Below are 235672 nucleotides of genomic sequence, written 5' to 3' on the forward strand. Positions count from 1 at the left end.
TGAAATAAGTGTTAGCTGGCCCATGCCGTCGTCCGACTCATCCACGCTGAAGACGTTATTGAAGGGAGGAACTTGTTCTCATCGAGAATGAGGAATATGGGATTTATTTACAATATCTACATGAAGGGCGGAGAACGTTACATTTCATCAGTCTAGCATGACTGAAAGAGAATGCAGACCGAACAGCCGACAACGGCTGCTTAAAAACCGTCTGTCCTCCCTAGATCCCTAGGTGAGGGAAAACAGCCGTTCAACCTCCGTCCAATGGGAGCGTCCAAAGTCATTGTAGTCGACCCGCCTTTGAGGGGGAGGGTTCATACGCTCACTTCCGCACTTTGGTTTCACTGAACACACCGAGGGGAGTGGGTCATCGTAGACAGGGGTTGATACGCTTGACCCAAGAAGGCGCCTCTTTATCCCAGAGCTGACCCCGCAGCTAGCCGCCACGTCTGTCCATTGACTGTGACGTCTTCTGGGGCCCGTGAGAAAGCACCGCAAAACACCCTGTTCCAGGAGTTCTCTTGCTCCAAGTAGATCGTGAAGGCGACAGCGAATCAACTAACAATACTCGGTCCGCCGGACGTGGCTAGACTCGCTGGAGCCGCTGGCTGTCCACAGGAGGCGCATTGTCTGCTTTACAAAGCGAGTCGTCGCAGCGGGCCGGGAAAAGTTCGAAGGACGCTTCTGCGAAGATCGCAAATACCGCAGGTCGATCGAAACAATTGCATCGGGCCGTGAAAGGTTTGCAGTTCAATACCCCTGCAGGGCGATCGTAACACGCTCTGTGCACCGCTAGGTTGCAGCTTGTGCGCTCTGTCAGCGCCGCAAAAAACCTGATGTGCTGCCAGCTGGACGCTTTCACCCCATCGATGTGCCCTTAGAACCATTCTTACGCGTCGGTCTTGAGCTGCTCAACCCTCTTCCGACTGTGATGTTATTGGGCCGGATCACTCCAGAAAAAGGGAGAAGCAGCACGCGAAAGCAAAAACACACATCAGACTGGTATTGACGTACACGACACAGATAACGGCACACACACGTGACAATGTCCCAAAATGCCTCATAGGCGACATGCACTATATGTATCGGTGGATTACGATTGGCCTACAGTTCCGGCGGAAGCGTGTGTCGCCGTGTCTGAGGCCTCGTTGAACCGATGCCGGCCAGCGGGGTCGGACAACAGTGTCGGCCGGCGGGTCGGACAGCCGTGTAGGACGGCCGGGACGGTCGGCTGGGTCGGACAGCCGGGTTGGACGGCCGGGTCGGTCGGCTGGGTCGGACAGCCGGGTTGGACGGCCGGGTCGGACCGCCTTGCGGGGCTCAGGTAGCCGGCCACAGTCACCGGGTCGCGTCCACAGCTGGCGGGGTAGCCCTGTGGCCGCTCACCCGAACGCTCGAGTGCCCTGGTTCCGGACCGCCAGCCCTCCTGGACCAGTGCCCAGCGGAAGAGCGGGGCGAGGTAACCTCCCAGCGGGCGACAGCGGGCGACAGCTTCAGGTGTGGCGTATTGGCGCGGTCGGCGATAGCTCCTATGGGCCAGACGCCCAGCGAGGAAGCTGCTTTCCGTCGACCGCCGAACCTCGCGCACTGCTCACGCCACGGGCCACGGGCCACACCCTCGCGCCACGCTCTTTGAGGCGCCACTGCCGTCGATGATGTCGATGATGATGATGACCATCTTGCGGGTATTTGCCAAGATTCACTGTCCTCTTCGCCCCCGCACGGCGCACAGTCTTCGCATGTTTATGTTTCCACTCCCGCGTACCATATATTATGACAATACCCCCCTTTTCGAGAAAGTTGTTTACAACTATTCTAACACATGGACGCGGGATGAAAAAAGAAAAAAGAAAAAGGAAAATTGTCATGCACGTTTGTCCGATTGTTCATATGAGCACACAACACACTGTTCACAGGGCGTTGCACCGAGTTAAAGTGCTAACACAAAAGTCTGTACGTTTTCAAATAAATACTAAGCGCTTGAGTGGCCGCATTGTCTAATCACATTTTGATATACGAACAGGTGACCACGTGTGACTTGACTCAAGTAGTCAGCTCCGGCATTGTCACAATCTTTTATATAGTTAATAGTAAAAGAATACTCCTGCAAAAGGAGACTCCAACGCAACACTCTGTTGCTGACGTTCTTGGCGTGCTCCTCTGTGGGCTTGGTTTCGCTGGCCTGGTCTCCGGTGCTTTTTCAACTTCGGCGGCCTTTGTTTCGGCGTTTTTAAAACTTCAGGACCGAACGAACTTGTCGCATTTTTGCACGCACACACAAGCACACATTGACGAGGAAGTTGAGCGGCCTGTACTTTCCCTTTAGCTGTTGTTCTTTGGCACTTGTCGCACGACTTCACAAAGCGTTTTACGTCTCTGTGTATACCTGGCCAATAATATTCTTGCAGGATACGATTGGTTGTTCTCCTGACACCTTTATGCCCTTCTATGATGTTTTCATGTGCCCCTTCTAATATGCCAGATCTAAATGCTGTTGGTATGACCACCTGCTTAAAGGTTCTGCCAGTGGCCCGGTGGTAAAGGCGATACAACAATCCTTTTTCTTCCACGAATTCGTAGCTGTGGCCCTTTCCCGAGTTAAACGACTTGCTTACTTTCGCAAAAATATGTTTCAGCGTCGGGTCTTTCCGCTGTTCTTCAATGAGTTGTCCATTTGTCACGCCAAGTAAGACGATGGTCGGAACGCCCGCGGGACGAATCTTGCCTTGTTCTTCAGTTCGGGCTTCAGCCACGCTCGATACATGCTGAGGCTTCCTAGGCGCCCTATTACGCTTCATCCCTAACGACGACGACTTCTCGTTGGGAGCATCGGGGGGTTTGCAGTCAGAGTCTGGATCATATGGTCCTCTCACACCTGGAAGGTTTCCCAGAATTACGTCGTAGAGGGGCTCGTCCATACATGCCACGGTTAGTTCTCCTGTAAAGTACGGCGTGTTCATTTGTACGACAGCTTCAGGTAGGTGGCTTGTTGAGCCATCCAGAAGAACAACGTTGCTCGTTCTTGCCGTCATATACACCTCTGGAACGAGCTCTCGTCTGACAATTGCGGTATTACAACCGCTGTCTCGTAATACACGAACACTTCTTCCTAGCAGCCGGCCTTCAACCACTGGCATCCCGTCGATGAGGAAAGTTACAGCAGTCCCAGGGTTCTTGTCATCGCTGTCGCTTGATCGGCGAGTCTTCTTTCCTGGACGCTTTGATTCATTCACTGGACGAGTTCGGACTGGTTGAGATTTGGCGAGTGCACACGCTGAACTTGGTTTGTTATCCCCGTACCCAGTTCGGCAATTTTCAGCTGTATATCCCGTTCTGTCGCACAACTCACACTTTAGCATACGCTTAGGTGGGGCACGGCAGTCAGGAGCCAAATGTCCAAACAGATGACAAAGGGTGCACATAAGTTGCGGTTTCCTGGGAGCTTCAATGTTTTTTCCACCAGAATCCTTTGTGTTATCGGGACCCTTTCCTAGGTTTGTCCAGTTCTGCGCTTCAAGAAAGCGATCCGTCAAGCTAGCAAGTTCGTCAAGGGATTTGCACTCTCGCTCCTTCAAGAAAATTAGTAGCTTTGGCTCACAACAACGCAGAAACTGTTCAGAGATCATGTGATCTCGTAGACCGTCATATGTTTTAGGCACATTAGCCATCTCAATCCAATGGTCAAAATAGGCTGAAATTCTTGCTGCTAACTGTCTTCCAGTTTCGCCCTCTACTGCTCGTGCTTTACGAAACTTTTCTTGGTAGCCTTGAGCCGTGAATTGAAACCTTTGTAGCAAAGCTTTCTTTACCTTCGGGTAATCTAATGAATCGGTGGCAGTCATCCGACCGATCACAGTTAACGCTTCCCCAGTCAGACACATGCTCAAAGCAAGAGCCCATTTTTCTTGTGGCCAGTCCTGTCCTGTTGCTACGCGCTCAAATCGCTGTATATACGCGTGTAAGTCATCGCGTTTCTCGTCGAACAAAGGAAGTAACTTCTGTGGATTGAGGGATGACGAGGAGGTGCTGGGCGCAGTCAAAATTTCAGAAGCCGCTGCCGGCACATTACGAGCTCCTTCCTGAAGCTGCAGCTTTAGCTGGAGGATCTCGCGCTGCCTCTCGTCAGCTTCCTTGATTGCCTCTCGCTCCGTAGCTCTCTCGTCCCTTTGTTTTGCCTGTTCGGCCTCAATACATCTGCGAAGTTCTGCGCCTGACAATCCTATTTGGAGTCCAATCGCCGTGATTTTCTCTAAATCCATGGTGCCGTCTACTAATGTGTGTCTGCGCTCAAGCGAAACTGCCCCCTTTCACTGTATTTACGAGTGAATCCTGGCAGGCTCGCCAGTTTGTGATGTTATTGAGCCGGATCACTCCAGAAAAAGGGAGAAGCAGCACGCGAAAGCAAAAACACACATCAGACTGGTATTGACGTACACGACACAGATAACGGCACACACACGTGACAATGTCCCAAAATGCCTCATAGGCGACATGCACTATATGTATCGGTGGATTACGATTGGCCTACAGTTCCGGCGGAAGCGTGTGTCGCCGTGTCTGAGGCCTCGTTGAACCGATGCCGGCCAGCGGGGTCGGACAACAGTGTCGGCCGGCGGGTCGGACAGCCGTGTAGGACGGCCGGGACGGTCGGCTGGGTCGGACAGCCGGGTTGGACCGCCGGGACGGTCGGCTGGGTCGGACAGCCGGGTTGGACGGCCGGGTCGGTCGGCTGGGTCGGACAGCCGGGTTGGACGGCCGGGTCGGACCGCCTTGCGGGGCTCAGGTAGCCGGCCACAGTCACCGGGTCGCGTCCACAGCTGGCGGGGTAGCCCTGTGGCCGCTCACCCGAACGCTCGAGTGCCCTGGTTCCGGACCGCCAGCCCTCCTGGACCAGTGCCCAGCAGAAGAGCGGGGCGAGGTAACCTCCCAGCGGGCGACAGCGGGCGACAGCTTCAGGTGTGGCGTATTGGCGCGGTCGGCGATAGCTCCTATGGGCCAGACGCCCAGCGAGGAAGCTGCTTTCCGTCGACCGCCGAACCTCGCGCACTGCTCACGCCACGGGCCACGGGCCACACCCTCGCGCCACGCTCTTTGAGGCGCCACTGCCGTCGATGATGTCGATGATGATGATGACCATCTTGCGGGTATTTGCCAAGATTCACTGTCCTCTTCGCCCCCGCACGGCGCACAGTCTTCGCATGTTTATGTTTCCACTCCCGCGTACCATATATTATGACACCGACGTCGAAATATGGCAATAAGTGGGTCGTTGTCACGACTGATTACGCGACCCAGTGCGCGATCACGTGAGCTTTGCGCACAAGCTGTGCAACTGAGGTGGCAGATTTCCTTTTACATGACATCATCCTCCAACACGGCGCACCCCGGCAGCTCTGCACTGATCGCGGCCGCACCTTCTTGTCCGAGTAGTCTACTTCGCTCCTGTTCTGCCAAGCACAAGCTTTCCACCGCCTACCAGCTGCAGACAAACGGACTGACGGAGGGGCTTAAACTCACGTTGACAGAAATGCTGTCTATGTACGTTTCTGACGAGCACAATGATTGGGACAGCACGTTACCCTTCGTGACCTTCGCCTATAATTCGTCCCATCACGAGACCGCTGGCTTTTCACCCTTTTACCTTCTGTTCGCCTGCCACCCTTCCTTGCCCTTTGACATATTGTTTCATTCCTCGACGAACACTCCCACAAGATATGCTCAAGACGTCCTCGCCCGGGCTCCCACGGCATGCCTGATTGCCGGCTCCCGGCTTACTGAGTCTCAGGCCACGCAGAAGATCCGGTACGACAGCCGACATCGGGACGTTCGATTTCCTCCTGGCTCCATTGTTCTCCTATGGACACCATGTCGCCGCGTCGGCTTGTCTGAAAAGCTGCTGCCGCGCTGCACAGAGCCCTACACGATATTGCGTCAGCTTGGCGATGTGAACTACGAGGTTGCTCCGCTGGACTCGCGTGTCGCCACGGACGTTGTACATGTGTTCCGGCTGAAGCCTTACTATGCCGCGACTATACCTCCCTTATAATTAGCGCCGAGACTGCGTCGTTACAGGCGGGGGTTATGTTACAGCGCAACTAGAGTGGCGCCAGTCAGAAGATGATTTCACGTGCAGAGGTGGAATCGGTCTCGACAGCCATGCATGTTGTTTATGCATCGGTGTCTCTCTTGTAAATATTGTACATACATCTTTATATGTGACAATCCTGCAACGTAACAATATTGACCAGTAAAAAAAAGAATGCCGTTGCTGGGAAACTACTAAACGGGAACGTATCAACGAAGTTCTACTGTATAACCACCTCAAATAACTAGCCTTGTGGCATTTTGTCGGAGCACAAAACAGTATATAGACAAACTCCATTTGCTCATGCAGTTGCACTAAACAGACTTGGTCATAATCAACTGCGAGACGTTAGTTTTGCCTTTCTGGCAAACTAAGTGCAGTTTTACAACACATTTCTTTCCAGCCAGCCACACCACATACTTCCCCCAATGCCTTTATAAACAGCCAAACTGGCAGAGTTGTGGCTGGTGACTACAGCACTAGTCGAATCTCGTTAATTATAAGGAGCTTAATTCGAACTGACGTCATGGTCCCGTCAAAGTTATGTGTATTCCAATGGGCGAAAACGCCCGGCAATTCGAACGCACAAGCATTTGCGACGGTTAATTCGGACATACCGCACTCCGACAATGTTCTCAGCAGCGCGCCAAATCACGCGGCGGCGCATCTGATTGCCCTGACCATGCCATAGCGGAAAGGCTTAGAAGATACTCTTCAACGCCGCGCGCGGAAAAAAAAAGAAAAAAAATCAGTGGCAGAATTTTTATTTTCTCTCAAATGGCAAGAGCGCCGTTTCTGCTGGTTTCTGCATCGCGCTGTGCCAGCCACACTAGCGGCAAAACGCGTGGCGCGAGAGGATTCGGTCCTGGGCCGTTTTTTCGCGGTTCGCCGCACCGGCGAGCGAACCGCGAGCGGAGGTCAAGCGGAGGAGAGCGGCCCCTACAGTGACGTACGCGCGGGAAACTGGTGTCATGACCCGACCGCTCTATTCATGCTTGCGTCTCGTCAGCCGGGCAGCTTGTTTCGCACTGCCTGTTCGCGTCAGCTGTCGCTCTCGCTTGTTTTGGTTGGTCTCGTTCCCCCTTGCTTTTTTTTTTTTTAATGACGCGTCTAAACCGAGACGTCCCGATGTAAAGGCTGTTGAAGACAGTGCGCCATATCCGATTTTGTACAAGACAGACCCTGAATACAAGTACGCGAAGGCGACACCCAGTACCTTAATCTCCTTGTCTTTTGAATGCGGCGACGCACACCATGATTATGATCATGCAGTGGCCACGACTTCGTCATGTTAATAAGACTTGAATCGCATTAAGAACGCAGGATGAAGAACGTAAACACAGCGCCGATGTGTCAGCAGACGAAGGAAAGAAAACGATAGCACGCAGTGGGAAGCAGCTGCGGAGGCCCAGTCCGGCCTCGGAAACTCCGCCAGATGTGCCATAGAATAAAGAACAAGATGTGCTGCGACTCCGCTGCTTCAGTGGCAGCCTTAAGTGGCAGTAAAGCCCCTTAAACCTCGTAAAGTAGTGCCACGCTTTGAAGAATGCCGCCTCCTCCTCGCACGCTCTGGCCGAGGCCGACGTCCTAATGGCATCACTTGGGCCCTCGCGCCAGCTTCGTTTGTTTACAGTCGCGCTTTAGCGCCGTTAGGTCATTTTCGCTTGAGAAGCGTCTGCGGAGTGGCGAGGAGCGCATGTTGGCGCCGTTGCTCTTCTTTGTTTTGGTTTGCGAACGCCTTGAAGTTTTGTGGCAAGTGCGACGCCGCTTCATGTTATTTTCTATGAACATGACTCGCTACGCCTTCGGATGCCTGTAACAAATATACGCCTTCAAGCACGTCAATCCTTTAAGAAACGGACAGGTTTCCCGAAGGTTTCGGCTATTGCTTACATTGTCAATCATTGTCAATGTTTTCTGCACATCTTTTTATCTGTCGCCTGTAGTGGCTGAGACACTGTCTTGCATTCGCAGTTTCGTTTACTCCGAAGTGCTGTGCTATAACTAGTGTCACTCGAATTCTATTCAAAGCAGTCTAACTGAAATTACCTGTTGTAGGACCATTTCACCGAGGCCCAATTCGAGCCTGCATTTTTGAGCAAGTTAGTAATTAAGTTGCGACCTAATGCTGTACCAAGTATACTGCACACCGGGAGCTACCAAAGCTCAGAAAGCACCCTTTGCAAACCTGTAATGCATCTATGTTCAAAATAAACTATGAACTTGCAACTCGAATGCTGTTTCATATCATTTTGACCTCTATAAAACATCATTTCACTTACAGCAATTTCCGCCGCGTCATAGCACGGTAATTCATTACGCGGCCACGCGTAGTGCGCGCTGATGGACGCGCCACTGGTGGCGGCCTTGCGCAGAACGCACGGAAGAGGGGCCTGCCGCGCGCCGTAGTTTGTTGTGTCGTTGATAGTGCTTCTCGGTCTTATTCACGTTTACAGAGCAAAATAGGCAGCACCCTTCGCATGTGTGGGGTGGCCAAAGCTTCAAAGAATCTCGAAGGATTGTTGCACGCTGGGGGCTCAAATACCAGCGAAAACATGCCGGCGATACGGTCCTAATCATTCCCCGCAAAGTCTCATCAGCGGGAGCAACGGTAGCAATGGATCGTCGCTTCGGCGGGAAATTTCTTGTTCTCATCCTTTCCTTTGTCGCATCGTTTTTCCCCACTCGGTCATAGTTGGATGCGTAAGCGACAAAGTTAGACTGTACTACAGCATGCGGTTTAAAGGCATTTCGCTAAAGTTCGGAATGCCGTTTGCCGCTTATATTGTTTTCCGCTTCACCGCGTTAGGCTAGCTATAGGCAGCACGACTGCACTGCGCATTGTGTTGTATGTTAAAGCTAGAGAAGTTTGCAAGAACTGAAATGGTAGTTTTATGTAGCCCGGTAAATCCTCGCACTTGCTGTCGCACACTTCATGTTTTTGCATCTATTTTATGCGTGGCTTCGCACATGTTTAACTGTTGCTAGTTGCTTCATGCATAAGTCTTCTTGATTCTTTTGAGCTGCGAGGTTTTCACATTGCCTCGTTTGTAAAGGGTATAAATCACGCTGTGTCTCATCGGAATGATACCAAGCAAGTGATTCTTTAAGAGCTTTATTCTTTTCGCCCGAGGGCATCTTAGATATCGTGTTTTTTTCGGGGGGAGGGGGGGGGAGGTAATGTGTTTAGAAAATAGGTAGTTCAGGGCGAGAATTGCTAATAGTTGCTGCATATGGCATTTTTGTTCCATTTTTCGCTGAAAAGTTCGCGTCACGTTTGGGAAGTCATCACACCTCGATGCTGTGTGAGCAGACTTAACATGCCGAGTGATTTATTTGTTTCACAACGTATGAGTCGCTTCTTGAATGTGAATTTTGTACTCAACTGGATTATTTCTTATTATGCTTACGCCACGGAGGACTAATCCCGGCCTTGCCGCCAGTGCTCATCTACTTTGACTGGCGCTGATAAGCCTTTAAATATATCCTGTGACACCCTCTCTCTAGTAACATTAAAAAAAGTACTGAAAAGTTAGCAAGACTTTAGCTTTGTACGTTTCCAAGCAGTTCCCTTGGGGAATTTAAAATTGCGAAAACTGCAGAGGGAACGGCAGTTCATCGGCGGTACAGCGCTACCACGCGCTTTTATTAACCCGGGCGTTTGGTGACTTCGTTGACTAGTGTACGCGTTTCCATCAATAAATTCGCAATTACTCTTCTTGAGGCGACTTTGGCTGCAATTATTTAGCGATGTCACATGTATTCATCGGCCGAAAAATCACAACGGCATATGCAGACATCGCACCATGAGGATTTGTTTGATATAAGTCTGCACTAACGACGGGTGCTTATTATTGAGGTACAGAAGCTGCATTACGGCAAGGGCAGAATTTAAAAAAAACACGATCGAGACATCGCATTAGTCAACAAAATTTATCGGCTAGTTCACATGAGCTCCACTTCCTGTAAATCGGGTTCACGGCGTTTGTCTGCGGGACGCACCTGGCACGTATGTGGACCATGTTGTCTCAAACACCGGTAACATCGTGTTCATACCCGCTCCCACAGAGGTCAGCGTCTTCCCTACAGCTGTCACCGCAGAAGAAGCAGTCTGGCGCCCGAACAAAGGAGAAATCGCCGCCGCGAACTTCAGCCATCCTTGCTACAAAGGGTTGTCGTCTGCTAGCAGAAGCTTGACGCCGGCGAGTTGGTTTTGCATACTTGAAGAAAAGAGCGCTACGAAGACGCGGACTAAACGAGGAACATGTACGACGAACAAGGCGCCTTGTCCGTCGTACATGTTCCTCTTTTAGTCCGCGTCTTCGTAGCGCTCTTTTCTTCAAGTTTGTCGTCTGCTACTGCACTCGCACGTACTGTTTGAAGTGCTCGCTAGGTGGCTGTCAGTGGCGTCATATCTTAGAGTTACTGTATATGCTACCGCAGGTAGCTACCTGTGGTAGCAGTAACTCTATCATATCTCGCAAATGTTACTTCGGAGCGAGTACGACCGTCCTCAATGCATGCACCTTAGTGCAACTCGGTTCGCGACAAATACGTCACTTAGCGAATGGACGAGCTAACGCACGATCAAATGTTATTCGTGATGAATCACTAGTGTGAGTGAAAACTTTCTTGCAAATGTCCGGCGATTTGGGCGGGGTGGGGCCATAAGCACCCCAGCTTAGGTGACGGCCTCGAGTCCTTAGAGTCGGGCGGTTTCCTCGGCGTGCCGGATGGCCCACAGTTGATCAGCGAGGTCGTGGCTGAGCAGGGCCGCCTCCCAACGCGTCCCTCGGTTCGAGACTGCCATTTATACCCCGTTCGTCGGGGACTCCTGCTGCTCGCTACCGGTGCATGCTCACAGCATGTGCTGCAGCGTCGCTCTGACTCCACACGCGTGGACGAATAAATGTCGGGGTAGCAGAGGTGAAGGATCGCCGGGTTCGGATATGTGTTGTCAGGATTTGGGGCTCAATCCCATCGCTCGTAATCACTTGTCAAAATTGGAGTCGGGCATGAATTGGAAGGTAGCTGGCCCATGCCGTCGTCCAACTTATCCACGCTGAGGTCGTTGTTGAAGGGAAGGACTGCTTCTCATCGAGAACGAAGAATATGGGTTTATTTACAGTATCTACATCAGGATGTTGCAGTTCATCAGTCTAGCATGACTGCGAGAGAAAATGTACGCCGCACAACAGCGGTTTTTAAACACTCGGTCCTCCCTCGATCCCAAGGTGAGAGAAACGGCTGACCAGTCATCGTAAACGAGTCGCCTCTCTGCGGGACGGCTTACATACACACACTCACACACACACACACACACACACACACACACATACACTCAGGTTCACGGTCCCCCTCCCCCCCGAGGGCCTTCGCAGAACTCGGAGCTGACCCCCTCAGCGCGGCCGCCGTGGTGTGCATTGTCTTGCTTCTTGAACGGCGCGTGGGAAGGGGTCTCCGTAGACGTTCCCGCGGCAACTCCCCCCGCTCATAGCAGATCAGGTCCGCGGTGGAGGGTTCAGGCACAAAGCCTGCTTCGTCAAACTCTGCTCCAGCGACGGAGAGTCGAGGACGCGCGTATTGTTCTCCGCACACAGTCGACTTAGTGACGCCGTGGCTAGAGGTTTGCGGTGGCGTTCCAAGAAAAGTTTGCCGCCGCTGTCGCAACTGGCTGGCAAAACTTGCACGTTGCCACCTCGGCCGGCCATTCCTAACAGCGAAAACTTGCATGTCAGCGGGCCGTTCTTAAAGGAGTACTGACACAAAAATTTAAAGTCGAGATAACTTGCGAGATCGATTTAGTTTGTCACACACACATCGTGTGTAAAATGTCACGGGCGAATATCGCTTAGAACATATTTAAAATCAATTTTAAAGAACGTGCGCGCAGCCAACCGTAAAACAGAGCACCTCGCGACATTGACATCACCCGGGTCTGTAAATAGCTAAGAAAACGCTACGTCATGTGGCTACGTCACGAATTTTTGTTGGCTGTCATGCGGCTTTACACGTGGTACCTTGGTGGTGAAGCAGCGCACAGACACGGACACAGTGAGGAGAAACAGGAAAAGACGACACTGTGTCCGTGTCTGTGCGCTGCTTCACCACCAAGGTACCATGATCACACACCAACTAGCCCAACTTTCCACTTTACTGGGCTTTACACGTGCTCTTTAAACGTGCTCGCCGTCGCCGGCCGCTATATCTACGGCGGCGACTCCCACATGCAGGAAATCGTCTCCGCTGGACGACGAAAACGAGGACGACGACGACGATGATGGCGAGGACATGGCAAACCACGTGCAGGCGTAGCAGACGACTAGCAACACGAAGCTTGCGTGCCGGCGCGCCGCACGCTGGCTGCGCGGCAGAGCATACGTCATGGCTTTTTGCGAACACGTGACCACTTTGTTTACACTCCCGGTGGACCGTTTCGTTGCTCTCAGAAACCGAAACTTGGACTGGTCGCTACAAAAAAGACTGCAGATAATTACCTGTCGCGCTCTGAAGTAAATGAGGTCTCGTGCCGTGATTACTGGGTCATTAACTACTTATTAAAGCAGAAAAAACCACATGGATTTTTTTTTGTGTCAGTACTCCTTTAACAGTGTGTGTCTGCAATTGCCTCCAGGCAACCACCTGTTTCTTATTTAGTTTGGCCTGCGGTGGTGGGTATTTACATCTGTTCAAGCTGTAGTGTTGCGTGATGTCTCTGGAAGTGGTCATGCGATCCCCCCACGTCCGCTCCCGCATCGCTCTCGGGGTGGGCGAGACGTCGGGATTGCCGGCGGGCGCAGCGGCTCAGCATGCAAGTCTTCGAGCCGTGGCGTGGGCCGCCTCGTTTTCCTGGAGCGGAGGGCATATTAGATATTGTTTCTTTTTGGGGGGGGGGGGGGAAATGTGTTTAGAAAACAGGTAGTTCAAGGCGAGAATTGCTAATAGTTGCTGCATATGGTATTTTTGTTCCGTTTTTCGCTGAAAAGTTCGCGTTACGTTTCCTCGATGCTGTGTGAGCAGACTTAACATTGATGACTTAACATGCAGAGTGATTACCCATTTGTGATACTAGACTTAACACGCCGAGTGATTACCCATTTTGCGATACTAGACTACAGCCAGGAAGCAGCAACCTTTCTTACCACAAGTAAGTTTGTGTTTGAAAGTCCTAAAACACACATTTCAATGAGCACATAAACGAGCAATGCGTAATGAAACCCTCAATAAAATTTGATTGTCAAGTCACTAGAAGTCTATGTCTTGTATTAGTAATGCCTTTTTTTTTTCATATTCTGAAGTTTTATAGAGCACGTAACGCTACAGCAACATTAACACACTTAACAAACCAAGGTCCAAAAGGTCAAAACATGTTCTTTCAACTTTACGATGCCGTCACTTTCTCGTCAGGGCTTCGACACCACACCGCGACACAAACATCGTCCCAGCCACTGGCCCAGCGCGCTATCGCCACTTCGAGCAACAGAACAAAGGCTTTGCGTGCACTGCCCCACTGCAGGTTATAGCAATTGCGCTTGGAGCGAAACCAAAACTGCCAAAAAATTCTTGTAGCATAGTTTGCCAGTCAACAATGTGCCAATCCGTAGCCTGTATTTCCCATGATTGCAGTGTACTAGAATAGGGCATGGAATAGGGGTAGTGCGTTCAGGACGCGCTCGCCGCTGAGGCGCTTCATGTAGATAGCACGAGATGGCGCTGTAGGAACAGGGAGGTGGTGAGCAAAATGCTAGTGGATGGTAAAGTACCTGACGAATGGAGACTAAGTAGGATGAGAGTGATATATAAGGGAAAGGGGGACAAAGCTGACATAAATAACTACCGGCCTATAACAGTGACGTCAGTGGTTTACAGGGTGGTTATGCAGATTATAAAGGACAGACTGCAGGCATGGGTAGAGAACGAGGGGGTACTTGGAGAGCTACAAAATGGGTTCCGGAAGCATAGGATGCTAGAAGACAATCTGTTCTCACTAACACAGTGCATTGAAATAGCTGAAAAGGAACACAGACCCCTATGGCTGGCTTTTTTGGACATCAAGGGAGCCTACGACAGTACTTCAAGAGGGCTTGTGGGGCATTCTGGAAACTTTAGGAGTGCAAGATGGAGTAACCAATTTCTTAAAAGATATCTATAACTGTAACCGGGTGATAATACAATGAGAAAAGCAGGTTTCGGAGCCTGTAATGATTCAGCGAGGGCTTAGGCAGGGGTGTCCATTGCTGTTTATGTTTATGCTGTACCTACAAGGATTAGAGGCCAAAATACAGCAAAGCAGACTCAGCTTCAACCTATCATTTTTCAAGCAAGGAAAATTGATTGAACAGTCATTACCAGGACTGATGTATGCGGATGATATTGTATAAATGGCTGACAATACAGAAGATCTGCAGGGATTGATAGAGACATATGTGGTACAGAAGGAGACAGATTAGGCTTGAAGTTTAGCAAAGAAAAATCAGCAGTCATGATTTTAAATAACATTTGCGGCGAGCATAAGATACAGGAGGCCACGCTAGAGATAGTCGATAAATACAAGTACCTTGGGGTGTGGATAAATAATGGCATTGAGTATCTGACAGAGTACGAAAAATATCTAACGACTAAAGGTAACAGAAGTGCAGCGATTATGAAGACTAGGGCACTGTGGAACTACAATAGGTACGAGGTAGTACGAGGGATATGGAAGGGGGTAATGGTTCCAGGCCTGACTTTTGCCAATGCAGTTCTATGTATTAGAGCAGAGACCCGGCAACAGTTGGAAATTAGGAAACGTGGTGTGGGTAGGCTCGCTCTGGGAGCACATGACAAGACACCAAATCTTAGGGTGCAGGGGGATCTGGGATGGTCTTCTTTCGAGGGCAGAGAGGCTAGTAGCAAGGTAGCATTTGAGGAGCGATTGAGAAAAATGGGGGGAATTCGGTGGGCTAGGAAGGTTTTCAGTTACTTATTCACGGGGAATGTTGACACGAGGTGGAGGAAGCGAACTAGAAAATTGACAAGCAAATACTTGGGCAGTAGCGGGGGACAAGTAAGGAATCATCTGTCAAAAAAAAAGGTTAAGGAGACAGAGAGGGGTATGTGGAGTACAGAGATGCAAACCAAATCGGCAATGGAGACATACAGAACGTTTAAGCAAGAAATAGCCAAAGAAAATATTTACGATAACTCTAAGGGAAGTTCATTGTTGTTTGAAGCCAGGACAGGTGTACTTCGGACTAAAACGTACCGAGCCAGATACCAGGAGATAGATTTCGTGTGCGAGGCGTGTGGAGAGGAGGAGGAAACGGCTGAACACCTGATACTTGCTTGTAAACAACTTCACCCTGCAGCTGAATCTAACGGGAACTATTCAAAGCTTTGGGCTTTAAAGACAGTGAAAGTAGAATAGACTTTGAACAGGTAGAAATAACTAAACGGAGACTATCTGATTGGTGGATAATATCAACGCAAAAGTAAAAGAGTAAATACATAGGTATGCATGCATATAGAACCATTAAAGGCTAGGTGGCGCGCGCCGCCGCCGTCCGATTCAAAGGGTTGAGCCTCAATCATCCATCCATCCATCCATCCATCCATCCATCCATCTTGTAGAATTACTGTATATGCTACCAAAGGTACCTTTGGTAGCACATACAGTAACTCTAATGGGCTGTACGGAACGTACGGCGCAGCGCCAGCGCTGCATGCTGATAATCATTTTCTGTCGCAATCAAATAGACGTGCAAATGCTCAGCGGATGTTAAGATGCATCCCCGAAACTCACTTCATATAAGAGATGACTTGTATGTGCACTCCTAGCGCATCTCAACGCCCATCCCACGAAACACGCAAGCAGCTATTTGATGTCTAAAAGATGTCTTGAACGGCTAATTCAAAAGGCTATTAGCTGTCTTGATCAAGACATTTTGTAGCCACACAATACTTCAGTAGGCCCTGCTAGCGTTACGCTAAAAGTTGGCTAATGGACTGCTTGACAAGAACAGCTGAAGACTTCGTTTAAACATACTCTCAAATTTTTGCAGCAGCTGCTACAGTAACACGAGGTTTGCCCACAGTTACAATTTATTTTAAATGAAGCACGGACATCAGAAAAAAAAGTTATTATTGTCGGATAGAGTGATGCACAGGTAGTTTTTCCAGATGTGAACCATGGGAATAGTGTAGTACAACTGCATTGGTCAATTAGTGCTTTTTACTTAGACCAATCAATTGAATGCCGCCTGTCAGAATTATTTGGCAAGTAAAACAAGATCTGTATTGTATGCTGATATCATGCCAATGTTCTGCCCATTGATATCATGCCAATTGACCTAAATAAGAACACCTCTGCATGAAACACGACATTACTGACAAAACTTTGCCCTGCTGGGTCTCCACCTAATTGAAATAGTTTCTAGCAGGGAAACATTTTGTCAGTGATGCTGCAGTTCAGGTAAAAATTACATGGCTTCAGCTACAGGGGGCACAATAACCTGACATCAGTATACGAAACAGAACCCTGTGCTGCAATGAATTGTTAAGAAATGAAGGATAGTACACATCTGGAAAACCACTGTGAACCACTCTAACTGGCAATATAAATATATTTTTTTCTGATGTCCATGCTTCATTTAAAAGTAAATTGTAACTTACTTTGTGGGTGCTCCTTGTAAGGTAACGCCACATGCTTGTACAGCATCACACAGAAATAATGGCCATTTCTTCAATACACCATCCACTAGCGAATGCCTTGCACGTTGCATGTTACCGGAACTGAAATATAAATCATAATATGCTGTCATTTTTTTTTTTCATACACTGTAGGACAAGTTTTTTCATGCATAAAAGATTATGGCAAGCAAAAATACAAGACATCTACTTCACACTATGTCACATAGTCGTACTTTATTACCTAGTAAATCAGAAAAGATGCAGAAAGTGTAATTAACAAAAGTGACAAATAGCAGCAAAGGTGAGCAAATCTTGAAGATGATTGCCGCTGCTGGCAGAGCAGGCCAGTTTTCGCAGGAGAGCACTGGCTGCCCACAAAAGCTTGCTGTGACAGGCCACGTGTGAAGGTTCTTGTAGACATAGGCAAGCAATACATGCACAGAAGAGGGAAAAAGGCGAGGGAGAAAATGGGAATGTTGAAATGGGAACTTCAATTAGCAATATGTGCCAAGTAAGAAGTTTGGCTCATATTAAAAATAAATTTAAGCACTCCTTTCTCTTTAATTACAGGTATCTTAAGGTATGTATGTGATGATGTTTAAGATGACTAGTATATTTCATGGAATACAGTTATTAAATTGCAGAACAGAATCAAAGTCAGCCTTGAAATTAACATATGGTGTTAACGTGAGCGGCCGGAGCAGTGAAGCCGCCTGGTGTTGAAGAGCTCAACCAGACAAACGCATAGCTAAAACTGCAGTAACTCACCATATCCTGCTTCGCCACTCGTGCAAATTTTTGGCAGCGGCGTAATTGTGAACACGATTACGCCATTGTCGAAAATTTACACCAGCAGCTAAGCAGAATATAGTAATTAGCTGTGTGTTTGTGTGGTTGAGCTTTGCGCCACCAATCTGGCCGCTCACGTTGACGCCCCCGCTAAACCGGAAAACCGCCCGCGCTTGCCCGAATACCGGACACGCTAATAATCTCTAATCAAGTTGAAGTTAGCGCATTGTGATGTCGTCTCCCTTATGTCCTTGTTCGCTGGTGCTAAATATGCTTTCCAAGTCAGTGCGAGCATTCGTTATGACTTGGCGGGAGCATTCGTTACGAGGTCAGTGAAGGTACACCCACGCTCCCTCGAGAAACCCCCCATGAGGTCCGCCTGTGCCTGGTTTCTCGACCCTAGAGCTAAAGAATCGGCAGCCTCAATGCCGGGGTTTCCAGAGTGCGCGGGCACCCAGGTGAGCTCAGCGTGGCGGGAGAAGGGAGGCTTCTGGGTCAGTATGTGGAAAGTGGCAGGGTGAACCCTGCCCCTACCATAATTTAGCAGTGTAGTTTTAGAATCACTCAGGCCCCCACAAGGAGCAGCGAAAAGATACGCTCATCTAAATAATCAAGGGATTATGATATAAGTACAATTTTAGACATGAAAGTGTTCGCCGGAGATGGTTGGTGTATGAGTTAATTGCAAAGTTAGCAATGCTAACTACAAAACTTGGCAGACCTGGAGAGTTGGAAACTGCTCATCTCTTTTCTCAGTCCTGCTAGTCCTTCCATTCCATTCTGTGATGGCAGTACATGTTGCAACTTTATATTCTCTTCTTCACTAACAGGACATTGCAGCAACAAAATAACAATCCAGCCTAAAAACAATTGTCAAAATCTCAAAAGTTCTTTATTTGTACTGTTGCAAACATAATAATATGTTAACATACAAATAACAAATACTTAAATATAAAATATGAATACACAGTGTGCCATATTATATACATTTTCAAGTTAGCATGAACTGTGCAGAATATACAGTGACTTGACTATGAAATAATTGAACACCTGCAAAAACGGCACAATACAGTGTGCCAGATTCCCATATAAGTTTTCATATGCTGTGTATGATGTGTAGTGAATGTACAATGAAGCAACTATGAAGTTATTGATGCACATTTGCATTGCACAAGTTATTGCACAAGTTTTGCACCACAAAAGCATAAGGTGACCCAAATCACTTGAGCTTTCAGATTTTGCACCATGGGTCTGCAAGGCAGCAGAATCTTAAGTGGCACTACTACTACCAGGTCTTGCTTGGCTCACAAGGTAGTTTTCCTCCTGCAAACGAAACAACACAACGAAGTTTCAGTACTGCAAGTACATGAATTGCTGTGGCATGGAAGTTAGGCAACACAGGCCTTCTAGCAATGGCACTTATTACGAAACATTCAAAAGAAAATGCTTACTGCTTTGTTCCTTGACTTCAGAGAGCATTTTGCAGCGGGTTCTAATGTTACAGAGCGTATAATGCTTGCCTTTCATGAAATCACGACAAAAGCAAAGGCCAAGGCGACAAACTAGTTATTGCAAAATCAGAAATGGCTTGCGAGAGAAGAAATATTTGAAAAACGTAAAGCCAGTTCCACGCAGTGAAATCAGTCAAAACAGGGAAGCTGGCAGTCGTTTTCTCAATTGAACTCGTGTTTAGCGCAATTTTTATGAAAGTATTCTGTCTCGTTGCCGTCGCTTTGTTAGATTCACGTTTAGGACTGCGCACATTCCTCAGTTGTGCGAGGTTGTGATCAAACCACAGTCTATCACACACCTTGCAGCTGTGGCTGCACTCGCGGTCGAGATATTCTCTCTTGAACCGTCCGTCAGCAGCCTCCGTTGGAGGGATCTCTCTGTGTCTATGTCTCTGCTCGGCCTCCTACTCTCGCATTTGGGGTTAGCTTGCCTCTGCTGGCAATTGGCTTGGGTTGCCTTCTCTTGAAAGTGGGGATTGGCTTGCCTTCACTGGCGCTTGGCTTGTGCTTCCCATTCTCAATCCTCGGCAGTAGCAGCTTCCCTCTGCTTACGCTTTGCTTACGCTTTGCTTACGCTTCTCGCTCGAAGCTCGAGATTAGCGCGACGTCGGCGCTTCTGCTCTCACGTGAGCCCCCGCTGCCACTTGTGCCAAGCGGAATTTATGGGGCGAAAAGGTGCACAGCGTAACACCTGCTTCTATACCCCCTCCTCGCCTCTCCCTCGGCGTGCTCTGATTGGTCTGCTCCCATCCTGGCGGGGCCCCATGAATGGATGGATGGATGTTATGAGCGTCCCCTTTGGAATGGGGCAGTGGGTTATGCCACCAAGCTCTTGTTATTTTATCACCTAATGTCCTACCTATGCTAAAAAAGCAAAAAAGAAAAGGAAAAAAAATGACGAATTCCCATAACCAGTTTCTGAACCCATATTGCAAACTTTGTTTTTCTATGCCTCCGTTGTTTGTCATTTCCCTACTTCCACCAATCTTCCAATCGCCTCTTACTAATCTCTATTGCAGACATGTTTACTTTCCGCCTGCTCTCGCTGAACCTAAGGGCTTCAAAGAGGCCAGCGATCCCTAAATCGACCGCTGGGCAGATACCCCCACACTCTAATAAAACATGCTCAATCATTTGCCTAGCTTTACTGCAGCAAGCACATGCCTTCTTCCTTCTAATATCTCGCCTCATAAGTGCGTGTTCTAAGGCATCCTGATCTCACTTCGAAAAGTAATGCGCTTCCTTTTGAGTTTCCCGATTTCGTTTTTTCCTCTTAAGTAGCTACTCATGACAGGTTTCTTTTCCAATGCCACCACCCACGAGATTATTTCAGCCTCTCCGACTTTCCACTTGACATTCTTTGTTGCTGTGTTGCTCACTCTACAGGGTGCATACTCGATGGTAAGCTTCCTAGTTCTCCTCCACTGTGAATCAATGTTCTTGTACAAATACCTCAACACTCTCCCAGCCCATTTACTTTCTTCCATATTCCTCAGTCACTCTTCATAATTAATTTTACTGTGAGCTGCCCTCACTTCAAAACTTCTCCAGCCCATATCCTCTGCACAGCTTCATTTGTAGTCTTACAGTGAGCGCCCAATGCGAGGCATTCCACTGAGCTTTAGTTGCCATCGAGTCCCGATTGTACCCCTGATTTCAAGCAAACAACCGCATTTCCAAATGTGAGTCCTGGAACCATTACACCTTTCCACATACCCCAGAGCACCTCGTACCTATTGTATCCCCATAGCACTCCATGTTTGATTATGGCTGCGTTTCTCTTCCCCTTTACTGTTATTGTTTTCTCCTGTGTTTACGTATATCTATTGCCTTCGTTTATTCATATATCAAGGTATTTATATTCTCTTACCCGAGGTATTTCACGGCCCTGTATTGCCACTGTCTGCTCACTGTTTTCATTGAATACCTTAACACCTGATTTTCTAACGCTAAATTTCAAACCTAAATTCTTGCCTTCTTGTACACAGATATTAGCCAGACATTGCAAATCACTTTGCTTTTAGCTAGCAACACAATGCCGTCTGCATAAAATAAACCTGGAGATTGCTGCTCTACTACTGCACTCGCCTGTTTGCATGAAAGATTGAACCCGATATTACTTCCTTCTAGCGCCCCCTCCGTCCTCACCATGTACATCATAAACAGCAGTGGGGATAAAGGGCAACCCTGCCTCAGTCCCTTGTTGATATCAACTTTCTCCTCGCTCCTCATCCCTTCCCATTCAACGCAAATGGTATTTTCTAGGTAAATCTCTCTCAAAAGCTGTAGAAAATCGTCACTAAGCCTTCCCCTTCCAGAATATCGCACAAAATGTTGCGGTCTACGTTGTCATAGGCTCCTGTAATGTCTAAGGAGGCCACATATAACGGTCTGCTTTCTACTTTTGATATTTCAATACACTGGGTAAGAAAAAATAAGTTATCATCCAAATACTTACCTATTCTGAAGCCATTCTGAAGTTCTCCCAAAACCCCATTATTCTCTGCCCATGCTTGCAGCTTTAACATGACTGCCTGCATTGCTAGCCTGTGTATTACCAATGTAATGATCAACGGCCTATATGAGTGAATTTCATCGAGTGAATACGAGTGAGGATTTCAGCTAACTGGTACAGTCACCTTTGGTTTTCATTATTTCCATTATTATCTTCTAACATTCGAATGCAGTGTTCTGCCTTTGGGGACCCTGTGATGCGAGAAGTGGTGAACATTTGAAGTTTATATTTTTTCCATCCTATGAAGCTTCTTTGAGTGAACAGCGCACTGTGCACTCATGTGTGCTATCTGCGTCGTGTTCCATGCAGGTTGTAGACGCTCGTTTCCAAGTGTTGCGATGCCCTTTTGAGTTTATTTCTCTCTGGTGGTATCCCATTTCCACATCTTGTGTATATGTGGTGATATCTCCTTTTTCTGGAGGTAGTGAAGGCGGTCGCGGTAGCAGCTAGTCAGAGTTTGCTGTCATATGTTTGGTTGGCGTTGAAACCAATGTGTTCTAGTTAGGCCATCAATGTTAATAAAATGCACTGGTTATATAGACTGGCCAGCCAGTCTATATAACTGTGCGTACATTAGGTTATTGCTCTCATGATCGATACTGCTTTTTGTGTGGAGAGTTTCACTAGTCACAGATGGTGTGCACTTTCATGTGTCAGCTGCAACTCCAGCTCCTTCAGCACAGAGGCTAGAAGAGAGGCACCATCAGCTGAAACAACAGTTTTGGTGTGTTTTTTGCTTTGGCATTGGCAGAAGCACCATGATTTGTTTTGTTTTTATGTTTCTGTGTTGACGGTTAGGAAAAGTGCTTTTCATTGGGAATAAGCTGAAGTTTGCAGTTAGCACTTGTGTTGTTTTCTTCCGCATCAAAATCATGCCGACATAGAAATTCACCCTAATTTCAGTTCCTTTCAGTTGTAGGCTTAACAGCCTGTTCACATACCAGGTGCAAGAGCTGCAAACACAAACACCTTCAAAGTGAAACAAAAATTTGAAGCACTGCAAGTGATTTGCATGAAATTAAATCGTTTTATGTATAATAGCTTATATGCTGGAATATTTGTTCTACCACAAAAACCACATAGGCAAAAGACAATGTTAGCCCTAGCAAAAGTACCAATTAAGTTGTATTGGTGCTAGTAGGGTCCAATAGGTGACATATATTTGCCATCTGTTGGACCAATAGAGTTTGTATTGGTAACAATAGTGCCTAATAGGTGACATCTATTTTCCACTTATTGGCCCTATTGAATTTGCATTGGTACCTTGTACTGGCACCAATAAGGCCTAATAGGTGACTGCTTTTGACCAATAGGTTCGTGACGATACTAATTTATTTTCATAAGCAGGAAATATTTGTTGCTTTTCTGTTTCTTGTATCGATAGAGAGGGGAAAAATAAGTGAACTGGTAATGCACATAACGGTGCAATTTTCCAGATCACTTCATTGTACAGCATGGAAAAGCATACGACAGCATGGTGTTGGTCAAAGAGGCACGCTGAGAATCTAGCAGTTTTTTCCATCCAATTCGTCGTGTTGGCAGAGTCCATGTATGCGCAGTAGCGTCGATGGCACAATAGCACAATTCGGCTATGCTAAATACCCTAATCAGCATGTGAGTGAGACTGAGTGGATGGGACTGCAAAACAGTGCCTGTCTGCGTTTTGCCATGACAGGTAGCACACAAACAAGTGCTGGCTGGCAGTGGACACTTCGCTCGTCAGTCTTTAGAAGTTTTTTTTTCCTCTGTGTTTTCACTATGTTTGCTGGGATTTGTACCATCGATTCGCAGTTGTTGCCTGCAGTCAAATTGTACAGGAGCTCCGCTCTGGCACCCATATACTGATTGAGCTGGCATGACTAAGGCCTAATAACTGTGACGACGTGGCCCACGAAATGCATCCTGACGACCATGTGATCCACCCTGAAAGTGTTCACTGCCTTCGATTACTATGAAAGTTTGCCAGGGGTATAGATGTATCCTGTGTTGTGATAGGAGAAATGCTCAAGTGACTTGACGTGATATCACTTACGAAGATAGACTTTAAAGTGTGCTATTGAGAGTTTGTTTGTAGCAGATGTGTGTTCTTTTTTTTTTTTAACGTCTATGCGGAAACATCAGAAGCTTTTTCGAGCCCGAGTCAGTAATTTCCCAGCCGAGATTTGCCACACTCTAGTGCAATTCTGAGCTTAGCGTCATTTTTATGCCCGTCTAGCGATTTTTTTGTGGCCATTGTATTGCATGTTTAAGATATAGTGCAGTCCAGCAGAGTGCGAATGAAGTGCTCTAAGCTCTATCCTTGTGTAATTGACACAATGTACGCGACACCATTAGTGCCAATAATCCAACAGGCTACTGTATTTCTATTGGGAATTTTTGCTAGGGAAGCTAAACAGGCATTGTACGAATACACTTGAGAAACTTCCCAGAAACTGCAACCAACCAATATAAATGTCTCAAGGAGAGTTCTCGAATGTATACGTTATACTAATGACAAGAAGCTTTCACCTTTTGCAATATATTACATCTGGTCAGAAGATAAATTTGATCTTCTACACAAATATTCTTATATCACTGAGGCTATTTCTTACTTGTTTACCTCCTCATACAAATTAATTTTAGCTCATTTTTCAGCTCTCCAAAGCCCATCTTTCCTTATGTCGAAAATTGCCTATCTTTCCTCATGCCGAGAATCGAGCACATTGAGTCAACTATGCCTGTTTACATGCAAAGCTTCTTTCAGTTCTAAAAAAAAGAGAACCGGCACAACCCCATCCCTTCGTTCTCACAAGCCCCAATAGCCACATATTTTCAACATATCAACTTGCCTCACTTACGCTACTCTATACATCCACTTACTGTATTTACCTGATAGTAAGAACCTTTTTTCATGATTTTTATTGCTTGAACTAGAACCTCAATGTAAAAATTGACCATAGGTGGTGTCCAAACCCACGCCTCATAGGGTGGTGCCCTCTATATTTAAAATGCACGTCTTAAAGGCTACGTTTTTGCTGGTTGAATGTGGCAGAAGCGATATTGAGAGCCGGAAACACATCATACACATCAGGTTTTGGACACCCCCTATTTTGAAGATTAAAGTATGGGGTTTTATGTGTCACAACCACTTTCTGATAATGAGGCACGCCATAGTGGAAGACTTCGGCAATTTTGGAAAACAAAATTTTAAAAAATATTTTAAATTCTGCGGTGTTTAGTGTTACGCGAGAGTATACCACTCAATCTTCTGGAGGTTAACATTAGACTAAAAACTTATGTGAGCACTTCTAAACTGAAAACCCAACTCGGTAGCCATAACAAGACAATAGTTCGGCTCTCACCTTTGGCCAAGATCAGCTTTTCCAGCCTTTCAATGGTATCTTCAATATGGCTCAAGCGATCAACTTTTTCATCAGTGATTTGGTTGTTCAAGATATGAGCGTGCAATTCCTTCCTGTAGCAAGGAAAAAAGTAGTTACACTGGTGCTGTTATTTCCCATATTAACTTTATGTGGCAAATTGATAATTCAAACATTTTTGTATAATTAGCTTACTTAACGGCACAAACTAAATATTGTAAATGTGAAATGGCTACACAATACTGCACAAAACACACTAAGACTACAAGATTGGTGACATTGCTTCACTAGACACGATTAACGGGGCAACATTGCTATAACTCAAACTGCGAAAAAGAGTGAACAGACAAAAACGAGGATGTGCACAAACACTCAACTCTTTCAGTTGCACTTAGTGTTAGTCTCAAATTTACATGAAGTCCAATGATTATTCTGGAATAGGGGTGTTTGAAAAGTGAGAATTTGGGTGCTGTTAGCGTTAAAACAAGCAACACTATAATTTCTATATGAGGTGCACAGCACTTCGTATAGCACAAACTACCCGAAAAGGTTTAGGCAAATGCAGAAACGAGGTTCTGTTAAATCTAATACTTTGTCAGGAGCAGTTGTCATACCAGCGAATTCTGTTGCAATCAAGATCAACACATCCTGTATGATTAATTCTGTGGGAGTTGAGCTTTCTGTGCTTTGAGTGGCACGCAAATTTATTTTATTGCTGGACCATTTTTTTTTCTCAAAGGCAGCTCCATAAAGTATACAAAGTTCAATGAGCCGCAGATATCATTAACTTGTGCCAGAGATTAGCCATTTACACCAGTGAGCAACAGAACAGGGACACTATATATTTTATCAGTGGCTGCAGACACACTGCGGTGTCAGTGGAAACAATCATGCCGACCAATCAGCAACCCCTTCTGTGCACGACAGTGGCAGACAGGTGTGAACTTTATTCACAAGAACAGATGCAGCAGTTACACTTCGCTCTATGGCACATGGTAGTACACTGGCCTCGTGGAATAACAAGTTCCACAAACAGTTGCCTACATACCCTGGCTCCCGTACTGAAAACCTGACAACCACCTGGGCTACCAAAATGTCAAGAAACTTGTACCGGCTATGATGTTGAATTTATCAAGTAATACTCGTTCATTATTGGCTGGGGTGACAGCTCTACCTGTAAAACTTGCAGCTGTGAACAAGCAATCTCACTTATGTGCATCTGCCCACGTTATAGCACAGAGATGCAGCAGGTGCTGTGTACCGCATCAGAGATGCTGGACAACGGGCTCACTTGGACTCGCCAAAATTCTCTTCAGCTAGGCTCATTCGAACTAATTTTGTATACTCACTCAAACTCACCAAAGCTGGGCCCACTCAGGAGCACCAAAATTCTATTCAGCAGGGCTCACTTGGACTCACTCAGCAGAATCGGATGGGCCCACTTCGACTACATACTCACTCACTTGGGCTTTCTCGTGAATTGAACACATCAAATAATGGAACACCATGCGAGACTAATTTATATAGCACATGCAGATGGATTACAATTAAGCACCAAACTGGTTAGCCTTTCCTTTGTTTCACACTCTCTCTCCCCAAATCAAATACAAATATTCTAGAAAAATGTCCACTCAGTATCAAATCGAATATAGAATATTTTCTTATTTCTCAAGCTTGTGCGGTATCCCGTTGTTAAAAAAAAGTAACATGCATCAACAAGTGCATGCATCGACACGTGCATGCATTAACACGCACACGTATCGGCACCCACATACATCGGCATGCGCATGCATCGACATGCGCATGCATCAACACGCGCATGCATCGGCACCCACATACATCGGCACGCGCATAAATCGGCACAAGCATGCATCGGCACACGCATGCATCGGCACACGCATGCATCAGCACACGCATGCATCGGCGCGCACATGCATTGGCACACGTACACATTGGCACCGGCATGCATCGGCACACACATGCAATGACACAAAGATACACAACAATGATGGTAATGAGCGACAGTATGAGTAAATGCAGCGCTTAGAAAATTTTTACAACAATGCCACCACTATACAAAAAGCCGTTCATTAAAAAAAAAAGCAAGACATATTTGTCCCATTGACATTAAGCAGTCTCTAAAAAAAGCGAGATACATTTGTCCTGCTGAATCTCAAGAGTTTCAATGCAAGATTATTTCTGACTTCCCTCGTGAAACAACACTCTTGAAATTTGTGTGGTATGAGTAAATGAGGTGCTGAGGAGTAGCTCACGATAAATTTCGCTTCCATACACGCCGTTTATGAAAAGTGCTATGTGTTTGTTCCACTGACCTTGTAGGGTCTGGGAAACAGACTGAAGTATGACGAACAGAGTGGCACAGCACAGGCCGTCCACAATACGTTTGTGTGCAATTTTTTCATGCATGCTTTGAACACAAATAGCACCGGCACAACATTGCGCGTGCATTGACATGGCAGAGCTTTGTGGACTAGCTATTGCCTCAAGATACAAAAATGGGTGCTTACTGAGAGCTAAAGGTGTAAAAGTGGGACATCTATGCCGTACTGTCCTTCAAAGGGCTAATAAAGCAAATGCAAAACATATGCAGCATTTACAGTGTGCAAGCCATGTGAAAACAATGAGTTGTCACTAGTTCGTACCCTAATTGAAACATTAAAATGACATTGCTTTGTAGCAGTCTCCTATGTGAACATTGGTGGTGGCGCCCGAAGGTGTGCTTAACTTTTTCATTACTGCGCCTATATATATAGATTAATGTGATCGACAGTTTTTCTACGTGTTCTTATACACTTCTGTTGGAATTCTAACAACATAATGCACCCTCAGAAATTGTCAGATTTTACAATGTTTGGTAGATTGGGGCGTCTAGAAAAATAAAACTGCGACTGGAGGAAGCATCGAGATCGGCCTCCAGTGCTCCTTGCACATGTCTAATAAGAAGACTCAAAATTTGTGCTTTTGTCGACTCGGCAAGACCATTTTTTTAACGACAGCAGCAGCGAAAACAGAGAAGCTTATCTCAGCGTGTCATCTTTCTGATCATACACATAGGCAGTTTTAACAATGTCTCAAACAATGAATGGTAGATGCTGATGAGTGTGCATTATTTTGCTAATTGGGTTTGACAAATATCAAGTACAACTTTATTTTAGCCCCTGTGAGTTGCTTTTATCTATCAGCGCATAGACAGCGTATGCACAAATTATTACGAGCGATTCTTCCCGTCGTTAAGGTTATCACCCACCCAAAAGCACGTAGTCAATTACAGACCGACCTTCAACCGAGCTTGACTGGCTGTCTAAGCTCTTTCATTCAAGTGCCCTTATTTATTGCTGTACAATATTGTGCAACATTGCAAATTACTATACATCATTGTACAGGAACTGAACAAAGCATGTGGACACTAGATCCCCTTGCTTCCTCAGAAAAGCTGATCGAACTCAATATTCAAGTATGAGGAGCCCTCTGCATGCTCCCTGAGCTGGCAACCATTGCTTGGCAAGCCTAAAGAACGCAGGAAAAAAACAAACCAGGTGCCTGCTGCAATGAAGAAAAACAAATGCTTCCTGCACAATATGAAATTACCCATTTTCACATTTGCGAAGCTAATGCTTTCCTGCATAGCATGGGCATCACTATGGCTAGTATTCACACCAACAAATTTCATCATTTTTTTGCGATCTGACTTACAAAAGTGTTAACTAGGAAGCAGGTCAGTCACATTTAAGTACTCTCAGTACTTAAACTAAAAATAGAAAATTATTTTCATTCACATTCCTTGAGGCCTTTCTTTGAAGTTTCACACAATTCTCAAAAATTGTCTAAGCAATTATTACTGCTATACATCCATTCAAAACACAAGCGATCAGGCTATAATATTATGTATTACAATATACGTTGCAACTACTACATCTTGAAATAAAATGTTAAAACATAAAAGCACCGAATATGAGCACATTTCTCATGGTAACGAAAGAGTTAAATTGCACTAAGGTTTCACTTTGACATAATTGGTGATAAACGAGCAATTTTGGAAACAAAGCATCAATAAGAAGCAATCTTGGCAATGCTGCAAGTCTGGTATTTGTGTAACTTTCCTATTATCAGCCTTTAAATAGAATCCAAGTTGACGAAGAGTGTACATGGTGGTTAATGCAGTGAATATGATAAGTCCAAGCATGTCATTTCCGAGACGTTTCAGCATGCCACATGCAGCCTGATCTCGAAAGATCATGATAAGGAGCATCGCGTTTGAAGTCATGCATCACTACAGGTGAGTGGTAATGTTGGTGTTTTTTAATCTTCAGTTTCAGTATTAATAATGCCTACTTATGCAAGCCTTTTCTGATGCGTTCACTTGTATTCAAAACAAAATTTTGCACAGAGGCTCTTTTATGCTGTTTCAAAATAGGCTTTTTAGGCAGCCAAAAAATTTGCAGTCTACTTCAAAAAAGCTCTTAAGTGGCAAAGAGAACCTCAGAAGCACTTGGGTGGGCTACATGCAGACTTCAGAAGTATTTGAGAACTTTCACCATTACTTTGCTTATAGACATCCTTTAAATGAAACACTATGAAACAAAAAGGTATATTAAATATACAGCAGAGGCTCGTGCAACAGGTGCCCTCTCCGATTTTTCAATGGGAATCTTAAATTGCGCATTTCCATGTGATCGCAGCACCAAAATTTGCTCTATATTATACAGGTCCTGCAATATTAAAGTTAGCAGTAATTTTGTTTCTTAGGCAAATAGTTGCTTCTATAGAGAGATTATGTACCTTGACAAACAATAATTATAAGATTGGCAGATCTATAACAATACCTTATAGACTTGTGTAAGGGCCGCACTTGGATTTAACCTTTTCATGAAAATGATGCCAGCAACTTGAGCACACTCCGTATTCCCGAATGTACCACTGCATCAGGGGTCAACGCACAACTTTCACCACCTAGTAGCTGCACACAGAAGTATCCAGCGTGTGAAAATTCGCCAATGTGCATATATGCAGCATTGGGGCACCCAACACAATTGCTTCTCCGGTGGAAATTTTTTTTCTTTCAAAATTTCAGGAATGAGGGTGCGTTGCTTAATTGAGTTGAATAACTTTATTTTGTTTGATTTCTCTGAAGCGCATTCCATTCCTAGTTACTAAATTTTACAAACACTGATTTCACATATAGGCACGAGTCTCAACACGGGCAATGCGCCATGTGACGTAGCTTACTACAGAGGAAGCACAGCTTTAAACAGCTCCTTCCGGCTTCTACGCTGACATGCTACAGAGACGCTCACAACATTTGGTGGGTTCCTCTTTGTATAGACTCCTGCCTCTGACTTAACGTTGTAGATGAATACAATCCCTGAACAAATTTTGGACAGGCAGGACGCCACAGGAACGCCCAAATAATCTGGCAGTGCCGGAAAAAAGAATTTCGGTCGTCATGTAAATTTTGGACTTTTTTGCAATGCCAGCACTATGGAAAATTTAATTAACTTTGTTCAGTATTATGCATTCATAAAATAATATCTACTTGAAATGCTACTGTGGTGGTTCAGGCCCTCAAGGGGGTTCTTCACGTCCGCTTGTCGCAAGCCATCACGGAAATGCAGATGCGTGTGCGAGACCCTGATAGTGCCCAACTTTGCAACACTAATATTAGGCTGTAATCTGCAGTCTGAATTAGTGTTTTAGCTGCTCTATTTGGCGATCACCCTGTCGGCCAGCGGCAAAGGCATTAATTTTTATCACGCCAACACTATAAACACCTAGAAAAAAACACAGCGATGTATGAATCAACCATGCTTTTAATCAAGCTTTTCAACAAGGGTACTGGCTGCCAACAATCACCTCATGTTAAGCAGCCTGGTGAGCTGTTTGTCCAGAGTTGAACCTTCATCAGAGTCACTGTCATCGGATGAACACTGTAAAAAAGAAACTGCCATTAAAATGCACACATCATCTTGAAATTGGTAACTCAAGGCATATTTACAGCTTTAAGCATACATTGAAAATGTACGCTTCAAATCTTTAGCATCCTTAAGTGAGAACTCTTTCAGCCAATCTTCACAATGTTGCAGTTTTGAGGTCCCGTAGTGAAATATTCACACCTGCATTCTAAACAATCAGCATTTCATATATATGACCTCAGATCCACAAATTATTACATCTCATTGGATGCAACTGCAAATTGCACCCAAACTGGATAAAATGGTGCATTGTTTATATTTTTTGGCAACATAATCACATGCAAATTTCGATAGTCAGGCAGAAACAAGTTTACTGCCACAGTGTTTGAATGTCACTTGCAATCTGTCTTTTGCAGGTTGTCACACAAGAAAGCTTAGGGACTCGCACTGCAGTGAGCAAGATAGCAAGTGCTACTGAAGAGCTTTTCGTTAACAAGGGGTTGAGGGGCAAAATAAGATAACTAAGAGACACAAAGAAGTGCATCCTCGCAACCGATTTACTCTCAGATGCCTCACAACACAAAAACCCCAGACGTATGTATAACAGCACAAGGAGTGACATGTTGACAACATATTATCATAGCTAACCTCTGAGGGAAATGCAACTAATTCTTGTAAAGTGGCAATGCAGGCCTGCTGCTGCACCTCCCACCAACTTTTATGATATAGAAGCCCTCCACCCGTTCATGCGCAGTGATATCCCTGCTTCTCTGTAGTTGTGCTTGCCAGCAGTGGCTCACACAAGGAAAATTTGCAGTGACCTCATACATGTTAGCTAGTCCCATCCTTAATTGACAAGGCATGTTCTTGCAGTCAAGTTTAAATTATCTGGTGAAGACCAATTATAGGATTGACACATGATTGCCAGCTGGAACCTTTGGTTGAAATCTAACTAAACATTAACTGGAGTTGAATTAATGGAAGTCCATTAATGTCCCCAGAGCAACAAAAGGAAAGAGCTGCCTACCCGAGCCTCCCCTGATGCAGCTAATAAACACCTTAATGTAAACTTTTTCTGTATTATTAAACTCGTTTCATACATAACCAATCTTGCATGGAATATTGAATGTCAATTACAGTCGATTCCGGATGTATCGAACTCGAAGGGGATCACGAAATAGTTCGATATATCGATAATTTAAAATACAAAATATGCATGTCAAAAGCTTCTCTAACAACTCCACACATCTCAAGGCAGTTTCCCGATGTCGTGACTAACGGGAACTTACCGATCTGTGCCTCCAAGGAGCATAAAAAAACAAACACCGCGATGACCAGAGCACTTTATTTCGAAAGTAAAAAATCTGTGACCTTTGCTTGTTTTTTTTTTTCTGCCCCATCAAGTTCATTAAGCTCTCCTATAGCTTGTTGACAGTGTCCAAATGAGAAAGGCCAGCTCCTTCCATTGTGCCACAACAGCGGCGAGTGACGCTGAAAGCTGATGCAGGTTCAGCTGCAGTGCATGGTGGTTGGTCCTCTTCGTCGGAACCTTCGCCGCTGCTCCAGTCTGCGTCCTCGTCACCAATGATGTCAGTCACAATCTCAGCATCAGCGCGATCCGCTACAGCTTGCACGCGTCGTCAGCGCTGACTAAATCGCGTGCTGCAACGCCGCCTGGGATGGCGCCTGGCAATGCCGAAAGCTCGTGAATTTTGCTGTCCAGGCATCCAGCGTCATCGTCTTCACTGTCAAGACATCCGTCCTCTGCAGCTACCACAAAGCCACCACAGCTACCACAAAGGAATTCCGAAAGCCGCGGCGACCAACAACTTTTTCTCGCCAGCCTCCACCCGTCAAATGATGTCCGCCTCTGTTGAAAAACCCAAATTCTTGCGTTTTTTTCGCGGCCATGGCTCCAGAACACATGCCAAAAGCGGAAAGAAGAACGCACTGCACAATACGAGTCTCAAGCCTTCGCGTTGGCCTCGTGAATAAAAGGAACAAAGCGAATCGAAAGATGCACCGCTCCGCGTCTCCCCACTACCACAAGCCCAAGCTGCACTAAACTCATTCGTCTCGCTGCGCCAGCGGTGTCAAACCTGTTTCACATGAAGCCTGTTTCACATGATGCGATTTTCGTCGCACCGGAAGTGCGATTTCTGTCGTTTGCGATGAAAATCGCAGTCGCAGTGCCGACCCCCCGATTTTCGGCTGCAACCAACCGGTTGGTCACACAGTTGCACCGTCGCACCGATCGCTGCGATTTTCCGTCGAAATTGCGCGGAGAGCTGTCAACGGAGCTATTTCGCCGGTTTGTTTTGAAAAAAAGGCGCCTCGCAAGACAAGTGCAATGCGCGATGACGTGGATCGTCGAATTCGGTACGTACGCGAAGGGAGAATAAAAAACTTGTACCGCAGATTGCATTCTCCGATTGCTATGCGTTCGTTGACACGCTACACAGCAAATGAAGTGCATTTTCACGTTTGCTTCGTACGCCTTTGCGAGTTGTCAGTGCTAGGAAGTGTTCGATCCCCAGCAGACGACGAGGTCGTCACAATTTTCTTTTGTTGAGTAGCATGCAAAAATTGCGCTTACGGAGCAGCTTGAATTATTTCAACCTCGGCAAGGGCAAATGACAAGACAGCAAAGTACCCGAAGTTTCAACGTTGCGCTGAACGCGGTACCGTTCAGTTGCATTTTCTTGTCGGTTTTCAAGCATGAATTTCCCAATGCATCTTGAAAGCTTATCTTGCCTCTTATTAAATTTGACAGAGCAAAAATGTAGGCTATCGTAATGAATTTGCTACGATAGCATTAAATCCGTGGCTTGAATAAAATATTACATGCACGTTTAGTTGCACCTCTTCTCTGGAGAATTTTTGTTTCTTGCACAGAAACCAATAAACATTGACTATGTTGCGGACTTTGTATCCTTACTGCATCTGTATGAACACTTGCTCTGCAAGGTAATTAACTGTACAGCTAGTACATTAAGTAAATACAATGACAACGTACCCTCCTGCACAATTATGTAGAACTCGTGCAACAATGCGAAAAGCAGGCAAACGGCCTGTTCTTGTGGGGATAAAACAGTATAAAACGACACGCTGAAGAAACGTGAATCAAAACTATGAGTGAAGTCAGCCAGTACAAGCAGTTCTTGCACGTTCACAGCTGATCAAGTGTGCAGAAACATTCATGCCTTACATGTTTCTAGTAAGTTTCTAATAAGTTTGTGATCACATATATTAGTGTGTAAACCCATGTAACGATATCCGCTGTGATTGCTATCTTTATAAGTAATGAAATACCATGCTACTTGCAAGAACATATATCACCTGAGGATTTTAGAACAAATTTCTGCATTTCAACTATACACAATATGTGGTTTATTCAATAAAAGAACACAAACTGGGCTTTTTTGCAATGACAAACTTATTCCAAATTTTACTTACATACAGGCAAGAAAAAAAATTATAGACAGAAATATTGTTCTTCAATTTGTTCACCTGCCACTGTGGCTATAGCATTCTGCTGCTAACACAAGGCGAGGGATTGATTTGCCAGCCATGGAAGTCGCATTTCGATGGGAGTCATAGGTGCGAAAAAAAGCTCTTGCACTTAGATTTAGTTCATCACCTTTTATTGAACCCTTACACTTCAAAATGCTATTGCACGGGGGGAATGCTTATGCAAAATCTAACACCAATAGAAAGCAAAGCGCAGAATTGTAAAACAACCATCTTTCGTGATGATTCGAGTGTGTAAATATTTATTGCATCAATATGTATTGTTCAACAGCACTGCACAAGTAAGCATGATCGGGTATAGCAAGTACTCTGTCAAGAAGCTGGTTCTACAAATGTATAAATGTCAAGGCATGAATGCTCATACTACGTCGCACACATAGCACAAAGAAAACCTTTTTCAAGAGTTGTCCCTTCTGGCAGATATGAGTGGGCCATAAGCAGCAGAAACTCTATTGCAGGACATTGTGTAATACCGCTTATGGAAGAATGAACAGAGTGAAGAGGCTTTTAACCCTTTATTGACGAGTGTTGCCTACAGGCAACACACCAAAAAATAATTTTTTTCTTGTCGAGTTTAAGTATCGAGTACGAAGTTTCTAGCTAAATGTCTTCGGCCAACACTGAATGACAGGCAGCAAGCGTCATTTGTTGGTTTAGAGCAGGAGCACTGGACGAGGAAGAAGTTTGGCACGCGATTCACTGTCTTGTGCAAGCAAGTTCAGAGGAGACAGGCCAATGCAACGTATGCAGCTGCGGTGGTGTCGCACATCTGATGTAAAGCAAATGAAATGGGCACCTATGGTTCACATATCATAAGAGCTGTCTATACAAATTAAAAATAAAGCTAGGTGGCTTCATTGGGGTGAAGCCCACTTCCAGTTTCCTGCCTGGGGTTTTCTTTCTATTGCTGAAAAATTTCTGCAAAATATTTTTTCTTTTTGTTGATTATGCTTACTCTTGACGTGTTTTGCATATTTAGATAGAACAATAAACATGTTTTCTCGGTATTTATATGTCTCGTCATTAAAGGGCTAACAGCAGTACCTCATGCTGCTCTAATAAGAGGAACGATGAGCAAAAACATTTCTGGTAGAGCACTTAAACTAACTTTCTGAAAGACAGAAAATTCCAGGTGAGAGTTGGAGGTACGTTTAGCCCACACACACCAACAACACGGGCATACTACAAGAAACACTACAGCCTATGGTGTATTACAGTCTGTGGGAAAGCTATCTTATACAGAAATCAAGAATGATGCAACAAGCCCTCGACAACACTGCAGACTTTCTTGGCTAGTCTGGCCTCTCGCTTTCTTATAAGTCAGCTCATATCGACGTCAGAAAAAAAAGAAAGACTAGAATCAAGAACTACCCCAGATTGCACATTGTGATACACATAGCTGGACAAATATGCCCGCAAGTCAACATCCACAAATCCTCAGCTAGTGTAAGCCCATGACGGCAGAGCCAGCATGTGGGTGAAACAATTATGCAATGCCTGGACGCAACTTCCACACCTGGTGAAAAGAATAATCTCGAAATATTGGGGGTGGGCGAGCGGATACTATAGAAAATCGCAGATGCTGTGCTTGTGTCAAAGGTATGGTACGGTATGAATTTCCAGCAGCACACAAAAAAGAGAACTCATCGAATGCAGGCATCGGGTAGTAATAACAGGTCTTTCCAACTGTACCATGCTTGAAGACCTCTATCAGAAAGAGCTAACGAACAAGCACCTAGACAGAGTAGAGTTGCAGCCTGCAGCACAAATGCTTTGTCTCAAGAGCTCAGAACCTCATCCCAAGATACTATGCCAGCTAGCATATGAGATGCAAAGACGACTACCCCTGCCTTCAGAAACACAACCTCGGGAGTACCTGAACTTGAAACACAACAGGCCCATACCATGGAATATGGGGGCAAACAATTAGGCCAGGAGACTATATGCAACTGCCAAACACACAGAGGAGGTTGTTAGTCATGAAGATACAAGCAAACATAAGGCACATATAGTACACTGATCTGGCAATAGCAGTGTAACAGTAGTGTGACACTACATAGAACTAAACCCCATATAAGTGAGTACCATTCCAGGTCATCCTACACCTAGAAAAGCTGAACGGAAAGCAATCAAAGCAGCACTTGTAATGCAGATTACACCCTGCACAACACCCTGCATGGATTCACCAGCAACTGTCTGGGCCTGCACATCACACAAGATTGTCAGGAAAATCAGGAGATTAACACGCGACTTGCCAGCACATGGCCAGAAATTAAATTACAGGATACATAGCCATGCAGATATTCCAGACACAAGCGGGCTTATAAGCCTGACATAATAAGTGAAAACTAGATGAGTTTGTGTGTATTCATTATTAACTAAAGTGCAACAGATAGACAACACACAAGAACGAAGCGCTCTGTGTGTTCACTTTGTTCCTGTCCATCGCATTTCTGTTGCAGTATAGTTAATGAATTCATAAGGCTGCACAGGAGAAGAATGATACCTCTGCCCAAGGGCCCGATCTCGCATCCTGCAAAATTTCTGCAAAATATTTTTTCTTTTTGTTGATTATGCTTACTCTTGACGTGTTTTGCATATTTAGATAGAACAATAAACATGTTTTCTCGGTATTTATATGTCTCGTCATTAAAGGGCTAACAGCAGACACACACACACACACACACACACACACACACACACACACACACACACACACACACACACACACACACACACACACACAAATGTTGCAAGAGTGCATAGCATGAAGCAGTATCAACAGGATGACACTAGATATGGATGAGGACTAACTTTCAACTGAGGTTCATTTGTAAAAATGTGGCGAGTTGTAAAAGGGCGATGAGCAAAACGAGAACAAGGTGAAAGCAGGAGCCAACGTTTCGACAAGTGGACTTGTCTTCTTCAAGGTCCACGTGTGGAAACGTTGGCCCCTACTTTCACCTTTTTCTCATGTTGCTCATCGTCTTGAATTTCCATCTCCTGCCTTCCCCGAGTTTTCCCCAGAAAAAGAAAGACATCTTTGAAGGATTGATAAAAATTGGTGCTTGATGCAGCCAAACATAAATAAAAATGCTACAGAAAGAAAATAGAGAAAAATTCTAAGTGCAGGAAAAAATAATTACAATTGCCAATCCTGCATGCCAGCACCTTTCAAGAAACACTGTTGTTATTCCAATAGACAGACTGACAGCTTGCTTATGCAATGCAAGCACATTCTTCCATTTCCATGCCATTGGGAAAAAAATGAGTTTCGTGGAAGGTAGCCACTTGCACACTTGGTGATCACTGTTTTTTTTCCCGGGACTTGTATATCTATATGTATTATCCCCCTTTTCTGCTTTTATGTTTGGTTTCATGAAGCACTAGTCTTTATCAGGTTTTATTGCTGTACTACTTTGTGGTAACCTTTATAGATCACTGCATTTTCACAATAAACCTTTTAATTAGAAGTTAGGATACCCTGTTCTTACTGCTTCACACTGTACATTCTTGCTACATTGGCCAAATAAAAGATTTTATAAGGTATCATGAGGGCCATTAAAGTGACTTGCTGCAGTCTAAAAAAAAAAAAAAAACCCAAATAGCCTGGCTGCAAATGGCACCAAAGAACACATAGGACAAACAAGAAAACCGTGATGATCTAACAATCAAAAGTTCAATGTACACGCCGAGTAAATGCTCGCTGACAAGCAATAGACTGAACATACACAAAAAGGAGAAGCAAAAATTCATGTGCATTTCCTGACGGGAAATGCATCCATTTCTAACGGAGGCCGTGATGACAAGATTAACCCAGCATTTTTAGATCTACAGCTTCCGTAATTTCTCTAGGCAGCCGATCTGCACAGAATGCTAGCTTCTTCCTCTACAATGCACGCTCAGATGTGGAGAGTGCATTGTAGAGGAAGAAGCTAGCATTCTGTGGAGATCAGCTGCCTAGAGAAATTATGGATGCTGTAGATGCAAATACACTGGGAGAATCTTGTGTCAGCATGGCCGCTGTTACACTTTCAGAGATGGATGCGTTTCCTGTTGGGATCTGTATGGACACGCATCAGATCTTGCTTCTGCTTTTTGTGTAAATTCGATTTATTGCTTGTCGACCAGCATTTACTCGGCATGGTCAATAAACTTTCATTTGTTAGTACACCTCATGAGATTATCTTGGTATCTAGCAGAAAGGTGTTCATTCTTTTTAGAGTGAAGCTGTATATGCCTAGGCGAAACACTCATGGTCCGATCACAAGAACCCTAGCGTAGGGGTATGAGCCATTGTTTCGGGGGTTGTGAGCCATTGTTCGTCTTACATGAGGGACGGAGACATTTCTTGTTGGGTAGACATAGAAATGCTTATGCATTTAACACAAACATTTATCTACGCATTATTGCAAGGAAGGGACACAGAGTGGGATGGGGTTAAGACAAGATCATGATGTCATAATTATCTTGCAGCAAAGGTGTGGCGGGCCATTGGCTACACCGATAGTGACGTCGTTTCTCTCTAGCAGCAGAGCGCGCGTGCAGAAGTCTCTCTCAGACTTCCCTATAGGTTCAAAAATGTGTCTCTGTATTTAATTAAATGAAATGTGCGGCCCCGGTGTGTCACTTGGTAACTACAGTGCATAACTGAGTCATAAACATTATGATTAACGCATTACAAAACACAAATGCGTAACATAATTCAGAAAGACTTCGATGGACCACCTGGATTAACACAATGAACCGCTGCTCATTGCACTTTCGAAGATGGTGATCTTGCAAAGTGCAATGTGCGGCATTCCAAATAAACAATGTGATAAACCGAAGCCAAACATGTGCATAACCTCATTAAGAAACACAGACATAACCAATAATATAGAAAGACTTGAATAAGCCTTTGGAATAAACCCAGTGATAAAAACCGGGGCTGCACATTTCAGCTTCGCTGGTTTACCGCCTGTACAGGGTGCATGGGCAGTAACTTTTTCTGTTATTGTTTGTTAAGTATTGTATAACGTTGTGCCAGTAAAACACGTTGGGCTAGTTGGTGCAATGTAGTGGTACTGCTTTTTTTGCTGGTTTTTTTCTTAATGTTGTGCCCTTCTTCCTTTTGTAACAACTTTTTTATTCCCCCTTGCATAATACTCCAACCTTGGAGCCTGCGAGGTATATAAATAAATAAGTACATAAGCACGTCATTCATTCATCTGCATACACCTCGCCCCATTCCTTGCTCAACAAACGTCACTGAGTTGATGTCTCGCAGCATGCATCTACATTAACTGTCGTTTGCATTTCGGTATGGTTTGTGAACAGTGTAATGCATAAAGATTACATGACATTAAGGTTGTGACCTATGCAGTGCATAAGCAAACCCTGCAAAAGATGACAAGTTGGATTGTTGAAAATAAGACAAATTGTATATATCGCAGTTACTTTAACAGCATTTAATTGACCACTTGACAAAAACTTCACTTCGCATAGATTCCAACACGTACACTGAATCTGCAGTTTTCTTTTTTGCTTATTAATGCAGTCGTTACTGCATGGCCACATTGTAGATTTGAAAACAAAGTGAAATAAATTTGTTTGTTGCAATATAACAATATGTGTAGATCACTGCGATTGTAACCCCAGAACTTAATACAAACATGCACACTATAGGACGCAGACAAATGTTCAGGACAAATTTCAGAATGTTTGCATCCTGATACTTATGAAAGTGAACGGTTTCATTCCATGGCTGTCAATGAGAGGGAGAGAGAAAACTTAACTGTGTTCGTGGAACAAAAACGCATTGATAAGCTTAGACATATAGTCATTGCTTAACACTTTCGAAATGAATAATTATAGCTTGCTATCGACATTGAAGCAGCCATTCGACAGCAAGAAAAGGAATCAGTTTTTCCAGCTCTGAACATTGAATTGCAGGAAATGCAAGCAGGCATAAAATTGTGCCAATACAACGTTTAGGAATACCAAATTGGAATAAACATTGAGGCTTGCATTTGTACTTTCTCTGGCTGAGCAATCTAGTTTGAAATGACTCCAATAAGCATGTCGTAACAATGTTGATCTAATACAGGTTAAATGCATGACTAGCTTAAGAAATCTGGATGATTGCTATAAATTACAGTGAAGAAACTATAATATCTAATAACATTAATAATATAATAATAATATTTATTTCCACAAAACAGGCTAACCGTGAGAGGCGTGCGAGGCTGAGCAGAAAGCTGAAAAATTCTACGGCAAGTGCGCCTGCCGTGGGCCTACGATTCTGCATTATGAATAGCGCGTATTGATATGGTCTTCTTGTCAGAAGTTCCGAGTATACTAGCAGCGCGAGACACGGGACAACAAAGTGGACGAGAAGCGTGTCTTTTAGAATGCTATGTTACAACGTACAGGTTTCTACAAAAGTGACGGTAACTGCTCGAAACATTTGATGCGTCGGCTTTTGCGCCTTTAGAAATATCGAGAGGGGGCTCCCATATATATATATATTCGCAGCGCAAGCACGGCGATGGACGAACCAGGCTAGCGCTAAGGTTGAATTTCACAACACAATTTTCATTCCACGTCGTAATCACACAGATTGTTTGAGGCTTCGTTCAGGGGCACACGCGGGCGTTCGGGCTGGTGCTTCTTGTTGCGTTTGGCGTAAGAATATGGCTAGGAGCAGGCACCACATATGCGCAATGACAGGCAATATACATGCATCATTTCTCTAGACGCTGACGCCGAGCACAGGTAGCGCGAGGATCTTGTTGGGCTGACACGACAACTTTGTGGCAGCCGAATTCCGAATACTGCATATACGGAGAGGGTAGCTATATGAACTTGTCGATAGGTCATCTTGCAGATTGTTGTAGCACAGGCAGAACGAAACGGTCATAGAAAGTAGATAAGACAACACACATCGCTGAACCACCTGCGAACAGCTGTTTACGTGCGCGATGTCGCACTGAACTACAGAAACCGCCGTCGCGCACCCCAAGACAAATCTTAACTAACGTTTTTAAATGAGTAAACGTACATATTATTTGCTTCTAATCAAGAGAAGTCAATATTATTATAGTATAAATGTTTTATTCACTACAATAAAAGAATTATGCAGCGTGTGCCACGAAACCTGGCAGTAAGCAACCCTGGGCGTCGCACCAGTCGCATTGTTAAAATCGCAATCGTGTGAAATGAGCACTCTAAAAATCGCATTGCGACGCGTGCGACAGCACCAATTTTCGTCGTTGCAGTCGCAGCATGTGAAACAGCCTTGATGCGATTTTCGTCGCACCGGAAGTGCGATTTCCGTCGTTTGCGATGAAAATCGCAGTCGCAGTGCCGACCCCCCGATTTTCGGCTGCGACCAACCGGTTGGTTGCACAGTCGCACCGTCGCACCGATCGCTGCGATTTTCCGTCGAAATTGCGCGGAGAGCTGTCAATGGAGCTATTTCGCCGGTTTGTTTTGGAAAATGGCGTCTCGAACGACAAGTGCAATGCGCGGAGACGTGGATCGTCGAATTCGGTACGTACGCGAAGGGAGAATAAAAAACTTGTACCGCAGATTGCATTCTCCGATTGCTATGCGTTTGTTGACACGCTACACAGCAAATGAAGTGCATTTTCACATTTGCTTCGTACGCCTTTGCGAGTTGTCAGTGCTAGGAGGTGTTCGATCCCTAGCAAACGACGAGGTCGTCACAATTTTCTTTTGTTGAGTAGCATGCAAAAATCGCGCTTACGGAGCCGCTTGAAATATTTCAACCTCGGCAAGAGCAAATGACAAGACAGCAAAGTACCCGAAGTTTCAACGTTGCGCTGAACGCGGTACCGTTCAGTTGGATTTTCTTGTCGGTTTTCAAGCATGAATTTCCCGATGCATCATGAAAGCTTATCTTGCCTCTTAATAAATTTGACAGAGCAAAAGTGTAGGCTATCGTAATGAATTTGCTACGATAGCATTAAATCCGTGGCTTGAATAAAATATTACATGCACGTTAAGTTGCACCTCTTCTCTGGAGAATTTTTTTTTTCTTGCACAGAAACCAATAAACATTGACTATGTTGCGGACTTTGTATCCTTGTTGCGGACTTTGTATCCTTACTGCATCTGTATGAACACTTGCTCTGCAAGGTAATTAACTGTACAGCTAGTAGATTAAGTAAATTGCTTGCTATAGTGGCACACTGACAACGTACCCTCCTGCACAATTATGTAGAACTCGTGCAACAATGCGAAAAGCAGGCAAACGGCCTGTTCTTGTGGGGATAAAACAGTATAAAACAACATGCTGAAGAAAAGTAAATCAAAACTGTGCAGTGAAGTCAGTCAGTACAAGCAGTTCTTGCACAATCACAGCTGATCAAGTGTGCAGAAACATTCATATGCCTTACATGTTTCTAGTAAGTTTTTAATAAGTTTGTGATCACATATATTAGTGTGTAAGCCCATATAACGATATCCGCTGCGATTACTATCTTTATAAGTAATGAAATACCATGCCACTTGCAAGAACGTATATCACCCAAGGATTTTAGAACAAATTTCTGCATTTCAACTATACATAATATGTGGTTTATTCAATAAAAGACCACAACCTGGGCTTTTTTGCAATGACAAACTTATTCCAAACTTTACTTACATGCAGGCAAGAAAAAAAATTATAGACAGAAATATTGTTCTTCAATCTGTTCACCTGCCACTGTGGCTATAGCATTCTGCTGCTAACACAAGGCGAGGGGTTGATTTGCCAGCCATGGAAGTCGCATTTCGATGGGAGTCATAGGTGAGAAAAAAAGCTCTTGCACTTAGATTTAGTTCATCACCTTTTATTGAACCCTTACACTTCAAAATACTGTTGCATAGGGGGGCATGCTTATGGGAAATCTAACACCAATAGAAAGTAAAGGGCAGAATTGTAAAACAACTATCTTTCGTGATGATTCGAGTGTGTAAATATTTATTGCATCAATATGTATTGTTCAACAGCGCTGCACAAATAAGCATGATCAGGTATAGCAAGTACTATGTCAGGAAGCTGGTTCTACAGACGTATAAATGTCAAGGCATGAATGCTCGTACTACGTCGCACACATAGCACAGAGAAAACCTTTTTCAAGAGTTGTCCCTTCTGGCAGATATGAGTGGGCCATAAGCAGCAGAAACTTTATTACAGGACATTGTGTAATACCGCTTATGAAAGAATGAAGTGAGTGAATAGGCTTTTAACAGCAGTACCTCATGCTGCTCTAATAAGAGGAACGATGAGCAAAAGCATTTCTGGTATAGCACTTAAACAGTAACTTTCTGAAAGACAGAAAATTCCAGGTGAGAGTTGGAGGTACATTTGGCCCACACACACCAACAACACGGGCATACTACAAGAAACACTACAGCCTATGGTGTATCACAGTCTATGGGAAAGCTATCTTATACAGAAATCAAGAATGATGCAACAAGCCCTCGACGACACTGCAGACTTTCTTGGCCAGTCTGGCCTCTCGCTTTCTGATAAGTCAGCTCATATCGACGTCGGAAAAGAAAGAAAGACTAGAATCAAGAACTACCCCAGATTGCACATTGTGATACACATAATTCAGAAAGACTTTGATGGACCCGCTGGATTAACACAATGAACCACTCATTGCACTTTCCATGATGGTGATCTTGGAAAGTGTGATGTGTGGCATTCCAAATAAACAATGTGATAAACCCAAGCCAAACATGTGCATAACCTCATTAAGAAACTCAGACATAACCAATAATATAGAAAGACTTGAATAAACCATAGGAATTAGTGATAAACACCGGGGCCGCACATTTCAGCTTCGCTGGTTTACCGTCTGTACAGGGTGCATGGTCAGTAACTTTTTCTGTTATTGTTTGTTAAGTATTGTATAATCTTGTGCCAGTAAAACATGTTGGGCTAGTTGGTGCAATGTATTGGTACTGCTTTTTTTTTGCTGTTTTTACAATAAAAAATATAAAAAATAAAAAATAAAATAATTACAATAAAAGAATTATGCAGCGTGTGCCACGAAACCTGGCAGTAAGCAACCCTGGGCGTCGCACCAGTCGCATTGTTGAAATCGCAATCATGTGAAATGAGCCCTCTAAAAATCGCATTGCGACGCGTGCGACAGCACCGATTTTCGTCGTTGCAGTCGCAGCATGTGAAACAGCCTTCAGCCAACCGAAACACAGGTAACGGGCACCTGCGGTCAGCGTGGCTTTTCCCTTTCACTTCCCTTTCACACATCACGTGCCCTTTACCTACACGCCCCTTTCTCAGATTGCGGGGTGGCGCGCGTGAGATTGCAGGAACATCGTGACAGCTTCGCGAGGAGAAGCGCACTTGCAGGGGTGGGGTTTGGTGGGATAAGCGCGCTTGCCGGGGCGCAGCTCAGCACGGAGTTCGATACATCGATATGCCGGTGCACGGGAGTTCTATATACGCGAACAATAGTGCTATACTTTTGCATGGGATTCCCAAGGGGATTTTTCAACTAATCAATATAGGCAATAATTCAATGTATTCGGGTTCAATATATCTGGGACCAACTGTATTTCTTTTTTTGACTTGTGAATCTGAGGTTAAAGCTTTGCATCCACATTCGTGGACACATTGGCCAAGTAGGACACAAACCTCGTTACACACGACAATACAAAGGGAACTCCCCGAGGTTAAAATTTGTAGGAATTATAACTGCTGAGCTGAATTCTGAAATTTCAGATCTTTGTTCATTAGAAAAATGATTTAGAGTGAGGAACAAGTGGGAAAGCAGTAACACTGTTCCTACTTTCTTTTTCTTCTTTTTGTCTGTGGCACTGAAATATAGTACTTGCCCAACATTGTGCTGGCACAACAAAGTATATAAAAATGTCAAACTTTCAGTTTCATCCAATAGCTTTTTTTTTCTATAAGCAGCGAGGAGTTAAAATGCTGACTTGCTGAATAACGTTCACCTATTAAGTATGCTAGGAAATCTCTGCCAAAATTAGTTGTAAGCAGAGCTTGCAAATTTACCATCTGAGATATTGTTACAGTTGCTGAAGATACTGGTGTAGCTTTACACTTGCGTGCTTATTATGTAGCAAAGAGAAGAACTCACAAGCCAGTACGGGCTGGTAGGGTCGAATGCACACACGGCTGCCATGACTTCCTGCCTCAATTTCTTCACTGTGCACTCAAACAGGTTCAGTAGGTCGACAACACTGTCACAGGAAAGCCAAAAAATGAGAGTCATGTTTCAAAAACCCTTTCTCACTCAAAATGTGGGCATCACAATGAATGTATACAATAATACACAACGAAAACATTCATTCATTCATTTCAGCATTTGTTCTTTCGAAAAATAAATGTACGGATTCCGTGACAAGGGCAAAAAGCTGCTGTTCTAGCCCGCTTGACAAATGCCCTGAATCTACTGTACTTGGCAGCAGACATTTTGAATAGATCATTCACATATGAATGCACTGACAGCATGCATTTTAAGGTATGCATGTTAATTTATCTTTTTTTATTTCCATGCAAAAATTTTCTAGAATTTTCTGATTAATTGCTTGAATCTGGAGTGGCTCAGAACGATGACACTTCCAAAATGCGTGATTAAGCTTACATATCATGTACACGGGCGAGTGATCTTCTATGTTTCCTTCAATTACCCCAGACTGCACATAGCCGTCCAAGCTATTTGTGATAAACAAATCAAGCAAGCTTTCGGAATTGGTACAAATTCGTGTGGGTGCCATAATTACGTTTCTGCAGCAGAAACGTAATTCGCTTGTTGAGGCCGAAACTTGCTTGTTGAGACCACAGCAGGAGGAAAGTGCCTCATCAAGGGGCAAGGTCAGTTCGCGACCATACAGTAGATAAAATGGAGAAAATTCTGCGGTGTCGTGATAGGAAGAATTATACGAAAATGTGAAGTAAGGAAGGGCGATGTCCCAGTCGTGGTGGTCCTTGGAAACGTACTTGGACAGCATATCGGTAAGAGTACAGTTTAACCGCTCTGTCAGGCCATTCGTTTGAGGATGGTATGAGGTAGTCAGCTTGTGTTGAGTGGAGCAGGAACGCACAATGTCAGCGATAACTTTAGAGAGGAAGTTACGACCGCAGTCAGTAAGCAGCTGTCGCGGGGCGCCATGAAGCAAGATAATGTCACGCAAGAAAAAGTCCGCGACGTCAGTGGCACAACTGGTAGGGAGAGCCCGCGTGATAGCAAATCGGGTGGCGTAATCAGTTACGACGGCTACCCATTTGTTCCCAGAGGACGACGTGGGAAAGGGACCGAGGAGGTGTAATCCAACACGAAAGAACGGTATCACAGGGACGGTGACCGGCTGGAGATGACCGGCAGGTAGCCCCTGAGGTGTTTTCCGACGCTGGCAGAGATCACAGGCAGCAACATAGCGTCGGATGGAGCGAGCAAGACCAGGCCAACAGAAGCGGCGGCGGACTCAGTTGTACGTGCGGGTTACCCCAAGATGTCCTGCAGTGGGTGCGTCATGCATCTCAAAGAGCACAGTCTGTCGTAGATGTTTTGGCACGACAAGAAGATCAGATCCGTCAGGTAGGAAGTTCCTTCGGTACAGAATGCCGTCCTGGAGGACATATGGTAACACAATTTGGTTTCCTTATACACAACAGCTTATTAACAAACTAGAAGGAGTGCAGCGAAAGGCAATTAGATTCATCTTTATCAAATACACGAATAGCGATTCACCTACCCAACTGCTAAAACAAGCCGGTATTCCTACTCTGCGAAACCGCGCCAAGCTAGCAAGACTAAAATTATTGTTCCAATTAATACACAATGCATTACGAATAAATACTTCGTTGTATATATCCCTAGTTGACACCAGACCTTCCCGCCATAAGCATTCATTAACACTTAAAGAATATGCATTTCGCACTGACTGTTTTAGATATTCGTTCTTTCCTCTTGCAATAAGAGAATGGAATAGCCTGGACCCCTTCATAACGACTAACACATCGTTGCCCAAATTTATAACCCTTGTAGAAGAGCTGTTGTGCAATAATTAGATTATGTTAGCCGGAAATAACGCCACTCATGTCATTGTATAAAATGAAATCTGTATGAGCATTGTATTTGCCTATGTAATGTCACCCCCTTTTGCCAAATGAAATGTACCCTTGTTTTATTTCCTACCATATGCAAATATTATTGAAATCACGTAAACCTGTTTTTATCGCTATTTGTGAGTGTATAATATATGCCCAGCCAGTAAAAATCCCGCTGGGATTGAGAATATCTTAAATAAATTTAAAAAAATATTGGCGAACGGATCCGTCGGTAGGTGTACAGCGCAGACGCTCGATGAGTGCTCGCAGCGATAGGTCTCGGTACTGCTCATCGGCGATGTTAGCGAAGGCAGACACAGAGAAAATGCCGTTGGCGGTACTACTGTTGGCGTCGTCAGGCTCGTCTACCGGGTAGCGAGACAGACTGTCAGCGTCCTTGTGTAGTCGGCCAGATTTGTAAGTGACAGAATACGAATATTTTTAGAGGCGTAAGGCCCAGCGACCAAGTCTTCCTGTAGGATCTTTCAGTGAGCATAACCAGCAAAGCACGTGATGGTCTGTGACAACGGAAAAGGGTCGGCCATATAAGTATGGGCGGAAGTTCGCAACAGCCTAAACTAGGGCCAGACACTCACGCTCAGTGATGGAATAGTTGCACTCCTAGGGTGAGAGGAGCCTGCTGGCGTAAGCGATAACACGGTCGTTGCCACACTGGCGTTGTGCCAGTACTGCGCCAATTCCGTGACTGCTGGCATCAGTACGGACTTCGGTGGGCGCAGAAGGATCGAAATGGGCCAGAACGGGAGGCGTCATCAGAAGGTTGATTAGATGCGAGAATGCAGAGGCCTCGTTATCGCCCCACTGGAAAGGGGAGTCTTTTTCAAAAGCTCGGTTAGTGGTCATGCTGCGGACGCGAAATTTTTCACGAAACGACGGAAGTATGAACAAAGGCCGATGAAGCTGCACACATCCTTGACACACTTCGGAACAGGGAAGTGCGTAACAGCATGGATCTTGCCTGGGTCCGGCTGCACTCCATTCGCGTCAACGAGATGTCCAAGGACGGTAATCTGGCGACGGCCGAATTGGCACTTCGATGTGATGAGTTGCAGACCAGCTTGACGAAAAATGTCCAGGACTGGTGAGAGGCACTCGAGATGCATAGCAAACGTTGGGGAGAATACTATAACGTTGTTCAAGTAGCACAGGCACGTGGACCATTTGAAACCGTGAAGAAGGGAGTCCATCATGCGTTCAAAAGTGGCAGGAGCGTTACATAGACCGAACGGCATCACTTTGAATTGATAAAGACCGTCGGGTGTTACAAAAGCAGTCTTCTAGGGGTAGAGATCATCCACGGAAATCTGCCAGTAGCCAGAGCGAAGGTCAATAGAGGAGAAATAGCAAGCACCGTGGAGGCAGTCAAGGGCGTTGTCAATCCGAGGTAGGGGATACACATCTTTTTTGGTAACCCTGTTAAGGTGCCAATAATCCATGCAAAAGTGCCATGAGCCATCCTTCTTTTTTTACCAGTACAACAGGTGATGCCCATGGACTACATGACGGTTCAATAATGTTCTCGGTAAGCATTTTGCAAACTTTTTGCGTGAATAACTTGACGTTCAGCCGGTGACACTCGATACGGGCGGAGAGGAATAGGAGGGGCATCACCGGTATTAATGTGATGTTTAGCAGCTGTAGTTTGGGCCAAAGGACGATCGTTAAAGTAAAAAAATATTGTGGTAGGAAAACAGAATATGGTAGAGATCACGAACGTGCTCGGACGGCATGTCGGGCGCAATCCTTTTCTGCGATCTGTGACAATTACAGAGTAAGGCAAATGCCGAGAGCTCTGTGAGCACTGTTTTCGCCACTTTGTTGACACTGAAGCGAGAAGCAGCACCAATGTGAATTCGCTCGCTGCTGCGGGTGCTATCTCGAAAGCAGTCATCTTACGGGACGGACAGAGGGACAGTTTCCTCATTGGGCAAGCACAGAAATGCTTACGCATAAAAAACACGAACAGAGGGAGAAAACAACAAGACTCTTCCCAAGTATTTTTGGCACTTTACTCGCAGTATGTCATACCAGCAAGGCTGTATTTCTACCCTTCTCCAGTTTATTGCTAGCTTGTTTGGTCAAAGAGCACTTGAAAGCAAAGAAAAAAAGGAAAGCAAAACAAAGAAAGCAAAGCAAAGCAAGTATTTTACGTCAAATAAACCTTCACACGAAAGAGCTAATGTAAAGCCAAATGCAATTAAAATGAAACAAGACATCACCTTCTGATAGACTAATGAATGCCCCTTATCCTCGTTAAGCGTAATTTCTTACTTTTTCAATGGAAACAGTGTGACCTGCTGAGCCAGATGTTGGCGGATCTTCACTCCAGGAACGTCATAACTGCAAATTAGGGGAACAAAGGCGAAAAATCAGTTTTCTAGAAACTAGGTACACACTTTCCCTCAGTCCTACCTGGCCATTTGATTGAAAAGCCAGCCATGCTCTTCTTTTTTCAGGACCAGTGTTGGAAAGCGGATGCGTTTGGTCTCCAGCTAAAATATGACAATGAAAGAAAATCACTAGGAATGAGCTGACTGCACCTAGCATTTAGGTTGACGTATAATCTGCCCTGTACTTTTGTAAGCCTTCTATTAGCGCTAAGAACCATGACATATTTCCACTAGTTTTCCTACTTTAGGATTGTAAAAGATACAAAATATTTTTTGTGAAACATAAAAGTGCAAAAAACAAACAAAAAGAACCATATGAATCAACATATGCATGTATGGTCAACACGAAAGCAGGGTTTGTACAGAAAATTTGACTCGAAATACAAGAATTTCAAGGAAGGGGAAACAAACTTTGAATATTCACACACATACAATGGAAAATAATGAGCTCTCGTTCATCTTAGCTGCAGTTCCTTGCAGCTAAGCAGTTGTCGAGTACAATACACACTTCAAGATCTTTAAAGGGGCCCCTCGCCAGGCCACATAGCAAATTTTGGTTATACGCTGGAAGTTGTTACGTGCCCTCTAAGGAGTGTTCTACCACAATAATTTTTCAGATCAGTTCATTAATAGCAGAAACAGAAATATTTGAAACGCCACAAACTCGTTGATTTTGAGGGGGGCGTCACCGTCAACATAGACACACACTCCCCTTGCACTGTTTATCCTCTGCAAGCGAAGTTACTTCCCTCCATTCTCCCACACCGGAGCCAGTGGAACGCAAGACCAATACGTCATGGGCCCTGCCACTTTTTCCCCCCTCTCTCTTGTATTTTTGCTGAATGGCACACTTTCGGTGATGGTCTTGTACGAGTTGATACAGTTGTCTTGTTTCACACAATGGATGGTTTTGCACGCTCTGCACGAGAACACTGGACTAGCGGTAGAAGTCAGTGCCACAGTCACGAGCACCGAGGCAGACGCGAGAGGATGAAAGAGCTGGAACGCAGCTGAAAATGTCGGTTTTATTTTCTGCGCACGCGACTGCACTACGTAGAAACAAACAGACGAAACATAACTACATCTCTCTTGCTACAGTGCGAAGTAAAACAAAAACATGCAGACATTCGGTTGTATGTTATATTATTTTTTCTAAACTATAATTGGTCTACTGAAGCAGCAGATTAAACAAATAGCTGATATTGGCTTGTCACTATGAGTGACATCACAGCACGGCCATGTACGTAGGCGCACTTGTGCAACTGACATTGACTCTATGGCTGGGAGTGCAGTGCCCGTGAGAAGGGCAAATGGCATTTTGCTTGAAATTTAAGCTCTTTTCATGGCCCGTAGGATGTAATATTTAGTACACACGATCATTAGCACGCACTGTATCCAGTGCACTTGTCAGCTTACAATGGCCAGACCTGGTGAGGGGCCCTTTAAGTGGCTTTTCAAACTTGACTTTCCCATTGTAATGGTGTCGATCAGCTTATGGCGACGAGTGACTACGTAGACCGGTAAAGTCTCGGGCTCTTGCGGGAGAGGAAAAATCGACACTCCATCTCTTAGCGTAGCATTCTTTTTAATGCCCTTTTGGAACGCTAGCCTGTGCCAGAGCGTGCGAGCCGCTCGTGCCTCGTGTAGATGCGAGCGTCTACGTCATGCTCATGCGATGCCGATGCTGCTTCCGCTACAGAGGGCTCCCCCCTAGAGAGGAGGAAAATTCGACGAACGATGGAAAGTCCAAGGGACGCGGCGTGTCTTGGCACTCGTCTTGGGTGTCACATACGGAGGCGGCGTCGAAGGATGCAGCAGGGTTGCGTCGCATATTGGTGGAGCCGATGAGCGCAGTTGCTTCAATGTAGACGGTTTTGAGACGTTCCAGGGCAATTGTGTCTGAGCAGCCATTGACGTTCACGATAAAAGTCGTCGGACGACGTTCGGGAACACAATATGGCCCGGAGTTGTGTGGCTGCAATGGTTTCCACACGGCACAGTTACGCACGAAAACATGGGCAGCAGAAGTGAGTGCGGGAGAAATGTACGGAGACCTTGCTTCTTGCGAACGTGTAGGCACGGGATGCATCTGGCTGAAGAAAGCTTGCAGTTCGGCAACGTAGTCGGCAGGTGATGGCATAGGTGTTTTGGTGGTGGCGACAAAGAAATCGCACGGAAGGCATAGGTGAGTGCCGTAGACTTGCTCAGCAGAGCAGCAACCTAGGTCGCTCTTGAGTGCGGCTCTGATGCAAAGTAAGACGAGGGGCAAACGCAGGACCCACTTCTCTGGCGATTCATGCGCCATAAGGGAGGTCTTGAAATGCCAGTGAAAACGTTCAACTAGTCCGTTGGACTGCGGGTGGTAAGCAGTCGTGCGAAAACGTGTCGTTCCGAGTAGTTTGAGTAGCTCGTTGAAGAGTGCCGAGTCAAACTGCCGACCGTGATCAGTGATTACTGCGGATGGGCAGCCGAACCTTGCTATCCATGTAGACACGAAAGCTGCTGCAACAGTGCGCGCTGAGATGTCAGATATAGGTGTAGCTTCTGGCCACCGTGTATAGCAGTCGATGCATGTCAGTATGTAGCAGTAACCTTTCGAAGGTGGGAGAGGGCCGACAAGGTCCAGGTGTACGGTGTCAAAACGAGCATCCGGTGGAAGAAAAGACTTGGAAGGCGGAATGGGGTGACGCTGGATCTTAGAGCATTGACATGACAAACAGCAGCGAACCCAATCGTGAACTTGTGCATTAGTCGAGGCCAAACAAAACGACTGGAAAGAAGCTTATGTGTCGCGCGTATGCCAGGATGCGACAGGTTGTGCACTGTTTCGAATAGACGTCTGCGAAAAGATGCTGGAATGTATGGTCTAGGTGTGTCGGTAGAAGTGTCGCAGATGATGGACGTACCATCTGGGGTCACAACGACGCCCTCCAATTTCAAGGATGTTGACGAATTTCAGAGTGTACGAACTTCGGTGTCGTTGCGCTGTTGACTGGCGTGTAAGTCTACCTCGATCATGAAAGGTTCCAACGTCAATGTGGAAATGGCATTGACGCGACTCAGAACGTCAGCTGGAACGTTGTCGGTGCCCTTGAACGTTGTCGGTGCCCTTGAGTTCTTCAGTGGATAGAAGCTGCTAGATTCGAGAATGCTGTGAAGCTGCTGTGCGCTGTAGCAGGGCTGCCTTGAGATCGTCATAGGCGGCGATAGACAATGGGGAGTTCAACATATCTGCTACCTCATCAATGGCGGCGGGTGAGAGCACTGCGACGGCATAATGAAACTTTGAGGCTTTAGAGCGGATACCAGCGACTTGAAATTGTGATTCGGCCTGAAGAAACCACGCCGAAGGATGCTGGTCCCAGTACTGTGGGAGGCAGACAGCGATGGCTGAACAGGAGGGCTCACCGCGTTCCTCGAAAGAGTTCTGGCCTTGAGTTCTCGTAGCGTTGGTCTGGTCAATGGTCGTCTCTACCACAGGAGCGTATGGCAGTATCACGTCCGCGGTCACAAAACTGTGGCGACAAGCGACCACGTAGACCGGTAAAGTCTCAGGCTCTCGCAGAAGAGGAAAAACCCGACACTCCATCTCTGTCCGTGTCCATGATTAAAAGCAGTTGTCCGTGATTACAAGCAGGTGAACTAGATGCAAAGGCATGACAGTGGGAACAAATATCCATGCTAATTGGATCATGTTTGTTGCAGAAGTTGGATGCTTCCAGCGCCAGCACTTGTTTGACAAAAATATCTGGCCAGGTCAGATGGTTGTCTGGCACATCTTTTTTACATCGAGCATTCGAAAGAAAGTAGAGCTGAAGAAGAAGGGATACCATGTTACATTTTCTTACCATTAGTACAACTTATGAATGCAAAAAGCAAATCATTAACAGTTATGGGCTCTGTACACTAGTATCTTCTATTACTAACTAGTACATGTCTGGAAGAGAGACAGCACAAAAAAGACAGTGCTCAGTGTCACTTGCACCCTATCTCCCTTCTGGATATGTACAACCCTCAAGTGTAACCTGTAGATTATTTACTTACATTTTCAAGCAAAAGAAGAAACCATCCAAAGAAAAGGATCCTGAGGATTGCACATTACCTCATATCTGTAAACAGGCATGCTATATGTGAACAGTAGAAAGGACACATGTACCTTTTGGAGGATCACATCTGAGGTCCATCCTAGCAGCTGACAAACGTTGGCAGTGGTTACATATGGCACCTGCTCGTAATTAAGAATGACCAAGCAGTAACCACACTTCAGGTATTCTCTGAAAAAGAATGTAGCAATGGAAGATGTTAAAGCATCAAGGATTGTTTTATAATGAACTAAAGCGTGACTAAGCTACTGTTACTTCTGAAGTGAACACCATTTAAAAGATTATAAACCGGAACGTAATCCATCATTAGAATTCCAACAGGTGAGCAGGAACATCACGTGCTTGAAGCATTACTCCCAAGTGGCACTAGTCTCAGTCGCCTCACAAGTTAAAATTTTTCCTTGTAAGAGCAGTTTTGGGGAACTTCACTTTTGTCCCCAAGGTGCCAATTCACATAAGTAGAGAAGAAGTTTAAGAAAGTATGATTACGTACATACGCAGCACACACACAAATACACAAACACTGTTGTCTGCCGTTTATTCAACCTGACAAAGAGTCTGAATTATCCAGCAAATTTGGTTAAAAGAGGAGGCAGAAAAAAATTGCCCAAACAGACTGCGGCTCTATTTGGCAGCATGTACTGCCAGTCTATCCCAAATATGATGAGCACCTGTATTTAATGGGTTCAAAGTAACAAGTACTCTGCATTTTTTTACTATTAGTATAACTACAACTTGTGAATGTGAAAGCACATCATTGGCAGTTATATGCACCAAATTTTATGAGAAAAATGTAGCATGCCTCCAATTCTGGTAACTGGGAAAGGATGAAACCTGCAGAACTTCCCTTACAGTTTTAATGTTCATCTTTGTCATTGTCAGAGACCTTTATGACTATGGGCCACAACAAATCCTCCTTGCAGTCCATTGCATTCAATACTTAAATTTCTCAACCACTCTGCGACCATCATGAACTTGAAAGTGGCACATACCTAGACTAAGCACTTCACCAGTTCATCCGGCAAAGCACAAAAGACTTCCAACACACTAAAAACATGTGACACGGCTTTGTTACCACTAGCTTAATATGTGAAAAACTGCTCTTTCAAATGAACTTTCTTAAATCAGTGCATTACCATCACCAGCCTACAAAGTTATTAACACTTAATGTCTATTGTCGGCAATCTCGAACAACCTTTTATCACTAAGAGCCACATATAGCACTTTTAGCTGTCCACTGCTTTTGATATTGTTACGCGTTTCTTAAACCACTTTGCTACAATTGCAAACAGGATGGTAGTTCATGCCACAACTAAACATTTCGCAAGTTCTACCTGCAATGCATGCAAGTTTCTGGAGACAATGTGACAGTGCTGCAGCTAACATAGCATGTAATTTATTTTTTAAATGAGTTTCCGTAATTAAAATTTGAAATCACTACATTGTTGTTGCCATCCAAAACAAATGCTTGTTTGCCACAATCTTGTGATGACAATGCTGATGATGCTAGCTCTGATAGTAGGTTGTTGCTAGTGCCAACATGCTTTGTATCTCAATGAAATGTGCAGGTAATTTCTAAACCAATTTTCTTGAAAAACAAAAGATGAGCGTCAGCATTGAGCAAATGTGGTAATCATTCAATGTGAACTGCTGTTTTACCAGTTGGCAGTTTACCAGAAGCATGCACCAAACAGTTTGCCACAATCTTTTATATGCATTTTTTTAGCAGGTTTAGCGATGGATATGTCAAAAGTGGCAATAGCCTTAGGGTTTCTGCTAAGCAGATGGTCCCACTAGAGTTTGGCTTCAATCTTGTAATGGGTGGCTCTAGGCATTGGTGCGCACCCTCAAGTAGCTGCTGGTAAAGCATTATGGGAATCGTAATGGGAAGGTGTTCATTCTGCTTCACTTGCAGCCACCCACTTAAGATGTGCCTCATCTAACTGGAATCTACTCATTACATAGTTCAACAAAGATAAACATGACTGAAGTGGTCACAAAATGGTGTGCAGGTACTGCAGCCATGGCATCTCGGCACAATGGTTCACCAAGTGCATTCGTGCCTCCGCAGCCGCTTTTCGACTGCCGGGTATATGCAGCGAAGTTCGAGAGTCATGAACTGCTTTTGCTAAATGCACAAAACACACAGCCATGACACACTGCTGAGAAGAATGTGGCACAATGATTTTTATGTACACTACTACTTTGTTGTATTTCAGCTGTCCGTATGCACGAAGACATTCTGGCCATAATCACATTTTGGCAGGATTTGGCGCGTAAACAATTTCTCGTGGAGCTCTTCGCCAAGTGTGTTATGCACTAGAATATTTCTCATTCTGAATACTTAAAATGTTATTTTTAATAGATATCTGTGAATGTGTCTTTTAATGCTATTTGACAAGTTACCTGGGACCACCGCCTGATTGCACGTTGCACGTAAACATTGCCTGCTACTGGCATTTACTTCTAAGCATCTACTGAAAAATACAATTGGTATATATTGGCAACAGCTGCGAGGTTCCTGTGACTGTTTTTCATCTGCAAGAGCATGCGAGAAGACAAAACACTGTGCAACTCCTATTAATTGCAGCAGCTGCCCGACAATGTTCACAAACCTTTTGCATGTTTTGAGGGCACATGACTTTTCAAACATTTCTCACAGAATGGAAGTTGCGTCGGCAAGTGTAGCTGAAGAGCCCGTGAACCAGTCGGGTGTGACAAAATGCTTGGTTAGTTCAAATATTCGAAAATATTGAACGGTTCCTATTTAAATACGAGTACTAGTTGGTGTGCAGTAATCTATTTGTATTCAAAAGCTCAAATATTCACCCACCCCTACTTTAAATATGAAAATGGTGCTGAAAGGTAACGAAACTGAAATGTGATGCTGTGGTTCAGGAAGAAGTAAATCTTCAGTGGTGAAGAAGTGGTGGCGCGGGCTAACACCCCCAGGGTTCTACTAGGACACATAAATACCCAAGAAAGTGGATGGGGAAACAGCGCCACGGTAGCTCAATTGGTAGAGCATCGCACGTGAAATGCGAAGGTTGTGGGTTCGGTTCCCACCTGCGGCAAGTTTTTTTTTTTCCTCCACTCTAATTTCCATTAATTTATCGTTTCTTTATTTCATTCATTAAGCACAAGTAATTTCCCCTATGTTGTCCTTGGTGTCAGTGTTTTTTGGCTTCTCATGATATGATTAATAAAAATCGCGCCCCTCGGTTAACCCCTTTTCTTCTAGTTTAGGTGGGGCAATGAAATTAGGAAATTCACAGGTGCTAGTTGGAATTGATTGGCACAGGACAGGGGTAATTGGGGATCTTAGGGAGAGGCCTTCGTCCTGTAGTGGACATAAAATAGGCTGGTGATGATGATGATTATGTCCCGTGACAATTGCCCCTTCCCACGCTTGTTAAGCTTCACCGCAATACTACACATATGCCTCACCGCATCACAGTGCTGTGCTGAGGCGGAGCTACCTTTCGGGAACCGGCATTATGCAACGCACCATGCTTTCTAAGTTTCGAAGCCAATCACGAGGATTACAAAGGCGAATTCTTTCGATGAAAAACACGGCACCGAATGGCAAGAATCTTAATAGCAAACGTTGAAGCAGCTGGGCTTCGCGTTGCCACAGTGGTGGCTATGGCTGCCAGTGGATCTGCATGCGAGAGCGCTGGTTCGAGGCAGTGAGATAAAACGGCAGTGTTAGCTCTGATTAAAGCCGCTTCGGACCTGCGTCGCGCAAAAAGTCCAGAAAATCGGACGGCGAAGGATTCTTGCATCCGAAATTTCAGGCATTCTTATACATTGACTCTATGGGGTATGTGATGCCGCGAAGCCGTCCGCATTATTGGGCATGTACCAAAAATGAGGAGTCCGGAAAATCGGTCGTTGACTGTACACTGGCAACTCCTCCAGCCGACGACACGGCGTTGAAGACAATTCGTAAAGATTCCTCTGTTACTCGAGCCAGCATTTGGGCGACTTTCATTCCCTTTAAATAAAGTGACAGCTAATTTTCCCTGAGAAGCACAAATTCCCTGAGTTTTCCTTGAGTATTTCCAGACTATTCAAAATCCCTGAGAATTCCCGGTTTTGCCGGTTGGTAGACACCACGGTAATCATCTTTGTAGCTGGTTTCTAAGCATGCAGCAGTACAAAATGTAAATTCTGGCATCTGAATTGATGCCACTCGTACAAATGCAGGTGAAACTGGAGATAAAACAATGCATTCAAGTAGTTTTCATTTTTTCCGCATGCTGAGTACAAACACAAAGCAAGCGCTTACGGTTTGACAGCACGAGCCGGGCAAGGTCCATCCAGCTCTCGTCGAAGCACGGACATGAAGTCCTCCTCGCTGTTTTGAAAACAATAAAAGCAGCTTGAAAACGATTATTTAGAGAAAGCAATTAAGTGACAGAACCACAATCTGATTATGAGGCACACTGTAGTGGGGGGCTGTGGATTAAGCCAATGAAATGCGGCCACCGCAGCCACAATCAAAACCGCTAGAGGAGTAGGTGTGCCGACCGACCTGTCTGGAGTGTAGTTAACCACTTCTCCGCATCATGATGCAAAAGTCATGATGAGGAGTGGTGCTGTACTCAGTAGAACAGTGCTTAGCAGCACATGTCGTCTGGTACTTGTGGCTGATGGCGCAAAATAAATAAAACATGCATAGTGAAAAACTGTCACCTGAAGCCATCAGTTTGTGCGCAATAAGGAGATATGGGTCTATGTTATTGCACGTTTGCAAGTTTCTAAAAGATGCAATTTTTACGCTGAAAAGGTGAGCGGCATATCGTTAGCGGAAGCTCATTTCTGAAGCTGAATAAGCAGAGTTTGTACCAAATAGTGGCAGTATTCTGGCCTCAAAGAACATCAACATGCAGATTTATCTCTTCACTCTGAAATGTCAGTCAGGGGAGCCCAAAGCAGCATTGTTCTCAGTGCCGACAAGAGACACCACTTGTGGACGAAGGACGCTTTCAGAACAGTTCCTCATGCGTGATTTCACCCATGTGGTAGACAAACAGAGGTTTACCAAAAACGCAATAATATGGTGAATCCACTCAACTCTTATGACGCCCGAGAAAAGAAGAGCGAACATTACTTGAGACTGTGATCACACAACAATGAAAAGTCACAGCAACAAGCTGTAAACAAAGCCTGCACAAACTGCAACGCTAGGACTTCTGTGCCGGCACTTGCAGTGCTTGCCGTCCTGTATGTGTTGCCTCATGCTCGGCCACTGGATCTGGCATGGAAGGTTCACTGGCTGCCACATTTTCTCTTTGTGCAAAATCAGTTTGTAACATCACCCTCCATAATGTTTGGTTGGAAACGTGTGAATTTACATGCAAGGAACTGACGACTTGCAGGAAAGGCAAGTTCGCTTGTTGCTGAAATAGACCAAATGTTGCCAGCTACAGCATCAATGGTTATAAAGATTTTTCCCTATGCTTTAGGACAGGCAAACAACAACAAGACTTAATTACACAGGAGCTGCAAATTAAGCCCTAAGTGTAACTAAAGCACCTCCATACACGTTTCCGCTGACCAGGTTAAGTACCGCCAACCTGCCCTCCTCCACGCTCCTCTCCCACTCACTGCCTTAGCTTCCGGCGTCAAGCGGAACTTACGTAGCTGCAGCTTCCTGTTCCAAGAGGAAGTGACGCTATGTTTTTTAGCGTTGTTCACTTTCGCGTCGATGGAAAGGCTTTAAATGCACCAGCTGCGGTTTAAACTGTGAATGCAATTCCATCCAAGAACCACCGCCTATTGTAATCAGCGATCTGCTCGTATTCGCTGCTTCGCGTCAACCTACGACGGGTTGTGCCACGAGCGACAACGTACAGTGGAATGTAGTGCCCGGGCGCTTGGCGACCACTGCTGTTTTTCGTGCATTTGGAAAACAGCGACTGCGAACTACGGAATACAACAGCGGAATACAACAGCTTTTACCCTTTGCATTCTTCTTATGGTGACTGCCATAGCTCTGCTAAGCACGCGCGGGTGTCTCACCATCGTTTAACAGCAGTCAAAGCGGAAATTCACACAGCGCAACTCCAGGAAGCGGAAATGCCGGAACCGGAAATGCCGGAACCAGATTTGGTGCGAGGGGAAAAGGCGGCGCACGACAAAGGTTGTCGCTACTTAAGAAAGCGGCGGTGGTGCATAGCTGCAGGGGCTTTTAAGTGTAACATTCTTGCTCCAAATGGAATTCTTATGCACCAAGTTTCCTTGGTGGTTATCATTGTGCTGTAGATGATGAGGTCGTGAGTTCGTTTACCTGCCGTGGCAGACGTGTTCCAGTAGGGCCAGAATGCAAAACGCTTGTACTTAGGTTTAGGCCCCCGTTCCTCAGGCAGTCAAAAAGTAATCCAGAGTGCCCCACTGCGACGTCTCCCATAGCCCTTTGTGTTAATTGCCTCTGGTCATTGAACCTCATTATTTGATTCAAATTATACTTAGCCCCTTGTGTTAACTGCCTCTGGTCATTGAACCTCATTATTTGATTCAAACGATACTTAGCTACACCAAATCTACGAAAATTCACACTAGTTCACAGGATTTAACTCCAAAGTAACTCTCACTTGCTCAAAACAGGTAAAACTGCAGTGTGACGTTTGTGCAGAGAAGCTGGAAAAATATTTTCCAGTACTTTATGTTTTATAACAATAGCAAAATTTCCCATATAGCTCTGTTTGCACTTCCCAGAATGATATTTCAAGCATGCATTATAGCTGAAATCAACAGCAGTGATATCCTCAAACACACCTCTTGTCTACACAATAATCGTCCCTGCATATGGACGATGACGTGTGCAGGAGCACCGTTCTACTGACAGCAGCACCGTTCTTGCGTCATGATAAGGAGAAGTGGCGAGCTACGCTCAGTCGGCACAACTACTCCTCTAGCCAGCATACCTGCGCCATCGTGCTTAGCAGCACAACGCCATAGCTACTAAGCAACCGCAGTGCATCTAACAGCAGTTTGTTAGACAATTTCTTCTTTTGTTTTATTTTCCTGTATGCACGCGTGATTGCAGTTGTCAATAAATAATTAGCAAATTTTCAGAAATGCAACTTGCCAACAATTCTAAAAAAAGTATTTATCTTTACTGTTAGAAGATTGGACCTATGGCCCACATGCAACAAATAACTGTTTTACATGCAGGAGGTTAAGAATTGCAGGGAATACACACAGGCATGCGAAGATACCAGAACTTCAGTTTCACAGTGTAAGCTGTTATGGGCTCAATCCAATAGCCGTTTCAGTTAATGTTGTGCACTGCTGAAGCCGCCGTCTGTTGCACTCTTACCAGGTGCGATAAAAAAAATATCCAGTTCCTGCCGGTATTGAACCAGAGCCCTCTGTGCAGGAGTCAGCTACTCTACCACTGCGCCACGCCAGCGCTTGCTAGCTCCTGCGGAAACATGCACTATACAGGCGTCTTAGGGCATGAGGTGTCACGCGATGCGAGATGGGTGCCACATAGCATCGATATGTGCACACTTGACATTGCAGTTTCATTGTATTCCACCAGGTGGCCCGCCATGTAGCAGTTGCATCGTATCGTACCACTTGTCACACAATGTGAGATGCATGCTGTGTAGCGCTGATACATGCAAACCTTGCATTGCAGTTTCATTGTATTCCATCAGGTGTCACGAAACATAGCAAAGTTGCATCGTATCATGCCACGATGTGACCCATGCGCCACATTATCTCGATACCCATGTTTACTTTTCGATATATGTTATGCCATCTCCTCGCAAGGTGCAAACCGGTGCTGAATAAGCAAACTGCAGCACTCTGTGCATGGCTACAACCAGGTAATGACGGGCTCAGCAGCCCTGCTGCATGTCCTTTGCGACCTACTTTTCACATCATAAAGCGACTGTGCTGCATGTGCCACATAGGCCAGGGACTTTTTGTTATCCAGAAATATTATGATAGATAATATCTCAGGTGAATTTTATTTTTCATTTATGTTCACTTTCAGGGCTGCTGAAGCATTTAAGGGATAAAATACGATTGTTTGTGATGGCCCAGTCATATTGAAATAACATCTTTAAAATATCTGTCTGCAGGGCAGCAACAAAAGAGCAGGGAGAACATTTGAAAGCTTTCTTTCTTTTTTTCTTTTTTTTTTACGGAAATAGAAGGCTCTAAATGCAAGGAGCGAGAGATAAATGTGCTTACTCCTCAACAGTTGTATGAGGCTCATCGGCTGAGCATTCAGGCACCTGACTCAGTGGTGCTTCAGGAGCTGACGTCACAGAAGCTTCCACTGATGGCTGGGGTTCCTGAAGTGTATACAGGTGAGCTGGTGGTGTCATGTGGAAGAGCATGGCAGGACCCGATGTTGGCTGCACAAATGGTTCAAAAGAAGGTTGCACAGCAGGACTAGCAGTTGGCTGTACAACAGGCTCTCCACCTGACTGCGCAGGATCTTGTACAGGTGACTGTGGGCACGGTTGCACAGCTGATGCAGCAACAGTTGGTTCGGGGCATTTAAATGACTGAGCAGCTGGCTCTCCACTTGAATGAGAGGCAGCCTGTGATGATGGCTGCATGGTTGTTTGTGCAGTTGATTCTGTAAATGGCTGCACAGTTGAGGAAGCAAACGATGGCCCATGGATTCGTCTTAATCGGATATCTTCCTCTTCTGCAAGCTTTTTCCAGTCTTTGGGGGGTGCAATCCCTCGGCGTTGACATACAGCAACCATCTCACGCATGTAATTCTTAGTAGGCTGTCGCGGCATAACAAACTTGCGAGGGACATCCTCAGGATGATGAGGTATAGGCCTTCGTATGCTACAGGCAACTGGCTGTGGTGCTCTAGGTTGGACTAGTGGTGCAAATGGCATGCCCTTCATTTGCTCAGCTTGGTCAATCGTCGGAGCATGAGCACAGTCCTGGTCCAGTGCCTGAGCATGATTGATTACTTGTGAATCGGATGCAATGGTCTGGTCACCAGGCTGAGCACGGTCACATGACTCAGCTTGGTCAGATGGCTGAGAACTGTGAGCTGTCACAATGAGATGGGCTGGTTGAGGCATGAGGCCTCCTTGCAGGTACTGGTTGGCTAGAAAAGGGTAGTGGGATGGGTGTTCTGCAGCTGTTGGTCGTTGCGCTGTGGTATCACTGTCACTGTTCACTGATGAAGGTTCATTTGGAATGCCATCATCTTCTTGTAGGACTGTAGAAAATGTCTCACCTTCCATAAGCTGCGCCATTATTCGCTAGAGGAAGACAGCAAGGGTAACAATGCATGATTTAGTAAAAAAAAGTGCTGGTTAAGTGCAAACAAATTTCAATACAGGCGTTCAATACATGCTTACATGCAAACTAGACAACCAATAGACGTGCACAAATGAGATTATGCAGGTAATTTCTGCTGTAAAAAATAGCACACAATAGAGGCGCACTGATGGTGTGGGGGGAAGTGTATCCCCCACCTTCTCTTTCTTGCAGCGAGGGTCAGATGTGCATTCCATATTGATGGATGTGCTTTACTAACTTTCACTACACTACAGCTGTGCAATGTGGTGAAGGGACGCAAGAATTTTAGCAAGTACAAACAATGTGTCATTACAATAAAGTTTGGCAGTGCCACCAGGTCACAAAATAGGCAAATGGTTCCAACTTTGTTATGCCACTTCCCCCTTGGGTGCCTTAGAGATCCTGCCCTCAGATGCTCTCCTGAGCATCTGAGATCCTGCCCTCAGGCCTCCATTTGTCAGCATTAAATTTCTGTATAGTAAATGATTTCACTGCAATACATATCTGTACTGCAGTGAACTTAGTCACACGGCCACTTTCGAGTGCAATCAAGCTTGATTTGCATCAATATTCTTCACCGTGATTGGATCCCTCCCCTGCTTGCGCAAAGGAGCCAATCGCAAGACTAAGAACCTCCATCCCAATCAGGCTCGATCTGAATTGTAAGTGCACTGTGCAACACATGTATTACTAAAGGACATTCACCATTATGGAATGCATAATGCACCTTTGCACCCCCACTCGCCCCCAAACCTGACGGATGAGATTATTGCGACAGTCTGCACTGAGGCCAGAGATAAAACAACACGTTCAATGAATCATTGCAGCCTGTTAACCACACCCGACCCATCTGCACTTACATGTGCGCTTATATAGGGGTAGGGCTGGGTCAATCTACCCCATGCAATGGGCTGGCTCCATCCTGCCTACGCCACTGTATGCCAGCATTGATGGGAAGTGGTAGGATATGCCGGTAGTGCTACTCAAGCAGCGTTGGTACTCATTAATGGCACAATCAGTCTAAGGCATTTTGTACCTCGCAAGGAGAGCACAGAACTCTGGGCGCCCACTCACAAACACACACACAAAAGCATCATTACAAAGGCACGCACATGCACCACCAAGCAATTATGGGCACCACGGCTTATGGACGCTAGATTCAACTACAGGTGGGAAGTCCAACTACATCCAACTACAGGTGGCAAGTGGGAAGTCCAGTCAGGCCGTGCTCTTACTATACTCTGTTCTTGCGTAACTTGACAAACGGGGAAGGCTGAGAGCGCTGTGGGCCAATAGTATTGTGGTAGAACGCCATGCGACTTCTCTCAGTGTATCACTCTGGCCGCTGCTGTGGCAAGCAGAAATGGAAGCTGTTGTCTGCTCAAAAAAATAAAAATAGAAAAGCCACAGTGCAGACATGTTAGACGCCTGTCTAAGTGGCGTATGCACTGCGTGTGCCCGAGTATTTGGCAACCCGACCTCCTTGTCTGTGTGTGCCCAACCATGGCCAGACTGGACTGTATGTGGAGCGCCCAGTCCAGTCCTGCCATGGCCCAGCTTGTTTCCAAATCAAAAAGCCAGGTGGCGCCACATGTACGTTGGAAAAACAAAACCTGTGAGTAATGAGATCGACAAAAATTGTTTTGAAAAAAAAAAAACATTCACATTAGGAGAGAGGAAAAAAAAAAAACGGACAGAAAGACCATGAACTATGTAAGTGGATGGCTCTCTCCAGTGTGGAGTGCAGACGTCCTGCAGCCTTCACTGTGTGCCAAGTTAGGGTGAAACAGGGTACATAAAGGAGGTCACAAGGAAGGCATTGGTGTGGATAGGCACGCACTGGAATATACGCGGCGACGCTTCGCTGTGAGCGGCTAGAGCAGATTGCCTGTTAATGAAATGACTTCACTGTAGTGAACTATTAGCATATGTCTCCAATGCCGCATTTTCGCGTGAAACATGCAGAACATCCCAATATAAGAAGCGTAAACTATCATTCAACAAGGGACTGGCACTCAGTAACACTCAAGTTTTTTAATTGGCGTTTTCTCTGCATGTTCGGCTTGCATTCAGCATACTGTTGGCATTGATGTTACGCAATCCAACTAATGTAGCACTTCCTGTTAATCTTATACTAGTTTATAAAAAAACCAGTGTTTCTCCATAATGAAATTAAAGTTTCAAGTTGTGCACTATACTTCACCACTTCTAAGAAAGGCTAGATCTGCTTAGAGCTAGCTCCAACCTCCTCATGCTCCTCACTGCTTCTACGCATACATATACACTTTTTTTTATTCCCATACGAAACGCAACACATTTACTAAATTCAGTCAGGCAAGTTTCGCCAATGTGAAAGACCACTCATTAGCAGGATTTAACTACTGCTTCATGAGCACTTTTTTGCAGTAACTGTAAAAACACAGCACTTAATTACAGAGCTGTGTTTGCATGGTTTTTTGAATGATAGTGATAGTTAATGTGTTTTAGAAAATATTGGCCACTACCGCCCGTCAAGAAAACTCTTCACAAAGGGCGATTTGCAAAGTAAGATAATTTCTCTTATCTTACTTTGCAAATCGCCCTTTGTGAAGAGTTTTCTTGACGGGCGGTAGTGGCCAATATTTTCTAAAACACATTAACTATCACTATCATGCAAAAAACCATGCAAACACAGCTCTGTAATTAAGTGCTGTGTTTTTACAGTTACTGCAAAAAAGTGCTCATGAAGCAGTAGTTAAATCCTGCTAATGAGTGGTCTTTCACATTGGCGAAACTTGCCTGACTGAATTTAGTAAATGTGTTGCGTTTCGTATGGGAATAAAAAAAAGTGTATATGTATGCGTAGAAGCAGTGAGGAGCATGAGGAGGTTGGAGCTAGCTCTAAGCAGATCTAGCCTTTCTTAGAAGTTCTTAAGTTCTTAAGGTTCGTTGTGTAACATTAATGGTACATTCTACTGGTCGCTATCGACCAGTCTGAAGTGCTCTTGCGGCGTGGTTTACATTCTCCTGGTTGAAACTGAGCATTCAGAACACATTTGCTTGGTTCATTTATAGTGCTGCACTCCAACTTTTATCTGGGAGCATGACTGAGATCAAACATCACGTGGCTACTCCGATTCCTCTGCAAGCAGCTATAGTGTGTTCAGAAGGGACATGCTTTCATTGGCTTTAACCTCGAGAGATCTCCGCATCACTGCAAGAGTCGGAGCACGGTAGGAACCAGTCCAAGTGTGGTGAGTATGTGAGTGGTTCGTGGGAGTATGTGAGTGGTTCAGATTTTTTTTTTTCTACTGCTGAGTGACCTTCATGACTTATAGCCTATATACTTAGACATATAATATGTATATAAGAGATTATGCGCCACATCATTCATGTTTCACTGTAACAAGAATTGTGTTAAATATCACATCTCAACAAGGAGTCACTAGAGGAGCACTGCGTTCACGTCTTATAGCACTACTTGGTTTGTTTAAAACGACGCCAAATGCTTTTTGTGAAGTGCTTGAAACAATAAGCGGCAACGAAATCTAATTGTGGCAAACATAGGGTGCGACGATAACACGGCATGTGAATTCAATGAAAATCATTACAGCGTAAAGACTATACACTGTCAAGAAATGCATACCAGTATTTACAACTGCGCTGATACCATGGAACGATCTTCAGAGGATATGTATGGTGTATGCATACATGTAAACCCGGAGTGCTATTCTGTCAAATTCCGCCATGCTGTCAAATTTGGTAATGGCAGTATTTGACAATGTCCAGAATACCTTGTCCACAGTGGTATGCTAAGTGGCTAGCAGAGGGCGCGAGCTGCCATCCACATTACATATGGTTATGTCAGTGTACACCAGGTGGCGACTCCAGTCGATCTCACGGCCAGTGCAAGGATGTTACGTACAGGGACATGCATATTTCGCTTAATCTCAGCAAAAACATTTTGCGCTAACGCAGCTGCACTGCTTTTGCTCAAATTTTTCATTTTATGGTCAAAATTGTTAAATGTAACACTTAGCAAAGTTACTTGCCTGGTTCTTAATCAAAGGGGCCCTGAAACACTTCTAGATGAGGCTCCTGTGAACATGTGAGCCAAATATTGTTGCATGCATGTCGAAGGCAAGTTATAATCTCGTGTCAAAAACCATAAAATTACTTGCGCTCCCCTTCGCAATTACGTCAGCAGTTACGAAGCAAGCCTCAGCAAGTGGCCCAACAGGTATTCGGGTATTTTGTGGTCACGAGAACATTCTCAGCAATAGCATGATTGCCAATTTTGTGTTAAATAAAAGAAAACTGCACGTCTGCAATCTTGAAAAGACCAAAACGATATCTAATCTTTGCACTTCCGGTCAACACATGACGGCTGCCCATAGCTAGGGTGGCTAGAACTATGTTCAGTGGTAGCTAAAATTATGCGTGGCCTCCAAGGTCACACAGGCGGGCTCCACAGTGTGATGCCACAGCCCAAGTGCTCTCGCAGCTCAGACTACCGTGTTAGCCATGTGCTCTGATGGGTGATAAAGCTCCAGCGCGTGGCGAAGCGAGGCCGCCCGAGAGCCTGTGTCCAATCAAGAAAGTGCCACACACTGTGCAACGTGTTTTTTAAACTAAAATTTTCGGAGACGAGTATTATACAATGTGCATCTTATAAGTTAACTTTACTCTAATGAAGGTAAGATGCTTCATGGCTGCCCTAATAATAATCAGCCTATACAATGTTCACTTGACGTGAAAAACAATTTCATTTTCGCACACACAAGATGGTGTGAGATCTTTTTCTCAGGTTGCCTAATGAGTAGTGCGTAGGAGATGAGCGCATAAGAATCAGTGAAGTACGGCATTTCAGGACGGAAATATGCGCATGCGAACCCGTGAACATGCAAAGTGTGTACCTTTGTATATACAAAAATATGCATATTATACGAAGGCACATCTTATATATCAAAGTTTACGCACAAATAGCTTTTTTCGTTGTTGTTGTTGGCAGGAGGGGGGATATGCGTATTATACAAGGGTGCGATTATACACCAGAAAATCGGGTGGTGTTGTAAACAGAAAAAAGATGGGTGCGGCCTTGACCCCTTGCCATTATCCTGCGCAGCTTTCAGAGCACTAGTCACTTTCAGAGACAAAAGAAGAAAGCTGCAAATTGATGCGATAATTACCTCTATCTCCACTTATATTGAAGGATTCTAAAAAAAGATTGCGGCAGGAGATTTGTGAGGTGACATCCATCAACAGTTAAGTCATGCTATGATCAGTAACAAAATGAGTTTCAGGGCCCATTTAAGAGAAATGTGCGAAGCTGCATTCGTCTGCATCACTCGCATGTACCCCCTAACGATCAATGCAAACCAATCTCGAAGAGGCCATGCTTTCTTGTATTGTAGATAACGGAAGTGACATAGCCGCCATGTTTTAAACATCACATACTGCGAAGGGCGCCAACCAAGGCATATTGAAAATTTTGTCTCAACAAAACCAGGCAAGTAACAATGCAAAGTGTTACGTTGAATGATCTAGACCAAAAAATTTGATATTTCTGCAAAATTTGAGCAAGAACAGAGCAGTGGTAAGCATAAAACCTTTTTTGCTTGAAGTTTTTTAGCTTGTAATATGCATAGAATAAAGCACAAATGCTTGCCTGCATAAAAACAGTTGCACCCTTTGGGGTGTATATTTGCCACCCAAGAATAATCATAATCTGTCTTGCTTGAGTTTCCTTTCTTGAAAACGCTGAGCTCGCTACCTTCCTGTCGCGAATGCTCTGTCATGCTGATAACGTGCATGCTGTTCGTGACTTGGAAGTACCGGGCTCGCAGCGTTAAAGAAAGGAAATGCGGGTAAGACTTATTATGTGGCAAATAAACACCCCTTTCTTGACATATCTGCGCTCACTACTTTCCTGTCAATAATGCTATGTCACGCTTACAATGCAAGTATAATTTGTGACCTGCCAGTGTTGCACCACCTTTGCGGCGATGGGGGCTTTCTATCTGTGTCACCTTCTACGAAGCGATCTCGGCTACTGATTCGCGCGGACATATGCAGAAACGCAGGAGCCTGTGTCGTCGCATCTGTCTCATCATAATCTGTCTTGCTTGAGTTTCCTTTCTTGAAAATGCTGAGCTCGCCATTTTCCTGTCGCAAATGCTCTGTCATGCTGATAACGCGTATGCCATTCGTGACTTGGAAGTACCGGGCTCGCAGCATTAAAGAAAGGAAATGTGGATAAGACAGATGACGATTATTGTTGCGTGGCAAGATACAACCCAAAGGGTGTAATTTTTTGTACAGGGTCTCGTCCACTCTTACACTCTTAAACAAATGTACACCCTTTGGGTTGTATCTTGCCAAACAAGTATATATGCATGATTGAACAATCCCTCTCTAAATTTTTGCGAGATTTATGGCAGGTGTCAGTCATTTTCTGAAGTCAATTAACCATATTCATTATAGTATCAAGGGATGCGCGAAATGGCATGCTAGGCTCATCACATCATGACCCCAATCATGAAAAGCGTGCCTGATGGATTTCTCCGGGTGCATTGCACCAATACCTGTGGCAGTAAAATAAGATGGCCTTAGTATAACAAAGAGCGCACAAATAAAATAACCTTGTTCTTTTACCTTCATCACTTAGAAGAAAAAAAAAAGCGAAATCGCTTATGCGCTGAAGAGCTTGTTTTTTTTTTTCATACATATTGACTAACAGGCTGTTCACAAGCTGTAGACAAAACCAGCCGCTCCGCGTCACGTGGCTGTATGGCTTTCAGCTGTATCTCTTGCTTCCCCGTTTGTGGGGTGCATTCCTCAGTGGCATTTGTCGCCTCTGGCTGTGCTTGCACCTGGCTGTCCTTTTCCTGCCTCCACTCTTGTCCTATACGTCCCCTTACTTAGCGCAGTGCCGTTGCGGTGACTCGAAGACAGTCATAGTGTTTTCTCCCCTTACTTCTACTTCCCACCCCAACCTTGTGCGGCCACATTGAGGCCAGTCTGTGAGTGAATGAGTGTGTGACCTCTAATCAATACCCCTGTTCTCTACCCGATCCCTCATCCCACCTCAGAAGAAACATTAAATAATAATTGCTGATCTCCTACCCCGCCCCCTCTCTGCGGCGGTGATCCACTAAGATGGCGCATCACTGGAGTGCCAGCTCGATAGCAGCGTGCAGAACCTCCTCCGTTCGGCACTGCATGTTCTGTATGCTGCCTGTTGTTGAGATAAGGCAGCAGCTGCGCTCAATGATCGCATCACCAAGAAGCGTAATTATCAGCCAACTTTTTTTCTTTTTTTAGCTAAATTATGGCAATAAATGCAGAGTCGACTTATCCATTCCAAGCGGTGGACCTTTCTCGGACCAGCCTGGCCCTATCTGCCGGTAGCTCCGCGGCATGCAGCTGCTGTCAATTGTTGAAGATGCAGCAGCGAGACGCAGCAACAGCGAGCAAAGTGACCTTCGGTCGGTCTATCGCTTCAACACAAGAGTGGCGAGAACATTGCGCGCACAAAGGTATGAGCCGGCTGCAGATCCTTTTCAAGAGATATGGAGCAGTCGTGCAGCCGTAAGTACGCACTTGTTGGCGGAGTCAAAAACGGCCCCCTCCCCGCCTCCCCTCCCTCCCGCATTGCCTACTCGCTTTCCTCCATATATACTCGAGAGCGAGCCGTGATCGTCAGTTCCCCTTGCGCCTCGTTGCGAAATGCGCAGTAGCTGCTGGAGCACAGTGCTGCCACCCCCCCCCTTCCATCCCCCCACGACCTATTGCATGACGGAACACAGCGCATCTGCTGTCCGCTTTCTTTTGTTCGCGCGCACACCAGATTGACTCCCGATCTTCGGCTTCCCTCGCGGGCTTTCACTCTCATACAGCATACAACACGTGCTGACGGTGTTATCGCCTTTGAACTTTGTACAGAACTTCACGGTGACGCCGTATGCGAAAATGCATTTGGAGTGCCCGTATAATTGCTATCGCAATAGGGGCACATACTTTCTGATTCGCCCTTGTATCTTGAAACATAGGTGCTTAAGATGACTAAAAAATATGACATATGTGCACTGCTACAGTGTTCTTGGAAGTAAACGCGCAGACCATTAGAACTTTCGCATTTACATTTTACCACGTGCAATCACGTCGCCATAAGTGATTGAACAACCACACACAAATAAAATCAACATGCTAAATTACCTGAATTGGCATTAATAGCTGTCAGGCAATAGGACTAAGACGTCTCCCGATGATGTGGGTGACTGGGCCAAGGTAGGGTGCCTCCATGCACACGAGGAGGTCATCAAGGCCCCCTAGGCCAAGATTCGTTTGTTCTACCGTCCCCACAGCAAGGAATGATCGTGCACATACACGGGAGCGCTAATATGTTCGCACATTCTCGCACTTAAATGGAGCAGAGCGCAGGCTGGAATGACACAATACTTGGCGACTGCAGCGATTCCCCAGATGTGAAGATTCAAAGGGATGTCCCAACACTCCCCCTCTTTAAAATTTGTGTGTGCCGCGCCAGCATACGGCACTCATGAAGTCCTTCTTCCCAGCTGTTACTGTTAGCTCTGGAATGACAATGTTTAATCGTTATTGAAAAAAACGTGCCAGCACATAGAAAAAGTTCATCATCCATCTCAAAGAGCAATAATTGCGGCCTTCGTTCACCACAATCATTTCGACTTTGTTGCTGCTTTAAATTTTAGGCACATTACAAAAAGCATTTTGTATCGTTTTGTACTGACGTAGTCACAGCGAGACATGAGGGCAGCGCCTTAACGAATCGTTGTTGCGATGTGTTAGTCATTCCACAGTCTCTTGAGACAACCAAACATAAGATGCCGTGAAGATCATTTAGCAGTAGAAAAATTATTCTTAAGTGCTCATATCTTATCATGCGATACACTTGATCTTAACCATTTGTTGCACGCTGTCCACCAAAGTGGACAAATTTTGGAGATTTTTTTAGTAAGTTTAGTGCTTTCGAGAAGTTCTTGGGCATAGTGTAAACTGCAGTGGATAACAGAAGTTTGCTATAGCTCCCTTAGAGGGTGCTACCAACCAGCGTTTCTCCACAACTCAGCTTCAAAGATAGTGAATTGATGTTCCAGTGGATAAATCGCACGTCACCACACTTATACATATAACTGCCTACACAGGATAAAGAACCATTGGGAGGCAAAGCCCCTAAATACTGTGGCTGAGTGAAGCCAAGTTCTTTCTGTAGAACATGTTTTTAAGCATGAAATGCTTTCAGCTCCCGTTGTCGGTGACCTTCGAGTGACCTTGAGCCAAAAGCCAAAGCCGTTATCCGGGCACTCAAGAGAGAATGTTCGGGCAAGTTATGAAAACAAAACGCGATCATATGCGCAACCAGTCAAAGTTACAGAAATGCGGTCTCTGGCATCCAACCCTTTCTACAGGACCGCACCACATATGCTAGTTACTGCCCAAACAAGTTACAAAAAATATTGCTTCAGAGTTCTTCCTAATGTTTGTTCACAATATCACCGAAGCTGTAACTTCTAGTATGCTGAAATTTTATTTGTCATTTCCAATAGCGACATTCAAAAGGCAGGTACAGGGCACCATACACTTCATTGTCATCTTTTGGTGCTGAGCGCTGAATGCCAGCGGTGTGAGAGTTCCACGGTGAGAGTTTTGCATCCCCTTGAGAGATGGCACCACGCTGCACTGCACCTCCCGCCCACCATTTCACACCACCGGCCAAGGTGGCTTGGGGGTTGTGGTGTTGTGCTGCTAAGCAAAAATTCACTAAATCAAATCCCGGCCGCAGCGGCCGCATTTCGATGGAGGCAAAATGCAGACGCCCGTGCCCCATGCACTGGGGGCACACTGAAGATCCCCTGGTGGTCAAAATTAATTCGGAGTTCCCCACTATGGCGTGCCTTATAATCAGATTGTGTTTTTGGCACACGAAACCCCAGAATTCAATTCACTGTTCTTCTAGATGGCCAGTGCATGCATTCCATCTCCCTGGCCAGCCGGTTTTCTTCTAGCTGGGCAACATCCATATGGACTAGTGCACAGTATGGCGGTGGGCGCTGTGCAGTGCGGTGAAGTCCGGTGTGCCATTGCGAACAGGCATTACACCCACTTTAAGTTGTGTCTAGTATCATCTTTAACCAATCTGCTTTGCCAGTTGCCATTTCATGCCTGCATCTACTCTCGATTACGGAAGAGCCAGCAATTTTTTTTAAATCTCCACTTCAGTGGACACCATGCTTGACAGTTACAACAGATGCGTGGGAGCTTTCTCTATGCAGTGTAGTCCTAGGTCTTCTCACTTACAATTCGATTGGTTCTTATATTTTGCCTCATATCTCCTTTAATAATACTTTGTTCATTGTATTATCCAGTGAGCTAGTAGGAAGAAACAATTTAATGAGTTACCAGCAGCTCATGCCGCAGCAGAATGAAGACCCCCCGTCAAAGCAAGTTTAGCTGCCACCATCTGCATTTCGACCATGTCAATTATTTGTCCCATCAGAGATAACGTACCGCACAAATATGTAAAATTTCGGTTGACAAGTGCAAAGTGACATATACAATTGCACAAAATGCAAAACATCAGGGGCATAGCCAAGGGGGGTGAGAGGGGGGGCACTGGGGATGTAAGCCCCTCTTCCTTCCATCCCTAGAATGTCTGTATCAGGGTATATGGCATAGCAACACATGACAACACTTGCTTGCGCATCCAGCACCTCCCCGGCCAAGTGCAGGCCCCCCCCTCACCCAGAAATCAGTTCCTTGCTACGCAACAGCAAGGTATACTTGCATATTACCGACAAAAGTGACTGTGTCTTTTCGTATTCCATTACGCAAAGTAACTTTCACTGAATCCATACTTTTGTATTCAAGCTACCATTTCTCAAAGGGGCCCCGAACCATGCCTCAGGCTTGGTGAAATAACAGACTGCAGGTAGCATATGCCGCTGTGAATATCTCAGCCAAGTTTTGCTGTCGTACGCAGTGCGTGGAGCTCGCAAGCAGAGCGCAAAGTCACCTTTCTCTCAAATGCTCTCTTTTCAAACAGAAGTCTGCTCTTCACTCTCTTCTGGATGCTTTATTTTGTAATAAAGCGAACTGCCACATGCGGCTGCTATTGGTAGCTGCAGTCGGCTACGCAGTGTACATACCATGGACGCTGCAGGATGTCACCACGGGTTCACTCACCAAACGCACTGTGGCTCACTCAGGACAACTGCTTTTGGCTTGCATTTAGCGTGTCGTAGGCACCTAAATCGGAACTTGTGGAGTCTATGTTAACATCCAAAATGGAATTTATACTGAGTGCCACGGTGAGACTTACAAGGCGGAGCTTTGTGGGCATGTCCCACCCCGCCGTAGCTTTTGCAGTGCAAGGCATTGAAGAAGGAACGGGTGCACAGCGGAGGCTATGTGACTGCCAATAACTTCACCTCTGCGGAATACACCGAAATATTTTTTGCAGCAAAGTATTTATGAAATAGCTTATTTTCATTTCAAACGCCTTTCTCCACTTTGATAAAAAGTTGTTTAGGGCCCCTCTAATGTGGCGACAGGAACTTCACCTGCTGGAGCAAAAGAAAACTATCGGCACCTACACTCTCACTGGAGCTGATGCGCACGTTTTCCACTGCAGTGGACATTCTGTATCTTGCAAAATAAACATTGGAAGGCACGAAAAAAATTTTACTTGGCTTTTTTGGAAGAAAATTGAAAGCAACCACAGTCTGCATGAGTAATTTTTCTTCCTGCAACAAAGGGTTAAGCACATAATTTCATGACTGTCGCTTAGTAGTTACATCACCGGCCTTAGCTGTGCCTGAGGTGTTTTTATAAAGGTAACCAATTTACGTCACAAGTGAATTGTGGCACTTTTGGTACTTTGATTCTCTGCTACAAGAGGAAAATAAAATTGGGCTATTTCATGAGGACCATATGTTACAAAGCAGTCGAAAAATGCAGGTCATTATAAGACTCAGCTTTCGGTGGTTGTTATAGTTCTTGCTTGATGGCTGTGGTAATATTTTGCTTAACAAAAAAAAAAAACATTTTTATCCTTAAAATAACTTGAACTTTTCTGCATTACTAACATACATTTGATGAAATGGTAAAGCAAAGGCAAATTTGCGTTAAAATGCTACGATTTTTTTTATTGTGACAAAAATAACTGCGTGTGAAGCAACATGGCAATACTGATAATGCATTGTCATTCACAGTGACAAAGCTTGTTCAACTGAACTTAACTGTTTTTGGTATTTCACAGAGAAGTGAAATAGAAAAAAAGAAAAAGCGGATGTGTGTGCACAGAAGCGGCGCAGTGCAGTGCAAACTACGTTCCTTCTTTAATATCAATGTACAATAATACAGGCTTCTTTATAACTAGAGCAAAATTAGCTGTAAATGATGCATTGGTTCAGTTGTGCAACAGAAATTCCAACAGAGAGAACAGAACTCAAACTGAATACGAACAAAAATCTTCAAGGAAGTGCCATAAATCAGACTTTTTGACATTACCTGTTTCCTGTTGAATGACAGTTTGCACTTTTCACATATATGGGACTGTTCTGCACAATTTGTGCAAAAATATGGCATTGGAGAGCAATATATTATCAGTTCACTGCAGTCTGCACACTTCGTTAGTTTGTGAGTACACTTTGTGTGCGGTCAGTGAAGACAACCAGCTACAATGGCAGTAGCTCTGGAGGCTCTTGTGTCGAAGTGGACCGCCGCGCTGTGCAGCTCCAACCTTAAGACGCAAGAGTGGGCTGTCCAGCAGGCCCGAGAGGCAGCGATGAGGCAATGCCTCGAAGTCCCCTCGTGGGAGACCTGAGCCCGGGTCGTTAAACTTTGCTGGATTTAAAATAAAATTGTTTTCATCCATCCAATGCTGAAACAACAGTGCTGAAACGTCTTCCAAATGCCGAGACAAGTCAATGATGTTGCACGTCACCGAAATCAATCGCCAAAACTCGACGTAAGATTGTTCATGACGAGGGCCTATACTGACAAGTATATTGATAGGTGCCACATTTGTGATTCACCTCTTCCACAAACTTCAACTTCCACAAACTTCAAAATTAAATTAAGGTGCATTCGAAGCAACATTTGGTATTGACACTTTACAGATCATACCCATGAGCTCTCAGCAATGCAAACAGTCAGCTACTTCAAGTAAGAATTTTTGTGTCAGTACCCCTTTAATGAACAACTTGCATCCAGAAGGCCTGCTACAGCTATGATTCTGAACCTCCAAGTATGCCACTGCCACTATGTCTGCTGACTAAACATCACAGGTGAGCTGCTTGGACTAGTGCTACTGGTTGCTCACTCAACTCACAGGAAGACCAAGAGTCTATCTGCAGCTGAATATAACAAGTTGAGTGCAAATTTTAGCAATCCAAAATGTTGCAATCTTCAAAGCCACAGGCCAATAGATTAGTACACAAATACAAGCAAATTTAGCATCTGTGATGAAGGAACTGTGCCTTCGTGTACACTGACGGTTTTCTAACAATTATGCCTCGCTTTGTTACAGTAGGTGCACTTACCTTGTAACGCAAGGTTGGCAGAGCAAGACCTTTTTCGACCAACAGATCAGAAACGTAAGCTTCAGGATGACAGCTTGTAATGCAGAGACTGACAGAGTGCAGAGGCCCCCGACGCTGCATTTTACCAAAATGGAAATTTACTATCGGCTTAATCAGCAAGAAATGCATCTTCAATGGTCTAGATAAATTGGCACTACCTTATATAGCACTGTATGTCAACCTACCTCACTAGCTACGGTAAGTATAAATGAAGATCTTGAAAAAAAAAAAAAAGTTGGCACTATTCTGACAGCCTCTTACAGGAATGCTGTGCTGTAGATTAACTGGATGATGGTAAGTGAGAGTAGCATATGTGCTATATGTGAAGCATTTCTCTCAAGCGTTTATGCAGGAAATGTAAATGAGGGCCATAATTATGTCTGTTGGTTAAAACTTTTGCACAATGAATTTAATATACCAAATTGAATATCCCATTGCGCTGGTTGTGAAAATAGCCTAGCCGCAATTTGAAATTCAAAACATAATTTCACTGCTTTTTAAATAACCTGAAGTGATGAGAGAACAGGAAGCACAAAACGGAGAAGTGATAACACTCAACAAAACCAGGATTGGAACAAACCAGGAAGCATGTGCAGATAAAATCTGTTTACAGCGCAAACACATGCAACCACAAAGTATATAAGGGACAGGACTTTGTGGTTGCATGTGTTTGCGCTGTAAACAGTTTTTATGTCAAGTATGCACCAACTCACCCAGAAAGAAGTTTTAATGTGCAGATAACACAGCATAAATCACGCCAGCCATTTTCTAGACATGGCATCTCTACACGCTGAGTACAAATGTGTAGAAAGAATTACCATTTTGACAGGAGTACAACAAAATCTGCAATATTACTATCACTGTCGCTTTCCACAAGGCTTCCTATCAATGCAATGTGATCAACTTGCTATTAGCTAAGTTTTTCTATACAATGTGCAGCAAAGCAAGGAATCTACAGGTGGATTTACCTTGGCTTATGGCCTATAAGTAACCTCATGATTACATAAGTGTTAAAATGGCTACTGTTGGTATGCAGATACACTTGAATGTGACATTCTATGCTATCAAACGGTCATACCTGTTAGCTGTCAAGAGCTCAATTTCACGGCCAATGTTAGTGGACTAATGTGGAGTGTGCTATGACACTCCACAGATTAACTTTTAGAGTGCAGCTCTTAGGCGCTCATTCTTGCAGGAAGCAGCAGTGGTGTCAGCAGTGTAACCTAGCAAACAAGCCCAGCAAAAGATGAAGAGCAGATGCGGAGCAGGACATGAAAGACGTGAGCCGCGAACGACAGAGACTAGGTTGGGTGTTTTTGCTTGGTGTCAGTATGCTGTTGTATGCAGCGGGTGACCTCCTTTCATTGTTTTTCACAATGTCTCGCACCAGGCATAATTTTTCAAGTGCCTGGACAGGTGCTTTTTAAGTCAGCTAGACATGAAATAGTTGTTCTCATATCTGGCATTCCAGTGCAGTCGAACCCGCTTATAACAATAAGAGATTTAACACTACATCAGATATAACAATGAGCAGCCAATGCACCTTAACTTTTGCATGCGTTTTAGGGTAAATTAAACAGCTTACTACATTGCACTCGTGCAGCATTACCGGTTACAGCCAAAGAAATACCTTGTTAGAAAAAAAGCAAGAAAGAGACAAAAATGCGAGCTGCTTTTTCACACCCATCTTCATCACACCAGCACCTCGGCAGCTAATTGGCCCATTGACACCTTTGAGTCCCAAAGGCGGCACAAAGGCATACTGCACAACACTTCATAGCATTGCTTCCAAAAAAAAAAAAAAAGTGAGCCACTTTGCCAAACCCACCTTTGTGCATGGCACTTGCAAAGTGCAAAGTGCATGGCACGTGCAAGGTGTGCCATGCACTTTGCATGGCACACCTTCATTGTATCACAGGCCTCGCAGGACTCGCACGCCGCTCTCCCATCTCTCTTCCACCCTCTTGCCGACAAAGAAGGGGTGAAAGGGGGACAGGCGAGGAAGGCATGCTATGCAGGGTGCGAGGCAGGCACAAAGGAGGGTGTGGCAAAACAGCTGGCATTTTCCTTTTTCTTCTTTTCCTGGATTTCGTGTTCCTTTTCTTTTCAGTGCAGACACCCACTAGCCAGATTTGCCTTGGCCATTAATAGAGAGTTTTAGAATAGGGGCCCCAAACGTTTTGGGGCACCAAAGAATTAGCGTCGAAGCCATTGCGCATGCGCGAGACGCAAACTGCGTTTGGGTTTTGCGTTGGGAACGCTATTTCACCGATTTAGCGGGAGCTCAAATAGCGTTCCCAAAAGCTTTGCGTCAACAAACATGGCGGCACCCATCGAAGCGACGGCTCTAATTTAGCACCAAACAGGGATCGATTCGCGGTAACGCGTGAAGTTCGCAAGCTAGGAGAAGTGACTGCAGTTATTGCTTTCTCTCAACTAACGTGTTTTATGAAGATTGATTCATTAGACGCCGCTGATTCCGAATTTGAGTGTGGATTTTATGGCTCGTAGGCCTAACACAGCTAAGCTTGGCTGGTAAAGGCACGTAAAGTTGGTTTTGTTGCTCAAAAGTAAGTACAACTAATTGTTTGCTGCTTGAAGAATAACCTCTAAATTGTAATTAAACACGAATACACGCAAGTCAAATTTACTATTCATATCATAAAATGGTATATTTTATTTAATTATTTCTAATAGCTTTTCTTTGACGCCGTAGTGGCGCTGTCAGCGTAAGACACTATCCGCAAACGTAAAACCCTATTCCAAAACTCTTCACTCCTGCGTGCCCCAACGATAACACCCGCAAAGCTCTTTGGGGCCCCAAAATATTGGGGGCCCTATTCTAAAACTCTCTAATGTGGCATGGGAACATTGTAGTAAGTGGTCTATGTTACCATAGAACACACACAACAGTTCACAATGTTGCGGCTGCTCATTGTTATACCCTAGTATTGTTATAACTAAGAGCGTTATAAGTGGGTTCGACCGTACTTCATTGACTAATTCAAATGTCCGAGTGTTTGTCCCCTCTGCCTTTTTCATGCAAACCGATTATAACACTAGGGTTTTTATGGCCCTTGAATATTGTTATAAGTGGTTCGACTGTAGCGAGCTTTCACATGGAGTACACACTCTCTAAGCTTGGAAAGCTCACCAAAGATTGAAAAAATATTAACCTACTCTAGAAGTGCACCCTTTTTATAATTTTGAAGATGCAAGAAATGCAGCAAAAGTAAGCTTTCAATCAAGAGAATGAATTGCCGCCTGAAAGGGCTAATGCCGCATGTCCACACCCATGCTTACACACTTTATAATTGGCACTGTCATGCAATTTCGAGTTAGAGGCATAGTGAAAACTGACTATCACATTGTTTATCTCAGAAAGCATTTGCGTGGAATTCTCACTACAATATTCCTGCACATGCACCTATTTTTTGCAAGATGCACGAGGACTGATCGAATCTCGTCTAGCGATCAAACAATTGCTGCAAGTTTCTCATTCGCTTTGCTTTTCTTACAGGTGCAGACATCCGCGTTTGCATGCAGGCGCTCACATGGTATGCCTTACTTTTACTATTGGCCACACAACCCTAGGGCCATATTCTCTATTTCATTCTTGAATGCTTCTTGAAGGCTTGAATGCTGCAGCACTACTGTCTTTGCTGGGCCGGCTCCTCAGCATGACACATGATGAGAATTGAAAATTAAATGCAACGTTACAAAGTACGCGCCCTAGTTGTGTCACACTTACTCAAAATATAAATAGAAGTGAGAATTTTATTAGATCTAAAAATATTAATTCTAGTTGCTTTTGTTGCTTTAATGTTGCCTAAAATTTTTTCTTAAAAGAAGTTGCTCTGAAAACAAATCTATTTTTAAAAATGTGACTGTGGCGATGCACTTCTAAAAAAAGAAGAAAGGACATTCAAAGGGTTAAAGGGACACTAAAGGCAAATACTAAGCTGACATGGACTGCTAAAATACTATACCAAAGACCTCGCAACACTTATTTGGTGTCAAGAAAAGACGACGTTTATGAGAAAATCACATTAGAAGGGTATGCATACCTTTAGCACAATTCAAATTGCCCGCCCCTGAGCAGGGAGTGGCGGCGTTGTTTACACCATCGCCACCCTTTATTTCCATCTGTGAGTAAAACAGCACCCGACAGACGGTGCTAAGGTTTGCTGCACAAAAGGCAAACGCGCGGCCATGGAGAAACCAAGCCAAGACAGAGCGTTGGATTCGGCGTGGCATGGACTGCTTAATTTCGTGACATTACGTGGACGTGGCATTCTCTGCTACTCGCAGTATATGCAAGTTTTGAGAGCCAGCAAAACCATTGCAGCACAATGCGAGAACGAAACTACTTAAACGTGAAAGAGCGGGCGGCACAGAGAGGAGAAAATGAAACCTCTTGACTGCCCGTGTTGTTGCCAAGGGCAACATCAATGAGTTTTTTTTCTAAAAATCAAATAGAACTGGAGAAGTAGCATTTTCTTTCCTCTTATAATGCAATATAGTTGTGTTTTTATAACAAGTGGTGGAGTACTAGTGACAGAAATGAGGAGTGCCTTCATCATCAGGCTATTACTTAAATGTCCCAGCGGAGTCTCTAATCGTGTCCTGCATTTACCTCAATTTTTAAATTACTAAAGCTTTGATTGCGATAATATTGGTGCCTTAGATGTTCTAAAGAACTAATTTATCACTTTAGCTTGACTTAAAATTTCCCTTTAGTGTCCCTTTAATATGTAGGCCATTGATTGCTATTCAGAATGTTCAACAAAGCAAAAGTGACCTGTTATTTGCTCCCAACAAATTCAAAAAGTAGTAGTGTCTATGCCTAACCTAACCGAACATAAAACATTCAGGAGTGTTCAAAGTGCACACACTATCGTACACAAGCATGAAAACTCACAATAAACATTTCAGGTATATCTAACCTTCAACACATTGCACACCACGGTTTTGTCATCACTGACGAGCTGGATAAATGCAGATTTTGCGTCAAGAGTCCAGCCTTCCTGAAATTGAAAAGAAAGGAGAGAGAGGAAAACATTTATAGTAGTTGCCAAGGAAAATGACGCAACTAAGTTTACAAATGTAATGTGCACTCTTAAGCAAAATTACACCTTTTTGCCACACAACAATAATCGTCATCTGTCGTGTCCGCATTTCCTTTTTTTAACGCAGCTAGCCCGGTACTTTCCAGTAACGAATGGCATGCGCATTATCAGCATGACATAGCATTACCGACAGGAAAGTAGCAGGCGCGGCGCTTTCAAGAAAGGAAACGCAAGCAAGGCAGATGACGATTATCGTTGTGTGGCAGAGATACACCCCAAAGGGTGCAACTTTGCCTAAGAGTGTAGCTAAGATACTGAATGTAGAAAAAGAAAGAAAAAATCATAAAATGAATGAATGAAGTATTTCTGGGTTTTACATGCCACAACCTCTATCTGATTATGAGGCACACCATAGTGGAGGACAGCAGATTAATTTCGACCACCTGAGTTCTTCAATGTGTACCCAATGGACAGTACACAAGCGTTTTTACATTTCGCACCATCGAATTGCGGCCACCACGGCCAGGATTTTATCTCGCAACCTCATGCTTAGCAGTATAATGCCAAAGCAACTAAGCAATGATGGCTGGTCACAAAATGATGTTAGTCAAGAAACATATATGCACTCATTATATTACGAATATTGGTAACATAGACAGTAGTGGGAATGGCCAAGAGCATTTTGGAGCACATTTCATAGCAGTCAACAATGATGATTGTGAATGGTTATCAGCCAGACACTACTAATGCACATCAATCGTTCCGGAGTACCAGCTCACATCACTGCAAATATTTTCCCGGAACGTAATCAATTTACGTGCCACTTACGAATTAATTACACCTATCACACAGTCTCATTGAGTTAACCTGCACAGTAAGAACAAAAAATACCACCCATCAACCAAGTGGTAAAGTAAGCCACAAAAAGGCACAAAGAACTTGCAGCAATGCAGTCACATAGTACGTAGGACGGCTCTTCAAGTAATTTTACATTAGGCCTCAAGTCGGATCTAGCCAGTAATATGGCCAAGCTACAAATATGCGGCATTACGAGCACACACAGAAAAATGCAACACAGCAGAACAGCTAATAACATCCAAGGGGGTAGGTTTGAGCAGTGTCCTTTTATACTTTTAAGTGTTGAAGGACCCTGTTTTCAGTTTGCTGAGTGCGATGACACAGCCGTCGACGCCTCTCCCAGCACAGACGAACAACTCATCCATATTATATCATCGGCTAGTGGCTCTCTTCGACTCCCACCCCTCTCCTTCTTCAGCGATGCTGATAATCTTCAGCTTCTGCTATGCTGTAAAGGACGGCCGTTGAGCGCTACTCATCATCATCTGAATTCTAGTTAGCCAGAGCCTCGCGCAATATCGCTATTCCCATGTGCACTTCGCTAACTATTGAACGGAAAATGGTGACCCCTACAGAGAAGGAGAATGGGTGACCACGAAAGAGGGGAGGAGAGAGCTTCAACACACAAGGGTGGGGAGAAGGTGGGTTCCCTAGGAGCTAACAAAACTTTGAATGGTGGAGAACTCTGCCTTGATGTGTGGCTTACTGGCAGCATGCACCGTGCTCTCATGAGGCCCAACCTAAAGGCGAAATTCACATATAATCCACATCCCGACTTTACAGTTAAATTTTCTGAATGTTTGGTGCGGATATGTGCAAAAACACGCTAGATTTCTAATGGTGGACCTTGAACATGCGCCAGTACTGGGTTAGATTAATCCAGTAACCCTTTAGTTTTATCTAGTTTTATAAATAGCAGGAGACTCGACAGCACTCTTCGCATAGGGTGATGGCGACTGCCACTTGGTGTTGCCCATAACTCCTTTTCAAAGTGGCCTCAGAGATTGTGCGGCATGGCTCGTCTTGGAGTAGCCTTGGAGGAGTTTCTCTTATTTTTAGCATGGATGTAGCTGCTTTAACGAAATGTAACAGATTGGAGCAATTGTAACAGCATTCCCACCACTGCATAGACAACACCAAACGCCTTGAAAGGTACAGTCTAGCCTTACCATGAACACTGGGATTTGGTTTAAAAGGACGTCTTGTTGGGCCAGTTGGTCACAATTCATCTTGGCTACTAGGCGTGAAAACACACACGACACAAGGAAGGAGACGGGACAGAGCGCCACTTACAACTTTTTTTCTTTTTTGGAGGCACACCACACACTTATATACCTGTCTTAGACGCAAGGACACAATCACATCAAGATTGATATGGAAGCGCACTGGTTAAATATTTCTTTTCAGCCATATATAAAGATATTGACGGGTCGCTGACGCACATGCTTCCTTTCTTTCCGATAAAGAAAGCTTCAATCACTTCCCGAGCTTTTTGATCTTTACTTTTTGCCAGAATTCACGCCCCTGCAAAACATGGCTCACAAGAGCGTGACGGGCAGGACTTAATGTGCTTGGGAATGTTTGGCCCTTCTTTATCTTGTTCTACATTTCTCTCATGTTCCCTAATTCGGTCGTTAACGCAGTGCCCCGTTTGCCCTATGTAGGAGCGCCCGCATGAGAGGGAGATTTCGTACACAACGCCTTCGTTGCACTTCATGACAGTCGCGCGTGCTTGGTTCCGCATCCATTTTTATCGTCTCGTATTTTTTCGATACGAGAACAAAGGCTTCCTAGCTTTCGGGGGGCTGAAAACACAAGCGGCACCCCATGCCTGCTAGCAACCTTCTTTAGATTGTGGGCCATCTTGTGTACATAGGGCACCACCACAGGCCTCACCACCTCATCTCGACGGGGATCTTCCCCAGCTCTCACAGCCACACTCTTCATTTTTTGTAGCAGGCTTTCAGCGACTGCCATCACAATCGAGTCAGGGAATCCAGCTGAGGACAGCCTGGTCAATTGGGTCTGGAAGCTAAGCTGCATCTTGTGAGGGCACGATTTTCCGAGGGCGGATGGCAGGCAAAGTGAAGCCATCCCCTGTTTTATTAATTTCGAATGGGCGGAGTCGTATGGCAGAAGTCCTTTCTTTGCACGAGGTGCATATGCCCAACAAACGCGATCCGCACAAAACTCAATATTTATATCTAGAAACTGTAGGTGGTTCCCCTCAGGCACTTCAATTGTGAATTGCAAGCCATTTCCATGTTGTCGGAATATGGATAAAATATCATGCACATTCTCTTCGAAGTTCAAACTTCCGTCCTTACTAAAAAATATCAAAAAATCATCCACGTATCTAAAAACTTTTAAGACGTGCCTAGCCGGTAAAACCTGATGTAAAACTTGATTCATTTGCGAGAGAAAAATATTACACAATACTGGCGCCACACAGGATCTATACAAATGCCGGCTTCCTGCAGGAAGAACTGCTGGTCAAATGTTATAAAAGTCGATTGCAAGTAAAACTCTAAAAGGGTTAAAAAATCAGCAATGGAAATTCCCCCATTGTTCTGAAAGGAAATGGGTTCGTTTTCTTCTGTACGCTCTCGGACGGCAGTAAACAGGGCCTTGTGAGGGATAGAGTAGAATAAATCCACCACATCGACGGAAAAGGCACGCCCAACATCCAGTTGTAAGTGGCGCTCTGTCCTGTCTCCTTCCTTGTGTCGTGTGTGTTTTCGCGCCTAGTAGCCAAGATGAACTGGGATTTGGAATAAAAATTAAAGCACACTTATGGCACTGCGCACAACTTCCTGCATGGACTTTCAAAACACAGAAGTATTTTCATTGAATATGCACCAAATAAAGCTTCTACATCCAGTAACTTCGGGCACTCATGCTTGCAGAAATTCACATTAAGCATTTCATTCATTCTTGGTTCAAAATTACAAGATTACATTTTAAATTTATCCTTAAGGTGTCTTGGAATGAGATCCTGGACATTTCAGAATTCTTTTTTATAGATGATGTCGAAGTGATATGTACAGTCAGCCACAAAAGTTCACGAGACATGAGATTTGAGAAGCTGAATTTCCAAGACACCTTGGCATATACCGTATTAGCACACTTCCTCTGAGCGCCGATTGTACCATGCAGTTATATTACTGGCCAAATATGCAAAAAAATAACTTCGTGCCTATTCTACGGCGCACATCAAGTAACGAAACCCAAGTTGACATGCGCTGGATGAAACAACTTTATGGAACATACACCCGCACACAGATGAATCTTAGTGGCTAGTCACTATCAGAACATCTCCTTTTTGCTGTCTACTGACCACAGATAGTCATCTTCAGTTTCATCTGATGCATTAGAAATGTCCCACGTTCAGCAAACTGGAACATGGAGACCGCATACCAAGGCATAAAAAAACAATGTCTGTTCGATGGCAGTGTGGCTAGCTACCTTGCATGGAGCGTTTCTTTTCATTATTTGAATAATAAGAAGCGGTTTCATTTTTGATTTTGAGTAGAATTAGTTATGAATGCAACATGCATGCAAATTTAAATGCACATGTTATTAAAAGAAAGGTGTGCATTAGAATCATGCAAATATGGTAACCGTAACAGGTAAATTCAAAGTTGAAGTGTGCAGTTGCCTTTGCAATGTACAGAGTGATCCATTAAATTAGAAGCACTATGCCCAGAGCAGAAATTCACATTTGCCCAGGTCCTGGAAACATTTTGGCCGACTGTGCATCATTGTCTGACTGTTCAATACGAGTTAACAATTTGTTTCACAATATGACTTTATTTCAATACTTTATTTGATAATGTGCAGTTGCAATCAGTTGATGATTTTGAAGTACTGGGCATGTAGGCATACACAAACTGATCTTTAACTTGTCTTGTGCAAACAAGAATAATAATTTGTACTCACTTCTTGCTTATGTTGCAAAGTAACTCATTTTATGCTTATATGCAGAGGACAGCTAATATTTGTGCCTTTTTCGGAACATATGAGAGAAGCTACTAAACTTAGTCTTTTACATCATACGAGAACATTTACAGGATGCTGATTTTCATCAACAAATGGCAAGAGAAAATATCTTCATATTTGACTAGCTGATCGAAGAGCTTTCAGTATATCGGACATTTCATTTAACTTGAACCAAACTCCCAAAAAAAACTCACTTTGGGAGGACGAATTTCTAAAAAGAAAAAATTTCCCCCTTGAGCAGTTAAACATAATTGACTTCTCCTAAGCTTCCTCTGGCTTTATTGTATGTTACTGAGTAAAGATATATATAAAAGAGAGAAAACTAACAGAGAACAAAGAAAGATAACTAGCATAATCACTGCCTGTGGCTGTACTATATTTACAGTAGCCAACCAACTAGTAGAAAGAGAGAACTGTAAAAATGTCCATATAGTTGTACAGTCTCAAAATTTTTAGAAAACCCAGCAAAATCAACTTTGTTCACAAGTGGACTTCCTAGCTTCTGGATGGTTAACCACAGATATTGATACTATACTAAAGCGACTATATAATAGCAACAATTTGTGTGCAGGTGTGTGCAAGCGGGCATCACCGATTACTTCTGTCAGTGATGGATGTCCTGTACAGTCATTGACCTATTTTCCGGAACCCCTATTTTTCGGACATGCCAGATAATTTGGACGCCTTCACGGCACTACCTTGTACCCCATGAATAGGGCTCCATGTTTTCGGAGTTTCTTTTTCTCGAAATTCGGAGGGTGTGTTTCGGAGTTTATTTTATGGCGGAAATTCAGCGTTTATCGGAGTTTTCAATTTTGCATTACTCTCAATACTCGGAAAATTTTAGATGAAATGATATCTGAACACGAAAACATCAGAACCCACGAAGCATATTTTAGTTGTCTGGAAGGTTTGAATGCACAAACACGTACAAATACTTGAATAAAGAACACCTATGTTTGTGCATATTACAACCTTAAAGCTTGTTGTAATAGACACAAGCATACTTTGAGGTTGCTGTCACTGATGGAAGATGGGGCTTCTGCAGGTGGATGTGGCGTTGCAATTGTAGATGGTCCGCAATTCTCAAGGCACCCTTGTCGTTGGCAATGCTAACTGTCACATGACAAAACTTGCTAACAATGACTCCTTCAGATGACGTTGAATCTTCAAAATCACTAAACTCCTTTATGTAGTCACTGGAAAGCTTTTGTTTCCTTCACATTTTGCTTGCCCAAAATTCACATGCTACAGAAATTTGTCACGTGAGCATGCCATGCTTTCCACCAGCAGGCTTTCTGCACTCAATTCAGTTCCCTGGCGCTTGAGTGCCGCCAGGGAACCGTATATCAAGATGTCGTCTCGCGCTCCCCGGGGCGACAAGCCCTGTGTTAAATGTGCGATGGGTGCAGTCTACAAGATACTGTTGACGTGTGGTAAAGTTTATATCGGCCAAACCGGGAGATGTATCCTAGCCGCTTAGAACATACACTTTATCGAAAGGCTTTCGATAAAGAACAGAACAGGGTCATATTGGCGGTTAAAATCGGAGTTTATTGGATAAATCCGAATTGTCCAAAATTTTACTGGCAAGCGTTTATCGGATTTTTTCGGATTTCTCCGAAAACACAGAGCCCTACCCATAGAGTTAATGTATAAGAACGTCTGAAATTTTGGACGCAAAAAACCTTCACTGTCCGGTCGTTGCCATGACCACAGGTATGAAACTGAATTAATCGAAACCACCACCACAATCCTGCACTTGGATTATCTCGCCGCCTTGAGCCGGCACTCTCGCACGCAATCCACTGGCAGCCATAGCCACACCGCAGCAACTACTTCGACATTCGCTACCAAGCTTCTTGCTATTCGCTGCCATGTTTTTCATTGAAACAATTCACCACTGTTCGCAATGGCGCCAACTCCACCTTCCTAATCCTGGCCAATGGCTTCAAAGCGCGAAAAGCATGGCGCGCTATATGTCAGTTCCCGAAAGTCAGCTTTGCCCCAAAAACGCAGTGTTGCACGGTTAAGCATACCAAAAGTTAAAAGGGGCAATTGCCACGGGACATGGTATGTTTCCTTTAATAATACATGCATGCAGCCACCAGCTCCTATTACAGTACGAGCACCGATATGCCTAATAAGTGTACTGGCAGGCCTTTAGAGCTATTTCGGACGTGCCTTTTTTTTTCCCATTTCGGATGTGCCATTTTAAGGACACTTTCGCAGACCCTAGGGAGTCGGAAAAATCGGACGTTAACTGTAATCTGTAAATATGTGTGAATAAATCTTCTGAAACTTCCTACTCATGTGCTAGCTCATTGCACATGTGCCACTGCAGTTAAGTATTCCATTCAATTAGCTTCCTTTAATTTGAACTTCTTTTATTTCGAACTAATTTTCAGGCCCCTTTGAGTTCGAATTATCGAGATTCGACTGTACAACAATCAATTCTGTCTCTCGCTTACTGCTCCCCACTAGTCTTCCCGTGCAAGACGGTGGTTGAATGTCACCAGGGTTCTTGCAACACAAAATGGGCAAACCCTGCACTTCTCTCCTACTCATGCATCAATTCATATTCCCAGCTGGCCTATGCAACACACAGCTTTCGCTACACATACTGCACATAGTTTTTCATGTCACATTTTTTAACTAAGTAGTCCACACTTACAACAGAAATTTATGCTGTAGACAGGCATTCTGTCGAGAGAATGAGTCCTTCGCAATATCTGCAAGACAGCTACGCAGCAAAAGCTCCTTTATCACAGCAGATTCTGTTACGCATAGCGGCCATATTGTGCCCAATAATGACACATTACTAAACGCAGTTTTCTACAGTATAATAAAGTGCATTACCACGCCAGTCATGGCAACCCTGCACTTCAGCTCAGTGTTATGCCCAGCCTGATCATCTGCTAGTCTCTCTGCATGCTGTTGCACTGCGTGTCAGACAGCACAAATGCTGGTTGATACAGCAGCCCGGTTGAGCCCTGGTACCCCCACAAAACACAAAACATATTGGCACTTCAGGACAAAAAAAAAAAAATCTAAACATGCAGTTAGTAAACAGTCCTCTCGTTCCAATAAAAACCAAACCCTCCTTCAAGGCTCCTCTCTTTCTACCCCTGAGCACACACCCCTGGGCTTGTTACACTAATAAAAACTGTCTGTAATAACAGAGTGGTTTTTTTTTTTTTTTCAACTAGGCTGCACTACATGACGACAAAAAAATTTGAAAATGGCATTATGGTTGAGTAGAGCCTTAGGTTCATCACTGGCCTGCCCTATGTGCCAGGTTCACCCCTGAAGCTATCAACATGCCTCACCACAACCCACAAAATGCTTCACTACATGATCTGTTTGTCATTTTGTAATGTATACAAGAAACTTTCCATATCTATTGCCTTGCATGTAAAGTTAGTAGAAGATTGCGATGTCTTGTAAATGTGCAACGCACTGAGCAGCAAGTAAGTGCAGGGGCCAAGTGTGCCCCCACATCAAGCCGGAGGTAGATTCTGTACGTAATTCACTTTCTTCAATATCGAGGTTGACGATGGAATTGCTATCTTGTAGAAGAGCTGATGTCAGGGTGCTGCAAAAGATGGTTTTGCATAGCAACCAACCAACGAGAATTGGAATTGTAAGTAGTTGACTAGGTCATTTTTAATTATTACTCCCATCAAAACACTTTGCAGCACCGAAGCACCACAGCAGGGCAGTGGGTACAACAGAATAAAAAGCACAAGGAAGGAAAGAAAGTCAACAGTAGTTTGTATACAGTCAAACCTCAATATAACAAACCTTGATTTAATTAAATTTGCGATGCGAGAGCTATATTAATTTTCATATCTTAGTTACATTGAAAACTGTACTTCTTTCGCAATTTAAAGAAGTAATTTCATGACACGGTCTCACTTTAACAAAGATTTTGGCCATTTCAAGCATGTACTTGGAGCCTGTATGCTAGTAAATCTAGCAAAAAACTATAACAAATGTCGGCTGAGGCAAGTTATTTTAAGCATCCTTCCGCATGAAAAGTTTTAGTGGCAAAAAAGCCGTCAAGCCGCACACACTGGAACATGGTAGACTGGTAGGCTCAACACAATGCACGCAAATGCCTGGTGCTGTGAGGCACGCCAATGCATTGCTCATGGCACAATCTGCCCTGCACGTACTGGCACTCATAACCTGACCGTCTTGAGATTTGTTTATAAGTGCTTACTGACAAAATAATATCCACCAGGAGTGCTCTGGGAATTTGTGAAGCTGTTTTTACTGCCGACACTTCAAAACCTCGAATCAATTAAATTAGCAATTTATCAAAGTTCGCTTGCTGTAAGTACAATTTTGTTATATCGAGGTTCTATGATGGCAGTGTACAGGAAGGGCAACATTCACAAATTGTTGACTACTTTAGAAAATAGAGCCTGGTCGGCTGTCACCACATATGCAGGCAAGGCATTCCATTCCGAAACTTCATGGAAAGAAAGAAAACTTCATGCAATTTGTACGGCATTTAATCTGCATTATCTTACAACTGTGGTCCCACCTGCAGGAGACATAATGGGGAGTTTTTAGGTACAGTTAAACCTCGATATAGCAAAGCCAGCCATGTTTTCGCATGCACTCCGTCCCTGCGGCTGATAGAGTAGCTTGCAGTGGGGAGCAAATGCTTTTTCTGCCTCTCGCCTTCAATGCGTCTCTGGAACTTGAGATTACACAACCTCCAGTAGTAAACGCACGGAAAGACAGTGCACATGACGCCACAACATCTCAGCATGCCCACTCTTTGCACACGCAGCAGAGTACACAGCAGAGCAGAGGGCACATCGGCTGCGTAAGCGTTCAGCCGTGCTGTCAGCCATGCCCAGTCATGGCATTGCTAGAAAAAGCAACATGCGGCAACCTGCCCAAGATCATTTATTTTCTCGGTATTTCTCTGTGGCAGCAGTGAAATTTCGTTTTATTGATATCATGTATAAACACAAAAATTATAGACCGATCAGCTTACTGTCCGTTGCCTCCAAAGTATTTACTAAGGTAATCGCAAATAGAATCAGGAACACCTTAGACTTCTGTCAACCAAAGGACCAGGCAGGATTCCCTAAAGGCTACTCAACAATAGACCATATTCACACTATCAATCAAGTGATAGAGAAATGTGCAGAATATAACCAACCCTTATATATAGCTTTCATTGATTACGAGAAAGCGTTTGATTCAGTCGAAACCTCAGCAGTCATGGAGGCATTACGGAATCAGGGTGTAGATGAGCCATATGTAAAAATACTGGAAGATATCTATAGCGGCTCCACAGCCACCGTAGTCCTCCATAAAGAAAGCAACAAAATCCCTATAAAGAAAGGCGTCAGACAGGGAGATACGATCTCTCTAATGCTATTCACAGCGTGTTTACAGGAGGTATTCAGAGGCCTGGAGTGGGAAGAACTGCGGATAAAAGTTGATGGAGAATACCTTAGCAACTTGCGATTCGCTGATGATATCGCCTTGCTTAGTAACTCAGGAGACCAATTGCAATGCATGCTCACTGACCTGGAGAGGCAAAGCAGAAGGGTGGGTCTGAAAATTAATCTGCAGAAAACTAAAGTATCGTTTAACAGTCTCGGAAGAAAACAGCAGTTTACGATAGGTAGCGCAGCACTGGAAGTGGTAAGGGAATACATCTACTTAGGGCAGGTAGTGACCACGGATCCGGATCATGAGACTGAAATAACCAGAAGAATAAGAATGGGCTGGGGTGCATTTGGCAGGCATTCTCAAATCATGAACAGCAGGTTGCCACTATCCCTCAAAACGAAAGTGTATAACAGTTGTGTGTTACCAGTACTCACATATGGGGCAGAAACCTGGAGGCTTACTTTTCTAAGGGTGCTAAGGGATTTTCTAAGGGATTCTTTTCTAAGGGTGCTTTGACCTATTTTACAGTTATTATTTATAAATGTTTCAATTTATAGAAGGCCATGGGACAGCACTTGTGTGTATTAAGGCCAGTTTCCAAGTCCCCACTCCAGAAGGTGATTATAAAGATCCTGCTGGAACGCTGCATCTTTAGCGTCTTGAATAGCTCTGTAGAACACACAGTCATCAGCAAACAACCTGATGTTGGGGAAACATTTGAAGCAATATCATTCAAATATATTAGAAATAAGTAACCTCTCAGTAAATATTTTTTTACTGCTCATAACGCATTGTTTTCTAACTCATGACAATTACATTTATGATGCTATCATCTATCTCTAGTGCTCTAATTTATGTAGGAATGACTCATGAGAGGCAGTATTTGAACGCTTTTTAGTACTAAAAAAACATTGCATCAGTCTGTACCCTATTTTAAGCTGTTTCTGCTACATCACGATAGAGCTCAACTAATTGAGCAGTACAGGAAATGCCTTTTCGAAAACCTTGTTGTGCTGGTCAGAAAAAGTTATTTGATTCCAAGTGCTTCTATGTTTTGCTAGTATGTGCTGAAATATTTTGTAGGATATGGAACATAAAGAGATGGGCCTATAATTACACGCAGGTGACTGCAAACCACTCTTGAAGACAGGCACAACATAGGTAGTCTTCCAATCTTCAGGAAACACTCCTGTTTCTAGCGGTCTAATTTTCTCCTACTTTTTCAGTGTTTATAATTTCCCCGACGTTTCCTGGATTTTTCGATCGCTAGAAACCTTGTATGAGACGCACAGCTCTCAGGGTGGGAGTCAATCAAGAGGAAGCATTAGAACATCTAACATGCACACAGCTGCTATTCGAAGATTAGATAAATAAAGCCTGCTGTGGCTGCTAGCACAGATCCACACTCAGGTGTCCTCCAGTGCTCAGTTCACCAATGGGAGGGCTTCACCAGTCTCATCATTGCAGTTCCATGAAAAGGCATCTTCATTAGCTTCATCACACCACAAATGTCTGCACCTGTATTACACAGTTATACCCACTTATACCAAGCATGATAAATCTGCTAAAGATAGTTGTTATATCAATAGTTCATTGTATTTGAGCTTAGCACAGTGGAACTAAAATTTGTAGTGCAACTGAAGTCTGATCCTGGCAAGAAGACATAGTGAGACTGTTTTAAGTGCATTTGATTGCAGTTATGCAATCACGGCATTTTCATTGAGCTCCAACCTTCCTTCTCAGTTATACATCAGTTCCCACTCAGAGAGCAAATTATAGAAAATGATAAACGATACACAAACACTAGTGCGTACTACCTCAGTGCATACTAAAGGAAGATTGAGAAACTATCTTGGTGCACTACAGTAGGCATGAATGTATGCACGTGTATTGTTCCTAAATTAACATTTTATTTCAGCCTGTAGTGAGCATTATTGCAGTGCCCAAGTATTTAATCGGCATTACTCCTAAATAAATAAATAATATTTACAATAGTTAGAACAATCAATGGAACCATCAGAACAGGCCAGCCATAAAACCACTGTAAAATTAAGAACTTGACAGTGGCAACTCTTGTGTAATGAATACCAAGGAGGCATGCTTACAGGAGTTGCAGGTTTCAAGTATTCCATGGTGGCTCGCACGGCTTGGGGTGGCAGGTCAAAGAAGTCATTCCTGAAATCAGCAAACAAACTTTCTCATAAAAACGTTTAAAAAGAACGCTTCATTAAGGCAAAACAATTTCCAGGTGAAAAAATATGAGCAGCAAATGAAAGATCGAAACCAAATGCCTTTACGTAAAAAATGCAAAATAATTTTAGCTCCATATGCTTAAAGTACTGTACATTGATCACAACCCTAACCCTAAAGGCCTGTGTAGCTCTGATGCAAGACAGCAGTGCACCTCGCATGCGTCGATGCGCTTGTTGTGCATTTTTTTTAAGATAAGGTAGAAATGGATGTACGTGGGAGCAGACCAGCCTGTATGGATACACGTTCTGCTGCCATCAGCACACATACGGTGAATCACGCATGAATGTGATTGGCCGTGTGTTCGTTACAATGCCAACAATACGCCATTTAAACAGCTGCTCATCATACAAGGGCAACAAGCAAGGCACACTGTTTCATCAGGCTTCAGAACAGACTTCTTGTTTGAACCGATCTGTCCCCGTTCTTGACCAAATTAAAAAGTTGGCGCGTCTCTGTTCACATGCTGATCAGTGCTCTGAAGCCTCATGATCCCTTTGTTCTTGGCCCTTCCCCTCCGGCTGCAGCGTTCGTGACTGCCAACACTACTCAGGTGCTGTTAGTTCTGACAGTGGCCTTCAGCTTGCAGAGCATTTGAATCCATTCCCACTCATGTAATCATGCGAGCACGAATGAAATGCGTTCAGCGCAGGCCCGCGAATCACAAAGCGACAAGTATCGCGTGTTGATAAAGCAATGGGGAGGGGGTCCTTCCATGAAGCGCAGATGTAGCCTGCAGTGGTTTTTAAATTGAAACTGTAATGTGTAAAGATCCGTCCAAGTGGGGGTTGGGTTGGATTAATTTTGACAGCTCGTGCAACCCTAAAATGCCATTCATGGCTGGCGGTACAACTAGACATCTCCAGTTCAGCATCCCATGTCTGGCCTTGCTCAAGGAAATGATAAGAGTGTCATCCACGCTTTCTAGTGGAACATGTTGGAGGCCTTGCACATTCTTGACACAGAGTGGCGATCTGCTCTTGCTGATAATGAATGGCCACAGTGTGCATGAGCCATGGTTTCACATGCGCAGCAAGCAAAAATAAGAGCACCCTGCTAATTTTTCCAGGAGGCTTAATCTCCTGTTTAACAGCGTCTGCTAAAACAGTGCCCCTTCAAATTCATCAACACTAAATATTTCCGATGATGCAAGTCACACTCCGTTAGGAGAAGCGCACTTGCAGGGGTGCAGTGCACCGCAGCATTCAATATATTGAATGTGGAGACGAACGGGAGCTCGATATACACGTAATACATCGTTATATTTTTGCATAGAATTTCCAAGGCAATTTTATGACTGTTCGACATAGACAATATTTCCGAATTTGATTTATGCTTGTAACCTGGTTTCTTTTCACTACTTCCCATCATCGAACATTGTTACACCTTACAACAGTGTATTCTGCAGAGGCCACAAACTGCCCCTTTAAGATATTGTATTTGCTGACTCACTGCACTTCACTGGCATCCATGCTATGTGCTACCTACTGACTCAGAAACCATTGCACTTTCTTTATGAGGGACAACTAAGCTAAAAGTTCCTAGAAAGATGCTGCCCTGTCATGACAAAAGAAGATGTGCTGCTACATTGCTATGGGAAAGGAACGTTGCCCAGGGGGGCGCTCATGAAAAATGGCCCTCAGTGCCTTAACATTTAATCTCTCAAACAAAAGCGGAGCTGCAACAAGCACATTCTTATGTTTTACAAAACTGTAGCCTTGGCAAGTTTTCTGTGTTCTTTTTCATTTCCCTCAGTATGACACTGAAAACGATTTATAGGCTACAATCAACGAGGACGAAATTATTTGTCAGAAATGCCCTAGAAGTACTTGTGTAGAAAACTGGGAGCCACCGAAACACCTGCAAGCGTATACTGCCGATAGTGTTGCGGTGTGGTTTCAAGAGGATCAACTCACTGTAAGAGTTCCTTCATGCAAAATAAGTCAAGAAGGGCGAGAATTACATACAGGGAATTGTTTTCTAGATTCACAAAATAACATCTCACAATGGTGGTTCAAGGTTTCAGCAAAATACAATTCACGAGTGAATAAGCTATAAATGCAATCGAAATTCAAACAAGCAATCACTTGTTCCATTTCTGCCTATTTTAGATGCAAATAGAGGCAGTTTCTTTGTAAGCAGAGTGACATTGATTTTTTTGGAGCCACTTATGGTGTCCACAGTGCCTGAATTAAAGGTGTGTCCACATTAGCAGCACAAGATCACCACATGGCGTTTGTGGTTCATGGGCCCATGGCCGGCGGTGGTCTTGCTGGCAAATGGCAAGACCCCTCTTTCACACAGAGGATCTGCCTGCGAGATCTCACTGCTGCAAAACAACATGGCCGTTCAGCGACAGAGGAGTTGTCATGGCTACACTCTGACATTGCTGGCAGCCTCACCGCCGCTGATTGATCGCCACCAATATCATCACTTGGCCTTTTCCAGTTTGCTTTGAATCTGTAGCTGACTGTGTTTCAAACCGAACAGCCGAAGCTCCCAAGCCACAATGTTTTGTTACCATTGTTGCTGCCTTAACCTCTCCTTGCAATTATTTTACACAAAGAAGAAAACGTGCCAATATTTGCACTGCTGCCAGCTGAGATGCAAGCACAATTAAGCCGTTTCGCCATGTTCCGTCGGTAGTCGTGCACTGCAGCTAAAGTTGATTTGCGTCGGAACTCTTATTGGTGGCCGTGGACATCGGTTTTAATAAAACGAACTTTACATGTTCATTTACTCTGGCAGACATAATTTTGCCTGGAATAGAAGATGCATAGCGAAAAAACCTGTGTTTCTGTCGCCAGTCTTGGTAATACATCGGCGCTGGTGAAGCATAGATGTGCTGTTTCTGCAGAAAACATGAAGTGTTCGTTGTTTATCTTCGTTGTAAGATTGTATGATTAGCAATGTCATTTGTTGCCTTTTAATTTTGTCACCAGGCACTATCAAAGGTGCACACCGGTGGAAACAATGGGCATTTATGGCGGCTGGCACTAATATTACTTTAGTGCTCCCGAAAAATATGCCGGCTATACATATTCTTGTACTTGAAACATGTTCTCAGTCAGTCCAATTTTCGCTTTCAATAAAACCAAATGCACACATATTTTGTCCGAGGAGGTCTAGAAATAATAGTTGAAATGGCATGCGATTATGCCTGCCTGAAAAAAACGTCGCTGCCTTTTCATTTTATCACCAGGCGCTGTCAAAGGTGCGCACCGCTGGAAACACTGGGCATTTATGGCGGCTGGCACTAATATTACTTTAGTGCTCCCATAGAGTTTCTCACTTCATTACCTAGAGGGAAATCTGGCGCTGCTGTGCTGTGGTATGCATGGGAATGCCGGTATATTGTGACTTCAGATTGGCATTGTTCTCGGAGAGACAGGACACCTTGAAGACGCGCTTGGCAAGCACCGTTCCGTCTGTCACAATGATTCATTTTCTACTAAAACAGCACTTAAAAAGCTATTTTGGTTTTATTATTACGCAAAAACGTGTTTTGTTTAACTATAAGAACTTGTTATTGCGTGTACGATTATATGTTACGTAAAATGTATCAGTGGGCTGCTAAAGTTGGAGGACAGACGACAAGGTTCGCGCTCGCTTTGAAACAGTTTGTCGTCTGTTCTTGCTTTTCTTCGCTTGGTCATGCATTGTAGGTGAGTAAAGATGTAATATGCATGCATGGAAACATTTTAAGAAGATTTTACTTTGAGAATGCGTTATTTGTGTAGCCAAATCCACGTTTTAGATGAAGCCTCTTACAACACCAGCCAACACGAGCCCTGCAGACACATATACCGTCATTCCCATGACGGCGCGGTGCCCCCTTAAGAAACTCCCATAGACGGTGGCGCCAGATTTCCCTCTAGGTGTTATAGTGAGAAACTCTATGAGTGCTCCCAAAAAATATGCCGGCTATATATATTCTTGTACTTGAAACATGGTTCTCAGTCACTCCAATTTTCGCTTTCCATAAAATAAAATGCACACATAGGGTATTTTGTCCGAGAAGGTCTAGAAATAATAGTTGAAATGGCATGCGATTATGCCTGCCTGAAAAAAAAAACGTTGCTGACACTCGTGCTCATAGTTTTCACAAACAATAATAGAATGATAGAGCAATATTACGGCTTTACTATTTGTGACAATTAACCACTCAGGAATAACAACAACCTTCTAGCTTCTTTTTTTTCCTCCCACGGCTTTTGAAAATTCCTCCCCATACCACTGCTGGCCATTTTCTTCTGTTTGTATGACTAGCGCTAGCGCTACAATCCTATGCGTATGATAACCCTAGCACTACATCGACTGAAGAATGCAAAGGAACATTCGCACTTGATATGACGGAACAGCTTGTTCTCCTGCACAGCCCAAGATCACGCAATCGCACTAACGAGCCCTGGGGCATGCGCACCTGGCCCTCATAGACGGCTGCGCATCGCCCACTAGTGTCGTCGACGTCAGCCCTTTGGGGGCATAAAAGCTCGACTGCTTTGCGGTCACCGACCAGTGAGCATGATACAAGCTTTGAGGCCGTGCGACTCACGAATCCGTTCTTGTTTCTTCACCAGGTGAGAGACCAACGTTCAGCATACACGTATCGTAGCAACAACGTTTCTCTCTTGCTTCTGCCATGCCCACGATCACTACTTGTACAATAGGTGACTGCCTACCACTGTTTAGTTGATTTGCTGTCTTCCTATAGCGACATAGAAACCAGCCCAGGACCAACATCAGAGGAAATGCTTAAGACAATACTAGACCAAATACGAAAGCTAAAGCAAAGCGCGAATTTCACAAATCACCAGCTTTGTGAAACTGCTAACAAGCCGTCTTCCATTGAGAAAAAAATGAATGACCTGTCTGCTGACTGATTACATCCTGAAAATTGACGTGTTGCAAAAAACTATGAACAATCTAATGCTGAAAGTAGACAACTTAGAAAACAGAAGCAGGAGGAATAACTTAATCATATATGGCGTGAAGGAAACTACAGAAGAGTATCAGCAGTCCCTCGAGCAAACAGTTTCCAAGGAAATATTTCAAGATCTGTTAAATACTGACGTACCACTTGAACACATTCATAGAATTAGAAGGCCTTCAGCAAATAAATGCCAACTGGTTATCCTGAAACTATTAGATGAAAGAGACAAGGCCAAGATTCTTAAAAACTGCAGGAAACTCAAGAACTCTGCATTTACCACCTAAGAAGGTTTTTCACCCCGTGTGCAACAGATTCGAAAAAAGCTTTGGCAAAGCGCAAAAGAGCACAGAGTGACAAAGTGATGCTTTTTTTCGACAAAATTAAGATTAATGGCAGACAATTCTGTTGGGATGACGAAAGAAATGAAAGAGTACCACTCGCTGGACAGTGACAAAGCCGCTGCAGTCGCAATAGCACTTTTCTTGCGAATCCTAAGACAGTACCTTTAGTCCCAAAGAGTAGCTCGTCAATAAAACTGTTTTCAGTGCTCAACGTAAATGCTTGAAGTATCGCAAGCAAGTGCGATGAACTTGAAAGTTTTCTTCACATGTACTTGGATTACACGTGAAATCATTCAATAAAAACGTTGCGTGAAGTGCTTGTCAAGTGCTCCTTCACAGAAAAGGTACAAGTTGCAGGTTGTTGGAGAGGAGTTGCGTAAGAAGATTAGATTGTCAAAGTACCAGTTTTTTTTAAGATCAGAATACACAACTTCCTTACTATCAACCACCAAAAGTTCTGCAGGCACCTAACAGACAAGAAAGAACCTGTAAGCAAAATTTTTTCTAAACAACTCTGCTGTTATGGACACATATATAATAGCGTCAACTTTTAATGACCAATTTTCCAGCATAATTCTGCATGGAAAAGACACGACTGCCGAATTTACAGGCAAAAAGCAAGAGATACCTGACCTTGTCGTAAGCGAACTGGGCATTTTTTTCAGCATTTATTCACCTCGATACAAAGAAGTCATCCGGATCGGACGATATTCCAAACTGCTTTCCTTACAGATACGACAAATGGTGCACAAAAATATTTATTTCTTGTCTCCAGCACAAGTCTGCATAAAGGTGAAGTTCCTAAAGACTGGAAAACGGCAAAGGTCTTGACAACCTACAAATCCGGCGATAAGTACTCTGTAGCAAATTATAGGCCCATTTCTCTGTTGTGCACCACCAGCAAGGTTATTGAACACTTCATTTTTTTCTTGAGCTTGAGCTTGAGCTTTCTTGAACACATGAGCTCATTTTTTGGAGAGCGACAACTTTTTTCACGAGCAGCCAGCATGGTTTTTAGGCGTGGCCTATCAACGGTCACGCAAATTATTCGTATCGCCAATAAATTGTTCGCGATGCTGGACAAAGGTGGGCAAATAGACATAATTGTTTTTTGATTTCCAGAAAGCGTTTGACCGTTTGTCCCATTTGAATTTAATGACAAAACTTAGGAGCCTCTTAAACAATAACCAAATTGTAATGTGGCTTGACTCTTACCTTTCTGACTGCCATTAATATGTACAAATAGCTAAATCAAAGTCTCATACAGAATCAGTGATTTCTGGGGTTCCCCAAGGCTCGGTCCTTGGGCCCCTTCTTTTTCTTATATATCTCGGTGACCTGGCGATCACCTCCCCTATACTCAGCCTTTTTTTTTTCTGCAGACAACTGCACTGGCTATTACACCCTCGAAACAATCGAGGATCAAGCGACACTAAACAGCTACCTAATGGCTATTACTAACTGGTGCCATGTGTGGGAGGACAACTGAATACCTCAAAATGCACTCTCAAATTACAATTACACGTAAAAAAAAATCCACTTTCCCTTGGATGGAATGTCAACAGTAACCAAATCACCCTTATTAACCAGTTAAATACTTGGGTACAATTATTGATTACACATTAAGTTGGAACTCCCATATTAAAAATATTGTCTCTGCAGCATCAAAACGACTAGGGTTGCTCAGGCATCACTTGAAAACACTGCAACAGTAAAACAAAATTAGTTGCATACACGTCCCTCGTATACCCATTACTTGAGTACGCAGATGTAGTATGGAATCTACACACCAAAACAGAAGCTAACTGCATAGAACGTATTAAAAAAAATATATAGCTTCGCTTTATTTACAATGCTTACGATAAACAGGTGTCCATATCTTAACTTCATCTGCGGTCCAGTCTTTGCACAGTTGAAACATGGCAAAAGTTGCAACGCCTAAATATGCTACTAAGCATCATTAAGTCAAGTAAAACCAGATTTCCAGGCATAAATGCAATTTAACATTTCACGACCCACCCGAAAGAAACACAGCAAGGCTATTTTAGTACCTCAATGCAGAACAAATGCATACAAAGGTTCCTTTTTCCCAAGGACTATTGTTGAATGGAACGGGCTGCCAAATGAGGTAACGCTGGAATCTTTTTTACCAGCCATTGTTCCTTTCTTGTGATTGCTGTGCATTCTTTGTTGTTCTTTAGAAAGTGTCCATATGCTAATAAGTTGATTGCTCATTGTATTAGTCTTGTTGGTGTTAGTGTATCTCATTGTTCTTTCGTCGTCACAACAATTATGTTTACCAAAAACAACTAATAATGCAATGTACCCACTCCTGCCGTGGCAGACAAAAGGTTACTGGCAGTATTGAATCAATAATAATAAAATAAATTGTCCACAAGGAGGCACTGCGTGTCAGTTTGAAGCTCCAGCGCTGGTTCCCCACTGGCACATCTGGCAACCGTAACGGGCTAATCTAGAAGTTACTACTGAAACAGAAAGATACCTTTCTCCATAGTGTGTTTTCTCAAGGCATGCCAAATCTGTTTTGTGTTCTTATAGAGTTATTGGATTTAATGTCACAAGCAACATGAGAGATGCTTTAGTGGACAACTAAATTTGGCCACCTGTGCCACAGTCTCAAACCAGTCCATGAAAAAAAGCCACTTCCGACAGCCATCACGGGTGGAACAGGAGACGTATAAGGGCAACAGAGCAGGTGAATGCCTGCATAAAGGCACTGGGGCGCACACTATCAGCTCCACAACGTGAATTTTAAATCTAAAGCACCACGAGTGTTTCTGCACTTCGCCGCCAATGAAATCTGGCTGCTGTGGCTGGGAAACAAACCTGTAAGTTCATGCTCAGCAAGCAGGATGCCAAATCAGTCAACATAGCTGAGATATTTTTGACGAAGACTATACGTGCATTCCTTCACTATTAAATTCTCAGGCTGCCATAACACACAATGGTTTACTATGCTTTATCGAATTTGTTAACTGCCTCTGCGATTTCAAAACTTACCTCAAAAAACGTAGCTTGTTCTTTGGGAGCACTGCAAGTGTGCCATAGTCGACAAAAAGCACCTGCATGAAGACCATAGCTTTTCTGTGAGAACCTAAAGGCATTTTGTGCAAGTCGGTTAAAGGAGAGTTAACAGTGACACTGACATACAACAAACCCACTAGAATTCAACAATGGTTGGCATATGTTGTAATTGTGGGCTTTAGAGAATGTTAATGCAAGCGAACAGCTCCTTCCACAGGCAAGCTAGAAGAGGGCTTATTATGAATGCAGAATTCTCTATTTCAACTCCAACTTCTACAGAAATTCAGTGTTAAAGGGGGCACAGTGCAAGAAAGTACAGTATTTTCTCGCTAAAACGAAGTGAGCGGGACAGAGAAAAAAATTTGTTATAAGCGGTAATTCGATATAAGTGACCACTCGAGAAAAGCGAAAGCAGTCGAGCTTTAATTGCGCCACAACTGCAAGGAAGTCAAAATATAATGTATTCAGTGAAGAAAAACTTTATTCAGGTGCAGCAAATGCAGTGAGCTTTGGCTGTTTCAAATTCTTACCGGGTGCGAGCAACACCTGCTCTAATTTGACTAAGCATTGCACGAGGCTGTGGTCATCACCCATGTATTCAACCTTATTTCATAGTAGGCGTAAGTACTCCCTTGTCTGCACCATAGTTGGCACCTCACGCCCTACGTTCTCTACGTCCTCATCGGGGCCACCAACAGTGTCAGTTATCTCGGCATCCATCGCTGGGGAAACCTCAGGAGCAGCAGCGTCAGCCAACGTGAATGTCTCGAAGTCGCCTTCTACCTCTTGGCCAGCAATTTTATGAGCAGTCTTGTATAGATCACTGCAAGTCCAGTCATCATCAGGCTGGTCATCGGCGGGAAAAGCCGGCATGCACAAAGCAGTTGGTGACTTACAAAGGTGCAAATTAAATGTTCAGTAAATGGATCGCACCAAGAAAATCTATGTTGTACCTGTTGCTGGCGTCATGCGCTGTGAGCATGCACTGCAAAAGAGCCTTGCGGTGCAGCTTCTGAGTGGTTTCAATGATGCCCTGATCCATCAGATGCAGTACTGCGGTTGTATTTGCAGGCAAAAATTCCACAGCAATCACCTTGAGCTTGTCAATCTTTCCATGGCTTGGACAATTGTCAATTATGAAAAGCACTTGCCGATTCCTTGCATCGAACCATCTAGCAGCAGGCGCACATAGTCTTCAAAAATAGCAGCAGTCATCCATGCTCGCTTGTTACTTCTGTAGATGCATTCCTTAGGAATAGTTGCACTTCAGAAGCACCGCAGCTTCTCCACCTTCCCCAGCATCAAAAAGGGAAGCTTGTCCTCGCCTGTTGCATTGGCACCAAACACACTCCTTACTCTGCTTTCCTCCAGATGAGGAACCGCCAGCGGTAGTGAATGTGCGATTTGGTAGCATCTTGTAGAAAAATGCAGCCTCATCTAGTTGCAGATGTCATTGTTTTCATAGTTTTCAAGTAGAGCTTGGAGCCGATGTTAGCCATATGTCTAGAGTCATGGTTCACGGCTGCGCTTTCGCCAGCGATTGACTACGAGGTCACGTTGTGTCGTTTCTTGAACTGCACAAGCCAGCCATTGCTGCACTTGAAATCTTTATGGCCCATTTGGAGGGCGAGAGGTTCGGCTTTTGCAGTGTGCAGGTCCATGTATGAGGAGATTTGCACTCCTGGTATTCTTCAGCCACTACAGAAGTGCACCTTCCACTTCAGGGTATTTCAAACCACGATTCCTCTTTCTCTTTGCTGACAAGCTCTTTTCAAAGCCATCCAGCACAGCTTTCTTGTTTTTCAATACAGTTGATAAAGTAGACGGCAGTATGCAGAATTCCTTAACAATGTCAGTTTTCTGTTGGCCGCCTTTTTCCACTTTTATCAGCAGAACTTTCTGTTCCAAAGTCAAACACTTTCGCCCGGTGACTGACGGAGCCATTTATCACTGTAGACAACAAAAGCACACGCGAGGCACACAAAACGAAGCACTCCGAATAATACACAATCACATGGCCTGCAGTACACGCCAAACGCACGCGCCATCGGCGCCAAAGTGACTGAGCGCAGGGAGTAACGCAGATAGCAGAAGCTTCAAAATGTTGTCAGGGCATCTTGCATTCCTCGTCAATGGGCGCTGGTGATGCCGACAGTTGCAATGGAGGGCTTGGCATCAGCTTCATGTGCAGTGGAAGAAAGGTGATCTTAGTTGTGGAGACCAAAAAGCAGGAACCGCGGAAGGGCACCCGTTCATGGAAGATTGCGCTCGGGAGGGCAGGCCGAAAGAGGGCAGCTTTGGAGGAGCAGTGACGTCGAAACTGGCAGTGAGGAGGCGAGAAGTTGACATGAAGATGAGTGAGAGGAGTGACTGGCATCCAAACAGCTTGCAGACTGGAGAGCGAATGAGGAGGGGAAGGCAGCGGCCACATTTATAGGGAGGGCAGGGAGGTCACAAAAGACTACGAGAGTATCGTGCTGGAAAGCACCGCAGATGCCGTGGCTCGAGTCTGAGGTTGAGTTTGTTGAGCTCAAAAAACAATCAGCCACTCATTGTGGGTATTGCAGTAGGGGCTCTGCATGATCACTCAGCAACTTTTTCCAGAGGTGTGCAGCTGTGAAGTTTGCTAAATTAGAGTTTTTCGGCTCGCCGACGTCAACGACACTGTGCTAATTCTACAGTTCGAGTGTCGGTATCCGCGCACCGTCACACCCGCGCCATTGACATATGTCTAGGAACAAAATTCAATGACCCTACCACAAATTTAGACCATTTGTCTGAAGTCTCATGGCACGAATCGAGCATGACCGACTCTAGAAAACTGCCTGGGAAACACCAGGCAGTTGACCCGCCATGTTGATAGCCTGACTCACTGCTGGTGATGCTCGGATTTTTTGCGTTTTCAGCAAGTTATCGGCTGATTTGCTCCATCCAAAGTGCAACAAAGCTAGGGGCGGTGTTTCACTGCGATGCAGGCCAATTATGGCGAGCGGCGAGCAAATTTCTAGACCGGCTTACCCAAAGTCGTCTTCCCGATTTGTTAACGTAGCTCCTCCTGTTGAACATGGCACTTATAATCGAAGGGACACTTCTTTTTTGCTTTTCAGCATGTTTCAGTGACAGAAGTTCTCAATAGAGCGGTAAAACTTCGCTCACTGAGCGCACCTCATGGAATGTTATGGCGCAAGTCTGCCCACAGTCTTTCGGCATCGCAAAGCATCAGGGAAAGTTTTATTTTTAACGCGATAGCGTTAAGGAGCTCGTGTCGCAGAAAAGCCGGTGTCGTCGGCGTCGGTGTTTGCGGCGTTGACCGTGAGCGATAAATCACGGCAGGCACTCCATAAATAAAAAGCAACTTCCAAGATGGGCTGGGTGGGAATCGAACCAGGGTCTCCGGAGTGTGAGACGGAGACGCTACCACTCAGCCACGATTTCAATGCTTCCAAAAGGTACAAACGCGCCTCTAGTGAATGCGGTGTTGCCTTCGAAACGAGCCGTGGAAAGTTATACTGTGGTGTATATCGGTAATTATGAACATGTAACTTACAGAAGTCGCAATTACACGAGTAGCGAAGTGCATTTCGCTGCATTTCTTCTGCGCTTTCCGCACACGCAGAGCCATCTTGCGGCAAACACAGAAGACCCCCTCCTCTCCATGTACGGCGCTGCCCCGACAGATGGCGCGCCACGCGCGCATTGGAGCTGTCGCGGCTCGGACTCTCTCCCCTGACAACGCTTCGCCTTGCTCCCTCTGTAGAATCAAGCGTCCTTCCTTTCTTTAGATCACTATCTCTCTATCTCTCTGCCCATGCCGATCACGACGTTTGGCTGGCGTGCATCATTTCCCCCTCCGGGATACCGAGTTCTTTGGTTCGCTCCGCTTGCTCAGGCGCACGTTTCGTTGCTGCGCCGAACGCCGCGTTGCTCGACCATATGGCTCGACGCTCACCGCGTCCGATGCGGGGCGCCTCGTAAGTGATGGCTGCCCTGTAAGACCCGCCGAGGGTCTTACACCCCTTGGCGGGTCGACGGGAACGCTGTCGCGTTCCACTCTTGAAGGCGAAGCTTAAGCGTCCTCCAATTTTTGTGTGGGTTCTATCCCGGAAGACACCAGAGATACAACGCGACCGAGGTTAACCATGGAATTTGACAGCTTCCATTCGCTCTGCTGCAGTAAAGAGCTGGGAGCAGTCGGCACTCGCTTGATATTAGTTCCTACGCAGTCAACGGTCGCGGGTTTGATACTTTTGTTGCCTGTTCTGTGCCTGCATGCGGCTAATCCGTCGGCGGTAGTAATTTGACACTGCATGCACAAAAGGGTCGCTGCCACTCGGCGGTGGCAATGCCTCCGCTGGCCACTTCACTCTAAGCGGGTCAAACTCTTCATGCGCTTCCGAGTAATGCGGCTTAAAATGAATGTGTTTGGGTGCACTTTTGCGTGCTGGCCTGATTTTAATGAAAATTGTATGGTTGCACGATTGATACATCCTACAATTAGGCAACAACTGGTGAGTGATAATGGGTTGCTCATCTTCTTGAACACCAATGCAAGCAATGGTTTCGCTTCAATGTTAAAAGAACTTAAAAGTGCAAAATTTATTTATATGATGCTAAAGAACATGCAAACTTGTAACCAGAGATATGACAGTGGCCATGGTTCAGCAGCTATACCTCACGTCTCAGGCAGATTCCACAGCTGTAGAGCCCCGGACACGAGTGCCCAGCACAATATCCCTTATCACGATATCACCCATCACAATATCCATCATGTCGAAGTGCAAACATCGCGCATGTGACCTGGACTTCGTGACATTGTCAGATTATTCTGTGTTCTGAAAATTCACCAGCTTGAAATGTTGCGCCCAGGTGAGCTTTCGATAAACAAATACAATGGTTACGGCATGACTGCGATATGAAGTGCAGACTACAAACGGTGCCCTTCAAGTGTGCCCTCAACTACTGCTATTAATAGCTACCCAAATTAGTTTTCTAGGCCTCAGTAAGCTAATGATGTTTGATAATTGTTCTCTTATTTGCATTACTTGCCTGGGCCAGATAACTAAAATAAACAATACAACCACATGAACGTGCTTTTGCATGCAAGCTACAAACAGTGGCTGTCATTTTCGCATTGATTACTGCCATTTCACCAACAATGGCTACGGCATGACTGCACTTTAACATGCAGATCGCTAATGATGCCTTTCAAGCATGCCCTCGGCTACTGCTATTAATAGCTACCCGAATGAGTATATTGGGCCTCACTAAGCTAATGATGTTTGATAATTGTTCCCTTATTCGCATTACTTGCCGGAGCCAGATAACCAAAATAAAGAATGCGACCACATGAATGTGCTTTTGCATGCAAGCTGCTAAAAGTGGCAGTCAATGTCGCATTGACTACTGCTGTTTTACCTACAATGGCTATAACATGGCTGCGCTTTGAAGTGCAGACACTAAAGGTGCCTTTGAAGCGTGCTCCCCCCAAGTGCTTCTATTTCACAAAAGTGCCCATCAAGCTCAACAGTGTTTGACCAAATGAGCTTTCTGGGCCTCACTAAGCTAATAATGTTTGATAATTGTTCTCTTATATACATTACTTGCCTGAGCCAGATAGCCATAATAAATGCAACCACATAATTATGCTTTAGCATGCAAACTGCCAACAGTGGCTTTGAAATGCAAACTGTTAAAGGTGTCTTTCAAGCGTGCCCCGACTACTGTTATTTCACCACAGGGCCCGTCATGCTCGATGGTGGCTGCCCAATAGAGTATTTTGGGCCTTGTGACATTGGCATTATTCATCTCAACAGGCTAAAAAAAACAGTAGGGGCAGCAAAACTACCTGGAAGCAGGCCGCCTAACGGGCATGTCGCTCTCCATTGCTCTTATTTGTTCAAGTGGCTTGATGAAATTAACAATGACTGTGCGGTGGAGTAAACCAAGCCGACGGTGTGTTTCTGTTATTGCTTGGCTGCATGTATTGGCCTTTAGGGGCATGTAAAGCTTTACGATGGCTCCAGCACGACTGCTATTGTTTTCCTTTCGACATGCAGGCTGCCAACATTGGCGGTCAATTTCGCCTCGGCTGCTGCTACTTCACCATAGGGCCCATCAACTTGAAAATGGGTGCCCTAGTGAATACTTTGGGCCTCGCTAAGCTAATGATGTTTTATAACTGCTCTCTTATTTGCATTATTTGCCTGAGCCAAATAACCAAAATAAACAATGCAACCAGATGAATGTGCTTTGGCGTGCAGGCTGCTAACAGTGGCTGTCAATTTTGCGTTGACTAGTGCTTTTTCGTGTCAAGCTGGACAGTGGCTGCCTGAATGAGCATTGTGGGCTCCACATAGTTATTCAGGGTTAATAATTGTATTTGAACATGTTTCCATGCCAGTACTTATATTGAGCACGATCTGTGCAGGACGTTGCTTTTTCAGAGTTGAGCTCCCATTAAAAGGAATATGTCACCAAACGTACTACTTATTTATTTGAGGGGTTATGGGAGGATGGTTGGCTGCTGTGAACCCACCGGCAAAGTTTTGGTAGCCCTAATAAGGGCTGATATTTCATTAATAAGAAGCTGTTATGCTTCGTCGAGTGGCTCAATGCCGTACAGCTCGCAGTCGGAGTCGCTTTCTTCAATGTCATCTTCACCCACTTGGATGACGATGGGTTGGGTGTGGTCACTCCCAGACATGTCAAGCCTGAACTCTGCCTCCAGGTCCATCACGCAGTGAATGTTCTTCCTCCAGTCCTTCTTCCGCCATCATTAAGTGTTTGATTTTTTCCCTCAAGACGTCTTCGACCGTGGACAGCTTAAGTCTCTGTTGCTCGCAGCGATGCCGTTTTCACCTTTGCCCACACGAGCTCGATAGGATTAAATTCACAGTGGTACGGTGGGAGCCCGAATACAATGCAAGCCCCCCCACTTTCAACTGCATTGTCTACGATGTAGCTCAGAAAGTGTGGCTTTACAGATGATACTAACTTTAACAGATTTTTCACCATCCTTTCGCTGTAGGTGATGCTTTTGCTTTTGATCCACTCCTGTATTTTTTGCTTCTTCCAAGCTGTTGTCAGCAATTTCTCTTCTCGCCGGGTATGGTAAGGTACATTGTCCAAAACAACGACGCTACCAGCTGGCAACTTCTGCAGAACGTCATTAAACCATCTCTCGTAGCGATTGCCGTCCATTTCTTCATGGTAGTCCCTGTTTTTTGGCCTCCAAATACATCTAAGCAGCTGTCGACGAAGCCATGCTTCGTCGACGAAACAACCTTCTGGAAAAGGCGCTGGCCTTTTCCAGAAGGTTGTTTCAGACCCGTCGACAGGCCATTTGCTCGAGCGTACAGGCGTCTGCGCTTCTGCACCACGCTGTCTGTCCACACGATCGACCGAGTGTGTCCCGCCGTCACCCATGTCTCGTCCAGGAAAAAGATCTTTCGGCCTTCTGCCCGGTAGTGCTCCACATCACAAAGGAAGTGATTCCGCCATTCAGCGATGTCATCCCGGTCGATAAGCAGCGAATTGCAGCTCCTCTTCTCGTGCTTGAATTCGATCTCGACAAGCAGGCGACGCACAGCACACCGATTCAGTGATGGGAGATCCATACGCTTTGAGAACTCGTTGGTTATCTTCTCGACCGTCAGTATCTTGTTGCGGTGAAAGAAATCGTGCACACCTGACCTCAGCGCGCACAACGTGAAGCTGTCATACATCGTCCTGTGTCTTATTTTCTCCGCATTTTGTGAGTGCTTTCACGAGGGCGTCGAGAGTTTGGCACCCGAAATATGCGACGCTTTGACCTCCCTCCCCACCTTGAACACTGTGCTTTCACTGACCTGAGCATCTCAGCGACAAACGTGGTCGTTGCCTCCGCGCTGCATTCAGGCTCCCTGTTACGCCAATACGTGTAGCAGTGGAGGATCATGTTGCGTGAATCGCTGTTCAGGATATGGCCACTCTTGTTCTTCTTGTCGAGGTTCCTTGGTGGTGTGGACATTTGAGGCGAGACAAGGCTCGTTCGGCAACAAAGTCAAATGTCAGCTCGCTGGGCTCCCCGGCGGAAAACTAGCACGCAATGCCTTACGCGAACTGGCGAGATTGCAGGCTTGCAAAAAAAAATAATAATAATGAAAAGGAAAAAAATTTGTGAAAACAAAACCAAAAAATATAAATTTTATGCTATTTAAAACCACAAGTATTTATTTAAAATGATAAATGAAGCATTTTTGTACCTTTGTGCCTCGACCGTATTCTCGCCCCAGGTTTGTAATGGTTGTGATAAATGCATTGCTTTATACAAGTACTTTTTCAATAGCAACTGATTCATTTTAAGGTTGGAAAATGAGTAGTAGATACGCCGTGTACATGTGAACAAGCGCAAAAGCTTTGCAGAGCTGCTCTTTCTACTTTTGTCACTTGCAATGAAGCTAAAGTGGAGACGACGGGCAGCATCATAGAAGGCATGGGGTTATTTTTCTGTCGCTATCCGGCATGTGCTGTAGCATACGAGAGCTCTACTAAAACAGTCATCAAAATACAATAGTCTTTATACCGAGAATTACGTGCTTCAGGAGCACGATTTTTTAAGCGGGACTATTTTAGTCACGGAGGAAATCGGCTGTCGCACTTCGGTCATCTGGGTGATGCCTCCCCTTCTTTCCAAAGTTGTACCCGACTACAGTGTGCAAAAAGATGAAAAGCCTACCTACATAGTACAATATAAACACTCCATTGAGTTTGGATTTTTTAATTATGTCCTAAATCCACACTAGATCCCATAGAAGAGAAATTTTAGCTTTATACCTAGGCGTCCTGACTTTTTCTTTAAGGCTACTAAATGAAGAGCCCTTACCTGGCAAGTGCTGGGGTCAGGCTCTAGGGCAACCACTAATGCTCGGTGCCAATCTGAGTTGCCTTCGTTGTAGGTATATGACGCTGCACAGGGCATACCCACATACACCAGCTTGTCTTCAATGAGGTAATCAATGGATTCGAGTCCATTGTACACCTGGCCAGGAAACAAAAGAGGAAACTAAATCGTATTCACAGGACCTTGCAACATCAAGTAGGCTGGCAAATAAACTCTTAACAGGATGCAAAAACACATGGGCAGTTACAACTTTCGAGGAAAAAAAAAAAAACTCAAAGATTGGACACTCAGTGTTGCTATTAACAGTTCAATAAATGATGCCTACATTATTGCAGCTTGAGCTATATGCTACAGTGCAGTATTAAAGGGGCCCTGAACCAATTTTTACCGAAGTGGAGAAATTCGTTTGAAGTTAAAATAGGCTATTTTCAGAAATACTTTGCTGCAGAAGTACTTCAATGCATTCAGCAGAAGCGGAGTTATTAGCAATCAAACATGCCCTTTGCAGTGCTTCTGCTCCTTCTTCGATACCTTGCACTGCGAAGGCTACGACAGAGCGGCATGTGCCCACAACACTTCACCTACTGAAGGTCACTATGGCACGCAGTTCAAGTTTAATTTTGCATGTTAACATAGATGTTACTACTTCCGACTTTGGCGCTTACAACATGCCAAACGTAAGCAAAGCACGGTTGTTCTCAATGAGTCGCAGTGCTCTCAGCCAATGGACTCGTTGCAGCATCCCGCAGAGCCACAGTATCTACATTACGTAGCAGACCGCTACTAGATACAACTGCAATGCATATACACAGCGTTTGGTTTGTGCCCGACGGGGCTTGAGTGCACACTATATAGTGCAGGCCGGCTTTGTCATTCACCAGCTTGACTGACAGATAGTAGCCACATCCAATTTGTACATTTTGCTATCGATAATCTACCAAGATGTCTAAACTGGAGCGGCCAGCAGTGAGTGCAACCTTAAGCAGCGAGTCCAACCTTAAGTTTCACATGGTTCGAGGCTAGTTGAGCATTCAATAGTCAAAATTAGCGAGACCCGATGGCTACAACCTAGGTAAGCAAGGTGGCCAAAGCTTAAGTCCTGCATGGGTGGCCGCGTCAAAGCGTTCACACACAATAGTTGGCTTTTTCCGGAAGTACATGATAATTATTGAAATTCAATAGCAGACCGCTTACTTCAGCCTGTTTATTAAACTTCGTCAGTAAATGTACACAGTAACAGTATTTGGAAAGATTGGATGCGCTTTGTAGACGATCACAAGGAAGAAGACAGGACAGGCGTAAACTAACAACTGAGGTTTATTCGAGGGAAACACTTAAATATCAGACCATGCCAGCGCAGGCGCATCAGGGTATCAACAGCTGAAAAGAAGAGAAAAAAACACAAAACTAGAAAAAACCAATGGCGTGGCTCAGCTAATCATATTATCTAGGAAACGTGCCTCCCTATTGCAAAGCATGACCGATGTGTCACTGATGCATGCTAGTCCCTTCTTTTTGATATAATATGCCTCTAGAAGTTCCCGTGCTTTTTCGTTACTGCACTTGCGCAGGATCTTAACCTGGTTGAGCAGAGGCCTGCATTTATGATCTAGGCAACGCATGGGTAAATGATGTTGCTCCTCGTTTTTAATTGACCTTTTGTGTTCTCGGATTCGCACGTTCAAACGTTCGTGTTCTCGGATTCGCACGTTCAAAAGGTCAATTAAAAACCGGGAGCAACATCATTTACCCATGCATTGCCTATACCATAAATGCAGGCCTCTGCTCAACCAGGTTAAGATCCTGCGCAAGTGCAGTAACAAAAAAGCACGGGAACTTCTAGAGGCATATTATACAAAAAAGAAGGGACTACCATGCATCAGTGACACATCGGTCATGCTTTGCAATAGGGAGGCACGTTTCCTAGATAATATGATTAGCTGAGCCACGCCATTGGTTTTTTCTGGTTTTGTGTTTTTTTTTTCTCTTCTTTTCAGCTGATGATACCCTGATGCGCCTGCACTGGCATGGTCTGATATTTAAGTGTTTCCCTCGAATAAACCTCAGTTGTTAGTTTACGCCTGTCCCGTCCTCTTCCTTGTGATCGTCTACAAAGCGCATCCAATCTTTCCAAGTACAATGAACCAACTTGCCCAACAACGCATTCTGCTAAACAGTAACAGCAGGAAGAAGTGCACTGATCCAAACATCCTTCTTGATTGATGTCGGCTATTGGCCAATAGCAGCCGCATATGGGAATCTGATATATTATGAACTAAAGCGTCCATGAGAGTGGTAGCAGGCTTCTGGTTCAAGAAAGCATTTGAGAGAAAGGTGACTTCATGCCCCGCTTGCAAGCTCCAGATGCCATGCACAGCTCAAAAAATTGGCTGAGATGTTCACAGCAATGCATGCTAATATGCAGACTATGTTTTTTCACCAAGCCTGAAGGGTGGTACAGATCCCTTTTAAACATACTCAATTACTCAGCTATGTCAGCCTTCTGGCAGAGAATATAAATGGGCCACGACACCGAATTTCTGAGCTTCAATTATGAATTTTATACCGAATGGTATGCATCACACAGCAAATTGGCAAAATTTGAGCATACTCAGGGTAACAGAGTTGTTTGTTTTTTACTCCAATAAACTGTACAGCAGTATGGAAAAAATAACGGGTGATGAAATGGAATCGCACACCTAGAGACAGAAGCTATTGCAAAAGGCGGAAATGCATCACGGTCACCATGTGTGGTTTCGTTGTTGCATGTGTGCCTTGGCAGTCAGACCAAGATAGTTTCTGCAGATGTTCAATAGTTTGTGCCGTTTTTGTCTTGCAAGTGAAAGAATTCTGGGAAGAATGCGCCATGTGAAGTATATAGAAGCTGTTGCTCAGTCCCAGGAGAAGGCTGCTGCTGGAGCACTTGCACAGCAGTGGGCATGCACCATCTCAGCACGGTGACCATATGGTTTCAGAATGTTTTGGAGCAAACGACACAACACTGGCCTTGCACTTGACGTTATTTGATGTTGCACAAGCCATGCTGAAATAGTGGTCCCTGTTGATGGAAGGGACTTAGAGGCAGAAATTTCATATTAAAACTTCAGGTTAGAATGAGCACAGAGAACGAATGAAATAACCTTGTATTTCCGAAACAGTGTTCCCAAACATTTGAGCTTGGGGTCATCCTAAGTGGGAGGCTCCCTCATTTCATCCTAAGTGAAAGGGTCCCTCATTCCAGGAATCTTCTGGCCACGATCGCCTCCCTTGCTCTGGCAACAAGTCATTGTTGCTCGTCCAGGTCCGGGTTGGAGATCTTGACCTCCCATGTCTCAGCAAGGAGGTTGAGATATTTGGTTGTTGCAGGCTTGGTATCGGCATCTTCGTGGCGTCATGGGTACTCAATTAGTAGATGCACCATGGCGTATGGCACATCGCAGATAGGGCAGTTGTAGGTTTGAAGCGGCAGGTCGATCTGATGCATGAGGATGCTGTAGGTGTAGGTGTTGCTCTGGAGCCTTCGAAATGAGTTGCTTTTCTCTTCAGTCAGCTTGGGGTGAGGTGGCAGGTACACCCTGCGTCCCAGTTGGTAGTGTTGGAAGATGGCGTAATACGTGGGTGGTACGGTCTCTGCTTCCACTGTGGTGCCGTGTGGCCGGGGGTCTCGTGAGGTGGCGAGAGAGGCTTGGTTGACGTTACCGCGGGCCTTGACGTGAACCACTTCATTTCTCTGAAGCCCCTCATGCTCTGGTAGCCACGTGAGGGAGGTGTAAGGGAGCAGATTGCTTTCATTCTTGAGAATCTTGACTTTCACCGAGATTCGGCCTCTTGAGTAGTAGTATACTGCAGATTGGGAGCCCGTGAAGCCTGTGACCATGTCTGTGCTCATGGCCGTGGTGAGAGCGATCACGGCCTCTTCTAATGTCTCAGAGTTCCGTACCTTGATGGTGGCGGATGCCAGTTCTTTGGTTCTCAAGTCAACCATGCTCAGGGCATAGGCTGTTTTGCATGGACACTTTGCTGTGTCGACATAGCGAGCATCTGAATCGTGCTTGTGTCTTCTTCTGATGGCGTCAACTCGAGCGAGTCGGCGCCCCCAATAATGCTCAGGACGCATGTTGCTTGTTAGTTTGGTGATGCTCAGGGATTCTCTTAGGTATGGCATTATCTTGACCGGGCGGTCTGCGTTGGAGCTGTAGCATTCCCCGTAGCCTAGGCGTGCAAGGACCAATCTGTCCGTTGGCACGAGCTTCAGCCTCTCGAGTTGGTTGGTCGTCTGTGCTTCCACCAGCTCTAGCCAGATATTATAAACACCAATGATGAGGAATCGGGTGGTTGACACCACGAGTAGTAGTCCCATGGCGAGCTTCGTAGCTTTGCAGATGAGTGCATTTATCTTGTTGACTTCAGAGTTCTTGAGAGCGATGTACAGGGTTATTCTACTGGTGAGTAGAGCTTGAACGGCTCTCAGGGTGTCTTGTTTCTTGAGGCCACTGCGTCGGTTGGCTACCCTCCTCGTGTTGTGTGCGAGTTGGGAGATCGAGTGTTGGAGCAGATGGGGCGTGGCGGCCCCCGATTTCAGTGCAGGTGCAAGCCGAATACTAGAAGCTCATCGACCTTAGGTACGGGTCTGGTGCTTTGCAGGTGGGAAGTCTTCCCCTCATGCGGGTCTTGAGTAGGAGTAGCTCCGATTTCTCAGGTGCACAGTGGAGGCTGCAGCTGTCAATGCAGTTCACGATGACATGAACCTCTTCCTGAATGCATGGAGGCAACATTCTTGCTCTCCAGTGCTCGTGCCTCGCATTCACAGCGTGATGTCTGCGTAGAAGGCATGACATAGGCTCAGTATGTTTTCGATAAGCCCGGAGAGCTTGAGGAGCACCACGTTGAATAGGAGGGGTGACATGACATAGCCTTGCGGCATGCCCCTGTTTGGTAGCTTGAATTCCTTACTACATAGGTTGGATATCCCCACCGTGGCTGTCCAGCCTGTGAGGAAGTTGCGAACGTAGCAGTAGGTCTTGGAACTCCAGGCAGTCTCTTTGAGGTTTCGTAGTATTGCTCTGTGGCTTACATTGTCGAATGTGCCCTTCATGTCGATCGCAAGGACAGATGACTTGTTCTTGCTGAGTGCACTGAGAGCCTAGTTTTTTTTGTGGGTGTGTTTAATGATATTGGCCAGTCTCTGTTACAATATTAAATTGAATATAGTTGGATGACCATGTCATGGCTGAGTCATAGCATCAAGGTGTCACTGCAAGGCAAATTCTAACACGTCTGTGTTGTTTTCATACATGTTTATAACAGCCCGTATGTCTCGTGCCTCAGTCAGACGGGAAATTTAGTGTCACTTCAAGTGAATGCACTTCACCGTTAGTGTCATTCGCAAGCCATCAGAAGAAAACGCTTAGTGACACTTGCTGTGTAATGCATTTGCTAACAGGTGTGTTTGACACACTAACTTCATTGTGTTGAAATGTGCAGCCTCAATAGCAGTTCTTCCAAGGATATATGAACATATACTCAATGCAGAGTCGACACTAATTTTAACACCACATTTTTATTATTTAGAATGTTATGAATGTCCCCATGACATCAGTAAAGTCAAAGCAAGCATGAAACGCCCGTTTTCAGCACCCGTCAGATCGTCCGACACAAGAGTTTCCCATTTTGACTATCAGTATTTTGGATACATTCCTTGCCTGCATTGGTTCAAAACAAATAGGCATATTATGAGATTATAGTATTTCTATTTTTATTGCAGAGGTTATTGCAAATAAGGACTTTTTTGTAAGAGAAAATAAGCGTTCCAAAATCTCAGAATGCAAAATATCATAAGCCCTATGGTTTCATGGATTGTCATTGACATGAATCTTGAATGACAGTGTTTTGCTGTCTAGCACCACACTGACAAAATGTCCCTCGGCAAGGCAAAGTGCAATCGCCCAATGTGTCACTAAATTTGCCTATCTGACTGGGGTATTAATCATGGTGGTGCTGAGTAACATAGGTAATATCAGTTGCCAAATTCTGTAATTACAAATTGGACTAAACAATTTAGTCAAAAAGCATGCTGTCAAAAAAGTACAGAAAAGCAAGGATGCATATTGAAGGAAACTGATAGTGCAATAGACATTTTTCCCAGTCATAGACCTAGTTTTCCTGCAAAGCCATTTCATCACAAATGTGCTCCCATGTCAATTGGCAATTCTGAAACACCTTGATTGGTAGGTGTAAGACCGCATCATTGATGAAGACTTGAGACAAAGCTTTAGCTCAGGACCAACTCAGATTTCTATATTCAAATACATGTAAAAGGCAGAAATGCTCTTATTAAGCGACCACTGGACTTATCTAAATAAAATTTGTTGCATATTTAAGAAAGCTTCTTGCAACTGTAGGAAGCAGACTTTAGATTTAGCATCTCATAATTTTTACAATTGCCAAAAATCTGAGTTAGAAAAAACTGTAGGAAGCAGAATTGTGATTTAGAATCTCAATTTTTACAAGAAGTGCCAAAATCTACAAGTTTGAAAAAAATGAAAGCACGAGGTTTACAAATCTACAACTCTGCACCTTAAAAGATATTGCAGTTCTGTAAACTGCATCTGTTCGAGCATCTAAAGCAGGCAAGGCCAACAGGGCATAAGTTGTCACATTAGCTAGAACACTGCTGCATCAGTTCCTTCAATACATGGGCAGCCAATGCACATTTATTCAGCAGAATGTTGCACAAGCAAGCATTCTATCAGAGCCACTAAGCACCTTAACCTCTTCACTTTCAGAGAAACATGGCACCCAGTGGCCATCAACTGTAACAATGTCTTGATCCCCCTTCTTAGAAAGACCAATGATAACTATACTATAAAGGTTCATTGAGGTCCCTGAAATAAGTGCCGTGATTAGCCAGTCGGTGGACAGCGAGATCACATTCCCGATATTGCACCACGGTTTGGTTCTGGTACAATTCTACTGCATGGCTCCAACATATACTGGGATGTCGCTACAGGACAGATCACTCGGTTAATGCCACAGGTTCTGGCAGTAAAAACACTTTTGGATGGATGGTCCAGAAATCTCTGAATGCCCCTGGGATAGAACTCAGCCAAGAATACCTTCAAAGCTTGGATGACAGTGGGAACAAAATAGAAGAGCAGTCCAAAAGACCTTAGCTTGGGCCACGGCACCATTCAGTCCACAGCTGTCCCCGAACGGCTTCGTGACCCATGAATGCAAAGGTCCAACAGTTGATTCTTTAAATGTTAAATTTAAATTCTGGGGCTTTAGCAGCCACAACCACAACATCATTATGAGGCATGCCCTAGTGGGGGACTCTGGATTATTTTAACCACCTGAGGTTCTTTCAATGTGCACCCAATGCCCTACATGAGCATGAGCTTGCCCTACATCCAGGAGACATCCCTGTTCGGCCTGAATAGACTGCTCATGTACCACATGTCCGTCCTTGCACTATGGATGGTACCAGCGTTTGAGACACCTGGAAACCAACACATGCCAAGACTCTGACAAAAGGCAACGCCCCCCCGTACGTCACGAGGTGAAAACCCCATCCAGCCCTCCACAATCTGCAAGGTGTGCTGGCACGGCACAGTCAAAGCTCCCCATGCCACATTAACCAGCCGAGCAAGGACCAAGGATACCGTGTGCTCAGGATGTGGACTGGTTCAAGTGGGAGGGTGCCATAGAAGCTACCGAACTGTGCCCAATCTATTCTCACAGTTCTTGCTTGGCCAAGCCACACCACAAGCCAAAACCACAACATCATTACGAGACACTGTAGTGGGGGACTCTGGATTAATTTTGACCACCTGGGGTTAACATGCACCCGATGCACGGTACACAGACATTTTTGTATTTAGCCCTTATCGAAACGTCGATGCCATGGCCGAGGTTTGATCCCGCACCCTCAGGCTTAGCAGCACAATGCCAAAGCCACTATGCCACTATGGTGGGTGGCAACAACAGTGGCACCAGTCAGAAGAATATGATCTGATTTGTAGAGGTGGAACCGGTCTTGACAGCCATCTTGTTTATGCGGGTTTGTCTCTCTTGTAATACAAATGTTTTAAATATTATAAATACATCTTTATATGCGACTTCTGCTACGTAACAAATTGGTGGAGGTGCTGGGTACCCATGAGAAACAATGGAGCTCCACAGTGGTCATCCCCTCGGACTGGACAATATGATGGACGAAACAGGACCCGACATGGCGCGGCCCACATCAACACCTACAAGCCAGATGGTTGTGCTGGCTCAGCGGCGGGATCCAGGAACATTCTTCAGCACAGACCTCCTCAACGTGGAAGACTGTATCGCCACGTATGAGCATATAAGTGGCTAACTTATATGCTCAAGTGGTACGATTATGGTGGCTAACTTCGTCTTCTACCTACAAGGCACTGTGAAGGTGTGGCATGACAACTACGAGGAAGAGCCTAATGACTGGGACCTAAGCAAACAGAAGCTGAGGGACTCATTCGGCCATCCTGCTGGGCGGAAGAACACCGCTAAAAAAAGAACTAGCGATCCGCGCCTAGACGTCCACAGAATCATACGTCTCTTACATCCAGGACACGCTGGCTCTGTGCCGTAAGGCCGACAGCGATATGGCTAACACAAGGTTGGACATGTACTGAAGGGAATTATTGATGATGCTGTCAACCTGCTCCTGTGCGAAAATTGTGAAACAGTACAGTACATCACAAAAGAGTGTCAATGCTTTAAGCAGGCCAAGAGTGGCCACATTGCAGCGGAGTTTGCACGTCTACCGAACACAGCTGCGACATGCTCTTGCGACAAAGTCTAGCAGTGCCACGACCATCATCATCAGATGACCTGACATAGATAGTGCAGCAAGAACTTGAAGCCATGGCTCTTGCAGCCCTTTTTTCCCGCTCCAGTGAGCCGAACAACTTGCCTACAGCACCATTTATGCAGGCAATAGTCCGCGAAGAACTAGCTAATCTTGGAGTTCATTCTGTATGCGCCGTTGCCGCTTCACAGCTGTCTCATGCTCCAGGTCCATCAACTGGATCATGGTATCCTGCACGCTACCAAAATCCAGCCGAGTGGTGAACCGCAGATGATCGGCCAATCTGTTTTGCCTGCCGGCGTATTGGTCACGTTGCTCGCCATTTTAGTTACTATACTGTATCCTCCCCTCTGCAACCACCATTCATCAGCTATAGCCCCGAACAGAGCAAACGTCATTACCAGCTCTCAGTGGCACTGCAACAGCCAAACAATGACGCTCGTGCTCCTTGGAACAGTCCTTCGTCATTCATATGTCACCAGTCCCGTTTGCCAGCAGCTCGTCGACCATAGCTCCTATTGCCCCAGGCTCGTCGCCCACCATCCCCGACGCCCGTTTTCGGAAAACTAAGGATGCAGCCCCCGGAGGTGATGGTGCATTGACGACTCGACCGCAAAACCCTCTGATCACTTTGCCGACCACACAGAATTTGATTTAGTCGATGGCGTCAGTGTCCCAGCACTCATTGACATTGGCGTGCATGTATCCGTTATGAGTGTCCAATAGCGCCAGCACCTGAACAAAGTTCGCATCCTCCGCATGGCATCCTAACGCATCCTTCACGTGGCCGACAGAGGAACGCCTACCGTGCTTGGTATGTGTACCACTCACATTGGCGTAGTGGGGCGCATAATGACTGTTTTGTTTGCCGTTTTGGAACAATGCCCTTATGATGTTATACTTGGCTTAGACTTTTTTCGTCTCATTCAGCCCTCTGATTACATGTCAAGTGTCACTTAGCTTGAACTGCCCCACGGCTGCTATAGTCCACCAGTCACACAACCATGGTTATGCTCTCTTGAAGACATCCGCCCGGCACCTCAAGCCACTATGTACTTGCCATTTGTTGGGCGTGTTGGTAAACTGACTTGGAAAACATTTAGCACCAGCGAACAAGGACAGAAAGGAGACGACATCACAATAGCGCATTGTGGTGTTGTCTCCCTTCTGTCTTTGTTCGCTGGCGCTAAATATGCTTTCCACTACGTATGTCACTCTACTGTCGTTCCCATCCGTTCCTGACGGCATCTATGTACTATGTCCCACCGCTGACAGGCTGCTTCAAAGAAACTTGGCTGCTCCCATACCGTACTCAGCGTTATTGGCAATCAAACTTCTCTCAGTAATTTTAACTTCTCAACTCAAATTCTTCCCAGTCATGTCCTTGGGTGACATCTCGCCTGTGAACAAATGCAAGATATTGGCTCTTGACGCCGAAATTCTGCCGCCCTCTAAGGGAACCTACAATGCACAGACTCTCACAGATGAACTTGGCAAGATGATTGCACTTGATTTTCTTCCGACACAAGCTGCTGACCTAGGCCGTCTCCTGCAAACTTACTGCGACATTTTTTACCTTGATGGCCACCCTTTAGGCCAGACATCGGTGGTCACCCATCGTATTTAGACTGCAGACGCCACTCCGATACACCACTGACCATATCGTGTTTCACATGCTGAACAACAAGTGATACCATGAGAAGTCGATAAGATGTCAACTAAAGGCATTATCGATCCATCTCCCAGTCCGTGGGCATTCCCTGATGTGTTCGTCAAGAAAAAGGATGGCAGTTGGTGCTTTTGTACGGATTACAGGCACCTCAACAAACTCACACGCAAGGATGTCTACCCCTAGCCGCATATTGATGATGCTTGGACTGCACGCACGGAGCGAAGTACTCTTTATTTATAGAACTCCGATCAGGCTATTGGAAAACTCGGTAGATGACATGGACCATGAGAAAACTGCCTTCATAGCACCAGATGGGCTCTACCAATTCAAGGTTATGCCGTTCGGCCTTTGTAGTACCCCAGCAACCTTCGAAAGAATGATCGACTCCTTATTTCGTGGCTATAAATGGTCCACATGTCTGTGTTATCTAGACAATGTCATAGTCTTTTCACCAACTTTCATGCATCATCTAACACGTCTATCGGCTATTCTTGCTGTTTTCCGATGCGCCGGCCTGCAATTGAACTCATCCAAGTGCCCCTCTGGATGTCATTAAATTACCGTTCTTGGCCATCTCGTAAGTGCCGCTGGCGTTCAACCCGACCCTGAGAAGATTCACGCTGTCCAGGAGTTTCCTGTTCTGTCTTCTGCCACAGACGTAAGAGCTTTGTTGGGCTATGCTCGAATTTCCGTCATTTTATCAAGAATTTCGCCAAAACCACTCGCCCACTCTCAAACTTACTTAACGAGGATGTTGCTTTCACATGGGGCCTTGCCTAAATAAAAGCGTTCTTCGGCCTTTTACACTTGCCGACTACTCCCCATTACAATCCATCTGCTGCCACTGAACTTCCTACGGATGCCAGTGGCCATGGAACTGGGGCTGTACTTGTTCAATGGCAGCGTAATGCAGAGCACATAATTGCCTACGCCCGCCGCCTCCTGTCACCTGCCAAGAGGAATTTTTCTATTACCGAACGCGAGCGCCTCACGTTAGTTTAGGCAGTTGCCAAATTGCACCCCTACTTGTACGGCCATACATTTTCCGTGGTTACCAATCACCATGCCTAGTGCTGGCTCTCCTCACTTAAAGATCCCACTGGACGATTAGGTATATAGGCGCTACAGCTCCAAGAATATTCCTTTCCTGTTTTATACAACCCAGGTCATTTGCACAGGGACACCGACTACCTCTCCCATCATCCTGTCAACCAGCCTGAATATGACGCACATAACACCAACTCTTGCGTCCTGTCCATTTCTGATCTGCACAACATCCACACTGAACAATGGTGTGATGACTCCTTACACAATGTGTTCTCATCGATAATCTCAATTCTATACATTTGGAGCCCATAGTGCATATGTCCGTGCTCCGCAATGACGCCCTTTACCGTCGAAGCTTACGCAATGAAAGATCAGAATTTTTACTCGTTGTACCACGCCATCTCCAGACATGAGTTCTTGAGCAGTTGCATAACGCCCCTACTGCAGGCCACCTCGGCGTTTCGTGTACTTACGACCGTGTATGGTACCACTTCAACTGGCTAGGCCTGTACCACTCTGTGCATCGCTAGGTTGCAGCCTATGCGCTCTGTCAGCGCCACAGAAAGCCTGCTGTGCTGCCACTGGGTGCCTTCACCCCCATCAAAGTGCCCTCAGAACCATTCTTTCGCATCGGTCTCGATTTTCTCGGCCCTTTTCAGGCGCCGAAATCTGGCAATTAGTGGGTCGCTGTTGCAACTGATTTTGTGACCTGGTATGCAATCACACAAGCTTTGCACACAAGCTGTGCAAATAACGTGGCAGATTTCCTTTTACGTGTCATCCTCCATCACGACGCAACCTGGCAGCTCCTCATTGATCGCAGTCGCACCTTCTTGTCCATAGTAATTGAAGACCTATTTCGTTCTTGATCTGCCGAGCACAATCTTTCCAGCGCCTACCACCTGCAGACAAACGGACTGATGGACTGGCTCAATCGCACGTCGAAATGCTGTCTATGTACGTTTATGATGATCACAGTGATTGGGACAGCACGTTACCCTTTGTGACCTTCACCCACAATTCGTCCTATCACGAGACTGCTGGCTTTTCATCCTTCTACTTTCTGTTCGGCCGCCACGCTTCTTTGTCCTTTGACACACTGCTTCCTTCCTCAACGAACACTCCAACTGAATAGGCTCAAAACGTCATCACCTGGGCTCACACGGCATGCCAGATTGCCAGCTCTCGGCTGACTGAGTCTCAGGCCACGCAGAAGATCCAGTATGACAGCTGACATTGGGACATTCAATTTCCTCCTGGATTCGTTGTCCTGCTATGGACACCATGTCACCGCGTCGGCATGTCTGAAAAGCTGCTGCCGTGCTACATAGGGCCCTACACGATACTGCGTCAGCTTGGCGATGTCAACTATGACATCACTCCGCTGAACTTGCATGTCCCCACAGACGTTGTGCATGTGTCCTAGCTGAAGCCTTACTTTGCTGCAAGTTCGCATCCCTTATGGCTAGTGCAGAGACAGCGCCTTTAGAGACGGGGGTTATGTTACGGCGTAATCAGGAGTGGTGCCAGTCAGAAGGGGATTTGACATGTAGAAGTGGAATCAGTCTCTGCAGCCATCTTGTTTATGCATCATTGTCTCTCTTTTAAATATTGTAAGTACATCTTTATATGCGACTTCTGTAACATAACAATGGATATTTTATTTAGCAACAATTTTAACCCTATGTGGTGCACGATTTGGTCACTAAAAGCCTCCCTGCTTTTGGAGAGAAAGCTTGTCAGTCTTGCAAATGACAGAAAAAAAAAACACCAGGTTATTAGTAGTGGTGTGCAAATATTCAAAACTTAAAATATTCTATTCGAAAGACACTTTTACTATTCGAAATATGCGAACCCCCAAAAATTGCTGTCAGTTTTTCAAGTAGCTTTGCCGCAGTACAGTTGTGTTATGCGAAGCATATTTTATCTACTGCAGTGAAGCATACTTGCTCTACAGTGAAGTTTATCAAAAGTAATAAGGAGCACTGTAAAGGGGCCCTTGGTGGTGCTTATGGCTGTCCGACACTATGAGTTACAGTAACAACACAGTGCTGCCCCTTCTTGTGTCTGGACAACACTAGCCACCAGGTGGAAACCTCTGTGTGTGCTACTAACCTGGCTAAGTGACTAAAAATGCAGTTTCTAAATTAAAAATTTGACCAGCAATGAGCTTGGCACTGTTTTTTAGACCCTCGTTCTAAATTAGTTGAGGACCACCAGGATGCTTCGATGACAAACTAGATTTAAAACCTGGCTTTAGAAGAAGCAAGGAAAGCTTCAAGGTCAAGGAACCCAGTGGTGTCCTTATCAATGAAAGCTGCTGAAGAGGCTCCTTCCACGTCAGCACTGTCTGAAGACTGATAGCTCAGCAACCAGTAGCAATTTTCACTTGCTTCTGCCAGCAATTTTCACTGCCACAAGCACAGGTCGAAAGGTATGTGCTTGATGAAATTTTGAGATTCTTGTGTGCATACGTGGGAGGCCTCAGTGTGCTGCTCTCATAGTTCTTGTTTGTGCATGGCTAAATGGCGGCTACTAGGCATGCAGCTATATGATCAGCTATTAGTGTACTAAAATATTGGGAAGTGCGCCATCCGCAGCATCAATGAACGAAGGTGAGGGGGCCTCTGTCACGATGACGTGGCGCCTGTCCTCAGTGAGCATGCTTCGACACATTCACTCTCCCATACGAACCTTTTTGTGTTGAGTGAGCTAGTCGAGTCTCGCTTGGCAGTTAATGAAGCCTGCAGTATTTTGTTTTATTGTCGGTTCTTGTGTCACTAAGAGAAAGTACTAGAAGAAAGGAGGTTAATTGAAGGGCCCGATTTTTATTAAGCATATCATGAGAAGCCAACAAACAAAGATACCAAGGAAAACATGGGGAAAATTACTTACTAATTGGATTAAAGAAATTAAAGGCAATGAAAGTGGATGAAAAAACAAGTTGCCGCAGGTGGGGAACGATACCACGTCTTTGCATTATGCGTGTGATGCTCTAACCAATTCAGCTACCACGGTGCAGTTTCCCCATCCACTTTCCAGGGTATTTATGCGTTACTACTAAAACTAACCTTGGGAGTGTTAGTGAACACCACCACTCACAAACCTTGGTGGCGGATGTGGAACATCCTTTCTGCCACAGGCGTCACGAGTATATGACCTTACTGGATGAAGGCAACTGGTCAATAAACCCGCACATGCTACCTGAAGGCATCAATGTTGCCAGCTTCGAAACCCTCATTATGTAAGAATGAAAAGAAAGGAGGTTAACTGAGGGGCCCGATTTTTATTAAGCATATCATGAGAAGCCAACAAACGAAGACACCAAGGAAAACATAGGGGAAATCCGGCAAAATACCCAAGAAAATGGATTAGGAAACCCCACCGCGGTAGCTCAATTGGTTAGAGCATCGCACGTGTAATGCGAAGACATGGGATCGTTCCCTACCTGCGGCATGCTGTTTTTTCATCCACTTTCATTGCCTTATATTTATAATTTCTTCAATTCAATTAGTAAGTACAAGGAATTTTCCCTATGTTTTCCTTGGTGTCTGTTTGTTGGCTTCTCACGACATAAAAGAAAATACTGTACTACAGCAGATTGCCAATAAAATAACAGAAAGGTGGTGGGAAAGGCAATTCATGACGTGCTTTGCACTGGGTTGCAACTGTGGCTGCCCTGGAGCATTCAGGTGAAGGAGCCCTCTAAATTTTTCACGCTGCAGAAGAGTGTGATCGTTGCAAAGGAATCGTCATCTGTGAATGTCAGCTTGAAGCTTGATTTGTACAGCGTGCATTCTAGACAAAGATCGACAATGAGGTTGTCGAGAATACCTGTCCTCAGCCGATTTTCATGTATGACGCCAATTCAACTGGTCCGGATGCTCTGAAGTACTTGCTGACAAAGAAGGAAAAAAAAACAATATTGCGACCAGGTACTTTCTATGTCGAAATGAAAGTGACCAAGTTCTGTTCAAAACGAAGCACCTAATAAGTGTAGCGTTGACGTGGAAAGCCTCACCAACGAGAATGCGGAACCAAATAATGCAGAACAAACACTTTCGAGACTCCAAGTTGTGGGGTTCTCCTCCCTACTCTTGGGACAAAGGAACAACAACACAGTAGTGCAAACAATCAACGCCTGCTAGCCGAGTTGCTACCCACAAAACATGCTGATGGGCGTGCGACAAATCTGGAAGTCCGACTCACCGCGACCGGATAACGAGCGAATATGTTCGCCCCATGCTGGATCCTAACGCCTGGTCATTTGCGCGTATGGTCACGCGAACGGTGGCGCGTTCGAAGGCAGGCCATGCGAGGCGGTCTCGCAGAAGCTTGGATCGGCGCCCGCGCAGGACGTTCGCGCCGCTTCATGATCTCAAACCCAAGAGAAAGCGCCTTGCCTTTCGGCGCCCAAGTAACCCCGCCTGTCGGCGGCGTTAGCAGCGCAACACTCGCGCTATCTCTCGTACTGCGCCTGAACCATTCCGACCACCGCGGGCGCCAGTCCACGCAAGCCGTGCGGGAAAACAACATATCAGGGGACGCGTGAGAGTCGCGCATCCCCACAAAGTTCCCTTATTTTGGTCAGAAATTGCTATCTTGGACATTGAATGCACATTTGCGTATGCAATTAGCAGTGTGCAATCCCGTCAGTATTGAAGTGTGATTGAAGTACAAAGGAAGAACAAGAGTTCTGCAACTGCAAAACTATGTTTGAGGGTGGAAAGGTGACGACACAGGGTGTTGTGGATATACTAATTGACAGTATGAGCAAGCTGTTTTGTGCCCTGGAAAGGGTGTAGAGCCCTAAATTGACAACCATGCTTCATTCAATACAAAATTACTTGGAATTCCTTCACTGGTTTCAAACTATATAATTTTGCAATGTTTCTTTAGCACAAATATTTTCATGAAAGCATCTATAAATCTGTCAGGCACAATTGAAATGTACATCTGCTGCACAAATTGCACAGCTCCACATAACATGCCAAGTATCACATTCATTTCTAGTCCCATGTGCTTCTAGTCACATGTGTTCTAGTATGACACGGAGCTTATTTACAATGAGGGCAAATGCAATAAGGAGCTTAACAACCAAGTTGTTAACAGGTATTCCAATGCATCTTTCTGTTTGAAGCTAGTTTTCTACAAATTCTAGTTCAGCACTTACTTCATTAGGTGTATCTTTGTGCTTGAGCTATGTTTCTTATGCTAACTTTGACAATCCTCCACTTTTTTTTTTTTTCTAATCGGCTGCTGCGGATACTCATTGCTTGAACTTTGCCGCAAGTTTCGCGAATATATCTGTACAAACGCGGTTCGTGTTGCTAATTTTCAAAATTTTCAATTATCGAGGCACTGCCATGCATTTTTACATAAAATATTTCAAGCATACTTTACAATCCATATTTTCCCATCTGGCTAGTGTATCTTGCTCCATGCGCGAAGCAAGAGCTGCAAATAAACCAAATTTTGCAAGACACTATATTTACGAAGTAACAAGCAAATCCATATTAGTAAAATAAGCTCGGAAAAAGACATCTGCATCTACCAGGCAAATGTTTCTTTATATGGTCTTTAAATAATGCACAAAGTGTGCTGACACGCAAGTTGTGTGTCCCTGACTATGTATTTCGAGCACGCCTGCCGCAGACAGTGTCGCTTCATGGCATCATGAAGCGATACACCTCTCAGCATTCTAGTGCACTATAATCCAGCTGGCCACCCTGATCCAGTTAGCATGTTAGCTTGGCTTGACTGTAGAGAAGAAGCACTTTTATTTTTATCTTCCAGATGGTACAGCAGGTACTAAAATCCCGTCGGGACCTACACAAAGTCTGCAAAGCACATTCTGGAAATCGCGTGCGTGCTGCATACATATCGTCATGGCACAGTAGTAAAACTATCGTCTTGGCATTACTTTACGGCGGCAATGAAATTTAGTTGTATTGAAATTCTATTTTAAGAACATGATGTCCTACAGACAAGTTAAGAAAAGTTACATACTTCGTTATATTGAGGTTTAACTATACCTCTGTCTTGTGGAAGTTATTACGTAGGGCAGACTGGTAGGTGCATCAATGACCTGGCCCAATAACACACCACCTCACTAAGTAAACAAGGGATACGTGCATGCACTAGAAAAGCTGCAAGTGCATGCCATTATTTGATCAATTAAAGATAAAGGCAGGAATAGGGACACTGATGGCCCATGAACTTTTCGAAGCTTTTTTTTCATCACTGAGGAGTGGCAATTGCATGTCTGACGCATCTGTCACCTTGAGAAAGGGTAAAAATAGGTTGCTGAAAGGTTAAATTGACAAGGGCCTTAGTTCTGATAAAGAACCAGCGAAGTCTTCTTTTGATCAACCGTGCTGGCTTTTGTCTTCACACATGTGCAGACCATGAACTGTCCTTTTACTTCCCAATATACATCAGTTGTTCGCGAGTGCTTGTGCTGTTTCCTGTTATGTCCATGTTTCGTTATGTGCTCTTTTATTTATTTAAACTTAAATCTAGTGTCCTCAGCTTTCTGCAAGCCATTTAAAGGGACACTAAAGTGAAGCAATAAATCAGTTTAGACTAATGAAGCATTGTTTGAGAACCCTGCAGGCAGTCATTTAAAAAAAAATTGTTTGATTATTAGATGAGAAAATGAAGATTCATGTATCAGTATTTGAATTTCGCACCGAAACCCCAACGCCAGTATGTCAGCATGACGTCAGGGATTCCAAAGTATGTTTTCGCATTTGGGCCGCGTTGGCTGAATAAAGGATCCCGAAACTTGCCATGTTTATTATTTGGTTCCTTTAGAACACAATGCAGTCAATCTGTACCGCTATATATAATTAGTACGCCCTAGAAGATGCCATCAAAACCTAAGACGTCACAGCCCCCAGGTGCGGGAACTTAAGTAGGCGTCGCCACCCTTATTTCGTTCTTGCGCTTTTTCTGGCTTGCCAAACGTCTTATCATTGTAAGAGTGTTGTTTTTGGTGTTGTAGAACGGTAATTTACTGATGCGGAAGAAATCATTTTTCACTTTAGTGTCCCTTTAATGTATGCAGTGTTGTGGGGATCAAGGTGCCTTCTCGTGCCTTGTCCCCCAGCTCGCGCGTGGTGCTTAGCTTATCTCCGGGAACCGCCACCGTAACAGCAACATGGTGGATGCGGCTAGCACGCTGAAGCTAATTTCCCTGCACAAACCGTGCTTCTCTCTCCCCAGCTCGAATCGCCAGGCGAGCAAGTGTCACCGGGACGCGCCCTGATTGGCTTCCTAAGTGGACATCCCCGGGCGCCCTCTCCACCCGAGCTCTCCTCCGATGAGCGCTTCGTCGCCGCGGCAGATGCTCACAGGCCCACAACATGTTCGCTACATGGGGCCTTTGCTCCTGTAACTCCTCGTCGCACTTCGTGGACCGCTTGCCGGTTAAACCTAGCGCAGCGTGAGCGTGTACTCGATCGGTCTTGCGGTGCCTTTGCCCGTAAGCGCGTGACTGTAGCTCTGTGCTGTATCTTGGGTGAATAAACCCGCGTTTGTTGGCGATCTGACTCTGGAGCCTTCTCTGCGCAGTGTCGGAAAGTCGACGAACCCTGCCGTAGCACCTTTGTGCATTGCAGAGTGGTGGAGCGTCGTGACCTTTCCTGACCGTCGCTCGTAGGGTGAGCCTTGTGCAAACCTATCTCCAGAATGTGTAATGAAAAATAGCTGACATGTTTCATCAGCCACAAAAATCACCAGCTGCGTATCACATTCAGTATACAAAATTTTGCTAAGTTGTAGAATTAAAGTTTTCATAGGAGAGACAGGACAATGTTTCAGTGACCGAGTCATGCGCTACCAAAACAATGTGAAAATCGGGTATGATGGCCACTTGGCAGTTCACTGCAAAGAGTGCTTATAGGCTCATTTTTCTCAAAGAAGTTATCAAAGAAGGCACAAGAAACACAGCACAAGCCACAAGCCACAAGAAAAGGTCACGAGAGGCCATGCCCCATGCACGCTTTTGGCTCACGTATCAAACATATCTTGAACCCAGCAGCTATTGCAAGGTGATACTGGCGCAGTCTGTAGCTGGCTGCTTGACCACTCTAGAGGAATGCGTCTCAAATTGTACTATCGAAAGAAGTACATATATAACACATCAATCTTGCCCACTTTAGGTGCCGTTTACACAGTTGTGAACTTGATACCAACTTTCTTTCCCTATTTGGCAATTTTCATCTTTTTTTATTAAAATATGGATGGTCTAAATGAAAATCTGCTTCTAAGAGTCACAAGATTTTTGTTTCTTTTAGAGTGCAACAAGCCTCATCAGAATCAATGCAGTGGTTGCCAAGAAAAACAATTTCTCCATCCCCGTGTATTAAGCTAGGAGCCTCCTCCGTTAAAAGCACAAAAATTTAAAACTCACCCCCTCCAGCTTGTTCATGAGTACTTCCAAACGAACAGAGGCATCCGTGCCTTTCCTTTGGACGTAGAAGTGGTGTGCATTATATATTTGCGACACATACACAACATAGTGTTTGTTCACTTCCAGTTTGTCTGGTTGGGGATATGGGTTGTTGGACATAATAAGTGGAGGGCTCATTACCCGTCCAATTGTAGGCTTTGAAGAGGTCAATGCTTCCATAATTATTTGATCCAGTTCATCAGAATCGGTGCTTTCAGCTGTTTCTGCATATTCGGCCATTTCCGAATTTTTATATGCATCAATACCATACATTTCCCAGAGAGTACTGGTTAGTGGAGCCCTTCTTGTCTCCTGGGCTGTATCAGTCACTTGGGCTGAGTCAGTCACCCAGGCTGTGCTGGTTGCTTGGGTGGCTTCAGTTTCCCGAGCTGTGTCGGTTGCCCGGGCTGCATCGGTTGCCTGGACTGTGCCAGTCACTCGGGCCGTTTCCGTAGTTTGCGCAGTTTCAGTAGCTTGGGTGGCTTCAGTTAGCCGAGCAGGAGTATCTTCAGATACTTCTGCAGTTCTGGTAGCTCCAGCAGTTTTGACTGATCCAGCTGCTTCAGCCTTAAAAGATGCCACTTGCTCACTGGACCATGAAGACTGTAGCAAAAACTGCCCTGTGAAAAAGCATAGAAATAGTATTACTTTCCACAAATTGCTCTGCAATGGTGTTGGCAGCTTTCCTAAAAACTAAAAAACTAAAGGCAAGTTATTTCATTATCCTACGAGGACTGGCAGAATCTCAATAGAGAATGTGAACAAATAAATTTTAGAGTACCAAAAAGCTGCGAGATAAACTGTCAGTATACAAGGTTCAACAAGGGCAATGCATTGAACAACATGATATTATAATGCAGTTGCCAATAGTAGTGAAACAGCACACAGACTATTTGGATCCATGTTAGATCATATCATTAAAAAAAATTAAATTATGGGGTTTAACGTGCCAAAACCACTTTTTGATTATGAGGCACGCCGTAGTGGAGGACTTTGGAAATTTCTACCACCTGGGGATCTTTAACGTGCACCTAAATCTAAGTACACGGGTATTTTCGCATTTCGCCCCCATCGAAATGCGGCCGCCATGGCCGGGATGCGATCCCGCGACCTCGTGCTCAGCAGCCCAACACCATAGCCACTGAGCAACCACGGCGGGTGGGATCGTATCATGTATGCATTATTATGTACATGTATTATGTATGTATTTATGTACGCATTACAACTCCCCAACCTCAAAGAGGGTACTTTTTGTGCATTGCAGGGAGGGTTCTCAATTCTCTACATAAACTTTTAGAAATCTTTAGGGTCATTTTGCCAATTGATTTCATGACGCTGCAGTATTCAAAAAATTAGCAATGTAAAGATTTTCAAATTTGAAATTATAAATTGAATAATAATTGGACAAACAACCTCATTTACCTTTTTTAATACTTCGTATATAAATCCAAAATACAGTAGAATCTCACTGATACGATCTTCACGGGAACCGGAAAATAAAATATATCATGTGAAACTGATTATCCGAAGCAAGCTACAAAAATTTGGGGGATGCTCAACTATCAAGCACCCCCTGGTGTTATTTTCCTAGCATGGCTCTCACATCTTCTGTAATCCAGCTTCTCAGTGTAGCTAAGCACTGGCGGCGGTCGGTGTGGTTGCACCATACTACAAGAGACGGCGTGAGTGTAGCACTGCTAACGCCACCTAATGGCGAGATTACTCGGGCGAAAAAGTGAGTAGACTTTTCCTCTTTGGCTTGGGGTCTGCAAGCTGCATAGATCTTACGCGCGCTCGCGCACAGTTCGCGTGATTGCCCTGCGAGAGGCTTAGAAGCACAATATTGGAATGGACGAACACGATCATTCGAACCCACCACCATTTGTGCGACCATACATGCAAACGATTAGGTGTTGGTGTCCAGCATGGGGGCGAACATGTTCGCTTGCTATTCAGTCACGTGGAGTCTGACGTCCTGAATGTGTTGTGCGTCCATTGGCATGTTCTAATGGTAGCAATTCAGCTAGCAGGCATTACACTGATAAAAGATGCAATAAATGCCCTTTTGATTGTTTGCACTACTGTGTTGTCATTCCTTTGACCCAAGAGCACCTGCGAGATTCCGCTAAGTATGAAAATAGATGTACTTGGTGACAAACTCAGTAGCGCAGGTTCATGTGGTGTTAAGTGATAATGCTCAGCATAACATGTTATGCGAAGCAGCATCACTCAACCCCACGTGAACCACACCCAACACACTTTTATTCAGCAATGTTGAAATAGCTTGTCAGCTTGCACTGAACTTTCTTCTTCTCTATGTCCCCAAAAAATTATTCTGCAAGTTAAAAAGAGAAGTTGCTGTTTTTCCCTCAACTGAGCAGCGGCACATCACCAGTTGGTGTGGCCGGACTGCCATACCAGCATTATACCACCAGTAGTGCACCGCATGAGTTTTTACTCCAGTGTGACTTGGACTTAAATTTTTCTTGGGTCATTGGAATGTTATTTAAGCTAGTACACTAGAATATAAAGCTATGAGCTTTAGAAAAACCAGTAAAAGCCCACTTCTGCAGTCATATTGTTATGGGAAGGAATAAGCGTGCATCTATTCATAGATGGCTTTTAATGGCTGAGCCAACAAGCGTAGAGCAGCGACACAACTAAACTCTTCTTCATCTTCTCCAAGACCACCATCAGCATCCTCTTCTTCCCACATTACCGACTGTGACATCACCCCAGTCGGAAAAAGCACCTTATTGGTGCGGCTCATAGGTCTGAGAAGGGTAAGGTTTGAGACGACTGACGTGGATGATGTCAGAGAGAGGTGAAGGCACTGTGGCATCCAGCAGAGACACTTCATATGTGACAGGAGTCACCTGGCGAAGGATGCGGTAGGGGCCACAGTATCGCGAGAGGAATTTCTCCAAAAGACCAACATCCAGAGTTGGATACCAAACTAGCACAAGAGCACCTGGTTCGTAGTCCACGTCATGATGGCGCTGGTCATAACAGCACTTCTGGCGTGTCTGTGAAGCAGAAAGACGAATGCGGGCAATCTGGTGTGCTTGGGTCGCTGTGGCTATGACATCCCGAGTGTACTCTGTCCGCGGGTCGAGTGTAGTCGAAAGGAGAGTCTCAAAAGGCCAAGTCGGCTCACGGCCAAAGAGGAGATAGAAGGGTGAATAGCCAGCTGTGTCGTGGCACGAGGAATTGTAGACGAACGTGACAAATGGTAGAGCAGTCTCCCAGTCATGATGATCGGAGGAAACATACATTGCTAGCATGTCAGTTATTGTGCGGCTCAGGCGTTCAGTAAGACCGTTAGTTTGAGGATGGTAAGCCGTAGTAAGTTTGAGTTTAGTAGCACATGATCGAAGGAGGTCGTCTATGACTTTGGCATGAAAGTATCTTCCGCGATCAGTGAGAAGCTGATGAGGTGCACCGTGGTGTAAGATAACGTTGTGAAGCAAGAAATCAGCGTCTGTAGCGCAGCTGGTCGGTAGGGCTCTAGTAATGGCATAGCGAGTTGTATAGTCCGTAGCGACGGCAATCCACCTATTTCCGTCATTTGATATAGGGAATGGTCCGAGAAGATCAACGCCAACGGGAAAAAAAGGGTCGGTCAGTATATCCAAAGGCTGCAGCAGACCAGCAGGAGGCACAACTGGTCTTTTCCGGCGTTGACACAACTCGCACGCGGCAACATAGTGCCGGACGGAGCGGTTGACACGGGACCAGAAAAACCGTCGCCAAATTCGGTCATAGGTCAGCCTGACGCCAAGGTGTCCAGCGGTGGGAACATCGTGCAGTTGTTGCAGTACAATCTGTCGAAGATGAGATGGAATGACGGTTAGGAGCTCGGGCCCGTCGAAGTGCATGTTGCGGCGATACAGGATGCCATTTTGTAGCACGAACATGTGAAGGGATGGGTCAGACGGATCAGAGAGCAGGCGTTCGATAATGGGCCGTAACGATTCATCGCATCGTTGTTCAGTGCCAATGTCTTGCAAGGCAGAGAGCGAAAGAACGCAGATCAATACGACATCCACTAAACTGTCTGGTACATTGACGGGATGACGAGACAGGCAGTCGGCGTCCTGATGTAGACGACCGGACTTGTAGACCACAGTGTATGTGTATTGCTGCAGCCGTAGGGCCCAGCAACCGAGGCGTCCTGTGGGATCCTTGAGGGAGGAAAGCCAACAAAGGGCGTGGTGATCAGTTGTAACTGTAAATGGTCGACCATATATGTAGGGCCAGAACTTGCCCACTGCCCAAATGAGGGCGAGACACTCGCGCTCAGTAATCGAGTAATTGCGCTCAGCGGGAGAGGGGAGGCGGCTGGCATAGGCGATTACGCGATTGTGCCCACATTGGCGTTGACCTAAAACTGCGCCGATGCCGTAGCCACTGGCGTCAGTGTGGATTTCTGTCGAAGCGGAGGCGTCAAAACGGGCGAGAACAGGAGGTGTGGTGAGCAGCATGATGAGCTGCAAGAAAGCAGACACTTGTTCAGAGCCCCAACAGAAAGGAACATCTTTCTTCAGAAGGTCAGACAGGGGACGGGCAACCTGGGCGAAATTTTCCACAAACCTGTGGGAGTAAGAGCAAAGGCCAATAAAGCTGCGAACATCTTCGGCACAAGTTGGTACGGGGAAATTCTGCACAGCATGAACTTTACCAGGGTCGGGGCGAATGCCTGAGGAGTCGACGAGATGTCCGAGCATGGTTATTTGGCAGTGAGCGAAGTGGCACTTGGACGACTTGAGCTGCAAGCCAGAGGTGCGAAAAACAGAAAGAACAGATGAAAGTCTTTTAAGATGAGTCGCAAAAGTTGAAGAGAATACGATGACGTCATCCAAGTAGCACAAACAGATGAACCATTTCAAACCACGCAAGAGCATGTCCATCATCTGTTCAAAGGTCGCTGAGGCATTGCACAAGCCAAGAGGCATTACCCGGAACTGATATAGGCCATCTGGAGTGACAAATGCGGTCTTTTTCCGGTTCATTTTATCCACAGCAATTTGCCAATATCCAGATCAAAGGTCTATAGATAAAAAATAAGTGGCACCATGAAGACAATCCAGAGCATCGTCAATGCGGGGAAGTGGATACACATCTTTCTTGGTGATTGTGTTTAGATGACAATAGTCAAAGCAGAATCACCAGCTGTTATCCTTCTTTATGACGAGAGCACCAGGGGACGCCCATAGGCTGAAAGTGTTCAATAATCCCTTTGGCAAGTATCTTGTCAATCTCACCGTGGATAACTTGTCGCTCAGAGGGCAACACCCAATATGGGCGTCGGTGAACAGGTGCTGCATGGCCAGTATCTATACGATGCTTCACGACCGTAGTTTGATACAAAGGGCGATTATTCAGGTAAAAAATGTTGGAGTAGGACTCGAGGAGGCCACGGAGCTCTGCGGCTTGTAGGGTTGAGAGGTCCGGTGCAATCATCTTTGTAAAGTCGTCAGTCGGGGCAGATGCAGAAGGTGCAGAATGGGCATTGGTCGAAGGCGGCGCAACAGATAGAGCGGAAATGTGGCACTCGTGCGACGGTGAAAACGTGGCAAGAGACATGCCTCAAAAAAGTACTTGTGGGCACTGTCCAAAATTTAGGATAGGAAGACATATCTGATAGTCCGCAACAGAAACAATGGTGTCTGGGAAGGAGACATTGTGAGAAAGCAGGACCGAAGTCGCGGGAGTAAGGGCATAGTCTCCATCAGGTACAGGTGGGCAGGCTAAAAAAGGGATGCCGGTTGCTGCTAGAGATGGCAGGCGAATAAAATCCGCACCCAAAGCTGAGTTGGAGCTTGAGCAGGAAGGTCAATGGGAACAGGTAGGGGTAGGTCAAGTTGTACAACACCGGCTGAACAGTCAATCAGAGCAGAATGGACGGCCAAAATGTCGAGTCCGACGATCACATTGTGAGAGCAATGTTCGAGCACACTAAACAAAATGGACGTGTGGCGACCGGCAACACTGATACGAGCAGTACACATTCCAAGCACAGCCGGAGTTCCACCGTCGGCGACCGGGAGCAGTCAAGTCGAAGCAGGAGTAAGTACTTCCTTCAAGCGCGTTCAAGCTCTGCACTCATGATGGAAATTTGGGCTCCAGTGTCGATGAGTGCTGTAACGGGCAAACCATCCATGTTCACGTCCAGAAGGTTCCGATCAGTAGGCAGGGTCAGCAGAGGAATTTCAGGCCGGGGTTCTAGAGCAGCGTAACCTCCAAGAGCTGCCCCAGTTTCCTGTCGGAGAGCAGCGACGGTAAGCTCGGGATGGAGAGCGACGCAGCTAAGGCGAACGGGAGCGGCAACTAAGTGGTGATGGCGAGCAACTAGTCGCGGTGGCTCGAGCGTTGTCAGGTGCGTCTTCAACCTCAGTGGAGAGTGATGGCAGGTGAGAATTCAGTGGGGATCGGCGATAGGCAGGAAAGCTTGGTCGAGAGTGGGCTGGCCAGGAACTTCGACAGCGGTGAGAGATGTGGCCCACACGTCCACACTAAAAGCAGATGGGCCTATCGTCATGTGTGTGCCACTCGGCCGGGTTGCAATAGCTTGGATGTGGACCATATTGGCTCCCGTGAACAGGGGCAGATGCAGCAGACATAGCAAAGTCAGGACGGCTGGTGAAGCAGATGGACGGAAGACCCACATTGGCAAGTTCTCTGCGAATGACCGACTGGATAACAGACGCAAGCGGCCGGGAATCATCAAAGCACTGCATCACTGGCGCGGCAGGAGGTGCTGCTTCGATTTCTCGCCGAACGATACGTACAACGTTTTCGCAGGGAGTGGGCTCTCGCGGTGGACAAATGTCTTCACACGTCGATGAAGCTGCGGTATTGGGCAAACTGTTGAACTATGCGGCAACTCTTCGTGTCTTAAAAACGGCGACATTCGTTAATGATCTCATTGACCGCTGTTATGTTCTTGTAAACAAGCAGGTTAAACACGTCGTCCGCGATGTCTTTTAAAACGTGGCTGACCTTGTCTGCCTCTGCCATATTGTTATCCACTTTGCGGCAAAGAGCGAGGATATCCTGGATATACGCCATGCAAGATTCAGTGGACGTTTGTGCACGGGTCCCAAGGTGGTCCTTCGCAGCACGTTGGCGGCCGACGGGCTTGCCGAAAAAATCTCCGAGCTTCTGTTTGCACTGGTCCCAACTTGTAATCTCTTTTTCGTGTGTTTCGAACCAGACCTGTGCGGTTTTCTTGAGGTAGAATATTATATTAGCCAGCATAAGCATGTTATCCCACCTGTTGTGTGCGCTGACCTGTTTGTAATTCCACAACCAGTCATCGACGTTAACATTGTCAATCCCGGAAAACATGCCAGGGGCGCGAGGCTGGGCCAGGATGACCATCGGTGGCGACGACGGGGTCGTGGTTCAACTCTCTCCTTCGGATGACATAGCGGCCAGGTTATGTCCACTGCGGAGCTCCGTTTTGCACAAGCGATTACCCAGCACGTCCACCAATTAGTATGTTACGGGAAGGAAGAAGCGTACGTCTATTCACAGATGGCTTTTAATGGCTGAGCCAACAAGCCTAGAGCAGCGACAAAACTAAACTCTTCTTCATTGTCTCCAAGGCCACAATCAGCGTCCTCTTCTTCTGACATTATCGACTGTGACAATATTATCCAATTTCAGGTGAAAACGCAATCACAATAACCGTATAAAAATACACTGTTCGAGCCTATAAGATGCTGGCTGGGAAAAGCAAAAAAAAAAAAAAACTTATTCCCAAAAACATATGCAGAATCGTATCAATGAGATTCTACCATAATCTAAGCCACCAAGTAGCTAAGCCTGGCATTATGGCCTTTTGAGGTCCACAATGGATCTCAGAAGCTATTCAAAGATGATGTTAACCCTTAACTGCACGAATGTCTATTTGCTTGTGAAAAATTTACACAGGCTTTTGTTTAGGTCAGATATGTCGAAACAAACCTGACTTTTTGAAAGAAACACTTGGTTGCGATTTTATGAGCCAAATTGGTCACGTACCATATATGCGCCATGCAGTTACAGGTATATTTTATGACCATGAACAATAACATTTCCATTGCAGAAAATTGCCAAAATATATCAGCACCATTCCCAACACTTCAAACATTGCTTTTAATGGAGTGTATTCTTTACAGCTCCAGCTGGTGCTACAAGTATATCTAAAACCTGATGAGGTCATCATTAACTGACCAACCGACAGATTCAAAATTTAAACCGCATCACTTAGTTTTTAAGTAAATTTCTGCCTTGAAATCAATTGAATTTCTAGGGTTTTACGTGCCGAAACCACGATTCGATTATGAAACACGCCCTAGTGGGGGACTCCTTATTTACCAACAGTGTACCTTTAACATGCCCCCAATTTATGGGCCAGGGGTGGGTTGGCATTTCATCCCCATCGAAATGTGGCCACCGCGGCTGGTATTTGATCCTGGAACCTCGTGCTTAACAAGTTATTGCTTTGCATCTTGCTCAGGAGCATCACGCAAGCTGAAAGAAAATCTTGTTCCTCTTCCTCCAAAAGTTATTTGTTGTTGTTATTAGCTCTTGGAACATGACAGGCCATGCTATCTTCATCCCAAACATTGCTGGCATTTTTTATTTTCTGACCTATTTATCACTACACATAGTGCTAAGAAAGAGTAAAGATCAGAAAAACATTATATATTTCGCCAACAAATTTGTTCTTGTGTAAGAACACAAACCTTGGCTCTCTTTCACAAAACAACCATAACCTGCATGCTGTACCACACATACAGCAATTAATGCTTGCCTCACAGAACTACCCGAAGGTCTTTCTAAATAATAAACAGCATAGACTGTTGACTTTGAAATGGCATGCCCTTTCAAGCTTGCACTACTTCAAGAGGGGTAGCACAGTGCCTTCGGATTCCAATGTCACGTGTGGCAATATTTCTTCCCGACCACAATGACCTCCATGATGTAATAGACACTGAACCAAAACTCTTCCTTGAAAATAAAATTAAGTTTTGTCCTTACTAGGTTGAGAGCATGGGATAACATATCTTATATATGGGAAGTTCATATTGTGCATGTAATGAAGTGCTAGACTTCATTATTACAGTTTGTCATGTTAATAAAGGTGGTGGCCTTTTCTTGAAGCTGTCCTTGTGACAGATGGTCTGAGAAAAATGCCTACACTCCACAGTGGTGCAAATTGTATGCGCCAACTACATCACATCAGTGAGATGTGCTCTTTCCAGGAGCTCCCTCTGCGTGGTGGCCAAGTAAATAAAATCAAAGCCTCATTTAAACAGTACAATATGTATATCTCAACCTCACAACAGCATCAGCTGAAAAGCTCCTTTTTAACCCTTTCAAATGCCACTTTATCCTGTTGTTCGAAAACATACTTTCACCACATTTCTTTTTTTTGGCTTCAGAATCATAGAAAGCGTAAAGCTGCAGAAAAGATTGAGAATTTTAATTCTTTAGCAAGTTTGGTCAAGTTTACAGATTGTGGACTCCGCACAAAACCTCACTATAGCAACATTAAATATGAGAACATCAACTGGTCGTGTTTTAAAAAGCTTGAAAAGTTCTTATGCAGCCACTCGAAAATTATACCTGGTGCATGACATTGTGAAAAGCAATGAAAACAGAACCCGCTACATAAAACTTACTGACACCAAGTAAAAAACACCAAACAGTCTACCTTCTCACTCATCTTGCTAAAACATTTTGCACATGTTCAAAACTGAAGCACAATTGCAATCTTAAAAGAGTTTCAAGATATATGCGACACATTTTAAACATGATTGTTTTCATCAGTGGTTTTGCTCCTGCACTATCTTGGTGTACCAATTGTGTACATAGCATCTGAAAGGGTTAAGGAGGTGTATTGTCTGCAGTACAAAACCCCAACCTTCCAGGACAACATGGATGTGCAAGACATCCAATGTCCTCTTGTGCCTGCTAGGAAACAGGTCCCGTTTTGCTAGCCTCCACCAAAAGTGACTGCTAGACCCTTAGTGCATGTGACCACGTCACTTTGTCTGAACGTAAAGTGAAAATGAACTTTTCATTGTGAGAACAGCACTTTCTTACCAAATGTTTACAATGACAAACTAAGCTTCTGCGCATGAAAGAGCTAAAGAAAAAAAAAATTATTTCCAGTGCTAAAGTCACTATATACCAGGTTTTCTTTCATGTGAATACAATTTTTAAATATCACCAGTGGCATATAGCACAAATCTACCCACTGCATTCATAATGGTAACAGCGCAACCAAAACAACAGGTGGGGTGAAAGAACACAGAATGAGCGCTGTCCTGTGTTCTGCACAAGATTGCGTTTCATTGTGTTGCGTTATTCCAAGAGGCAGACATTACTTACACTAGAAAACAAAGTGCGTAATTGACAAATGACAAAATTTTACTGACCAACATTTTAAGTAATTACTTTAGCGCAAATATCGCAATACAGTTAGCTTCTGTTAATTCGATCCTGACTGGACAGGTGAAACCGGTCAAATTATCCAACAGTCAAATCAAACAACAGGCAGAAAAAACACCAAAACATGTTGATTCACTTGGCAGTATTCGCCTTTAAAGGTAGCTTTGCCACAATACACATATGCGTCAAAGCATACTAAATGGGAAAAGCTGTTACTGTTACGGGACATAGCACATGTTTCTTAATTTACACACGTACATGCGCAGTCTCTAGTCACAGTACGAGCACATAGCACATGTTTCTTAATTTACACACGTACATGCGCAGTCTCTAGTCACAGTACGAGCACAGAGACGCCTAATAAGTTTGCTGGCAAGCTTTCAAATTTTTAGACCCCCACTCTATCGTTGGCTTTAATTGTCCTGTAGACTTTCCAAGCTTTTTGATCATACCGCCTTCCTTTTCACTGACTTTCCCAAAACACAGACAGTTTTTCCCTGCTTTTCAGTGCGCGGCGCATGCACACACTTAAAATTAGGAAACGCATACTAGGCCCCGTTAACGGTCTCATATACGAGACACGCATGGCGGGCGAAATAAGGGCTCATATCGCCACAGGAACGTCAGAAACAGCTTTGAATGTCTGCCAGTATGCATATTAGGCATCTAGGTGCTCTTATTGTGGACAGAGATGGCACATGCGCACCTGTATAATTAAGAAACGCGTACTATGTTCCGTGACAGCAGCCTCTTTCCAGTCATGATATGCTTCACCGCATAACACCACTGTATTGCGGCGAAGCTGACCAATTAAGTTCGAATCACCCGGCAAAGGCCAATTTTGAGATGGAAATGATGGAAGTTGGGACCCATAAAATACATGGGCGCAAAGCAGAACCTTTGTTGCAGATCGAATAGACCGAAAAATTGCATTAATGGTTGATTACCTACTGCATACGTATGGAAGCCAATGATTTCACAAAGCACATCTACTTGGAACGAATCTTTCGAAACTAGCACCAGTGCGTTGCCAAACTAGAGGTAAAAATGCACTGCTCTTCCACTTGCCTCTTCTTAACAAAATGCTTTTATGCATCGAGCCTCAAAAATTACCAAGGCGTTTGGTCGCTAACTTGTCTTGTCGCTAACTTGAATACATGTCTTGAAACTGGTGCCATCCTCAGAATTTGCTCCAAGTGGGTATGACTTTCGAGGTGAGCAGCGACAATAATTGCTACATGTGCCGTAATGTTATTAGTCTAAAAGTTAATTAGCAAAACTTTTTTACTTAGCCAAATCATTTCAATTTCTCATGTAAATAAAGTCCGCCTCTGTGAGTAATGCAGCTCTAGAAGTAGAATTGATAGGGGCCACAGCATAAGAAGCCAACAAACACTGACACCAAGGACGACATAGGGGAAATTACCTGTGCTTAATAAATGGAATAAAGAAACGATAAATTAATGGAGATGAAAGTGGATGAAAAAACTTGCCGCAGGTGAGGAACCATCCCACAACGTTCGCATTTCACGTGCGATGCTCCACTAATTGAGCTACCGTGGCGCCATTTCCCCATCCACTTTCTGGGATACTTATATTTCCTAGTAGAACCCTGGGAGTGTTAGCCAGCGCCACCACTCACAGACCTTGGCGGTGGATGTGGAACATCCTTTCTGTCGCAGACGTCACAAGAACGTGATCTTTTTAGGTGAAGGCAACTGATCAATAAACCCACACATGCTACCTGAAGGCATCAATGTTGCCGGATTCAAGACTCTCACTATGTAATAAACAAGAAGAAAAGGGCCTCTCGGTTAACCCCCTTCTCGTAGATGCCACAGGTGTTTCCTAAAATTCTGTTAAAAATAAAAATAAAAACTACATTCATACGCCTGTATAACAAAGCTCTCAGGAGCTCCAAATTTTTCATGACACAAATCCCTTTGCTGTTAAGGATGTGCACCGTACACTCACAATAGAGCATACTAAGCCCGTTCAATAAAAGAAAACTTTGATTTAACATGAATTCAAAACAGAATTAGTGAAGAAAGTCACCAATTTCTCTGTCAAAGGCAGCCATCTCCTCCCTTGCCATCAAAACTCTTCGTTCATTTACAAGATACTGATCACTGTTGCATTCTTTTGATGTTCGCATCCTTGTCGCCCTAGAGATGGCTTTGAAGGCATCCATTATGATTACAACATCACGTTGTCATCAACTGCAATGTATACATCAGCCGTTGCTCCCGCTGATGCGCTACAGCAAGCAGCGTACAAGTCGAGCGATTCCTTTGGCACTACAGCAAACAATTCTGATATTCTATACTTCTGCAGCAGATATATCTGACATTGGCACATTTGTCAAGCACTGCCATTAGCACTAGTGCCAATTAGTGGCAGCTTCGCTATGCGTCATCTATTGTAAAGCAATGAATAAGCCGTCAGGGACACCATATTTCTTTGCTGTAAAGGCAAATTTGTTGTACTGGTCTCCCTTCTAGAGGTGTTCACAACATGTATGAAAGGTAGGAATTTCGCTGGGACCTAATGAATCATTTGTTATACAGGTCAATTCTCTGTAGAGGCATTTGACTGCAATTCATTGCTAGAGAAGGCAGATTCCGAATGAATATTGTTGCGCTACAAGCGGTTATGATACATGTCGCGAAGGAAGACGGAGACGAGCATCTGGGCTTTGCATGAGCTGGTTACCGTCTTGGTCTCTGGGTGCGCTGCTCTTGTAAATACAGTGTAAATAGTCTCTCTTGTGTGTGCCTTTCTGCACGTAACATTTTAGTGGAGGTTTGCAATCCCTGTCCTCGCCACAGAACTCCACAGCAGTCGCTACATCGATCTCGCTACAACGTTATCCAGAGATGAGACCCCACCATCATCAGCTGCGACTCATCGGACTGCTCCAGTCGTAATGTTTACCCACGCTTGTGACCCTGGTCTGTTCTCTGGCTTGGACCGCACCGACGTCAAAGAGTGGGTCAACCTCTATGAACTTGTCAGCATTAAGAACAGGTAGGATCCAACATCATGCTAGCTAATGTGGTTTTTTACCTGGCTGGCACCCCTGACCTGTGGTACCGAACCCACGAAGATGAATTAAAAAGCTGGGACATTTCCAAAGAAAAACTAAGTGAACTGTTCAACGACCCCTTTGGGCGCACCGTCGCAGCAGAAAGAGGCACTTGCAATGCGTGCTCAGAATCCCACATAGCACTACGTCTCATACATACAAGACATTTTCGCTCTTTGCCACAAAGCTGACAAGATGTTTTAAACAGACAAAGTGGCCCATATATATATTTTAAAGGGTATCCTAGATGATGCCTTCAACTTGCTGGTTTTCAGCAATGTTTCAACTATTGACACCACTATCAAAGAATGTCACCACTTCAAACAAGCTAAGAACCATCGTATCACGCCCCACATTGTGTGCCTGCCCAACACCGCTGCTACGTTAACTTGTGAGAACCGTCCCCGCCAGCCAATGCCATGCGACGTAACTTGCGTTGTTTGCTGCAAGCTCGAGGCCACTTATTCACCATCCTAATCAGCGACACCCACCGATCTATCACGATTGCTGCAATCCAACAAGAACTTGAAAACATAGGTCACAACTCCGTGTGCTCGTCGACCCACAAACCCAGCGTGCAGCGCTTTTCTCGCAGACCTCCTCATCCCTGACAATGTTTTCCTACCACATCCTGCAACCTGTCTGAATGGAGCACCTCCGACGACAAGCCCATCTATTTCCATAGGTGCCTCATTGACCACATTGCTCGTCATTGCCGCAACCGATGGCGAACACTGCCTCCAACATACAACAGTGCCCATTTCCACACCTCTGCACCGACTAGTACTGCTTATGCTTCTCGCCATGATCGTCTTGCCTCTGACGGGGCACCAGCGAATCTTTGCTATGGCCAATCGCTGTCATCCCGACGTCATCAGTCTCCTTCACCCCAGCCCATCGCTTCTCGTTGCTGTCCGTGTCCCTCTACACATGGCCGAAAAACTAGTAACTGCAGCTTCTGGAGGTGAAGCTGAAATGTCGACCTTGCCCTCAAATCCTCTGCTTGCTTTGCCCACGAGCTAGAACCTTTTTGAAGTTGACAAAGGCACTGCTGTCACTGCACTGATCGACACAGGTGCACACCTCTCCATTATGAGCGCTGCCTTCAGACAACCAATGAAAAAGCTCCTTACTCCTGCAACTACATGCACCATCCACGTTACGGATGGCAGTATTAGAGAGGTTTAGCTTGTGCAACAGTCGGGTAAACACAGGTGAAAGGGGCATTGGGGTGGAGGCGGCATTAACACAAGCAGCCTGCATGGTGCAGCCGCCTGGTGACACTGAGCTCAAACAGAAAAAAAAATACGCTAATATCACAGTAACCAAGTGTATTTTACTTTGCTGAGGGTGTAAATTTTCAGAAGCAACCCAATTACGCCCCTGCTGAAAATGTACACCAGCAGCTAAGTAGAATACACTTGGTTACACAATGTCAGCTGTCTTTGTCTCTTTGAGCTCTGTGCCACCAGGTGGCTGCACCATGCAGGCTGCTCACGTTTACGCTTCCGCCCCATCTGCCCCTTTTCCCCTGTCCGCCTGCATTTACCCTAATGCCAGACGAGCTAAACCGCTATATTGTTACCGTCATCGATATAAGTACTACAGCACGTGTAAGCATCGACGAGTGCCATACCGCTGTCCTTTTTACCACAATTGCTTATTGCCTGCGCGACCTCATTTTAGGCATCAATACTTGCGATAGAAACCCCAGCTGCTTAAGTCCCACCAGCTTCGTTCGACTGCCGGCCAAATAATTGTCATATATTGAATTGTCTTCCCTGCCTGTTTCTGATGGAGAGTATTTCATCACTCAGCTGCCCGACATTGCACTGCAGTATAATCTCACTGTACCTCACACATTTCTGACTATCACGGCCAACCAGACTTGCATTCCTGTCATCAACTTCCACTGCAGTTTAATCTCACTGAACTTCACACATTTCCGACTACCACGGCCAACCAGACTTGCATTCCTGTCGTCAACTTCCGTCGAATCAAGCTAACTGTGCATCAAGGAATTTACCTCACCTAACTTCAGCCTTTGTATGACCATCACGTGGTGGCTTTCTCACCCGATGCTTCGTCTGAGCCTACCAGGTTTCCAAAGTCTGCTTCTTGTGCTGATCCCAAGATTCAGAAAATTACCGTGACGGATCTTTTACCTACACAAGCCAAAGACCTCTACTGTGTTTTGTCTTCCTACAGGGATGTTTTCAACTTTCACAATAGCCCCTTAGGCCAAACGCTTGCTGCCAAACATTGTATTAATACTGGTGATGCTGCTTCTATTAGACCATATCGAGTACCTCCATCCGAATGCCAGATAATTCAAACTCATGTTAACAAGATCCTTGATAAAAATATCATTTAGCCATCTTTTGGAGTCCATGGGTGTCACCGGTAGTGTTAGCTATGAAGGACAGGGCATGACGCTTCTGAGTGGATTACCGCCTTATGAACAACGTGACTAAGAAAGACGTACCCGCTGCCAAATCAAAGACACCCCTCACTGCCTCTACGGTGCTAGCTACTACTCCTTTATTGGCCTTCGATCTGGATACTGGCAAATTGCTGTCGATGGCATAGACAAAGAAAAGACTGCATTTATAACACCCAATGGTCTTTTATAGTTCAAAGTTACGCCCCTTGGATTATGTAAGGTGCCGGCCAGGTTTAAGCCTATGATAGACTCCTTGCTTCAGGATTTCAAATGGTCCACACGCCTGTAATACTCTGACAACGTTACTCGTCTTTTCACCAACATTTGACATTCACACTGAAAGTCTCTCTACCATACTTGATGTTTTTTGTAAGGCCAGGCTCAACTCAACTCATCGAAACGCCATTTTGGCCGCTGCCAAATTCCGTTGTCGGGCCATCTTGTAGACGCTTTCGGAATACAACCTGACCCAGACAAAAGTTGTGCCATCCGAGACTTTCTGGTTCAGATTTTCTTCCTTGCTTTCAATTCTATTATGCTTAAAATTGTTCTATAATATATGATACACGAAGTGGGAAGAGGTTAACATGAACTGCACTGACCTCTCCTTCCTTCCTTTGAGATTAACTGTTTAATAGGCAAAATATGAGTGATTCAGCCTAGGATTTTTCTATTGCTTTATAACTTCTCTATGATATGATGCATAAATACATATTAATGCAGCATAAAAATGTTTCTTAAAAAACCTCTGTCAACAATTTTGTTAATCTGTCAGTTAAAGGCAAATGTATGGTCCAAGGCTGATGTTTTGTACAGTCAAACCTTGATATATCGAACACGGATATATTAAATTATTGTGTATATCGAACACTTTCTATATCACCTGGAAAATCGCACGCATTTTAATTTTTTACTTCGAATGGGGTCGGACGAAAAATGGATATATCGAACTTCGCCATCCCAGACCACGTACGCTCTGTGGACAGGCGGTGAGCATTTCCGCAAGACCCTCGAAATTAACGGTGGTGCGATTGGCCTTCCACACTGCTGTGCACTATAGCTGCACACATCGATCGTGCCAAGGGCGCTAGCTGAACGTAGTGGCATACACACGCGGCGGCTTGGCTAGTTCGACAACATCAACGGTGCATTGCATTTGCCATACTGACTGCTCCTCGGTGCCACGCTCTGGGCCCGCCACGTCTCGCGAGAACTGGCGATTTGCATCCGCAAAGACACACGACAGCGCACTCACTGGGCTAACTCATAGACGCCTTGGCAGACGCCACTTAATACTTTGTTATTGACAGTGTTTCAAAATGCTTTGATTGACGGACATAGAGATCACAGCAGAAGTAGCGGCCAAAGAAGACGCTGTAGAGGTTGATCCCACAAGCACTGATGTTGCCCCACTCCCGACTTCAACTGAGGCTGTAGTCCTGTAGTTGCATTGGCCCTTCTACACCGCTACTGCGACGCGGTGCATTGCATTTGCCATACTGACTGCTCCTCGGTGCCACGCTCTGGGCCCGCCACGTCTCGCGAGAACTGGCGATTTGCATCCGCAAAGACACACGACAGCGCACTCACTGGGCTAACTCATAGACGCCTTGGCAGACGCCACTTAATACTTTGTTATTGACAGTGTTTCAAAATGCTTTGATTGACGGACATAGAGATCACAGCAGAAGTAGCGGCCAAAGAAGACGCTGTAGAGGTTGATCCCACAAGCACTGATGTTGCCCCACTCCCGACTTCAACTGAGGCTGTAGTCCTGTAGTTGCATTGGCCCTTCTACACCGCTACTGCGACGCAATAAAGGGCACCGGCCTATCGCATGTGGATCGTTAAAAATATGCTGAGGACTGCGTGTTTAAGCACGCAGCTGCCAATAAGAAGCAGGCTACACTGATGCAGTACTTTCAGCTAAATAAATACCATATTTACTCGCATAATGATCGCACCCCTGAATTTGCGTCTATTTTTTTGACAAAAGGTCCGATTATTATGCGAGTAAATACGGTAATTAAATACTTTGTGTGAAGCTTCGAGTATTTACTGCTCGAGGCACGCGACTGGCCTAGACCGCACCAATTTCGTGCGGCTGACTAAGTCGGCGCAATCGACCACGCGTTCCCAGCAGACGCAGTCGGCGCGGCCTAGGCCAATTGCGCACAGTGCAAATCGCACGCTCCGAACGACGATCCCCAGTCGCACCCTTGGTTCACTGATTGATGCACAGAAGTTTCTGATGTGTTTTTTACATGATTTAATACCTCATTCTGGCTATATCAAACTATTTCGCGATCACCACACTATTCGATATATTGAGGTTCGACTGTATTTGCTTATGAAAGTTAGCAGAGCAGCTTTTCCTAAAATTATACTAATGATGAAACTGATCAAAAATTTTTGTTCAAACACAGAAAAACACAACATCTGAACATTTGATCCCTGAAGCACCTGTGTGCCATAGGCCACAGCTGTCTCTCTACCAAATACTTGTGTGAGAGGAACTTAGTGGTGGAACAGCCCTTTCACTTTTCGCCACAGGTCCTAGTACAGGCAAAACACTGATCTGGAGCAGCAGCAAGTACATTTGGTGCAGACTCCAATGCACATGTGCTTAACATATATCATGCAAATCTTCTGCTATAGTCTATATGTTGCGGAGTTGGGTTTGCACCACGTTTACCCTGCAAGCACGGTCAAGAAAGGATGTGACGCTCCTCCATACCGTGATGCACAAAGGGCACTACGGCCGTGTTTGCCGATACGGTGCAAACAAGATACCACACAGATCGTCAACAAACGCGGGTTTATTAAGTCAGGGTGCAACGCAGTGCAACAGTCATAGCTTGTGGGCAAAGGCAAGACCGATGGAGTAACATGTGCCTGCACTGAATACGACATCATGCATTACACTCTTGTCGTGCCATGTACATTAGGGAGTTTTCGAATAGGGGCCGCTAAGATATTGCTGCCGGAAAAAAAAAAAAGGAGCGTCAGCACCACTGTGCATGCGTGAGATGCAAACAGGGTTTTGCGTTTGCGTGAATGTGCATCAATGAACATGGCCGCACCAATTGAAGTGGCGGCTCTCGCCATGTACCACATTCGACCTCACTTGCTAATACCATTCTTAACTATATGATATGCACCACGTGCGATTGTGATTGCAGCGGCTCTTTCCCAAAGCCCCGCTATCACACACAAGCATAGAAAACGCTTCCCTTTATTCCTATAATGTGACATCCTCATTTGGCAAACTCCGCAGTACCACGCGGGTTCGATGAACACCGAAATAAAGCGCCAGCAAGATGGTACAGCAGCACTACATGGTACATTCATCAGAGAAAAAATGCGCAAATGACAAACCCAATGACTCCGATGGGCCTCTGCTTCCTTTTATGATGTTGATAATGATAGAGTGCTGTTAGTTTTGATTTCAATTTTGCTAGCTGCGAAGTATCAATGGAAGGATGGCTTCGGTTTTATGCATGCTTTGCCACAGGCTCGGCGCTATTTTCCACTAAAATGCTGTTTTGGCTCAGGATGGTGCGAAGGTTTGCTCTCGGCACAGTTTGGCACAACTGTTCCACCACTGGGAACTGTCTTATTGCTTTCCTGCTATACTTTACCTAACCTACAACAACCTTTTTGGGTATGGGCAGTTTAAGAATGTTGCCTTTGTTCTCTGTTCTCGGTTTCATCTTAGTGGTGCTTTTTTAAGCATAAAATGCTATTAGCTCCCATTGTCGGCGACCTAAAGTGACCTTTAGCCAAAAGCCAGAGCCGTTATCCGAGCACTCAAACAAAAACATCCGGGCAACCAGTCAAAACTTAAACAGCAGATACAGGACACTATACACTTGATTGTCATCTTTTGGCGCTGAGACAGGGTTGCCTGTTGGTCCGTAAGTTCAGTGGTGTGGGTTTTGCGCTGGCTCAAGAGATGGCACCATGCTGTGTGATCAAGCCGGCAGCATTTGATGGGCTGCGGATGTCTGTTTGACTGAGACAACATTGCAATGAGGTTCAGTTCAAAACAAATTCGTTGTGCTGTGGTATGGTGGAGTGTGCCATTACGAACATGTACTACATCCATTTTAAGATTGTGGCTAGTATCATCTCCAACCAATCTGCTTTACAGGTAGCGATTTCTTGCTTACATCTACTCTCTATTACGGGAGAGCCATAATTTTTTCCTTCGTCATCTGTTTGGTTTGTGGCATACATAGGTACAATACTGTTGAGTGGTGACCGATGATATCCATGTGATTGCCACAAGCTAGGCAAGCATCAATTATACACCTCATGCTGTTGCATGCAATTGGTGCATTGTGTGCATGGTGCACATCTTGTACAGAAAGTAGTCTTTGCAATTGCAGCCATTACCATGCAAAGGTTGCATAAAGGATTATGTGTGCCCACCTAAATCAAGCACACAGTGGATTGAACATTTAATGGCAGTGAGCATTACAGGGCTAGAAATGGATGTGTGTGTGTACAAAGATTCACTGCTGGATATCTCATATCTACCAATTTATACCACCAGGTTTTTTTTTTCTGTTCTCTTTTTTAGTGACATGCATGTTGGATTAGAGCATGCAAGCAAAACTGCAATAGTGATAAGGAATTCATCATTGGCATTAAAAATCACTGTAATCCAATCTAATCAACACACTATTAGGGTGAAAATATTCTAGAGACCGCAAAATACTACCACAGTGTGGAATTCACTATCTTTTTTATTTCTGACTGACTCAAAAGGGTGACAGCGGCTCCTATGATCAGCTCAATATGCCAACATTATGAAGGTCAACATGATGAAAATTGACTGTGCTTAGAAGGGCACCTCAGCTGTAGAAGTTCCAGTAGCTTAGTGCCTGCTCCAGAAATTCATTAGGCTGCAAACCATTTAAGAAATGAGGTATCTGAGATGCCATACAAGGCATTGAGGGCAATATGCCCTGGGGCAGTTAAAAGTTAAAAATCCAACATCCAACAGTGAAGAGTGACACCCAGTCTACTGTAGCTCGAATGCAATAAATTATTTTTCCAAGTAAGGATAGATTGCCACTATTCTCTCTCTTACTATGAAAAACTGGTGATAGGAATATCAAGGGCATTAAGGGACAATTAAGGGCGCATTATAATCGTGTAAATGTGACACCTGCTTATTTTAATTTGCCAGTCTAAGGTGCAATAATGTTGTAACTGGTCTATCAGGACTGCAGAAAATTATCAGTTAAGCAGAGATTTTAAATATACACTACATTAGCTTTAGGAGTGCATGAACCTTTTAGTATATGAGCACAAATTGAACAGTGATGTCCCGTAATGTTCAGCTTCAAATATGTACTGTATACAAAACAAATAAACCCATAGTTGGTACAGAGCTACACACAGTATTTCCATAACATATGGCCCCTGTTGATACGTGGTCCAAGGCTTAGGTATTATTATGCGGCTACAATCCAAAATTGGTGACGACTACAAATGATGTCATGGATGAACAGACCACCATCCCCAAAACTCGCTTGGTACATCAGTACAGCTTGCTCAGTACTTACAGATCAATGATTGTCAATGTCTATGAGGGTGATAGTTCCATGTCTACTCAAGCCGTTAGTTTATTCTTGTGTCCCCTTGGCTATACTTACACGGTAGGGCATAGTAAGAATGTACACTCGCCCATTTGGTATGAGCGACATATATGAGCCCTTCAGAGCATGCTCCTAGGTCTGATAGTGGCGGCAATTGGTCTCACAGATGAAGCTTAATGACTGCCACTCCTGCATTGCTTAGAACCCCCTTGGTTCTTGCTCTCGTCCTCAAGGTGCACTTGAGAATTCACGGCAGCAAATAGACTTAGCTAGGGCACTGTTCCTCTTACTTGTGCCGAACTTTTTCTCGATTCATGTAGTACATGGTGCACTGTCATGAGTATATACCTGATCATACTTCCAAGAGCAACTTGAGAAAGTCATGGCAGAGCTTGGAGATGCATTGAGAGCTCAAATGCTTGCACTGTCAGCTTGCAGCTACCCCTATTTCTTTATAAGAATCAAGACAGCAGGCAGTCTTCATATAGAGAGTGCAGAACAATTACAAAGGGGTTTTCAAAAAATGTGAAAGTGTAAAACTAACTTGAAAAGGTAATGCTCACTGGTGCCACTATTCAAGCTATGGTGTGCATAGGGAGAGGCACTCACAGTGCAGGTTCAATTTTGTGCATTATTTTTACCTGAAATGAGAATAACATGCTCAACTGTTAAACAAAGTTTGTACATACCTCTGCCCAGGGACTCGTATGTCAAGTTCAACTGCGCTGTGAGGAAGAGAACAAATGTCTGGCGTGTGAAGCCATGCTCTGCAGGGTTCATGCTTTCCCCTGTCACTTCCTGATAGAACTGCAGAAGTTCATCCAAGGTCAGGCCCTGTGGCCCGCTCATCCTGTAATAGAATATTGCAATGATTAAGCATGCACATTAAATGTAACAAAGCTCATTCATTAGTGCTAGAGTAACATGTCACTTTCTTTGTTTGCTTAATTCTTCACCTTTCGTTTTCAGAAACTGTGAAATATGGGTGCTACTGATTCATAGTTAGGAAGAAAATGTGATATGAAATACACAATAATAAAAAGTACTTCCTTGGCCTTAACAGAAAAGGAGACAAATTTCATTTTGAATTTCAGCTGTAGAACATAGTACAGGGAGTGGCAGTTCCACTGGCATTTGGCTCTGAGAACTATGCCACCCATTTTCCCTCACACAAAGACACCTGTACATGCACATGTACAAAAACTCATGTACATAAGTTTCTGCTTTATTTGTTCATAATTTGTTCTCTTTTCCCTCTCAATCAGGGGTTCTCAAACTGGGTTCTGCAAATGGCATTAGGGAAAAACGAAAACCCATTTTGTCTTCATTCATTTAAGCAATTTCTTGACTAAAATAAATCTTGCATTGCATTTCAGATTTAACGAAACCACCACACGCCAAATCCGCACTTACATAGTAGTCCTTGCAGGAGGCCCTTGTGGCAGCTGCGTACAAGACTCATCCTTATTTATTTTTTGGGCCCACAGTGTCTTCCCCAAGCTTTTTTCATTCCTGCTAATAAGGGCATTTGCAGCACCTGAGCGGGAATCACTTCAGAAGTTCTGCAAGCTTAGGTCCACTTCCAAATTTAGCGGTCTGTCTGGTCAACTCTTTTGTTAGCAACAGATGGCGATATTGGTTATATAAACGGCACATGGTAGCACACATGCAGGGTGCATTCACATGCAATTTGCACTAAATGCAAGCTAGTGTCAGCACAGGGCAGTTTTAATACCAGCTGGCTCACTATCGTGTTGCACCAGTTTCTACCTTATCAAAAATAAAAATGCATGACGAGCACCACTGCAAACCACTGTAGCTGCATGCTGTTCGACGCAAGCTTTTAAGCTGAGCATTGTGGTCAGTAGTGACCCTTTTCGGAAAGCAGTTTGCTCTCAAGAAACGAGATCAAACTTGAGAGAGGATTTCCAGGTTCAAGTACACGTCCTTTGGAATCCTTTGCCCAATTCAGGCCATTGAAACACTCCCTTTTGAATGCTTTAAGCAAAAAATTAGCAAAATATTGAAAAATATGACACATTATTGATGATGAAAAAAGAATGCCGATCAAGAAAAAAAAATTAAGATGTTATGGCTCCCAAATGGGAGCCTTGTTCACAATAAATGTTCACAATATTTCAGCACCATTGTGCAAGATGAAACGTCTTAATTTCTCAATGTTTTTTTTTTTGTCAGTGTTCTTTTTTTCCTCGTGCCTCTTCTCCACTAGACGAGATTCCAAAAAACCCCGATTTTATATTATTGATGTGAGCAAAGAATAATACTAAACTGACATATTATTGTAAAACAAGGAAGTAAAAAAAATGTGAAACCCAATCTACCAAGCACGGTGAACCTTACAATTTACCCTGCAACTTTTTAACGGCACAAGGTAAAAATGATTCTTTTTGCAATAGGTAGAGGAGTGTGTGGGATTGCATAAGAACACAAAAATGAAAAATGTCCTCGTGCCATATTCTGCCTGAATAAACATTAAATAATAATATAATTATTTAATTGCGGGATTTTACACACTAAAACCACAATCTGATTGATTATGAAGCACTCAGTAATGGGGGGGACTCTGGATTAACTTCGACCCCTTGGTGCTCTTTAACACGCACCCAATGTATGGTACACAGCCGATTTTGCATTTCACCCCCACCAAAATGCGGCCGTGGCGGCTGGGAATCAAAATCGTGATCTCATGCTTAGAAGCGTAACGCCATAGCCACTAAGCTACTATGGTGGATCTGGAGAGATTTCAAGTAGCTGTACTATAGCCGATATTGTGTGTCGTGCAGCTCTGTTCTTAGCAATATGCATAAACATTTGGTAGCGTGGAAAGGAAAATGGCACTCAAGAAAAGCGGAGCTACATCTAGTCGTGCAGTACAGGGCCTAAAAGTCTGCACATAATTTCATGGTGGCTACCCAAAAAATAGAAATGTAGTTTTTGGAAACTTCGATTTCTTTTCTTCCTGCTTTCAGAAAGCAGTGAGACACTGATTGCAAAAACCTCTGCCACATTAACACAAAAAAATATTTGACAACCAAGCTGTTTTACACCTAATCACATGTAATATTTTACTATCATAGCAGTATACACAAGTATGCTAATTAGAGGTAGTGATGCCAGCTCCACTTCATCCCAAATGGCTAATGCACCCACAAACAGACTGCATTCCCATAATGAACTGAAGCTGAATTTCATTCAGCCAAGACTTCATTCATTTGTGTACCTTCATCTGTATTAATGCAATAGAATGGGAAAACCAGGCAAGACGGAATAAATTCATGCCTTTGTAAGCTCTTGTTCACATCACTACTTTGTGCCGTAATTCAAGATTTGCTCCTCATGCACTAGTTTAAAGCAAACTGCCGCCATATGTTGCCCTGAAACGAACATCATTGGAGCAGAGGCAGGTTGTACAGTGTTGCATGATGAAAAAAAGTTTTTATTCTGGGATTTTACATGCCAAAACCACGATCCGATTTTGAGGCACGCTGTAGAGGGGGACTCCAATTTCAACCACCTGGGGTTCTTTAACGTGCCCCGAAACATGGAAGCGATTAAGAAAAAATTTTTTTGCAACTTGCACATTCAGCATGGAAAAGGAAGATGCACAGAGCAGGTTGCAATCACAAGAGCCGCTTGATTAGCGGCAACATGCTTTGGCTGTGGAGCAATTAGGCTTAGTCACACCTCCAAACTTTGCAAAACACTCTATGGTGATAAAAAACTTTTTAGGTAAAAAGTGCGTCTTAAATGTACACAAAAGGCAATTATTCAGTAAAACATTTTACAATGATAGATTATTGCTCAGAAATTCCCAAACCGTCAATATTATCAAGAACAGAGCTTTAGATGCGAGAAATCGAGGTAAATGTACGACACAATTTGACCCTCTACTGGGACATTCTAGTAATAGCCAGATTACGCTGCGATGCCTCATTATAAACTGTGTCATTAATATTCCACCACTGATAACAAAAAAAATATCATTACAGTGCATCGTAAGATGGAATGCTACTTGTCTACTCTGCTGTAAAAACTGAAATACAGGTAGAGGTTTTTTCTTGCCCCCCCCCCCCCCCAAAAGTTCTTGGGATGCAAAATTAGCAGGCCTCTCCTTGACTTTAGTGCTGCATTCAAAATTGATGCGATAGAATTTGGTAACGCAAACAAGAGCATGGCAATGCTGCCCAATCTGGTTGCAAAACAGTGCAACCACAGTGAGTGCAAGTGTTGACTTACACTACGGCTGCTATGCTGTTCATGCTCAACTTCAGACACTATAGTAGAATTTATTCAGGCGCATCATGTGCAAGAACGACTATCAGCTGGGACAAATTGGCGGCGCGTAGGAGAACTCTTGTCGGCCACTGTAGGGTGCGAACACGGCACAAAAAACCTGAAGCTGCAATTGACTGAAGCTAGACCATGCAACCAAATGAATGGCCAGTATACACACGAGGACGCTAGTAGTCACTCGCGGACACCTGCAGTCACTCGAGGACGCCTGCAGTCACTCGAGGACGCCTGCAGTCACTCGAGGACGCCTGCAGTCAGCTGCAGTGATCACCAGCGTGCAACTCAGGTACCCAGTGCGTGCTGTTCACTGATCACCGAGAGCGTTGCACGTGCCTAGTCCTGCATAACAAATGCTTTGGCCATCATTGGTGATGTGCTGTGGGATGTCATTAGTGACTTAGCAGTCATTCTCGGACAAGAATTGCCACAGTTGATGTGCGGCTTTCATCACAGGCAATGAATCAGCGTATTGGTAGAATAGAGTGTGTGCTGTAGTTCATTGCATTAAAGAATTTTTTTTTTCAATTTTATTTACCTCAAAGTCAGGGATCGACCTATATACAGCATCAACCTATATTCCAGTTTTTACACTATTAGATTCTTAGCAAAAAAAAACGGATTGATGATACCGTTGACAACGGCACATTTTCATTCTTGCTAGACCTTGCGCTGCCCACATTCTGACATTTTGGCAGTTCTGGTAGTGTGCAGCCTTTCAAGATTAGTACGTCCTGCACTTACAATCGACACATGCTTTCTTTTGACAATTAACCGCAGTTTTGGCTCCATCTGGGATTGGTTTCCGGCCACAACCTTGCATTTTATGTAAAAAATTGCAGCGCTGGATCAAAGGCACCGCCGCTTTACTCACTGATGGCCATAAACGGCGGCGATGATGTATGCAGTGTCGCACCACCTCGCCCGATGCAGCCGATTTGAAATGTGCTAGAGAAATGCAGCCCCTTCAGTTACTACTTTATCGGGAACTATGTTTTTCTTGGCACAAGGCAAGTGCTGCAAAGCTTCTGGAATAGTATTTAGCCGGCCACATTGGCTTAATACTTGCCTCTAGATGATGATTAGCCACACAAGTTCTGCAGAAACATTCAAGGTGTCTCACTATTTAAAGAGGAGCTACGGGAATTCTTTTCTAATTGCAATGTTAGCCATTTACGAAAATTGTTGAGTTAACCATGCAACATCCTGCTGCTTTCAGGTGAGTGGCAAATATCCGTCATTTATCTGACACCCCAGATTGTTTTCAGGAATTTGTACTTAGTACACATTACCTTATTAATGCCTGCATGACGTTCACCATCTTGATATCCAGAGTGGGTTCTTTGGGTGAAGCATGAAGACAGATCATGAAGTCTCCATCAGAAAATGGCCGTGACACAGAAACCACGTGCCTGAAGTCTGCTATCAGGTTCATCATGTTGTCATAGCCGTACTCTGTAGGGCACAGCTCGACACCTGTCATTTCCTGCACCACCATTATAAGAATAACAACATCGTTTGCGACTTACTGGTAAAAATACACTCTTTGCCAAACATTGCATTTTAAACCAAGGAATTCTTACATCTAGCGACCAGACTTTACTAAACCCCTTTTGAGCATAAATTGATGCACGGTCCTTCGTGTGGCAAATGAACCTTTACAATAAGAAATATGTTGTGATGACTGTCTCCTGGAAAAAGCTTTTATCATTTTCATACTACAAGAATGAACTTCTCTGCATAACAACCAGTTGAATATGTAGGTGTTAGTTTCTTTAACCTTAGATGGAATGGCTACCTTAAACATACTGAAGGCACTTTTGAGAAAGTGCCTTCACTTGAGCCAGTTGTCTATGCAAGCCAACAACAAAAAAAAAATTCTTGCTTTTAAAATATTAAACCCCTATATTGGAATATGCCACTGTCATATGAAATCCTTACACAAAAAACAACAACTGTACAAAGGCTACATCCGTCCATGTCCCGTCCTTCACTTAATATCGCCTGTGTAAAACTGAGTGCAATATAGCCATGAACGTTCAACTAGCCCCCTTCATTGCTGTACAAAGGAAATCGGGTTCATGTACAGTCGAACCTCATTTTAAAGAAGTCACATTCAACACCAAGATAGCTTTGCTATTACATATGATATACACTATAAGCATATATAGTTGAACCTTGATGTAATGATTACCAATATAACGAATTAGTTCGTTAGATCCAAGATGTATAAAATTTGGCTGGTCACTTTTATTCCAATGGAGCATTCTCCTGCAATGATGAAATCAAAAATGTGGAATCAGATACGGTATTGGCTATTAGCCCCGAGAACGAACACGGGCGGCACTGCGAGCGCCGCTCGCGTGACGTCAGGGCACGGACTCGCGCCTGTCGTCTGCTACAGTTCGGGCGTTGTCCGGGCGCTTTCTGCGGTGTTTTCGTTTGTTCGCCCTCGTTCTCTCTGCTTGTATACTTATGGTGGTCGTGTCAAATATATTTTTACGACGTCTTCCTTTGCGAACATTTATTCAAAGAGCTAATTTCTTAGACAACAATGCAGCTCTCGAAGGCAACGCTACAGTGCCAGCCGAAGCGACGCAGACCAGCCCATTGCGGGTTTTTCATGCGCGGATAGACAATCGCAAAAGCATAGCCTATAGGAATCCAGTTATGATACCATAACTGCCGCGGTGCAACAAGTATGTCGCAAAGCTGGCTATATATGACTTCTACAGCAGTTACGTTGATTTTATTCCGCTAAAATAGGTTTGCTCACGACGAGTAGTTCATGGTATAATATCGAATTTTTGCATTTCCTCACATAAACGCTCGGCAGTAGCACGGGGACTTGAATTATACTGGAGCTTAGATTCTACACGCCTCACTTGCTTCTTTAACTGCTTGTCAACATTAGGCAGTTCTTCACGTGTTTATTTTTTTTAAGCGGCGGAAATTTGAAGTAAAGTTAATGAAGGCTTACAGCTATTTACAGAGTACAAATAGGAATGTACCAATATATATTTCCTTTTCCGTGCTACACGTTCAACTCACCTCTTTAGGGTGCGTTTGTTAATGATTAATAATGTAAGTTAAGTTCCTCTTTTTTTGTCTATATTACCAAGTGTATATCATTTATTTATTTCAATGCCGCAGTGTGTTTTGCATTATTATTGTGGAAATATTTCACTGTTCTTTCATATATTGTATAACTGCAATGTTTTATGGCCACTATATAAATGTAATTTATATGGCGCTTGATGTGTTACCCCGTGCAGCCATATTGTACCTAAGGGGGTGAGGTTACCTCAAGCCGCGTCTGTGCGACTTTTTTCCCTCATCCACCTCAACTTACCACTCCTCTGTACATGTGTGTGTAAATGGAAATTAATAAATCAAATCAAACTCACTTGAGAAATTTACTGGTGCTTGCTGCTTGAGGAATATACATGACGAATCTGTTTGGTGAATTAACTGACACAGCCTGCTCGGCCCAATTTTTTTAGTGAAGTATGCCTGCTGGACCGCATAGCTGCAGCCAGAAAGAAGTCGAAGCGTCAATGATTAGTAGTATGGGACATATTGAAGATATCGAAATTCCCCCGGTGGAGGGTCAGAAATCAAGTGAAAGTATATGCAAGGCTTGTGGTGCTTTCTTTATGAATGTTTGCGACTGGATTGGAGCAAACTTAATTTGCCTGCAAGGTTCTCTTTTATGTACCGACGAAGCGAATAGTTATCCGTTTGTATAATTGAATAACGCTGGATCGAGACATGGTGAGACAGAAGGTGCTTGAATTTTCCTTTTGTATACAGGAAATCTAAGCTGCGGTGTAGTAGCTCGAGAATACTTTAGCCATTCTTGTTGGCGCTGTAAAAAAAAAAATGCTTTATGGTTTTAATTCGAAGTTGTAGTGAACTGATGGGTTTCGCGAACATAGCGTGCCTCGCCATACGGACAGTCGATTGCTACCGTTAAGTGATCGGGGGTGTGCCATATTGTCGATAAAGGCTACTGAGGGCCACTATGAAACATTTCATCACTTTCAATGGAGTGGCTCTCGATCTTAACAACGAAACTTTTCTCTCAGGTGATTGCTACTATGGTGTTTGTGAATTAACTATGTAAACACTCTACATGACGCGCCGTCGTGTTAGCAGCCATTAGCAATTCGTTTTTTGGAGGCCTGTTTCAGAGGGGGATGAAAGTAGCAGCAAACTTTTTCATAAGAAATGCGCGCCTAACTATTTTTTTTACGCATTAATGAATGGCCATATTTGAATAGAACAACACACCAGAGTAATAGGAATCATGATGAGAGCTTTGCTGGGCAGTGTCTTTCTAAAATCAGATAACATGTTGACGCCAATTACCAAATTTTTCTTCCACGTAAAATGCAATGCCTCTCATAACTAAATACTAAAGGATTGTTAAGTGTTTAGCGAAGCATCATACACAACTTCGCGCGTTGAATTTGCAGATATTCTTTTTTTAGTCAAAATTTACCGATAGACACGGCGCATATATATGCATTGCAAAACCTAGTAGACTCCTTTAACGCTACTTAGCTTGCGATATCCAAGCGGCAAAGTTTCTCGACTCACACGCTTTTGAAGAAGAAACTGTGGTTAAGGTATGGCAGCTGAAAGAAGCCGACGTATTCTTCAATACGTACGGCTCGAGCTACCCATCCCCCAAGCATACACGAAGGGAACGAGCGCGCGCGGAAGCCGAGCGAGCCGGAGCGAGCGGCGTCCTGGCCGTGACGTCACTCGCGAGAGGGCGCCACTCCTAATTCTCGGGGCTAATAGCGAAGTAAATTCCGATTTGCACTAGCCTCAAGATACATATTCTAGAAGGAAAAATGTATAATACAGTCACCAATTTTTCAGACCTGCACAATTTCTGCGGGACTGCAACCAACACTTAGCACTAATGTATCGCAACAATAACAGAAAATGTCATGCCGCACAGTGTTTCAGGCATGAACCGTGCCAAGATGTCGCATACATGGTGACCATGAACAATGCTGCCACCACGTCGACCGCAACTATTATAGCCGACTCACGACGAAGCAGCCTAAGCAGTGCAGCCAGCATGATGGCTGGTCATAAGCCGCCATGGGAATCTCGCTGCCAATAGGCATTTTCACTCTTGTAGACCTTATCGGCAATCAAGTGCGAGAACAGATGCAAGGGCTAGACTGACAGCCAAAGCAGCGGAGTACAAATCAGTCCCTTCCGAGTCCGAAAAGTCTGTCGGCAGCACGCACATTTTGGCGAGCAGCTTGGTGTGGCTCGTCCACAGTCGGGAAGCCAATGTTTTTATCCTACGCAATAACATTGTTCACACTGTTCCATGTTCAGGAATTTGCAGAGCGTGAGTATAATTTATTGTTCCTGTGCCTCGTATCAGCACAGCAAGATGTCGACAGGTCATCCAAATCTGCAGGAGAGCCTTTGCTGGCCTGTCGGAGGCAACCCTCTTGCAATTCTTTCATACAGACCTGATCACAATATCCTTTTTTGGCAATATCCGAGCGTATGATTTATAACAAATATTGGATATAATGAAAGTACATCCGATGCAACTGTTATAACGAGGTTTAACTGCATTTGTTACATGCTGATATTGGCGAGAAACATTTTAGATTTGAGGTGCATTAACGCAAGCTGTTGGGCCAGTTGGTACATGATGAATTTGAAAAAGGGGGGGGGGGGGGGGTACCAGCAAAGCACAAAATTTATTATGTGCAGCAATGTAAATTTCAATAAAGTACAGTTCAAAGTCCAGCGTCCGTCCGTGTCTAACAGCTTTTCCTTGTGTGCGCGTGTTTCGCTCGTACCCCCCTTTTTCAAGTTCATTTTAGAATTCTTTGCTACATCCGATAATTCATTGTAGCCATTTTCACTACATCATGATTAGACTGTATATCCTGTAATGACTGTATATCCAACCGTAACGGGCTGACATCACCCACAGCTATCTTAAAAGCAGCAAATAAAGAAAGCCTGCAGATGCAAAGATACAGACTAAAGTTTTTATATTCATTTTACCATTGAAAGTTTGTAATAAATAAATCCCGATGCCCAAGACAATAGAATTATAAGAAAATCATTGGAGTCTTGTTTCACACTAAAGCCACAAGCCATAACTAACTGGAATAATTTAATATATGGGGTTTTACATGCCAAAACCACTTTCTCATTATGAGGCGCGCCGTAGTGGGGGACTCCGGAAATTTTGACCACCAAGTACACGGGTGTATTCGCATTTCGCCCCCATCGAAATGCAGCCGCCATGGCCGGGATTCGATCCCGCGACCTCGTGCTCAGCAGCCTAACACCATAGCCACTGAGCAACCACGGCGGGTACTAACTGGAATAGTTGAACCTCAATATAACTTCAATATAATGAAATTCTCAATATAACGTAATATTTAACTTGTAATAAACTCCTTGTCCATAGAACACCATGTATCTAGAACCTCAATATAATGCAGTGTTTGTACGCCATTTCAAAATACCAAAATTTCACATCCGCCGTAAGGGATGCCAAGACAATAAATGGAAACTTCCAGGGACACAGATGGTCAACTGCTTAAATTAAAAGCGGCTGCTTGCAAACACACCTCTCAAATCATGGGCTGCGCAACAAGAGCGACTACTGAAGTGTACACACATCATGTTCCGTATAGAGTACAATTGCGACGAGATCCTATTGCGCCCATCGCACTGTGTGCTTTAGGTGCGAGTGAAAGTATGCGAGGGTGAGACAGGAAAGATGGTGGCTTCACAAATGCTGCCTTCCCGCACAAGCGAAGGGAAAGAGGGGGAGGGGTGCAAGCTCGGGGTAATGCTATCAAGCACACGCGAGGGGGGGGAACAAACTGAGTGGGGGGTGTAGTTTTAGGCCGTGGCTGCGCATGGCTGTACACGTAGTGCGCGCCGATGGACTTGTGGCAGCCTTGCGCAGAACACACGGGAGAGGGGCCAGCCGCACACCGTAGCTTGTTGTGTTCGTTGATAGTGCTTCTCTGTCTTATTCACGTTTTCAGAGCAAAATAGGCAGCACGCTTCGCATGTGTGGAGTGGCCAAAGCTTCAAGAAATGTCGAAGAAGAATTGATGCAGGGTGGGGGGCTTAAATACCAGCAAAAACGTGCCGGCGATACGGTTCTAATCATTCCCCGCAAAGCCACATCAGCGGGAGCAACGGTAGCAATGGATCGTCACTTCGGCGGGAAATTTCTTGTTCTCATCCTTTCCTTTGTCGCATTGTTTTTCCCCACTCGATCATAGTTGGACGCGTAAGTGACAAAGTTAGTCTGCAGTACAGCATGCGGTTTAAAGGCATTTCGCTGAAGTTCGGAATGCCATTTGCCGCTTATATTGTTTTCCGCTTCTTTACCACGCTGCGCTAGCTAGGCAGCAAGACTGCACGAGCACATTGGGTTGTATGTTAAAGCTACTGAAGTTTGCAAGAACTGAAATTGTTGGTTTTATGTGGCCCGGTAAATCCTCACACCAGCTGTCGCGCACTTCATGTTTTTACATCTATTTTAAGCGTGGCTTCACAGATGTTTAATTGTTTCTAGTTGCTTCATGTATCTCTTGTTGATTCTTTTAAACTGCGAGGTTTTCACACTGCCTAATTTTTGAAGGGTATAAATCACGCTGTGTCTTATCGGAATGATACCAAGCAAGCGCTTCTTTAACAGCTTTATTCTTTTCGCCCGGAGGCATCTTAGATATTGTGGTTTTTGGGAAATGTGTTTAGAAAATAGGTAGTTCAGGTCGAGAATTGCTAATAGTTGCTGCAAATGGTATTTTTGTTCCATTTTTCCCTGAAAATTCGTGTCACGTTTGGGAACTCTTCACACCTCGATGCTGTCTGAGCAGAGTTAACACGCCAAGTGATTTGTTTGTTTCACAACGTAGTCCCATCTTGCGTGTGAATTTTGTACTTAACTTAATTCTTTCTTATTATGTTTATGCTGCAGAGGACAAAACTTGGCCTTTCCGCCAGTACTCATCTACTTTAACTGGCGCTGCTCTGCCTTTGAATATATCACGTGGCACCTCTCTCTAACAAAATTTTCAGAAAAGTAGTGAAAAGTTCGACTTTAGCTTTGTACGTTTCCAAGCAGCTCCCTTGGGGAATTTAGAATTGCAAAAACTGCAGCGGGAATGGCAGTTCATTTGCGTATGCAGCAGAACTGCATCAGCGGTACAGCGCTAAAATGCATTTTTATTAACCGGTGTGTTTGGTGACTTCGTTGACTAGCGTACGCGTTTCCATCTGTAAATTCGCAATTACTCTTCTTAAGGTGACTTTGGCTGCACTTATTCAGCGATGGCACATCTATTCATCGGCAGAAAAATCACAATGGCATATGCAGACATCGCACCGTGCGGATTTGTTCGATATAAGTCTGAACTAACATTGGGTGCTTATTATTGAAGTACAGAAGCAGCGTTACGGCAAGGGTAGAATTTCTTTTTTTTTAATGATCGAGACATCGCATTCGTCAACAAAATTTATCGGCTAGTTAACATGAGCTCCACTTCATGTAAATGGGGTTCATGGCGTTTGTCTGCGGGATGCACCTGGCACGTATGTGGACCGTGTTGTCCCTAACACTGTTAACATCCTGTTCATACCCACTCCCACAGAGGTCAGCATCTTTCCTACAGCTGTCACTACAGAAGAAGCAGTCTGGCACCCGAACAAAGGAGAAATCGCAGCCACAAACTTCAGCCATCCTTGCTACAAAGGGTTGTCGTCTGCTACTGCTCCCGCGCGTACTGTTGGAAGCGCCCACTAGGGGACTATCAGTAGCGCCTCTATAGGCAGTGCACTAGGCGTACAAGTGCGGCTGAGCACATAGGCAGCCGCGTATGCATAATCTGTTGCGTGTGCAAAGAGTGGGCGTGCCGAGACGGTGTGGCATCATGTAAGCTGTCTTACCACGCATTTAGTATCGGAGGATGCATACATTGGAGTTTCAGTGACCTGTTGGAGCGAGGCGGACGAAGCATTCGCTCTCGCTGCAGGCGCTTTCCTCGATAGCATCGCCCACACTATGAAGACGCTATCAGCCGCGGGGGCGGTGTTGGCGGCATGCGAAAGCGTGGCTGGCTTCGCTGAATTCATACCGCCGAGAAGATATCGACGTGCGTGGCATGATACCGTATCATTCGTCACCGACTCCCAAATTTATCAAAATGAATTTTCTCATTGAAGCTTGCTTTTTTTGATTGCCCGATAATTCGGAAAATTCTGCGGCCCCTTTCCACGTAAGAAAAATCGGCAACTGTACTTATTCACATAAAAGGTCATATTTCATTACATTGAAATTTCGATATAACAAAAATAATTGCCGATTTTACTGACTTTGTTATATTGAGGTTTTACCCCATCCACTGATGTTGAATGCCCAATATTGTCTTGGTTCATGCTTCTCTTTATGGCATAAAAATCTGAGCTATTGAGTCTATACTGTATTTGTACTGTCCAGTATTGACTTAATCCTTTATTTTTATTCTCCATTGCAAAGGACACTCGAGTTTTCACTGAGCATTACTTTCATTGAATGTGCTTCTCCAATATGCACTGCTTGCTAGTTGCTTTTTTCTCCGTACTCCAACCCACTTCTGCGTGTTACCTGAAAATCAGGTCAGTAGTATAGAAGTAAATACACGTAAAATAAAAATCTGAGACTGGCAATCAGCCCAAATTTGATTGTGTAATATGTAGAGACTGCATAAGCCAGCCAACTTTAACAAATGGCGGCAATGCAATGCAAATTTAAGTTTCAGCATGCACTATGAATAACGTAAATAACTCCTCACCTTGTACAACTTTGCAAAGCTTGATAGCCAAACACCCTCGGGATGTTGTCCCAGCACCTGTCAGGAGAACCACAAACAGTGGTTGCAGATAGGTTGACTTCTGAGAGCAGTTTGAGATGTATGAAATATATCACCAAAAGTAGCAAAGCAGAGGCTACCAGATAGAATCAAAGGTATTGCCCACACAACTAGTTAAACCCACCCACTCATAAGATAGATCTACTGGAACATCCACAGGAGTGCATGATCACAGCTCTGCAAGCAAACGCCTTATAAGTGCGAAACTGTTGGGTGCAAGGAGGATGCATCGCTGCTTCATCAGAAGCACTATTAGGCATATTTATACCAGGACCACCACACGACACTTAATCTAGAAAACACTTGCGCCATGAAAGCCACCCATAATTTACTTAACCCTTTTTTAAGATCCCTAAACTTTAGGAATTTTTATTAATGGATAAATAATACAGGAACAAGAATTCGCGGCATTTGTTGTAGATGATAGAGTGGCGACTAAACTACAGCAAAGCAATTTTTGTAGTTCGTCCAAATGTGCAGTTTAGGCAATGCTTTTATCGTACTTAGCTTCGCAATTCACGACAAATCTTAAATGGTTGTCAGGTTACAAAAAATTTTAAGGTCGAATATATTTTGGAAGACTAAAATATCATACTTTTTTTATGATATAGGAAATGGCCGAGTGCCAAAGTTGGGACAGTTGTCATGGAATGAACAGTGCATGAAGTGCAAGTTTTAATTTACCGTCTATATGGAACAGCAAATGTATACTATAGACAACAAAGTGATGTAATGGCTTCTAGCACTCGTATCAGACTAAATAAGTTCTAAATAAGTTTAGCTCTAAATAAGTTTTCATAGAACATGACTTCTAAATATGTACCCTACAGCCAAAAAAAAAAAAAATAATGGAAAATTGCTCTTTTGAATGCAGCATGACCACTTCATTTCAATTTAGAAGTCCTTAGACAGTAGATCTAATTGATATGTTTTTATGGCATCGCACAGAGAATGGAATAGCTGGTGAAGTTTAAAAGCCTGAAACTTCAAATATGAATGAAGACAGCACTGTTTTACCTGGAGTAAGGTTTATTTGAAATTTCGTTAAACCTGGTCACCAAAACTTACTTTAAAAAATGCAGGTTGAAATCTACAGGAAGTCTCACTAGACAGGGTACCATTATCTGCTCTTTATAACAAGTAATTGTGCATTTTGAGCTGAAAGATCCCAGAGAAAATCTGAGCATGCACAACGAGACCTGCAAGAGCCTAAATGTTCTAAACATTTCACACACAAGCAGTAGCTTGTGCTGTGTGCTCAGCTTGCCCAGTTCACGTTTTATGTATGGTGAGCATTGTGAACTCTCAAGGGCAACAAGACAATGGAACTAAGAAAAGAGATCAAATGAAGAAGGTAGGTTAGTATGCTGCCCTCATTAGCTGCAGCATTGGGCCAGATGCAGCACGTATGCCTACACTTTACAGTGCCAAAGCTGTATCAATGGGCAAGGGCTCAGATTATTGCAATTAATCCCTTGTGCACTGTACGCAAGAAAGCACTGAACATATATGTGACCCTTCCATGACAGCATTGTTTGTTGCTTGCTTTTCTGCCGGTCTTATGTTTGCTGTGGGCAATGGGCAGTAATACCAGTTATACAGCTGGTTTTAATTCAAAGGCTGTGGAGCATGCGGACTGCGCTACCGCGATGCATTTTGCCATTGACAGGCTGCAAGTGCTGCTGGTGGAAGCAGCACAACAAGCTGCTTGTTACATATCGGGTCACACCTTCTGGTAGCCGTATACCAATAAAGCTGCCACTTTTTGCAAATAGTGGACGTGTGTACCATGTAAACAGGAATATTAGTCAAGATATTTTCATGAAAAAAAAAAGTAGGCTAATGTCACCCTTCGTCTTATATAGCGGTCCTTAGCAGAATGTGCGCCATCCAGTAACCCACGGCATGCATGTTGGCAAAAGCATAATCAAAGCCGTATCCACGTCCGAATGTTATACCTGGCATTTTCTTTTTGTTGTTACTGTGTCTACTTGTGCATGCTATTCTGATCAACTTCATGCGCGATTTATTTTTGTCTGGTGGGCGAAGAGTTATGTAGGGACAGTTTTCAGCGACATTCAAGGAACAGCGCCAACTAAGACGACCATGAGAGGGAGAACGACACAGGACAAACGCCAACTTCATCTATCTTTATTCATCGAAAAATCGACAAATATAAGGAGAATCACATAGTAGATGCACACAAGGACCATAACGCATCATCTACCAAACCATTTAAGATATGACATTTGTTTTAAAGAGGGTCACAGAAGTATCACTAACACAGTTTTATTCCTTCTTCTTTATATGGAATGCCTCCAAAACCTCACGTGCCTTTGATATCTCTGCTTCTGCCAAGAATTTTTATCTCTCGGAACCGTGGTTCACATTTCTTGCAGTAGAGGCATAGTTTCCGTGGCGAAAATTCTGCCGCCCGGTCACACGCAGTGCAAGTTGCGCAATGCTGCGAAAGATGCGCACTTCCTTCTTTCAGCAACCGCACATGTTCAGCTGAACGGTCATTCACGCATCTACCCGTTTGGCCCACATAGGTTTTTCTGCAGGTCAGAGGCATTTCATATAGCACACCGGTGCAGTGCTTTACAAACTGCTTGCCATGTTTTTTGGTGCAGCAGCTCCCCATACCTTCACTTGTGACGCAGGCACAGCACTGCGCTTGTTTCCGAGGAGCCAAAAAATTGTTAACAGTCTCGGTGCTTACTAACATTTTCTTAACCTCTATTCACAGCATCTTAGAGCCAATTTTAACAGGAAAGGGTGTACTAAAAGTGTGCAGGTATGTTGATGATGTTTTAATAGTCTTTAAAAAACGGAACGTTTTGACTTACACAGATGGTGTAAGCACTGTCCTAGACAGTTTTAAAGCGAAGGGGCGGGGGTTGGTATTCATGCATGAACTACCCTTGCAGGGGCAACTGCAGTTTTTAGACATTAACATCACCTTAGGTGAAGAGCATGTATGTTGGCAGTACGCGCCTCAAGCACAAAAGGAGCTTCTACCTTATGCGTCAGCGCATTTTAAAAAATCTGTAAAACGTTCCATTGCTAAATTTTGTCTCGAGTCTGCTTTTGTAAAATCGTGTCACCATGCAATGCATGTGAGCTATGGCAAGCAAGTTGATGGGTTGGTTTCGGCGGGGTTCCCATGCATGGTTATCCCAGCAGTGGCTAAAGCGATTTTGCAGAAAATCAAAAGTGCCATGGTCAAGAAACCGTGCGCACAAAAACAACAAGCTGAGAAGGTGGAAGTGGTTCCGTATGTACATAGGATCGCCCACAATGTGATAAAGGCAGCAAATAGACACGGCATCCCAGTCGTGTTTTTGGCTCCTCGGAAACAAGCACAGCTCTGCGCCCACGTGACGAGTGAGGGTACGAGCAGCAGCTGCACCAAAAATCATGGCAAGTAGTTTTTAAAGTGCTGCATCGATGTGCTATATGAAATATCTCTGACCTGCGGGAAAACCCATGTGGGCCAAATGGGCAGATGTGCAAATGACCGTGTAGCTGAACATGTGTAGTTGCTGAAAGAAGGCGGCGCACATTTTTTTTTTTTTCAACGTTGCGCAACTTGCACTACGTGTGACCGGGCGGCAGAACATTCTCCACAGAAACAATGCCTTTACTACAAGTGTGAACCAGGGTTCCTAGAGATACAAGATCCTTGGCAGAAGCAGATATACAAAGGCAGGTGAGGTTTTGGAGGCATTCCATATAAATAAGAGGGGGAAAAACTGTGTCAGTGATACTTCCGTGACCCTCTTTAAAAGTGAAATGTCATATCTTGAACGGTTTGGCAGATGGTGCATTATGGTCCTTTTGCGCATGTATGTGATTTTCCTTATATTTGCCGATTTTCTTATGAATAAAGATAGATCTAATGTCGTTCTCTCATGGCTGTCTTAGTTGGCGCTGTTCCTTCCCAATTCAAGTTATAGACTTCACCAAAGCGAATAGCAACATGGCCATTAAACACCAGTTTGGCGTTTCTGAAAAAAGAAAAGCATGCAAAATTGGTGGGCACAAAAAAGGCAACTATTGATGTACAACACGTAAATAATTTCGTAGGCATTGTGCTGTGCAGCCACAGCTTGAGGACGCATTTGTGCGCCTTGTGTGAGAGCTTTGTGTGCACTCGCTGCTCGTGACAGTGCTTGTGTAAAAGAACACATATTATACCCCTGTCACACAGCAAATCTAATGTCATTTACAACGAATGACATTCGCTGATAATGCCATTTGTTTGCTGTAACACGGTAAAACGTAATGACATTCATCGAAAATGACATTTACAAACGAATGAGTTCGCCAAACTCATTCGCATTCGTTTGGAACCGAATGTGTACCCTCGACACCACGAGTGTATCAGTGTTTCGCAAACAGTACATGCTTCTTTTTTGTTTTAACAAAAGATCACTATTATCCTATCAATTTTATTACCTAATTGTTGCTTTAGCGACATTGAAGTCCACCACGTGCGTAAATACAGAAAAGTACTCTCAGTCCAGTGAACAGACAGCCGTCTTTAGCTTTCGCTGCAGCAGTCGTGTTGGTTCGCAACATAGCATCTGCCGCGGCTGCTTCAATTGACTTGGCGTAAAAACATGTGCGTGTTTTCCTGTTGCACACGCCAAGAATGAGGATATTAGAAGCCCGCATGCACATCAGAACGCAGAACGGTGATGACATGCAACTGCCCTTCTCGTACCACTTTAGCTGATGTAGCGGACGCACCTATCGTTCTCTTCGCCCTGTTGCTTGCCTTAGCTTTGGCTTGGCTTGACTCGACTTCGTTGGCAATGTCGAAAAGTTAGTGATCGAATGCTATGGTTTGAAAGCAACGATCACATATTCTAGTGGAATTTAGCATACTGGAAAATAATATTTGGACAAAAAAGTGGGTTTGAGGCGGTTTTTTTTTTTTACTATCGTCATTGTCAACATTTTCAAATGACATTAGTTTTCGCCGTGTGACAGCGCGCTGTGATAATGACATTAATCGCAACAAATGTCATTTGTTGGAAATGACAGATTTTCCGTGTGACAGGGATATTATGGGAACTTTTTCGAAAGAGTAAAAATTGATAAGTAAGACAGTAATGGCTAAAGAAGTGTTAGGTAACATATTTGCAGTAAATACTGTATGAAGTAAAATATAGGTTGAGTTCTTACCTTGAAGTAATCCCCCCCCCCCCTTTTCCTCCACATATTAAATGCACTTCTCAACTTCACTTTGGTTTGGCACGTAAAACCTCATATTTTTCTAAGAAAAAAAAAGTGCTTTCACTGTGCGAGCGGATGCAGTATATGTGATGTGAAGCAGCCAATGGCATTGTCCCTGCTGGTGAAGAGAGTGGGTCATCCTAAAAGAGAGGCATCAGCTTCTGTTTTTGAAGACACATTAGTACAATGCAATGCAGTCACAATCATCACTGTGTGATCTACATACTCCACTTGCCTTTTCATAATGCCCAGACCTGGCAAGGATCCCCGTAATGTGCCCCTGTAGTGCACTTCTACCAAGCAGACAGAGTGCTTTCACTGTACTCTCCTCAGAGTATTATTGCCAAAGACAGGAATTGAACCTCTATAATATTTTGCCAAATTGCAGAACACCACAGCTGCCAAGCAACTGCTGCAGGTACATTACACATAGCCTTTAACACCAAAACCTGAATGGTACCAGGCTGCAACATAGGTAAGCTTGTTTCGTGGGAGAGCATATGTTCTTATAAATAAAAATTGTTTTATTCATGCGTGAAATTACACAAGCAATGAACACATTTCAGAGACCATTCAGCATTTTTTCTGTACATGGAAGGATCAACAAACATGCTAAACATTTTGACAGCATGCAATTTTTTCTGGCACAAGTCAAAACAGCTTACATGCCAATACACTGCACAAGTTTTTTTTAAAAGCATTCAGACAAGTCGCACCTGCAAATGATGTGATGGGCACACACACAAAAAAGAGCACAAACAGATAAAAAGAGATGCCTTCTCATTTTATAGCACTGACTAACAAGAAACAGATGCCCTTTTGCCCACTTATACTGAAACCTTGATCAACTTGCGAAAATCCTACAGTACCATACGTCCAAAAGCAAGATGTAGTGGTGGAAGTCATGGGACCAGGTCAGGGTAAATATTGAGTACATAACTATGCTCATACATGCTTTATAGGTTCAGCAAAATCATTTCATAATTTCCGCAGAGAAGACTGATATGCAATAAAGTGCATCCCTTTAGCGAAATTCATTGCATTACAACGGGAGACGTAATATTATAGCACATACATTCGGTCAAACAGAAGTACACAGCTCACCTTCTTAATATTTGTCTCAAGTCGAGGATTCATGATGCATAGTGCCTCCCAACGTTCTGAACTAGGTCGAGTAATCCTGGTTTGCCGCGCCAGCATATCTACGTCAAGAACAGTCGGGGATGTTGGCGACTCGTCATACTCCAAAGGCAGTTCTGGAACGGGGCTTAGCCTGCAGGCGGTAAGTCAATTTCATTTTGAAGCCCTCCAACCACAAATATTTCTCTCAAGTTAACACATTTGAGATCTGTTTATTCGAGACATATACACCACCAACTATAAAGAAAATTCTGAACTTAACGCTGCATCCTCTCTTTTGGTACCTCGGTAATTAAATAGTTGGTACCTGAAAACCTTTATGAGCCAGAGCCTGCTAAATTCCTACCAGCATAGCTCATTGAGTGAGAAACGTTTACATTACTTCTACAGTCGAATCCGGGCACAATGAAATTCATTTCAACGAAATTTTCGCCACAACGAAGATTTTTTTTTTTATTCCCGCGTCACTGTCCCATAGATCATAATGCAACGAAAGACGCTCCAAAACGTACTTAGCGGTCACATTTTTTACTTTAACGAAGTTTTAAGGAGCAGACGTGAGCAAAGTTATTTAAACTGTAGCTCATCGAAACCCCTACAACTGTTTTTTCATGCCTTGAAACACCATAGACCTTAAGAGCACACAAAAAACAAAGAAAACTGGAGCTGCTCGGGCTATGACGCAACGTAAACAAAACAAAAAGCTGCCATGCCGCGTTGGTGATGGCGATGCAACGCGCTCTCATGGAGGAGCATCCGAGCTCCGAGGAAATATTTTTGGTCATATTGGTTAGGACAATGGTGCGCGTACACGCCATAATTTTATTTTTATGTTGTTTTTAATTATTCATTTTCTACACAATTGCGGTCAAACAACGTCGAAATATATCCACGTGCGTACGAAGCCACTGCGTCTCTCCAGCAGGAGGCGTTGCTCTAGCCTCCACAGTAGAGTCACTCTACTCCACAGCAGAGTTTGGTGGCGCAACCCACCGCCCCGTTCCAAAGGGGACGCTTATAACATCCATCAAGTAGAGTTACTGTACACCATAGAGTTTCTCACTACATTACCTAGAGGGAAATCTGGCGCTGCTGCGCTGTGGTATGCATGGGAATGCCGGTATATTGTGGATTCGGATTGGCATCGTTCTCGTAGAGACAGGACACCTTGAAGACGCGCTTGGCAAGTACCGTTCCGTCTGTCACAATGATTCATTTTCTACTAGAACAGCACGTGAAAAGCTGTTTTAGCTTTATTATTATGCGAAAACATGTTTTGTTTAACTATGAGAACTTGTTATTGTACGTACGACTACATGTTACGTAAAAAAGTATCAGCGGGCCGCTAAAGTTGGAGGACACCGTATTCACAAACCAACCTTATACTTATCTTTTGCCTTCCTTACCTTTTCAGCGCCTTAACGCGTTTCATAAACAAACCTTATGCTTAAGTTGAACCTTTCCTTAACCTTACCGGCTCGGAAAAGGAGCGTTCCTTAAGGTAGCCCGGCAGCTACAGTCGCCACTTATTATGGCCGACCACGCAAGCAGCTTTTCGGAGCTAGTCGATTTTGTCGCCTTATTAAGGGAAGCCGATGTTCGCGAAGCCCTTCCTTATGTAAAGCTCATCCGGCGTGTACTCAGGGACCGTCAGAATGTCATGGAGATGTACAACGACGGCGAGTTTCTTGGCAGGTTCCGCTTTTCAAAACGAGCGGTGGTACACCTTCTTTCCATCCTGCCACTTGCTCCGAGCCCAGACGATCGCGGTTCGCCCGTGCCACCACTTCCCTTTCAAGTTGTCCCAGCACTTGCGTAGCTGATGCTCCGTGCGCGGGTGGACTCCGTTCTTACTGTTGAACTGTTGTTCTATCTGCTGCCATTTCTTTTCCTTCTCCCTCAGGGACACCGCATCAGTACGCTTGTTCTCCAGCACGTTGCTCTCTCTCGTCACCAAGTCAATCAAAATTCCCCGCTCCTCCTCCGTAAAGTTGATTTTTTTCCTCTCAGTGGCCATTCCCACAACAGATCTTACAATAAGCAAACGAACACTTCAAAACACAAATAAATGAACAAATAAGGAAATAAATAAATAAATACGCGCAATATTTACAGCATCTAAAAGTACAAAGCGCAAGTTATAGCTAACACACAAGAGAAAAAGTGAAGCAACTACGCTCGAGCACCGCAAAATGGAAATGGAAAATGAAGCACCGCAAATGGGGAAAAAAAAAAACGGCAACGCGTGTTGCCATGGCAACACGCGTTGCCGTTTTTTTGCGCGTCTCTCATCTGCAGATGAGAGACGCGCAACAGCTAGAACTCGCTCTTTTCACACTGCTTTTTCACAACGCGTAATATTGAGCCATCCAATTTTTATATTTATTGTTCTCAGCGACAAAAATGTGTTTCCTTTTTATTAACTGAGCGGTTTAAGGCCAAGAAAAGTTCATAGCCTCGCACCCATGCTCATCTCTTATGACGATAAGGCCGCCTTCGATAAGGACGCCTTTTCACGCAATAAGGGACGCTTCTGAATCATACCTTGGCCTTTTCTCAACCTTATACTTTCCTCATCCTTATAAAAGGGCGCCTTATAGCGTTAAGATAAGGTTGGTTTGTGAATACGGGCCTAAGCTCGCGCTCGCTTTGAAACAGTTGGTCGTCTGTTCTTACTTTTCTTCGCTTGGTCATGCACCGTGGGTGAGTAAAGATGTAATATGCGTGAATGGAAACATTTCATGAAGATTTTACTTTGAAAACGCGTTATTTGCGTAGCCATGTCCACGTTTTAGACGAAGCCTCTTACAACACGAGCCTCGCAGACACATATCCCGTCATTCCCATGACGGCACGGTGCCCCCTTAAGAAACTCCCATAGACGGTGGCGCCAGATTACCCTCTAGGTGTTATAGTGAGAAACTCTATGCTGTACACATAGAGTTTCGTACAAAAATGTATTTTTGTAAGAAACTATGACTGTACATGCTAGTAGAACTCTCAGGGGTAGCACACTCTCAAGTTCAACAAATGGCCACAGAGGGCGAAAAAATCGACCGCGCGGCGCTGCTAAAGAAACAGGCATAGTATACCAATTAAAAAGGTTCCCCCTTGAGCACATTATCTCCCGCTAGAGGCGCCGTAGTAAGCGCAATTTTAACCTACAAACTTTCTTCAACAGTAAACGAAGCGTTTTTATTGCATGATAAAGACTACAAAATTATAATTACTAATTTTACATTGTACTTTTCATTACCAGCTTTGTTGTTTTTTGTCATTTTACACGCAAAATAACGTTCAGCATTATCGACCTCCCACGTGACCTCTGGCCTGGCTTTAAAATTTTGGCGGTAACTGGTGACACGCGCGTGGTAGAAGCGAAATGCCATACCAAAACGCTGCTGCCACGCGCGGAAGTGACGTCACAGTTATGATGACGTTGTTTAAACAAGTATGGCGTGTTCCGGTTTATAGTTTTGCGCGCGCTGCTGGAGCTGCTTCAGCGTTTCAGCTTAGCTAAAACACAATTTTACGGTTTCTTACTGTGTTGTGTGATAGAATGTTGTTCTAGTTAGTTGCGCTGGAAGAACCGGATGGTGTTCGAGCTTGCGATCTCGAGCCACACTTGGGCGCAACGCTGGAGCAGCTCGTTTCTTTATGCCTTGGAGCGCGTTTATGGTTGGCAGTGTGGTCTTGTGCAGCCCCTGTTATGTTTTTCAGTGCTGTTGCTCTTGTTTGTTGAATTTACTGATGTGAATGGAGCATATGTGGGCTCTCAGTTTGGCAGAACTTTTTGCTGTTATGGTAAAAACGTTTAAACTCGTTCCAAATGCTTGTTGCTGCAGTTGCCGCTTAGTGTTGTGCATCGATCGCGGAAAAAAAAAAAACAAATGTTTCATCCTTCGTAGGATTGCTGTTGCAGATATCGCCTAAGTAAGTGAGCTGTTGCAATTTTTATGTGGCACTCGATGTCGCATTTACCTGTACTGTTTCTTGTCTTGCATGTTCATACTGTTCCCTTGTTTATCGGATTTTGGCGGCTAGCGAATCGCGACTTGCTTGAGCACCTGCTCGCCACAGTTCTAAAGGAACATGTTGAGCAACCCCAATGTTAACTATGAAGACAAATATTGCAGAACGTGGCCCAGCCGCTCATAGTTCTACTTTGGCTCAATACATCGACGTCAATGCCGACGCGCACCACTTCTGCGTTTTCGAGCTCGAGAGCAGTATGTCGACGTGGTGTCCAAGGCCAAACAGACATCCGACTTTGCCAGAAGGCGTACACACAACTTAAAGAATCGCTACATACGACACACCCTGCAATATGCATGATCCGTGTCGACACCATATGCAGTCGGCGCTGTGCTACCACGACTCTTCGAAACCGACAGTCCAAATGAGGCGACATGTCGTGCTGTTTCGTGGATGCAGCACAGTGCGTTCGAAGCTTCTGTAGCTTCGTAACGGCAACGTTATTCGTACTCGCCGATATTACACAGTGATTCAATACTACAGTACACACCACACAGCCACAAGGAATCGCAACGGTCCTCCCATTGCGTGCACGCGTGTGTAAGCGCCGATAGTCATTTTCGATTTTGAAACGCAGCACAAAATAAATGCTTTATTTATTTAGGCGTAGTGTATTTAACAACAAAACGATAACGTCTGTTTTCTTTTTGTGACGTCATCATGCGTGGCAGCAGCGGACTCCACTTGGGGTCGTCTGCTGCCACGTGCGTGCACCCAGCGCCGGCCTAAAATTTTTACCGGTATGTTCGCGTGCACGGCAGGTACGGATTCCTTGGTTCATACATTGGTTGGTTATTTTATGCTAACACCAGTTTATTGTGCTTCGATATCTCGCGTTATTTAACTTGGGGTGTAAGCCTGAAAGCTAGGTTTCAGTCGTGAGCCATGTGGAACACGTCTGCATCGAAATGGGGGCCGGGTCCTGCTGCGACTGGGGGGCAGCAAATCCGGTGAGTCGTTTAACATCACTGCTTCAATCGCTATGTAATTTATTCGTCTCATTAACTCACAGGCGGAGGTAAGTTAACGAACTAGATGCTGCATTACATAAGGGCAGTAAGGACCCTCCGTTGCTGTTTCCAAAATAAACTTTCAGTTGCGAGGCCATATTATACACACATTCACGAAAGAGAAACGATATCGGAACGCGCGTCACATTTTTCATCTCGTTGTAGGCGTAGCCATAAGTGACTGAGTTGCCTTATCAATATATTTCTTTTTTTCGAGTCCGCCGGCAACTTCTTTCGTTCACAGAACCGAATAACCTTTTGATAAACTGAAGCTAAAGTACTGAATTTAATGTATTAAACAGTTGCACACATCATAATTCACCCATATTTCGTACCTGTTGGTTCCAAATGTTCTTGCTGTTCCGTTTGGCTTATCTCAGAACATCTATTTTTGCAGTAGTGAAGCGGTACATCACGTTCATGCACAAAAAGAATGCATCATTTCTAATAGCTTCATGTCTTTCATCTATTTGCTTGTGAAATCAGCAGTGCGATCTCTTCTAGTGTATAAACGAGCGCACAAATGTTCTTATTTGTGATCTTAATAATATTTCTGTTGACATGCATTGTAGTTACGCAGACATAAATTTTACGGAGAGTACCGTGCTGCTTAAGCACCCTAGAACAAGCAGTGTACATTTGCATGTGCTCTGTAGTCACAAACCATTGCAATGTATATGTCGCACCTTTTCGCATTTTATATTGCAAAATTGTGCTTATTCAATTTCTGATGCAGTCAAAATTTCTGTTCCAGACATGCAGTAATGAGGATGGCACCAGTATAAAGCAACACACTCCATGCACTAAACAGAAGCTGCTGCCTGCTACAAGGTCATTGTGTGGACTTTGGCTGCTACTACAAGGTAAACAACACCTGGTTCAGAAATAAATGTGCTTGATATATGCTGTATTGGCTTGCTAGTCTTGAGATACATGCCATTTGTTTGTAGCAGATGATATGAACATTTGTTCATGTTTACAGTTCAGCAAAATTAGTTCGAACATAAAAGAAAACACTACATGAGTTTGGATAATCTCTGCTGTATCTCATGTGCCATAGTTCTGCCCCAACAGAGTCTGTGCCAAGTGCATCTTGGTCATCACGGGAGCCCCCATCTACACCAACAGGAAGGGGCTGGAGCTGAATACGCAAGACCACGAACAAGGAAGCCATTCCAGAATTATTTGGATGAGATATCAAGTCTACGGACGACTGTTTCAAGAGTGAAAAGAGCCTACGCCATCATTCCACCAGCACGGATATTGGCTGAGTCATCCAGGTACCTCAACAACAAAAATTATTTGTCTTCAGATGGACCTGCAACCTCTGAATAAGCACAGACGACGCTGGCTAAGAGTGATCTGTCAGCTTGCCCTTCCTTAGTGAGCTTCCTGGCCTTGCCAATTCTTGCCAAGTATAATTTTGTTTCAATGAATGCAAGCTTTTTCATTCCACACTTTTGTTAGAGTTCATTCCTATTCCTCATACAAACATTAAAAGTCAACCGATTCTTTGCTCATACTTAATGCCAGTCACTGTCTAGTAGCATAACATATGTGTAGCAGTTCTTTCTAGTGTATGTTGCCATGTGCAATTCCTCTCCTGAAATAGCTGATGCGGCATTGGCATGTGTCTTGCATTAACCTTTACACTGAGTGCTATGTAGCATTTAACTTTTGTTAATGTTTTTGGCTTTCAATGCTTGCAAGGTAGAGTGGCTTCTTTCTTGAATGCAAGCTTTCTCATTCAGGATTGCTATTCTTGCTCGACAGCCTGTGATTGATTGCAGAATCTGGTTTCGGCGCTGTCCGACTTGGTACTTGTCACCGTGTTACGTTCCTCATATGTGGGAGCCTGGTCAGTTGCATTGGGAAACTCTCGAGGCAAGCACCTGCTCTTATAGTCCGCACAGTGACATAGACTTCGAATTTACATGCACCGTGGTTGGTGCTCCCCGTTCTGTCCTTTCCTGCTGCTGCCGTGTGCAAATTTTGCTTGTGGCCTTCCTTGGCCATGATTTGGCGTCAACGGAGACTCTCATACATAATTACATGGTTCTAAGTGTATGAAGTTGATATCCACATGTGTGGAAAGGCCTGCAAAAGTGACTGAAAATAGTGATGTCCACAAAACCGACCATGCCTATATATAGAGAATGTGGGGGACCAAGTGTGAGTTACACATTAGAGGCATGCAAAAGAACAAAAAGAAACATGCAGGTTGGAAAGGTGGTAACGCTAAAATGCCGGGCACTCCATGTCGCTCTAGGCTGTAGCAGCAGATGCTTGCGTCACCCGATTTCTTCGCTATGCAAGTTGCTCATACAGGGTGTCTACCAAGTTGACATTTCCAAATTCCCCGAGTTTTCCAGGTTTTCCCTGAGTGCCATTGCAAATTTTTCTGAGTGATGCAGAACTTTGTTTTATATCAACACGGGCTGATACCATATCGCCTGATGCTGTCACTCTCTAGTAAGCACATGAAAAAAAAAAAAAAGCAACTTAATCCAATTTGAATACTAAGGAGCAGTGTTTATGTTATTCAATAGGAGAATAGAAGGCAGGGGTTAGTAAAATGCACAGCAAATAAAGTGTCTTCGAAAACAATTGCAAATAGGGTCGGACATTATCAAATACGAATAAAAAGGAGATGCATACAAAGGCAAATATTTTCTAATATGAACTATTTCTATCAACTGATAGCAACCTCAGTGGGATGAGGCCTGAACTCTGTCACTATTGAGATTCTCTCTCAACAGCTCGTAAGTCAACCTCAACAGTCCTGACATACTCTCAGCCCGCGCACGACGCCCGAGTGTTGTGTTGCACTGCTTCAAAGAGTGTATTTTGGTTTGGATGAGGGACACCTGCATCTCGGCATCAGCCAAAACTTTACTTTTTGAGCTCAAGCTCTTTCAAAACGGCGGCAACAAGCTTCCTTTCTCGTTTATTCCTCAATGCGTAGATCACTTCTGTTCTTGACCGCCTTCCGCCACTCGTTCGCCCCAAGGACCATTTGAAGCATCTTGATAAGTTGCACAGTCCACGACCGATTTTTCAAGCTCCCTAAGGGCCGCGAAAACGTCCGAAAAATCGGCCAGCTGGAAAAAAATAAATGCGTATCATTTACTGCCCTTAGGGGCTCAAACCGCCACAGGCACGTTCGAGAACGCTCTGAAGGCCTGTCGGCACACATATTAGGCATACCTGTGCTCGTACTGTGACAGGAAATGCCGGGTGCCCGCGTGTATAAGATATACATACTGTATTTCGTGGCAATAGCCCCTTCCCACGCTTGTTATGCTTCACTGCAATACTTTTCCGTAAGCTTTACCGAGTAACATTTCTGTACAGAGGCGAAGCTGACTTTCACGAACCGGCATTATGCAACGCACCGTGTTTTCCAAGTTTCTAAGCCAATTGCAAGGACCACAAAGGTGGAGTCCGTGCCATTGCTGACAGCAGCGAATTCTTTCAAAAAAAGGTCGGCACCCAATGGCAAGAAGCTTATAGCGAACGTCGAAGCAGCTAGGCCTAGCGTTGCCGCAGTGGTGGCAACGGGTGCCAGCGGATCTGCGTGCGAGAGTGCCGGTTCGAGGCGGCGAAGTAATCAAAACAGCAGCGGTGGTGCTTTTGATTAATGCCGTTTCGGACCTGCGGTCGCGGCAAAACGTCCGGAAAATCGGACGGCAAAGAGTTCTTGCGTCGGAAATTTCACACGTTCTGATACGTTGACACTATGGGGTACGAGGTGGCACCGCGAAGCCGTCCAAATTATCGGGAATCCGGAAAGTCGCTCGTTGACTGTACACTGGCAACTCCTCCTGCCAACGACAGGGCGTCAAAGACGATTCATTACGATTCCTGTCTGCTACTCGAGCCAGAATTACCGCGACTTTCGACCCTTTCAATAAAATTGCCGCTAATTTTCCCTGATAGAGGCCCAAATTCCCTGACTTTTTCCAGACTACTCAAAATCCCTGAGAATTCCCGGTTTTCCCGGTTGGTAGACACCCTGTCATATTCAACGCCGACTGTCGGTACAAACACGTGGGACACACTGTCCAATCTGCTTGCGCTGCTGGATGTTGCTTGTTACCAGACTACCATGTGCGACGAAGGCAAGCACTATGCCTACAGTCAGACGGTTGAATGTGCTGCAAGCAACCCGTGTGCGTGTATGCTCACTGTTGTCATGTAGATCGTAGCCAATGCATAGTGCCAATGTATAGATTGAGCGTTATGTTAGAGTATGCTGAAGTGATTTGATTGCATAATCTTGTTTCAATGTTGTTTGGTCATGGTTGCCGTGTTACATTTCTGGGATGTGGCAGCCTGTTCAGTTGTATTGGCCAACGGCCTCTCGAGGTCAGCACCTGCAGTCCACACAGTGACACAAACTCCCTGTTTACATGTACTGTGATTGGTGCTCCCTGTTTGTCCTTTCCTGCTGCAGCCGTGGGTAAAGTGTGCTTGTGGCCTTCTTTGGCCATGATTTGGCGTGAACAGAGACCATCATACATGATTACACGGTTTGAAGTGTATGAAGTTGATATCCACATCGGTGGAAAGGCCTGTAAAAGTGGCTGCAAAATGGCGATTCCCACAAAACAGACCACATCCATATTGAGAGCAGGTGGGGCACCAAGTGTGAGCGACACATTAGTGGCCACCGAAAGAACAAAAAGAAACGTGCATGTAGGAAAGGAGGTAACGCTAGGATGCCAGGTAGTTCGTGTCGCTGTGTTGGCTATGACAGCAGGTGCCTGCGTCACCCGACTGATTCGCAGTGCAAGTTACGGCGACTGTCAGTGCAAACAGGTGGGGCACTGTCCAATCTGCTTGTGCTGCTGCTTGTCACTCGTTACTAGACCACCATGTGCGACGTAGGCAAGCACTGTGCCTGAAGTCGGATAGCTGAATGTGCTGTATGCAACTTGTAGTGCGTGAATGCCAACTGTTGTCATGCGGATCTTAGCCAATGTACAATGTATTGTCTGAACCTTATGCGGTGATTGAATGCAGAGTCTAATTTGATAATGGTCGCCGTGTTATGTTTCTTCGATGTGGCGACCTGGTTAGCTGCAAAAGCAACAGTCTCCCGAGGTAACCATCTGCTCCTGCAGTCCGCACAGCGACAAAGACTCCCAATTTACATGCACCGTAATTGGTTCTCTCCCCATTCGACATTTCTTGCTGCAGCCGCCGGCAAATTATGCTTGTGGGCCTTCATCGGCCGTGATGTGGCGTGAGCGGAGACGGCACATGTTATTACATAGTCCGAAGTTGATAGCCACATGGGTGGAAAGGCCTGCAAAATGGCGATGCTCACATTGAGAATGTGGGGCACCAACTATGAGTTACACATTAGCGGCCCCCGAAAGAACAAAAAGAAATGTGCAGATTGGAAAGGCGGGAACGCTATAATGCCGTTTCGTCCATGTCGCTGTGTTGGTTGCGGCAGCAGATGCCTTGCGTCACCCGATTGCTTCGCAATGCAAGTTACGGCGATGCAAACAGGTGGCGCACTGCCCAATTTTCTTGCACTACTGATTGTCGCTCGTTACCAGATTGCCATGTGCGGCGACGAAAGTGAGCTGTTTACGAACTCGCGTTAATGGTTTCAGTGCATCTCGACATGCAAATTTTATTTCTGATCTTGTATGAGAAGGTGCACTGCTTTTCTTCTGCCAATAAAGTCGCACGTCCTGTTCACTCACTTGTGGCTTGTTTGTATGGGCGTCAGTAGAGGCTCTTTAGTCTCCTGGCCATTAAAACGCAGCAGCTGAGGCATGCCGCAAAGCCAGCGAGGCGAGCACGGCGCGTACCCAGCATACGCCACCGGTATAAAGGGGCCATATTGAATATTGTACTAAAGAAAAAGACATTTCCGCTTCCTGTTTAAGTAGCGCCATCTGTCGGGCCCCCCACTAAGTTCCATGCGCTGCCGCTTCTTATTTTCGAACCACTGTGGAAGGTACAGTTTCCCTTCTCTAAAGTTGTTCTTTATTCTATGGCATTCTAGCAGCTTGACAGGCGGCACGACAAGGCATTGGACCAGGGCACGACGCACGACCCAACATGTGCGAAGCTTTGTCAGACCGCTCCGCCGGGCTCTTTGTGTAAAATGCACCTGAGCATCGTTGCTGGGTTCTTCTGCCAGCGTTTCATGGTAAGGCCACATCAAGTTATTTTGCGCGTTGTTAACTACTTATTCTCTTCGCATTTCGTTATGTCACTGTTAGCCGCATGAACGAGTGACGGCGGCCTTGCAGCCATGAACAGCTGCTGCCCATTTGCTACGCTGACTTTCATTTCGTGTTCTTTTTTATGCGTAGCAATGAGCGGTGATGCTAGAAAAAGCAGCGATGCGGCAGTGTCCGAGCTGCGATGCACATTCGATACAATGACAAAGTCAGAAAATAATGTTTCGTTAAGAGATGTGGCCTATGAACACATGCCGCTCGGGGCAGAGAGCTTTATGATACGCGCGGCGACTGCTGAAAAAGTATGGTGCTCTACTTCTGCAAAAGAAATGTAGTTATTTCTAAAGCGGTACACGTGCAATATTTGCAGTACGGCAATAATGCGCCTTCTCCCAAGCTCTGTACCAGGCTATGTGCGCTCGAGCGTTGTTAGCTGTTCTGCATTGGGCTGAAAATACGTGTTTTCATGTTTTAATTATGTATGAAGTCGTTACCGTAGAAAGTTCCTTGTTTCTTAGTCTTTGTAACAGTGCTTCCTTAACCAAAAAATAAATAAACACGCATTGCATGAACGAACGCAGCATCTCCATTATAGAGCTTTGCAGGCTCCAATATTGCTTATACGAAGGAACGTAGCATCTACATTCAATAGCTTTGAAGCCTCCAGTATTGCTTACCTTCTGTCTGTCATTCTACGTATTGCAGGAATCTCCATTTCCTCAAAATACACTGTACAGCCAAAGGACATAATGCATACTCAAGGGCAAAATTCCAAGTATCTGAAGACGATTGCAAGGCTTCGAAGACAGCAGGTGAAGACCCCCAACACAGTGCTTAATTGCAGCCCTTTAATGATGGACACACTGGCTTACACATTCAAGATGAAGGGGTTGGTGCGTGCTCAATTATTTTTGCAGCCATTTTATTTCGGCACGCTACCAGTCACATAATTTAGCTGCCCTAATTCACCCTCCTTCGCAGAAGTACAAGAAAAAGTCATATCGTTACTGAAAAATTCAAATTGGATTAGGGTTGATCGCGTTTAAAAGTGCGCCGTGTGACACCCGTATTACTTGCATTTCGCCGTTTCTTCCTGTTTTCATGTATCTGCCTCTTACAATCTTGCTGCAATAAATTGTCTGCTGTTTTTGTGTTCTTGACTGTGCAGCAAGTTCATTTATACTTAAGGAACACGGCACATTTATCTACAATACACTTTTTGGCGTGAGTTACTAGGCATACAATATCATAGGAGATAAAGTTCTACTTCCTCAACAGTTGGCATGATTGTTGCGCTGAGTTACAGCTTGAAACAGCAAATCTGAATTTAAATGAAACTAACATGAGTGAAACACCTTTGCGCCCAGCGGCACAAGCACCTGCATGAAATCACGTGGTTTCAACAAAGGTAAGAGTCGCACAAAACAAAAAAATACAAGAAACGAAACTGAAATTGGAGCCTCCGAGATTCGGCAGCGTGCGCGACCATATTGAAGGCTGGTGCGTTTCGCCGATTCCGCTAGGTGCGCTGAAAGCTGAAGTCGGCTAGAGTTAACTGTATATGCTACGAAAGGTAGCATGCTACCTTTGGTAGCATATACAGTTAACTCTAAAGTCGGCCGCAGGCGCCTATGGGAGTGTCCGCTCTTCTGTCGGGGCTTTTGTTCCTTAAAGCCTAGGCACTACGGAGGAGGTTTCTTAGCGCATGTTGTAGGCATTTGTCCCTAGGCATACCGGCATTGCGGAGTGTAATCGAGTTTGTTTACGCTCGCACGCTGGCTGCTGGCGCGGTAGAATAGGTGAAGCAGCAGGCACTGGGACGCCCGATTTGGCGACCGCTGTGTCGGACAGACTGTCTCGCACCTGCGGCGCTTGTGCTCAGTCGGTCGTGGCGGATCATAGCTTTCTCGTGCCTTACGGCGAAGTACCTTGTAAATAACATCACAGATGTTTGTGTGGGAGCAGTAGCAAACGTAGTAGAGCCCGGGCCGCATATATTGAAAATCTATAAGGCAGAGTGCCTTAACAACCGCGTTTGAACGCAAGTGGCTGAAATGACGCCGGTGACGATGACTGACTCAGCACTGGCGCCGCAGGCGCGAGAAAGCCTGCCCGACGTACCTTCAGAGTTTTCAGGCAAAGTTTTGACTGGTGTTGCAGAAGACGCGGGGCGCGGTAGTGCTGAACTTAGCGGCACAAGTTGGCGGCTGGACGTGATATTTATTCAATCGTGTTTTTTTTTTTTCGTATTGCAACAACGTGTCATTATTTCGTATTATTGGCGGTGCCTCCAGGGCACCAAAGCTAGAACCCGGACTATTCTGTCGGTGTTGGCTCTCCGAGGCCTGCGCGTGCCAGGGGTATATAAAATGTCGCGGACAGCCAATTTTTTATGCAAACACATGCTGCAGGCTTCAGCCTCCGTGGCCCCAACCCACGGGCTGCCCTGCTTACAGCTTTGACCCCCCGCTACCCCTTGTGTGCCCTGGAGATCCTGCGCCGCCTGCTTAATTTAACCTCAGGTACTCTCCTGAGGCCTCCGTTTGCCGCTTAAATGTGCCCTCCTGGAGCAGTGCTTGTAAGGAATGCAATCTATCGTCGCGAAGGAAAAAGCGACCTGCGACTTATACAACGCTAGTCAGAACCTTGCCCCTTCACACACAGCGATCACCAAATGGGGCGTCCGTCAGAGGCCCACTGCCTCAACGCACGGGCAGACAGAGGCGGAGCGTAAACAAACTCGACCGCACTACGCAATTCCGGCATGTCTAGGGGACAAATGCTACAACCCACGCTCAGAAACCTCCTCCGTAGTGCCTAGGCCGAGTCATATATTTAATAGCATCCTCGATCACCTTGGCCCGGGGTTGCCCCGTAACCAGAATGGTGCGCTTTGCACCGCGGTGGTGGCGCACCGCGGAGGGTCAACATCGAGGGCAAAACTGCACCCCGTGCAGGGTGCTTGCATGCAGCGCTCCTTTGCCTCTGGCATGCAAAACGTGCGCGAGCACGCGCACACGCACATTTTATTGTTTGCAGGTGCTGAGCAACCGCGGCAAGCGCTCGAACCTTGTCAAACTGCATGCTCAGACATACCTGGTTGCAAGCAAACACCAATGTATTTTATAATTAATCCTGACGACCCGTTCACCGATTCTGTCCACTTTCGGCCGCTCTTCACCACATTGTTTTTGGACGAGGTCGATCAGCATGTAGTCTTCGCTGTCAGACGAACTTGAAAAAAAGCTCATCTACTGCGGCAACTAGCCGCGTTTCCTTTCTCATTGCCGACGTCTCCAGTAGCTAACTCCGTCGCAACTACTCCGTGGTTGCAACCGCAGCTATCGGGCAAGAGCGCCCGCGGTTCTCCAGTCGATAGTACTCGCGCGCCTTCCGCAGTGCTTGCTGGGATTGCACCCCGACGCACCGCCGATTTTCTAGGTGCGAGACGGGGCAACGGAAAACCGCTCCAACAGGGTGCGCGCTTCCGGTGATCAAGGACGGAGACATACAGGACGTTTAAGCAAGAAATAGCCAAAGAAAAATATTTACGATAACTCTAAGGGAAGCTCATTGTTGTTTGAAGCCAGGACAGGTGTACTTCGGACTAAAACGTACCGAGGCAGATACCAGGAGATAGATTTGGTGTGCGAGGCATGTGGAGAGGAGGAGGAAACGGCTGAACACCTGATACTTGCTTGTAAACAACTTCACCCTGCCGCTGAATCTAACGGGGAACTATTCAAAGCTTTGGGTTTTAAAGGGACACTAAAGGTTACTATTAAGTCAACGTGGACTGTTGAAATACCATCACAGAAACCTCGAAACACTTGTTTCGTGCCAAGGAGAGACTTATTTTAAGAGAAAATGCGTTCTGAAGCGTCTGCATACCTCTAGCGTAGTTCAAATCGCCTGCTCTCCGATCGAGGAGTACTGACATCATTGTCTCATAGTGACGTTGCGCCATCGGTGAGTAGAACGGCATCCGCAGACGGCGCTACGGCTTTTCTGCACAAAACGCAAACGCGCGGCCAGAAACAGAGCCAAGACAGAGCCGAGAGCAGCGCGAAAGTGGGAGTATGGTGGCTAGCGGAAGGAGAAACGCGCGACCATGGGGCTCTTGCATTTCCCAGGGGGCGCTGCGAGAAAGGTGCCAATAGGTGCTAAAAAGTGCCCTCTGTCCTAAAATGGGTCGTACCAAGCTCGGTCGTCTGCTTCGGAAAGCACGCTTACAATATGGACCCGCCACTTTCGGTTGCGATGTAGCACGGCCTGCTGCGTATATCAGGCGCCGAAGATTTTTTCAGGGGTGGCACGCTGCTTAAAGGCAAGAAATTATGCAGTGCCGAATACGTGTACGCCGTTCAAGAATTAGGCGGCGAAGATTTAGCACGGTGTCAATCACAAGTGAAGCGAGTTGCGTACGAAGTGGAACTACAGGTAAGGCTTGCACGCTAGCTGCTAGATTCAGGCGCGAACGCGAGGAAATGCGTGCTATAAATGAATCCACAGCAGCGATAAGCAGACATCATGTGTACGGAACTGCTCGAGCACACGACGGTACGCACCACGACGGCAGCGGTCTTTCGACATGCCGCCAAATGGCAGGCCTCCTGCAATCTTTGTTGACTGCATGCCGCTAAACTGATGCAACGCATGTGAGCTCGCACGAACGTGCGAATCGCACTGCAGCGCGAGCTCGTGCACTGCTCGCTTGGTGTAGCTTTTAATGACAGCGCTCGAACATCGATGTGCTGCAATCAATATTGCCTTGCTGCGCTGCGTCAACGTGCTGGCTTGAGATCAAGGATGAACGCATTTAACTCTCTTAACCTGTGCTGCTCGTAGAGTAGTAGTGAATTGTCATCGAATGAGCCCGACCATTTGTGCTCATTTGCACACACTTCACCACTTGGCATCGGTCGAATTGTTAATTGTCGCTGTGGCCGGGTCTCGAATCGTGGATTACCAGCCATGCCAGCTGCTATGTCGGTCTGCTGTCGGTACTGTAGGTGCAAAAGACCGAAATTTCAAACGCAGATAATCAAGCAAGCTTCGAGACAGGCGAAACAGTCAGCATGGCACGAAGTTTCGCTTAGAACTGCAGCTATGCAGCGCGCCCGACGCTCCACTTTGTGAGGCCTTGAAGGAAAACGGTAGAATCTGATGTTGGGATTCAGGCCTTCTTGTTCATGGCAGCCCACGACGCAGTAGTAATGACGGTGACGCCTCTTCGAGGCTGGGCTAGGTCTCTCCGGATCGGCATCACCGATTCCTTCTGCTCCCAGCATTACGTCCCACGGCACACGGAGAGTCCGTTTTCGTTAAACTATAGGCTGCGGCGAGCTCGCAGCGTGGTCTGTGAGAAGTGACGAGCCTTTTCGCACTCGCAACAGGGCATAAAACAGTACGAATCGACGCAAAACTCGGCCTAGAAACGTGCTTCGCCACAGCCAGAGCTCAATACAACCCAAGCTGGCATGACCCAGATGTCGTTTCCCGCACCGCCACCAGGCACCGCTACTATACCTCAAATTCCAGCGCAAGACGCCCATAAGCTGGTACTTCATTCTACGACGCTAACTTCGACGCTCGTTGCAATGGACCCTGACACCGACAGATTGGCTCGCAATGGTGGGCTCAACTTCAGCGATTTGAGCACCGACGAGCGCGACCTGCTGCTGAGGGCTCGCGCTGCCGGCGTCATTGCATACTACGACGGCGGCCTCGACACCGGCTCTCCGGAGCGGGAAAGCAACGAGAGCTTCCAACGACATCACATGGACGTGGCATTCTCGCTGCTTGTTCCAAATGAAAGTGTCGCGAGCCAGCAGAACCCTCACAGCACAACGCAATAACGAAACTACTGAAACTCCAAAGGATGCGCGGCGCAGAGTCGAGCGCGCAGAGTCGAGCGAAAACGAAACCTTTCGAACACCCATATTACTGAAGGGCAACGTCAAAATGTTATTTTTTCTTAGAACCAAATAGACGTAGACAAGTAGCATTTTTTTCCGTCTTATAATCGAATGAAATGTAATACGAGTAGTGGAGTATTAGTAACACAAATTATGAGGAGTGCTTTCGTCATCGGGCTAGTACCGGAATGTCGCTGGGGGGTCTCAAATCGTGTCATGCATTTACCTCAATTTCTCGGTTACTAAAGCTCTGTTCGCAATTATTGGCGGCAAGGAGTTACGGAGTCGCCATCTAGTGGAAGCGCCTCGCTGTCGTAGTATTAGGGATCATGCGGCGCGCTCCTCATAGGTTTTGCTGTCAGCACTCACTGAAAACACCACGCGTGAGCTCTCTCGGACATTTCTGTAAATACTTTCGAAACGAGAGAAGTTTTTTACTGTCTAAATAATAATCTTGGGCAAACTGAAAGCACACAATCGTTTACAGACGCTATCTCTTTACCGAGTACGTACAGTGAACACCACTGCGCGCGGTCGTCGCGATGGAGTCTCTCGAACCGGCTTCTTGCTTGAAAGGTAGGTAAACGCTGAGAGCAAGCTATGTGAAATATGTTCTTATAGTGTTTGTATAACTAAATGGAGCGAAATAGAACGAAGCCTCAATGCAGCGATCGCGCAGATTCCCAGCGACCGGCGCGTCTGAATGCTTGTCCGCGCGCGCGTTTTCGCAGCGTGCCATGAGCTTTAGGCCGCAGAATATGAGCATTTGACAGTATACAAGCAACCATTGTTGCGTGGGTGCTATCAGAGCTGTTCAAAAATAACTTCATTGTAGAGACTTCGACGCCTACAGGGGACTGTGATGTGCCGTCGCGACGATTCAATCTTTTTTTCTTCTAAATTCTTTCACCTTTCTATATTATTTCTCAAGTTGCGTCGCACTTTATGTTTATCAGTGTTCTCAGCGTGCAATTTCCCGCTGCTCCTTTTTTGTAATCCAGTGCATGCATTAATCCATAACACAAACATGACCATATGCCATGCTTTTTTTAATGTGCTTCTTACCACTCCCTTTCCACTCCAGTGAACTTTCCAGTATCTATAGCATCCACAAGTTCATAGACCAAACATGACATTAGTCGGCCAGGGGACTCGGGCGAGCGTCTCTGCGCGTTTTCAGAGCATCGCAGACCGGGCGCCGTAGCAGATATCTTCCTCGCGTATGTGCTTGCTGCATACCCGAGTTGTAGCCGATGTTTGCCAGTTTTATGTTTCGCGAGCCAAACTTCACGCAGCTTGTCCTGCGGCTACGTGTGAATAAGGCTGACTGCAGGCTACGTTGTGTACATCCGGCATTGTGGCACCGAGCAGTAGCCTACCATGTTGCGCGCCTTCAAAGGCAGCCACTACCTATTGTAATGCATTTAAGCGTTGTAAAGGACACACTCGAAGCGGGAAAATTTCGCCACTAAATGAGGACCGCAGCGCACAAGGGAATTGAAACTCTCGTTTTCAGCTCGCTTCGGCACTCCCGAAGCAGCCGACGCGGCCGCTATGTCCACGTGATCCCTCCTAGCACGTCACGCCGACGGTGGCGCTCGAGGCCAATATTGACACCTTAGACGTTCTAGAACATTGCTCTACCATTTTAACTTGAGTTTCTGGTAACCTTTAGTGTCCCTTTAAAGACAGTGAAAGTAGAACAGACTTTGAACAGGTAGACATAACTAAACGAAGACTATCTGATTGGTGGATAATATCAACGCAAAAGTAAAGGAGTAAATACATAGGTATGCATGCATATAGAACCATCAAAGGCTAGGTGGCGCACGCCGCCGCCGCCCGATTCATAGGGTTGAGCCTCAATCATCCATCCATCCATCCACCGATGGTCGGTGCGCACAAACTCTATGGTGCGCACCAAGGCGCCCCGGTGCGCACCGGTGCGGGTGATCGAGGACACTATAAAAAAGCAAAAGCCCCCAGATTTTGCCTATCGCGCCCGCTCTTACTCGCGCCTGCGCACAAACGGCTGGCGATCCCTCAAATGAACGTCTCATGCCTTTCACCCATTTGCGTTCAAGCGTGGTTGCTGGTTAGGCCTTCCTAGATGTTCAATATCTGCGGCGCGGGCGTCAGTGCCCGCTGCTTCACCTATTTTACCGCGCCGGCAGCCAGCGTCCGAGGGTAAATGAACTCAACTCCACTCCGCAATGCCTAGGGACAAACGCTTACAACACGCGCTAATAGAGTCCTCGATCACCTTGCCCCGGGATTGCCCCGAAACCAAAAAAGTGCGCTTTGCACCGCAGTGGTGGCGCACTGCGGAGGGTCAACATCGAGGGCAAAACTGCACCCCGTGCAGGGTGCTTGCATGCAGCGCCACTTTACCCCTGACGCGTAAAACATGCGCGAACACGTGCGGGCGCACATTTTGTTGTTTGCAGGTGCTGAGCATCCGCGGCAAGCGCTCGAACCTTGTCAAACGGCGTGCTCCGACATACCTGGTTGCAAGCAAACACCAATGGATATTATAATTAATCCTGACGACCCGTTCAACGAACCTGTCCACTTTAGGTCGTTCTTCACCACATTGTTTTTGGACGAGGTCGATCAGCATGTACGTTGTCTTCGCTGTCAGACGAACTTGAAGAAAGCTCATTGATTGTGGCAACTACTTGCGCTTACTTTCTCATTGCCGACATCTCCACTAGCTAACTCCGTCAGCTCCGTTGCAACCGCAGCTATCGGGCCAGAGCATCTGCGGTTCTGCAGTCAGCTGTGCGCGCTCGCATCGCGCGTCCCGCAGTGCTTGCTGGGATTGCACCCCGGCGCACCGCCGATTTTCTCGGTGCGAGACGGGGCAACAGAAAACCGCTCCAGCAGGGTGCGCTTCCGGTGATCGAGGATGAAAGTGCGCACCAAGGCGCCCCGGTGCGCACCGGTGCAGGTGATCAAGGACGCTATAAGAAACCTCCTCCGTAGTGCCTAGGCCCCAGCATAGTGCAGGATATACAAGTGATAGGTAGGGTAATAGGTTAGTGATCGAGGGCTAGGATTGACCTCAATTTGAAGAGAGAAAAATTGGTCAAGAAGAAGCAGGCCAACCTAAAGGCAGTAAGGGTAAAAGCAGACAAATTCAGGCTGGTACTTCAAAGAACTATGCAGCCCTACAGAACAGAGATGATGATGACATAGAGGTAATGAATGAAACCGTAACTAGGCTGACTTCAGAGGCAGAAACTGAAGTGGGAGGCAAGGCATCAAGGCAACCAGTAGGCAAGCTCGCCCAAGTAAGAAAGGACCTAACAAAGAAAAAACGAAGAATGAAAGCGTCCAACTCAAGAGATAAGATAGAATTTGCAGAACTGTCAAAACTGATCAACAAGGCGAAAATAAGTGATATTCAAAACTATAACGTGAGAAAGACTGAAGAAGCCGTAAAAATGGATGCAGCCTGAAATCAGAGAGAAGGAAACTTGGCATAGGACAAACCGAGATGTATGCACTGAGAGATAGGCAGGGTAATATCATCAGCAATCTCAAAGGTATAATAAAAGCAGCGGAAGAATTCTACACTGCCCTGTACAGTACCCAGACGACTCAGGAGTACTCTATTTGAAAACAATAATGAACCGGATACAGAAACTCCTCCTATACCTAGCGATAAGGTAAGAAGGGCCTTGCAAGATATGAAACGAGGAAGAGCAGCAGGAGAAGATGAAACAACAGTCGATTTAATCAAAGATGGAGGAGAGAAACCGCTTGGAAAACTGGTGGCTCTTTATACGAAGTGTCTAGCGACTACAAGGGTCCTAGAAAACTAGAACAATGCAAACATTATAATAATCCACAAAACGGGAGGCACTAAAATATTTAAAGATTATAGGCCCATTAGCTTACTCCCAGTATTACATAAAATATTGCGACAGGCCTGTGATACTTGCTCGTTTGAACGAGGCGCAGGAGCGCTATCGCTCAAGAAAAGAGGAGGAAGAACAAACTGGGCTCGCGCTGTGAATCCAACCGGTCAGCACTATAACCGCTATTATAAATATAACCTGTAAATAGTTGCTCGTCTTACTGACTCGTCCTTCGCGTAACATTGTGGTAGAGGTGGAACATTCTTCGTCCTCGTCACGGAGCTCCGAAGCGGCCGCACCCGTCGTTTTCTCAGCCATGGCTTCCAAAAGAACCACCCCGTCGCCACCTACACCTGCGGCGCCTACCACAATATACGTTACAGTTCCTAGTCTTCGTGATCCTGGGACATTCTCCGCCCAAAATGACGTTGACATCGACGACGGGGTCAGCATGTATGAGCATGTTAGCCAAAGCCACCACTGGGACCCTACCATCATGCATGCCAATGTGATCTTTTATCTGGACGGGACACCGCATGTCTGGTTTCACACCCATGAGGACAAGCTCTCCAGCTGGGACATCTTCAAAGAGCGGCTTCGCGACCTATTTGGCAACTCGGGTCATCAACAGGCTGCGCCAACAGGCCCACCCATTTCCTCACACGGTGAGAAGGGCTCTTTTGCTGTAGGTCAATGGCTAAACAGTGTGGCAGATGTGGTATTGCTTACGGTAGCGTAACAGGGGTGCTAAGGGTTCGAATGCACTTTCAGAAAATAAGTAAAACTAGAGTATGACCTTTGCAAATTAGGTGACCATTCATTTGATTCTACACAGAGACTTTGTACAGGACTTGTCTGAAGGTGCCTGTGGCCAATCGGATGCCTAAAATGGTGAATCGAATCCAGCATCTTTAATGCGTTTGGTGCACAAGGGTGATACACCACAGCACCATAATCTAAGCATGATCATATGAGGCTTTTATACAGGTACAATAAACACTTCATGTTCCTGCCCCATGATGTGCATGATAGTATTTTGAGGATATTCGTTGCTTTCAGGCATGTAAGATTATGTGGGGAAAGAAGGCTAGCTTAGTGCCAAATATCACATCTAAACTTGTGCTCCATATTCGATTGTCACGGGCAGCAGACTTGAACCGAATGTCAGAATAAGATGCTTGGTATTTCTTTACCATTGTATCTCATTCGGATTCTTCTTACGCTGGTCAAGTTCTGCTCACTCCAGCCCTCTAACAGTACACTCTGTCAGAGCAATCAAATCACTATCGGACACGACACCACGAGTGGTGTTCAAGGTACTATGCAGGGTCACACTCATTGGAATGTAACCAAAAGCACAAGATTAGGCAACCTTATATGTTGCTTCTTATCGGGGAGTTCCAAAAGGAGATCTCCGCTTGCCAACTTGCAAACTGAAAACCTGGGCCAACAGCTTCAGTTATCTATCTGGAAACCATAAAAGGAGAGGTCATTATCTCATCCTTTTCTGTTTTCGCAGATATATAACATGAAATCAAGGAAAATTCTCAATATGACAGCCAAACTTCTTCAGTACGCCTTCGTTTCTGAGGGCGATCAGGGAGTGCAGGGAAAGAACTTGCCATAGGTACAGAGAATTTTCGGCAGCAGCGCCAGCCAACCACCATGGAGCCCAATGAGGGGACATTGCAGGACTTTGAAAGGACAGGTCCTGCATACACCAGCTGTACGACACCACTATAACCAAATATGGTATACCCAAAGTTGGCTACCCACACAAGGTTAACCCTTGCTGCTCGAGAAACCTGAAGTAAAAGCAAATAAAGAGAGGACAGAGAAACCTTAGAAAGTCGAATATTGAAGAGAAGGATAGGGAAATGCAACTAGCAATTTCACTTGGATGGGTCAGCCCGAAAGTGCTGTCTACATGAAGCGGAAACAAAAGAGGCGTATTGCATCCACCAAGGGGCCTTAAAGATTCGAACACCCAGCATTGGCTCAACCTCCAGGATCCCCTTTTCCCTGGACACGGCTAAGCCATGCATGATTAAACGCGGGAGAGTCCGACCCCGCTGTGCTCGGGTCTGTGGTGTCGCAACACACCAAAAGCCTGCCGACCCGGATGCCCCTGCGGGGGCATCCTCCATGGTTCAAGTGAACGCTTCATGTCAAAAAATAAAATAAAGCATTAGATTCAGAGTTCAGTTTCATCAATTCGAGCAATACAATACATTGTGTTGCGTTGAAATGTGCAAACAAGAAAAGTCAACGATATGCGCTAAAGCTAATAAAACTCTAGAATTTCTGCGTTGGCATCGGCATCACTACCATCTGCCATTCAACAAATGGCCTACCAAATCTTTGTCTAGCCACAACTAGATCCGCAACCAGATCAATCCACAACCAGATCGATGAAGCGTATTCACGCTTCATCGATCTGGTCTCCTCGTCAAAAGTATTTCATACATAAGTTGAAATCCATCCAAAATAGTGCTGCCTGTTTTATAACATGCAATTACAATTGTAAATCCAGCGTTAGTCAAATTTAATGTAATATTATGCTTATTAACTCGTTTTATCGCTGTTGTATTGCTATTCTATGCCTTTTTCCTAAGTACTTGTACAATTCGTGGTCTTAGTCATCTCTCACTTGAAATTCCCTTGCACAAATCTGGTCAACTTTATCATCATCTCATAAAGGGAAAATGAGACATTAGCAATTGCTACAAAGGAAACCCATACGGGTTCCTTGAAAGGATAGGATTGTCTCATTTTCCCTTTATTTATTACTTCCCTCCACTGTTGTGTCGGCTGGCGCTCATCTTGATAAGAGCACTCTGCGAAGTGCGCATGCGCCACTAAGTGTTAAAAGCAGAGTGCCCCTTGCTAGCGGCCCTCTCTTTCTTGCCGAGCCTCAACCCACAAGCATGGGTCAATAAACGTCGTTCACCCGGAACTTGTCTGATCCTTTCGGCACACCTGGCGCAAAACGTAACACGTGGCGACAAGGATGGGATGTTGAAGAGTTGCGCAGCGTCAAGGAAGGCAAGTGTTCTCGGCATTCAGCCTCTGCTCAGTATCAACGATTGAAGAGTGCTGCTTTTTCTTTTCTTCGCTGACTGATATCATGAACAAAGAAGCCAGTGCAGGTTCGACGCAGTTTGCTGCTCAGTTCGGCCACGTGGAACCATTCCACGTTTCTACGAATGACTGGGCGTCGTACGAAGAACGGCCGACGTCATTTTTTATCGTCAACCGCATTCCCGAAGGTGACAGAGTACATGCATTCCTGAGCATCATAGGCCCCAGTACCTAGTCTTCTGAAATCGCTGGTAGTCCCAGAGCCACCTTCAGCCAAGAGCTTCGAGGTACTAAAGAAGACGCTGGGGGATCACCTGTCGCCGAAACCATCGGTCATTGGCGAGCGAGCAAAGTTCCACAGGAGGCAGCAAGTCGAAGGCGAGTCCATTTCTGATTACGCTGCCGAGCTACGGAAGCTAGCACGAACCTGTGACTTTGGAAGCGCGTTTGAATCCCTTCGGGATCGTTTCGTCTGCGGCTTGTTAAGAGAGGATATACAGCGAGTGCTGTTCACGGAGGATAGCAAGCTTACGTTTCAGAGAGCGGTAGAGCGTGCTGTGGCTATGGAGGCGGCAACGAAAAGCACTGCGGAAGCCCGTACAGGTGTGTCTACAACCAACCTCATGCATAAGGTACAGGCGACTGAGTGTCCAGTCACAGGCATGTTTTCGCTGCAGGACGCCGAAACATTCCGGCAAAGCGTGTCCCCACGTAAATGACAAATGCTATAAGTGCAACAAAAGGGGACACCTACAACGAGTTTGCCGTAGCACCTCCGGCACGTCGCGTGGGAAACGCCCCATCAAGGACACCGTAAAAACGTTATTGGTGGTATCCCGCTCGGAAGTGGTAGCCGTAAAGGGCGTATCTGCTCCCAGTATTGAGCCCATCATGGTACCGATGAAAGTAAATGATGTGACAGTCCTTATGGAGCTAGATACAGGTGCCGCCGTCACAGTCATGCCTTTCACACAATACCGCCAATTTCTTTCATCAGCCAGGCTCAACCCGACAGAAGTGAAGCTCCGCACCTATACAGGAGCCCTGGTGATCCCAAAAGGCGTCCTACAAGTCGAGGTGCAGCACGGTGGCAACACAGCGAGCCTTCCTCCATACGTCGTCGACGAGGAGGGGCCGCCGCTGCTGGGTCGCGAATGGCTTCAGGCAATTAGGCTGGAGTGGAGCAAAATCTGGAACGTCCACCATCTGCCAAGGTCAGAGCTGCCTTTTTCTTGCCGTTTAAAGGAAAGGCTGCACGCTTTGATCGCAAAGTACAACTCTCTATTTAAAGATGAGTTAGGCATGATTACAGATGAAAGGGCCGAGCTGTATTTCAAGCCTAATCAGGCACCGAAGTTTCTCAAAGCAAGAAACGTGCCGTTCGCTCTGCAAAAGGCGGTTGAGCTCGGACTTTCGAAGATGGAAAAAATGAGCATCATAACGGCCATTGCCACATCAGATTACGCAACGCCAGTGGTACCCGTTATGAAAGACGATGGCATACGACTCTGTGGCGATTATAAGGTGACAGTGAATCCGTGCCTTGACGTCACACGTTACCCGTTGCCGAAGATCGATGACTTATTTGCGGCTCTGTCTGGAGGCACACATTTTTTAAAGATCGACCTGAACCACGCTTATCACCAAGTGGTCATGTCTGATGCCTCAAAGCAATACCTAACCTTGAACACGCACAAGGGATTGTTTGTCGTCAACCGATTACCTTTTGGAATCACTTCCATGCCGGGGATTTTCCAAAAGATAATGGACACTATGTTGAAGGACCTCAAGGGTGTTTGCTGCTACCTAGATGATATTTTGGTAACTGGGAAAACACTAGAAGACCACTTAGCTAATCTCGAAGCACTGCTGGAGTGTCTTCAAAGCCGAGGTGTCAGGGCAAAGAAAGAGAAGTGCTCGTTTTTTCAAAGCGAACTTCACTACCTTGGGCACAAAATCAGCGCTGAAGGCATTTCCCCATTGTCAGATAAAGCTGACGCACTTCTCCAGGCACCAGAGCCGAAATCAAAGCAGCAGCTTCAGTCTTTGTTGGGCGCTGTCAACTATTACAGCAAGTTCGTGCCCCAGTTAGCAACAATAGCTCAACCATTTTTCAGACTTCTGCGAAAAAAGGTAGCGTGGCACTGGGACGAGCATGCTAGAAAAGCGTTCAACCAAGTGAAAGCGCTACTGGCACAACCACCTACGCTCACACACTATGACCCTGAAAGACAACTTAGACTGTCATGCGACGCGTCTCAGTATGGTGTAGGAGCAGTCCTATTTCATGTATATGATGACGGAAGGGCACGGCCCATTGCTTATGCTTCACAAACGCTATCTGAGGCGGAAAAGAAATACAGTCAACTGGAGAAAGAAGCGTTAGCCATTATTTTTGGTGTAAAGAAGTTCCACTTCTATCTTTATGGGCGCTCATTCACCTTGGTCACGGACCATAAGCCTCTTCAAACAATATTGGGCCCGACAACCGGGATTCCCACCATCGCGGCTGCTCGTTTGCAACGCTGGGCCGTTACGTTGGCAGCCTACTCGTACAATCTTATCTTCAAAAAATTGAGCGAGAACGCGGAAGCCGATTTCTGCTCGCGTCTGCCGCTGCCAGATCTTGAAGTGGAAACCAAAGAAACAGAAGAAACATTTTATTCGTTGCGATTGGACTCGTTGCCTGTTTCTAGTCGAGATATCGCGGCTGCCACATGTAAAGACAGAATTCATTGTCAAGTGAAGGAATTCACAAATGTTGGATGGCCCACGTCGATCAAGGATGAACAGTTGAAGCCTTTTTTTCGCAGATGCAACGAACTGACGGTGCATCAAGGATGCATCATGCTGGGCGCAAGAGTAGTCGTGCCTGCAAAGCTGCAAGGGTTCGTTCTGGACGAACTCCATGACTGCCATCCCAGCATCGTGTGCAGCAAAGAACTAGCACGCAGCTACGTGTGGTGGCCAACTCTTGAGGCGGCATCGAACTTCGCATCAGAAGCTGCGCTAGTTGTCAAGAGCAACGTAACGCTCCAATCAACGCACCTCTTCACCCGTGGTCATGGCCGACTTCACCGTGGCAGCGTGTTCACGTAGACTTTACGGGACCTTTTCAGAATACCATGCTTTTAGTGGTGGTCGACGCACATTCTAAATGGCCAGAGGTTTTCGAAATGAGATCGACAACTACAGAAAGCACGATTTATTGTTTGACAGAGCTGACAGAGCCAGCACTTCGTGCAGGCAATGGGAGCGCGGCACGTCCTCACGGCTCCCTACCACCCCAGCTCCAATGGGTTGGCAGAGTGTTTCATCCAGACCTTAAAGAATGCGCTGCGCAAAGACGGCACAGGAGGAACACTGCACGTAAAGCTGCATAAATTTTTGCTGTCGTATCGCAACACGCCACATGCGACGACTCACGAATCACCAGCGGCATTGCTCCTAAGACGACGCTTACGCAGTCGGCTAGATGCCGTAAAGCCTTCCGTGGGGGAAAGAGTAGCACACAGACAGTGCACTCAGGCACTAAGTCATCCGTGTCGCGAACGTCACTTCTTGGTAGGCGACAGCGTGTTGGCACGTAATTATTCTGGAAAACCAAAGTGGGCTCCCGCTGTGATTGTTGCTCAAACAGCTCCTGTCTCTTTCCAAGTAGGTGCAACCACCCCGAGGGGCACCTTCACCTGGCATCGTCACCAGGATCAGCTGCTACAGGGGCCTGCAGAGGACGTTACCCCTAGACATGGAACAGCTGGCGAAGTTACGACCAGCGAGTTCCTGGTTTATTTTGAGACTGCCAACGCACCAGTTCCTTCCAGTCTACAACCGCCCATGGTAACTCCGGTTGCGCAACAGGCAACACCAGCACCCGCCGAGGCAAGACACTACCCCATGCAAAATCGTCGCCCACCAGATAGATTCTAAGCTGGACTTTGAATGACTGTGTGCTCCATTAAAAGGGGAGGTGGTGTTGTGTCGGCTGCCGCTCATCTTGATAAGAGCACTCTGCGAAGTGCGCATGCGCCACTAAGTGTTAAAAGCAGAGTGCCCCTTGCTAGCGGCTCTCTCTTTCTTGCCGAGCCTCAACCCACAAGCATGGGTCATTAAACGTCGTTCACCCGGAACTTGTCTGATCCTTTCGGCACGCCTGGCGCAAAACGTAACATCCACCTTGCAGGTTTCTGCAGAACTATTACGTCATAATCATCTCAGTTTCAAGCACATTTTTAGCCATACAGTGAATTCAGCATTGCCACACGTCCTAGCACTATGGAATAATCTTCCCAACGATTTTATGTAGATAAGTGATCCTGTTTGAATTGCATAAACAATTGCAGCTTCATATGTCCGTTTCATTTTGCATAACAATGTTTTTTGTTTTCTTTGTATTCGCACATGCATACACTGTTCTTTTTCTTCCTATGTAAAATTTGTTTCTTTACTTGTGTGAACGATTTAGCACTTCCTGTATTTTTATATGTTGATCATTCCTTTTTATGGGAGGAGGAAGTGGACTAACATTGCTTTTTTTAAAACTCCCCTCCCCTCTCTACTCAATGCTCCATCGGGGCCCTCTAAGGTAATATGAAAAAATAAACGAGTAAAACAAGAAGTGAAACCCACCTGTGTACAGTGAAGCCTACCTTCATTTGCATAAATATTTTTTCCCCTAATAAACATCACCTTCCAGACATACCTTTCAGATGGTCTTGCTTTACATGATAGTAGAATCGTTCGCATGTAAAATAAAAAAAAAGTTCTTGGAAGTTATTCTTTTCTTTCAGCCTTTTTAAAGGGTTACACTTTGCCTTAAGCACATGCCTTTCATGGATGTGTGCTCTTAAAGTAAAACCACAAAGCATCAAAGTAGAAAATCATACCAACCAGTGGTTTTAGGACACCAGCAGTGTGCAGGTCTAAAATGAAAGGCACACCCCAGTGCTGCGACACTATATGAAATGATAATGCAGCTTGGCCCACACTCACAGTGGTCATTATTTTTCTCATGGTTGTATTCAGTCTGGAGCACTATGTAACATGCAGTTTTTAGCAAAAGCAACAGAAAATGTTTTAATTATTCAACATAAAAAAAAAGGGTGACTTTATGCCGCCTAGTTATATACAGTTGACTTCCATTATTTCGACCCTGATGGGACCGCCAAAATTTATCAAATTATCCAGGAGGTTAATTAAACAAGATGCAGAAAAAACAGCAAAACATTAGGCAGTACTTACATCGATTCTACCATGCCCACGAATCAAGTGCATCCCCACTTTCTGTATCCAAAGTAGAAAACTTACATATGAATGACATTAAACCTCCTAAACAAATAAACAAGCACCTGACTTTTTTAGCAAGACAAATGGGCAAGAGTCTAATATGTGTTGCACAATTGTGGCTAGTTTTTCTAAGTCAACTTCACCGCATGGTAAAGCACACAAATGACGCTAAAGGGGCTTTGGTTTTGTATTTGATTTCACTGCATTGATTGCATTGCATCGGATAAATACCTCAACTATTATGAGCTACAGTAATTTCTTGAAAATCTTCCTAGGGCAAGCCTAGAATCTTCCTAGGACAAGCTTTCCTTTTGTAACAGCAAGTCAGAACACAAAAGCCCACAATTTACTTGTGAAGCAGAATAAACTCACCCTCGTTGCATCAGAACCCCAGGCCGCGATGTAACCACTTAGCGAGAGTTATGCAATTATCATGATGCAGTTACCGTAATATAAAATGTATGATACAATAATGAGTGCTTGTTAATGATTCTTATTTTTTACTCCCAAGTGATAGTTATGCCACCTTGCTCATGCTGTGTGGTATCACAGATTGCAGAGCAATCAATACACTGCAGCAAGTCACTAAAGTGCGGCACTCACATATTACTGTGACTTCTTGATTTCTTGCCTTCAGGATTTTTTCCTTGAAAACAAGGAAAATGCTTTGTGTGGTTTGCTCGAAACACAAAGTGACAAGAGAATTAGTATGACTGTGGCGAACAGAGCGTGGGCCAATGGTCACACGTCGTGCACTAAGCATGGGCAGTCACTGATCTTAATACAGCACGAGGCTAAATGCTTCGGTACATTCTCGAAAAATGCAGACCAGTTTTTACGGCCATGCTACAGCCCTGGAGAAAATGTTCCTTAAAGATGTGCATGCCAAATGTGACCATGTGAACACGTAGGGCGTAGCAGACTATATGCGGAGAAACGCACACTATCCGTGGTTCAGTCAGTGCCCTCTAGGTGGTGACTCTCCTTGATGCAGCCAATAGTTGTCACCACAGGGGTCAGGCTGGCCAAGTTCAGATTATTTGGTAAAGGTAAATTGAAATAGCAAAAGTTTGGGCCCATAGAAATGTATAGGCGTCGGCTGGGACCTTCAGTCAGGATCTAACAAAAAAAAAGACCGAATTAACTGGAGTGCATGAACGTAAACCGACTGTATATATGTATTCTGAATTAATTTTGTGAACGAATATTCACATTGCATGATTTAGCAACCCATTTCCCTGAGCAAGCAGTTGAGTAGACCATCGACTTTAACATAAGCCAGGTCTTGATTTTACATCACTAGACTTGTCAGATGAGCCAGAATTACAATGAACTAAGAAAATTAAATTATGGGGTTTTACGTGCCAAAACCACTTTCTGATTATGAGGCACGCCGTAGTGGAGGACTCCGGAAATTTCAACCACCTGGGGTTCTTTAACGTGCACCTAAATCTAAGTACCCGGGTGTTTTCGCATTTCGCCCCATCGAAATGCGGCCGCCGTAGCAATGAACTGACAACGTCATCAAACAGGCTTGCATGACTTGCAGAGCAACCGCGAAAAAAAAAAAAGAAGTTTCTTGGAATTTATTGAGAAAAAAAATTACCCAATGATTACGATACCCCCTAATGAGAAATTCGAGTACAGCTCGTACAAGTTTTCATTTCACGATATATTGAAGCAAAGAATTTGAGAGAGACATGTAGCAGAGTCGGCGATTGTCGAAAATTTGATCTGCGGGTCAAGCGCATCGACTTTCATACATGACTCGTTGAAGGTAGCAGTGTAATCGCTGGTGCCACATGGCTTCCAGAAAGTACTACAGAATTCGCATCACACATACAATGAGATTACAAAACAATCACAAGCGATGACAATTGAAACAAGCACGAACAAGACCAAATTAAGCTGAGCGAGAGCTGAAGTAAGCAGATGATAGTACGAAACGAGCGGTCCAGCTGGGACCAGATACGGGTATGCACTGAGCGGTCGGGCGGGAACACATGACACCAGTTTCCCACGTGCACATCCCTAAAGGGGCCGCTCTCATTGTTCTCCACAGTTCAAAGCTCGCGTCTTTAATCTCACCAGTCCGTGTTCGCACCATCATCTTTCGCTGTGCTCGTTCACTCGATTACACCAACGACGATGCTTGCCGCAGGAACGACCACGTAAGAGCTGCGCTCTAAATGTTCATGGAAGAAGGCCACATTGTTTCACACAGCCAATGCACTATGCCAAATATGTATTACTTATCACTACTTTAACACTTTAATCAGTACACTTTAAATGTAATATCATAACAAATCTTTCAGGAATGTGGATCCAGGCTTGCAGGTCTATTAAAAGAGCACTTTTTGTTAGTTTCAATTATTGTTTTACGATGCTACTGTAATTCTTTATTTTGTAGTGTACCTCTGGATGCCATTGTAATGAGCAATAATGGGCCCTGCACAAACACAACTGTGCTTATTCACGAGAGACTCCTCACCTGCCTCGGGATGATTTCTGGGTTCGTCGGTGTCCCCTAGTTTGCAGACTCCCTGGACGGGGTGATGGCTTTGTATGCCCAGTTTGGCATGACTCTGGCATTGGTGGCTTCCCGACTGCGGGCTTAATGTCTGGGTGGAACGAGTGTCCTGTAAGCCTGCTTCGGCATGATTCCAGTATTTGTGGTGGGATGCCTGCAGGCTGCATATCTCGGTGAAGTGAGCGCTCTGTAGGCCTACTTTGCAAAGATTCCAGTTGCTGTGGCTCCATGCCTGTAGGCTGCGTGTCTGAGCAGAGTGATTGGCCTGCAGACCTGCTTTGGTATGACTCCAGCATTTGTGGTGCCATAGTTTCAGGCCTGGTACTTTGATGAAATGTAGACCTGCTTTGGTACGAATTTAGCGTTTGTGATGCCATACCTGCAGGCTGAATATCTTGATGGAACGATTGCTTTGTAGACTTACTTTGGTATGAATCCAGCATTCGTGGCTCCATATCTGCATGAAGTGGTAGCCCTGCAGAAAAAATTATTACAATGAAAAGGGGTTCCTCAAGATATTTCACATCAAGGCACTGAAAATCGAAGGGACATATATGGGGGCTGCATAACATCCTGTAAATAATAAAAGGGACAGTGCAAATTACCGAGCACAGCTGATTCTCAATCTCACCATGGTGACAAAATCCAAAACAAAAAATGCAACTGGTTTCACATACTAAGCACAAGTTTATCTACATTAAAAAAAAGGCCCTGGAACACAAATCAAACAAATACTTGTAGTTTACTGTTTAAGCAGATGAGCCTTAGTGACTATATATTATTATGAAAATATTTGACATAGTGCTTCCCCAAAAATATCTATTCCACCTCAGCACATATGGTAATTTTTGGCAGCTGATTTATATATCTTATGCCATTCACTGCAGCTAGGTCAGCTTGCACATTTGTGTAGCCTTTCATAATTGATGAACAAATGACCAACAGAAAGACAAGCAATGCATCCTTTTTAGTTATGGCATATTCAGCTGGTCACTTCTGAGTGCTCAGATGCACTTTCAAGAGTGGCAGCACGTTGGGGTGGTCAAAATAGAGCACAGCAAATGTTCAAGATCATTCTCTAAGAGCATCAGGCTCCCACTCCGAGTGCTCCAGACCGATCCGACTTTAAAGCAAGCATAGGCAAGATATGTCAAACAGTCACGTTACATCAGCAGCCATGCCTGGACACTGATGAGGCACCACACACAGAAGCAGCAAGGCCAAACCAGCAGCATGGCCAGACTGTAATATGTGCTTGGCACACATATGTATTCCAGTACAGCCATACCAGTGGCTTGCCATAACATGTTTTGCTGGCCATGACATTTTACCGTGGCACTGCGAGCTCTGTGAGCTCATTACAACATGAAGAGGTAGCAAAGTGCCATATATTCTGCTCTGTAAGTCGCACCCCCCTCAACATGGCAGTTTATTTATTTATTTACTTTACATACTTTCAAGGCCCATGGGTGCTACAGAAAGGAGTGGTACACACACACACAAAGAATGCAGAACAATGAATAAATTATTTCTTAGATAGCATGGAGAACAGCAGTCTTGAACCTCGATGCATCTATAGTAGTGGCAACTGATGCGGGAAGGTGGTTCCAGTCATTGCGCGTACAAGGAAAAAATGAGTAATAGTATGCATTCGTACAACAAGATGGCATGAAAACTTTATGAAGGTGATCACTGCGGGATGAAAAGTAAGAAGGAGGTGTTAAAGGTTTCTCTTTTAATACCGGGTTGTGGTAAATCTTGTGGAAAAGGCAGAGGCAACTGTATGAACAATGTACTGAAAGATCCTGTATGTTAAGGGTTTGCTTCATGAGTGTTACGCTAGCATGACGAGCAATTAGATATAATAAATCAGGACACGCAATTCTGAATGGCTTCGAGAGAGAGGGTTAGTGATGCTTGAGGGAGATCCCAGATGGCCGAGACATACTCTAATTTTGAGCGAACAAGTGTATTTGTAGAGCGTCAGCTTTAAAGATAAAGGAACAGCATAAAGGTTTCTGCACAAATAGCCTAGCGTGCGACTAGCATTAGAGGTTATATATTCAACATGCTTACACCATGATAGATTGAGAGTGATATAAAGGCCAAGATACTTGTAGAAATTAACTTGACAGAGGAGGATGCTATTCAGAAAATACATGCATGTGTCAGTATTGTTAAAGTAAAACTCTTGCTTGGGCTAGTTGGTTCATGCTTGAAGTAGTAAAGGCAAAGCGCAGAAGACCAGGACTCGAGAAGAACAACACAAACGACAGGACCGGCGCCCTCAGTTTGACAAAGCTAAATTTTTGAAGTTTGGAAAAGACAGGTTCGAGCGGGAAATTGAGGAAGCCTATTTCATCAAGAAAGAGAGAAACACATGCGTCAGCAGGCTGCCCATTGTGCTTAGTGACAAGGAGACTACTTTTTAGAAGGTTTCATTTAGGCCTCATGTTAGAGTGATTTCATTTGGTTTTTCCGTCTGTCTTCCTTTTATTTAACTAGTTTTTATTTTGTTGACAAATTTCTAGTGGCTCTTAAGCTTTTGTTGCTTTTTTTGACGCATACGCTGTTCTTTAGACCTTTATCATTCAACTCTTCTGTCCATTTCATTGTTTGTCACGTGGTTCATTTGTATGTCACGTGGTTCATCACATGTATTATCAATTTTTAGGTGAGTGACTATTAGAGATTTTAGTTTTGACACAGAGGCTGTACTTAGATGCCTTTTTCATGTTTTTTCCATGTTATTCGTTGGTCGTTATTCCCATAGTCGTGCGGATTTTATCACTGACTCGGCCTTAGGCGTTTGAAGTGTGTTACGCTGTGGATAGTTTGATAGCGATGCGTAGATGGTACTTTTTATGTCTCGTTTTTTGTCTCCGTTGGCTTGGAAAAGACTATACTAGATCAACTGCCTCCCGTGCTGATCCACGTGTGGTTCTTGTTTGCTCATTCGATATTATGAGCCAGATATGATTCCCGAGTGGTCGGTACATTGCTGTTTTTTACTTCTAAAGTTTCGTGTGTGACTCGGCATGAATAACCTACATGACGCAGGCTTGTTGCGGAAATAAACTTAGTTGTGAGTGGCGCCGGTCCTGTCGTTTGTGTTCTTCTTCTTGAGTCCTGGTCTTCTGCGCCTTGCCTTTACTACTTCCAGTATTGTTAGTGTGGCGTGAAATGCACCATATGGATGAATTGTTAAGGTCTTCTTGCAGTTAGTGGAATCAATGGGGTCACTAATCTTATGATATATTACGCAGTCATCAGCAATTAAGTTAATTGAAGACCTTTTCACGCAGTCAGGGAGGTCGATAATACAAATTAAGAAGAGCAAAGGCCCGAGGACGGATCCCTGCGGGACCCCTGATATAACTGATGAAAAAGCAGAGGAAGCATTATTAGCAGTCGCATACTGGGTTCGATTACAAAGAAAGTCCTTAATCCAAGCTAATACTATAGGATCAATGTTAAGCTGATCGATTGGTTGGTTGGTGGTTTTGATAGGTTGGTCAATGTTAAGAAATTTCCAAGCAAACATTGTTGTGTATACATATGCGTTTGCTGCTACATTATATAGATCTATAATATGCGTTTGCTGCTACATTATATAGATCTATAATAAGACATTTTCGAGTGTATCAATGGAAATTACTATATCAAATACAACAATTGTGGTAGTACCTTGTATGTGTATCTCAAATACTTGTTACCAGAGTATCTTGTGTCGTATCATGGTGGCAATTGGAAAGTATCTTTGCCCAGCACCGGCCTTTCTGGGGCAGACAAGAGAAAAAACACACACTTCTTAATAACTTTACCAGCTTATCTGACTACCTTACACTTCTTACTTGATTTATCGATTCCTGGTTCTTCGGGTACCTGCCACTAGGGATGGGCTCATTCTTAGCCATATCTCCAGAATGGGGCACGTGTCTCAGATATAAAATACTTGAGGGAAGACACTGCTCTGTAGCCGAAAATTAGCCAAAAATCTTTTCGCATTTGTAAGCTCCAGGCTGGTGCAGGGCATTTATTTTGGCTTGACTGCACCCCTGTATCATCCTTGGTCAAATAAGGCTTTGCCATAATCACCATGAACATGTTGTAATATGCTTTTCATAATTTCCTCAAAACAGCATTTCTGATGGTGCTATAGTTTTGGAGGGACAATATCTCTGCTTCTACTTATCCTATAACAATAATTCTTTTTGACATGGAAGATCTTTAAAATGAGAGAGATTGCTTGCTAAAATTGCTTATAACGAAAACATGTTATGGTATTATACTTTATGCCTTTGCAATTGATGCACCCACATTCTTTACTCTGGTATCAAGCCACTACTCGATCATGTACGTGTCACATGCACAGATGGCACACTGTCTTGCCACATAAGACGCAATCGAAGCTAAATTTATCCTCTTGCTCTGCATTTTGGGAGGGATAGCATGCTTAGCAGAACGTTTGTCGATCCGAGTGAAAGTCATCACATTTGAGAGAGCTCAATCTGCCATAGTAGTTACAATCCATCAAACTCAAATCTGGGGAGGTATTCTGCAAGAGTCCACCTAGTGGGCTGTCCATTTCGGCCATTCCTAATTGACTACGGCCACTGGTCTCCTCCTCGCTTGTACAGCTACAACCAATCAGCAATGGCCGAAATGGACAGTCCACTAGGTAAACTCTTACAGAATACCCCCCCTGTTGTATAGTGGGTTGCAAAACCGTATACAGGAGATAGAAAGTTCAGGCCAAGCTCTCACTCTTCGGAGTCCCTAAAGATGAAGAAAGGCACCAGGTGCAGGAGCGTAATGTTGACTGCACTGATTGGCCCTTTGGAAGCCACCCGACTCCATTTGTGAGCTGCACTTTGAGGCAAAGTACATACTGAGACATTATGTGCATATCATTGAAGGCCAGAAAGTATCTACACAGCATGGAAAGCCTGCACTTCGGTCTGATACGGTACCCACAATCTTGCCACATCTTCTGGAGTATGTCTACAAGTAGCCCACGCGAAAGACACAAGCAACAGATGAAAGCCGGTCATCAAAGAGAATGCACCCGCGATCAGTTCAATCGTCATTGACATTGGAGGCATGTGACAGTGGAAACCTGCGCGAGCTTGAAGACAGACAACCTATAACATGCTTCCTAATTCAAGCAAATGTAAACGCAGAGCACTGTGTCTGCGTCATACTTCTGTCTCTCGTCCCTTTTCATGCACTAAAAGCGTAAAAGTTATGGAATACCAACATGCCCAAACTTACACTTTTTCAATAAACAATGAATGTATGAATGGATGTTTGGTTTTTATTGGCGCAAGGGCCAGGTATGGCCAAAGAGCGCCAAGCCAGTGTTGATGAATTCGCAATGCAGTTATGAGTTCAATGAGGTTGATGTGATGTGGCTGTAAAGGGGCCTTAAAATAGTCGCTCTAGAGTGCGTAAAATCTATCTGGTATAAGATTATGTCGATGATAATGACATGTTCTATGAATAATAAAATCCATCGTGAGAGAATGATGCATTATAAAAGATATGCGAGATGGTAAAATTACCTGGAGCACTACTGCCCCGCCAGAGCCCTTGAAACACAAGGGCCTGGAGGCATGCGCTATGCAGTATGACTATCACAGCGGCATCTTCTCAAGAGAGGAAGCGCTACGAATGTATGGGACTAATAACGTGTAGGACAACATCTCTGAGAAAACCTAGGACAGTGTTTGTATTAAAAAGCGGTCCTGGACCGAGAAATATTACAGGATGAAGAGGAATGTGTTGACGGTATACTAAGGAAAAATGTCTCCTTCTCTCAGATTCGGCTTTCCGACACTCCAGGAGAACGTGGAGCATGGTCAGCCTCTCCCCGCATCTGCCACAGGTTGGAGGGTCATTTTCGGTGAGTAAAAAGTTATGGGTACCAAATGTGTGTCCTATTCTAAGACGACAGAATAGGACATCTGTCCGCCGTGATTTTATTGCAGAAGGCCAGAACCCTAATTGTGGCTTTATTACGTGCAGCTTATTATTTGTTTCCTTGTCCCACAAGCGTTGCCAGCAGTTTCGCAGTTTCCTGCGCAAAAAGGGCCTCAGATCTGTGACAGGGACTGCAGCAGTAGGATGAACAGAGTACGATGCAATTGATGTGGCCATCTGGTCCGCCAAACGTTACCTTCGATGCCCCTATGACCCGGCACCCAGCATATGATGACATGCTGGTTACATATATATGATTTACATAGGACGGAATATAGTTCATTGATTACTGGATTTTTGTGCTTACAAAATTACATCAAAGCCTTCACAGCGCTTAGGGAGTTGGTATATATAACAGATTTTTTTAGTTTTGTTTTCCTTATATGCTTTACAGCCGACAGTAGTGCGTAAGCCTCAGCCGTAAAGATGCTTGTTTCCGGATGCAGTACATAGGATTCCGAGAAGGATGGGCCGACGGCTCCATAGGACACCCCGTCGCGTGACTTCGATGCATCTGTGTAGAACTCCGTGCAGGAGTGTTTGTATTGGAGTTCCCAGAAATGCATTTGTATTTCAATCTCTGGAGCGTGTTTCGTAACTTGCATGAAAGATATATCGCATTGTATTATCTGCCACTTCCAAGGAAGTAGCAGCTTAGCTGGAGGCATTAGGCGGTGTTTGAGGATTGGGACATCCATTTCAACACTAAGCTCCCTCACACGAAGTGAGAAGGGCCGTCTTACAGAGGGACGATTACGGAAGAGTGTATCACATGTCATATCGTTAAGCGTATTGAAACACGGATGTTGAGGATTAGAGTGGACTTTCAGGAAATATGTTTGGCTGATGTATGTTCTCTGGAGATGGAGTGACCACTCATTTGATTCCACATGCAAACTTTCAATAGGACTTGTTTTGAAAGCGCCAGTGGCCAGTCGAATTCCTAAATGGTGAACCAGATCTAGCATCTTTAGCGCGCTCGGGGCTGCAGAATGATAAATCACGGCACCGTAGTCCAATCGTGATCGAATGAGGCTTTTGTGAAGATTCATCAAACATTTTCTGTCGCTGCCATATGTTGTATGGGATAAAATTTTCAGTAGGTTCATTGTTTTTAAGCATTTCACCTTGAGATACTTTATGTGTGGAATAAATGTTAGCTTAGAGTCAAGTACGATACCTAAGAACTTGTGCTCTTTGTTCACAGGGATTTGCTGGCCATACATTTCGATATTGGGATCTGCAACGAGGCCTCTCTTTCTTGTGAAAAGCACACAAGAACTTTTGTTCGGGTTCACTTTAAATCCGTTTTCGTCTGCCCATTCGGATACTTTGTTCAAGCCCTGTTGTACTTGCCTCTCACACACTGCAAGGCTGCAGGATTTGAAGCCTATTTGTATATCATCTACGTAAACAGAATAAAAAATGGCTGGCGGTAATGAAGCACGAAGGCTGTTCATTTTCACGATAAAGAGTGTGCAGCTAAGCACACCTCCTTGAGGTACACCATTTTCTTGTATGAAAGGTCGCGACAGTACATTGCAGAGTTTCACGTGGAAGGTACGTTTGGACAGATAGCTTTCTATTATGTTTAGCATATTTCCACGGATGCCCATCCCTGATAAGTCTCGCAAGATCCCGTATCGCCACGTCGTGTCGTACACCTTCTCCATATCGAGGAATATCGATAAGAAGAACTGTTTATGTACAAATGCATCGCGGATATTTGCTTCAATGCGTACAAGATGATCAGTTGTGGACCGCCCTTCTCTAAAGCCACACTGATAGGGATCAAGCATATTGTTCAGTTCAAGGAAATGTATTAGTCTACGATTAATCATTTTTTCGAATAGCTTACAAAGACAACTAGTTAGAGCTATCGGGTGATAACTTGCTGCCAAGGAAGGGTCTTTACCCAGCTTCAAGACGGGAATAACAATAGCTTCCTTCCATGAGGATGGGAGGTATCCGGCAGCCCAGATAGAGTTGAAAAGTGCCATAAGTGTCATTTGTGTGTCTTCGTGCAAGTTCTTAATCATGTCATAGATGATTCTGTCAGCTCCCGGTGCAGAGCTTCTACACGTGTTCAATGCAGCTTTAAGCTCGGCAATATTAAAGGGACGGTTATATGGTTCATCTGGACGGCATTTACGATCAAGTGTACTAAATTCAGCTAATTGTTTATATGTGAGGAGTGATTTTGTGTAATGTGTGGAGCTTGATACATGTTCGAAGTGTTCGCCCAGAGCGTTCGCCTGGTCCTCCAAGGTAGTCCCTTGGTCGTCCACTAAGGGCAGAGGGTGGATTTGTTGCCCCTTTATCTTTCGTACGCCATTCCATACTTTGGACTCTTGGGTGTAGGAAGTGATGCCCGAGAGAAACCTCTCCCAGCTAGCCCTCCTTGCCTGTCTCCGTATGCGCCTTCCTTGTGACTTTCCGAGCTTAAATTCTATGAGGTTTTCTGCTGTCGGGGAGCGACGCAGCAAACCCCACGCTTTGTTTTGTTTCTTTCGTGCCAGTCTGCACTGTTCATTCCACCAGGGTACCAGTCTTTTACAAGAGAGACCTTGTGTTTGGGGAATGAACTTTTCAGCTGCGTCGATTATAAAACAAGTAAAATATGCTACTGCATTGTCTAAGTTAAAATCAGTGATAAAATCTCGTGATAAGTAAGTTGCTTCCTTAAAATCATTCCATTCGGCGAAGGCTAGTTTCCATCGGGGTGTATGTAGGGGGCATTCATATTGAGGCACTGACTTTAACATTACAGGGAAGTGGTCACTTCCATAGGGATTTTTTATTACATGCCATTGCAAGTCCGGGTAAATTGAGGCCGAGCCAATAGACAGGTCTATTGACGAATATGAATTATTATGAATATTATAATAAGTTGGCTCCTTCTTGTTGAAGAGGCATGCACTGGAGTTCACAAGAAAGTTTTCAATGAAACGACCTCTCGCGTCACGTCGCGAGTCCCCCCACATGGTGTGGTGTGCATTAAAATCACCTGCGAGTATGTAAGGGTGCGGAAGCTGGTCAATTAGTTTACAAAAATCACTTTTTTCCAGATGAAAGTTAGGGGGTATGTATATGCAACATACAGTGATCAATTTATTAAAAAGAATTGCCCGAATTGACACTGCCTCAAGGGGTGTCTGAAGGGCGACCTGGTGACAAGCTATGGACTTGTCTACAACTATTGGTACACCGCCAGACGAGGTATTCGCCTCGTTGCGGTCTTTACGGTAGATGGCGTACTGACAAAGAAACTTTGTTTGTGTGCATTTAAGATGTGTCTCCTGAACACACAGCACCTTTGGGTTATGTTTGTGTAAGAGTTCTTTAATGTCATCGAGGTTGTGGATAAGACCTCTAACGTTCCAGTGTATTATTTGTGTAGCCATATTCGTGTTTTTATGCTGTGTGTCAAGAGGAGTCAAGTCAGAGGAATGACTTACGGAGCCTTCTCAGGCCCCGTGATGATGGTACGAGTTTTGTCTTTTTTGGAGCGGTCGCGAGACTCGCGCCGCTCCCGAGGCGCTAGATGCGCCTTCTGGCTCGGGGTTGTGTCCATCGACTCTTGGGAGCCGCTGGACTTCCCGCTCACACGAGCGGGGTGTTTTCACCTTAGGCCTTGCCTCGAAAAGCAGGGCCTTGGAGGCCACCAACCCAGAGGTCGATGGGCCCTCCTTCAGGTACGGCGCAGCAGCGCTGGCTGCTGACGCCACGGGGGCTGGTGGCAAGGCCGCAACCACGCTCGTTGTGGGCTGGGCCGGAGCCGGAGTCTGCTGCGACATTGCCCCCTTGTGCGCCGCACCAGCATACCCTGAGGTATGGAAAAAGGAAACATGTTTCCGCGCTTCTTGAAATGAGATGTTTTTTTTTATTTTCATTGTTATTATGTCTTTTTCTTTTTCCCATGTGGGGCAGGTTCGAGAGTATGCTGCGTGTCCACCATCACAGTTGGGACAGAGGGGTGTGCCATTACAGTTGTTGGATTCATGTTCGTGTTCGCCACACTTTGCACAGGTTAGTCGGCCACGGCAGCTTTGTGACCCATGGCCATATCTCCGATACTTGAAGCATCTTCGGGGGTTTGGGATGTAAGGCCGGATTCGAAGTTTGGTATATCCTGTTTCTAAGGTTTCTGGTAGAACGCTGGACGCAAAGGTGAGGATGAGATGTTTAGTTGGGATATCTTGGTTGTCTTGCTTGATCTTTATTCTTTGCACCTGAATCACATTGTGTTCTTTCCAGCCCTCCGGGTGCTCTTCCTCGCTTAGGCTCAACAGATCTTCATCAGAGATGACTCCTTTAGACGTGCTCAGTGATCGATGGGGGGTAACAGTGATTTTCACATTACGGAACGCTAAGAGACTGGAGAGTTTGCCATGTTGTAGAGTGTCGCGGACCTCAAGAAGAAGGTCGCCACTGCTCAGTTTCGTCACTTTGTAGCCAGCACCTAGTGTTTCAGTAAGGCATTTAGATACGATGAAAGGTGAGATAGTTCTGACTGTCTTTTCAGGATCTTGACTGTGTATTACATGGTAGCAGGGGAAAGTTTCTTTGCGCTGCCTGAATAGTTGAAAAGTTTCTTCGGTGCGCCCTCTTTTTGAAAGAGGACGATCGGAAAGGGGGGGAAATGACGTGTTAGCCATGCAGAATGCATTTATTTCGGTAGCTACGCCAGCCGCCCACCACCGAGCCCAACATGGGGACGCCACGAGTCCAGGAGGAAATGCAGACGCCAGCTGTATGTAGCCACTATAACCTAATATAACATACCCAAGGTTGGATACATACACCAGGTTAACCCTTGCCGCCTAGAAATCCGGAAGTGAGAAGAAGTGATAAGAAGACAGGAAAGAAGAGATAGCGAGAGGGAAAGCAAAAGATTGAATAGAGGGACAGGAAAAGGCGACTGCCGATTTCCTCCAGGTGGGTCAGTCTGGAGGTGCCGTCTATGTGAAGCCGAGGCCGAAGAGGTGTGTTGCCTCCGCCGGGGGGCCTTAAAGGTCCAAACACCCAGCATCGGCTCAACGGCCAGGATCCCCTTTTCCCCAGACACGGCTAAGCTGCGCACGGCTACACGCGGGAGGGTCCAACCCTCGTGTGCTCGGGTACGTGGTGTCGCGACACACCAAACGCCTGCTGACGCAGACGCCCCTGCAGGGTTCAATAAACGATGTGTTTTACCTTATTCACCCAGGGGACTTGGAAAATCAACTACGTCTCAGGCACATGATGCATAAAAATAGGGGAAAAAATGGCTATTTCATGAATATTTTCAAAACACACAATTAATTCGCAAAAGGAATGTGCTGTACATAATGAATAATGTGGCCTACATTCTCCCTAAATGTCAAATTGCTGCCGTTATTATGGCATCAGGGAAATTTTGATAGCATTGAATATATCGCCTTGAGAAAGGCAGTAAACGATGGTTTGCCCATTTTTATGTAGCACCTAATTAAGCCACACAGTTCCTTTATTCCTGTACCTTGTCACATTCCTGTACATGAACCCCATTTTTTTTTTTACAATATGAGCTCTGAATTTCATTCCCTCATGACACAGTAAAAACACGCACATAAGGTTTAAAAAGGAAAGCAAACTACAAACGCAATCCATCTGATTGCAGTCATGCTCGAACGCAACTGCAACGCTGCGATCGAGCGCGGCCACGCTTCTGTTCTACACGCTCCGACGTTGACGGCCAGCGCTTCCGGCACATTCAGGAGAAGGCAACGGTGGTGCCATCTGGATTTTCAATTAAAAAATGCCTCAGCGCAGAGCCCTCGTTGGACCCACTCGCTCAATCCAGTACACTCTAATCCCACGCTGGAACACGGCAGAAAATGACAATTTCAGTGCGTGCACGCATGACTGCACGACGTGGGAACAAGCAGACGAAACAGACAAGCAGACTTCACCTTCCTCCTGGGAGACTGCGCTGACCAGCTCAGACCCACAAGAGCAGCAACAGCTGATCCGGCGGGCACGCGAAGTGGCGCGAGCCAATGGGGCCCTGAACTAAGGGCTCCACCCTATGAGGAAGTCACCCAACCTCATTGCAAATAAATGCTTTTTCTCTCTCTCTCTCTCTTTCTCTTGCTGCGGTGCAAAGTAAAACAAAAACATGCAGACATTCGGTTTGCGTGTTTTATTATTTCTTAAAGCTTCTAAGCTTTAATTAGTCTATTCTAGCAACATATTACACATGTTGCCTTGAATAATCCTTGAAGTCACATGTCACCATGAGCGACGTCACAGCGTGAACACGTGTACGTAGGCGCACTAGCACATGTACGTCATCCTCCAGCTTGGAGCGCGGTGGTCGCGAGGAGAAGGGAAAACGGCATTCAGTTTGGAATTTCAGATATTTCTGCGGCGCATTGTATGCTCTGCGTTTGTCAGCTCAAAATGGCCAGACCTGGTGAGGGGCCCTTTAAACCAAGTCCTACACCACATACCCAAAGGCGATACCCAGGCTATTCAGGGCCTTGATTTTACAAAGGCCTTCGACTATGTAGGACATCATGCCATACTGGAGAATCTCCATTACCTAGGGGTAGGCCAGAGAACCTACAATTAAATCAGAGTTCTTCAACCACCGCACAGAGGAACTAAGAATAGGGGAACGTCAATAAGACAAGATCCCTCTCGGAAGTCATGGCACACCAGAGGGATTTGTTCTGCCCCCTTCTTCAATGTACCAATGATCCAATTGCCGGAACAACTCAATAATTTTCCAGATCTACAACACAGTCTGGTTAAAGGTAGCGATGTAGATATAAAAACCACGCAATAACAAGCTGTAGGTATGGTGGAACAGTATGCAACCAACAAAGGCTTACCTGCTCCCAGCAAAAATCAGAATTCTCCCTACTCAGAGTGCCTACTAACTGCAAATGCAACACAGGACCATCCCCAGAGATCACTGTGCAAGCCAGAGGAGGCCCGACTCAGGAGGTGAACACCAACCAGGTACTCGGCCTCTCCATGCAAGCCCACAGGAACAACAGCAAAACCATTCACGAAGCATGCGATTTCTAATACGGCATAGTGCATATCCCCCCATTCAATCTTTCATCGTTGAATCTAAATGCTTCTGGCGCAATTACAGGATTGCCACTATGGCAGCAAACCTGCAGTTGATATGCTCATCCATGCATGCACGGGTCACGTTACAAAGAGTAACGCCAGCATTGTGAAATGTTTTGAACTTGTAGTCTGGTGTAATTTTATTTTGTTGCAGTGCTGGAAAGCCATCCTTCTGGATCAGATGATAAAAGCCGGCAAGGAAGAGAAAACAGTTGCAGAAGAAGCCGGGGCTTTTTGTGAAAATGGCGTAACCCCCCACATCACAGTGATTGTCGATGGTGGTTGGTCACATCACAGTCATAGACACTGATATTCCGTCAATCCTGGTGTGGCTGTTAATATAGAAAAGCTGACTAAAAAGCTCCTGTACTTAAGAGTGAGAAACAAACTGTGCAGCACGTGTGAACACTACGCCAGGACGGGCAAGGAGAAAAAAGAGCATCTGTGCTATAAGAATTGGAACGAAAGCTCAGGTGCAATGGAGTCCAATATTATCGTTGAAGGCTTCCAGAAGAGCGTTGAAATGCATGCTGTCGAATATCGGACGTTCATAGAGGGCGGCGATTCTTCAGTCTTGCATCAGATCCTTACAAAAGTGGAATATGGCCGTTTTGTAAAGAAGAGGAGTGCGCGAACCACGTAGTGAAATGCTACACCACTTGCCTCTACGCTATTGATAAAGAAACTAAAGGAAGTTCAGCCTACCTAAGTGGTCCCAGAATTAAGCGCATAAAGAATGGTTCATGGAAGGCCATCAAGCATTATGCCAACGTTCTGCAGGATGTACAAGGCACTGCAGAAGAGAAAGATGCACAGAAAGCAGAACTCGCTTTATAGCCAGCTGCCAACCTCATAAATGGTTCAAAACATGTGTTTGGGTGCCACGACAAATGTAAGAGCTATTTTTGTGGTGGCACCGAAGGCGACAACGTTTATGAGAATATGCCTAGTGGTTCAGCTGAATATAGTGACCGCCGCCAACATAATTGTGGAGAAAGCTGGCCGTCTTGTCACGAATGACACCAGTAACCTTGCCAAGGCAGTAATGTCACTGATAGCCGAATTGTCCCGAGGAAAGCAGATAAACAGGTGTCAGAAAGGTTCACATGAACATCGGTAATATGGAGCTGGGCTCAGCTTTCAGCTGAGGCCCTACTGGCATTGTGCTACAAACAAGGCGGTCATCTGCAAGAGTCCTCCAGTCATCTTGAAGCGCTATGCAAACAAGAAAATGTTTCGGAAGGCTAGCAAAGAGTCTCTGAGGTGAAAACTATTTGAGGAAAATGGCCACCGGCAGCGTCGGCGCAAGGAGTCCCCGATGAAAGACTCAAGGTGCCATTACGGCCCGAACTGCAGGAAACCCGATATGCCACTTGAACATTTCTCAGAAAAAGAAGCCAATATTTTGAAAAGCTTGCAGGCTGACAAAAAACGGGGGTTGAGATTGAGGAAGACACTAGAGGTCAAGCAGACAACTGCATGTGGCATGTAGAAAGACAAATGCGTTTAACTGCATCCAATTTTTACGCAGTGTGTAGAAGCAGAGAGTTGACGCCGTGTGACGCACTCATGAAAAGCCTACTTTACAAAAATAGTTTCACTAGTGCCACTCTTGAGCATGGTAAGCAGCAAGAACAAGTCGCAGTGTGGTTGTATGAAGAAGAGACAGGAACTCACGTGCAACCATGTGGGTTACTTGTTGATCAAGAGTATGGTTTCTTGGCAGCATCTCCCGATGAATTAGTTGGGAGCGACGGTATCTTGGAGGTCAAGTATCCGTTTACAGCAAAAGAAATGGAACCATGTGAGGCTTCTAAGAAATTCAACCAGAGGAACCAAATCCTCAAACCACCCACACTAAGCAATTCTCATAGGTACTACTATCAGGTGCAAGGTCAGCTAAATATCACCAAAAGAAGTTTCTGTCACTTTGTTGTCTGCACATCAAAAGGAATTCACGTACAGTGGATTGAAAGGGAAGAAAGCTTTTGGAAATTGAAAACGCTTCCTTTCCTCGTCAGATTTTACAGAGTCTGCCTGCTTCTCGAAATTGCAGATCCCCACATTATGCGCAGCATACCCATCCACAGGCCACAGTAGAATGAGCGAGCGATTGAAGCACAGCGAAAAATCAAAGAAGCTGCAATGAAGAGCAAGGTTAAAAAGCACAGTGGCCTCTCCGACACTCGCCGTGACCTCGACTCGTAGGCTTGCCGGTGCATCAGCTCTGTGTTGAGAAGCTATCCCTAGCATAGCGCGCACTTTTATCAGTGTTTGTGAACAGACGACTTGTAATGCTCTCTGTGGTGACTAGTCTTTTGAAGAATAGAAGAGAAACCAAGGCCGGTATTTTGTAGCAATGCCTTTCCTATGCTAATGCCTTTTTGCACTTTTTGCGCTAGGTCAGTAGTCAGAGCGACGGTCTGCTCACGTTAACAGGATCAGCTGGCCGTGAGCGGTGGGTGATAAGACTAGTATAGAATAAAGCATAACGCATCACAACAAAATACCGGCCTAAGGCACCACCGTGCGAGCTGTCTGTAGTAACAGCTTATGCAATTGAAAAGCTTTTTAGTTAGTTTCTTTAAAGATGCCCCATGGGAAATGAGCCCAGGGTTATTCCTTCACAAGGTGTACAGTTGTTTACACGTGGTCATGGCCCTTGCAATGTTGATTAGTAGATGTGACTGCATTGGCCTTTGCCCTGCGAAATGTTGTCATGCTTACTTTATTTAGCTTTTTTGTCGGTGACCATTTTTCATGAGATTGTCACAGTTATTCAGGGACAATTTAGTGAAGTTCGTAGGGAAACGTGCCTACTGTGTCCAAAAGTTTTGAATGTTGTCACCCATTGTGATAGCGAAAGTCTTGTCGAATCAGATTACGTGCGCGACGACAATGTTATTGTACATTCTTCTATGCAAGCGAGCTCAATCGATTACTCGAATGTACCGGTTCCAATACGTGTATAAATAACGCGCCACCTGACCCGTTATTTCAGATTCAACAACTGTGCTCATGCAGTTATCCGCTAATCTTCTTCAACAGAAGGCCTGATTGGCGATAGAAAAACCGTGAACATTGACCCGCACAGGCAACGTTCTCTATCTTCTTTTTTCCTCTTTGCCGGCTTTGTGCGCCGAGTGCAAACCTATTCATTGTCATAGCATAGTGTAAAATGGGTTTTTCCTCCGAATAGAGAGGAAAAGGCACCATGCATGTAACTTAGATGTGTTTGATATTTGAACATTTGTCCAACAGAATTTCTTCACTGTATTTTTTTAGAAAAATATAATCGACTCATGTGCACTTTTCATCTGAAAACATGGAAAATAAACAACAGTACTCATACGGGGAAAAATTCCGCTCCTGAAGTCAAGGTCACGGGTTCAACACCAGGCCATACTGACCACATTTTGATGGTGGCGATCTGCAAAATTACCCTTGTTTGAAGCATTGTGAGCCCTGGTTGACATGACAAAGGAAGCACACATTGTGAAATATGCGCAAATCATATCATATATTTGCGTCGCTCATACAATCAGATTTCATAAGAGTCGGTGACAACAGACAACAGATAGAAGCATCGATAATGTTCGAGAAACTTCCGATACATGCAGGCGTGTCCTGCGCAGAGCGATAACGCTGTGCTGCATCGGCAAAGAGCATTCCTTCAGTCATGACTGAGTGGCGTTGCCTGATGGGGGAATATGAACTACTCACAAGATGGCTGCCGTAGTACCACCACCTTAATGGAAAATTCCAATGGCCAATTCATAGAACCTCCAAATCATTACCAGTTCTTTCAGAGCAAGAGTGTTTCGGTGGCAGGTCAGGCACGCTAACAGTGTGCTCCAATCAGAGATCGGTAGATTAGTACAGTTAATATCACTCAGCAGATCAGCCGAAGATCTCTAGAAAAGTTGCCACAGGGGACGGTAATTCAAGGATGCTGGATAACTCTTTAAACCAGTTTCCAAATGAGCTAGTGTCCCTATGCAACAATTGTAGTAAGCCAGAGCTCCTCAAATAATATTGGAGGATGCAAATGAATCATTCAGTATATTTGTGTGGCATAGTCATAGCTCGCATCCCTATAACAGTAGCGACTGCAGCAGCCTTGGCTGTACTAGAGTTCAATGCGAGTGCATGTGGCGTATCAAGAGATTACTCGAAAAGCTGGAGCTGGGTTAAGGAGTCCAGACAAGGAAGCATGTCCACCAAGTAACTGGAACACGCATTTCACGAGCACAGACAAGGGCACTTGACAGATCTGAAGATCAAAAAAAGAAAGAAAGAGAAGACTTCAACCGATCGCCATCATGCAGTGTCGCATTGAAGAAGGCACAAACTAGGAAGCAGAGGGTTTCTGACAATTCACTATTCACCATAAATTAAAGAAGCATGCCCTGCAATCTTAGATTTTTCTCAGTTTGCACTTTTGGGCCAAACACCACCTTTAGGAAAACTATCACTTCCAAACTGCTTTGCCATAACCTGCTTTCAAGGTGTTTTGTAGAGTGAAATTTTGTCGGAAACAAGATAAGGCACTTTTCAAGTTTCTAAATATTTTTATAACACAATATAGATCGAATATCTGGAGATAACATCAAACCAACATACAAAATTTTATGCAAATAGCATAAAAAACACAAGTGGCTGCCCTTATCCTGCACTATAGACTACCTAGAAGATACCTATTCACGAACAATTAATGTATCCTCCATATTATATAAAATCATAGTTTTCCCAATAACATACTCAATGGCTCAATATGATGGCCATAATATTTTTTTGCTGTTTGAGTCAGGGTAATGGAAGTTAAACAATATTTTAATAATGAAAACGGGAATCATCCCACAATAGTTCCATAAAATCAGTTAAATGGTTCAAAAGTTCACCCTTTAGCTCTGCAAACTGCCCTGAGAACCATGGATCTATTAACAGTATGATGTTAAGGTTAAGGAATAAGTATGATGTGCAACATACAAGAGTTGGCTGTCCTGACAAGTTGCTGCAAGGGCTTCAGGACTCTCTGGCTAGGGAATTGAAATGGCAGAGGTTGCTTGCCAGCTGAATGGTGCACTGTGAAAGTTGGTAATGGCTTCCCTGAAGGCAGAAGTGGCACACCAACTGCAGAAAGCAAGCAAAAGCACTCATTCATTGATTGCATACATAGCCAAAGAGAAAGCAAACCACCTACTGCATGTCTTTCATACTCTCAAACTTAGCATGCATGCCAGCTTGTCAACTGTGGGGACCCTGAAACAATCTTCACGGAGAGCAGTTGTCTACTCAATGCATTTTATTTGAAAAAGGTGCTTTGTTAAACAATTCTATAGCACATGTGAGGCAGAATAATTCAAAATGCCTTGAAGACATGCAAGTCTTCAAGACATGCAAGTGCCTCACATCTACACTGCCACCAGGAGCTGTTTTGCTGCAAAGACCAAATACCACGCCCTAATCAAACTCAATTCCTACCATTTAAAGGTGTTCTCCAATTAGTTAAGAAAGGTCACCAAGACAGAGTCAATTGCGTTCACTCAGCAGGATTAAGCAGCATGATCGCAGTTGAACGGATGGTGATCCAAACTGCCGTGAGGCACGATCATCCACGACGACTTATTGTGATCAACGTGTAAGCAAACCATTGGTGCTTGTTTCGAGTGGTGTCTTTCATTGAATATCTTTTGTTGGATGCTCCAAATTCAATCTCATGTAACGATAGACAACATAATGAAAATCAGCCAGCTAGCCCGGTTGCAGCAGGTGTGCAAAATTTTGTTGGCCTAACTGCACTATTGGGTTCAGAATTTTTTTTGGATAGGGCTTTGCCAGTAAGTTTGTCTCCCGCCAATAAAGCTTTTACACAAAGGGCTGTCAAGACAAGGAGAACGATAGGTTTCGTGGCGAAAAGCGCAGTGTACCTGTAGCGCCTGTGGTAAAGATGGCAATCAATAAGGGCATGTATGCTAGGCCAGTATAACGCAAATTATTCCAATCTGCTTTTATATCAAATCGGCCATTAGCCCTCCCGTGATAGGTCAGAATGGCACAGGCTCTGCCCATATGGTTGTGGCACCCACCCATATGGGTTGCACCCGAACCATTTTGACCCACCAGGCAGGGGTAATGGCCGATTTGGAATAAAAACAGATTGGAATAGTTTTACGTTATAGGGCCCCTGGATCAGTGTTCATAAATCTAACTATAGCCTTTCAAAAAATTAACCACCGCATCTTTTAAACTTGAATCTATTGAAATAACATGTCCTGCTTTAATACAAAATTGCTTAAAAGTTAGAACACAAATAGTAAGAATTAACAGTGTTCTTTCTAAATCAATGATAAAAAACATAAGCCTACCACAGGGATCCATACTTCGCCCACTCTTGTTTTTAATATAAGTTAATGACCTACCTAATTGCCTGCTTTCTTCCAACTACATTCTTTGTGCAGACACAACTACCTTTACAACTGTGCAAGAAACCTAGTTTGAAAACTTAATACTACGTAACTTAAACAACGAGTTAAAGTGGTGCAATATTAACCAGCTTGATATAAGCTCATCTAAAACTAAATCTGTTTTATTCACGTCCCACCAACGCTCATTCGCATTCATTCCTCCGCTCTACCCTGGTAATAATCTTATTGCCCACAGTGCTTCCTGTAACTATTAGGGTGTATAACTTTTTTTTTCTCATTTATTTACCCTAAAGGCCCAGCTTGGGCATTACATGGGGGGGGGGGGGAGAGGAATAACAATTGATATACAAACGTATAAGGCAATGTGCATGTAAGTCAAATATCCTTATATGAAGTCATACATGCTCTGCAACCTTTACATCTCTTCTCATTCGACAACATAAGATGTCAATAATTCTTGTATACATTGTACAAACTGATTATAACCTTAAATTTTAACACATAACCGGCATTCGGCAGAAGGCAACCTACGGAATAAGGACAGTTTTAAAAGCTCGGTATGTATTTTAGCATAAAACGCTACTTTCCTTATGCTACTCATTTATCCATTCGCATATAAACTATTGCATTGCATGCGGTGCAATATGTACACTACCCATTTGCAATCATTACCAGTATTACAAAACCAGGCTGTTAAAGTAAGTACTTTTAGTAGTAACCATTTCAATGCCAAACAGTTATTACGTAACTATAGCATTCTTACTGTAGACAAACTTATAATTAACTTTAGTCTTTGTATGTATTTATACCGACAACTAAACGCTCACTACAAAAGTCTGATACCTCTATCTTGTCTAACGAAGACTAATCTTAAGAGATTTGCACTAAAACAATAATTTTATTCTTCCCAAGGTACGCAACAATTATGGTAAGCAGAGAGTCCATTTTTCGTACGTTTCCTTCTGGAACAGGCTACCTTCAACTATAAAGTCATGTAAATGATTTAAATTTAAACGAGAACTAAAAGACCATATTTTTATCAACTACAACCACTTATGTCTTTTTTTTCTTTTTCTCCCTTCCACATGTACACATTGTTAATACTTACGCTACAGAAATAAAAGTTACCCGCCGTGGTTGCTCAGTGGCTATGATGTTGGACTGTTGAGCAAGAGGTTGCGGGGATCGAATCCCGGCCACGGAGGCCACATTTCGATGGAGGCGAAATGCGAAAACACCCGTGCACTTAGATTTAGGTGCACGTTAAAGAACCCCAGGTGGTCGAAATTTTCGGAGTCCTCCACTACGGCATGCCTCATAATCAGAAAGTAGTTTTGGCATAAAAACCCCCCCAATTTTTTTTTTTTTAGAAGTAAGAGTCCAGTTGCTTATGTCTCATTATCCATTTACTTTCTCATGGCATTTCTGCTTCTGAGATTAGTCAAATGTAATAATAATTATACTTTTTTACTAGCATGTCTGTAGCTGATTTGTATTAGTGCTGCTAAACCTAACTAATACTATGTTTGCTATTTCTTTATTTTTACATTATTTGTTGCAACTGTTGTTTATACTTTTACTTATATACTGTACAGGAGGTCCAATTACAGTCTCTGACCTCGGGACCTCCTCCTGTATAACATTTCCTTGTAATGTATCTTGTCTATTAATAATAAAAACCTCATTCATTCAGTACCAACACATGTCTATGCCACAAGTGCATGCAGTTGCATGACGATTTATTGGCCTCCGCTTTGAAACGGGGCAGGGACAAATCCGTCACCTAGCCTGCTTGAGTTACTCGAGTATGTTATCAATACTTTTCCTGCTAGCATTCTTGTATAAATCTAATCTTCTCTATCAACCTTGTACCCCTGCCTATGTCTAATGGATCCTGTCGTGTAAACCTCTTCCCTGCTTTTTTTTCCACCAATACTCTAAATGTCTCGCTTATCTCAACTGCTAACCCATTGATACTTTCATCTACTTTAAATTCAAGCACTTCTGGAAATTGTATGTTACTGGTCTAGCTGGGTGCTCCTCACATTCCATTGGGATGTGCTGAGTGGTCTCCAGATTTTTGCTGCAGAATACACATGCCTTAGCTAATTGTGAGTATTTTGACCGGCATGTTTTTGTCCTTAGGCAACCAGCTCGAGCCTCAAGTAGCAAGGCACATCCCTTTGTGTTATCGTACAAATTTTCTCTTTTAATTTCTTTTTTCTCATTCATGTAAATCTCCATGGCATTTTTCGTTTCCATTCTTTGCATCCGATTCGCTGTCTCTGTTTCTCTCACTTTTTTTTCTGATTACTCCTGGTTGTCTGTCTACATTTTCAATTACTCTGTACTCCTCTTCCAACTTTCTTGACCTCTTCCTCCATTCTGTGTCCACGATTTTTAGGTACAGACACTTGTGCACTTTAGTCGCCCACTTATTTTGATCCATGTTCCCGAGTCTTTCTTCAAAACTAATTTTGCTCTGCACTTCTCAGACTTCAAATGAGGCCCAACCCATGTCACTTTGCACTACTTCATTTGTGGTTGTGCCGTGGGCTCTCACACATTAAAATTTTTCACCCTTTGGTGGTTATCTTGTCCCACAACAATAATCGCCCTCTGCCTTGATTGCATTTCTTTTCTTAAGAGCTCAGCGCCACTACTTTCCTGTCAAGAATGCTGTGTCACGGTGATAACGCACAAGCCATTCGCAACTTGCAAGTACCGGGCTAGCAGCGTTAAAGGGACTGACAACAGGCCAGAATGTGTTGCGAGACGTTGATGGAAAATAAATGACCATGATTTATAGTGAAATATTTCAGCACATTGATCGTGGTTTAGGTAGGAGTTATAATTTTAAACTGGCAAAGAAAGTCTCAAAAACCAGTAAGTGGTGAGACCTGGCAGTGGAATCTTGTTTCTTTGAATGTATTCTATATGAGATTACCGTACATAAGTAGACTGTTATTAAATACAGCATAGCTATTGTTTAAAATTGCAGTTGGTATTTATTAGGCACTCACACATTATTTTATGCTTTGGAAATCAAAAATGCACGTGTGGCTATAGCAACACACTGAACTCTGCATCACGTGTAAAGGCATAGTTTCATTTTCGATCCGATTGGTTCCATTTTGCCTAGTTAAATACCAAAGCAGTTGGACAGGAAATCACGAAAACACTAGCTATTATCGCAGAAATAAATTCAACAATTCGGAAAACATGAATCACAGGAACATCGACTTGATAGGCAAATTTACACTTTGTTACAGCTCGTCCACACTTATCTGCCTCCCAGCCACAGCGACCCCATTTCAATAGGGGCAAAATGCAAAGAGTGCTCATGTACTGAGATTCAGGTCTCCCACTAATGCCGATGTATAATCGCTATCATGCTCACATATCACCGTTTTCAGTATGTTTCCAGTGAACGACTACATCCTCACTGCAGATAGAAAAATTCCGATAAAAAATGTTCCACAGCGTTTTCCACGTTGGCACTTCAAGATTAGACACTGTGGCCGGTAAGCTTTCCAGTGCAATAAAAAAAAAAAAATGGGTACCTTGAAGGTTGGTTGTCAGTCCCTTAAAACAAAGAAAATGCGGGCAAGACAGATGACGATTATTGTTGTGGGACAAGGTAAGCCCCATAGGGTGTAAAATTTTTTTAAGACTGCAGAGGCCCACCGATCAATGCCCAACGTATAGTACACACTACACCAATTCACATGCCTCAAACTCAAAATGCCGATTTGAGTAAGGGAAATTTAATGCAAAGCCCATAGTTGCATCTTCGATTTACTTCGAGTGAATTTCGGCTGTAGATAGTTAAAAAAAGTAATTATCAATTAATTTAATTATGGGGTTTTACATGCCAAAACCACTTTCTGATTGATTATGGGGCATGCCATTGTGGGGGACTCCGGAAATTTGGACCACCTGGGGTTCTTTAACATGCACCTAAATCTAAGTACACGAGTGTTTTCGCATTTCGCCCCCATCAAATAATGAATTAAACAATTTCTGCAAATTTTCTTTGCTCGTTACAGGGTTAACTTTCAACCCCGACAATATATCCGATTTTATGCACCTTAGGGATTAGCAGCGCCGCCGCGTAGCGGCTGGGAGAAGGCATCACCGCGGCGACCACGCTAGCGTGCGCTTTCGGCACATTAGCCAGTATATTCTAGGCACTTTAGCCAGAATAAAACTATTCCAATCTGTTTTTATTTCAAACCAGCTCTCCGTGATAGGTCAAACCCAAACCATTTTGGCCTATCACGCAGGTCTAATGGCCGATCTGTATTGAAGACTATTCCAAATCCGCCATTAGTCCTCTGTGATAGGTCAAAATGGCTTGGGTTTACGTTATCCTGGTAGATGTCGCAGCGCTCGGCTGGAAATGTTTGTTTTTCGATTGTTCTTTTTTTTTTGGCTGGGACACTAATACCAGTTACAAGTTTCACTGGCCAGAAACTATTATTATCATCATCATTAATGTGTCCTTGTTCGACGCTCTGCCTTATTCTCATGCAGAGCGCCCAGCTCGGCGGCACGCGCCTGCTGCCGTTTGCCGCTTACATGTGCCCTCCTGGAACAGTACCTGTAAAAAATTCAATCTATCGTCGCAACGAAAAAATCGGCCCGCGATTTATACGCCACCAGTCAGCACCTTGCCTTTCCATCCTAGCGCTGCTCTCGACGGCAGCTGATGCCCTGCAAATGTTCTGCACGCGCTCGCGTGGTCCGAAAGCTTCTGCTGCCTAGGCAACTATAGAACGCAAGGTACCGTGAGCCTGAGCTTGCCCAAAGGACACCAACGAGGAGCTTCACTATGACTATCACGGAAACAAAATATTATGAACACTTACAGCTTCTCTTGCTGAGAAACACCTTCAGAGCTCCGGTCGAGTTGCGTATGGCACACATAACGTCAGACATGCTGATGAGGAAGTCTTCGAACGTGCTGTAGCCGAAGGATGCATAGTTTATGTGACTGCCAAATCTCTTGGCGTAGCAATCCTGAAGCTGGCGCACGTTGATTCCATTCGTCATGTGGTCGGCCAGGAGCAAGCGCAAGTTGTTTTTCACCTGATCCAGCGTGTCATAGTATCTGGGGCTCGGCGGGAGACGCCGCGGTGGTGAAGTGAATAGCGTAGTTTGGGCAGGTTGAAACAGGCTCGGCGGGAGACGCCGCGGTGGTGAAGTGAAGAGCGTAGTTTGGGCAGGTTGAAACAGGCTCGGCGGGAGACGCCGCGGTGGTGAAGTGAACAGCGTAGTTTGGGCAGGTTGAAACAAGCTCGACCTTTTGTACGCCGGCGGTGAGCGTGAAGACCTGTAATGCGAATCCCTTTGACCTTTGACCAGCCTCTGGACATGCTCGACCTCTTCCGTCACCGTCGCTTTTACGTAGAAGTCACTGCCCACTTGTGACAACTGTGCTGTGTCCGGGATGCTACGAAGAAAGCTTAACGGGTCTTCAAAGCCAAACTTTGCGTATGGCAGTTCTAAACCCTCGCTATCTTTAAAAGCAATCAAGAAGCTCCTCACCGTCACGGGCCGCTTATCTGCAATGAGCAAAGCGCGGATGATGGCCTTTGTCGTGTCCAGTTCATCTCCACGTTCACACATGCTGGCCGCAGTACAGGGCGCCAAGACCGCGCATCTAACGTCCAGATCAGTGGTGCCCGACTATAAAAAAACACTACTAGGCAGAAAATGAAGTCCAGAAGGAACAGGCACAACAACGTCCTTGCTCCATCACGTCCCACGTTCGAATGTCACTGAATGGTCCGTGCCGCACGTGCCAACACGGTGGCACCACCTGAACCATCATCGACGATGACGTTCCATTATTCCCGATTTTCTTCTTCTTTTATCCAAGCGCTGCGCTTGGAATGGCTGTGTTTTGGGGAAGTGGTCAGCGCGAACTATTTTATGGGCACGATAAATAAAACAGTGCTACAAAAAACTGAAAAATTAGAAGGTGTCAGTAGAAAAACGCGCGAGCACTTCGCGCTTTGAAAACCCGTGACAGCTTGACAGCGACACAGCAACTTACGGGCACTGTTTCGATTTCAAACGCAATTGACAGAGGCGCCGAATGCGAACATGTGCTTCGCAGACAGTTTTAGCCGTAGCTACTGTAGCGTGACTGGTAGCAGTGTCGCATAAAACTACACTCTAATGAAGGCATTGGCGGGCAATATGCAAAAGTAATTACAATCAATCATTTTAGTTTACCGAATATGCACAAATTAGTTATTACTGTAGTTCTGTGGCGGCAGTGTCTATCGTGTAACGATGACTGTCTTCTTGTATTAAATCTCTAAAAAAAAATAAATATTTTGCGCTTACCGCTGCTCTGTTTTTACTCTAATTTTGCAGCAAGATAGCATTGCATCGTCTAAATTGTCCAATATAACATTTTGGCACAAGCTATGCCGAAATGAATTATGCACATTGAGATGTCGACACAGCGATGACACGGGATGTTTAATGTTTGTCGAGAGAAGACTGAAAGAATGGTGGTGAATGGTGCATGTAAAGAGAAGTTACATGTTTGCTGCCTTCTGCAGCTTGCGCGAAGGCGCCAATCGTGACCGAGAAATTCGATCGCAAACAAACGCGCACCGTTCGACAGCCACATAAGAGAAACAAGGCGCTCAATACCGCGGGCTAGGTCTGTGTGCATATACCCACGAGAAATGTGATCTATTTACTGATCTATTGTCTTTATGGCAATCATGGCAGTAGTTATATTGGCTGTATTGTCGGAAGAGTAGGCCGGGCGAAAAGCTGCCGACTTTTCCTTCCCATTGGCTGCCCGCGATAACGTGACTTGTCTACAAGCAGAATTTTTGGAGGCAACTGCTGGCATGATCTTTTTGCTGCGCTTCATCGCCAGGCCTCACGGAGGGTTCGCACGGTGAGTGTGCCCGGGAAATAGTTTCGCAGTGCGTGAACCGATATGGGGAATAATGTTGATGTTGATAATAATGCAGTGTTTCGTCTGAAAGATGACGTTAGATACGCTGGCATCTTTAGACGCTCATAGCTCGGGGGGGGGGGGGGGGGGGGTATTCTTTAAGTGTCCACCTAGTGGACACTTAAATACCCCCCCCCCCTCCTCCTTCCCACCCAAGCCATCAGGGTCTAAAGATGCACACGTATCTGACGTCACTAAACAGATGAAACATGATATCAATATTATTCACCAGATCAATTAAGGCACTGCATAACCATTACCCAGGCACGCTCATAATCGACTGGATTCAGGGTTGTGGCTCTGCACAATGTCAACATAGTTGTCCATCAGGTGGCTCAGCAGGCAGTCCAGTCTAAGTATTTGCAAATCCATGCTTTCCCCATGGTCACTCTAGCAACACTCCTGGCCGTGATGACTAGGATCCACGTAAGCATGCAAGTCCAGGTTCCCCTTTACTTGTCCCGATTTCAGGAAGTGCGGCTGCAGCACATTTACCCCCGTATTCAGAAATGCAACATAAGTCAAAGCCCATGCTTGACTTGATTTAAATGATGCCTGGCATTAACGTGCCCGAAGATGCTCACTGCGTTTCCTTCGGCGCGTTCACAATAGGTGTCACTTAGCTCAAGTCAAGTATGGTATTCGACTTAAGTTGCATTTCTGAATACGGGAGTTAGTGCACTGTCACTTCGGCAGTCCTTGGAACCTGGAGGAGGGAGCACAACCGGATTCCCAAAACATGCCCATATTGCTCAGCCCCAGCGGACCAGGTGGATGTCAGCCTCCCCACCTGGAGCTGTTTGGGAATGCAGGTGGACCCCAAACACTCCTTTCCAGGCTCCACATACCAGTTTGGTTGGACGTAGGCACCATATTTGACGATGCCACCACCTGAGATGTCTGGTATTCCAAAGGTTAGTGACTAGGTGGAAAGCAAAGAATGAGCTAACATTAATCCTACAGATGAATTTTCCAATCCTGCAATAAAGCAATAAGAAATAATTGCATCTTCAATCAGTTAATCTACAAGTACACACCAGTTTTCAGGGTTTCTTGCTCACAATGTGTCTATCATTGATACCCTAATTCGCCCGTCTGGCATGTTTGTACATACTAATTAGTTCTACTGGTGATGGAATAATTTACTGTTATATTTCAAAAACATTGTTTAAGCATGTGTTGAAACATTTGTTCCCCTAAAAACAAAAAGAAATGTGTTAAGCTTCCCTCTGTTACATGGGAAATTACTTGAAGCATCGTATTGCCAGATTACAGTCTAGAAGTCGGAAGACGTAATGTTGACCCACTGAAGAGAGCAAAGTTTAACTTGGTCACGTAATCTTGTAGAAAAACAACTGCACTAAAGAACTTCCAGATCACATTAACTTGTTTAAAAGTACTCTTAGAAACATAATCTTGGTTTGAGCTTGCTGGCGTGTCATAATTCAAAGAGATTCATGGTGCATACTAGACGAGGACAACGAACACAACGACAGGACTGGCTCCAAACTTCCAACCGAGTTTATCAAGACCATCAAATATTTTATAACTACAGCCAAGCCATGTGATTACAGAGTGGTTACGGCAGACTCATGGCTACACATTGCAAAGAATGCAGATGCTATCCAGAGTTAACTAAAACGAAGTTTATAGGCAGAGAACAGAACAGAAATTTTATTCATATTATGAAAAAATGGTATGCAAAAACGTCTGGATCCTTAGCCATAGGCTAGTTATGGATCCATGCAGTTATACAAAGAAAAAGTAAACGATTCAGACACAATCAGAGATAAGACAGAAAGGGAGGTTATAGAGGCTTGTACATCAAATATAGGGGTGATGTCTGTGTCATCAAGCCAGCTCTATCCCTTCTTGATATAGAACTGCTTTCTCTGGGCAACTCTCTGTGCATGTCATTTGTTTCAATTAGTGTGCGCAGCCAATTACTGAGCATTTGTTCCTATATTGGCTATTATGTTGTAGCATGTTCACTGTGATCATGTGACTTAGCTGTGGTTATAAAAGACTTCTCATTCTAAATAAACTCGGTTGCAAGTTTGGCGCCCATCCTGTCATTGTGTTCTTTGTCCTCATCTAGCATGCACCCTGAATTTATTTGAATTATGACCCTTAGAAAATTTTGGCGTTCAATTTTTGCATAATCTTATCAGTAACACACTTCTCTTAAACAGAACTAGAACCAGCCACCACAGGTTATTGCTAATGTATTAAACAACTATGTAATTGCTCTAGTCACACAAGTCAGTAATTACTGTAGACAATTATAAAATTCCTTCTACCACTGTACATAGTGACTAAGTTCTTTCTATTGACGATGTCTTCATGTCTCAAAAAGGTGTCATAAGTCTAGTATTGTACATGATGCCCAATCGAAGTGACCATGAAGTGGTACGGTGTGAAATTAACATAACCTATGCCAAAGAAAAATTCAACACCGACCGAAAGATGTACAATTATGCTCAAGCCAATGTAACAAGTATAGGTTCAGCGCTAGAAGAATATTTAACACAGTTTGAATTGCTTTCAAAAACTTCCAGTGTGAACGATTTATGGGTATCATTTAAAACAAAAATATTGGAACTAAGGGACCAATACTATATACCGTCATGGGTTCAGACGGCCCGGCATTCTAGAAGCAAGCCCTGCTTCATTGCAACATTACATTCTCTTGTAAATAAAAGGCAAAGAGTATATGTTAAGTTCAGGAAAAAGGAAACTTCCTTATTGAAAGAAAGACTGCACACTATCACTAAGGGATTACAAAAGAAAATGATAGACGGAAAGCGGATATTTTTTTAGTCTTTTAACACGCGGTTGAAAATCAACTTGAAGGAATTCTGGAAGTATGTAAAAGATAATGGGAAAGATAGGGTCTCTATTCTACCACTTGAGCTAAATGGTGAAATATTAGAAGACAACCTTAATAAAGTCAATTCCCTTAATAACTTCTTCGCCTCAGTTTTTTCTTAAAAGTATCAAATGAGCTACCACTTTAACCTAAAAATATAAACATACAAGATATTGAAGACATAGTGATTGATGAAAGTGGTATATTACAGCGCTGCTGGAATGGTTGGAACCCTCCAAAGCAACCAGCCCAGATGGATTGTCATGCGGCATACTGAAGTCGTGTGCGCAGTTCATTTCTCCATATTTAAGAGTGCTGTATGCGAAATCACTACTCACAGGCTGCCTTCCAAATTAATGAAAATAGGCCTGTCTTGTGCCCATTCATAAATCGGGGCCCTGGCAACACGTATGTAATTATAGAACCATATCACTAACAAGGATATCATATAAAACCCTTGAACACATT

General features: G+C 44.8%; 1 protein-coding gene, 2 long non-coding RNA genes and 1 other non-coding gene across 10 annotated transcripts; 3 read left to right on the forward strand and 1 right to left on the reverse strand.

Annotated features, from left to right (window-relative positions):
- Positions 1–18412: 18412 nt before the first annotated feature.
- Positions 18413–231472, reverse strand: LOC139047613 (uncharacterized). Of its 5 annotated transcripts, XM_070521475.1 has the most exons (23): positions 226456–228853; positions 223909–224052; positions 206258–206308; positions 205795–206178; positions 173869–174037; positions 167443–167499; positions 158884–159077; positions 153970–154130; positions 131659–132317; positions 111670–111825; positions 102783–102844; positions 94343–94412; positions 81837–81917; positions 76852–76965; positions 62207–63249; positions 58287–58355; positions 54049–54166; positions 49915–49994; positions 49774–49842; positions 45509–45611; positions 30799–30872; positions 24910–25022; positions 18413–18865 (listed from the first exon to the last, which is right to left on the reverse strand). In XM_070521475.1, the coding sequence occupies exons 4-23, from the start codon at positions 206139–206141 to the stop codon at positions 18828–18830; spliced, it is 3777 nt and encodes a 1258-aa protein (XP_070377576.1). In that variant the 5' UTR covers positions 206142–206178; positions 206258–206308; positions 223909–224052; positions 226456–228853; the 3' UTR covers positions 18413–18827. The 5 variants fall into 5 exon arrangements, with proteins under 5 accessions (XP_070377576.1, XP_070377571.1, XP_070377573.1 ...); XM_070521470.1 differs by lacking the exon at positions 226456–228853 and adding an exon at positions 230219–231472 and having other exon boundaries at positions 205795–206308; XM_070521472.1 differs by lacking the exon at positions 226456–228853 and adding an exon at positions 228911–229260 and having other exon boundaries at positions 205795–206308.
- Positions 56997–57069, forward strand: TRNAS-UGA (transfer RNA serine (anticodon UGA)). Its single transcript has one exon. It is a non-coding gene; the product is annotated as a tRNA-Ser (tRNA).
- On the forward strand, positions 176619–186315 carry LOC139047640 (uncharacterized). Of its 3 annotated transcripts, XR_011507282.1 has the most exons (5): positions 176619–178889; positions 179704–179812; positions 180024–180229; positions 184975–185121; positions 185861–186315. It is a non-coding gene; the product is annotated as an uncharacterized lncRNA (long non-coding RNA). The 3 variants fall into 3 exon arrangements; XR_011507281.1 differs by having other exon boundaries at positions 176619–179812; XR_011507283.1 differs by having other exon boundaries at positions 176619–179812; positions 184978–185121.
- LOC139047644 (uncharacterized) lies at positions 215511–217679 on the forward strand. Its single transcript, XR_011507288.1, has 3 exons — positions 215511–215646; positions 215746–215844; positions 217457–217679. It is a non-coding gene; the product is annotated as an uncharacterized lncRNA (long non-coding RNA).
- Positions 231473–235672: the final 4200 nt, after the last annotated feature.

The sequence above is a fragment of the Dermacentor albipictus genome, chromosome 1 (genome assembly GCF_038994185.2).
Source record: "Dermacentor albipictus isolate Rhodes 1998 colony chromosome 1, USDA_Dalb.pri_finalv2, whole genome shotgun sequence".
Taxonomy (NCBI): Eukaryota; Metazoa; Arthropoda; class Arachnida; order Ixodida; family Ixodidae; genus Dermacentor; species Dermacentor albipictus.

What these genes read in the sequence shown, in the direction of transcription:
- LOC139047613 (XM_070521470.1), bottom strand. Translation starts at nt 230,978, where the DNA reads ATGTGTGAACGTGGAGATGAACTGGACACGACAAAGGCCATCATCCGC. An exon ending in AACAAGCTACGTTTTTTGAG is followed by an intron (nt 94,413 to 102,782) that starts GTAAGTTTTGAA and finishes TGCTGATTTCAG; the next exon opens with GAATGACTTCTTTGACCTGC. An exon ending in TGCCAACCTTGCGTTACAAG is followed by an intron (nt 63,250 to 76,851) that starts GTAAGTGCACCT and finishes GTCTTCCTCTAG; the next exon opens with CGAATAATGGCGCAGCTTAT.